The sequence below is a fragment of the Symphodus melops genome, assembly GCF_947650265.1.
Source record: "Symphodus melops genome assembly, chromosome: 8".
Classification (NCBI taxonomy): domain Eukaryota; kingdom Metazoa; phylum Chordata; class Actinopteri; order Labriformes; family Labridae; genus Symphodus; species Symphodus melops.
Window position 1 is genome coordinate 13,953,543 of NC_136698.1, and position 229,220 is coordinate 14,182,762.

The 229,220-nt window shown below is 40.0% G+C and overlaps 8 protein-coding genes and 1 long non-coding RNA gene across 11 annotated transcripts; 4 read left to right on the forward strand and 5 right to left on the reverse strand.

Moving 5' to 3' along the window:
- Window positions 1–37,682: 37,682 nt before the first annotated feature.
- On the reverse strand, window positions 37,683–40,707 carry dmrta2 (DMRT-like family A2). The gene is made up of 2 exons (XM_079350726.1): window positions 39,907–40,707; window positions 37,683–39,397 (listed from the first exon to the last, which is right to left on the reverse strand). Exons 1-2 carry the CDS (start codon window positions 40,364–40,366, stop codon window positions 38,511–38,513), a joined length of 1,347 nt encoding a protein of 448 aa, XP_079206852.1. The 5' UTR covers window positions 40,367–40,707; the 3' UTR covers window positions 37,683–38,510.
- A 10,395-nt stretch (window positions 40,708–51,102) lies between these two features.
- faf1 (Fas (TNFRSF6) associated factor 1) lies at window positions 51,103–107,025 on the reverse strand. The gene is made up of 19 exons (XM_079350573.1): window positions 106,704–107,025; window positions 104,925–104,993; window positions 103,074–103,120; window positions 100,561–100,826; window positions 100,367–100,458; window positions 99,220–99,311; window positions 91,525–91,630; window positions 86,331–86,417; window positions 78,504–78,599; window positions 77,450–77,573; window positions 77,305–77,368; window positions 77,135–77,216; window positions 72,227–72,381; window positions 67,871–68,007; window positions 67,668–67,756; window positions 63,071–63,151; window positions 62,589–62,666; window positions 59,240–59,455; window positions 51,103–52,143 (listed from the first exon to the last, which is right to left on the reverse strand). Exons 1-19 carry the CDS (start codon window positions 106,761–106,763, stop codon window positions 52,060–52,062), a joined length of 2,025 nt encoding a protein of 674 aa, XP_079206699.1. The 5' UTR covers window positions 106,764–107,025; the 3' UTR covers window positions 51,103–52,059.
- Window positions 107,026–108,603: 1,578 nt separating this feature from the next.
- cdkn2c (cyclin-dependent kinase inhibitor 2C (p18, inhibits CDK4)) lies at window positions 108,604–113,972 on the forward strand. The gene is made up of 3 exons (XM_079350599.1): window positions 108,604–109,563; window positions 110,427–110,784; window positions 113,886–113,972. The coding sequence occupies exons 1-3, from the start codon at window positions 109,432–109,434 to the stop codon at window positions 113,888–113,890; spliced, it is 495 nt and encodes a 164-aa protein (XP_079206725.1). The 5' UTR covers window positions 108,604–109,431; the 3' UTR covers window positions 113,891–113,972.
- A 4,167-nt stretch (window positions 113,973–118,139) lies between these two features.
- Window positions 118,140–131,866, reverse strand: rnf11b (ring finger protein 11b). The gene is made up of 3 exons (XM_079349938.1): window positions 131,312–131,866; window positions 120,626–120,795; window positions 118,140–120,287 (listed from the first exon to the last, which is right to left on the reverse strand). The coding sequence occupies exons 1-3, from the start codon at window positions 131,432–131,434 to the stop codon at window positions 120,116–120,118; spliced, it is 465 nt and encodes a 154-aa protein (XP_079206064.1). The 5' UTR covers window positions 131,435–131,866; the 3' UTR covers window positions 118,140–120,115.
- A 353-nt stretch (window positions 131,867–132,219) lies between these two features.
- ttc39a (tetratricopeptide repeat domain 39A) lies at window positions 132,220–154,642 on the reverse strand. 2 transcript variants are annotated; one of them, XM_079349936.1, is made up of 21 exons: window positions 154,379–154,642; window positions 153,349–153,399; window positions 153,172–153,222; window positions 152,779–152,832; window positions 144,827–144,931; window positions 140,201–140,332; window positions 139,217–139,257; window positions 138,875–138,942; window positions 138,712–138,776; window positions 138,497–138,596; window positions 138,111–138,176; window positions 137,068–137,176; window positions 136,885–136,952; window positions 136,733–136,792; window positions 136,340–136,501; window positions 135,562–135,653; window positions 135,162–135,282; window positions 134,865–134,970; window positions 134,536–134,650; window positions 134,267–134,383; window positions 132,220–134,157 (listed from the first exon to the last, which is right to left on the reverse strand). In XM_079349936.1, exons 1-21 carry the CDS (start codon window positions 154,423–154,425, stop codon window positions 134,043–134,045), a joined length of 1,845 nt encoding a protein of 614 aa, XP_079206062.1. In that variant the 5' UTR covers window positions 154,426–154,642; the 3' UTR covers window positions 132,220–134,042. The 2 variants fall into 2 exon arrangements, with proteins under 2 accessions (XP_079206062.1, XP_079206063.1); XM_079349937.1 differs by lacking the exons at window positions 152,779–152,832; window positions 153,172–153,222; window positions 153,349–153,399; window positions 154,379–154,642 and adding an exon at window positions 149,759–150,157.
- LOC306827858 lies at window positions 132,766–135,561 on the forward strand. The gene is made up of 4 exons (XR_013779682.1): window positions 132,766–132,855; window positions 134,317–134,355; window positions 134,542–134,673; window positions 135,475–135,561. It is a non-coding gene; the product is annotated as an uncharacterized lncRNA (long non-coding RNA).
- Window positions 154,643–155,737: 1,095 nt separating the features above from the next.
- Window positions 155,738–181,580, reverse strand: eps15 (epidermal growth factor receptor pathway substrate 15). Of its 2 annotated transcripts, XM_079350656.1 has the most exons (25): window positions 181,440–181,580; window positions 178,290–178,331; window positions 177,694–177,783; window positions 177,554–177,601; window positions 177,355–177,450; window positions 177,096–177,158; window positions 176,584–176,709; window positions 176,188–176,247; window positions 175,511–175,753; window positions 175,130–175,275; window positions 174,375–174,531; window positions 170,583–170,665; window positions 167,164–167,236; window positions 165,478–165,639; window positions 165,075–165,272; window positions 164,546–164,968; window positions 164,172–164,255; window positions 163,854–164,016; window positions 163,542–163,586; window positions 163,038–163,435; window positions 162,710–162,779; window positions 162,486–162,556; window positions 161,540–161,675; window positions 161,185–161,384; window positions 155,738–157,957 (listed from the first exon to the last, which is right to left on the reverse strand). In XM_079350656.1, exons 1-25 carry the CDS (start codon window positions 181,491–181,493, stop codon window positions 157,817–157,819), a joined length of 3,372 nt encoding a protein of 1,123 aa, XP_079206782.1. In that variant the 5' UTR covers window positions 181,494–181,580; the 3' UTR covers window positions 155,738–157,816. The 2 variants fall into 2 exon arrangements, with proteins under 2 accessions (XP_079206782.1, XP_079206781.1); XM_079350655.1 differs by lacking the exon at window positions 181,440–181,580 and having other exon boundaries at window positions 165,075–165,257; window positions 178,290–178,370.
- Window positions 181,581–187,633: 6,053 nt separating this feature from the next.
- On the forward strand, window positions 187,634–227,270 carry LOC306828257 (aggrecan core protein-like). Its single transcript, XM_079350596.1, has 8 exons — window positions 187,634–187,929; window positions 200,108–200,181; window positions 201,414–201,866; window positions 216,583–216,696; window positions 220,583–220,741; window positions 222,212–222,294; window positions 222,686–222,830; window positions 226,640–227,270. The coding sequence occupies exons 2-8, from the start codon at window positions 200,109–200,111 to the stop codon at window positions 226,774–226,776; spliced, it is 1,164 nt and encodes a 387-aa protein (XP_079206722.1). The 5' UTR covers window positions 187,634–187,929; window position 200,108; the 3' UTR covers window positions 226,777–227,270.
- LOC306828525 (uncharacterized protein) lies at window positions 208,377–211,122 on the forward strand (the record flags this gene model as incomplete). The annotated part of the gene is made up of 3 exons (XM_079351042.1): window positions 208,377–208,557; window positions 208,714–210,803; window positions 211,075–211,122. The coding sequence occupies exons 2-3, from the start codon at window positions 208,902–208,904 to the stop codon at window positions 211,120–211,122; spliced, it is 1,950 nt and encodes a 649-aa protein (XP_079207168.1). The 5' UTR covers window positions 208,377–208,557; window positions 208,714–208,901.
- Window positions 227,271–229,220: the final 1,950 nt, after the last annotated feature.

Sequence of the window (229,220 nt, forward strand, 5' to 3'; positions counted from 1 at the left end):
ATTAATCACTACTAATCTCTATGACTGTGCTATTGAATGTATTCATGTGTCCTTTTTGGATGTTTTCACCTTGTTTTGGAGAAACAGATGGTATCAAGCACTGACAAGTAATTATTCCAGAGAGAATGTCACTGTTGTTTCTCTGATGCAAAAACCTAATATTCATGAATTTAAAGTCATTTGGCTTTCATGTTTGGGGATTAGCTGTAACAAAACAATTTAGCAGGGAATGCCCCTGGAGGAGATTTAGTGGTAACAATGAGCTTCAATTTTTTTCTGTTACAACAGTTTAGACTATTAACAAACTCAACCATGTTATATTTTGATGCTGGACCTATATTCATTGTGATAAGTACATCCAAAAAGCCTACATTGCCCTTTCACCTGCCACAATAAAATAGCTGGACAAACAACCCCACCAAGTGGCCAGGTGTGTCACATTCATATCCCATACTTGCTCATGCTTCATTTACTTAAATAATTGAGCAACAATTCATATTTGTAAGTGATTAATAATCTGGATCTGAACCTCAGGAGACAACAATTAGAATGAAGCGATTCAGAAGTCCATTAAAGCCAACGATCGAAAGCTCAACTGCAGAAACTGTGGGCACTGAAAGCTGGAGAAAGCTATCATCTTATCTCCATTGACTCCTACTAATCTTTCCGTGACACACTTCATAGGATTTAAAAAAAAAAGACGAAAGAAAGTATACTGGACACTAGTGGAGTTACAAACTTTACATTTCGTATAAATGTTTTCAAAAGTTTTGAAAGTAGCCTAAAGGTATAAAAATCTCTATGTACTTCGACGCACCATATTTCCAGTCCTTAGGGAAAAGCAGAACATTTTCACCAGCATCACATTCCCATTTTAATCTTTCACATCTTCTCCCACAAAGAGTAATAGAGTTTGATGTGCTCCTATGAATTATTCATTCAGATGGTTATTCTCTCCACTTATATTTTGTCATTTACTTTAGATGCTCATCTTACAAGGAATCTATGCTCCCAGCAAACTGAAGCACAGCCTTACTCTCTCAGGAAGTGACAGGTTATTTACCATCACAAAACTGTCTGAGTCATTAAGATGGCAAAAGGATCAAATTGCTAGTCTCCCTGTATCATAGAATAATATGGCCACATTTAGTGACGAGTGTGTCTAAAATTGACATTAGTGACGAGTCATTACAAAATGTGTTTTGTAGAAAGTGCCTTACATGTGAAACATATTGAAGTAAAACCTACATTTATATAAACCATATGAGGATATTCAATCATTGAAACTATGCACCTTCTTTCTGTGACTTCACCCCAACATGTGGCTGACATTATCCTGTTTAGCATTTTGCCAAATGTCTCTTCTTGACTCCCTAATTTATTTACAGAGAACTGATTAATCTGACATACAGGTGTTTTGGTAGAACACTTTCATAAAGTTCAGGAACTTGTATGAGACACCTCAGCAAAACATTTTGGTTGAAGAAGTTACAACAGAGGACAAAACTTTCTTACATAATTTTCCTTGGTAATTGCATGCAAATGTTTGAAAATTAATTAACCAACTGTATTTAATATTAAACCCCATCTGCAGAGGTGCTGCTTGTCAACAGGGAATGCAGGCAACTGCTTGGGGCCCAAGACCAGTACCAAACTTTAAACCACAGCAGTGGCCGAAAATGTGCAAATTTTCCAATGGCAGTAGGACAACTCCCTAGGGGGGTCCGATTTAAAAGCACTCACACTTATTGCCTTGCAAAATCGTGCACGAATTATTGCTGTGAAAACAAAACTTGTCAATGAAAGTCAACCAATAAAAAATAAGAATTATCTGTCTATAGTAGAGAAAATAGAAACAAGAGAAAATAGGACAAGGAGTGTTGATAAATGGGGGCTGTAAGGCCCCAGATTATTTTTGTCTGGGGCCCCAACATACTCTGGATTGCCACTGCCCATCTGTTATGTAAACATCCATCTTTTTTAATCTCCATCTCTGCAATTTCATGATGAAAGACTTCTTGTGTCTATTTACTGATGTTAGAATGATCCCTATTGTGTATTGTTGACCATGGTTAAACTTTTAAACGCCCCTCCCTGTGATTGATGCCACTGTGGTCACTAATCTACGAACTGTGACTTTCCATGTTTGAACCATACTACAGAGAATAGCTTTGTTTTTTAGCACTCAATAGTTTCCTGCTACAGGCGTAAGGCGTACAGCATAAATATAATGATTGTTTACTTCATACAGTAGACTTTTAGATTGTGGGACTAAAGCTAAAAGGATTTATATAACACAGATTTAAGGGCCATTTTACCCCCACTGTGCAGATAGATAAAAGGTGTTATTATACTGCAGATGAAGCTGTTTTAAAAGACAGAAGATCCCCTATCTTCTGGAGCTCAGGACAGCTTCAGGACCATGAACAGCACCATTCAGCATCTCCAATAATCAACAAATTTTCAAAGAGCAATCATACCAACAATCTTGCACCAGAATACAACATGACATGAAGCTGTAAGACGCACTTCATGAAAAGAGTGCATATACAGTAGGACATAAATGCATGATGGGATGAGATTTAAAATAAGTATTACAAGCTGTGTGAACAAGCCAAATAACATAATCACATCAATGTGTCAGACTTCAGTTTTTAACTCGTAAAGAGTCTTCATCATCATTTGTGCCCAAATAATGTCCGATTTGACAACAACCTCTACAGATTTCTCACATTCACTCCCATGGTTTCTTTCACTGCTACATTTTTTCTTCTCTCTTTTTTTAGCATGTGACTTGGTTTGATGTAGTTACCTTGTTCACTTCTTCGTTGTGAACACACTACATACTTAGAGCCTGCTCCGCTGTAGCATGGATGTGTGACAGATTTTCAGTCTCTTTCTGAACACACATTATTGTGCTGATTTGTCCCTATTAAAAGTCTTTACTGAGACAGGAGTGGCACATTTATCATACATTTATTATAGACAAAGTCTAAAATGACTCCTAATAGATACTTTATAGGATCAGAAGCCATCAAGAAATCCTGTCTTGATTAGCTCTGTATTACATCTGGCTGTACTCTGAAATACTCTTGCTGTTGTGGACAGGGGGTGCAGTTTGTCGTCAACTTCCTCCCTGTGAACCCTGTCCACATCCTCTGGCAAGTTCTTTTCTGCTGCTCTCCATTTGAATGTGATCAGCATCTTCATGACCTTATGACAGACTGAGAGGAGGAACAGTTTGTGTTTGTTTTGTCACCATATGGCCCCATTAGTAGGGTAACAACCCTGCAGTCCCTCCAGACAACCACACACACACACACACACACACACACACACACTGGAATTTTACTGTGTAAGGGTATAATGACCTTGGAGACCCTCCAGGAAACTTAACACTGCCCCCAGTGGCAACTTACACAGACATGGTTTCTCCATGCTCCACTTGGCTCGCCACCACTGCTTGGACAGTAAAGCTTTCTCTCATTCACAAAAACAACACACACACACAACATTTTGTATAGTAGTTGCCCTGTAAATATAAAAAACTTTTATTTAGTCTTGAAAAAGACAAATGTACAGCAGTCAAGAAAAACAGACGTATTCTGAGTCATACAAACAGACAAAGAGGTCGAGCTGTCACTAGCACCCAGCGCTGTGGTTGAATCACATGATAAAAACTTTTAAAGCACTCAAGTAGTAACAAACTCAATTTAGTGACAACTGTGATTTTCTCTAATAACACACGTTTTTGTTATGCCTTGAGATATGTGTGTGTGTGTGTGTGTGTGTGTGTGTGTGTGTGTGTGTGTGTGTGTGTGTGTGTTTGTCTGGTTATGTCTGTGTATATTCCCTGCCTAAAATCAAGGAGACTAAGTAAAGGTTAAGGAAAACAATTTTGTTTACATTTAAGAGTTTTTATATCTGCAGCCTCATATACAAACCTTAGAAGCTGATGAAATGTTCTAAAATCAGCATCTGGGTAAATCCAAAGCCTCTTGTAGTCTATAGTCTGGTGTAGACTGGTCTAAATTAAAATAAATGTTCCATCTCAGCTGTCTCGCCCTCTATTCTACCCTCTATTAAACTACTGCATTATCAATCAATATTTCTTTCTTTTTTGTGAAACAATACTGAAAATGTTCCTTGTGAAACAATAATACATGCCGGAAAAAAACGACGTTAAGTCAAAGTTAAGTAGAGACCTTGATTCAAGATCAGTATGGCAAAACTATTTTAGTAGTTCTATAGTTGGTAATGTTGAAGTAGGGGGAGGTTAAAGCAAGTGAAGGGGAAACGGTACCATGAGGCGATTATGTTTCCCCCCCAATGTTTGACTGACAGGTGCTTTCACAAGAAAACATCTGAGAACACAACATATCCAATTATCATCAAATGAAAATACAGATGAATTTGTGAGTCATCCCTTTCAACAACACTTGTACAAAAGCAGTATGACATACCAACAGACAGAGATCCTGTGATTTCATGACAGCTGTCAGCAACAAAAAGGCTTCTGTTGTTGCTGCTGTCTTACTACCTCAGAGGCACAAACTAATACTTAAAACAGGAATTCACACTTTTGTTTACCTTTCATTACATTTAATTTTTTCGTTCAATAAAATTCAGCATTAAATCTAGATTCTTCTCTTCACTGTTTGGAGGTAAATAGTTGACCAGCTGGTCTGCATTTTTGATGTTCATTTCCTCTTTCATACCACTCTCTCTCCCCCATTTTACCTCTCGCTCTCTTTCCATCAAACCCTTCTGGGTACCAATTAGAGCTCAAAGCTGCTGCTCTGTGTGTATAGGTGTGTGTTTTTGCATAAGTCTTGTGTGTGATAATGCCAGCTTAGACAACAAGCTATAGGCTACCTGTCAACAGGCACTTCAATGCTGACCATCTGCTCGCACTGCAAAATGGTCTTCATTTAGCACTCACATTTCAATATCAACACCATCCATGACTGAAAAAAATATATAATCACCTCATGATACTCTGCAGTCAAAGAGAGTCTTTTGTGAGACCATAATTGCCGAACTGTGTGGATGTGTGTTTAATTGTGTATGTGAAAGAAGCAGTTTAGCAGATGGCTGTTCCCGTCAAGAGCCCGGATTTGCTGAAGATTTCTGCCCGTTAAAAGCAAGGTTTTTGCTTGCCATGCTATGAAGGATTAAGATGGGTCCTTGTAATATAATTAAGGTCTTGTACCTGCTTTTTGTAAAATAACAATGATCATGGTCTTTTTACATGGTCTTTTGTAATGATAACAGACAAATAGTAAGTTCCTTTACCTGCTTTTTGTAAAGTGTCTGAAGATAACACTTTTTATGAATTGGCGCTATACAAATACAGATAGATTAATTGATGTTCGTTTTCACACGTTTGAATGTTGTCTATTTCTTTCTTGGCATATTTTTTGCAAACTTCTTTGATGAACAATAGTGTATTGTGTATAATGCATCTTACATCTTCAGCTATAACTGTGCCACAATAGTTTGTATATGAGTGACAGTACACATTATTCAACATTGACTTTTTGAAAGTATTTTTATAAATTGTCAAAGGTTAGTGAAACAGAAAAAGTGGGTCTGTAGTCGCATCCATCTCAGCTGCAATCAATAATCAATAGTTCTTTGAAACAAACTTTGATTTCATGTCAGTGTAAGCATGTTAATAAAAATGGCTACTTACAAGCTGTAAAGTAATTATGCCTAAAATATTGTGGCTTGGTCGCAAGTGTCTACAATGAAGCAAGCAGCAAATACAGTACAAAGCAAAGCGTAGCATAAAGCACATCCATTAACCTGAGCTATAATTTTCCACTTAGCTTAAATGTTTAAAGCAGCAAAAATGTTGGCCCTCTCCCCTCCCACAGAAAATGTTGGCCCTCTCTCCCATCTCTCTTTCCCTCTCCCCCTCCCTCTAACACAAACACTTTTCCCCTCCCTTGTCTCGTCCTGTATAATGTCATGCAGACATACATTGCCGCCAGCCTTCAGGCCATGGGGATTGAATACAGCCTATATTTATAGCGGGGGCGATCTGTTCAAACATATGTTCCCTTTAACAAAGTCATCAATGTCAAACTCTGCTCTCTAGGGCTCCACTAATACTACATTTAGCTTTGAATGCATAACATTAAAGGCAGCTGGACAAAAAGTCTTGGAGTTGGACTCAAAGCTAATAAGCTGCTGTTGACCTTCCCAGGTCCCAATAATTACTTCAATTATAGGTAAAGTAGACATTAGAGAACGTGTGTTTGTGTTGAACTGGGACAGAAGGCTGCCCAAAGATTGAAACAACTATTAGCTCTGGACAAAATATTATTACCCAAGTGAGCACTCAATGGTTTCATTTCAATGTTGATATGCAGAGTAAACTCATGCGTGAAGACTCATGTGTGTATTCTCTTTATTACCCCACTACAAAACAGTATGTTGGCTATTAAACTATGTCATATTTGTTTTATGGGAATCCAGCACAAAAAGCAAGGATGACACAAACATCTATTTTGATCTAATTGGAGCTGTATTGATCTTTTAAAAAGGCTTATTGATAAGAGGCTGCAAAGAATTAAAAAAAAACCCAAACATTTTCTACATTCCCTCGAATTGGTCCAGAAGGCCCAATGGACTGCTGGTTGCAAGTGAGGTCAAAACAAGATCGGCCAAGAAAAAAGGAGATAATAAAGTTAGTTTTTACAGGGAAATACTAGCTTTGAGCCATAACAATAGGAATTAAGAGGAATTTAATGAGAAATAAAAATGTTTAACTATTATATAATGACACTACCAAGTAGAACCTGGTCAAATAGAAATATTGTATGTGAGAAGTGCACAACCTTTCAAGCCACATTGCATGGTAGTTGCTAGTAGTATGCTTAAGTAATGTGCTAGAACCATAGAAATGACAAACAAAATATACATTGGTCAAACAAAACATAGGACCTTTGACCAGGAGGACTGTATGCAAGTCCTGAGTGTGAGAACAAAGCAAATGTTGACATATTTACCTTTTCTCAAATATACAGTACGTATCATCACTTAACTTACATAAAAAGCACACGTTTTACCAATCAGTTTTTCCTGAGGTAAACTGTGTTTGTTTCACCTTGTTAATCTCGTGACAGCAAGTTCACTCTTCTCCTTCCATTTTTTGATGGTGCTGGCGCATAATTTGAACACCAATGTGGTGCTTAGAGGTTGCCTATATAGTTATTAATTATACATGGCCAAAAAATGAACTCATAAGACTTTCACTGCTAAGATAGAAAAATAGCCTTCAGAGAGCTCAAGGTTCTCCTGAAGGCGGAGCAGTTGGGGTGGGGGGCACTTAATCTTCTTGGAAAAACTGGAAAACTCTCTTAAGTCCCCAAAGGTACCATGGAAATTTCTTAAGATGTGTCAGCAGAAGTGTATACTGCAGAAGAGCAGGATCAAGGCAACCCTGACTCTCACTGAAAAGCAGATGAGCAGGAAGACCTTTACAGTTGAGCACCAAACACAGGTGGACAGAGAGCGATCAACAAATTAAGGTGGACTAATGAGGCAGTAGACAGACATTTTTCAAGTAAATTGTACATACTTCCTTTTGAACCTGGGAAGGTCCACTTATCATGGTACAGTCTTTTAGTATGACTCTATGTCATACTTGTTTGAGGTAAAAGATCAACCTGTACAATAAATGTAAGAAAAAACAGATTCCTGGTTTTGCTTACAGGGGGATTCCTGTGTATCTTTTAGCAAAGAACTAGAGCATGTAAATACAACCATCAGTAATCCCACCACTAACATTATATAAAACTTAAAATCTATTATAAATGTGCAGCATTTAAATCAAGGACAAATCCCTACGGTGACAATGTAGCATACTTTGGTATAATGTAGAGTATGGTATGGTATAGCATGGCAAGGTGTGGTACCATATGGTATCAAGTTGTATCGTGTCTTTTTGTATTGATCATTGTATTGTATCTAGGGGTGTAAAGTTTAATAGGAACATTCTTACTTAATGGTCAGAATTTCATGCTGGAAATACTGGAAATTATGATAAAAAGAGAGGACCTATGGGGGTTGCTTGCTGCAGTGGAGTCGGATTAACCTGGGCAGCTTTTTGTGTGATAAAGACTTCATTTTTTAAACAAAATGTGAATATATAATTATGACAAATTATTTTTCGTAGGTTTCTCTTATTAATTTGCATTACAATTTGAACTGTTAAAAATTGAACTGTTCCTGATCAATTTCAAATTGGACCAAACCGTTCTGTTTTTCATGTTGGTTTAAACTTTACAATAGTGGATTTTAAGTTCAGCAGCTAAGGAGCTTGATTTGAAAAAGTTACGGTCAACTCCATTTCTGTAGTCATGTTAAATATGTCTGTTTGTGATAACTGGTGGAATTTCCATTTCATTAAATGACAGGTGAAGTTGAAGGAGAAAAACTGTATACATCTTTTCCCTTCTCATAGCACTCTAATGCACGTTCCTCTTTAAGTTCGGGCACTTAAGTGAGACAATTTACACATTCCCTTGGGAGAACTCCTCTGTTAAAGAGCTGACGCTTTCATTCCGTCTATGCTTTTTTTTTTTTTTTTTTTGAAATGCTCCATTTTCCCCACATTAATATGGCTACCCTATACATTGTATGAAAGTTTTTTTTTTCCTGCATACACTGCAGTGGGCTCATGCCCACCTCAAAGAGAAGACAGCTATTAAAAGATGTAAAGAGGTTTTTTGTATTGGACTTTCTTTTACATCCCTCTTTATTTTTCTCTAAGGCTACATACTGAAGAGATTTTAAATCATTTATGTTTGATAGTTGTAAATAAATTAGACATACACAACGTTAAGGCCTTCCTTCATCAGTACTTTTGACCAAATGCTCTCTTTCGTCCAATCTGTACCTTCTTTTCCAAAGCTTCACTTCTGCTACACAGGCATGATCCTGCTGAGCAGGGGCTACTTTCCGCCTCGTGTGCCCCATGGCAGCACCATGTATTATGCACGCACATCTCTGTGGATAATGTGCTCAAAAATGCCCCCTGCCTGCCCTTGTTATTGGAAACCTTCTCACGATGAATAATGACAGACATCAGGGTGCCAAATGTCCCGTGCAGGACACCGTAGGCATTTCTCTGCTAACAGGAGGAGAAAAACATCTGTTTGGCTGCTGAATGGAACGCTGATTCATCAGTCTCACGAACACACCTCATCTTAAAGTCACAGTCAGCTGTTTCAGAAATTCACTTTGGGCTAGGTTTAGTTCCATGTCAATCAAATTCAAGAAACACTGGCTTCAATGTCTAATAAATAATCATAATCAAAAATAACAGCGAAGGTATGATAGTAAATGACGAGAAAGAAATCTTGTTACTATGTTACAGGACTGATAACTGTGCCTTTAATTATGACTTGGCTCTGAAGCAGGGCGCTGGTCTATGACTAGTCTGAAGGACACTCAACCTGATGCAAATCCCCCAATGAGGGGAGAAAATTGCAGCTATTTCATTTTAATGCCTCAACACTCATCAAACTAAGAAGTTCCTCAAAGTTTGCAATGATGCTGTGAGTAGAGGTGGAGAGGGTTCATTTGACCCATAATGGAGCAATGTAAGAGACATGGGGAGCTGGTGCTGTTTTAATGGCTTCACTGGTAGCCTCTTTTTGACATCTTGAGGAGGCCTTGAGGATTAATATCAACCTCTTGAGTTTGTAACCTCCTCTGCCCCCTTCATTTTTGTTTACCCCGCCATCTGACAGGTCAGGTCACATCACATGTGTCAGGCTAAGTCGAGTGTACAGTCTGCATGTTAACAGACTCCATGCCCTGACACCTCCTCAGTGGAAGTGGCTTTCACCAGACTTATTTTGAATGAAGGCATTTATTACAAGTCAAAAGTGCGAGAGGATTTCATTTCGTATTCCTGAATAAATCTGCAGGGGTTAGGATTGTGGAAGGAGGAAGTGACTTGTGAATGGAGTAGAGAAAATGTGTGCCTTGAGCAAGAGAGGAGAGAAAGAGAGCATGCAAATAAAGGAGACAGTTAGGAGATGTGGGGCTGCAAATAAGTATCGTTTCAAGTTGCCTCCTCTGTTTTATAGCAACATGCTCTTACATCTGACAAGTCATGACAGAGTCTTCTAATCAGAGACACATTTTAAACCTTTAACACTTTTTTTTTAGGTTGAAGTGGCAAATAAATACGAGGGGAAAAGGAAAGTATAGTTCACAGGCAGGGAACCAAATGTTCTTATAATGTAAATAAATGTAAAAACCTTAAACAAGTTGACTTACAATTTGGTCTCATCTACTAATATGAAATCACAAATTAATCTGGACGGGGAATAAATAGTGCTTAGGTGTTGTTCATCAAGATGAGGAGAAAATGTTGGAAATGACTACACAGTCAATGGCGAGGTTTCCATTTTTCATTAAACTTTCTATGTTGAGGCCTTTCATCGGTTTTCCTTTAATAATAGCACCAACTAAACAGTTTTGTAGTTATATTTAAGTACTCAAATTAAAGTCATAAACATGATGGTTGTGATGATTTAGGGGTCATTTGTAGGTCAACCAACCAGTGAGAACAAAAGGTATTAAATAAACTCAGAGATTATGATGGTATTTCTACATATTAAATAAGATTTTGAGTAAACATTATTCTCTCCACTGCAGACACGAAAATCATGCCGTTCAGATGCAGTACACCTTCTGTCTGCACAAAATTGATATCAGGTCCTTTATGCAATCATGTTAAATCTTTTTTTTTTTACCTTGAATGTAATTCTCTACGCCATCCCTTCACTTTTACCCATACTTCTATGTGCATTTAGGACTGGTATATTTTTGCAGTTGACACCATGGTATTCTTAAGAGTGCACTCATACTGCTCAATCCAGTCATCTTACATGAGTCTTTTCCGTCAAAATGTAATCAGGGCAAAATCCTTCCAAGACCTGTAAAAACTACCTGCAATTCTGGAAAATCCACTCTTCACTTCTGAGAGATGCTTGTTGGGTCAGCACTTCCATCATGTCCTTATACCCTGCCTGGCATTTGGCTTCTTCATTACTACAGAGACTTCTTCAGGAATTGGGCCATAACCTCTGCCTCCTTGAATAACATCCAAGACGTATCATGGACCATTGGTCCTGTTGAGTGTTTACTGATAATATGCATTTAGATTTCACAGTCATAACACTTCAAGATTACTCGATAGTGGAAGGTGGGGATTGATTACACTTCATGTCCACATTGCTTGTGCTTTTGCATGAGAACTTCTACCGTGCCGAAGCACACCTCTTCCCTCCGTGCCAGGGCCAAGGAAGTGTGCCATGCTTAAGCAAACGAAGTGCACTTTGGGGGTCACGGTACGGATTGCCTAGTGTGAGTGCGCCCTTAAATTCCTTGCAGGGATCAGTCCTGCCAAGGTTCCTTATCAGTTTCTTACTTAACCTTTTAATTACAGCATTGGGATGAACGTTAATTGGTATTTAAGCCTTGCCGAACCATTTTCTTCCTCAGAGGGTGTTTCTGGACAATGTGGTATTTTCTATTTAACTTCCTGTGCACATCATTTCTAAGAGGTTAGAAACGCTGAGGACAGGGCGGTCAAGTGTCACGCATTGACAGTGAGAGTCATGCAATTGAGCATCTTTACACGGTCACATGCCTGTTTAATGAAGCTGGTGCTTATAGATGGATTTATGTGAAGGAGGAACAGTTTGTCGAGCCCTGGCAACAAGTCTGAATAGTCTGAAACTCATCAGGCTATAGTTATTTGTCACTAGGCCTTAAACTGGTTCTTATTCGTCAACCATGGAGGTTCAGACTTGATGTTACATAACCTAAAAAGACCACTCTACTTTCAAAAACTGTTTAAGATTTAAAGCTGATACGCTAGCATATTAATTAGAGCTCCACATTAACTTATCTTTTATTTGTTTCTCTGTCTTTCAATCTAAATGTGCTGTGTCTGACTTCTTCTGTCTCTCTCGGTCTCTGTTTCTGTCTGTCTCCCCCTTCAAGGCTGAGATGCCTCTGTCCAGGGAACTGGCTGTTTATGAGCATCCCCACTGGAAACCCAATGATAAATGTCACAATCTCCAGCGAAATTAAACATTTGAGTCATTGGAAAGGAGAACAGTTAAGTGTTTTCATGTTTATAATTAAGACAGGCTTTAACTGAACACCGGTGTCTACCAGTGCTGGCTTGCATCTCCTCCTCCTCTTTCTCTTGAGTTTTGCCATGATCAAGGAGACAGCAAAGAGGGGACCAGCTGGAGAGGGACTGTAAACCAACTGCCTCCTACGTTTTGAACAAAACTAATCTACAATGCTGTGTTTTTTATTTCAGCGTCCTCCTTTCACCATTTGTACCGGAAATGGCTTTTGGGGAGAATCTCTTTCCCCCACCCTTTCTATCACTGCATTTGCATCATAAAGAATAAAACACATTTCCATTGGCGGCTCTTTCCTGTTGTCTACAGATCTGAGTGTTTGGCTAATGGTGTAGGAATGATTCGTTGCTCTGAGATGCAGATGCATCCCAGCACCCACAGCAGCCATTTAATGGCTCAGTCTGCGCCTGGCTTTTATGGCCACGAATCTTAAAGAGGCCCTTTTCCAGAATTACTGCACATTGAGGTGTGGCGAAGGCAGGATGAGAGCTCTCAGGCGTTTTAGGGGACAGGTGTTTTATGCTTGGTGCGTGTGTGTATGTGCTTCTGCCTGTGTGTGTCTGTGTGTGTTCTGTTGAAGGTCTGACAGAGGTAATCACTCAGTCAGATGGAGGGACAAAGCACCTTTAAATGCCGACTCTGTTTTAGGCTTCACTGCATAACCAAAACTGTGTGTCGCAGAGGCTAATAAGGCATATTCCTTTTCTGAGCAGCTCAAGAGGAAAATAGCCTCCATGCTAAAGAAAAACATACTTTTACAGATACAGACTGCCTTCTCTCTTTTTTCTTCTAAGCTGACATAAAATACAAGCAATTTTAATGGTTTTCTTTCCTCTCCTGCTGACGGGAGTGGAAATGACACATTCCATTGCCCCTGCAATGTCTTCATATGGGTCTTTATCAGCCCCACTGACTCCTGGCTGTGTTAATAATCCCAAAGCGGTGTAATGGATTCAGCCAACCTCTGGTTTATCCCAGGTATCCTCCCTTTTTCCAGCTAAATCCACAGATTATTACTTTTCTCTCTCTTATACTTGTTCTCTTAAATTAGCTCCTTGAGCATCCTCGGCCCTTTGGAAAATTATAGGACTTATTTGTAGGTTTTTTTTAGCTGAGTGCAGGATAATCACTGGTTCACAGCAGGCTTTCAGATTTTGGATTTTGGAAACGAAACTCAATCCATCCATCTTCCTTTCTTTTACCGTCTTGCTCAGTGACCTTTAAATCTTCTTTTTTTACTGCCTGGTCCTCTGACTTTAAGCTTTAAGAAATATGGTTCTTGTTTTTATCTTTGTTGTCTTCTGTACGTGTAAAATGTTTTGGAGGAAGCTCCCTGATGCACGTGCTCACAGAAGTGTAACAACATTAACAGGTTGAAACTGTTGAACAGAGACAGAAAAATCAGTTTATGTAAAAGTGCATAGTGAGCTTAGAAGTATGACTTCATGTGATACCAAGAGTTTAAACTAGTAAATTTATCTGCTGTTTAAAAAAACTATTTCAGCAGGCAATATTAGAATAAATAACACCAGAAGGTCATTGATGGATTTAAAGATTTGAAAACAGAGGATTTGTAACCTTTGTCATGACAGTCACACAATAGTATTAGTCACAGATATTTTAAGCCTTGTGTATTTATAGACCTTTGTTTACAATGTTGTACACTTTGTACGAGAGCCTCATTGTTCTTTTCTGTAAATTGGGCAACCTGTCTGTCTGCTGTTTGTCTGTTCATTTATCTCTCCACTCACTTTCACATAAACTTGCTCTCTTTTTTTTAGTTCCCTTCCATCTTTTCCTCCCTATCTGTCCATCAATGCATCCATTTATCTCTGCATAGCGGTTTCTGATGACTAGCATCCAGCACAATGCTTTGCTCAGGCAGGCAAGGTCTGTGGATGCATGATGGAGTGCTCTGCTCAGCAACCTGGCAGCGATGTGAACAAATTGATTTTCTGACAGATTAAAAAAGATTAAACCAGCCATAAAAACAAGCAGGAAAGTGCTTAATGGACCATATGTGCACAATAAGCTTTCATATGTATTCTTTCCCAGTTTCTCTTCAGGCCATCCATCTTATTTATGCTGACAGGTCACAGGCCACGATAACGTGACTGTCATGACGACTGCAATGTGTCCTTCATATTATTTTGTGAAAGTTAACCATGTTATGTATACAGTATCCATGTTTTTTGCAACTTGTGGCTTTAGTTAGTAGAAATAGTCTTGAATAAATCACTTGTGATGTGCACAGTGATGCCTTTTAAGATTAAAATATTTTTTTCTTATGGCACATTGCCACAGGTAAACTGGTATTAGTACTGCCACTGCACTAGCCAAATGGGACACTTAAAGTAATAATACCATTTAAAAAACCTAAACATGAGCGAGTTGGGATGGGAGTCATTCTACTTGGATTGGGACACACATTTAAAAAAATAACTGTCTTGGATTGGGATGGGACAGGGTAATTTTTGTGGGAGCAGGATGGGAAGGAAAGGCAGTGTTAGCCTCTAATTGTAAATTTGAACATAAACACAGTAAACATGGACTTATAATGTCTTCTGATTTCAAGAATGGCCCTAATATCCTAATCAATGTGCTGGTTACAATCCAAAATTAGACCATCAACACCTGCAATATGTAATCATCAATTCAATAACATTAGTACCTGATGATTCGTAACTGTTGTTTGCTTTCAATTTAAAATATAGAAGCAATCATACTTAACTCAGAATCAGTTGTAAAAATTAACTAGTTAACTCACATTTTCAGAACGCAGGCTAATTTATTTAAAACTGTTTTTGTCTCATATTGTTCAAACCCGCGAGCTGGTTTCTGTGGACTGCCTTTTCTTAATAATGGTCTAAGACATAAATGCAGCATTTCTGTTAAATTTCTTCATAATAAAAGCCTTTGAGTCAGTAAAAAATAAAACTTATCTCTTGGGGTGGGGGGAGTTTCTACAGCTCTTATGGCAAAAGCGAGAGGATCAGACAACCCAAAAAATAAACTTTCTGTAATTGTGTTAGAATTGGAAGATACGTAAATAGCCTTTTCTCCCTCCTCTCTCTTTATATTTTGTACATTCAAATAACTCGTTTATTTATCTCTCAGGAGAGAAAAATACATTTAACTATTTCATTTATTTTTTAAAGCAGTGACTGACAAATAAAATTAAGCCTGTAATATAAAAAAGACTACAGTGAAAAGCATCAACTTCAACTCAGCTCAACTCAAACTCTTTGGATGAAGTTCAAGAAAGTGGGCAAAGTCTTACTTGGGGTCAGTTTGTGTGCGCTAATGTTAATATTTAGTTCAATCTCCAAAAATGACCTGTGTCTGAGATGTAATTAACCAGCAATTAGCCAGACCATGAGTCAGACACCCTCATGATTGAGTTCACTTGAAGTTTAGAAGAGACAGCAATGCTGAAGTTTAGCCTAACTATGTTCACTTTTAGGGTCAGGACTGAGAGAAAGAATGGCATATCCTTTTCAAACTACTGTCTTTAAATTCCCCAGTTTCCATGATGCTACTGGTCAAGTGCATTCGACTCAAAGAGAGCACATGGATTAAACTAAAGCCTTTGTTCTTCAACGTCACATTCAGTGATCTTGTCAACCTCTAAGCTGATTTAAACCAAATAAAGAGTGGCTGAAAAAAATCAGCAGAAGCACCAAGTTAAAAGTTTAAACCTCACAATTTATGCACTATTATCCGTGGCCGTGCAGGCCTCGCTCAAAAAACACTTTGGATTAACAGCTCTCTCTGCAATTTTCTGTGATTGAAGCAACAAGTATTGGTTGTCCAACAATACAGCAAAAACACAGAGTATAGTTTATTTGACAAAACAAGTTGTGCTGCTCGATGTGACACTTAGGCTTTCAACACAAGTTTGGAAAAAAAACCTTTTAATAAAATGACTGTCCTTTTGAATATGCTTAAAACAACATGACTTTGGCTGATGTGTGAGTGACAGCCAGCATCTCAAAAGAAAACAAATGTATATTCCAGCATAGAAATATTTTAAATTATTTTAAAAAATCACAGTAGAGCTTTGTTACCACCAATTCTGTTTACAGCTACAATCTATAGCATGATCACCGCACCTTAATCTGTATATCATAATCTGCTGAATATATTTGTCGACCTCTTTATTATTATAGCATCCCATAAATCCATATATAATCAATAATTTTCATTTTGATTCTGTAAATTCTGTAGACTTCTGTACATACATAGATTCTTGCACTTTTCTGCTTATTGCAATTCTGGTGAGATGCCAAAACTCATTTCCTTGCTCTATACTTGTGTATGTGTAATGACAATAAAGTTTAATCTCATCTCAGAGACATATGGTTTGCATCTGACACCAAAAAATCCATGTACAGGTGGATCCTCTTTAATCTATTAAAGACTCTGAAACTACAACCCTTTAATACTTTCAAAGGTTAGCCAACTGGCAAAATGTGCTTTTGTAATCATACATTTGGAGAGATCATCTTCATTGTTTTTACTTTATACCTTTAACTCCTTCGCCCAGTGCAGTTTTCAATGCCTTTGCTCAGCTCCTCAGTTCCCTCATTTGTATTTTCAATTGGGCAAAATTGTGTGCTATGGCAACCCTTAGGATAATGTAAGACCGATCAATTTATAGCATGCAAAAGGAAGTGCTTTTATTTACAGTACGATTTCGACAGAAATTATGAACATGTTTGTGATTTGTGACTGTATTGAAAAGATGAAAAGCAAACATTTCTATTTTTTTGCATTACCCTTTTTTCCTTGAGCTTTGAGAGAATTTTGCTATACAGATTAAATGTAAAAGACACGATCGGCAAAGAAACAAGAATTACGAGTTATCTATACAAATAAAAAGGCGGAGATCCTGGTGTGTGTTTTTGAAACATTACAATTATCAGGATTATTATAGAGCCAAGGATTACATCAATCTACAAAGAAAGACATGGACAATTCTCTATATCCTATTCTATTCATATCCTACTACATAAGGCTTAGAGCAGAACGCTGCTGACTAGACAGGAGGCAAGAAAAATTAGAACACCTAAATCTTAAATACATTAAGGCTACAGATTGAGCCTGCAGCTACTGGATGATCATGCAGCCAGTCTTCCTCTTTTAAAAATTTGGTTGGTCATATTTTTTTTTTCTTTTTTTTACTATTGTTCCCACCACCATCACCTCCCTCCCCACTCTTTGTGACCTTCTTCCTGACACAAGCCCCAGCAGCTGCAGTCGGCCGAGCAGCCCGGCTCGCTTCTTCGATTCAGTCACATCTCCGCAGACTGCTCCCTGGAACGTTGCAAACGGCTATTACATAAAAGCTGAGTGACTAACAGGCAAATCCTCTCTACCCTAAAACTGCCAGAGCATACTGCCAAGCAGCAGAAGAGAGAAAGAGAGAGAGAGGGAGCGCAAGAGATGGTGTATTTTGGGGTGCTGAAAACTGCAGAATGTCAGTATTTAATCCCTGCCCAGCAGCCCATTTCCCCCATACTTCTATCCTTTTTACAACACACACACACATACACACATGCACATGCACACACACACACACACACACACACGCGCGCGCACACACACACACACACACACACACAGAGTTCAGTTTTTACACAATCTAGAAAAAGAACATCAGAACTAGTCCTTCCCCCTTCACTCACAATGAGGATGTAAACATGTCATAATTGTGTGTGCATTTGTGCGGGCGTTCATAATTGCAATGGGCCGGCTTCCCAACTGACACCATGTTTGTTTCCAATGCTTCTCAGTTTTTCTGGATCTCCCTTCAATTCTCACCAGTTCTGGGCAAACAACTAAAAGGGTCTCTTAAAAGTATGAACTTGTGATCAAGCTGTATTAGTGGTGTGCATGTTTGAGTGTGTGCGTTTCTTTTGTCGCAGTGTGCAGTTGGAGTTCTTCTGGAATCACAACACACAAATTGACTGATGATTACATGATTACATCAATGACACATGCACTTGCTTACACACATAAAAACACATTTGGATTAAGACCAGGCAAGCGCGCACACTGACACAGTATCATCAGACACGCAAATTTGACTGCCATACATACTCCTTTTGTAAGGACATAAAAATGCTTGTTAAAAATGAACACACGCACATAAAGACACACACACACCAACACAGACTGTCAGTTTTACCCCCAGCATGTCTTGCTCGGCTACAGTGTCATCACAGTGTGTGAGCAGCACACTCCATCACTCTCTGCTTTTGCTGGCAACCAGCCTATCAGAATGCAGCAGCCCACACTTCCTGGTGTGATGGAATTGAGCCTGTTTGTCTTTTTTTTTTTTTCTTCTTATTTCCAAAAGATCCAGCAGTTGTCAGGAGCAGTTGTGTCAGTAAATTTTTCCAGCAGAAGATGCTAATATTCCTAAACACCTCGGATGCTTTTGACTCAGATGGATTAAAAGTCATTAGAACATGTGGGCTTTTGTGTGTTGAGCTCATTTCTGGCAGGCATACATCAAAACAATGTAATAGGATTTCCTGACAGTGAAATGCAAATTTTAAATCTCTTCTCTTTGAAGTGTTAATTAGTATAGGTAAATAGAATCCATATCTTCAGCAGTACATGAAACTGTAACAGTTTTAAACACTCAGCCACACTCTGTCATTCACTTTTAAATTTTAACACTGGCATCTACTCAATAATTGACAGAAATTCATATCCTTTGTGCATTGTGATTAATAATGAAGATTCTGTATAATCTCTGGTTTCTGTTTTGATTCCCACAGCAGCTCTGTTCCCTGTCCTAAATCTCCTTCAGTAGATCCTCTATGTGCCCACCTACTGTAATGCCCTCCAGATAATACAATTAGCTTCTAGGCCTAAAATGTAAAACACAATTTGTCTCTGATGATCTCATAAATTTCTGAGTGCAAGACATTAAAATGAATTAACTTCCCGGACCACCCAAACAGGTGCAGGTTTTAACTTTAAGTGGTCCCCGAAGGTAACAATTCCATTACCGGCTGATTCAGTCGGGACAAAATGCTGTTTACCTTCATCTTAACTCAGCCCACAAGACCGAAAAAATGAACGGACATCATGCTCTGTGTCCTTGACTCTTAAATGTGTCATTTCCAGGTGTTTCGAGCCTGGCTCAGCGCTCCATCAAGGACAATTAGCAGTTAAGGTGTGAAGCCACTGAGGAGCATTTTCTTGTCACTGCAACAGTGACTCCTACTGGTTTGTCTGGACACATGTGCAGGGGAAGCTTTAGATTGATAGAGACAGGTGGCTGCTTACATTACAAGGCAGAGATAGATGTTGGCAGCTAGCCTGGTACTTTTACTCATATTTAAATAGAACATTACAGTAACAGTACTTTTATTTTAGTGGAATATTTTAGTACTCCTACACGTCTGGGTCAAGTATTTCAAATATATAACAATATATATAATATATTTTTCTGTTGCTTAATCCTGTACATATTCAACAAAGTCTGGAGATGACTGATGCCAAAATATCCAGTCAGAATTTGCCATTAAAAGCAACTCATATTTGCAACAGATCAGATCGATTTGAATGTATTTACTCGGTCAGTCGGCCCTTATTTTTTTCCTTCAACTTTTCCAAACATAAAAAGAGACTGAGCTATTAACAATAACAGTCTGGGCCCTTGCAGCTCTGTACACTATTTGATAAATTGTTGAAACTCACCAGCACTGTGCCACTCCAACCTCCAACTACCCAAGAGGCTCTCAATCCTCCTATAGGAGTTGAAACCTACCATAAGGGATTGGAAATAAATGCTCTCTCAGGTGAGTATTACCTGTTCAACACATACTATCTGCAATAAGCATGTCAAAATACATTTCAATTAAGTAAATACGTGAACAGCCTTTTGAAATCACATTTTTAATCTCAACAGCCTAAACATCCCTCCATTACTACCAAACATGGCACCTTCCACTTGGCACACCTCCATATAAACCCAAAGCTGGGTCCAGCTCTGTTTGACACTTCCTGGTTGAGAAAGAATAGTGCACTCAAGTCTGTGGAGAAACAGGTGACTGACAAGATATATTTGATGTTTCACTATGAATAAAATATTTTAATGTAAAACGTCAAAGTGGGTTTTCTTTCAATTGAAAATACAATGTTTTAAGTCATTTATCAATGAGTTATTCATAAGATTGATCAGAAGTTATTCACACAAAGTACTTGTCACTAGTCATGCTCAGCTAATGTTAACACATCGCTTCTCAAATTGTCAAAAAGTCAAGTCTTGAGTCCAGTTTAAATCAAAGCAGAACCTCAGTCCCCAAAAACTGAGTGTCTGGCTGTAAGTTTCTTTACTATGTGCAATTGTAATGTGGTTTGCCTTTTGTCATTTTATTAGCATGTAGCTGCTCTTTTAATTGGAAGTATGTACTAAAGTGAATATATGTAGTGTTAGCATTAGCATTAGTGTAACCCAGGTTAATTAATTGAATTTCATTTAGCCTCTTGTTTTTTCCATTCAAGGGGAGTGACCTCAGTGAACCTCCATAATTTATGATGAATCAGTTTTCATTTTGTTTTTAATTTAATTGTTTACTTTCCTATTTTTTTCTTTTAATATTCCATAGCTTTACCTGAAATCCACCGAAATCTTTCACCCAATCAGAGCTCATCCCGTTTATCAAAAACATCCGGTTCCCAAGGTAACTCCCTCTCATCTCATAACTCATGGTGGCACAGCATAGCAGAAATTGTTTATTTGTCCAAGACAGGAAAACAATTTACGTTTCTTTGCACTCAGTGGTCAGGTTTGGTTTTCTAAAATACTGGAACTCCTTTGTGAGCAAGATGGCGAACTACCCACCTAGATCAACTCACCTCCTGCTACAAATGTGGTAGGACTGGGAAAACATTTTGGGAAGACCGAAAGACAGTTTTTTTGTGGGTTTTTTTTGCTTTAGGCCAATTGGCTATTGTTTTGTGTTTATTGAAATTGGTTCATTTGACTAAATACGAGTATTATGTAAACTTACCTGTGTTTGGATTTTTTGTTGGTATAAACACACCATGGCTCCTAGAGACAATACCTAATTTCTTTTATTTTGTATATTTAAGTAAAATCTGATCTAAATGCATGGTTAACATTGCCTACATGCTACATTAGCCTTTGTATTATGGATTTCTTCTGAGGTTCTGATGTAGCATAGTACATTGCTTAGCATTAGACTTGTTGTTATGTTTCATGTAATGCTTCTCATGTATAGCATTAGCATGTAGCATAGAATTAGCGCATTTTTGAGTTTGACTGAGTTTGTTTTGGATGAGCGAACATCCGCATTGGCGGATGTCTTCCTTCTTTTTCTGTGGACTAAACAGAACTTTCCTAGATCATTTTACATTTGTTTTGGACTTTTAGTTTATTTTGGATTCATAAAGTGGTAAATTAAAGTCACATTTTGTTACTATTCAAATTTGTATGCATAAGCCACAGTGTTTTCATATCTTTTATATTTCTAAATGTCCGTGGTTTGTATTGTCAAAAAGAAACCTGTGCACCTGTGCAAATAAGATGCAGTAATCAGAAACCGGGATACTATTATTGATCATGTATACAAGAATATGAATAACCAAGTTTCTCTGTGAGCATGTAAACATCATATGCCGAATATGATCAAAACCGGGATATGGCTCATAGTCGGGATACTCAAGTTCATGTTAACACACTCACTGTTATTTTAGGGACATGCTTCTCACACAATGGCCCAAATCACACGCATACACAAACAGGACCTGTGAACATGCATTTGCGGAAAGATGTCAGAGTGGTGCTGCTTTGCTATGTGGCGAGCACACCAGAGCAGTGTTGGGGTTCAGTGCCTTGCTCAAAGGCATCCCGGCAGTGCTCGAGAAGTGCACCTCTCCAGCTACCAGAAAAATGTCTGTATTTTCGTCCACACCGGGACTTGAACCAGCGACCAAAGTCCCTACAGACTGAGCTAGTGCCATCCCAGTAGCTTAGCATTATAACTGCAGTACGTCATTAACCATTTAGTTAATCGTTTGTATTTCTTTATATAGATCTTTAGACAGTAATCTGCATTTTATTTTGTCTTGTAGTTTTCACTCCTTATTAAATCTGGTGAATAAATCAAAGAGCAACTATCTACCTGACTCACAATCATTGAACAGAGTTTGGCTGCTTGTCAAATTATGTACATTAAACACGTAGGGAGGACTGTTACAATAGGATTCACATCTCCGCACATCAGTTATATTAATTTATAATAATTAATTGCTCCAAGCTTAAGCTGTCTTTAACTATTTGAGTTTTAATGTTTATATTGTACCTATTTAAGGATGTGATTTTGTTAAATCCTTGAGCAATATGATCATTACATGGTGTGCAAGCTTGTCATCTGGTTTATTCATTGTTTTGTATCTCTGTTTGAAGGTCTTCTTAACTTTAAAAATTAAAGAAGCTATTTATATAAACTGTAAATGTTTGTGTCCAGTAATAGTGCAGCAAATATACATTATACATATTTCACTGTATGGATACACATTGGAAAATGTACTTAAAGTTTAAGGCATCCTGTCTTCCCACCTAATTCTAATTACTTTACTTCATTTGGTTTAAATCAATCCATTACCACAAGGCTAGATGTAAAAGTGTTGTGAGGCTGGGCCTATATTCCTCCCTCTGTCTCAACCTCTTTGTGCTAAATTATCGGGTTAATGAGCGTCGGTCCTCTGACCGTTAGGCTATATTAATTTTAACCTAAAAACAACAACTAAAACAGCCTTAAAGTAATATTTTTACACTATTTAAATCTAAGGTTGACATCAATAACCTTTCAACCTTGATCACTGGACTAAACAATTATATATATTTTTTAATGATGATGCTTTTTTCATTTATAAGTAACTAATTTTGTTGCAGGATCTTGACCCTACTACAACTATCCAGTTATCTTTGTGAATATTGCAAAAAGAATGATTAAAAAAATCTTGGCTAGTGGGGTAATACAGTATATTGATTAAAATTAGCTGTGGAAAATGTCCAAAGCAGTCTAGTTTTCATTTTACATTATAAGCCAACAGTATAGATTTTAAACTAATGCACAGATTCATTCTCTTTAAACGAACACGCATACATTCTCTAGCATGCAATCTAAGTCTTCGTCACACACACACACACACACACACACACACACACTTACACACTTACACACTTACACACACACACACACACACACACACACACACACCAGCAAAACAACACGTGCACACACATCAGTCGTTCAGCAGTTGTGCCTTTCTGTAGGATTCTCCTCTGGGTGCTGCATCCAAGGTGAGTGCGCTGGCTGGCAGCTCCTGAGGAGTTGGTAGGAAGAGATAGCTAAGCGAAGCTATTAAAATACGGGCAGGAATTTCCCTTATCTCTCCCACCGAGACAGCTTGGGCCGCTTTGTGCTATTATGGAGATAAAATGCACAGAGTCTTGGAATGAGGGAGGAAAGGAGGGAGGACGAGGTTGGGGAGGAAAGGCGTAAGAACGTCAGATTTATGGAGCTAGGGAAGCTTAAGGTTATTAAATCGGAAGATTACTCGACTGCGAAATTGTTGAAGTTTTTACGTGAAGTTGAGGGATTTAGGCCGGTATTAAACAGCAAAGCATTAGGAGGCCAGTAATATACATTATTCACAATTTATTTTTTACCCCTTTTATTCCTATTCTGTTCACCCTTTTTCTTTATTCCTCAAGTCTATCCTTCCCCACCTTTCATACAGCTAATGATCAATATCAAGCTAGGCCTTAATTCTTATTCAGAGAGACATCTGCACCCCCTCTTCCTTTACGGTGACAATATCTTAACAGGAGAAAGAGAAAAGGATTCGAAAGAGAGAGAGAGAGCAAGACAGAAAAAACAAGCACAAGTGAGGAAAAGAAGCCACTGCTAAGGGGAAAGGCTTTTTGTCACAGTCAGTGAGGGGGCGTGGTTGTTTGAGGGAGGGATGACTTTAGAAAAAATATATTTTACGTTAGAATCAAGTATTGTAACCAAAACTTCTTCTGTACCTACATGAGACTCACAAAAAACCACAAAAAACTCATTTCATGTTAATGTGAGTATTTACGGTATATTTGTGTCTATAGGAGTGTATATTAACACTTTCTCCACCAGAGAATTCTAGAATGGACAGTCCTGCTTGTCTTTGTTGCATTGTTTGTGTCATATATGTGTCATGTCATATAACACGTGTCATATATGTGTATATGTGTCATATATGTTGTCTATGTATCTATGTCGTTGCAACAAAAAGATTTCTTCTACCTGAAATCTTAGATATTCATCAGAGGTCAACGACAACATAAAAAAAATCTGTCTTAAGACAACAAACTACAACAAATGAACTCCTAATACATCCTGCTTTGTTTGTTGTGTCCTGTCAAGTCTTATAAATGACAGCAGGGTTAGACATATTAACCTGTCCTTGGTGCACTAAACAAAATCAATTTCACTGAAGGGATTGACTATATTTTGTGAAGGCATTTGAATGATAAATAAGAGGTTGTTACAAAACAAATGCTGTGAATTTGTATCGAATTTATTATTTTCTTTATTTATTTTTTGTACACACAACACACAATGTGCAAATACATTTAAAGGGACATGTCACTTTAAAAGCTTTATACCACTGACTACACACTAAATCACACATTTTTTGTACAGAAAAAAAGGTCAGACATCCCTCAGGTCTGTACGCTCGACAGCTGAACAGCTTCTTGTATCTGTTTGAAGCAAACACTCGTGGTTATTTAAATTTCAAAGATGTTTTCTCCAATTTCCCCCTTCTCTGCTTATCTGGTTCACAAGAGTGCAAGGAGCTGCATTTGTTAACATAGCAGTCGATTATCATGTATACCTTTTTATGTGCCAGTTAAAAAACTTCAAATATTGAGGACGTGACATAAATCAGCACAATGATAACAATTACTACAGCATCAGGGCTAAATGCAAACGTATTATAGTCTGACCCATGTCCCTGCTGTTAAGATGAAAGAGATGTTTTATAGCTTACGCTGCAGCCAGTTAGTAAGGGGAGGTCTAACTATTTTGGCCTCACTCCAAGGCAGCTGTTGGTCTGTCCATATAAATATGTTTTATACACACACTTCCTGGCTGTTGGAGTCACACCACCACAGCATTTCAATGTTTTATATATCATTATGTGCCCCAACATGTTTATTCATCTCTCACTCTTTCTCTGGTTGTCTCTTTCAGGTCAGGATAATTGTCTCTCAGTAAACAAAAAAACAAAAAAAAAACAACACATTTGTCAGATAGGAACAGGAGGGGAGAAACAAAATATTTTGTTCACACCAGACGCTTTTGATAGCATGCACATATGCACACATACATACGCATAACCCCAAAACAGTGTCCCTTCTCTCGCTGTGTTTCTTTTCCGTGTGTCCCGAAATATCCTACCATGGGCATTGTGCAATCTCAAAATACATATACAACAGCAGAGAGTCTTTCCATCAGTGATTATCTTGCTACTTTGCATATTTGTGAGTGTGTGTGGTAGGGTTGTCGATGTTATGCTTATAAACACACAGCTGGCAGTGGTCTTTGATACATCAGGAGGCCTTGAGGATATTTCACACTTCTGTTATACTTGTCTCAGCACTGTAGTGCCTTTCTCATTCTCATCTTCGCTTCTTTTAATTTGCACATTTTCCCTTCATCCCTCATTGACTGCACTGACTCGGGGAGAATCTGTGAACCCCCAACTGTGATCAGAGGGATTAGGAACTTTTTTACAGTGTAAGCTAGCCAGCTAACTTATTTGTATTCATTTATGAGTTTGTTTTCACAAGTTCCATCCCAGTGAATATCTTTCATGTAAGTTTGCATTTAATGTGTGTTTGCACACAAGTCATATCCCATTTTCTGAACTCATTCGTTTGTGTGGTGAGCCTGATTACATTGTCACCAAATAATGTTAAGACTGCAGCATAATACAGCTAAATATGGCCAGCTAAGTCTTGGTGTTTATGGAGGTCTCCCCCACTGTTTGTCGACACTCAGATAGAGAGCCAGCCATCTCCCGCTCCACTGTATAATTCTCCTCTGTGGCACAGCTGAGAGAAACTTCATTAACCCCGATGCCACGCAGCCAATCCTGGAGATGTGCATGTGTAATGTGGCTGAAAGCCGCCTTTTAACGCTGTAAACACTAACTTTCTACCCGTCAGGATGTATTACACACTCCAGCTAAATTGTGAACTGTTCGTCTACCAGCTTGTGTTTCATGAGCTGTGGATAAATGCAAAAATTATGTCATAAATATTATATGAATGCAGATTTCAAACAATGCAAACACAATTCACATCCCTTGTTGTAAGTGTAATTTATGTTAATATGACACTTTGCAACAGTGCTACAACCCCTGCCTTTGCATTAAGTTAAGACAATCTGTTTAACAACTGCACTCCAGGAAGCATGATCTGTCTTTGTTCTCAGCCCAAACGTTTCTCTACAGCTGCTGTAAAAATACAAACATGGATTTTTCTGCCCTCTTGAGGATAGTAGTGAAGACCTATAAATACAGCAGGAAGAAACTCACTTTTTCAATTGATATTTTGAAATTGTTTGAAAAACAGCTTTTCTACAGGTCATGGAGACTCAAAGTTGCCTGTTAACATGGTCACTCTTTAAACCATAACACCGGCCCACACTTTTCTGTGTTGCTTGTCAGGGAGTATTGAGTTTGAGTTGAGAGAAACATCTAAAAGCACAGATAAGAATAACTTGCATGTGATCAAATCACACAGGCAACAACATCCCTACCAAAAAGTCTTGAGGAAGATGTTACATATGTGCAATAGTTATTATTGTATATTTCATTGTTATGTATTAACAGGGAAAAGTTCAGTGTCTTTCTATATATTTTTTTTTTTCATCAATACTATTTTTTTTTTTCACAGCACAGCACAGAGGAGGTATGACGTCTTACATTTGGAGCCAAAAATGTTTAACTGTATTATACCAGTACAAAAATAATACTTGTAAACACATATTTCCTTATTCATTTTTTCCTTCAGGCTGAATAATGGCTAAATAAAACCTCAAGGGGCAAACTGAGCCACCCGGAATTCCTCACTGCATCCCTCCTCTCCTCCCACCCTGTGTGGTCCACAGAGATGCTTCCGCTTGGGACACCTCTCCCACTCTGCCTTGGGGTGGGAGCACATATGGATGTTTTGAAGTCAACTTGAATATTTGGAAGAAAATATAAAAAAAAATGTGAAGAGAGGTTTGAAGGACAAACAAATTTTCTGGTGTTTGTGTGCACTTAAAATGGAGAGGTGAATATAATGTGTTTGTTAAATAATTACTATTTGAAGGACACAGTCAGAAATAGCCATCAGTGATGGCACCCAGTGTAAACTCGAAGCAGGGCAGCATCCTGCATGCTGTTTATTTCCTGCAGTATCTGCATCCAGCACACTCACGCACACCAGCCAACAGGCTCCTTCTGTTCCTTTATCACGCACACTGATAGACACACATGCTGTAGAAGTGCAAATGAGCATACACACACAAATGCACGCAGAGATGAAAGGTAAGGCAACTGAGGGAAAAAATAAAGAGACAGTGAAGATTGCAGCTTAACCTCTTGGCTTGGCTGTTAAGCAGCACTCACTCACTGGAGCCTTGCTGATAGCCATCTGTCGACGAGGGGATGTGGCTTCACCTTCCCAACACATCAGTATGCTCACACAAACAATCATCACACAAACATAAGGGCTTCCACTTGCACATAAACCAGTCTCCACTTATAAATGACACAGTATGTAGAAAATGTAGAAAATATTATTAGTGTGACTTTCTGTCCTAGTTTTCATTCATCCAGCAGAAGAGAACGTCAGCAAAATGAATCCTGTGACCTCTTTAGTTCAACTTGTATGCCCCCAAGTGTTTTGTGAAGTTGACTTACTTCATTCATAAAACATTTGCTTTCCTGGAATGCAGTGTTTACACCCATAGGAATGATTAACACCTATTTAAAGTGAACGTGGAACATTCATTGACAAAAGAATGAGCTATAACTTGGAAATCCTGAACAGAATCCAAAACACTTTTGATTCTGGCTATACATTTGGAGCTTAGTCAATAGCTCCCTCTCAAGGTGATGGCTGAGAAAGAAAACCGTTGCCTTACCCACATCCTCCCCTTTCTCCCCTCTTCACTCCTCCGCCTCCTGCCATCCTTTAGCCCCACTCTCAAAAATATAAATTCCTTTAAAATACTCCCACTTCTCCACCTGCGCCACCGCATCCACAGCCCTCTCTCTCCCCACTCGTCGTTGTCCTCTCACCCCCTCGATCCATCTCTGTCCTTCTGATCAATAATCAATCTGCAGGGGCCGAGGCCAGGGGCCCCGCACCATCTGTCTCCATCGGCAAAAAACTTGAGAGAGCTAAAGAAGGAGTGTGAGAGAATGTGAGAGGGGAGAGGGAGGAGATAGGGTTCAATCTATCTCCATCTATCTCCATCCGTTGTCAGCTCCACTCTGCCGGTATAGATCATAATTTGGAGAGGTGTAATTGCTGGTCAGAGACTGGGGGTGGACACGAGAGGGGGGAGGAGAAGGGAGGGGTGTCAATAATGTTTCTACAGTCCAATCCTCCCCTCTGCCCTACCTCTTCGCTCTCCTGCCTGACCCAGTTTCTCTTGTTTTTTTTTCTCTTCTTCACCTCTTCCTCCCTGTCTCTGTCTTCTTCTCACTTCTCCTGCTCCTCACTTTCTCAATTCAGTTTACAAAGATCCACAGACCAAAACAACATAATTTATCACTTTTCTTCCTCTGCACTTTGTCTGTGTGTGTCTGTGTGGTTTTGTGTGTTTGCCTGAAGTTTGTTTTCAGCTCTAATCCTGGAGGACCAGCACCAACACACCCACTCTCAGCGTCTGTTCTGCACTTGACACCAGTTTGAGTGTTTATGTGTCAGAAGAGGACTTTGCTGCTTTGATAATGATCTACCTAGTAACACCTGCCTCGAAAAAAACCCAACTCTTGGCTTAATGCACAAATTGTCAAATACTCTTGAGAACATGGCACTGAGCTTGCCAAGGCCCAGAGGAGAGTTTTCCAACAGCCTAATTTGATCACACTGTTACTTATGCGAGTATGTGCCGTGTGCTAGCAGAAGAGTTTGAGCTCAAGCCGCATGTTACTGTCGAACCCCTGTCTGACACAGGAACCAAGCCCCCAAACCATTCTATTTTTTGAGTTCAAACCCATCCAAAGATCAACACAGTTAATACTCAATGGAGCGCTGAGTTGATGCCACCGTGTCATGCGTTTGCCATTCCCGTTAAAACAGCTTTTTTTTTTTTTTTTTTTTACACAGATTACTCATGAACTAGCATTGAAAATTATTGTGAATGTCAGAAATTAATGTGGCAGAATGTAAATTGTTAAAACAAACATACATCATGCAACGTGTGATCGGATGTTTTTTGCAGTCAGTTGCAGCAAACACGTTTATGTTAGAACTAAGAACATTTCATTACATTTTAGCTACTACCATAAATCAACAGTTTACAATAGCCTACTAACATCCCACATAGAAGACACCAAGAAATGGTTATAAGAAATTTTCAACCATCAGTCTGTTAGCTTGTGACATCACCTTAAAAGCTGATTGAGCACCGTGAGCTGATGTACTTAACTGTCACTTCTGTAAACTTGAAACTATGTACACAGTCCAATCATCAGAGTTTATTCGGTAGTGTTGTGAAAGAAGAGAATAGTGTCCACTGTGGATGGCTTCATTTGAGACGGCTTCATGGCTAATTTGAGACTTAGTGACTTATTAGCGCAATGTATGTGCAGTGTGAGTGTGTGAGCCATTTTCAGTCTTTTATCACCTTATTCCTGCATGCTATCACTAGATAAAACTAACAAAACAGGGGAAACATTTGTCCTGTTTTCACCCACACAGCCCAGAGGGGCATGTATCATAAGCCGAATACACATACAATGTACCCTTTCTAACACACTTGTACCTACGTATGCCTGATCTATGAGTGAGAGTACCTGGTCTGTGAAGGATAACCCAAAGGGGGAACAAAGCCAATGAAACTTTAATGAGCTGGTCACGCACCAACTAAAGCCTAGTGCAGCTGCATCTCTGTCTGCTCGTCGCTCAAACCACACACACTTTCGCTCCCCAATCAAACCCATACACACTCTAAACCTCTCAGACACAATCACAGGGAGAAACAGAGAACATCTGAGGATCAGGAGTCATTTAGCTTTTCTGTTTCAGGGTGTGCACTTGTCTTTCGTAACTGCTCTCAAGAGAGAGTGCATTTGTTGTGCAAAGCCAAGGACAACCGAATGACAAAATGTGCTTTGGAAAAGATTTAAATTGCAAACAGGCTAGTATACTTACTATGCAAAGGTAGACAAAGTAGTTTGAATTACTTGTTTGGGTTATAATTAACCTACTTATTTCTCATTAAATGTGTTTTTTGTTTGGACATAAAAAATACATTGGACTTAGGAAGTGCTTTTCTGAATACTCAAAGATGTTGAAAAAGAACAAAACAAAACAAGGAAAACTATATAAAGATACAACCTAAATAAAGATAAATCCTGGAAGGAGGATGAGATCAGAATTTGCTAGTGGAATACAGGCGATGTTGAAGACATGAGTTTTTATGGATTTCTTGAAGGTAGCGAGAGTGGGGGAGTCTCTGATGTTTTGTGAGCGAGTTCCATATGACGGGATTGGAGATGGAGAAAACCCTGCCCCTCAGGAATAAAACGTGCAAGTATTGAATCAATATCTGTTAATTGTATGCTCATCAAAAGCAGCTAGATAATACAAGTGTGGCAAACTCTACCGAGCCTGGATTTTCATGCACATTAAAAACAAGTTAACATTTTCAAAAGTTTGACCTGCAGGTCTTGCTCTGTAGCAATATTGTATCTAAAGAAAAGTAAAGCTGCAATTCCTCTCCTTTTCCTCCATATATAATATATATTTAGTGTACTGTATGGGATATGTTAATGTATTCTGAACACATTTTAAATGATGCCAGCCTCTCCCAAAGCCCCAGTATTTTCCCTGTTCCTCATCAATGCTTTCTGCTGAAACGTACAATTTGCAATATGCAGTTAATGAGTTGTTGAAGGCTGAGAATGAATCCCATTCTAGCCATAATTGTGTAAGGTTTCCCGAGGGGGAGAGAGAGAGCGAGAGAGAGCGAGAGAGAGAGAGAGAGAGAGAGAGAGTATGTGTGTGTGTGTGTGTGTTTGTTTCAGTGTGCGTTTGTTTCAGTGCGTGCAGGGGACTTTTGCGTGTGCATTTCAACATGTATGTGCATTTCAACATGTATGTGCATCTCTTTGTGTACACCCAGTCCTGACAGAGTGTGTGCTCCTGTATATGCACGTAAATCTGTGTGTGTGAGAGTCCGTTGAGTGTGTGCTACTCAGTGGAAATAGAAGCGTCTTTAATCTTCATTTGATGACTCTCATTTGGTGCAGGGAGGCTTTTAACGCAGTAAGTAACAAAAGAAAGGGAACGAGAAAGAAGGAAAGAAAGAAAGAAAGGATTAACAGGTGATATAAGAGGGTCATGAAAACACTCAACAGATTGTTATGAAGGTCAAAGTGGGGATAAACAGAGAGAAAAGGAGGTGGATTAAAGATGATGTGGAGGAGATCTCACCAGCAGGAATGGAGCCAGAAAGGGGAGAGCTGTTTTTACACAGACCTACTTATGTCAGTCAATCAAAAGTTGCTGACACACACAAGCGCACGCACACGCACACACGCACTAAATCACAACAAATAAGAGAATATAAGATGAAAAAAAGTGCAGGAGTTTGGATCCAAAACAAATCTCGGTAAGAGCTCTAAATGTAACATGTTGAACTTGAACAATGATGTGCACAGTGACAGTTTATATGTGCTTCTGTGTGCATTCATATAAACTGTATTTGTGTTTGAGGGTTAATCTTTGAAAATTTGTCAGCTTCAGCTGCTGCACAAGAAAGACATGCTACATCCTGCAAGGATTTCATGCAAACACATGCAGAGAAAACCCCCCAAAAGTCATAGGCAACCCAATGCGCACACACTTTGAACACTCTTACATTCCAGCACACCTTATCTGCCCTGGCAGTGTTGACTGACACCCTCCACTTTAGGAGATTAAGTGTGCTCATGCTGTGTTGGCACAGCTTGACATCCATTTATCCTCAAAACTCATATGGAGCGTCTCGGTGAGCCGTGTGCCAACCACGTGCACATACACATTACCACGTTTATGCCAACAAATTTCACTGCACACACACCTGCTCTTTTGAATAAGTGAAAATAAAACTATAGTATTGATTTGTTTGTGACAGTGATGTGGTCATTTAATGCTGAAACTGTTTGAGCTTGAGATGCTCAGGTAATGAGAATGTATTTCTTTGCTTTTAAAATCATTTTGTGGGTTCATGTTCATCAGCTGTTTCATTGCGACACACAAAGCAGGAGCTTGGGGCATGTGTGGTTCTAACAGCAGCAGATTTAAACAGCATCCTAAAATACACGCACAGGCCATCTGGATATTTGCAGGGTCCAGATAACTTGCTGGCAACTGCAGCTTCTCTATTTCACATTAATATTATTAATTTGAGCATTTTACAGCCTGCTGAGCTAATGATGGGGCTACGGTGGTCTACATGACGAGCCATTATGGGACACATGAAGCATTTCAACTTTTTTAATTTGTTTTAGATTACAATCACTTTTGGACTGCTGTATCTGTTTCTTGGTTTTAAATGTGCTATCACAGACTGATGGCAGATGTCCATAGCTGTGTGTTGGAGCTCTTGGTGTCTTGGAACACTTATTTTTCTTCTTCTTCTTGTAGCCTTTGCTGAAAAAGGTTTTGATCGCCAACCAAGCAAATGGAAAGAGTCAAACAGGTTCCATGTGTGTCCCAAGTTTTTTTTTAATTCTTTGATAGCTTACTAAATGATTTGAAAAGTCCTGTCTCCAACACACAGAGTTCATTGGGTATCAGTTTGTCGGTTTTCTGGAGGGATTCTGCGTCAGCACGTAGTTATGAAACCTAATTTCTTCAGCTTTTGTCTGCTTTAGCTGTGTTCAAATGTTTAAATAAAGTTTGTAATCCTAATTTTAAGTAGCCCCAAACTAATCAACATTTAAGCAACTTGGGCCCAGGTAGTATTTTAGTGAAGTGATCGTGGTTGGTTTCTGTGTCTCTACAGAATTTACAACAAAGTTGCCATCTCTAGTGTGCTGTATGCAGACCAGGGGTAAACAGGTAAATGCAGCAGAGAGACCCAAGTGTAGATACCTGATTTGGCCAAATTGTGTTGTTGCTGGCCAGGTGACAAATCAGATCCATAAGGCAGCGTGCGGTAAAAGAAGCCTGTTTAATAATCCTAAAACATCCACTGTCTCTTTTTTCTCATAGATTACATCAAATGAGGGACATGATGGGAGTAATCAGAACATTTACTCTGCAGAAATATGTCCCAGATTACTAAATTATGGCCCTGATCATATTTTCTTCTTTTATGAAAGTGAAATTACTGAAAGCTGCACAAAACCCAGACAATGAGCTATATTGTGTGTCCTGTTATAGGTAAACGTGCGTGGATCCATACACACCACGTGAACAGCGGGTATGAAGGGATATCACATATGATGGACGGATAGTTAAAGTGAAAAAAGGAGAGGGACTTTATGTTGGGTGGTTCAAGAGTGCTCCTTGGGCAGAATGATGAAGGGACTCTTCGAAGGACAGATGAGAACGAGATTCTTAAATCAATACCATCCAAGGGTGTTTTGTTATTAACGCATACAGCGAGGAGCACACGCTCGATACTGCTCACCTGACTGCTCAGTTGTGCATGTACACACACACACGCATGCACACACACGCACGCACACACACACATGCACACGCACCCTTCTGTTTTTATCTCCTTTTCTCCACACTTCTCATTGTACATTTGGACGTACCACAGTTCTCAAAACAGTTCTCTGTAAGTCACTCTGTTTAAATGTATCAACAAGACAAAGAGTATTTTTTTATTTTATTAAAATACTGTAGCAGATATATGTCATTATGAATCAACATTGTACCATAATGAGAAACTGTTGTTGAACTAGTGAAGCTGGAAAATGTGTGAATACTGTGCATAGTGTTGTCCAGTAAGACAGGAATTATTATATTGTTTAGTTATCTATTTTATTTTGAGAATGCATGCTAGGCTATAAGAGTTGACAGTTCAAACTGAACACAATTGTATTTGTCTTCCAATTGATTTTAATTTTGCCCTCATCTTTTTTTGTTATTCTGGCTATAAACCAAACAGCGGCCCATAAACAAAAATGTTTTTTTTATGCATGCAGTATTAACCTAAATGGATTTCTCTCTATATGTCTCTGTGCACACTGTAGTAGCCTGTGGCCATTTATCTGCCAGTGTCTAATTATTCATTAGAAACACAGAAAGAAGCCAGAGCAAAATAGCAAATAGTACATCAGACCAGCTCCACTCTTCAATCTGATGCTCCTCCAGTCTCAAATGTTCCTTCCTTTGAGTCTTTTGGTTTCTGCTATAATTTCATGCACATTGGTAAGGGATCATGTTTCTGTCTTAATACAATTTATTGTCATAGAAATTGAAATAAGGCAAGGCTTATCCAGGTCTGACAGAGAGGCTTGTTTTGCACAAAGTGGCCAACAGGGGGCATTGTTGGAACTGTAGCACACATCAACATCCAAGCCTGTTTACTGATGTGTGCACTCACCGACTGAACTCTGTGTTAACACATTTGCAAAAAAGAGCCCTTTCTATCAGGCTTTATCAACACTGATGTAAGTGAAACAACAATGCAAATAGTTTGTGTGTCATCGTTTAACCTTTAAAGTTAATGGTTCAGATTAGTAAATTAGATACATGTACTTTAGTTCTACAGAAATAACTATTGATGCAAAAAAAAAAAAAAAAAAAAAAACTCCCCAAAACTTAAGGCTTCTATTAAAAGCTGCATTTTGGGCACTAATGCCTTTCAGCTACAATGATCAGTTGCAGTGGGCTCCAGCAGATGCTATTTGTTAGACAAGACTGTCATCTAGTGGTACTGTCTGTGTCATACACATCTGCTTGAACAACACAAGAAGCAGCAACATGATATAATAAAAACTATCATTAAACTACTCGCTTTTTTGAAGCGATTGCTTTTCTGCAGCCTGTCTATATATTTAGCATGACTGTACATACAAGCCTACAAGCAGCAGACATAAGTAGCTGCTCTAAAATGCAGAGGACAGTATTTATGACAGACTGTCAACCTCCCTGAGTCGGAGCGGCTCCGTCACTGAGTGCAGGCGCACACTCCAACGCACGCACGCACGCACGCACGCACACACACACACACACACACACACACACACACACACACACACACACACACACACACACACACACACACACACACACACACACACACACACACACACACACACACACACACACACACACACACACACACACACACACACACACACACACACACACACACACACACACACAACTTTTCCCTCTGCCAATGCTCCAAACACACAATAAACCACACCATCATCCTCCTTCCCCTTCCTTTCATAGTGCGACCAAGGGTGCACACTTGAGAGCTCTATTTTGTTTAGCATACACATATCAATTCATAGCGCTCTTACTGTTTGGGGCGTTCGGTATGCACTCCTCTGTGTCCAGTTGGTGTGCCAAACAGAGGCGGCCCTTTTCCACAAGTTAAATAGGCGGACGTGGCGCGCTGTAGTTGTCACATGACTTAATTGATTACTGAAAAGTTTGTTTTCAAATTATCTCCACAGATAAGTTGTTGTGGTATGGATAAAATATTGATTAAAATGGGTAAATTAGTGATGAGTAATCCACAGGGAGGTAAAAGGTTAAAAATCATTCATTCATACAGACAAGTGTTTTGTTTAAAATGTTATGCAAATCATAACGCCCGGTGGGAGGGTCTTTTTGTTTACCAAGAAGGCTACATGCGACCTTCAAGTTAGTCTGTTTGTTTGTTTGTTTGTTTGTTTGTTTGTTTGTTTGTTTGTTTGTTTGCTCACTCGCTTGCTCATGTGTGAGTTTTGCCTTGGTGGAACTTTGTATTATTTTTTGCATTTTTGTGAATATTGTTCACTGCACTTGGACGGCCGGTCAAAATAAATACACCAATCACAGTCCGTGACTACGCCTGTGTTTTACAAGAGAAGAGAACCCCGTTACACTCCTACTAAAACAATTCTGAAAGACGCGTTTCTCCGAAAATGGTCAGAAAAAATGTACACGTGAACAAAGTCCTCAATTTCTCCTGTCCTGCAGGGTTTACTCAGAATCATAATGTAACAACTTTTCAACTACTCAACTTATATCTCACAGCTGATTCCGTTGATCTTCCGCTCCCGTTCAACCAATCAACCGTACAGCCTTTAAATGGAGCAGGACAGCAATGACAGCTAAAAAAATATCCCTGTACTTACATTAAATGGCCTCCAGGTAGCGCCATTGCTCTTTGGAGACTATGAGCTTTGTCTGGAGGTAGTGAAGTCCCTAACTGCAGACAGTCAAATTTGCAGAGAAGAGAGTCAGTGCAATGGGAAATAAACTTGTGAGCAGAAAAAAAAACAGTAACCAAAGTCAAAGCGTCCTGCTTGTGATTATTGTTTGGATTGACGTTATTTATAATACGTTTGTTTCAGGGTTAATAAACTGTTTTCATAACTTTAACACTTTCCATTCTCAGCCATCATACTGCATGAACATTAAGTTCACTCAAGAAAGGGTCTAAAGAACACATGTAAAAATAAATACAGTATTAGTTATTGTTATAGTATGGCCATGATTATGAATAATCTCGACAGTTGCCTTTGCATAAAAAATATGAGTGAGCTTGAATTTCACCAATCCAAATTGTGCGTTAGCCGCATTTTCACTAGGCTTTCGCTAATATAAAGGTAATGTATTGTAATGTTGTGTCAGCTAAACCTACTAATTTATCTATTTATTCAATTGAATGGATACGGTCTGAGCTCATCATTGCATTTGACTCTCAAATCAGCGTCTTTTACAAGTCGAATAATAATTAATTGAGATAATTGAAATTGAAATCTATCTATCTATCTATCTATCTATCTATCTATCTATCTATCTATCTATCTATCTATCTATCTATCTATCTATCTATCTATCTATCTATCTATCTATCTATCTATCTGATACACATATCTGGCATTTTTTTGTGCATGCATGGTTTATAGTATTGTATTATGTTCCAGGTGGTCTGTATATTTCACATGTACCCTCCTCATTGAATAATCTTTTGCCCCCACATTTCTTTAAAATAACATTTATTATTTCCAGCATATTCATACAATGTGACAGCACAGCTTGTAACATTTGAAGAGGAACTGACTCGGTCCAGCACTTTGCCACAAAATATTTGAGCTGACTAACAGATAAATGAAAAGTCAGAGATATAGCATAGCATTTTATATTAACAAACGCAATATATAATACAGGCAGTTGTAAATGAGCTAAAAGAAAAGTGAAAGAGTGAAATAATACATAAAGAAAAAAGGGATGTCATTTACATATCATTAGTTTTACTCACATTAGGAAATGGTATCAACAATCGTTAAAATACACGTTATAATAACTTAATTTCTTGTTTTTATATTTCATGTGTGTGACTGAAATCAGAGTATTTAAAATTGCTTTATAAAAATTATGTGCATTCATCGCATGTAAATGTGGGCTTTAAAAATGTATAACTCTGATTTAAGGTTTATACATGTTTCATTTTATTTTAACCCTGCACAATTCAAATAGTTAGTAATACAGCAGGTTTATGTTTGAACTTTTACTTTGACTGGGTTGTATTTTCTGCTCTCCCAGCGGATTTCTTTTTAATCCGTAAATATTTTCAGGTCTTTATTTTATTTTTCTGGGAATATATTTTAACATGAGTGATGTCCTCCAAATGTTAGCAGTCAAAGATAGAAACTTATTTTTGAAAGTTACACATTGTTGAAGTTAGATTCGCCCCCTCTCAGGCCCTTTGACTATAGGCCGGATAATCTTATTATTTACAGCAGCCTGTAACCAAAACACATGACACATTTTCTGCAGAACATTCAACACTTGTGGTTACAAACACAGATGAATGTGTTTCTACGCTCAGTCCGCCAGCCTCACTGCTTCTCAGGCGTGTTATTGACAAGTGGCCCGTACAGGGCACTGGCGTAGCCTTGTTCCTTATGTAACATTGTCCGGTCTCGGATCAGGTCGCTAAAGGCGTAGTCCATCGGAGGTCTGAAGCCCAGGGCGGGCATCAGGCCGGTGGTGGAGTAGGGCGTCATGAAAGCCAGTCCCCGACTGTGCGCGGAGTAGGCCAGCCGCAGCGGGTTCAGTCCCAGGTGAGTGCCCAAAGGATAGGTGCTGGGGTCGGCCCCGAAGTGCGGGGCGTTGGGCTGCAGAGGAGAAAACGCCGAACGGTTGCTGAGCGTCATGGCGCCGGGGATCATGGGCCTGGTCGAGGCGGTTGTGGAGGCAGAGGATGGTGGAGGCTGCTGTGCGTTTTGGAGCATCCTCTCTGCCGTCCACGTCTCCTCCTGACCGGATTTGTTGGGGCCATGAGCGCCGCTGTTGTTGAGGATCTGCTCGATAGCCTGCACCACGTCTTTCCCGCACCCCTGTAGCACCAGCTCCAGCACGCTACGTTTGTGGCTTGGGAACACCCGGGTCAGAATGTCGATGGCGTTCATGTGGCGTGAGGCCGCGGATGACGGGGACGCTTCATGTTCGTCTTTATCAGTCTCAGAGCCGGAGTCAGAGCCGAGGGAGCTGATGGAACCGGGGGTTTCTCCTCCGTCTTTTAAAGGCTTGGAGACAGGAGAGCCTATGAATGACTCGCTGTCTCCATTCTCTGAACCCGAGCCTCCGTGCCTGCCGTCCGGGGACGAGATGCCCGGGGCACAGTCACTCTCGGTCGAGGCCGATTTCCCCGCAGCCGGCTGAGGGGTGGCGGAGCCGGAGAGCTGGCTCTTTGAAAACAGCTCATACTTCTGGACACTTACATCTAGGGACATAAAGGGAAATCACAGTGTGTAAGAGAGTGGAAAAACATGCCCATTTTCAAATGATAAATAATAAAGTAATTGAAAGTCATCATTAGACCAGTGCGTTCTCCAGCAGAAGCAAAACTGTTACATGATACTGTATTTGAGGAGATACTATTTAAACTACCCTCACTCAAACAGTTTCTGTCTTAAAAAAGCCAATTTAAATTCACAACAAATAAGCCAAACGTTTATCTACTTAATGTTACCCAATATATAGTCTCTTCCCTACCGAATTTTAATCCAACCAACAAGGACCCACAATGTAAAATAAATGTAAAAAGCCATAATAGCCATTTTCATGTATCTGACAATGTATAAAGTTAATCCAAGTCTTTTGTTATTATCTTTTATTTTAGAAAACAAATCTTGAGCAGTTTGAAGGATACTTATGAACCATTATGAAGTAGGCGAGGACTGACAGAGACATCTTGACATTCATATTCACGCGTAAAGATGCTCCACTCACCTGAGTTACTCTCACTGCTGACAGATCCATACACCTCATAGTTTGGACGCGGAGGGATGATCCCATTAGCGGCAGCCAAAGCAAGCCCCTCCGCCGTGCCGTAGAGCATCTGGAGCTCTCGCGCTTCGTTCTCCTCCTGCGCCTGCTGCCGCCTGAGCGCCACCTGCGCAGCCATTACGCGCTGCCGCTCGGCGATCAACGTGCATTTGGCGCACATACAGTCCTTCCAGCGACAGTAGCGCTTGTGGCCCTTGAGCGCGGACACTACGCCATGGTTCCTGCAACGGGCACACTTCGGGGTTCGCGGGTATTTGTCCGCAGCCCGCAGCAGCAGCGGAGGCCCGCGCAGCAGGTTGCTGGCCATGGATACCGGTATGGAGGCTGCTGCCGCCGCCGCTGCCGCTCCAGGGTGGAGTGAGGAGGCGGAGGAGACTGTGGGGAGCTCAGGTCTCAGATCCATAACCACTTTACTTACTGATTAAACTAAATTATAAACAAGTAAACGGCGATGTGCTAAACGAATTGTTGTGAACTATTTTAAGACGTTCACATCTGCACAGCGGTTGTGAACATCTCTTGGCAACAGGTGAAGTAAACTACTAGCGAGGTTTCTTTGCAAAAAAAAAAAAAAGAGATGGAAACGCTAAACAAAAGTTCTGGAGGAATCGAGAAGAAAAAATGATGAATGACTGTGGAGTTTAGATCCGAATAGAACAGGAGCGTAGAGAAGCGATCATTCCTCCCCAACAGAAAGTTTAAAGTGTCCGGGAGGAGCCGAGCTTGTTACTCACCGCAGCCTGAGACACTAACCTCCTCCAGAGATTGTCAGTGGATACAGATCCCTCTCTCCCCTCTCTATTGTTGCTCCTACGTTTTCATTAGACAAATTTGACAACAATGTGGCGTCTGTCATTGGCCAAAAGGGGAAGGAGCGATCTGATTGGCCTGCCCCTTTTTTCAACTGTGTCCACCTGAGTGCTTCTTCCAAATATCAAGTGTTTAGAATCTGAAGGGAGTTCCCGTAAAGCTAAAATCGATGCAGTGTATAAAAAAAAAGATTTTATAGGTTTAAAACAACAGCTTGTTTCATTCAATTTACCAAGCTCTATCAAAGGATGGTAAGCAAACAAAGAAAGCCCTTAAGTTAAGTAACATTACAATGACTTCCAACAACTTTATATATGTTTCTCAATACTCCTATCCTTTTTATTAAGTCTCCAGATCTGAAGATGCTACTATTGAGTTTGAGACATATCCCCTGAGGAAAAAAAATGTGAAGCGTGACTTTCTCGTCAGAACTGGAAGGTGAGTATAATTTCTTTTATTGATTGAAGTAGAAGGACATTTTGATCAATTATATTTACAGATGGGGTAATTGAGAGCAGAAAGTGAAGCTGTTGGATAAATGTTAAACCTGTCCTCACCATTCGGCTGCAGGAAAGACACGGATGGCTTAAACTCCTTGTCTCGATGTCGTTAGTCTTTAAATTACTTGAAATTCAGTTAATTTATTTAATTCAGTATATTTTTTAAACTAAATTCCTTCATGATTTTTTTAAACCCATGCTTCCAGCTTGCCCCTGCTACGGTGTATGAGTATAGTCCACATGACTTGGGATCAAATGTATTTAAGATATGGTCGGTATAATGGATTGGGTTTTTTTTGTTTTGTTTTTTTATATATATATTTATTTTTTTATAATAAATGTGGACTAAATGAGTATATTAAACTCAAAGGCTTTCCCTGAAATGTTAATGATATAGAGTTAATCTAAATGAACGGAGATACCAACAATTATTTGATCTTCGTCGCTTTATTTAAAAAAAAAATAATTCAAACAATTTTGTTTCCTAAGCTTTTATGAATGTTTATAAAAATGTATTCAAGATATTAAAGACACACATTTTTCCCATTTTAATTTGTTACAATTCTTTCAGAATTTTAAAATATTGTTATTTACTCAATTAGTGTCCCTGTTTGTTATAAGTGTCATCTTTGTTAAAGCCATCTCAATATTACTTCTCATTAATTCTCTGCTTACTTTTATTGAACATCAAATTGGAACAGCTTATTATAATCATTATTCGGTACCAAAAGTCTTAAATTAATGTGTAAAGTGTGCGTTTTCCATTCTAGAAAAAAGGCTACATTCTAACAGACAAAGAAATGTGGTCCCAAATTATTATTTTCATTTTATTTATTTCAGAATTGTCCTCATAAAAAGATTTCCTTTTCTGACAAAGATTTCCGCTGTAGTACTGAAATCATATAAAACAAAGTAAAAATAGGGGTTTTGCTCTGGGTGCTGTGTCGCGTAAATAAACTGTTTGGCGTTACTGTGAAGCGGAGATTTTAAAGAGTTCATGCGCACAGAACTACAAAGGGGCACCTCGCGCTAACCACCTGCTTCCTCACCTGTTTGCTCAGGAGATAATTCACGCAGATATTTGAAATAAGTTATTTAAGTTTTTGAAATCAACAATTGTCTGTCCCTAGGACGACGACAACAGTGTTAGTGAGGAAGAACAACAATAACCTGGGTCTGATGAAGGTATGAAATTGCTGTCCCTCCCCCCTTTCTCTCTCTCTCTCTCTCTCTCTCTCTCTCTCTCTCTCTCTCTCGGGCTCATTGTTTACTTTCTGAATCACTGTAAGCAAATGCCATCTGTTTCCTTCGCCGCTGTCATCTGCACCTTAATTACCTAGCCAACAGGCTAATAGAGACGATATTAAAACTACATCTTTTTGACATTCAAAGTAATTATCTGGATGGGCGACGAGCTCACTGGCAGGAGGAAATCTGCCCGCGTCCTACGTGCGTAAAGTGATAGTAGCAAACTACCGAGAGGGCCCATTGGAGGGAGATTAAGCGTCCTATACTTCCACATCAGCATGGATGACTTCAAGATAAAAACAGACTGTACTTCCCATTAATCTGGCTGCTTATGCTGCTTGTTTTTGTTCATAGAAGAACACTTGGCTGATATAAGCGCGTATCATTAAAGTCCATTTGAAAGAAGACCTTCATTGAGTGTAAGTGACAATTGATTGGCCTGAAGTGTTCAATGGATATATAGGCTATAAGTCCCACAGAGGAAAATATCTGTGTTGAACACTAAATTAATTTAAAAAAGTATCAACTGAAATTAACTCTGAGTTCACCTAATGCACACAAACTGTATACGTCTATTTATCTTTTGGACGAACCCTATACAGAATTTCCATTTTTGAAAAATGTGCATTGTGACAGGGATTTTGTTCTTTATTATTTCTCATTGGCCAATTAAAAATGCCCCCCGCGCAATTAAATGTGACTCCGCGCACTTCAAAAATCCAACATTCTTTTTACCACTTCATTAGGCCTATGCATAAAAAACTCTTTCATTTCTTTGAAGGCTACAGATGAGTGGGTTTTTAACACCCTTTTAAGATGACAACAAAGGCTATGCTTGACCCAACATATGTAGCAGCATGTTTCCGCTGCCCCCGCACCCCGGCGCGACATTCTAGCGGCATCTCCCACTGCCGCTGCCCCGCCTGCAGCACGGCTGGGCCCGGATCCCCTCCCGCGCTCTCCCGCTGCAGCAGCCGGCTACGGCACACAGAGGCAGAGGTTAGAGTAGCAGTTAGACAAGAGGCCGAGGAGAAAAGAAACGCACGGGGTGTTACACAGAAGTATTTACACGCTTGACGGGCACACCGAGAAGGACTGGCCTTCAGATAACAGGCTTCTTAACCTGCCACTTCACACCAGCTCCACCGCGTCTGGGACATGGAGCAATATTAACTCATTCCTGCAAGGCCAGAGTCAAGGAGACATAAAACACTTCTTTATGGAGGTAAAGCTGTAACACGATTTCACGGTACAAGAACAATATCTTCATGCTTTTTAAAAATGCTCTTGGAGCCATAATGCAGGCCGATACACTATAGCCATTAACGAATGATGACGTCAGTCAGTCGCTTTCAGCATTTAGACAAACTTTGATGCAAATCATTCAGGAGCAAAAGTAAAAAATCCCGTCAGCATGTATTTAAATCAAATTTAAATGGTGTCCATAATGCACAAAAAGGGCCATTGCGCCACTACATTACTGTACAATAGGCCTTTATAAATTCTGAAAGTCACATTCATTAAGGAGTGACTTTAACGTTTTCGTTGAGGTTCAAATGATTTTATACATACCAAAATCAAATTTGTACACATTTGAGCCATTAAAAATATATTTAAAAAAAAACAGTTGTTAAAAAAACAGGAATAAAAATAGACCTACGTGTGCAAGAGAGTGGCCCAAACTGTATGTGGTAACGTGAAGTATTAAGTCACAAGGCATTAAAACATCGGACGTCAAAAAGACGCACACATTAGTGGGTTTATATTTGAGTGGTTGTGCAAGTCTCGGCGCTGAAAGCACTGGAGGTGAAGAGGCAAACCGGTCTGTCAAGCAACATCTGCACGTGCTAGAATAACACTTATTGGTAAATGGGGGATCACTATGCCATGGTGTATGAATATTTCAAAGATTTGAAGGGTCCTTCTCTGCCAAAGTAGTTGGCCGGCACTCAGACAATCTCTCTCTCTCTCTTGCACTCACGCACGCACGCACACGCGCACACGCGCGCACACACACACACACACACACACACACACACACACACACACACACACACACACACACACACACACACACACAGGCTATCGGTTTTTTTGCCCCCGAGCTAGGTTGGCAGGGATTATCTTTGTTTAATGAATGGGCTACAAGTGTTCATCAACACTCCGAGATTATGGGCTCTCTCGCTCTCCCTATAGTGGCATATAGGCCTAACTCCAGCCTGTGTGTGTGTGTGTGTGTGTGTGTTAAAAAAAGACAGAGAGACCGAGCTACACACTGCAGCCAATTAAAACACTCTTCCCTGCTCGATCCCTCCACATCTGCCTCCTTTTCTCCAGCAGCAGAAAAGAAGGAAGCGGATGAATAGGCGCTCATTGAGATCACAGATGGAGTATGGCTTTCTTTTTGCTCGAAATTTGAGAAACACCATTGTCCCCAATCAAAACTCAATGTGTTCGCCTACAATGGTGCCGGCTTTGAGCTCCGCCGCTTCAATTGGCCTTGTTTTTGAAACTTGAAGTGTTCCACACAAAGACTTGGCCCTCCTAGATGTCACCACCGCTCATAGGCTCAGTATGTGTGTGTATGCAGGAAGAGGGAAAAAAAAAACACAATTAATATGAAGCTGTAATTACTCCCCTCCACGCCACTGCACCCATTCAGGACCCCACTGGCCCATTTATTGCTTTATCCCATGCGGTTGATAATCCGAATACCACAGGTTTTTATAAAGCCACATGTGAGGTGTGACTGCAGAGGAACTTTTCTCAGAATGAGCTGAGCATTAAGCAGACGGAGACTGAGAGAGATCATACATTTCAAGGAACTGATATTTGATGACAAATTATGTACAATTGATTTATTCCTTATTGTTTTAATTAGGATCCCATGGACTTGATTCGCGCAAGATTGCTCACGATTTTATTAAACTGATCTCTGTATCAGGTCAAAGCATTTCTGCTCACCCCTTCGCTTTTTTCTGCTCCGCTGCAGAACTGTAAGCACTGACATATTTTAATAATCGTGTAACATTAATCCACAAATATGTTAGAGTTGTACATTGTTATTATTATGATTATCATTTTGTTAGAGCAACGTTTCTCCAGATCAGGATGGCACGTGGATCAGGATGGCACGTGGCCCTTACAGCCAACATTTAATTGTTAGGTGGTTTTAATGTAATTCCCTGATATTAGCTTTATCATTTGCTGTTTTAATTTTCAGACGTGAAAAATAAGATTGTTGAGATAGTTTAGTTTACATAAAACATCAACATTTTATTTGTAATGTACGTTACACTTTTAAATGGCTTTTCTCCTTAATTCTAAAAATTCTAATTCTTTAATTTTCTGAAGAAATTTGAATTATTTAAAGTTTTTTAGACTATTTGTAAGAGAACATGTTCTTCTTCATTAGCGCCCTCTGCCACAGTCAGCAGAAGTACAACCAACAGCACTGAGCAGACTTGAACAATAAAGGATTTCATTTTGGTCTAAGTTAAACTTATTGAATGCATTCATCAACATAATCAATACAATTTAATGCAGTTTGACTATATACACACAATTACACATATAGTAAATGTGTTTTTTTGTTTGCCAAATTGGTAAAATCTACCACCTAATGACATGATGGTATTACTAAGTCTGGGATTTATTTTCCAATGAAGTAAAATAAAAGTAAAGAAATGGTCTTCTAGTTGGGTTTGTTAAACATTATAGGAAGGAGCCTTCATACTTTTCAGACAAACCTGTCTTTTTTTGGTCAGATTTTACATATACAGACAGAAAATAAAGAAACTATAGTAAAGAATTTTTTTTTCTTCAAATTAGTAAAAAAATGAATTACATTAAATGTCATCTTTACATTTTATATGCATGAAAAATAAAGGAAATTATAAAAATGGAAGAAAAGAGATGAGTTTCACATGGTCACTGTCAGTGTGAAAATAAATCCCTGAACTGACAGCAGACAGTATGAACACTGCTGCTTGGTTTATAAAAGCTTTAGTTCTTCAGGTAGCTGCACGTCTCTGATCGAACGATATTAACCAAATAAAGTGAACACCCAGCACAAACAGGGACAGGTGATATCTGACTGCTATTGCTCGCTTGCTTTTATTTATTTTTTTTTTTTACCAAAAAGGCCCACTGGCACTTGAAATGAATGTGAAAGGAATGAAAAAGAGACAGACATTAAAGTGATTAAATGTTTAATTGCGCCTATAAAGAAAGCAATACCTAATTTAAAATAAAGTACACTTCAATGTCTGAAAGAGAGGCCTGACATACACATTTTTAAATCCATTTTAAAGCCATTTTTTTTCTTAAATGAAATTAGTTACATGTGAGGCTGCGAGGAAAATGTGTTTTGTTTTTGTGGAAATAAAGACCAAAGTGTCCCCATGTCTATTGTGTCATTAACAAATAGTACTGTGAACAGAGAGAGCCAGAGAGGGAAAGATGACCCTCCTTTTGTGCCCACCCAACAGTTTAAGCTGCATAGATTCTGTTTCTTTGGGCAGGCCCGGCGTCTCTGAGAAAGTAAACTCGGGGTGACCCTCCAGGTTAGGCCAGTCTGGGATGCGAGTGGAGCGGGGATCCTGTGATTCAGGAAGCCGCCGCGCTCGCAGATCTCAGCGGGTCCCACTTCAAAAGGAAGGAGGAGGGATCACTTGTGTCAGGAATTTTGTTCCCTCGCCAGTGGGCTGCATTCTTGACCCCGGTGGAGCTGGTTAAACATCACGGACGCTTTCCTCTTTTGTTGTCGGGGAATCAAGACAGCAACCTGATGTTGCCACCACTGAATCTGTGGCACGGAGGCAGGCAGAGTAAGCCCATTAGCACACAGACACTTTCTCATCCTCCGCTGTCACATTAAAGGGCTGCTTCTGATTAAGACATCCAGCCAAAGTCTGACTTATGGACCAAGAATACAAAGGACAAATGTTTAAACATGTTACTTAATAAAAAGAGAACTATTTCAGACCAGACATAGAAATGGGACAAATTTAAGGCTATATATATATAATGGTGATCATTTTGAAATAATCTTTAACAATGTCAAATAGATTTTAGATTTCTCTTCAGTTTTACTCCCACATATATGTCAACAAAATGTCTTACAATATTGTTTATGTATAAAGCTACACCATGTCTATTATTTGAAAAAGTTTCAAATCATAAGCTTTGAACTTTATCTTAAACCTTGTAACACAACTCATTCTCCTTGCCCTCACAGTTAAAAATCTGACGAAAAACAAAAAACAAAAAACTGATAACATGTCTGGTCAGGTATAATAGAGGAATATCATTAAGTTTCATTGGCATTTCCGAGCCCATCAGCATCACCAGCCGCAAAGCCACAGAGGAACATGCCTGCGCACATTACATTCATAGATCTGCGTGATAGAAACAGTAATCTCACACCTGAGAGGAGCTGCACTATGTTCACCGTTCCCCTGAGGAGGAGCACACTTGATGCACCTGTCCTGTCTGTTGCACAAACGCACCTCCGGCTTCACGCTCACCGAGCAGCTCGCCCTTGCCCCGAGCTGCTCCTAAACTAATCACAACTTCATGACCTGTTCACACAAAGTGTCTTCACAAGGATTTATCATACTTCCTTGAACAAGGAGGTGAAGTTTTTTTTTTTTTTTACCAGAAAGCCAAGAAAGAAAATTAGTGTTCCTTTATAATAAATCAGAAAAAAATTTGCTGGGCGCTGCTGATTCCACTTTTCCACTCATCTTTAAGAGTCATCTGAAAACATACTGTTTCTATTTGCTTCTTTTATTCTATGTTGGAAAGCACTTTGGATCAACTGCTTTGTGTGTGCTATAAAAATAAAGTTGATTTGATTCCATTTTTTTTTCTCTCATCAAAAGCACATTGCAGTACAGAGCTTATATATTGATATCTGAACTGTTAACTGTTGCTTGTAGTGAAGCTGTTTCATGGTCTAACATTTCCACACCTCACATCTTTGGTTGCCCAGGTGGATCACCACAAAGCCTACACATTTGTAATAAAAATATATTTTATTGCCTAAGATTTTGAAACAGAAAATAATGTGCTGCATTGTGGTTTGACCCTTAACTCAAATATTTTCAGAATATTAAAAACCCTGTTTTTAAATTTTAAAGGTCTTTCAAGGCGCATGGAAAACTTAGACTTATTGACTGGATGGTTTTAAGGGTTTCTTCATCTTTCCTTAAATGCCTTTTCTTTGGTGACAAACATTGTTGAGGAAAAGGATACTTTGTGACAACAGCGATGATTAAACATTAGATTGACAAATATTTTGAAAAGTCAAAGAAAGAGTGACAGAGTCAAGAGCACACTCCCTGAACAGTCCCCCCACCCCACCCTCAGTGCCTTCAGCAACATCTCCTGTCTGGTCAGACGTGGTGAAGCTCGGCTGGCTGAGCACGTTAGCTTGACTAATTCCTCGCGTGAGAAACAAGACAGCCACTGACAAACACTCACGCTCCTGGATGCTTGTGTCATCTACTCCCTGTGTGTAATGCACAAGCAATCAGTGTTTAAAAAACTTCACTTAAAAACAAATGAACACCATAAATGTGAGCAAAGAAAACATTTTATCATTCCTGTTTTCCAAAAATAAACACCGCTTCTCTTGATGGCAGCACTCAGAAAAATTGATGAGATAATTGTTTATTTCACCCACAAGGATTAGTTTGAAGCTCACAGAACTCCCATTTGAAACTATACTAACTCAAAACAGCTTAAACAGCTCCATCTAATCTGGATTAATCCTAATGGGTTCATAAAGAAGACTATCTTGGGACTTGCTATGGTTTTACATTTCTTCCCTTAATGAGATAATAAAGAATTCAGAGCTGTAATGTAAAGTGATTTTGCAGGAAAGAAGTCGGAGCGTGTAACCACTGAAGTCTGACTTTGACCTGTGAAACACAAAATGGTTGTGTAATTATTTATAAAACACAAATCAGTGATTTCACTGTCAACATCTGGTGCATGTAGAAAGTTTGCAATATCAAGATAAAGATTCTGTCTTTTGATTCAGTATCAGAGCAACAAATATTATACTCGAATTAGAAAATCTATCTCCATAGCTTCACATATCAGCTCTTGATAATGATCATTAAATGCATTTATTATGAATCAATGTAGAAGTAATCGCAGCTGCTCACATAACTGTACTTAAAATGAAGTAGCATTTAGTCATCCACAGGAAGAAGTTTTTTTTCCAACACAAATCTATGGTTGGCATTCAAACCTTGAATATTTTCATCAATGTTGTTTCAATACCACGGTAGAAGGAGTTATAGTCCTGTATTAAGACCATCTGAATACTCAGTTGTTCAAATTAGCACCTAAAAGAACATTATATTATCCACTAACCAACGCAGTGAAAATGTTAGGATTCCGTTTAAACGTGGGAATGAACTTGGTTGTCTGCTGTACACACATAATGCCAAAACATTCCCAAAAATTGTCTGGACAGAACACAAGGTTTTGCCCGCTATCCATCTCTGTCTGCCATTCTCCTGATTTCTTTTGGTGTGCACAACAAATATAATCTGTGAAACAGCAATTTGATGCATCCCCCCTGAACCCCTGTCTAAGTCTATTGCTGCCCTTCCTCAGTGTAATTTTGCCTCCTGCAGCAGTTTGTTTGTGGCGCGGGGTCTGCTGGGGTTCTCAAACTATGCCTCGAGATGACAGAGGAGCCCTGCTACAGATGGAGGGCTAAGCCTGAGTGATCTCTCCTCACTGAAGGCAGGAAATTAGCTGCGGTGTGGCTGATATTACCAGGTGGTGGGTGATTGAGAATATAAAAACTACTGTTAGGAGAAATACACAAAAAGGTCTGCATGTGGTGACTGAGCCACACGGATGAAAAACTAAACTTTGCTGTCAGTATAAACTGGGACAAACCTGGCAGGATGGCTATTGAATTTGGGTTATCTGACTGTGATCAAGCTGTGGGTTCTGCCGGGTGTGAATCTCGTTCAGATTCAGACCACTCAAACATTAAATTAGACATCACAAATTCTTACAGCAAACTACATCAGTGATTTACTTCTTTTAACTCAGACTTACTGGTGTCTCATAAGTTCTGTTTTCCAAAGCTCAGATGTTCAAATAATATTTTTTACCTCTCGATACTGATTCTATTACCTAGACCTGAGTATTCTCTGATATCATTTGCCTCTTCAGACTGTGGCTATTAAAAAATAATGGCAGAGGAAAAAGCTGATTGTTGACACTGAATAATTTACAAAAATCGACCTTTCAGCTAGGATCGCTCTGTTCTTGTTTGTTACCTGAAAGCAGCAACTTTTTTTAAACTTCACATTCATATTGTCCGTTTTGTTTTTAAATCTTGACATTAACTAACTTATGGCTTTGTTAAACGTTCAAAGAATTTAGGAATCTGACTTTATGCATTAATTCTCCACAGAGAATTGTGATGACGTGAACATTTAGTGAGTGTAGAAACAGGTGATCTAATTTAGACAACCCTGCATCAAAAATGTAATTTAAAAAAATAGTGTGTGTTGTGACGTTGAACAGACTTGCAGGCGAGACAAACTGATGTTCATATTCATATATTTTATATAATGTATATCAAACTAAAACTAATACAGCATCAAACTTAAAAAGGATCAAGAGGGGGAAAATAAAGAAAAAACAAGGACCGAAAACTGAGCAATCCGTTGGTGTGGAGATGTGGGTGTTAAAACCAGGGGGAGCGGAGGCTGAGGGGGCCCTTCAGACGCCGCATGTGTCCCGTCACATCTTGTCCTTGCAGCAGACAGCGGACGGATGGGAGCAGAGGAGGGAGGAGGGAGGAGGAGGTAAGGGCAGGGAGGGGGTTAAAAGTGGAAGTTGGAAAGGTTAAGTGGGTAAATACAGGTGGGATGAGACAGCCCAGACCTCTGCTGGGCAACTTTTCCTCCTGCTCTTTATTTATTTTACTTTTTTACTATTTTTAATTTTTGGATTTCAAACACAAAAACCATGTTCTAAAAAAGCAGCCTTGGTGTTTTGAATGTGGAAACAAGAGGAACAAGTTCTTATTTTTTTTTTTTCCTGTGACAAAGATGTCGACTTAGTCTCTCAATGCTCTCATCGCTCTGTGTAGTGTTTGTGAGAGAAAACCATGACACAGCAGTTGTGTTGAAGAAGTTGTGAGTTGTGTTAGAGGAGAAAGAGAGAGAGAGACAGGTGGTTTTTAGGGGAGGTTTGGCTGTGTGCTTGTGTGATACTGTCTTTGCTCCTCTGTGCACCACGTGCACGCGGGGCATTCGAGTGCCACCACCTGGCCGAGGGCAGAGAAGCTGACTTGCAATGTGTGTCACTGGATGTACATGCCAGTGTGTCTGTGTATGTCTGAGAGGATGATCTGGTGCGTAGGTGTATTTTTGTGCGTGTGTGTACTGTAGGCCCAGACTGGTGAGGCCCATGCTCCGTGACTCGTGTGTGTCCAGCCAGTTCATCAGTCAGTCAGTCAGTCAATCGGGCCTCTCTGCTATCAAAGGGCCACTTCCTACTCTTTAGCCTCCAGGAAGAGCGTCTCCTGTGGGAACAACTTGGCCTCCAGCAGAGTCGACCCCGGATCCAGCTGGGTGATCTGAGAGGAGACAAGGTGGGGGAAAGTAAAAGATAACATATTAGACCACCACCAATCATATGGATTTAAAGCTATGCCTGCACCCAAGAGTGTATATATTTTTTTTTTACTACATTAATGATGTTCATGTACAAGTTGTGGTTACAGAAAAAGTGTAATGTACACTCAGAGAAAATCTTTGCCACAGAAATGTTAATAAAGGCTTTTTTTTTGCAGCATGCTATTAAAATTCTATGACACCCAGCCACAGTCAGCAGTTTCAGAAATTAAGAATGACAATAAAAAAACCCAACTATCTCTTCTGGATTTGCTTCTATAGGTCATACGGAGGGATCAACATCACTATCAATAAACAGCAGCCAGTTTTGTCACCAGAGTTTGATTTAAACAATTCAAAATTCGATCATTAAAGTGTCATATAATAGAAAAACTACTTTGCTGATCCCAATCTGTCAAATGAAAACAAACTGATAAGTAAAACCAAAAGCACATGGCCCCAAGAGATTGAATGTAAGATAATATAAGACAGAAGATGGATGCAGCAAACTTTAAATACCTTTGATATACTTTTCCAGAACTTACTGCGAAACATTATGGATTTCTTCAGGACTATCCTGCAAACTGGGCGGCTATTTTCCTTAAACTGGAAGAGATTTGAACCAGCGTGCTCACTGGAGTTGATTTTAATACTCGACTCTTTATCAATAAATCTTTGACATGATAGCTTTGACAAGCGAAAAGAGGCAGTGCGACACAAGCGAAAGCTCATTGTGAAATCCCTTCAATGGAGTTGTCAGAGATTTGTCCATGTAAGTGTGATTCTCCTTGTGACCACGTATGCCCTGTGATCCTGTGATCCAGAGTGGGAAACTGCTGACGTGTGTGTGTGTGTGTGTGTGTGTGTGTGTGTGTGTGTGAAAGAGAGTGTACTGTGTGTGTTATTCTAACATCGTGTTTAAAAAAAAGTCTAAGCAGAAATCGGAGAAGTGAGAGTAGTTTCCCTGAGAGGACCATCTAGTTTGTTTTATTAAAAAGGCTCCAGGCCAGGCCAAAGTGATGAAGGTTACAGGACAGCTGAGAGAAAGAGTAAAGAACACACGTGGGCTTATAATGACTAAATTCAGCTGGAAACAAGAATGTATCTTATGCTGAAAGGAAAGAAACATTTATCTGTATTCAAAATACAGCACAGCATCTATTGTCTGACATTAGAGGAATAAAAGCTGTACCACCCACAACGGGGCAGATCGAGTTAGTTTACATGACCTGTGTGTGTTTTTTTTTTTTCCTTTAACAGAACACTCTGACTCTCTCTCTCTCTCTGACACCCACCAGCGCTGTGAGCCTCTTAGCTTATATGAGCTAATCACTGGAGGGGTTGTGTTACATCGGGCCAATCTAACACCTGGGCTGAATGGGCGAGCTGGTGTGACACTGAGATGTGTCCTGGGCTTATCTGATGACTGCTGCGTCAGCCCCTCTGATTAAGGCTCCTATTCTACCCTCACAGCAGGATAATTAACCTCCTCCCTGTACCTGCTGTAGAAGGTCAGAGGTCAATCTAGCGTGGTAAAGGTCGACCTCACAACAAGCAGAGTGATTGGGCTGAGACAGACGGTTGTCGGTTATTAAATAAGGACTCAGACCATGAACTGAACTAAAACTTTACCCACATTTGGGCTGTGGAGAACAAACGAGAGTTCTTTAATTCTTTCTGGTTTCACAATGACCACATTTTTAAAAGTGCTAGTTGAAATCACTCATTCAGACCTCATTGAATCTTGAGGAATCAGTGAGGACAATCCTCTTATTATCAATAATGCAGACAGTATATTAAACACTGGTAACATTCATAGACAGGCAAAGGCTAATTATATTTAGACACAAGGAAAACAAGCAAGCAGCCAGAAGAGGAATGTTCAGTAAAGGAGTAACCATTAATGAACTTTGGAGCTTCAATCAAAAGAGGGAGTTTTGTTATTTAACATCTAGATGAAATTTAGTTGAAAGAAATCCAACATGGCTGCGCTGTGAACAATCTCACAGCTGCATGGTGATAAACAGCAAGTCCTTGTTAGCGCCTGAAAAACTGTTATTGGAGACTTAAGGCATGATATGAGTAAACACTCAAAATAATTAAAATCATCTACACATTTCATTCGTGTGATCAGTAAACAATCTGCAAAAGTGGCTAGGCTGTTCAAGGAGCCTGAGAGGGAAAAAAAATAAGAAGAAGGTGAGGAGGACATATCAGCATCAGACAACCCATCCATCTCCCCTGGGTGTTGGGAAATGTCACACCCTGCACACGTCGGTGCTCTTTGACTCCGTGTCTTTCATCTCCTTGTCCTCATTTCAACGTGTCATTTAGACTCTTGACTTCTCAGCAGGGTCCCGGGGAGCCCCGTTGCGGGCAGGGTGGGGCTGCCACACCAACCCTATGCCCCTCACCTAGTCAGCTGCCTCATTGCACAGCAGGCAGCAAGACACCACGAAGCGAGCTAAAATGGTGTGTGTGTGTGTGTGTGTGTGTGTGTGTCTTAGTGGCAAACATATTCTATCCCAACGGTGGAAAACGACCAACAGGGCTGCTGCGCTCCTTTTCCCACCTCAGGAGCAGCGCGTTGCAAATGTCTGCCATGCTAATGAACCTGACAGGCTGTTATGACACCACAGCATCAGGTAGGAGTAAATGAGGCTTTGGGGTGGAGCAGGTGTGTGTGTGTGTGTGTGTGTGTGTGTGTGTGTGTGTGTGTGTGTGTGTGTGTGTGTGTGTGTGTGTGTGTGTGTGTGCAAAGACTACAGATAAGCATGCGAGTGTGCTCTCAGTGAATTTGGGATGGGAGTTTGGGCTCACAGTGCACCAGGGAGAGACGACGGGGAGAGCAGCATCTGACTCTGAAAAAGAAAGTAGGGAAACAAGATGCCACACTGACACAGGAGACGGGCGCCATCGGTGATTGTTTACATTGTTATCCAATTAACAGACCATAAGCATGGAGGCATCTGTCAACAAACAAAGCTGTTGTTTTTCCTCTGCTCTGCCTAAGCCATATTTCTTTCCTCCTGTGCCTACACAGCCATGCATACATACATACATACATACATAAGACAGACACAATCTAGCTCTCTGCTTTGCAGTTTGTTTTTAACCTTGAGTCAATACAATTTTCATCAGCCAATTTAGATCAAATCAATCAGCTCAAGCAGGGAACTGTCTGACTGTTTTAAAAGATGAAATTAATTTGGAGAGCTTTTTATCCGACTAAATTGCATTAGTGGAGAAAAGGTGTTCCAGTTGCTAATTAAAAATAAAACAAATTAAGAGAAAAAAAAAAAAACTTAATTAAACTCAAAATCTGAAGAGATAATACAATATCTGGAAGCTCTGCACTAAAAAGCCAAATTTTAAAACTGGAAGCAAACAAAAAGACAGATGGTGCTTCTCAGCAATCTTTGATATTTTGTCTTTATTTCCCGATGAAAAATTGTCTGACATACAGCGATCAGCTAATATCAACCCCATGTATCTGGCATTATCGTACAGCAGATTTCATCAGTTAAAGCTCCGCATAATTAGCTCTAAATGTGAAGTTTGAAATAAATACCACATTGGTAAGTCACTCGATTCAAATGAATAAAACACACTGATAAATGAGGCGGCCACACTCGGCAACGCTCAGTCGTGAAAGAAGAGAAAGGAATAATAAACACAGGCCCTCAAGATGTCTGCTTCCAACACAATCAAACGTGCAGCTGAAATAACGCATTTTTAATGAAGCCATTACAGGCCCTACTATGTTAATTAAAACCAAATAACTTGTCTGTTTTAAACTAGTGTTGTCAAGTGTTTATTTGGCCAATTACAAAAGCAGTGGGAGATCATTATCTGCTGCCAGGAGTGTTGACAGCACGTAGCGCCGGGGTGTGAACATAAAAGAACAGAGCAGAATACGGTACTTCAAAGGGAGAAATACATCGCACAGACTGGACAGGGGGCAGGACGGAGGGGGAAATGGGGAAATAAGGAAAAAAAAAAAAAAAAAAAAAACGGGAATGGGAAAGGAGAGAAGGAGAAAGAGGCAACGAGAAAAGCTACTATTTATGCTAGTTCTAAGTAAAATACGATATCATTTTAAGGAGTGGGAAGAAAGAAATGGATTTAGGGGAAAATGAGAAAGAAACGACCACAGAGCAAAAAGAGATGAGTGAGGGAGGTAGGGAGGAAGGAAGGGAAGTAAAAGAGGAGGGAAAAAGGAGACAGAGAGAGGGAAATCTGTAAGGAAAAGAAGGAGCGGGCTCAAGGTAATGAGTGGGCTAAAACACAGCCAGGGTAAAAGTCAGCATGTATCGTGACATGTTGAGCTCTGATTTAAGGTTAGAGATTTAAAAAAAAAAACTGCACATGCATCATACTGTGAGAGATCACTGGGGTGCCAGCCTCTCTGTACATGACCTCAGATAGAGAGCCATATTCACATGCATGCTCAGACAGTGCACAGTGTTTGTGAGAAGCTTCAGATTTGAGGTAAGGGGAGATTTTTCGAGCAGCCCGGAGGAAGCAACATTTTGATTCTAATTTCATTTAAAATAAACTAACACTGTTCTTCCCTGTGAATTCGTTCAGATAGCGGGACAAGAAAAAGAAAACACGCCAGTACAACAGATGTAAAATCTATTTCAGCGCAAGACGCAGCTTCTTCTGTGCCGTTGTTTGTTTTTTCTACATCTCAAGTTTTGTCTAAGAATTATTCCGAAATTCACTGACGGGTCTGGGAGAAGGATTAGCAGAAGGTGAAGTAGAGTACAGTATCACAGTGAGAAAACACTGCTTTGACAGTGTTTGGGTGTCTTCGAGCAGCCAGGCAGGAAGAGCAGACTGACGATTATTATACTGGCAGTCTAAACATGTTCACCGCGAGCTGCAGGAAGAAGACCTCAGGCCTTTCAACTGTGGTTTGTGTTCAACAAGTATCAAAAGGAGAAGAAGGAAATTCTTGAATGAAAAGCTGAAAACTGAAACACTAAAAGTCCCCCCCCCTCCTCCTCCTCCTCTTCCTCAAACTCGCTGACAGTGAAATGGAGAAAGGGTTAGTTCCCTGAGCACGGCTAAGCCTAGTACAAATGATGCCAGTGTAAGGCCTGCTGTAGTGCTGAAGAGATAAGCCACTGATAACAAATGTTGAGGAAGAGATTCGGTCCAAAAATTGGAGACTAATAGACACTTATCCGCAAAGCTTTGGGAACGGTGGAAACTGATGAATCTAAGGAATTTAATCAAGCTTGGATGTTTTTTTTTATCTCAAATTGTCTAAAGCCAAATTCAAAAAGTGAATAAAAATGTGTCCTCAAACTAACTCTTTCACAACAGCCTTTTCTCCTGGTCAATAATGTTGTACTTTTACCCGAAGATGTTCAACACAACTTTTTCCCAGGTTGGGATTGAGAAGATCCTCTTACTTGTGTCACAGCAGGAGTATACGGATATGAAGTAAAGCAGGCTGACGAGGGACGGCGGGAAAAAGCAAAAGAAAGAGTGACACTGCACAAAGCTGCTGAAAAACTAGAAAAAGGGAAAGAAGGTTTCAACAGTTGTGCAGTATTACAAATGCAATAGTGGTCTATCCTCTATCCTCTGATCCTGGCAGAGCAACAGTGAGAGCGTCTGGACGGGATGGAGGCTTTCTATGCTCCCTCTCATTTAATTACAACACAGAGCTGCAGGATTAGACAGGGGCCTGTGTTCACAGCCTCATACTGGCACTACCAGCGAGCTGCTTCCCTCTTCTCTTTCCCCAAATCTTCCGCCTTTCTGGAATTATCTCCCCTCTTCTTCTTTTTTTAATATCTTCTCCACTTGTCTCCTCTATCCTTTTCTTTTTCAGACTGTTTCCCTGATTAAATCTTTTCTTTGTTTAAGCTTTTATCTTCTCTGTTCTCTTTTCCACTAGTTCTGCAGTCACCATCCTTTTCCCGCTTCTCTCCCCCTATAATCCTCCCATCCTGTTTTTGCCGGAATTTCATCTGCGATGCAGACACATCTTTATCTCTGTCTCAAACACATGTTTACTCTTGATTATAAAGAGACAACTGTGAATCCTTTAAGTGACAAAGTTGTGAGCGGGGCATGTGTTTGCTTGAAAATATTTGTGCATGTGTTGAAGTGTGTGATTGTGACGAAATGAAGAGTGTGAGCTACGCGTTAATGTGTGTGTTCGTTTGAGGTGTTTGTGCCCCGGCAGTCTCTACAGACTACCATGGCACACTGCCTGGGCAAGCCTGCACACACACACACACACACACACCTCTACACACTCACCACCACCCATCCCTCCACATGAACTCCTCTCTTGATTAATGGAAATCCCATTTTTGTTTCCAGCAGCATGGCTAATTAAACTGGTAGTTAAAATAGTGCTCATTAGCTCGCTGCCACGGAGCGCTGCAACCGAGTCCTCTAATGACTGGTTGTAGCTGGCTGAGTTCTGCAGGGGCGTCAGCAGAAGAGCCATAGAGAATACCACTGTTAGTGCTGACAACTGTATCCTAACTCAGTCATAGTGTACTGTATTCACAATGCACTGATGCTAATTAATATTCACTGAATAAGGCGTGTGCGCAGGTGGGTGGATAAACAGTTTGCTCATCACTGGCACCAAATAAACAAAAGCAGTGCTGCTGTAGCACACGGGCATTGAAAACAATATTTACAAATGGAAAGAAATACTTAATCAGCCAGAACAGATCGTCTTAACTCTGATCCCTGCTCCTTTCTGCTCACAGCCATCGACAACATTTTGGTCCAGGCCTTAACAGAAAAGCCAATTACAGCTGTGGATCTCTCCAGCAAAGATGTGAGCTGTGGCCGAGAACCCTTCATAACCTGCTGCTACTCCTCTGCAGTGAAGACAAATTTAGCACTTGTTTTTGTGGGCAGAGTACTGTTGTGAGAGACAGCGCTCAATAAGAATGGATAATTCAACTCCCATCTTTTCCCCAGCTGTGAATTTAAATTTAAGCATTTTTCATTGTGGGTGTCATTATTTTGTAAACATTAGCTTGGTTTGTGTGTTAAAAGAAGAAGTGTAACACTCACATTTCTACGAGGGAAGGTGGTGAGGAGCTTGAACTCTTCGAAGGGGTATCCCTTAGAGGCCACAAAGTCAAAGAGGACCTGGAGCTTACAGTTGCCCAGGAAACGCCTCTCCAGAAACTCGCCGCTTGGTGTGCGGATACGCAATTTGCTGATCTGCTCGCCTGAATCCTCGTTGGGCTCCGTCGGTAGGGCCTGTTCCAATGACAAGCGGATTGCCTGCAAGAAGAAGGAGAGAACTCAGTGTCGTTGGTTCAGTGCAGCAAGTAACTAGAGCACAAAGGTAAGATGAGAACTATAAATGTATTCATGATGTCAGTGGAGTTGGAAGTGGAGTTAGAAAGTTGCACATAAAAGCGGAGGAGTCCTCTGAGGAGAGAAATGTGTCTGCTCTCTCTCTCTCTCTCTGTCTTTACAGCTCTCACTCTATTTTCTTTTTATAACATGAGAAAATGAATCGAGGAAGTTTGAAGATGTGGAGCAAGAATACTAAACACGAACGTGAGGAGTGACTCACGGGGATGAGTGAAGGCAGACATGTTTACATACAGGTGCAGCTGGGATGCAGCTGTCTTTACCGATGATGCAATACTTTGCCATTAGCATCACAAAGCAGGCTTTTTCTTTTTTTTCATTTCATAGTTTGTTTATGTTACAGCAGTGTCACAAGAAATATAGTGACAGGTGTCTTAAATAAACAAGTCATTAATCAGACGAATCTGGTGATGATTAAAACATTGGCGTGAATCTTATTGTATTCCTTCGTAATTAAAAGCTGAGTAATTAATTTTTTTATTTGCTGTACATGCGCATAAAAAACAGTATGGTAAAGAAAAATACTTTTTGATTACAAAATAAAGTCATGTTAAATGTAAGACAAATGCCAAGATTGGATCAAGTTTTGTTGGTCACAATGAACCTTGTGTGTTTTTACTGCACTGTAATTAGGAGCAGGTACAAAAAAAAACCCACACACGTCTCTCCTTCCTTTCTGAAGACTGTTTGCAGCATTGTGTGCTTCAGACGCACGAAGGAACATCTCGTTCTGAGAATATTATTAAATTAGTCGCCCTGTGTCTCACCTTGTTCCCTAAAGCCTGGTGCAGCTATGAAGGAAGTGAAGGAGCGTGTCAGTGAGTTCAAAGCTCCGGTGTTTTATGCTTTCTTGTTGCTCAGTCTGTTGAGAAATATCAGTGCGTGCCTCAGATGGTTTAAGTCTTTTTTTTCCCCATAAGAGCAGATACATTTTTTTTTAAAACACCATCAATTTGGGAACACTGACGACCCTGGAGTAAGAGTAGCTCATGCAGCACAAAGATAACTGCGGACTCTCATCTTCCACACCAAAGCTAACCAGCTCTCCTGCGCTCTAAAAACTCGCGCTTCAGCCGCTCCCTCGAGCTTCCCTTTTCTCCATACACTCGCCCCTCACCTCCTCCTCCCCCCAGCTTGTTGTTCCTGTTTGGCCAGCCGGGGAGCATATGCTGTGACAACACGCCCCGGCTTTATTTACACACCATAATGCAATTATATTTCATAAGAGTGTACAACAGTAGCTCATTAGCAGCTTCTGGTGTTGGGTGGGCAGGGTAGAGCGCGTGCCGCTCCGCCATCAGCTCCCTCAGGTATAAGAGCTGATGCTGACTGAGTTAAAGGGGCCCCCGGGGACAAACTTACAAACACACACACACACACACACACACACAACACAAAGGAGCGTGTGTATGATTGAGACCATACAAATGCACACAGTCAACCACAGACACACGCATACAAAACCCACAAAAGTGAGAGGAAGCGTCCCCAAAGAAACCACAGGACATGCGTCTGTGCCGAGCCTCAGACACAGGCCGCTCCGCTCAAATACGCAGAAGCATCTCTCCCACATTAATCTGCCTCTTCATCTCTGCTCAGCTAACCACAGAAAGCAAACAGGTGCACCTGACAGACAGACACCTGAATGCTAAGACCCCCTGAAGGAGGTATATAGAGCAAACAAACTACACATACACGGTGCGCTCCCACTAGCATTGTCCTCTCTCTGGTGGCAACTGATGTTTTGGTTGTGTCTGCAGTTTCTGTCATTAACAATCAGCGATTCTCAGAAAGACAGCCGTGAAAAAGTAGAAGAAGAAGAAGCTCATATTGTGAGCTTCAGCTTACTAGGCCCATTAAAAAAGATTTCATGACATAAAATAATTTACATGAAGATTCTACACCAACACATCATTTCATTTGCCGATGTCTCAAGAGTGGAATCAAGATCAAGAAGTCTCACTAAAACTTTAGATTGTTGTCCAATTGAAATGTATTTTAGTTTCACAGCGGATTATGCTCAGCAGAACTACAAGCTGACACAATCACGTCTAATATTCTGATCACAATCTCCCCTCGGATCTTCTAGACGAGCTGCTTAACAGTTTTAGCGACATTTCTCTACATTGTCTTCTTCCAGCAGCTGTTGTTGGCTTTTAGACTTAGGAATATCTTGACTGTACATATGTGCCCCGGCAGAGAAAAACTGATAGAAGTAGGACACAGAGTATAATAGCCATAATGACTATTGTTGTTCAAAATACACAAGCGTGCACACTGTGCTTGATCATCGGACTACAGAGATATAATTAAGAAGGCCTGTCCTCGGCCTCTTTTGTTGGTTTTTGTTTAACTTTAGTGACAAATCACTGGGTCACCCAATACCGCTCTCTGCCTCAGGCTCTCTGCTGTTAAGTAAACAACACTCAGCAGGACTACACTGTGTTACTATAGACTGTATTACAACATTGGTGCCATTCTCGTAGACAAGTATTGTTTTTCCAGCATGCATGACAGTGTCTGCCTGCCTGTGTGTGTGTGTGTGTGTGTGTGTGTGTGTGTGTGTTTGTTTTCACATTCAATAATTGATTTCAAGTAAACATTTGTGTGTTTGCGCAGGTTTTGTGTGTATTACCTTAGTCTATTGTTCACTTGGGTTTCAATATAAGGCTGTATGCTATACCAGTGTAAAGCAGTAAAAACAGAACAATAACTGTGTGTATAAAAGGTGACGTTGGCAGGGACGGCTCTCACTGTAATTAGGATATTTCATTTGGTCTGAAATGGCTGTATGTCTGTTCTTCACACTCCCTGCACCCCACTGACTGGCAGGCTTTACCAAAACCACAATCTAATTGAGTCATTATTGTGAAGTGAGAGCAAGACAGTTGAAAAAAAAAGAAAAAGAAAAACGACAACAGTAGGATGGCACAGTCATTGTGTGTTGGCAAAACACATCACTGTTCAGCCTCGTACTGATTAAGATGGAATATTAATTTTGGTCATTTGCATAATGTGTGTGGGCCGCTCGTCTCACCTCCTTTTCCTCCTCCTGCTCCTTTCTCATCTGTTCCAGGCGAACCTGCTCGGCCTCTTCCTTCTCCTGGGCTTCTCGCTGAGAGAAGGAAGGTAGCAATTTAATCAAATGGGATGCGACCGTAGAATCAGAGTTAAATATCAAAGGATGTGCAACACTGAGGACTGTAACGATGGATCCTTGAGACTGGCAAATGTCTTTGAACAAAAGTGCTGAAGTGAGTGAGTGAGTCATTTGACTAACAAGAAAATATTTCTGGCTTGAAGTCATTTTATTTCTTATTAGTTTTTTTGTTTTATTAACACGTGTTCTCAAAAAAATAAAATCCTAAAAAAAAGGGGGAAACAAATAGTTTTAAAAAGTAGCACAAATCATTTTATATTGTACAAAAAAAAACTGCTGCTAAAAATCCCACTTGTATGTTTTTTTTATTTTCAATTTTCAAAAACACCACAAGACTTTTATTTTTATTTTGAAATTACCTTTTTACGGTCAGCCTCTAGAGACAAGCGGTAGGCCTCGTCCTGTTCTCTTTTCACTGTCTCTCTGGCCTCCCGCTCGTCCTGGGGAGAGAGGGAGAAAAGAAAGTGGCGCTGACTAACGAACGTCAAAATAAAAGACGCACGAGCACAAAAGATTGAAGAGGAGATGCTGGGTGTGGGGGAAAGAAAGAATCATGCAAGAAGGAAAAAAAAATGCAGTATGTCAAATGGTACAAACACCAGGTATGAAAGAGTGGCAACAGAGGGGAAATCATTGTGAGCTGGCTGTCATTTAGCAGAGCCTGAGCTTCTTTTATGTCTCCTCATCTCAGTTTCACTGTGCCTTTCTCTTTCATTCACTCTGCCCTCTCTTCCTGTTTGTACAGAGGGACGGGACTGTCGGCCCGTCTCTTTCTACCTGCTGTGGCTACAAAGTGTTCTATAAAGACTGGGACTAAAGACCAGCGTCTATTGTGTTAACAGTGCACAGCCATTAGTTTTCTATTTTGTGAAGGCCCATGCTGTGTGCCAGCCCGGATATGGCAAAGTAAGCTTATTGTGATGATCAGAGGGCTACTGTGCAGCTAAGGAAAAGCACAGTTTGCATTGTTGTATTCGGTCGGAAAATGCAAAGGATACATTTGTGCTTTGGCCCGCATAATAGATGAACATTGAAAGGAAACTGTAAAAGAATAGTAGAGAGGGACAAAAGCATCAAAAGTGGCTGTCCTCAATAGACCGGGCCTAAGTCACGCAAACAAGTGGAACGGTTGTTCATGTTTGAGACTCGTTTTTCACAGCTATAATATGTCCCTGGATGCATAATTTACCTTGAATGACCTTGTGTGCATGAATGGAACAACATGACATTCATTTATTCTGTATGTGCTCAAACAGGTTAATTTAAAGACCTTATCTGTGGAGGATAAAAGAAACAGATTTTCAACATCTCTATCTTTGCCTGTCACCAAAGTAGCTTCACATGTGCTGTTCTATAGACATGCTTTTAAACTCTTACACATTAAAGTCAGAGATGGAAGCTGACAAACATCCACAGTAAGGAAGAGTCTCATATCAAATGGTTTAATGAAAAAATACAGTGGCTAAGATCTGCTTGAATTGGGGTGGTATTTATGTTTATTTGGTTTTGGGAAGCCTAAAAGTGAGTAAAAGCTTTGCTCTGGTTCTTTCAGGGTGTTTTTGTTTCTCCATTACTTAAAGATAATGAATGTTTGGAGCCCTTTACCGAAGTCAACATTGGTTAGTTTAAGCTGCTCTTCACAGGAAAATCCATCAGAAATGACTTGACCTGAAAATGTCCAGCAGCGCTGACAGACGCAGAGCAGAAAACCTGCAGTGAGTCGTCAGCCGGTTACTAACTTTACAATGCTAAAACACAGACAAGGGTAGGAATAACTGACGAGTCACTGAGGTTGGTTGAAGGCACAATGTGGCTGTCCAGCTATTCCATTTCCAGACAAACGCAATAGTCAGTGTCAGAGAGGAATGTCTAGGCTGGGTGGATGTCTGTGTTCATGTCTGAGTTTGTCCAAGGAAAGGTGAGATAAAGGAGAAGAAAAAAAAACAGAAGGGAGGGAAGGGAGTGAGAAAAAGACTGCTATGGTCTACTTCAGTGAAGATGGAAATGGTCGAGTGAAGAGGTTGAATTCCCTTTGGAGAAGGGAAGTCCTTTTAAATACAAGGTGCCTTTCAATCATGCGGTTAGTTAAACCAATAATGAATAACCACATTTCATTTTCACTTTTACTCTTTGACGGTGTCTTTTTTTACAAGGTATCTGGCAGGAAGCAAATTAATGATCACAGATGAACATAGTTTAAAAAAACAAAATCTCATCAAAACTAAATCTCATTTCTTTTGTTTCCCACGGTGAATCTCAAACCATTTTTCATGGTGATACAAAGAAGAAGCTATCATTTCTGTTGTGAAATATATGATTACAAGCAGAAGGCATAACAAGAAAAAGAAAGAAAACAGTGTCTCGTGATTTCTTAACATAAAAAAACAAAACAAAAAAACAACAACCCTGTAAGACAAGAGGCGTGCAAAGTCATGTCATGTTTGGGTAAACTGACAACATAATTAATGTTTTTTTCTAAACAAGATGAAAAAGATACGATAAGATCTGATCTGAAAGATATGTTTTGGAGCTTTATAAGTTTATATCTTATCTTATAAAGCTCCAAAACATATATTTCAGATGAAACTCTAAGACTTAATAAAGTCATTGCACGATGTACAGCACCTGTTCAAAGCCTTGCAGCAGGAACAGGCAGGTAGTGTACGTTGTCTTTTTTTGCTTCTAAGGAAAAAGTGTCTACAGCACAATCAGTATCAGAAACTGTCAAGTCCTGAAAGCTGGCATCCAAAGTCTGCTCTGGTATTTACTCATCCTGTGATCAGCCAGGTTCTGATTTAAATGTTAATTTTGCCAATCTTAGACTGTTTTATCCCAGCAAAGTTCTTGTACAGCGGCTTGTGTTTAGACAACATTTAAAAATTCAGAATGAAACCTGGGGTTTGAAGAAATAAATACTTAACAACATAAGAAACTGAGCAGACTATCCTTGTGCTCCCTCTACGTCAGTATTAAACTTCTAATGGCTGTGAAAAATGCTTAAGTGCTCCATCTTCAGCGTGAACCTACAGGACACAGTCTCACCTGACACAGGTGATTTAAATGCTCTAAATACCTCTTGTCGCTTCTTGTCACTAATGATTAGTTCCAATTTGACACGAAAGACGCCCAGAACATGAAGCCAGAGAAATGTAGCAAGAATAAAAACACAACGATAATAGCTGTCACTAAATATCAGTAACACAGGTAATAAAGTCAAAACCTCAGGGTGTGTGAGATGACAAGCATTCCTTCATCAGGGTTCCCATAACTACAAATGCTATGACTATTATATAATAACATTGTTAGAGAGTCCGTTTGCTTGACTGATTATTCATATGTGTTTAATATAATGTGACACCTGTCATCTATAGATACAGTAGTCAAAAACAGAGTCACGACAAGTAGCAAAGATTAGTGTGGGAAAAAGAGAGAGCAAGACAAAGGCTTTGGCAGCTGGCGGAGACTCCAACATCTGTGTTGGTGAAATGACAAAGAAGAGTTTGTCCTATAGTATATTTATTTGAGATATAAACGCAATCATTTTAGACGCACTTGATCGGCCACAAAGACTGCAACTCCTTTACCGACGTTTCCATAACCTATTTACATGAAATGAAAAAGCAAGCCGGTGAGGTTCCTCTGCCATTCGACTGTTTGAAAACCTGTCAGGACCAAAACAAACGGTGTGGTTCCTTCTCTCGTCAGAAGTCACTGAGTAAACATGTAAGGTGGAGTTTCAGAGGGTCAGGTGAAAGTCTTTAACCGTCCGGCTGTCACAGATTCTTGTCCGTGACATGAGAGGACTGCAACTTTTTTTTGTGTGTGGGGATCGTTTCCCTAAATGCTGTTTGTCCATGCTCTATGGGAGTCAAAGAGCGAGCTGACAGACACAGAGATGCACAATACAACTGACATTGTGAAGTCAATGAGAGTCGGGTCGGAGTCCTGTACCTATTCAAAGAGCTGAAGCTGCCACATTGAACAAGCACCAAAGACGAGTCAGGTGAAATGGCTAAGCGTTGTCTGCTTGTCATTACGAGTATGCCGCTGTGTAACAATGCTGTTCAAACATTCCCAGCATGAAGCTGTTTTACTCTTTAGCAGGATATCAAAGACATGCTCGGCTTCGTAATAGAGGCCGTTTACACCTTGCGTTAACATCCATCCCGGTTGATCTGATTAAAAAAGAGAATAGCCTTAATGCAAGGTGTGAAAACACCTTGATACTTCACGAGGAGGGATTGAGATCCGCAAATATAGGAGTACAGGAAAAGCTGGTGTAACATCCAGACTCTTTAACCACAGAGCCATGCTGAGGTTATACAGCATTGCTGTCATGTGGTATAGCATTGTCTTCTTCCTGGAAGAGGGCATCGTCTACTTAAGCTCATATGTCACTCTTAAACTTTTGTATAGTTTTAGCATTAATGCTTCCTTCACAAAATGTGCAGGTTACTTATGCCATGTGTTAAAATGCACCCCATACAATCACAGATTCACAGATACAAAAAGAAATGTCTTTAGTTCAGCGAATGGGGTTTGCAGGATTTCCAAACAGAAAGACCACCGGACAGTTTTCAACTATGCCTCAGTTTATCTTCAAGGATTTTGGACCATGAGAAGGCGTCTGGATCTAGTGTCTATAAAGTTACCACTTTGGATGGTAGAGTGTTCTTATGTCAACTACAGAATTATGTCTGTTTTGAATGCAGTATTTTCCGATGGTTTAAAGACTACAGCCATCTACTGTTGTTTTTGTCTTATATGGAAACAGGAATAGGCCTTTTTTTTTTTACCTCTACCTGCCATGGAGGACAACAATGTATAGACAGGCAGGTTCGTGTTTCCAAAATCGTAGTAACTTTTCAAACTATCCCAAGTGTTAACTCGATGTTGAAGAATCAGTTTGTGTTGTTTATAGTTCACTGCGGTCGCATAGTGTAAAGACACCCTTACCTCATCTTTGATATCCTCTTGTTGCTGTGCTGTGAAGATCTCCATTGCACCCATTAACCTCATCATCAGCTCGTCCACTGTCGTATTGCCTGAAGACAAAAAAACAACAAAGAAACACATAATCAAAATAATCACAGAATAATTCTCTGTTTTTCAATGATTACAGAGAGCCGTTTTTATGCTATTGATGAAATCCTTCTTACCTTGAATAACATTTAGAACTTCATTGGATGTGCGTTTTCCCATGACTATAAGGAGAAGAGGGAACTGGTCTGTCTTGTATGTCCGTATAGTCTGTGTCACCACACTGCCAAAGTGCCTAGTACACATCGTGAGTAGCCTGCAACACAAAGAAATAATGCAACAGAGTCCATTTAATTCACTTGATAGTTTTTTTGGAACCTGGAAAAAGACACCACAAAACACACACGTAAATACACATTAGTGTACACACCACACAGAAGGAGACATTTACTCCACTTTTCTAAACTACAGCTGAAAAGAGAAATACAAAAAAAAAAAAAAAAACTTGTGGCATTAAGGACTTTAAAACCAATTCTGCATTTTCTCATTCCATCAGAGTGACATGCTATCTCAATTGGACCTGCAGCTGAATTAGTATTCCTCACCAGATGCCCAGAATTGATAGGGCAGGAGAGGATTTCTTATTCCATTACAAAGACAGAACTTTTTAAATTAACATTTCAGAGAGGGAAAAGGGTAGCAGGCAGCGGGGGCCCCACCAAGCTCCCTGTAAATGTCATAATATTAATGAATTGCTATAGACTGAATGCAAATATAGATTAGCTTTTTCCTCCTGTCTTTTAATAAGATCTACTTTAATAACTGGCTGGTAAAATAGAGGAGTGATGGAATGGATGGAGGGACAGAGGGTCAGAGGAAGAAGATAGATGGGATGCAAGCCGTCAGCGAGGGCGTGTAACTCATTAAACATGAAGCCAAAGCTGAGCCAGCGACGTGCAGTCTCTCAAACTGTGAAACTGAGTACCTGGGCTTTTTTTTTTTTTTTTTTTAAATAAATCGGAACTAGTATGCAAAAAATATGAGACTGAAAAGGAGTCCACATCGGGAAGCTACAGCTGAACACAAATTAATTACACGAACATAAGTTGTTTTGAAAGTAAGAGGAAGACTGAACTTTTCAAAATGTTGAACTTTGAGTGACCCATGTCTTGCAATGACAACCTTGGGTACCCTAAATCCTAGTGATCATTTAGTCCTGACATTTGTCCCTGTTCAGACTTCAACCCAGACACACCATAACAAAAGCTCACAGAGAAACTCTAACCTGTAATGAAAGCCCAGGGAACAATGGACATCACCTTGAAGGGTAACCCAATCTTTAAGCTCCCATCAAACACAAGACAACCTGCTTTGGTTTCTACCTCGAAATTTAGGAAGTCAACAGGTCCACCACCAGAGTGAAAGTCATCAATCCGATTAAAATAAAGCCTACACTTTAAGATATCCACTACACCTACGATTGACAGAAATTCTAACCAGCATATGAAGGCTTTAAACGACATGCACGAATAGTAGAAACACAACTTTGGAGTCAGGAGGAAGTCAAGCCGCTGAACAGTTCAGCACGCTCTCATCCAGCCATAATATAACATGGTGAAGAATGCAGCCCAGACTGTACCAGACCTGTGGCCTTCAGGGGCAACTCTATGGAGAGGAAACACCTGCTAGAAAATTACAGCAGAAGTGGGTTTAAGGATCTGTTAAGATGTGACTGACAGCTTCTAATTTGTCACCAATCCCATCTCCATCGCCGCACACATCCAGACAGCTAGAATAGTTAATGTTTCCCTGGGCTGTCGCATCACATTTCTTCACATCAAAGGAGTGCATGAAGATGCAAGTAGACTGGTTAGACCTGACATGCGCTTCACTGAGCACTTGATGAGTCGGGTTAGTACAGTAGCACTGCAGGGAATATTTTTGCCAGCCACCTGTATTGGAGCATGTATGGGAACCGGATGCTCTGATAGCTCACTGTGTCATACACACTTTGTTTCAAAGCGAACGTGGACATGTTTTGATTTGAGAATGACATTTGGACTCCCTTGCAGCCAGTCATGTAATCACAAATGTGGATGTCAAGACGAGAAGTCGAGTGTATGAGGGAAGTTTGCATGTTGGTTTGTCCCTGCTGCTAAAGGTTTAGCCTACTCTAAGATGAAGAAAAAAACGACACAAACACTTATCGAGCATCACTGTGTCATTGTACTGGACATAGTGAGGCTCTTTAGGCGCTTACATGTTTGTGTCAGGCCCTTTAACAAGTTGACCCAAATGATGCAAAAGAATTGACAAGAAAACAAAGTGTAAGAGTTTACTTTATAGTAGCATTTGAACGGGTATGTTAGTGCTGAAAGAGTTGAAAACGCATGGCACGCACAAACACAAAAACATCAAGTGTCAGTGTGTTTAAGTGTGTCTAATAGTTTCCATATTTGCCATGTGCATGGCAGTACAGCGTCAGTATGATATATCAGATTCATTTCCCATGGGCGACAATTACACTGGCATCCAATCAGCGCAACTGCATTTATGCATAATTAATCATTTAACTGGGAGGCCTGTGAGAATACAGAGCCAAGCAACAGGCACATTCCAATATCAGCAGGTTCATCACACACAAACACACAATCAGGATACTTTTCTAACAGCCTGTTTGATTGGTGCCAATCAACAGTCACTTTGGATCAGCCAGAGAGCGTGAGAAATGTGGAGGAGCCGTATGTGTGTGAGTGTGCACATGTGCACGCATGCGTTAGCAGCAAAGCTGTGACTAGCTGTGTGCAATGAAAAGCTCCAGATGTTGCCCGCCTTTTTAATGTGCAATAAAAAGGCTCAGCTGGGGCAAAAAGCAAAGGAGGCCAATGGGAGAGAATGGAGAATGGAACGAAGAAAGGAGGGTATTTCCTTAAAAGAAATAATGGAGAGCTGAGGTCAGGGTGTGAGACTTTCTTTAATGGCTGCTACTAGAGGGCAGGCTTAACTCTGGATGGCTAGGAGAGAGGGAGAGAGTTGATGTATTCAGATAAAGAGGAGGAAAGTAAAGAAAGATTGCATGGCATCAAGAAGGAGATGAGAGTAACGGGGGAAAAAAAGTAGCAGAAAGATGAAGGGAAAGTAAGAAGAATCATAAGGATTTCTCAGAGCACAATGATAACGAGTAACCCAATTGAACCCTCAGCAGAAGCCACCTCCACCTCTCTATAGCTGGATGCTGGAATCGGCAAGGAACCTGATCATCAATCCCAAATTAAAGGACAGATTTGTTTTCATATAAATGTGCAATACTTTGTCCATAATTAACTTCAGATTGTGTAATAAACCGGTTCTTCACAGACCTGCCAGTAATGAACGCACACTGCTGGAGCTGCGCAGGCTCTCCAAGCATAAACAGAGAGATAGAGATGTTTGGACTCCAGGGGAGCTCTCAGTCTCCCACTGACCCTCTTTTCAGACAGCTTAGTCAAGATTGCCCAATCAGGGGCCTCACCATGCAAACACAACGCCTTTTGTTAGCATGCAACCTCAGAAATTCAAAAAGAGAATGAAGTCGAAGAGAGAATGAGCAGACAGAGATACAGACTGTGAGTGAGAGTTGAATGCTAGCAATTAAGGACATTTTAAAAGAGGTTCTGTCCACACATTTTAGATCATTTTCTAAAAGCTAGCCTGCCCATGCTTGAATGCTTTCAATAACCCAATATAACTGTAAGCAACAGTCCGAGGGCGAGGCAGAGAAAATGAATGAGAATGAGAAAGAGCCTCTTTAACAGGATATTCTGGCAGTTTGCAGAGGCCTCTGCACACAATCAAGTGTTCTTCAACTGAAATATATTCAATATCCTCTTGAGTATCAGATACAGTCAACAGCTCCAGACTGTGAGTCCCATAAAAAATAAAATAGAAGGATTAAGAATGCAGTCAGTAGAGGTTCAGTTATTGTTACGCTTGACTTTATACTTCAATACTGCAGCATGATTCAGAGCATGGATCTAGAGGGTTTAAAGGGCTATTCCGTTTCCTGTAGTTTTGTCCATTACTGCGATTATCAAATCAGTTCACAAGAGTTGTTTTTGAGGTTTCGGAGGCTCGTGCTTCATAGCGCTGGAGTGAGCTTGAAGTCGGAACGTACAATTTCAAATAATGGTCATGATTTGAATTTAAACTTTCTTTACATTTAAGTATCTGATTTGAAGACTTTTTAAACGTGTTCATGTCCAACAAATGTTTTACCTGAGAATATTCATACAGTGGTGTGCTGTGAAAGTATTTCAAGGAAGAAACATTATACACAGAGAAATATAGTTGTGTCTACACTAATTAGGGTGCACAACTGGACTGACTCTCTTTGTCGTTGCATACTCTAATTTAATCAGTGTGAAACTGAATGCTGCCTTGACTTCTACCACATCTGCAATAGTGTGTAGAGACAACATGAAAAGAAAAATCTAACAGCTCTTTAACTAGAGCATCCTTCGAAAAGGTTAAAACAAACATCGGGCCTCTTCTGGTACCTGGCTTTGTTTGCTTCTTTAGTGACATCCCAGGCCCATGTGATGAAGTTCTGGCTCAGGTAGGAGACGATGGAGTCCGCACACATCATTTGGGAGCAGAAGACATTGCCGAGGACACTGTCGTCATTGTGGAGGTAGATGGCTAGCAGCTTCCTCTGTTAAAGATGATCAGGAAGGGACAAGAGAAAATGGAAATTAACGGCAAAGAAGGAGATTGCTTCAATCTGCAGGAGGAGTGGATTAAAAGTAGAGAGAAACGAAACAAGAAGTAATATCGTTGAAAGTCAGTGGGTCAATGCACGACGTTTGTGAAGTTTGATGAGAAAAGAAAAGGATTTAAAAAAAAAAAGTTTTTGCTGATGTATTGTGGGAAATCTGCCAGTCGTGTGGGTGTCCCATCAGCGGGGGAGACATTTCCACATAACATGACAATAAAACGACATAAGGGACCACTGGGTGCAGATCCAGCATGACTTTCGCAGACCACAGCACGGCCACAACTGGCAAAAAAGCAAATACCAGGCAAAATCAAATGGAGAGCGGTGTAAATAAAACTTCTCTTGGAGGCGATGGAGATATGGAGAAAACAAAACAGACAAATCACTCTATTTATTTTACACCAAATGCCAGCAGCCTGTTCAGGTTAGTAGCGGCAGGGCCAGACAATATTGACGAAGCTCCAAATCCAAGGATATTGACACCATCATATAAGCCCGGCAGATTCTCCCTACTGACAATCTAATTAAAAAACAAACACACCCACAAACATAAAAGGTTCCAGGGGACAATGTTGGAAATAATGCTCTCTAAATTACATGTCACTTCTCTTGCTATAAAAGAACAACGAAAAAAAAAAAAGCCCTCAGTCTCTGCTTAGCGCATTTTTAACCATGGCTATGCAGTAGGAGTCAAGAGGTCTGTTTCTCAGGAGCAGTAATCTAGGCTACGTATGCCAAAAAGCAAAAGATCTAAACTGGGCGTAAAACGTGAGGGGAAGTAAAAGAAGAAGTTGTGCTCTACTGTGGCCTGTGTAGAATGGGAATAGGAGAGCACTGCTGTGTTTGCTCAACGATTAGTGCTTTAGAATAATCTCCAGGGCTCCTAGAGAGAGGGAGCCGGGGACTCATTCATTGGGCCGATTCAACAGCCTGAAAAGATTAAACACTCACGCTGAGAAGACAAGCAAATTCAGTCTTGAGAGAGGAATGAGTGCGTGGAGGGGAGGGAGAGTTTTACTACATGAAAAAACAACAACAACCTGATACACACTCAAACGCTGAGGGCCCAACACACATGCGCAAACTGAACTGTCTGGTGGTACCCAAAAGTGAGGGACTCCCACACATGCATGCTCAATTAGAGCAAGTGTAAAGACTAATCAAAGTGGGTATTTTGGCCAACTGAACTCCTTCATCTCAGTTAAACTGTCTGTAGCCTTCTGTTCCCTCTCTGCTTTCAAGTCCGATCTTTTGTGTAGCCTGTCTTAGCAGGGAGGAGCAAATCCCTCAGTTCAGCTAAATTACTAGGTCCAACCTGAGCGAGATAGTGACCCTACGGCCCTTTTCACACCTGTTCACGTTATTCGGAGTGCGCTTTGTGTGCGAGTATGTAAGAGGGCGACTACACAGTGGAACAGTGTTTGCATTGATTTCGATCTGACCGTATAATCTATGTTCTACTCACTCATATATTTGACGCAGTTGGAGTCGTCGTCGCATTGAAAAGAAGTCATAATTATTCACCCAAACACATAATCCGTTATTTCCATAGGTCTGAAATGTATCCTGATCTTTTTCCCTAAAAGTGGCCGTCTGGTAAAATATTAATAGCACTTTGCTGTAGCAACCCCCCTTAGGTTTCACCTTACTTCCTCATTTATTTAAAACCACAGGAAAGCCGAGCTAAATTTGACAGACCCAGGGTGGGCACACAGAATTTCTGTCAAAGCTTAAATCATTAACATTAATTCAGTTCTTAAAAAAAAAAAAAAAAAAAGCCTGATGTGATGAATCACAGTCAAACTCAGATCAACTAAATACCAGCTTTATGTTACATGTTAAAAGCTTTTCTTCTAATCATTAACTGAAAAACATCTAAAATCTGTGTTAGATAAATGAAGATATTAAAAGCATGCCTGCCCGTTACGGCATTAGAACATTTCTACAAACACTCATTCTTTTTAAATCCATCTACTTGTGCAAGTGAGTCAACATTTTAGCTGCAGTAAATAAAACCATGACTGAGTTTGTGTTTGTTATATACATCCCAACATTTGAAAAATATGCGTACACCTACACGCCAGTCAGATTCACCTCTTTCCTCTTTCCTCTGCACGGCCATAGCCGGGTTTTAATGCAGATACTTGGCGGTGATAAATCCCTGAACTCCCCTCTCCAGCGAGGCTATGAATTTTGATGTGTCTTTGTGTGTGGCAGACAGGAGAGAGGAGAGGAGAGCGGGGTTAGAGTGATTAACCACTGCGTTGATGGGGATTTAGTGAGGATCGTGGTTAGTGATGGGTGGCCTATCTCTCTTCGGCTCTGACTAACCACTGATCCCCAAGAGGGTTGAGCTCAGCTCAGCGCTGCAGCCTAAAGCATTTTCATTAAGGATGGATTGAGTCTATCTCAACAGTCCTCAACACACACCTTCAGAAACACTTCATCAAATGTAGTGTTTTGCTTAGTGATTAGCCTCTGCAAGGCTTTCAGAGACTGAGACTGATTTCTCTCTTTATAAATCCACTGAGTCGTCCCCCCTTCAGTCGAATCAGACCTATTCCAATATCCCCTTAATGAAGGAGGCCTTTTCTAGGACAGGGGCTCAAAAACTAGATTCCTTTTCAAATAGTCACAAAGGGCAAAGCACGGGATGGCAGCAGGGACAGAAGAAGGAACAGAGTAATCAGGCCCATATGCTACTGTGTGATGAAAGCGTCAAAAGCAGAATGTTTCGGCCTGTCATCTAGGACGCTGGTGACAAAATAGGACAGCCAGAAAACAGACCAAAAAGCTTCTGTTTTCATGCAAAAATTCTTTGCACATATAGCCTGCTTCCACAAAGCCATCCTAACCACGGAACAGTTGGCAGACTAAATCAAGCTCACTCAGAAGAAAACATAAAACAGTAGAAGTGAATACTGCTTTGGCCCTGTGCTGCGTAGAGCACAGTAGTACAGTACAGAGTGTGTGAACACTAGGGAGACACTGGCCATATTGTGTTGGCTTAGGAGAGGAGATCAGCTGGGAAGCAGGCAAGATGCCAAGCTACTCTTTACGCTTTTTTTTTTCTCCCATCTCTGTTTATTTCACACTTTTCTCCTCCCTCACCCGTATCCTGCAACCTCTCGTACTTTTATTCCTCTCTCTACAAATGAGTTTCACTTTTTGCATCCTCCTCTCCTTTCACATCATGTTGTCTGATTTGGGTCCCTACCATCATGTCTACCACCCCCCCGCCCCCCCCCCCCACCACCACCACCACCTCCCTCCTTGTGTGCCTGGTGATCTGAACCCCCCTAACATCTTGCTGTGTCCTAACAGTCTAATAAGGCTGTAATCCACACAAGCTGTCAGTTGATACAAGCATCCTTAAAAGGACAAAAGCCAAAAAAACATGGGGGAAAGTGGACAGCTAAAAATAAAGCCTCAGCTGTCGGGATGAAAACGTGTTGATAGGTTTTGATGATATTTTATCAATGTGACTAAAATGCCTTGACCATACTGCATGACACAGGGGGTACAAACACAAACAAAAGTAACACTACTGGGTAAAAAAGGACTTCAACTCCAGTAAATTAAGCTTTCATAATAAATATAGACCTTTGGGCCATACAAAAAATTTAGAAAAAGCTGTTCTGACTACTGAATGTAATTCCTCTTCTCGTTTCAATGTATTCATTTTTTATCTTTAGACTCTGTTAAAATGTCTGTGTTTACTATATGGGAGCTTTAAGACCGACTCTGAGTCATGATGCAATCAAGTTACTCGTAGTTGGAATTCAACCATCTATGATAATCACTGAAGGCACTGTATGGTGGAACTTAAGAGGTACCTTGTTTCCCCTCTTGTTATCATTTCGTTTGACTTTTCCCTTTTCGTGTTCTAGTTTCGCCTGCATCTCCGTCTGTTACCAAATGTGGCTGCAATCAGAGAAAAGCTCTGCGATTAGAAAACTCTTCTGTCGCATGAAGAGTTCAGCAACATGCCGACTCGATGACTGAACAATCATTGAGAGGAATAGAGAGACTCTTTCACAGTGTAGTCTGGAGTATGTTGAACTTTCAGAAGCATAAAACTGATTCTCATTTCTACATTAGGCTACAACTAACACCAATTCCTTTTTTTTTGAACTACAGCGTTATTTGTAATCAGCTGTTGCGACAGCACCTCAGCCATCTTGGACTGGTGGGAACAGACGAGAAGCAAATCCCTGATGATTTGCCCTGCTCTCTTTTATATTCTATCTTATCACTGTACGTGTATTTACAAAGAGCTTTTGCAGAACTAACGTTATGAACTCTTCATCAGTTGTTCTCAGGGCAGAAAGATCCTTTCTCTCTTTTATTTCACAATAAAAAAAAAAAGTGTAGCCTGGACATTTAAAGAGATTGGTTATAAAAGTGAACATTGTGTCCTAATTCCCACCAGCTTAGTAAGGAAGGAGAAGATATGAGAAAAGCAGCATCTCCCCTGACAGAGAACGAATAATATCCTGCTCAGTCTGCGTCCTTCATCTGTGTTGTTTTAAGCAAAGAAAACTGCAAAGTGCTAAAGAAAAGTCAACACTGGTAACATCAGAACCTCATAACTTACAAAGTCAAAATTAAAAGTGTTGGGATTTTGTTTCTCAGTTCAGTATCTCAAAACATTCCAATGAGGCTCCAGACAAATGATCAGCTTACTTACATCTCTGGCTTTGCCATAGAAGGCTTCTTGAGACGCTGCCTCCAAAGACCCAATGAAGAACATTGGGTGAGCCTCTCCATACCTGAAAGGACACACCCAGAAAATGGGAACAGTTTAAAAACACAAGCCACGCTGAATCAATACGAGCAACACGCAAAGCTTAAGCTCACCTTGAAGAAAATTCGGCAGTAAAGTGCAGTAAGGCATCAGCTTCGTTCTCACTGTTCTCTGGCACTGGGGGGGGCAACAATTATTTGTGTTGCTTTGGAAACATTAACAAGCAATAAATACAGCTTCATAAGCTACTCGACATACTCATTGGTGATTTCCGACTGGTAGAGGAACCCATTCCAAACATCTCTGAATCGTCCACGCCAAACTCTGATGCGTCCTCAAAATCGTCCCCCTCACTGTCGCTGACCATATGGACATCTGCACACTGCAAACACAAAGTTTGAATTCATTTTCAGACTGTTTTAAGTCCCCCTGGTTTATGAAGTAGAGGGTTTACACAGTCGAAGAAGTAGAAGCAGAAGTGGCGTAACTCAGCTCGATTCATATCGATTCTGCCACAGTGTAATATTGGTGTCCCAGTTTTTAATTCACGCCGGGTATAAGAATTCCACATAAACACACAATCAGACATGCATGCGCACACACACACACACTGACACAGAGAGCTGTGCTGTCCCACTGAAACCATCTTGTTGCTGTAACGCCTCTGTTACTACTTTGTAACTGTCACTTTGTTCCCCAAGTCCGCCTCCGCAACCTTCAGATAGAAGGGGAGTTAATATCACGGCTTGAGACGGCAGTCTGAATAGGTCACGTGTTAAGAGTGAGAGGGAATGTTAGGATTCCTCTTCTTCTGTGCTGTTCTTTTTTTTCTTTTTTTTTCTATAAATAAGGGTACTCCACACTGGATTTCTTTTCATGTGGGAAATAAAGTTGTATTGAAACATCATCAGACTTAAATGTACTGTTTCTGAGGTCAAACAGAGCGTGTGCTGCTGTGTCTCTTTAAAATTGCGCTGAGAGACAACAGGTGAAGATGCGGACATTGAACTTCAATGAAACAAAAATTAACCCTATTTCTTGGGGGATCAAACCAACAAACCAAAAAACTGAAGCTTGGGTTTGTGGCTCACTGAAACACCATCCAATGCTATTAAGACCTGCAGCCCAGCTGAGAGGCATGCAGGTGAACTTACCCAGCCTTGTATTGTTCCTTTAACGTCTTCTAATTAAAGGTTAGTGGTAGTTTTTAGTTAAAGTTGCACTCCTAGGCTTTCCTAGCCCGTAACACACGGCATCCAGGGATAAATTATCGCACAGCACCGATCCCTGGAGAAAGCGTTAGTGTATATACCTCTTCTGTGGGCTCCTGGGAGTTGGCTGGTGAAGACCTTCGACAAACACTGAGGTGATGGCAAGGATAGCTGATTCCAGAGACAGCTAGCGTCATCTAAAAAGAAATAAACATAGCAAAAAATATTCATTTGTATTTTCTTATGAGAAAAGTTTAGGATTCGTGTACGATCTTGGACCACATGTAATTAATGGCCAAATCTTTGTTAACTCAAAGACATCATTGAAATGAATGAAAATGAGGGATAACTTATTGAGATATCAACATCTCACGCTGTAGCGGTATAGCCCGAATCATGAGGTACTTTAGAGACTTCAAACAGGAACTTGATCTTGCCAATAAGGGGAAAACCTTGATGAGGTTTCTGTACATCTGATGTTAGTGTGATGGTGGTTTATAGTAAGAGACACCTGACTAATGAGCAACCAAATCCAAAGCCAGGACTGAAAATATCAGCATTCATCAGGGACTCATTACAGCTGGTGTCTCCTGGCTAACACGCCGAGGGACATCAACAAAACAGGCATGGCTATGGCAGGACGTACTGTGTAATTTAAAAAGCTGTGCGAAACCAAAAAGTCTAACCGTGACTTAATAGCCTTCATTTACCAATATTTGTCAAAATATGAATATATTCATCGACGTACTAATTGTCGTGAGCAAAGTGCTTTTCTGGGAGAGTGAAATTCTTAACAACCGGGCCGTGGAAGGGCAAACAAGCATGGTGTGATAAGAGAGAAAGAAGCTGCTTGTCCCCAGCAGAGATCCAGTGATCTGCTCCATTGTCAGGTGCTGAGACACACAAAGAGCAGCTGGACATGGTTGAATCAGGAGACGATTACACGCAACGCCAATTGAGTCTGAAAAGGGACACACAGACTGCAGGGAGTTTCTCTGCGTCTCTTTAAAGTAGAGTGGTTCCTCATGCTGGCCTCAGCCTTTAGAGGAGGAAAGAACAGAGTAACCACTGAACCTTTGAGCAACATGGACTTACAATAGAGTACTTCTATGGACTGGACACTGATAAGAATCTTAATATTGTGTTTTCCCAATCTGTTCACACTAGCTTATCTCTAAAGCATTAGAAAGTAAATGAGTTGAAGCCAAAAGATAAAGAACATTTGACAGGAACATTTGGACAGTTGTGGCTTGAACGAACATAGTTAGTGCAGGGAAAAATGACAACAATACAATAAGATGATATATAAATAAGTTTGCTATCTGCATGTTTAGTGTATCCATAAAGGTTTTTCTTTTCACAATATTAAATATAATGTAATGGAGGTTTTTATTTATAAAGCCAAAACCTTTGGTTTAATTACATTTGGTTATCCATACAAGTACTTTGGCTTTTGGAATTGCTCATTCCCAGAAGAGAAAAAAAAAACACATCAAAAAGCATTACAGCCTTAAAGACCATCCAGGCATTTAGCGATTATAATATGAACCACTTATGTTTTAAATTCCCACCAGCTCAGTAACCAAGTAGAAGATATGAGAAAGGCAGTATTTCCCCTGACAATTCAAGAATGAATAATATCTTGATGAGTATTCCGTCTCCATGTTGTCTTAAGCAAAGAAAACGGCTTGAAAAAAGTGGAGGCGAGACTGTCACGCAATGTTTGAACTACACTAACAAAGAATGACATCATCACGTAAAAGGGACAAGTCAACAATGAAGCATATTAAAATGATAAGAAAGTATGTTCTTGTTTAATTACCATTTATTCCCCTAGGCTTAAAAGATTTAGTCAACCCAGACACAGTAACATATGTGCACACTAGTATGATGGTGGAAACAGATTGTTTTACTTGAGTATTACTAATAATACTGTGAGTAATAACTAATATTGTGAGTGTACTCTTGAAAATGAGAAGTGTGTAAAAGTCACAGCAAGGACAGCTCAGTATCCGTGGAACACCTATGAAGAACACTCAACTGAATTGCTTCGCCTTTGCACCTGTAACTTAACTCTAAGTCATTTAGAAGTTTGTTTATTAGATCACTGTGTCATTCATATTTTTCAAGTGAACCTTACAAAGTATAGGAACAAAGACACCATTCCAACAGTAGAAGAAAAACAAGCAATCGGTTATGTTTACGAATGACGTGCTATGGCCATTGGAGTCATGATGGGTGCCAGGTCTGAGATTAAAATTAGTCCTCAGAGAGAGTTGTACCTATTGAGTCAAACAAAGACATACAGGCTTTGCCTGAGGGATGTGAAGGCATGGCCCCAAGACTATTGTGCCTTTTCCCCCCCAATCGAGTGGCAATCAAACGTGAGAATCTTAACAGCGGCTGTCGAGAGGATCCCCATAAACCCTTTACCCCTAGTACTCACAATGAGAGGCTTTGGTCTGAGGGCCTAATAAGTGTATAAATAAAGTTGATCACTTCCCCTATCAAAGCGGGCCTGGAGGGTTTGTTCTGACATGGATGCAAGGAGGGGAGGTGAAAAGGGGAAAAAAATGAGTTGAGTGCCTCTCAATCCTCTTCCTCGCTTTGACCCAATGGCTTCTTCTGATGTTGAGGTACACAAGTGCAGCTTGGCGGCTCAGTGGTAAAACGTGGAAACAAGGCCGATGCGCTGCAGGGCACGGGGGGTGGGAGGACGAGGTTAACCCCCCCAAATGACCCTCTCCAACATCTCCACACAAAGGAACTGGCTCCTCTTTTTTGGATTCCTTTAATTAACACTTGCATTGAGGCTCTAAGCATTCAGGGGCTGATACAGGGAAAGAATTTTTTCTCTCTCCCTTACCCCTTTCCCTCCCCCTTTCAAGCATTTCTTCCCCTTCTCTACCCTTCTTTCTCTCCCTTCATTCTTTCTGTGTTTCTTTTTTTTTTTTCCTTTTCTAGTTTAGGCAGTGTTTGGATTAGGTGTCTGGCTGTGAGTGTGAGATAATTACTACTGACAGCTGCACTGAAGGCAACCAAAACCACAGTACCACCTTATTCCACTTTGTCTTTGATGGCGAAAGGGAAGGCCAGCGAGAGGAGCGGGGAAGACTGGACAGTAAGGAGAATGAGGAGCTGATCAGTAGAGAAAGTAGTATTGATGAGAAATAACGCAAACACATGAAAAATGGACACTTGACAGAGAAAAGGTAGGCACGAAGAAGATCAACCAAAGTGTGCCCCACCCTTTACACCTGTTGATCTTCTTGTCTCAGGCTTTTCTAAACCCTCTTTTCTTTGTATGCACCTCAGCTCCTGCACATTGTTTGTATCTTAACATACACAAAATGCATATGCAGAGCAATAGGAGGATGTAGAGCTAAAGAAGGTTGTTGTCTAAAAGGTAACCAAACTATTGAGGAAGAACTCACTCATCTTCAAATAAACACATAAACTTAAAATGTAAGCTCCACAGAATTCATAAAAAAAAAAAAAACAGCTAGAAAGATAAAAAACAAGAGAGGCAGACTAACTTAGAGCTGAATGTCACCTGAAGGCTTGCCATTCGCACAAGGGAAGGGGGCTCTGCCTGAGCTTATGACTGAGCCCTGTTGCTACGGAAACCACCTGGCCCTCCTAAATAAACCCTCCGTTTCATAGGCCCCTATCAGGTAGAGGAGGATTCCATTAATGCCAGCTGGGAAATGGAGGGAGGTGCTGGCCTACAAGGCAAGGCACCTCCGATGCGCCGCAGCATTAATACATTAGCAAACACCATGAAACACTGCATAAATGTCAGCAATTACTGGCTGGGAGGAAGAAAAGGAGCTGGTGGGGGGGGGGGGGGGGGGGGGGGGGGGGGGGGGGGGGGGGTTGAAGAGATTGGGGGATGTAATAAGGAAGTCCCACTGGCTGTCAATCACTCCAACAGGTGTGGAGGAAAGACTGCCAATCAAAACAGCTCCAATGAGATGAGACCTGTCTAGAAAAGGAGGAGAGGGAGGACGCAAGGAAGGAGGATCAATCAGCACAGGAAGTTTGGTTATATGGATCTTTATATCAACTGTTGCCAAGACCTCTGTCATCAACAGCAGCACTGTTTGGAGCGGCTTCGCCAAAGCCACAAAATTCAGGAAGAAGTTGAGCTTTTGTGCTTTGTCTGGAGTGCTGGAGTATTTATTTAAAGTGCATTTTTTTAGGTGCACTAACAAAGCACGTTCCAATATTAACATGATTTTGTTACTTTATTTAGTAACCAAAATCGATCTGAATAATATATATTAAAAAAAACTAAATTATGAGAATGTGAAAAATTCCCAGATTAACCCAATCTGCTCCCAAGAAATGAGCATCAACCCACCTAGTCAGTGCTTCAGCGACTCTTTCTGCCACTTCCTTCTTCATTCAGCTCCCTCGCTCTAACACCTCATACAATAACACAGTACACTTAATAAACTGATCTGTTGTTCAGTGCTACATGAGCATTATCCATTCCGATCCAATTTCAACCCTTCACAAGGCCTTTGAATAATTCAGAGCACAATAAACAAAGACACACACATTGAGTGGACAGTATCCGGGAGGGTGACATAACACATAACGACTAGTTTTCCCTGAGAGGGGAGATCTTTCTTCTTTCTGACAAACTCATTTTCCACCCTCAAACAATACATGAACTAACAAAGACACCACTCAAATGTCTTTCTCAGGACACAGTCTTACTCAAACTGACATTTGAAGCGGCTACTCTGACTATGTTTATCAATAAGATAAATTGTATATATTTATTTCTACAACTACACTCATGTCTGTTAAATGCAGAAATAATGAGCTAAATAATGTTCATCGAAATAATTAACAAGGTGCTGCAACTGAATAAATACAACAGGCAACACTTAGTGTTGGGTAACGTTTAAAGATACTCAGACAATGGTGGCGCCGATAGCGCAGCGGCAGCGCGCGCACCATGTTGCGAGGCTTTGCTCCTCGCGCGGGCGGCCCGGGTTCGCGTCCGGCCTGTGGCCACTTTCCCGCATGTCTCTCCCCACTCTCTCCCTGTTTCCGACTCTATCCACTGTCCTATCAATAAAGGCAAAAAGGCCAAAAATAAACCTTTAAAAAAAAAAAAAAACATACTCAGACAATACAGCCTCTTGTGTACCAAACTTTTTAATACCAAAATAATTTCCTTTTTTAAATCTTAAATTTGCTAATTCTTAGGATTTTGTCGAGCAGTATTTTTGAAAGTAATTAAAAAAACATCTGGGGTATTCTATGGCAACAAGACTTCTAACAAATTGTTCAAGTATTCACGTGTTGTTTCCAATAAGATGGTTTAAGATTTCATTCGAATGCCACAGATACCGATCACTTGTTGCCAAAAAAGATTTGATACCCAGCACTATCTTAAGTGTGCACAATATTTGAAGCACATTTGCAAACACACAAATGCAAATAGGGATACAAACGGGCAAACACAGTTATATCACACATTTAACAGCAAAGCACAGTTAAGTTGTAATCGATTCCACAGCGCGCGGCTAGTGTGCGGAGCTAAACGTAATCTTGGGCCTTTGACTGCCATGTTTATTGGCCCAAACCCCGGGAGATGAAACTGGGCTAATGAGGTTAGACACTAACACTGGCTCCCATACCCGCCTGCTAGGCAAGCCAAGCCCTGGGCTTTCTCTGTTTATACCTTCAGACGTTTCAATAAGAAGGCTGCAGTGAGAGCAGAGGCCATTATTACACTTCTGTCTCTGTGCTTTTTAATATCTTCTCATCCAGGAAACACAGACGCTGCAGATGTGTGTAAGCCAGGTGCCAAACCGGGCCTATGACGGCACAATGAGCGGCAATCTATTCATGATCTATGGCCGTATGGCCATATCCACGGATACTGAGGGGGGAGCTTAGCTGTGGTTCATTTAGACACTAAGTTCATAAATATGTGAATGAATTATTGTTATAATTTGACTTGATCCTATTTATTCCTCACATTTGGATTAGCTTGGCTTGACTGCTGTTGAACTTTCAAAACTACAAGACAAATCCTGTTTTTAGTTATGTAAAATGATTGTACTGACGATACAAATTAAAATTCACTTATTCTTTACTGTTCATCAACTATTCAAAATTGTAAATTTTTTATATTCAGAAAATAATTCGAACTTTTGATTTTAGTACAATGTCCTATGCATTTTAGACAAAGTGTAAGAGAAATCACACCGGTCACTTACATTTTTATCTATCTCACAAAATATTCATTACTGAGAAGTAATTGTTTAAAAAACAAAATCTGACAAGAAGATATATTTGAAACTTTGTGATGTTACGATATTTGAACAGACTATTCTTAACATCAATTCGGTCAGTCAGTTCTGGGGCTGTTGCCTTTATGTGGACAGGACCGCTGACGATAGACAGGAAATTTAGGGAGGCTGATTTGGAGATGATATTTTCCAAATAGTGTCAAGATTGTGAGTAAAAACCTGCAAACAGTGAGATGAAGACTGTAGCCTCTATTCATGGGGTGCCTGCTCCACCAAGTGAGCATAACCAGTGGCACAAAAATCGAGTTCATTGTTTCCTTTTTTTGCAGGTGTCCTTGCTAAATCTTGTGCAACTGGACAAATCTTCCTGACCCAAGTCTTAAAAAGTCTGAGTGGTTAACGGTCTTCCTTTGTTACAAATAACCACAAAGCACAAGCTGTCTGTTCCAGTTTAAAGCTGGGAAACAGGGTTATTTTGATACAACAAGTAAGCACAGGTCTTTCGATGTAAACCATCCCACAGTGTTACCTCAGATTTAAACCTCAGATTTGTATTTCTGTTGCAACCCAGGCCGTTAAGTGATCATATAAGTGGATTTCTTCAAAGATAACACAAACAATGGGAATCTGTGTTGTAGCACTATGGTTTGTTTGGTGGTTAGCGACTTTACAAGCGCCTACTCCGAGCTGTAATGGAACAAAATAAAGCAAACAGGAGTGGAGTGAAAGGATGCATAAGCTTTTGTCCCTTTGCCCCCTTAGGAACATTAATAGTGCAACGTCTTTGCTTTCATTGTTAATCTATAAAGCTTTACTTTAACTCATAAAAACAGGTGTAGTTATGGTTCATTCACTAGTGGTTTGAAACACGAGTAATGACTGATACATAGAATAGATTGTATCCATCAGAACTGGTTAACCTTACCTTTCACCTATGAAAAAAAAAAAAAAAAAACCCCGGATGGATCTGTGGTCTGCTACATTCTGTCTGTAGTGGCATATAATACTCAGTGAAACAAAGTGGACACCGACAGTCCAAACCAAACATCAATCACACAGATCTGAAAGGAAAACGTTAGCTAAGGGTTAAGACAAGAATGTGTGCGCAACAGCTCCTCAGTGTAGAACCATCCCATACAATTAGCATGGGAACACATATGCTGTCAAAGAAGGGGCCAGACAAAACGGGTCAGAGGTTCCTCAAGGTTCTGTTTGAGGGCTGCTTCTGAACGGCTTGACTGTGTGCAGGGTGAAAGGCTGGGAGGAGTGACCCTGGGACGGGAGAGGTCAACGGGACTCAATGATGTGAGATTTAATGTGGACAGATAGAGGACACAGGACGGGGACTTTCTTTGACATCTTAATTAGCTTCAACAACTTACTCTCGTGCTTCTGACAGATGGTTCCAGAGTGAAGAACAGTTTCCTCTTCCAATTGCGAAAATTAAAACTAGATACGGCAATCATCTCTGAACTTTTTGGCTTGACGTTTTAGACATCTTCTTAACTTTGAGAAAGTTGACTCGCATTTAAAAACGATAAAGGGCGACATGTGGGCTGGGCTGCTTACATGGTACGCAGAAAAGTACAGATGGAGACGCTTTCTTTAACAAATAAAAAATGGAATGTGTGTTGGTGTGTCTCTTTTCCTTACAGAGTCATCAGATGCTGATGCGGGCCATCCCTCCCACTGTTGATGCCGGACTGGGATGTTGGTCAAGTCTGAAACGTTCCTCTTCACCTGTACGAAAAAAGAAAAGATACAACAATTAGAGAATCAGAATGACATTCATTGACCATTTACACACACACAAGGAATTTGTCTTAAGTAACTGTGCTCTCAATGCACAAGTATAAAAGTAAATATAAAGATAAAAAGCCAACAAATAATATATTCAAGGAAATTAATGGACAGTATCAGCAAAATAAAAGTAATACAAGAAAACGTATATGTGAAATTTGTATCTCGACAGTCCACGTCTATAACATCTTAGAAAAAAAATATTCCTCTCCATCTTCTGGCCTTTTATAGGAAATACCAAAAAACTATACGTACAGTTTATATGTGCATCGTATTTTATAATAAATACAATTTTATTAAATTAACGAACTGTGATATTCAAATACAAAATCAAAGTAGGCTTCAGGCAAAGAAGGAAGGAGATGTTCCAAGAGGAGAGAGCAGAAAAAAATTAGAAAGACAGCCAGTGTTATCAGCATTCTTCAGATGCCACAGCTAATGCCCAGCAACAACAGCCCAACACTCTGAAATGAACAGTATTTCTCTTTTCCCATTCATGCGCGGACGCTCTATCTGCATCACTTAATAACATTCCTTGCTTTTATACAGTTAGCAGCCAGCAGCGTCTGTCTTGCTGAGCGCCGGCGTTACACCGTCCAGTGCGTTGTTGGTTTAGAGCCCTAACGCCAGCCTGATGTGCGCCAGCTGAAGGTGATCAAAGCCCGTCGGCGTCTGAACGCTGGCGGCCGAGGATTCTGGTGCATTTGTTTAGCAGAATCCTGCTCTACAGGCCTGGGGGCTCGACACTGATGCTGGAAAAACTTTCAATTGTCGAGCAGAAGTCCACCCACACACAGTTGATCCTGTCTTTGTAAAAAGCATTGAAGTGAGATGGATCCTTGGGCATATGCAGGGCTGCTGGTCATGGAGGTGGAAACTTAAAGAATGCTACAAACACAAAGTCAAATCCAATGTCAAGCAAAGCAGGAGAGAAGCTACAAAACAATGGACCAAGAAGACTGCAGCAGACCTTTCACTGAAGTATTCTGATAATAAAATGCTTTGCACCTGTATGTTCTTGTGTGGGGGTCATAAAAGGCTCATATTATATTCAGACATGATTTCATACATTTTCCAAAGCAACAGTAAATAGTCTCCGTCAGAAATCTCTCAAAGAAATTAGGCTTTATTTGTGCTGGGTCTGGCACACCAAAGCAATTTGCAGTACAAACAAGATGGAAAAAAAAGAACAATAATAAACGAGTGGCACAGTCCATCCTTTGTCTTTCTTTCGGAAATCCCACAGCACACTGCTCGGCGCCTATCCTTATGATGAGAAGCTATGGCCAGGATTGAAGCCTGGGGTCAGAGCGGGTGGCCAGTGTTATTACAGAGTGTAATATCTATGTTTGACCAGCCGGACTACAGGGATTTGACTGACCGGCCGGCCGGCCGATGAATAGAGGGGAAAAGTGAAGAGAGAAGAGGCATAAACACTAGTAATGAAGAGGCTGCAGTCAGAGGTTAAAGCAGCATCAGAGAAACAACAAACTGACGCCCACCACAGAGAGAATGAAGGTGAGAGGTGGAGGAGGAGGAGGAGGAGGAGAAGCAGAGGGGAGGCAGACAGTGAAAGACACCTGGCCAAGGACAACCTGATCTAACCACAGAGAGAACACGGCGACATGGCAGACCTGCCCACCTGAAACGACACCACAGTGCTCTACAGGCAGGGATTCACACAGGCCTTCTCTGACCATGTGAAAAGTATGATGTTATAATGGGACCTGATGCAACCATGCTGAACAGGAAAAAATAATTTAGATAATAAAGCGAGTGCATCCCAAAAAAAAAAAAAAACCCACAGGAGTTGCTCCAGCCTCACCAGGCAGCTCAAGTTTTTGTTGAAGCGCACACTTACAAAGCATTGCATGCGTTGGCCACAAGAGACATCAAAGAGGGAGCAGTACTGTCTAATGCTGCCCCCTGTCTGCCACTACAGCAGCCTTCTGACAAGTCTGACTGGAACAAATGAAAACACTTACAATTAAACGACAACTTTGAGCAACACCTTTTACTTTCATCAAGCTGATAAAATGGGTTTGACCTCAGCACTGGACTAACGCTAAAGTGTCACCACATCAACAGTGTGCATTAATAAGTAGAACACGGCATCCGTGGTGAAGAACTCCAGTGGCTGTTGATGTGTAACCCTCAGACTGACTTCTTCTATGAACACAACAGATAATGTAAAGGGAACGGTTTGAGAGAAAACAGATGAAGATTCAAAATAAAGTCTTAATATGTAGACATGATGATAAGTGTGTTTATGCTCATGCTGAGAAGAAGCGGTGGTGTTTGAGCCAGTTTTAGTAAACATTAACTTGACTGGTTGTTTTGCTGAGCTGCTGGGCGATACGGCAAATTTAATGATCCAATCATTGTAAATGCCAATTGCCTGTAATCCCTGGCTGGACGCAAATCAAAGAAAATGAAAGGTTTCCGTTAAACAGTCACAAGCTCTCCCTCTCTCGCTCGCTTTCTTCATCTCCTAGCACCAGATGCCTCTCTTTTTTTATTCCCTTTTCGATCCAACCTCGATCCTTTTCTCAGCTCTGCAGCCCTGTCCACATTTGGTTCCTATATGTCTCCCAGCTGCGGAGACGGGGAAGGGGATGGGGCCCGGGCCCAGCCCTGGGGTGGGGGGTGGGGGTGGAAGGGGGTGGGCAGAAGAGGTGGGAAATCCCCAGGACAACTGGTCTGGTCACGGACAACCCAAAACCAGCAGCCATCCCTATTCTACCCTCTACGTCCCTGGCAAACATTTGCTCTCCAGCTTAGCTCAGAAGCTAGCCAGCAACTTACCCCCACACTCTTGTCTGGTCATGCCAATCAGAGTCTACACATCCCAGCGCTCGAGAGATGCAGAAGAAAGAAGGTAGACACAGGACAGTGGGAGAAGGAGATGGAGAATGAAGGAATAGAAAGGGAGGGGCAAGGGTAGTTCCCTGAGAGCCACAAGGCAAAGCCAGAGCCTTTGGCAAAGACAAACAAGAAGACAGGACTCTATCCCTATTGATATTCACAAGCAGGGACCATCAGCTAGTCTTCAGCAAAGACAAAAGGGAGAATGGGGAAAGAAAGGTGCTCTGGAGTGGAGGCCATATGTGTTTCTAGTGGAAACAGTATGAGCAGAATGGGGAGTCCGGCTGGCTGAATATGGTGTTACTTCTTTGTTGCATCGTTTGTCTTATTGTGATCATGATGACAGAAATACGACTCCCTCTATTAGCTTCTTTTTTTTTTTTTTACATTAACTCATCAACTTTACTCTGCGCAACACAGGTCTCAACAGAAACTGTGCCGATGCCACTCAAGCTACTATTTGGCCCCCTGACTGTTTTCAACTTGAAGCTCTAAAATAGGCTTCTAAACCTTCTGAAAGATAACCCACAGAGTATGTGGACGAGGTTTAATGACGTCTTATTTCCCATCACATTACAGCAATAAGGGTAAAAGGAGAGATGCCAGCCCCCCTGGCTGAAGGGTAAAGTGAAATAAAGAGCATGGTCAACATTAGGCAAACAGCACTTCATCTATGCAGGTTAAAGTTTTGGGCCTCATTTTCACCACAGGGGGGCCTCGAGATGCCCAAAGACAAGCATGCGTGAGGAAAAGAACGCGACATGGAGGCCTGTTTAAGCCAGCATTGTCCCTTCTCTTTCCCCTATGGCCTCACACAGCACCCCCACCAAACCAAACCAGCACTCCTTTGCCTCCTTTCTGTGTCCTTGTCCCCCACACACACACACACACGAACACTGTCGGGAGCCCTCCCCAGCGTTTGTAATCCCACCAGAAACACTTAAGGTTCACAGTGGGTGCTCATCAAAACCATCTGCCTGAGAAGAGGGTGAGAGAAAAAAAAAAAAAAGGAGAGAGAGGGAGAGATGACGAAGGGAGGAGAGAAAAGGGAAAGAGTCGGAGAGGGAGAAAACACCGGAGGCAAGCTGCCTCCCTCCAGTTCAGACGTCGGTTGTACTAATCTGTTCAATTAGCATCATTACAAGTGCTGCTAGGAGTCTGACAATTATCAGTGTAATCTTCACCGCACTACGGAGAAAAGCTTCAACTGACCCGAGGAGCAAAGACGTCACATGGAACACCACTCTCACTGCTGCCTCAAAATAGGATATTAGTTGGAAGTAAAACATACAAAGACAGAAAAGAAAAAAATAAGTAAATAAACGACGAACTAGAAGGAAAATGAAATAATCGATTAATATTTCCAATCCCGTATACTTAGTGCAAAAAGAATACTTGCGAGGTGAAATCAATAATGGCACTGCTCCATTTTACCTCATCTGTCTTTGGGGAGCTTATTGCCCCTCACCTGTGACAGCAGGATATCCACTCTAAATAAAGAATGCCACCTGCTCAGGTCTCCCTCTGCACAGGGGGTAGAGCAGAAAGATAAAGAGCAGCAATATGTGTGCACAAGTGTCTGTATGCGAGTGTGCTCAAACATTGACACAAACACACAAACTTCTTCGTCTACATGGGCAAGCAAGCAAAACACATTTTCATGCTCTTCAAGAGTGAATCCTCTTGCAGCGGTTAAAACGTTAAAGATGGTCAGAAAAGGCGTACTGCCTTGGCCCAGTGTGAGTGACTTTAAATTATTGATAGGCTGCCAAATTAACTGTTTAGTTTCAGAGGTAGAAATTGAATGAACTCTGTCTCTTCCAATTGCTCCTGCGTGCTGAAATCAAACAAGGTTCAGTATTTAAACTGGAGGGGGGGGGGGGGCTGAGCAGGGGTAGCTGGGAGGAAAAGAGGGGGTTGTAACAGACCGCAGCTGCGAGAGTAATTATGTGCTTGGAAATGTGATCATTTGTGATGAATAATGAATCGATGGCTGAGATAGACTAGCGATGTTTGGCTAATGGAATGAAAGCTGCGTTATGGGAGTCCAGTAAATCAGATAGAATAATAATCTTAATGTGAAAATATGCGGGAGAGAAAGTGAGAGCTTTTTGTACTGTTCGGGACATGTGAAGTGACACTCCTGAGGTCTGTGTGTCTACATACACGTTTGGTGTCTTACCTCCTGTATGGTTCTGGAGCCGGGGAAGTTGAGATTGTAGTCCCTCTGCGCCTCGCGGTGGCTGATGACCAGCAGGAAGTTCTGATTTAATGACTCCTGCAGAGCACTAAACGGGAAAAGAAAAACAGATCAAGCATTAAGCAATACAGATACACAGAAACTTAACATGTAGAAGAAGGTAGGCAGAATGATGAAGCAAGAAGAATAAAACATGGTGGTGCAGAAATAAACAGACATTATCACTAAGAGCGACTCAAGTCAAGGAAAGGGCAAGCTCAAACTTGTCAACTAGTGGTAGCGTGCTGGGTGCCTCCTCCGGGGGGGTGAGGGGTGAGGGGGGGGGGATAGTCGCAGACTTCACTGGTTTTGTCTTAACAAGCCTGGCCGAAGCTGCGCTCTGCACAGCAGGCTAGCACAGCTATGACCACCTGCACAGAAACGGCATGGCGCCCATTAATCTGGCTTATTGCTAACAAACCTGCCAGCTATAACAAAATAAACCCAGGAGGGCTTTCAGCACCTTCTCATCAACAAACCTGAAAGATTTGTGAAAAGCGAGGTTTTATGTGATATACAGTAGCACAAACCGACTGAATGCCGGGTTCGGTTGGTTTTTAGATCGACGCAACTGAGAATGAGTTTTCTGGCTTTCAAAATCTGTTAGTCTTACTGGACATGTCATATATCAAAAGGGCACAAACTTTGACTATTTGTATTATTTAGCCAAAAATAAAAAAATAAAGAGATATTTTTTGAGCATCATGATACACTTCCCTTTCAGCAGATGCAGCTGGATTACTGCTCTATTTGTCTTCTTCACTGTCAGTGTCTATCAACTGAAACACGACTGATTACTCGTTGTAACCAGAACTTTAATCATTCTTATCAGTAAATATATATATATAAATATTATCAACTAAAATCTGGAGAATTTTTGACAACTAAGTGAAGCCACTATGGTTGTGAATTATATTCCTCCATTTGCATTTAAATTCATAGAATTACCAACATGCAGGCCAAGTATTGAAAACACTGCCAAAATGTGACTGAACAGAACAGAGAATATGTCAAATGAACGACATGACATACCGCTTCCACTCACCTTGATCTATTTCAATAATTTGATATAAAAGTCAAATCTTAAAAACAATCCATTTGGTTGTAGCAACCTGTTCAAAGTGTTTTGGTTTTTTTTTTAAAAATCTGACAAAGCATTCACATGCATCACAGATGACAGCACTTGTCTGATATGTTTGCATTTTCACAGAGGGCGTCATGTGCTGATGACACTGTGACCTGGCAGTGAAAACACAACATGTTGAAGAGGCCCTAAAGTGAAGAGTATGACTTTCTCGCTCACAGCGGGGACAGAGATGCTGCAAACAATGCAAACACAGACATTTTGTGTGCTTCACGTAGCGAAAGGAGGTGGGGGGAATCAACTTTTGGAAGCTTCATTTACAATAAGCTGTGAGGTTAAGTAACGTTTTGAGCAAATGCTGGGTATGTGAGGCTGAATAGCAATGGGAGGCTTAAGGGCCGAAGCAGGCACTTAATCAGGGCTCAGAACCCAAGGAGAGCAGGAAGAGTTGAGGGAAAAAGAGGGATGGGGGAATTAATATGTAGCACACACATTAATTATGCAATCACACCCTTAATCTGTGCAGATCTGGACGAGCTTATGTTAACAGAAGCTCAAATTTACTGTAATGACAGCATATTTACATTTACTAAAACTACGAAATCAATATGTAAATGTAATGTTTGTTGTAGCTAACTGGGGAAGATTGGAAATGTGTGGAGTAGGAAGGAAGGATGCATACATAATAGGGCTGAGCAGAAGGAGGAGAGAGATGTGTTTGCATGTGTGTGAGAGAGAGGTAGAGTGTGTGAGAGAGAGAGAAAAAAGAGAGAGAGAGAGAATAAATGGAAGGGGTAGGGACACATAAATAAGGATCTAGCTAATATCGTGATTATGTTTGGACACAGTCCCGAGCTACTGCTGGCAGGCAGCGAGACTCCTAAATAGACAGAGATAGAGGGTAAACTGAGTGGAAGTGTTACTCTGTCCTTCCAAGCAAAGAAGGAACATCTTATCAGTCATTGATGGCAGACCGATGAGCCATTTGGTGTGTGTGTGTTGGCGGAATTCTGTTCAAGATTTACTTTGAAAAACCAGACCATTCGTTGTGCTCTACAGTACAAATATAGCTACTCAAAATATCAAATAGAGTCACAGGGGAAATAAACCTGCCATTCATAATGAGTCATTTCCTTGTCATTTCCCATCTGTCTGATGAGGCCGGCTGGTTGATATATAAACAAAACACCCATGTTTCAAGTCTAATATCCCTCTGGCTCGGCCGCTTTCGCCAGTGATGTTTTGAAAGTGGATGATAGAAGCAGGTCCCTCGAGCAGTGGGAGGTTGAAATGTGGGTGTCTCAGTGTTTGCTTCTGCTTTCCGAGGTCTCTTGCTCGCTCAACACACACATTTGTGACATCCAGGTCGGCCCCGAAATATCTCTGGAGGTACTTGACATGGCATAAGGGTGCAGGGAGGAAAATGTCATTTCACTTTAAGGACAGGAAAAATGGAGCGTTTTGCAGGGGAGAAGAGCAGGCTAAACAGATTGGTTTCATTCTGGGGTAAGCCCATCGCCTAAGCTGTGAGTCCCTGCGGCACAGAGCAGACTATAGACCTTATTAAACTAGCACTGCCAGACACACACACAGAGACACACACACACACACACACACACACACACACACACACACACAATGTGACATGTGCCTGCAAAACACAAATACCCATACACACATACCGTTTACTCCCCTTACACACAATCACCAACATTATGTCTACATTTGAACTGCTTAGAGATACATGAACACGTCAGAACACACTGACCAGACCGGCCAACAGACCTTCTGTAGGTGCAGAAGAGGTCATGAGGTACACACAAGGTCTTCTTACCTCCTCCACATTTTGCATCCACAACAAAGCAGGAGGATGCGAAACCGCTCTGCTCTGTTTTGGTCTGCCATCTTGTCCAAAAGTTTGTCAGCATGCTAACTGTCAGAAGCTTCCAATAAGGGCTTCTTTAGCTAACTTGCTTGCTAGCTACCTGTCATCCTACAGCATCTTTGACTGTGCTGCTGGCGAGCTGGCATTCAGAGGGGGAGCGGGGAGGGGGGGTGGGAGGCCACTCGAAAAATACACAAAATCTAATGAATCATTTTTGCAATTTTCTAATTTCCTTCAGAGTTCAAATTAAAATAACCTTTCGTTAGCAAACACGCTTCCTCAGAGCTGAGCGCAGAGTAAACGAACCAGGGAACAGGCTCCATTGAAATATTCATCAGGCCTTCATCATTTATGCAAGAGATTAGCTCCTCCTCGACAGCCTCTTGTATTCACAGGCAGTCATCAACATGGCCACAGAGAGAGAAACCTTCTTCACAACAGGCTTTAACACTGGAGTTCTAAGTGCACATCACATCACTAACTAAATATCTACCTGAGATGGATTGGTGCTCCAAGGAAAATCTCCCAAAGCCCCAAAGATTTATTTCTAATCAAACATGACAACTAAGAGGAGTTTACTCAGCGGGCTCATAATGACACTGCAGCACTGTTTAATCAGTCCGTTTGGGTTCTCTGTGTGTGTGCTGCGTGATCCAAGCTCCACAAAGTAATTGCCGAGGATATTACCATTTATGTGACATTTGCATTTTTACTCAGCAAGAGTTTGAAGCAAACAAAAGTTTGTCAAATTGAATTGCGGTTTTTCTGACAAGCAATTGCATACTTAGGAAACATTCATTACCTCATTCAAGATGTTTAAATAACCATTTCAACTGAAGATATTGGTCAAAGCTGGAGGATTCTTTGAGCTGAAGATAAAAAAAAAAAACAAGCATTTCTTTGTGTAACACAGAATCACACACGGTGGCTTTTCAGTTCTAGGATCCAAAACGCTGACTAATGAGAGTGCACTGTAATAAAGATTAGACACTATATTAATACACTTTCACTGAGCATGTTTATGCGAGTTTTTCATGTCATCCATTTCTGTCTTTACATTTTTTTTTCCCAGTAACCCCTCCTGTTGAAAAACTCCTCAAAAGTAACAATTCAAATGTCATGTTCATCTGACAAGTATTATTATTATTATTTTTTTTTTAATCAAATGTAAAACTCAACAATGTAGCGTCCCAATTTGGAGTGAAATAAATCAATGTGTGACAGCTGAAGGTGATGGTGGTTCATCATAGTCATTTCCCTATTTTTCATTAAAGCTGCTGTTTGCCAGTGGTGCAGTCTCAAAAACTGTGTGAGAGGAAAATAGATAAGAGTATGTAAGAATCTTTATTATGAGTGAACTAACTCAACTTGGATGAATATGACAGATCTTTTATTTTTATACAGCGAAGAAGTTTAAGAAGTGGAGTACTCATAAAGCAGGGAATAGGTGATATCTGTGTGAAGTGTGACAGTGGGTTTAATTCATTTACGGTGAAGACAAACATGTTTCAGTATAAAACTTTATCTTCAGTATTCTTGCTCATTTGACAGATCCAGATGCACTGATCAGTTTAGAGAGCACCAGTATGAAAACCAATGTGTTGGGAAGCTGTGTTAACAGATTTACAAACATGAAGAGCTGTGCCCCCATAAACAATGATGTTATACAATATGTGTTATTCGTTCTCGTAATAAAGAGTCAATGGATTCAGATAATTTGTGTCGGACTTGACATGGAGCAGAAGATTGTGGCAGAAGTTCAACAGTAACACAAAAGCAAGTTGCTAAAATACAATAAAGTTAGTATTGTGTTTCTGAAGATGCGTGTGATTATGAAGAACAATGTTGTTGTAAACAATAGTGCAATTGTCCATAGTGCAAGCAGACACGATAAGTTCAGTTTAACTGGGTGTTCCAGCAGTCAACATTAGGTTTAGGGACTTTACTCGCACAGAGCTTATCCTGCAGTGTGCAACACGTTTGCACACAGTGAACATAAATTGCAGGCACTGTCTTTTTTTTTTTTTTTCTTCCTCTTTGGTGTGACCACAGTGTATTTTTATTGCATTACTAACAGCTTGTCTGGTCCCGCTACAGGGAACTGCTCCCCCTCGTTCACTGTGATCTGTCACCTATCCTCTCCCAGTATGACAACAGGATCACCACACACACACACACACACACACGTATACACACAGAAGGCCACACACTCCATTCAGCTCCAACTGTCCTCCACCAAAATAGCTGACACAGAATAATGAGCTCCTGACACCCAAAATGATATCGATGACACTCGGAGAAATGGCAACGGTGCTGCTAAAAAGACACAGCAGTTGGTGGGAGAGTGAGAAGACGAGGAGCGACAGAGAAGAGGGTGCGAGGGAGGGAAGACTGGGGAGATGAGGGCCATTAGTTGCCAACACAATATAACTACCACTTAGCCTAACTAGTAGGCGATGCGGCAAACTGCCAAATGACATCTTCCACAAGTGTTGTGGTGACATGTGGATGCTGGCTTGGCTTTTAACATGAAGTGTAACAGTGCAATTTTCTGTTTACAAACAAACTAAGGCTTTTGTGTGTGAGGCTACAGTACCAACAACTCTGACTGACATATGAGAGAAGATTATTTTCAACAGATCCTCTGTCCTATCATGTGGATCCAATTGATTTGTTGTTGTTTTTTAAAACATCAGCAATTTCAGTGAATGATTAAGATGTACAAGAATAACACAGCAAACACAGAGTGTTTAACAGAGATATCCCAGAGGGTCCTCAGTGTAAATAAGATTATTCCTAAAGAGAAAAATGGAAAACATATATTTCATCAATTCAGAGTTTAAACTGAAAGCTGTCTTTTTGATGACCATTATCACAACAACAAAAAATGTCTATTGTTTGAAAAAAGAAAAGAAAACTTCCTTGTTGCTGTTTTAATTTGAAAGGTTGGTAGTAATCATTATGCCCTGCTTCACAATATGCCTGTACCACGACAGAAATCATTTTATTCCGTTTTGTTATTATTTGGTTCTCATAGAAACTATGACGAGTCCTTCAGGGTGAGTCTGATGATGAACAAAAAGAGGGATCTAAACACAACCGTAGAAATGGAACTGTGCGCTCTCATCTCCCTCAAACAAACTCAATATGTCTGCAATCCACACAGAAGGACAATGGAAACCAGACAAAACACACACACACACACACACACGACCCATAGAGTAAGATATTTTAGGAAAACACCTAAAGCTATAAAATATATTTCTCACAGACCTGTATCCTCAGACAGCACATGTATGTTTATACCAGGATGATGCGCTCATCCTATGATTCAGAATAAGACAGGTCATGGTCATCCTCCACCACAGCGGTGAAATGAAAAAAGAAATACTACTTGGAAGGACATTGTTTACCAGACACTGATGAAAGGACAATTGCATGTTGAGCTGCCCCCTGTGACTGTGCTACCACTTTGATTTTCCATGAGCGGCCTGACATTTAGAGAGAAAGGTTTGCTAATACTGCCATAGTCAACCTCCAGGTGGAGGACACTGGCTTAATGCAGCTTTTTTTTTTCTGAACACACCTCATTGTTAGTGGGTGCCATCCGTTATGTGAGAGGCTGGTGTGTCTTGGAAAATGGGAACAAATAGGTATAAACAGGATTTTCTTTTCCTGCCTATAATACTGTGAGGCAGCTGACCCGGGCTCTCTTCAGAGTCTGGTGTGTGTTTTGTGGAAACAGCACTTGGTGAATTTATCATTTCTAACAGCCAACTGCAGCACTACACTGATGTTATGGTTCACTGTTTCGTATTTAGTCCAGTGCACCAGAAAAGATGCTGCCAAACCTGCCGAATCGGAAGAAAATGCCAAGAGGGAAGTAAAATGTTCTTAGCGTATAGCTTAAGTTTTTTTGCTACAACAAAAAATTGTTGTTAGGGATGTTACGGACCAAAGCTCCATTTAAATAGATATATTTCTCTTCACATAAATAAAGACGATTTAAAGGCACATATCTCTAATTAAATAAGTATTTTAATTTTTATCTACTAAGTTTAGCTAAGTCGTAACATTTGCTTTGACCTGATTTTGAACAAGGCATTGGTAATATTTATGGAAACAGCTTTAAATGTGAAAATTTCTTTCCTACTTTTTTTTTTGTATATATATATATATCTTTAACTCATCTATGTATTAACTAAACTAAATTCTAAAATGGGTCGCTGTTTGTGCACAGTACATAAGCATGTGTGCACGCAGGAGGAGAAAGGTACAACCTCAGCCTCATTTTTCAGCCAGCATAAACTCAGAATAATTGTCAATATCATATACGCAGGTTATGCAAGATGCAGAATAACCTTCAACAACAATAGCAGGCTTGAAGAGAAAGGAGAGCGTTATTATTTGCACAACACAGAGATTGCAGCAGTAGACGTTCTCCTTCAAAATGTCACAATGGATGAAAAAATAAATGTGCGCTGGCAGGTCAAATGCCTCTAATATTCCAAAGAGAATCCTCTTCATAACTGGACACAGATTGCCACCTGGTGTTTGTTATTTGGTACTACACTCATTTTAATACCAAAAACCTTTAGGCAGAGGAGGGCGTATCATGAGATAACACATAAATAGGTGGAAGAGAGAGTAGTAAATGTGAAATGAATACCTGTTATTGCTGGTGCTGGCCGTAGCTGCAATTTCTGGGGTCAGGACGTAGAGGCTGTTGTTCTTGGGCAGGTGTAAACTTCTCAGCACCGTCTGGTTACACAAACAAAAACACAGATATACAACTTCAATATTTTCACTCGCTAAAGTGAATGGATAGCCGTGAAGATAAATATTTTCAGTGCGTACAAACTATGAATGTTTACTTCTTTGTTAAAACATGGCTGTGGTTAAGAAACGTTTTACTGATTGTAGATGACCAAGAACCACCGTGTGATGATGGAAATGTCTAAAGCTTAGGGACATGTGATAGGCCATGAGTATAAGTAATCCATTTCCAATTTAAACTAGATTCATTGGTCAGAACTAGTTTGAGTGATTGCTAACTGAGAAGAGAGGTTATTTTCCTTGTTTTCAGCCTATTGGTAAAAGGATATATTTACCAATAGAAAAGATTTGTGATGCGTAACCCTATTAGCTATTTGATTCTACTCAAGTCACTGGGCCTCCCTTCACACTCACATTCCGGCACAGAGTCACTCAAACAATGACACATCCATAGAAAAAACGTGAGGCAGACTGAACACCTTTATAAGACGTTTTCTTTTTTGTAGATCTTTGTAAACTTAAAACACATGACAGTCAAATGAACACACGCTCTGAGTATTCTTAATAACATCTTGTATGCAATTTTCATTTTTTGATGTCTAATGTTAAAGACACGACTATTTTTTAAAGGTGTTTAAGTTTGTGCTGGTGATAATCCCGAACTGTTATTCAAGGAGCATCTCCCATGATACCAGTTCAGTAAGACAGCATCGGTGCAGACTCCAAACTAAGAACAGGGACGGAGTATCAGAGAACCCTACGCGCCAGGGAGTGTGAGAAAGGCTCATTGTTTGATGGGATGTTTGAGTACTTGTGTCATGTTCTATGTTCTTAAATGTCAAAGAAGGTCATCTGTGTTTCACAGAATGGAAATACAAGAATTCAACACAGTAGCTGTGTGTGAGCAGACAAATAACAAATAGCACATTGTTAATGTTTGAATAAATGAAGAAAGAATGTTTAAGTTTTTAGGTTGAGCTAAAATCACAAGTTTCTAGTTTTCACTTTCATGTTTTGGAGAAACATTAAAAAAAACTCACACTTTCCGATACATCGCCACTCTTCCATCCTTTCAGCTGCATTTTGGACACTGGGACTCCAAGCTCTGTCTCGAGGAGGTTTTTGATCTCTCCTGTAAATAAAATGTAAAGTGGATGGAAAAAATGAGCACATGCAATGTGATATGTGTTGAGTATTACACACTGTGTCTTATGGCATCGTTTATGGTGCTCACCGACTGTGCTACCCTCCTCCAGTACCAGCTCGACAGAGCGCTGCCGGTACTCCACCCTGAAGTTGAGCATCCGGGGCTGACGCTCTACGATGAGTCGGCTGGAAGAGTTGCTGGGACAAAAAGCTGAAGTGGAGGACGACGGAGGAGAGGAGGACGAAGACGAAGAGGAGGGAGGAGGAATGGAGCCTCCTGCTGCTGCATCGGCTGCTTCTGATTGGCTAGGAGGCCCGAACATGCTGGCCTGGCTCGCCTCATTGGAAAAGTTACTGCACAGTAGGAAAAAAAAGGTTCGGTGACGGTGTGGATGATTGCTGAGTTTTCATAAAAATCTTAAAAGTCTCAAGGGTTTAGAGAGGAGACAAAGGATACAAGATCAAACAAACAAGTGACAAACAAACTACTTTTCCGTCCTTACAATATTCCTAAATCTCTTTCAAGCTATTTTCTATGCTGGCTCCTCAGTGTGACCCATGTTTAACGCAACACAGTAAATGATGTCTTTGTGTCCTGACCATGAACAAAGTGTGCCTTTTGTACCTTTAAGTGTATGCGGCAACTGACTCACAAGAGAGCGTGCCAGACTCTTGAGCCAGCACCAAAGAGTGTGCTTTTTTTTAACAAAAGGCTTTATTTTATTTGGCCCCCACCTATCGGAGGGGCCACTGTCCTCAGGCGAAGGTTGGCTGTCAACAACAACAAAATATCTACAAACAAGCTGGACCGATGGTTGGGAGATGCACTAAAAAACAAAATGGATGTACTTCCAAGAACTCGAGGAACAAACTTATATAAGTAAATATAAGTACATGTAAAAGCACAGCGTCCCAATGGCTGGACTGATCAAACAGAAAAGGGATTTATCTCTTTGTCAAACAGAGGATGGAACTAACACGATAAACTAATATTTAATCAGATGAAAATAATCTTGGCTCAGGATTTGGCATAGCTGGAAAATAAAACAAAGGTTTTGAAAATACAAATTCAGAAAAAGGAAAAAAGTCAAACTTAAAATAAGTCAAATATTTGATTTGAGCCTCTTTGAAAGAAATAAGCACTAAATAAAACTGCCACTATGGTGAACCAGGCATGACCGTGTCACAAGTGTTATAGAGGAAAAAGGACATTAAAAAAAATAAAAAGATCAATTCAGAAAAGCTTTAACAATATTTCACTCAAAAAAGAAAGAATAATATTGCCAAGTGAAGTCTTGGGAGTTTTAGGGTTAGCTCGAACAGAAAATGAAAGCACTTTCACCCAAAAGTTGGCACAACAACACTGAAGACCGTTAAAAGTGTCCGTTGTTTCCGTTTGAGGTATTACTTCAATGCTGCCCTTCATCTAGATGGCACTGTTTCTCTGTGAGGAGTCTCAAAGCAGACTAAGCTGCTAAGACCTTCAACAACTACCAAACGTCAGAACAGTGTGAAGATTGAACATTTCTACAAGAAAATAGCCAAGGATTTCTGCTTACTGATGAACCTGTGCCGACTAAAGAGGACACAAGAGCAATAGATTTTAAGCAGCAGCTTTGGGAGTAACCTCCAACTGGCTCCAGATCATGTCACGTCATTAGAGTCTGTTTACTGGCCAACCTCAGCCCACTCACAGCCGTGCCAGCCACTTAGTAAATGTGTTGGCTGCTAGACACACTGCCAGCCAGCCTCCATTCATAGCAATGTGTGCCCTTGAGAAACACCAGCAATATTCTCATTTAGGCCCAAAAGCCTAAATCACATTAAACTCAATGCTTGCCAGTGCACAAGCACAACACAAGTATGCAAACAAAATAAAACGGGGAAAAACAGAATGTCTCCGGTTTGAGCGGGTTCTGATCGGCTCATTGCATTCAAGAGTGTCAGCTAACCGTTGAACGAAAGTGAAGCACTCAAAGCCTCTTCAAAAAAATGTTCTGTTTCTCCTCAGAAACAGTTTCAGCTTCACTTTTTGCTAAAAGATCCGTGCAGTTCTAATGCAGTTCTTTTTTTTATCATGTATCAAACAGCAGATTAGAAACTACAACAGGGGCAATAACTTTCAACTTCCAAATGTGTGTACTGCATTTAACGTCTATTAAACAAGGCTTACTTTCAGATCTGACATGGATTTGTCAAAAGGATGCAGCTAATACAGGAAAAGTACTTTCATCAGTACCAGCTGCAATCGAGGTAAAAACCAAGAAACTTGGAAACATGAAGGCAGACTGAATCTGCGAGGTTTCATTGCCTGATCCTCACGAAGCAGAGGAGTTCAATTTCCTGCTAACACAATCAGGCTACGTTTTCACATTTCCTGCTCTGTTTAACGGTTGCTTTACACGCACATTTGTCTGATGCTTCCACCCTAACCACTCACTTTTCTTTGTCTCATCTCATATTATCCTTATAGCATGGAAATAGAAAAAAACAACAATGTGTAACAAAAGTCATATATGATGTGCATAATCTCTTGTAGCATTTGTGCGGCGTGGTTAGGTCACTTGTTTATAGTAAAGACAAGGCAACATGGTAAATTACCTTTGTAAGATCCCATTCTCCTGTGGTATCACTCCATTGATGGCTGCCTGTAATTCAAGAGGAAGGATGTCATACAACACATCATCATCTTCATTTTCAGGTTTCAGTTTAGGATATTACAACACATATTTATGTGCAGGTGTTCTGGTAGTAATAAATTATTTATAAGAAATAAACAGACACAAAGGCGATCAAATACTCAGTCCACATATAACCAGGCTAATTGACCAGATGCACATATTATTTTTTTGTCTGTACCATTATGTTAGTAAATGTTTGTGTGATATATGGATGTTGAAAAGTTTCAGGCCGGGATGGGAAATTTTAAACAGGCTGGCTGATCAGCAACACAGAAAGCTGAGAGGACAAACATGACGGCGTCCACGCCGGTCGGCACTGTGCTTTTGTTTGAATGGACAATTGATTGGACTGCACTCGAACGCTCACTGTTCTTTTCAGCTAAGCAAGTTCAATTATGTGCTGGTAAAATCTTTGCACTCTTCCTTTTTGTATTGAAAGACGGGAATACTGTATGCAATGGACTTCAATTCCAGAGATACTCAAAAGCAAGCTAAAAGCTTTGTCTGTCTTTATAGAAGGCACCTTCCACAACCACACCACCTGTCACCTGACCTTTTGATTTGTGTATAGTTTTCTGCTCCACTAGTCATAGGTTAAAGCAGAAGCAACACGGAAAAGTGTAAAAGGCTATAAAGAGGATTAATGATGGCTGAATTCAATTGTGATGATACAGTTCATAAAGAGAGAGAGATGGATATACTGAACATGTTTGTGTGTTTGTATCTTAAAATAAGATTTGGATAAAGAACTTTAAGTTTCACAAAGCTACATACTTTCTTACAGATATGTTGACTCTCTAATATCAAACACCCTCTGTGTTAAATATTAGAGGGAACAAGAAACAGAAACAAGCCTTTCAGTGGTAACAGCTTGCCTTCTGTATCAAAGACTGAAGTCGTCAGGAATTATTCAAAAAGGCACAAGTAACCAGTGTCATTTTTGTATATACGTTTAAGAACATGAGCTAGTGTGAAGGGTTAATAATGTGGAACATTAAATGTGTTCTTACTTTAAACAATAATTGAAGTGTATCGACTACATGAGAGGTACAAAACGATCCAAAAGAGATAACAACATCAAACTCCTGGAGTTGTTTGATGACTGCTTTTGATGTTTAGGTTGTTTTATTTGGCCTACTTGAACCTCATGCAGTTTCATCTGAAGCCACTTGTATCCACTAACTCAATACAATCAAAAAAGAAGAGCTAAAGCAGCAACTCATGTAGCAAATGCCATAAAAAAAAAAATAATATGCACCTGTTGATCGACCTTCTTTCTATTTATCACTACACAAACACAGGTTTGTTTTTTGTCAATGTTTATAAAAACTACCTGCTGTTGCACAGATATTGCAAGTCATCAGATTTACAGGTGCAGTGATTCAAGGCTCCACCATCTGTCCGCCTGCTTTGAACTTCCGCCAGCATTAGTCTAATTATAGACTGACCCCTTCTGACATGTACTGCATGGTAAAGAGTCCCCTGTTTTTCACTCATGATAAGTGAATGAAAAGCTGGCAGGAAGGTTCTCTCTTACAGTGTCTCTCAACACTCACCCGACAATAGCTATAAGAACCTGTGATCTCTGTCAGGCAGAGGCGTAGACACTGCTCACTTCACATCACAACTTTCAGGGTCAATTTAAGAGACTGGTATTCAAACTAAATGACACAGTGTTTGTTATGGGATATAAACTGTCCTCTTGAACTAATTCTCTAGATGTCCTGTCTGTCAAAGAGCAAGGCCCAATGCCCATATATAACAGACTTACCACTAAATCCCAGTTATTGAGCTCTAACAGAGTGATTGCTTCTGCAATGTTGTCAATTCCAGTGCAAGCCTGTGAGAGAGAGAGAGAGAGAGAGAGAGAGAGAGAAACAGGACAAAGTGAGTCATGAATAAAGAAGCATTATATGAGTTTCGAATGCAGTTTCTTTTATAACAATATATTCTGCCCCCCATAGTAGCAAATCCGATTTTGCGGGCTGTCTTCACATCAAGGACGGTAAATCTGATGATTTCAAGTAATTATGCACCACAGATCGAAACAAAGAAATTAAAGGCTGCAAATTATTTCATATAATTTCTAAATGATTCATACAAACTATTTCACATTAATTGCAACAAAATAAAGAAAAGACAAGCTGAACACGCTCCGGTTTCACTTTGAACGTAATGTGATCTAAAAAGAAAACATCAACATTCATGAGAAGCTCTGTCTTTTTTCATTTAGACACACAGATGTGAAATGCATGCTACTTCTGTGTTGCACTTTTAAAATCAAAATATATAAATGATTTATGAAACTGTTGGACTTTAGTCTCTGGTAACAGTGGTCTGTTATTTGTTTTGTGTTTTTTTTCTAGTTTTGTAAGTTTCATTTGGTTTGTTTATTTTTTAATAACAGCTTGGTTAAGAGGGTATTTTAAAAATGAGGTGGCTTTTTAAGTTGTCTATTAAGTAATGTTAATTTGACCCATCAATGATGTGATGACTTATCATTGCTGTTTCTTGTCTTTATTTCATTTTTGTCAGATGCGCAGCATCTCTTATTTCAAAATGCTTAACTTAAATGCCCACAACACACAACATACTTGAAAGCTATTGGCAGGTTGCTGATTAAATATAGTTGCTGATATTTTATGTCTGAAAAATTCAGAAAGCTTTAAAAATCCAATTCCAAAGAGGAAATAAGGAACAGCTCAGACATATATTAACCTTGTCCTCAGGATTTGCCGGCATTATAGCTCTGCAACAAAAAAAAGCTCAAGTCCTATCGAATAACTTTGCAATATATGATAGAAGGAGACAGGCGTGCTTCATTTAACATTCAGGCTGTGTTATAGTATTATATAATGTCATGTTGTTTTCACCCAAACTTCCAAACCATGCGAGTTAAACAGTGATGGAAACGTGTTTAATGTTAGTGCTCAGGCCTATCGTCCCCTAATGTTATTATTTTATTATTATTATGTATTATATCTGTTTAAACATGAGTTACATCGTTAAGGTAGACCTCACAAAGGATCTGTCAGGTTTATATTATCTGAGTCCTGCCGTCAATAAACACAATGACAACACATACAGAAAGATACACTTCATCCAGTTTGAATGACATGCATGATTTAAAAGCCAGATTTGTTGTTTTTTGAACCAAGGACCCTTAAGATGTCTCTTATGGACACGTAAATCTCTATGTTTTTCAAACCCTGACCTGACAACAGGTGAGCTGTAAACAAGTCTGCAGCGTCGTCGCTCTCCTTTAAACTATGTTTTCGTTGTCTGTCAAGCAGGAACACTTGACACGTACACAAACCACATATCATCCAGCTTCTAAAGCAAGCAGTCGTCTATCTATTTCTTGAGGCTTACAGCTAATATACTACCTTCAGAATCAGTTAGCAAGCTGTTTTTGTTTGTTAGCTTCGTATGCTAGCTCAGCTTGTTTACGACGCCAGTCTGGCCGTGTGTACGGCTTGTTGACACAAAGCCCCAAACATTTCAGCGACGGTAAACAGGGAACTGAATCAGACATTTGGGCCGAACAAACCTGAAAGTCGGCCAGAATCATTTCTCTATCCATGTTGCTGTCGCCGCTTTCGGAGGCCATGGCAATGACTGGCTAAAAGCAATTCTTCTTCCACTGGCTCTCGTCGCTTTCTCGCCTCACCGCTGCGTGTTAATACAATACTTTTCAACGAGTAAGAGGTCGACACACACAATGTTTTACACCTTATCGGAATTAAAACAGCTTCAGATAGATATTCTGTAAAGTAACGCTTCAGCCTTCACTTGTCTCATATCACTATTGTCATCTCCATTGCTTTACGGCTGACGTAAAGCGTCTATCTAATGTCGTTAAACTCAAACGACGACGTAAGATGATTTCTAACCGTTAACTTTTCCTAGTAGTTTTACTTAATGTTTTACTGCTGCAAAATAGCGTTTTTAAACAGCAGCCCCTGAAATGTTGGATATACCTCTAATAATCGGCTACAAGTATTCTTTGAAGCGTTTGTCTGTGCTTAAAAGTTATTGGGCATTCACAGAAGGAACAGTCCCATAATATCTCCAATATCTCTTAAAGCGACAAAGATCTAAATCCAGACTAAATATGCAGTGCATGGTTCATCTAAAACACGTATTTAACGTGATTTATTCTGCTATACCGTGGAGTTTCCTGTAAAAAAAAAAAAACCCAAAAACGTACAAGCCCAACTTTTGCAAATCCAGGTAGTCTAAGAATACGCTGAAAGTCGTTTAGTTTGTTATCTTTCTCATCCCACTTTCATGATCCACTAATTCAAAGCCGTAGATGTCTGTAAGACACTTGCATAGCATGGTTCAACCTGTTTCCCTCTATGGCTCTATTAACAGGGCAAGTTATCATGGTAACACTGTTGCAGCCAGCCAACAAAAGACAAGAAAGACGTCATCTTTCGGATGAACAGCCAACCTTTCTTTATTTGCACACAGACACTTTACGCACGTGGCCTATTGAATGTGGAGTGGCTTTGTTTTGACAAATAAAAACGATCAGCATGTGGTCGATTTCAACAATTGTTTTCACTTGAGCACTCAATGTCATTATAAAAGCTTAGCTTAAAGTTCCTCAACATGTAGGAATAGCCAGAGCTATAGCCAACTATCTATCACATGGCCTATTACCTGTCCATAACTGGCTACTGGATCCAGAAACAAACGATGCATTTGGGCTCTACAAGGTTAGACCACTAGAGGGCAGCAAGATGACACGGAACTGAAAGGTACCCACGGTTGCGTCGTTATACGTCTCTGTTGTGTCTTAGAAATATTTAGACGACAGTGAAATATAAAGCACATTGCGTAGTTTCTAAACCCTCTATTCTTTACATTTCTGAAATGTAAACCTTGTATCACTGCGATTAATAGTAGAAGGGGATTCACCACCGCGTCGGCATTACAGCATCATGGGTACCAACCGTCTCCGCCCCTTTTACAAAACCATCCAATCACACCGTTTCATCTTTTGGGTAACATTGTTTAAAATTATTTACTCAGCCGAATTGCGAGAAAAACATCCTGCGATAACAGCTATATCTGGACTTCTAACGAATCCTGCACGTGGCATTATGCCACTAACGATATTTGAGCTGAAGCTACGCCGTGTTTGGACATTTAGCCTGCCTGTTTGAAAGACAATATTGACACGGACATTATTGTGACAGCAGAGCAATGGCGTAGGATACGGTTTCCTCTCAACAAACAGGATGATCGTGCGATTTTTGGACGGTCCCGCTCCCTTCTCTGATGCTCTCAGCCCTTGAAGAAGACTCATCAGGATCGTAGTCGAAAAGGCTATAGCCTACCAGCCCTTTTCGAAATTTGGCATTGTTTGTTTTTATATGATTGGGAAGTTAGTGTAGGAAATGACAGCCGTATATCCATTTTAATAACTGTTGTCCTTTTTTTTTTTTTTTTTTTAAATCTTGTAGGACTATTTCTAAGGCTTTGGACATGATAGGATTGTACAGTGTCCAATCTCATGAAGGCAAGCATGTGATATGGGTTTAATCACAATTAAAGACATAGTTATAGACAAAATGTTCTTATAAATATTGAAAAGAAAAAAACAAGTTAAATTGCGAGTTTCTGTTGGTGTGTGCTACCCATATTCACATATTCATGAGGAAATCAAATGTATTGGCCTGGAGTAATACTTGATGGTTTATATCTTCATCAGATCTGATCATTAGACAGTTTCTGCTGCTAGATGGTGCTCTAACAACATGTAGATATAATGAATGTTGCTAAATAGTTGCTTTATGACATTTAATGAATTGTAAATAATTTGATTATGCCAGTCACTCATAAGCTAAACTGCAAAATTAAACACTTACTAATTACCTGTATGAAAGGGGTATAGTTAGTTATTCGGTATGTATCTATTTAGTTTCAAAGATCAAAATCAAAAAAACCTTTTCTTTGTGTTTTATTTTTCACCTGTAAAATCATAAGTAGTCTATCATGTGTTTTGTAATACATTGCACATTTCTAAGAAATTAATGCTTGAAAAAACATTCATTTACATTAATTTTAATGAATTTACAGGTGGAAAAAGCACACATGAAGGGTCAGGTCAGTTAAGCATTAAGAAGTTGTCCTTGCTTTGTTGGGTGTGTTGTAAGGGGGTGGTGGGGCCTTAGAGAGGTGTAGACCAATCTGCCTCCTGGATTAAAGCAACTTTTCAACCACGCTTTTGAGAACATTGGATTCTATTTCTTGACATTTTTACAAACATGGCCGAGGTGTCAGAGGCAGACATGCTCTGCAATGCCTCTGCCAGTGGAAAACTACCAGATGTGTTGTTTTTACTTCAAAATGGAGCCGATGTTAATGGATACAATTCTTTCAACAGAACTGCATTGCAGGTTGGTACAATTTCAAATGAGTTTCTTTCAAAGTGCTTTTGGGAAAATAAACATACTCAATGCTCATAGTGTGTAAACTAATTTGAGCAGCCACATGTTTGACCTTATTTTCCTATTGTATTCTGTGACGATATCTGATCATGTTTTATGTGGGGGTTTTTTAAGTTAATATATAAAGACCGATTTGTAGACAGAAGGACTTTGGATTCTTTTCTTTCCTGTACACATTTTTCAAACTAATAAGATCTCTCAAAAAAAATCAAGTCAAGCAATAGTTTAAAAATAAAAATAAGTATAGTTTTGCTGTCAGATCTTGACCTTGAAAAATCAGTTGTACTTAAATAACACAATACTAAAATGATGTCCTTTTTAGGGAAACTGCAGTGCAGAAAAAACAGCCAAACAAAGCTTAAGAGGAAATAAGTTAGGCCATCTTGCCTGCTGTTTTTCATGTCACGAACAGTAGACTGTGCACATTGTTATTAATGTACACATAATTTAATTAAAACAAATAGTCATACAAATAGCCTGTTACCATTGCCAATAATAATGATAATGACAGGGGTCACCAGGTTGAGTAATTTTCTGCCTTAAAAGTCAATAAATCTGATTCATTCATAGTTTGTTTGTTTTGTTTTTTTTACCCATGAAGCTCTTATGTTGTTTCAGTGAAGAAAGACAAAGCTGGCTATAACCCCTTTGCAAGCCATCTGCTCATATTCTATACATTGCTTCTTTTGCATGCAGTATATGGTCTTAAACACTGTTGAATAGCCAGCCTGAAGCTGAGGCCTTCTTTGTGTAGTTGTTTTTTCTTGTTCAACATCTTCCTCATATTTTGTGTCTCCTCTTTCTTTCTGAAGGTGGTGAAGTTGGGGGACAGCGCACTTGTAGAGGCCCTCCTCCTGGCGGGAGCAGACCCCAACGTGCCCGACCCGGTCCTCAATCTGACCGTCACCCACGACGCCGCACGCGACGGATTTATAGATTCCGTGCGCTTGCTTGTGGACCACGGCGCAAACACGAACCTCGTGGATGGGCATGGTAACCTGCCGTTGCACCTGGCAGCCAGGGAGGGCCATATTGAGGTAACTCAGCTGCTGATTGGATGCACAGCAAACCCCCAAACCTCCAACTACCAGGGATACACCGCTGGAGAGCTCGCGCTCCTCCACGGAAAGACAGACACCTTCAATTTCATCGAGGAATATTTAAGTTCACGTGAGTCAGGTTGTTTTTACCAACGTCCCTTAAACAATGTCGTCCAACAAATAAGCTCCAAATTTGTTTTTACAGACATGAATTATTTCATACAACACGCCAAGTATAAATTAAAGTTGCAGACTTCGTGATCCGAAAAGAGACTATTCCTACAGTAGGCCTTTCAAGTCTTTAACTTGAATTGTAAATAGCTCACTGATAACGCATATTTCCTGAGCAGTGAAACTGATCCGTAACCTTCTACATATAAGCCAATATGATTAGGAATCGATGAAAAGCTCACAGGTCTAAGTAAAAGCTGCTGTGCCTCCTTCTTCAAGGTTTCTTGTTAAGCGCATGGCTGCAACATTTTTTAGGAAGTTGTGAAATGAATGTGCATATAGGCCAACAGCGCGAACAAACAATTCATGGTAACACAAATGCATATAGTCCAAAAAAAAAAAAGGACGCAATAATTTGCACAAAAAACCTCATAAAACTACCGTAAGAACATGTTGAAAGCTAATCTTAATGTGCATTTGGATATTTGCATTTGGAAAATAGCTAAATAGAGACACATACCATCAAACATGTTTTGAGTTTATTACTCTGCAGATCTGTAATTGACTTTTAAGTATACAAGTATAGGTTAGATTTAACCGAAATAGATTCACCGTCATCATTTAATAGATCAAGAGTATTACATCTTAAAAGAGGCTTTCACTTTTGCCCTTGGCCTTCTTGCATGTTTCAATAACAATCTGCAAAGACATATAAATACTTAATGTGCTTTGAAAAAAACCCAACAGAGGTCCCTATTCTCTTTGTCTTACTTTACTGTGGGAACACGCTCTGGACCAAGCTTAGTTTGGGATTTTTTATTAGTCTCGGTTTATATTTCATTTGACTTTTTGTTTTCAATTTTAGTTTGGTTAAAATTCGTTTAAACTCTTGTTGTCTGATCATTATTTTGGCTAAACCTACAGTATCTCCACCAGAAGAAGAACTTACACTTCAGACTTCAGACTTTATTGGCCCTATGGGGAAGTATAAGAACAGACAATACCACCAAAGAGGTCTAGTGTTAATGATTTAATTCCTCTTTCTGTCACAAAAACAAAGGTCATGACCTTGAGCCCTTGCCATCAGGCTAAGCTCCACACCTTTATAACACATTATCGTTGATAGCATTATTTTTTCCCTCTCACAACACAAGGCCTGTGATACTCCTCCTGCATCAGTAACTATCCTACCAGATAGCATCATAGCTCTCAAATTCATCTTTATCATCAATTCTTACAGACATACAGAAAAATAGAAAAAACGTTTCTGTCTGAGCCACGGTGTAAACTAACAGTAGAACGATTTTAAAGATAAATATAAAGGATGAAAATAAAAGTACAGATCTCTCTAGACCGAATAAAAAAATAGCTGTCCTACTTTACATTACTTTAACGAAGATCATTCAATTAATGAATTCAATTCAATTCCTGCTGAGAAATGATAGTAAACGTATTGCTGTAAAAAAAAAAAAAAAAAAAAAAAATCCCTCAGAGTTTCTTGCTGCAGCACATGTTGTAGGGCTATCAACATTACAGTAAATGTTGAACCAATTGCGCACTGGAAACACATGACGTCGTTTGAACATAACCAAGGCATGTAAAAGCAACAATACGAAATTTTGTTCGATGTTTTTTGTTTGTTTATTTGTTTTTTTTGTTTTTTAATCATTTGAAGTTGCAGACAAAGGTAGCATTGTGTCTGAGCTCATCTTTGACCACATTGAGTGTCGACTGTTTTCATCAGAATTATTTACAGTGGACTGATAAAGAGCACCTGACTGGAAAGTGACACTACGTTTAGGCTGAAGGTTTTATGATTTGCTCGAATTTGTTAGTACACACATGTAATTAGGCTTTAACCTCAAATTCCGAGTAGGTTATGCCATCGTAACAGTGTCTTCTGAAAGCCCCATGTCTCGATGAAAGGGTTTCACTATCGGTATCATAGCCTCACAAATATAAGCTCCTTTCGAAAGTCATTTCATTCATCTAGGCTTCAACAGTAGTTTTTTTTCCTTTTCCTTTTATTTTTATTTTTTATTACGATCCAGGTGTAAGATCTTCTGATGCGAAAGCTATTCTGATTTTGAGCTGACAGTTTAACTTTTAATAACACACTTCAGACATGGCCATCACTGACCCCATAGCCTACTTATTACAATGTAATCATCTTTAACTCTCATAATAAAAAATAAAAAAACATATATATATACTTTTTCAACAATGTTTACAAATAGTTTTAAGAGACCCATGCCAATTCATAAATGTATACTTATATTTGATAGTCTTAAAATGTTAGATTAAAAGGTGGCCCATTTTAGCTTCATCTAAGGCAAAACATAAATTAATAAAATGACGACGACAACAGTTGTTCAAAAAGGTAATAAGCATAACAAGCTGTTTCCATTATAAACAGAGGCTAAGAAGGAGTGTGAAGATAATGGAGGTCTGGGAGGTAAGATGGGACCTGGTTTGAACGGGACAGGGGCCCAAATAGAGATTTTGAAAGTCAGGTTTTGATGAGGCCACAAGAGCGGTTGTGGATGAGCAGTAATTCGCAGCAAAGTTTTGAATAAATAAAATATGAGTTAATGAAGGACATAAGATGACTTACCGTAAGCAATGTTCTTGAAGTAGTCAAGTCTATAGGCCTAAAAAAAAAAGGCGAGTAGACGGACGAAGACGGGCTTTGTTTAAAAGGTGGAAGAATTGTTTTTTGTTTTTCCAAAGGTCACTGTCTGAGTGTGGACGAGAGTTTTGATTGGCTGAGCAGAGAGTCAGCTGATCAACGAAACGCCAGTTGCGTTAAAAAAAAATAAACAGGCAATATAATTTTTCAAAAACACATTAGGCCATTGCTTAACAAATCATATCAGATAGTATGCTTGTCGTAAGTCCATGGACGTGTAATACACCATTTTAATTTGTCACGTCATATTTGTTTATTATTTTGGCTTTGTCATGTATATTTAAGCTAGGCTATAGCCTACTTTACTTTAACTCTGTCATAAAGTTTATCTTATCTTATAAACTAATTTATTTTTTCCTTCTCCTTTACAGATTGAAGGACAGCGTAGACGAAGAGCAAATGCTTGATATGGTTCCGCTCATGTCTTAATGTTTCTGAAAAGATTGTCAATAAATCAACTGCAATGAGAGAAAGTGTATCGGTATATCCATGTTGTTATTCTGTCTGATAGCAGGGAAGATTTGCATTTTTTTTTTTTTTTTTTTAAAAAGAAGCATACAAACGTACTAATTTCTGGCTTGAATAGCTGATTATAGCCTCATTTTAAACAACGAGGCTTTCGGGGATTGACTGTATTAGGACTAAAGCGACACTTAAATTATGCCTTGGCTATTTATAATCTATGATCCTCATAATAATCGTTTAATAAGAGGCTATATGTTTTGCTCGTGTAGCTCTTAAAACACTTCTAAAATATTGCACATTTTACTCACCACAAAATATCGTGAAATGGCTTGACTCTCTTTACTGAAGTTGAGGCGGCCTATAGATTGGTTTCGTACAGTGGAACATTTTTGGATTTAACTGCAGAGAATTTAGTTGTATATGTTTCAGATGATGTTATGTCCAGTTATTGTCAAAATGAATCACTGTGTATGAGTGTCCTTTAGCTGCGATTCACAGGTTTTTCAATTTACGCGACGCTTGGCTTCCACCTATAGGCCAACCTCCTCCTGATCACATATCCAACTTCAGACTGAGTGTAGTTTGTCAAATCATTAAAAAATGATCAGAGTTCGATGCTTATTGTTTTTGGAATATAGTCTACAGGGAACTAAGAGTGCTTCACTAACTTTTCACTCTTTTAAAATAGGCGTTTGTTCTTTTCTTTTTTTTTTTCTCACAAGACAGCACGGCCTTTAATAAAAGGTTCATTTAACAGGCAAATAGGCTTTCATGATTACGATTACATATCCATATCGGGACATTTTTAATATTTTACAATATTCATTTTTATAACTAGGCCAAAAAAATATTGAGAGTGGTTTTCAGAGGTCCAAGTCCAACCGAACAATTTACCGAAAGCGTCATATCACAACCTATATTATCTTACAACATGAACTTAATTACTCTGTTATATATTATTTACAGAAATGCTAAATTAATACCATAGCATTAACAAAACCCAACACTTGCCAACAGTGGCATGAAAATATTGCTATTAACAGGCAGGCACCTTGAGCAGATGGCCATCCATCAAAAAGTGGAAACAAGGAGATACGGATCAAAAGAGGGAAATGAGCAGTGACAAACAGGCACGGCGAAAACTGTACTTTAAATGGCATTTATTTTTGGACATTAAAGTCACAATAACAACATACATCCAATGACTCATAGATCATATGTATCAAAATGCAACAGGCCTACCTTTTCGTCAAATAGCACAAGTCTGAGCCTTTTCTTCTTTTCTTTTTGTACGATGTTAATGTACTTGAGAAAGGAAGAAAGGAGGCTAATTTGAAGAAGGCAAATTTCCCACGATGCTTCGTGCTGACGATACATGTTCTGACATGATTTATTGACATCTACAGACGAGTGCAGGGCCTTTTAAGCCGCTTCCGTTTTCCTGGGGTGCTGCTTTCACTTCTTCTGATGGTGGTGGTTTTGCAGAAGTTCATCTGTAAATATATGATAGAACTGTGCATACATTTATTGAAATGATGCTGTGCTCATGGTCTCAACTGCTGTAGCAAATGTTTTGAATTATGAGTGTACACTAAACACTTAGATGACACTTTTAAACACATGGAAATGTTTGTTTAAAAAAAATGTTGAACCTGAACCTCTTGACATTGAGACAGAAAGACCATATCAGATGTGTTTGTTTGCCTCTATAATGGTTTGTTCTCTGATGGGCCCATTGCCCAACAGACCTGTTGTGTTGCTTAATATGTAGATTATGTCATCTGAAATTTACAAGTACCAACTTGGCCCTGCTTTACCTGATTTACCTGACTGATTTACCGGTCCATCTTAGACACGTGCAATGTTGCACCAGTTTATAGTTTGAATCTGGGAATAGGGAGAGAATAACACACTGGTGAAATGTTCGGGTATGGCAGACAATAACATAGGAAGCACATGTGGGGGCAGGAAGTGGAGCATCTGAGGTTAATTAACTTAATGAAAAACAAGGATAACAAATAAGCAAAAAAGGGAATTTAATTAGGCCTGAGATGTGACAATAAGTGCTTGTTTGTGCTGTTCTATCTGGAAATGATGTAAATCCCAAAATTTGGTAGTGTTTTTATCCTCTGATTGAACATGAGAGGGCTCTTGAAGTACTTCAAACTTATTCTCTGTTGCACATTACCAATCTGAGGCGTTTGAGCGAGTAGTGTTACATTATTGATGTGCTATTAAAAAGTACTGCTCAGAGGGAGACAGTTCTGTGTAATTACCTGTACAAACGTAAACTGATTTAACTATAGTAAGTAAGTATAGTAAACTGATTTAACTATAGTAAGTAAGTATAGTAAACTGATTTAAACATAAACTGATTTAACTATAGTTACTATCTATAGTGGTTACTATAGCCAGTGGCTATAGTAACCACTATAGTGGCTATAGTAACTATAGCCAATCTGGGAATACATTCCTTACTAATAGATTTCTTCACAAACATGTTCATAAAGGTGTCTTATAACACATAAAAACATTTAAATCCAAATCCTCTAGGAAAATCTGTGAGAGCGGCTCAAAGTCGGGGTACCTGGAATAGTACTTTATTGGAACTATATAATTATTGATGAAAATTTGAAAATGTTAACCTTTGCTCTTGGTAGCTTGTAAGGGGTCAAACTCGGGGTTCTTTAGGATTCTGAATCCATTGCAAACATTTGTTTTCCAAAAAATCCACTCCTTGGTCGAGAAATGGCAACACCGACTTTTACTTGTAACTTTACAGTATAGCTTCTATGTTGTATCAATTATGATATAGAGCAGAGGTTCCCAAAAATGTCAGCTTTGGAGCCCCAAAATAACTGTGCTAGAGACCGGGGAACCCCACTGTCTCTATTTCAGCAGAGTAATGTAAGAAAGGCTGTATCATAATAGAATGTATAAACAGTAGGACTGAGTGGACATTCACAATTTCCTTAACAGACATTAGGTTTATGTAGGTGTCAAATTTCATTCATAGGAAGCAGCAGAAAACCTGCATTGTTTCTCTTATGGGAAGCATAAATTACTTTGCCACTGTTAACCATTTTTAACCATTAGTTAAAATTCAACTAATATTTGAAAGTTTTTTTTTCTTCACCATAATGGGTAAGATATGCAATTTTAGATCTTTCAACTTTTCTATTTGGTTATGGAAAGCATCTCGCGACGTCCCTCTCAGGTTCTCACAAGCCCCCAGGGGGTCCCAATCCCCACTTTAAAAACAGTTGAGTGTGGAGAAAACTCCGACCTGGACCCCTAATGCATTTAACAATGTGGTGCAGTATATTTTTAACTAGTATTCGAGATATTAAAATCAACATATAAAGCTGCTGTAAATTTACATGTAAAAGTGGCCATTTCTCCACGAGAAGTTGGATTTTTGGAAAACAAATGTTTGCAATGGATTCAGAATCCTAAAGAACCCCTAGTTTGATCGCTCACAAGCTACTAAGAGCAAAGGTTAACGTTCTCAAATTTTCATCAATAAGTATATATGGTAGTACCAATAAGGTACTATTCCAGGTACCCCGATTTTGAGCCGCTCTCACGGATTTTCCTAGAGGAGTTGGATTTAAATTATTTTGTGTTATATTATATATTGTGAAGAAATCTATTGGTAAGGAATTTATTCCCATACTTTTGAAATATTCCCGTACTAATAATAAACATCTAAACGATTTCAATAAATCTTTTTCTAGTCAGGGAAAAACATGCAATCACTTTTGATGATTTTGCTGGTAATTATGCAGCCTTTTATAAAGTAGTGTGACATGAAACCATGGCTACAAAAACTTCCTTTTTTCTAGGGAATAAATGGATTTCATCCAGAAGCTTGTCACTGTGACAAAGAGTGTGGGGTGTAAATATTAAACGGAGTCATTCTGTGGAGGAATGTGAGTGTTTAGTTTGAGAAACACATCTCTACTCAAGTTGTGCAGCCAAACCCAACCCTGTTTCCTGAGTACCATCAATGACACATAAGGCTGTTTGTTTTTGTTGGGCCTTTACCACAGGACTGCTGCCATGGTGCAGGAAACCAATGTTGTACCAGCTGTGTTAATCCTACACGTATCTTCACTCTTACATGTGATGTAAAAGAAACCAAATCCAGACACCAAAAAACACTTACAATTTTAATAGTTTTGTGATAATGTAGCTGAACATTTTCTTGACATCTGTTGTATTCTTCTCAACATGACATGTACAATGACAGCTCAGCAGCAGCACTGGCAGTCAAAACTGTGTTTTTTTGTACTATCTACCTCTTTACTTCTTGCAATTGACTGGTTTCTCTGATTTTACCAACAAATTCAAACCCTCGTTGTTAGTAACCTAAGGCCATGAGGCTCCACCTTACTGATGGAGGATAGAGAGAGTGAGGCAGATCAAAGTACTGTGCAAAGAATAAGGTGCGGACTGCCACCTCCACCATCTGATCTTTATGAAACATACACATTAAGGTTCAAACACACAAAAAGATAAAAGTCATTTGCAAACTGTGTGATGTCTGCATCATGCTTACTCTTCAGGGGAAGGATATATCATTTCCTACATAATTCAAAGTCTTGCTGACTCCCTTATCTGCCGAAGTTAGCAAGCAGAAGAAAAATAGAACTTAACTATTGAAAATCTTTGTGCTTTTATAGTAAACTGGGTGACTTGGATACTCACACAATGTTTCAAGAAGGTGATTTAGATTGAGGCCTTAAATTCATGTGAATAAAAATAAAAATAAATAAGAGATGTATAGTTTCTAAACGTAGGACTCTGCCGGCATCGAATTCTTACCCCATCAGTTAAATAAACGTCCTCAGTCACATTCACTGAAACAATACCCAGAACTAGGCCCGCATTGCCCACATCCTTGTGATGGCATCCTTCAGCAATGTGTGAACTAGGACATCACATTTAGGTTTAACTGTTTTGTTTGATTCATGCCATTAAACTGTAATGAGCAATATTGTCAGTCCACTGAGAGATTATTACAAATAAGGGTGATGATAAAGAGAAAGGGAAAGCAAAGCACACACGTCACTTTGACATAATTACTGAAAAATGGTCAACAGTTGTGGTGAGTCTGATAAAAAGTGCAAATATCTCTGATTTGTATCACTGTTTTGACAGCTGGTCTACTTGTACTGCTCATTGATTAGTCTAAGATCTCACTGTGAACAAGTCAGCAGCTTGACAGCAACAGTCTAGCAGCTATCCATCAGATTAGCAATCGTGTTTTCTTTTGACACGTCTGTCTTGTTGGTAAACACTGTACCCACAGAGCCCTTATGCTGACTGATAGAACAAACACACAACAGATTTCACAAAGCCACAGGACAATCCATTAATCCAACTATCAATCTCATGTATCTCCTAAAGGATCTGTACAACTTGAGGAAAGGGTGCTTTGGAAAAGCAATGTTTGTAGTCCATCTCTGTCGCTCTTCATATTGCATATCTCCATTGTGTCGCAGTTTTTCAGCAGATATGACTGTGCAACAGGCATCTGGGTAGAGCCCATCAAAGCATCTGGCAGATCTTCTCAAGAGTTTCCTCAGTCAAGTTGCTTGACATTACAGAAATCAGTATTCAGCAGTCTATGTAGCTTTAGGACTGTGGTGGTAAGATGCCCTTCCTTCTGTAGTCTGTCACTTGATTCAATGATGGGGAGAAAAGAAGTGTGAGACGGAGCACGCTTGTGTGTCTATAAGCATCCGCAAAAGCAGACCTTTGAAAGCTTTCTTAATAATATCAATGAACTATCATCCATTCCTCTTAACCTCCCTTTGCACATTCCTCCCCAATGTCATATTCAGTCTTTTTCACCCCTCATGATCCAGCTTCTTCCTGCTCACCACTGCTCATCTCTCCAATCCTGTTCAGAAGGCTGACAGGAATTTCTGAGACGCGCACACGCACACACACACACACGCACACACACTACGTCCTATATCTTCTTCAATCCTTCCTGTCAAACTGTTTTAAATCACCACTTTATTAATCCAGGGTACAGGTTAGCAAGATGGCGTCCATTGTGCATATGTTTGTGTGTATTCAGTCTGTTCCACAGGCCTCTGTGGGGTTATGCAAGTGTGTATGTTTGTCAGTTGGTCTCGTAAGAAGAGAGCAGCGCTGCGTCCACAGGCTCCATGCAGGAGGGGCAGGTGAAGGATCTCATCAGCCAGTCGTCTATACAGTCCATGTGATAGATGTGCATGCAAGGCAGGAACCGGATGGGGTCTCCATACACAAAGTCCATCATACAGATGACACACCTATAAAAGGAAGATACAGACATTCATTTTCATCCAATTTACTCAACACTGGTCAATAGTACAAAGTATTAATCAATGAAGTACAAAACAGGACTATTATTTCTGTTATCTCACTTACTTGACACTTCATGTTATTAGTGTTAGAATAAGAGCTGGTTTACTACCACTTTGAAAAATGCTTTGAATAGTTTATTTTGATGTCAATGTTTTTTTTAAAGACGTATAAATTATAAACTAACTGGGCTAAAACACAGATGATCTTACAACATCACCCTGCTTCTCTAAAACAAAACTAAACCTTTAACTGCTGAGAGTGACTACCCAGGGATTCTACTCACTCTCTGATCTTCTTCTCAGAGCCGTCTCGCCCTGGGTCATACACGCCCTTAGGGAGGTGCTGGATGAGTCCGATCCTCTGGGCGATGCGAACCTGCTCTTCCTCCGTCAGCTGGGTGGCCAGCCGGGTTTGACTGGGTGTAGGATGGTAGACGGGTACATGAATCTGTTCCTGCACAAAGAGAGAGAGAGAGAGAGAGAGGATCGCAAATGAGTCAGAATCCATGTTTTACTTGTGGAACAATGGCTAGCACGTAGAATCACAGATGAGAGGGGGGTTAATGGAAAAACAGAATAAAATACATAAAGATACCATGAATGCTTACCATAACAAGCAAAGCCGTATTGGTACACAAAAATCCTATCACATTAGAGTACCCAAACAGTTTTACACAGGTAATACATCTGTGCTAAATAACTAGTCTCTCCCTGGTCTATTGCAGGAAATATTCAGAGAGGAAATTTAAAACAAGAAAGCACTAGCACTGTTATTTCCTGCCTAAAAACATCACAACCCCCATTTTCCTGAGAAGTCATTTTCAAAAGCAGAAGACGTTCTTGTTTTTTTCACTTTCGGTTGAAGTCCAGCAGGGTCTAACAGATGAGCATCAAGTTTATGAGACTTTTTTTTTTTTTTTTTAATATGGCACAAATCTACAACAGAATTGTATTAATGCAGAGAGATACGAGAATGCAATTCTCAGTAATACAGTAAAACCTTTACTTTCCTCATTTTCACTTTGCTTTGTTCAGCACATAATGAAAGTGTTTAGATGACTTAGAGTTTCACAGTCATTCACACACCCCGTGTTCATAAATGTCATTTTATCTTTCAGGATATTATAAACGCATACCCGTATTGTCAATAACTGATGCAACCAATGACTCATTAAAGAAAGACTTTCTGATTCTGGGTCAGCCTGGTTATGACATGCTTGCAGACAGTAGGTGGTAGTGTTTCCCATTAACTCGTTCCAACAGTTGTTGCAGCACACAGCAGCTACACAGACAGTCTACATAACATGTAGGTTACCTACAGTAAAAACAAGGAATGCTTGTTGATTGTGCGGGATTGGGGGCTTTTTTTTTTATTGGATCGGACAGCTGAAGAGAGACAGGAAATGTTCGGACAGTAAGAGATGACTTGCAGAAAAGAGCCGAGGTCGGATTCGTAACCAGGATATAGTCTCTGTAAATGTGGCAAAACCGCTTACACAACAGCCTCCCCCGAATAAAAACATGCTTTCGGTTTAGTTAAACAGTAGTAAAGAGTTCATTAAGGTACAAATACATCCTTTTTCTCTATCTAATTTCCTTACTACACCTTTGAGTGTCTTCCTCCACCGAAAACTACAAGTTTCTCTTCACTCAAAAGTCTCACTTTGTTGTTTATCATACGGCCTTGTTTCTTCTACAAGAGCATATATAAGTGACAGGAACATTGCTAGAGAGGGCGAGCTATCGCTTCAATAACCTAGGACTAATTAAACAAAATAAAAGTCCATAAGATTACAGATAGTTTGGATGACACAACCTTTAAGCCATATTTCCAGGTCCAGGCAGATTAAACTGACAGGAGTGTCAGTATGGTAAAGCACTTCTACAGACTTCAAGGTTGGCGATTTAAACTTTGTGGTTTTTAAATGTCCTTAAAGAAAACATATTATCCCCTGTGGTCTAAACCAGCTCTCTCAGAACACTCCGTTTCGGTGTGTGTCTCTTTAAATGTAATAAACTCCCTTCTGAGTTACCCGGTAGATAACACTTGTTTGCTAGCGAGAGTAAAAATGTCAGACCTGCACAAAAGTTTCACTCTAGCCTGGTGGCTATCGCCATCGTCCATGGTTGGAGATACCAGAGGAGGGGAGGGTATTTTTTCCTTCTTCCAGAATCCAACTTTTAATGTCACAAGGAGAGCAAATTTAAGACTTATACAAACACGGAACAAAGACTGGATGGGTTTATTTCACATTTTGTGAGTCTGTAGAAACACTCAGGTTACCTAAATATTTGTTCAAAACACTGTCAAAGTGGATTTTTCATAATATGTCCCTTTTGACATTATTCTCAAAACACCCTTTACAGCGTACATTGGGCTAAAAGATTTGTAACATCTACTTTTCATATCTAAATGAGATCCCCAATTGATTCTGAGAGGACCACATGTATTAGATGAAGCCTTAAATATTAACATGAAACAGTAACCTGATGCATGCATTTGTATTTTGGGAATATTACTTCCTTATTCCCACCACAGCTGTGATGCAACGCTTTGAACATTTTTTCCTGAGCTGCCAGACTGTAAGAGAAAGAGAACGAGTTCAAACTGTACTGCCCTGTGTCACTATGATGTCCACATACCAGAGCTATTGTGTATGGAGGAGAAAGAGGCTGCAAACTGGTAGCATGATGACATGGCAAAAAATCCTGCTTTGAACACCCAGCTACTCTACAACTAAGAAAAAACGTTTTTGCAACCTCAGTGTGTACGCGTCCAACACGGCTATATTTTCTGCGAAAAATAAGCGGCACTTCACATATAGTCAGACCACAAACATAAAGTGATCACAGTCTCTGAAATGTTAACCCTCTGCAGACTGCTGCACACAACCCCAACAAGCATGTATTTAACAGACAACAATGGGAGGAGATGGATAGACATAAGCATCACAGGAGGGGTTTGTTGATGTGATAACAATCAGACTGACAGACTACACAACAGTTAACAGTATGTTTGTGTCACATTAATGTATCAGCTTGTAAAGCAGGAAGTTAGGGTGTTGCCATTGATACTGTTATGGAAAATTTTACTCCATTTGTACAACGAAGGTCTCACAGAATCTGTCATATAAAATGTATCTGAAATGTCTTAGAACACTACATGCACAGCATATTGGGTGTTTTGTTTCCCATCATTTCGTTCCCTTTATTCTGTTTCTCACACTCTGTACATGTGGGAAGAGTCACCCAGGCTCTTTCTCACTGGACTCCAGCTCCTTCTCAGCCTTGGGAGATGGTAAATAGTCATGTAGTCTCTTTTCTCACACTAGGAGATAGATTGTGCCCTGCCAGGTGGGCAGTGGCTCTATGTGGCGTGATGGGGAAGTGCTCTGTGTAGTGTGATGGAAATGTATAAGTTTTCATGTTTGCCTTTGCTCTGGGCCTCTTTCTCTCCTCACCGTGTGAGAGAGGGGTCTTCGAACGCTTATCTTGCCTTCGAATAAATGTTCATTGAGACCAGATCGATCTTGGAGTTCTTTTCTGAATAGATCTTCTCACTCTTTATTTTCACTCTTTGGTAATGGGAAAAACTCCACAACAATACAGATGTAAACAAAGTATTAAGTAATAATTATTATTAATATCAAAGTATTAAGCCGTGTATTCACACTAACCACTAACACATGAAGCTTACAAATAGCCACAAGACAGCCACAAAAAGACTGCAGATGAACCTAACGGATATAAAGTTTAGTTCTAAGGAAATGGGATGATCCATTGGTATTTGTTTGAAAATGTCTGAGTCACCATATGGTTAGGATGACACAAGAGCATTAGCAGATGAAGCAAGCAAGTCCGTTACACCACTGAGTAATATAATGACAACACTCTTTGACTCCTCTTTTGTGTGTCCACGCCGCCGACTGCTTTAGTACGAAGAGTTGGGAGGAAATCAGAGAATGATTGAGTCTTGATACTTGACACTAAGTTTGTTATAAAAACAGCAACCTCTTTGTGGCTGTGTTGTCAGCCAAAGAGCACAGAACAAAACAATGGCTTGTTTGTCTGCACCACCTCCTTCACCCATGAACATTTGTGTTACCATATTAGGTCACAAAAGTGTTAATCTGCCACAAGGAGCTCCCTGAAGTGGTGTATCACATCTTTGTCCTACCCGCTGTGCACACTGTGTTTGAACCCATCTACCAAGACGTTCATTCACAGTCATAACACAACACAAAGGTAAAACCACATTATTTTTTTGCGTGGGTGGGGGGAGCGTTGCTTAAAGTAGTACTGAGCATTATTGCAGACCTTACATTTCATAGAAGTACACATTGAAGAAAGTGTTAAATTTGTGTGCATTATAGTTGCAGTCATCTTTTTTTTTTTGAGCGGGGAGTCACCATATTTGGATGAGGAAGTAAAGCTAATGCAAAGTCATCAGAATATGGCTAAGGCTAATCTGTCATCTTTCATTTGACAGTTTGACATTGTTTCCAGCCGACCAAAACTGGATTTGGGTCATAAGCTGGCCAGAGATGTTTATCTGTTCACCTGAGAAAGCTTGTGGAAATGACAGGCTCGCAGCTCGTTCACATATCTCTGGTAGAGAGACGTCGGAGAGTGAGACACAGGAAATACTGCTGCATGCTCCTGTGAATGTGACATTGTCATTACCAATTGATATTTAAAATATGAATGATTCATTCATACAGATTCAATATATGGACGTTTGAATAAAAGCTCAGCGTTTGCTTCAAAGTTAATCTGGGGCCTCTCTTGTGTCTCTTCCAGGTGAGACATCTAAATATAAAACACCTTGCAGGCAAACCGTTTCTTTTGAGCTCAGCTAAACCAAACTGCTGACTGCAACGCAAGCCCTCTCATCTTGACAGCAATGCAGCTGTAGTACCAGACTCAAACAGACTTTCCTCTGTCGTGTTTGTGTGTGTCAAGTCAATCATGTGCACATCCTGCTCTACTAAAGCATCTAAAAGGAGGTTTATTCTTGTGCAGCATGACATGTTTTAGATCCAGTTTTACCCTCTAGGCCTCATGTTCACACAAGAAAGAGAGAGAAAAACAGGGGAAGAGTCTTGAAAGTGTATCGAGACAGACTTGAGCTTCATGCAAACACTGTCAGACACAGTGAATCTTCTAAAGCCTGCAGGCTGTTCCAGCCATTTAAGTTTGGCTGCAAAGCTAGCTGACAGCAGCATAAAGTACTTGCTGCAAAGACTGAATGTGATTATTAAAACCTCCCGTCACTCCTCCCATCATCTATGAGGCTTCAAGGAGAGACAGGCAAAAGTAAATATTAGGACTACAACCTCTGTTCCCTAAAGGACAGGAATTAGGTCAAACACAAAGTGTGGGATATCCTGTTCCTCTTACACCTTTAAGTTAGATGGTCTGTGATGACATATGTTTGGCTCCACCCACACAGAAATACAGCCGTCTTCACAGTTATCCCTCAGTTCCATAGCCGCTCCTGTGAATGGTTTCTCTGGAAACCCTAGTACCCCTCACTTCTGGTAAACAGCCCTGCAGCTGTGGGGAAGTAGCATAACGGTGCTGGTCATCATTCCGGTCCATCACTCCTGGGTCTGTCACAAACACTGCCAGTAGTTCTGGGTCATGCTGCTGCTGCTGCTGACCCTTTGAGACACACCAAGTTCACGAGCAACATCTGACTGCCTGCTACCGACATAAAGGAGCGCTATGGCCAGGTGGCGCTGCTCGTCTGTTAAGTGACGTTGTGTGTTCATGGCTGCTTGAATGAGGAACTGGGAATGACTTGCTTGTATTTTTTGGTATTGTAAGGCGCACTATACACAGTGAGAACATTAGGTGGAAAACACAACATGGTGTGTCTATCACTAATACAACTGCCTAGTTGTAAGTAGTGTTGAATTCAAACCTCCAGCACTCCAGCCCCTGATCAAATGTGCCCTCACACAGAGAGGTATTTGAAGATAACTGCTGTCGTATGCCAGGGAAATAGCCTCCACAATCCTGTGAGAAAGCTCCTGTTGAGACAGAGCTTTGCCCTTGGCTGGATTAGCAAAACAGAGCAATAGCTGGTGACAAATGCACACTCTGAGTACGCTCTATGTAGTTGCTTAGCACAGGCACAGGGAATTTAAAATCCTCTGCTCCTCAGATACAAAGGGAGTGGGGAATAAGCTCAAGAGCCAAAAAGGCATGGAACTATGGACTGAAGGGATAAGGCAAATACATCGCAATTGGGCCTAATGTGGCATTGGAGTTATCTGAAGTAACTGGGTACAAATGGGGTTGCACAGATAAAGAATGGAAGCATAATACTTCAATTATGGAAAAGGACAGACCCTTATCAAGTCATTCCTGAAGCAATGTCAACATTTCTGCAATTGAACTCTGAAATGGAAGTAGATTTCGGCTCGGACATCTCTACTCCAATGCCTTCCATTTATAGGCACAAAGGCCTTGAGTGGATGATACACTGGATCGTTTCCACCACACTTGGGTGCAGACCCTGAGCTCTCAACTCAACTCAACTTTATTTATAAAGCGCTTTTAACAGCCGTAGCTGTGACAAAGTGCTGTACATACATGAAGAGCACAAACATAAAACATAAAGCTATAGAGCTATTAAATTGTAGACACGTAGCCGTCACAGTTCCGGTCTTGGATGAATAAACTCCCCACATGCTTATGAGAAGAGGTCCCAGTGAAAAAGACACAGTCATTGCCTCACTGCCACCAGATTGATTATGATGACTTAGCCAGCCCCCGAGGGACCATCAGAATCAGGGAAAGACACGGATGGTGTACCCTTTCCAAAACAGGTGACATCATCTCCACTGGGAAAAGGGGAAAAAGAAGAGTGCTGGGCCATGGGTGCACGAGTGCATTCCATAGGTACATTGTGATCTGTTCACCGTGGAGGCAAAGAGGTCCACCTCTGCCCTGCCAAAGCGATTCCATATTTGAGCCACTATCTTTTAGAAGTAGTCCTTCCCTGGAGAGGAGGTCTAATCCCAGGAACGTTAGTGGTTCTGGGAGAAAAAAAACCCCCTGCACCACTGCAACAGAAAGTGAGAGAGTTTTAACAGTGGAAGTGACCGTGCCCCTCCCTGCTTGTTTCGGTAGAAGAGACCACTGCTGTGCGTTCTGATCAGAGCATTCTTTCCCGTAAGTATTGGGCGAAAATACTTCAGAGCCAAGTAGGTCGCTCCAGATTGTTTATTTGGAGCCAGCTTTGCAAAGAGTTCCAGACCCCCGTCGACTGCTGCACCATCACACAGAGCCTCCTACCCCATTAAGGTAGAGCACGGACTAGCATCTCCATCTGTCTTTCCAAGATGGTTCACCCATCTGTTACTGCAGGGATCTTTGGAAGCCTGTCGGTGGTGGTCACCAATGATAAGAAGGCAGTGCTCATTTCAGTCAACCTATTGTCAAGAGCTGGAGCTGAGGAAGGTAATAAGCCTCCTGCCAAACCACGCCTGCTCTGACTTGTCAATCAAGTCAGCTACATGCCTTAATGTAAAAAACTATTTTCATAATATCAAAACGAATGAGTTATCACCCCTCCCTAACTTCTGGTGTCTCTGTGACGGATACTTGATTAATTGCAGGATTTTGCACGTCAGCATTGGCTTAATTTTTTAACACCTGAGGTTGCGGCCTAGTGATGTGATATCCCACACCATATGTGTTGTCCCGAGTGAATCGACTGAAAGAGAACAACCCATACCATGCAGGGGGCCGAATGCCCACGCACCCAAACATAAACTCTCTCCCCCTAAAATGCAAACATAAAGGGGGCGCCTTATCTCTCGCAGCCCCGTCACAGGGATGACTCAGCACTCGTCTGTCCAGCTGCTTTCAAAAATCACCACTATCGACACACAGAAACTATTTCATGCAACACAAACACTATCATGGACACACACAACTATAGCCCAGTTTGTTAGATGACAGCTGATTCTGATCAAATACATTTTTGCTCAGGGCTTCATCCACTTAGCTCTCAAATAAAATGCATCTAGCCTTACACACATCTTAAGCCTACACACACAGTCTCTAAATGGAGTCTATATATAAAGCAGCAGAAGACATGTATTACCCTCAGGCCCTGTCGTTAGTGTCTGAGGAATGGCATGCACTTCAACTGTTTTTCATGAACTCTGCATGTGTTTGATGGTGTCGATGACTCCTTGACTTATGTCTAGTCAAAACATGTTCAAATGTTTACATAGTGTCATTCTACACTCAGTTTTGGGTTTCTTTTTGCCTGCATCCCATATTCCCAGTTAACTTGTTATTCCTATGACTTACAATTTATAAAGACAATTCTTGTTGCTTATACAACAACAGAAACCAGCTCATTGTTTGGATCTGAATCCTAATGCTTAATCATGATTTCCTTGGTATACGCATTTTTTTCTACTTTTCACACAGACAGACAGCTTGTGGTCTTAATACTGTTGGAATTCCAAGCAGAACAATGTTTTTTTTTTCTCATGTTGGCAAACAAATCTTTGCTTCTCCAGTAACCAGTAACGCTGGCATTTGCACCTAGACCCATAATCAACATAAATTCACTTTTAAATCCAATAGTGTAGCCTTTATCCTTTTAACACACACAGCACTTCCAAAGCTTGTTAAGCCAAAGTGAAAGTACACAAAAAATGTGTGCCGGGTTCTCAGGCTGGGTTCAGATGGTGAAGGTGCTGATTACTGTGGTCACCAGGGAGAAAAGAGCTGGCAGGTCTGAAAGAGCCCTTTATAATGAGATTTAAGCCCCGTTTCCACCGAGCGGGAACGGCGCACAGTTTGCGACGTTTCCATAAACTAATCCTGGGAAAGATTTCCAAATAACCGATCCGTACCGTCCCACTTTTTGGGACCCTTCCGTTGGGGTGCCAAGAATGTGAAGCCTACCCGAAAAGGTGGAGCTAAACACTGCAGTCTGTTGATTGGTTGAAAGAATCGTCACTTACCGTGTTACGTCGGCAAACAAAACTCCCCGTGTTTAAACCATTGACTGCAATACACAGCGGACTGTTTACGTCTGTATTTCGCCTCGCGGCACACAGCCTTCTCTGAAACAAAGCTTGATTGAGTTTTTGTAATAAAGAGTCACATGTCAGTGACCGAGTAGATGAACTGCTGGATGTCTTCCAGCGCTGGTTTTGTTTGTGTTGCGTTTTTGTCCTTTGTTTAATTTATTAGTTAGCGGTTAGCTGTTATCATTTGATGCTATTTACATAGCGGCTATTGTCATCCGGCTTACAGGCCGCCTACCAAATAGGGCACGGGTGGCTGTGGAAACGCAAACGGGATTGGGCTTAATCAAACCAAACCGTACCAAACTGTATCGATCCGTACCGGACTGCTGAGTGGAAACGGGGCTTTAGACCCTTTAGTTGTTTACCCTTTGTTAAACTCTTCCAAATAAGGCAATTATTGTGTTGTATATTACATTATCACTCCTCCATGATATCAGAAGGCTGAATTAAACACTGCTGTATGCCAGATTTGACATAGCTTACTTGTGGCAAACGGGGTATGGATGCATACCAAAGGACTCCTGAATCCGTGCAGATTTGATCTTTTACTGACATCGATAAAGGTCTTCAGTGTCACGCCATTGTTGATAAAATACCAAGATCATTAAGTAGACGTTTGAAATCTCTGTGACGTTACCAGAAAGTTTTCAGTTTGTGTAAAATGATTTAGCCCCAAGATGTGTCTACTGTGTATCAACATGTTCAGTTTAAACCATTTTTAATGCTCATTATACAAAACACACACACACAGTCAATGTGAAAAACAAGTTAAATACAGTGAGTTTATTTTATGACCTTGTTTAATGTTTTTTTCCTCTTTGTGTGACTGGTGGCTAGCTCTTTGATATGAATGTTTGTTTTCACATAAGAGGTACAAACTGGGGCGATAACTAACCCTCCACAGATAGCCTACCATGTTGGTTTGCCACCGCAAGGTCAAGTAAGTTCACTAAGCGTTCTATTTTTTTCTCTTTTTAAATTACATGACAAAGAATTGACATAGATAAGTGAGGAAATTTCACCTCTTAGCTTTTCAAACCTGCCATAGTCACTTATGATCACAAGAAAGGAGTGCATTTGATTACAGTATCTTGTATTGAAAACACAGATTGAAATGTCTTTGTACAATAAGCTTTGCTAGCCTATTTTGTCCTTTATTTCCCATGCTTTAAACACTAATCTTAAATCTACAGATAAGGCCTGACTTATCTCAGTAACATGCAGCCTTTGTGCCAAGGCCTTACATAAAGCATGCCAGACAGCTGCCTGTTCACATACAAAAACAAGAAGTGGAAACATTACGGATCATGCTAACAGCTCTAACATGTTGCTGATTAGATCTTTTTGAAATAACAACACATGGCAACCAATGCTGCTGCCTTTAACTGGGTCAGTGAAAGGGGTTGCTTTTTAAAGTGTTGACAGGTGTTTAAAAAAATTACACTTAAATGGAGAACTGGAGGAAAGTGTATGCTGTTAATGTGACTTTAATACATAATAATTAGTTCATCTGCGTTCATTGGGGACAAAATCCCCATGGTACAGCTCGTTTAAATGAAGACTATATTGAGTATAAATGGACCTTGTAACATAACAAAGGGGATTAGTGTTAGGCATGAAGGGACGAGGTCAGTGGGCTGGGTTGCTGGCCTGGCTTAGTATCCATGAACAGCTGATCCAGCTCACGTATTGTTTGTCTGACATAAATCTCAAAATGACCAGGCTACTTACTTTCCCTCTAATACTGAAATGCACTATAAATAAAAAGCTATAAATACAAATAAAAAGAGCTTTCCCATATTAGATGGCATCTTCTGAATGATCATCGTCGGTCATTTGATGAATATTGTTAAAACACAATCACGAAGTAGCCAGGTTTCACTCTGATATGTTGGTCTAAGTTACCTGATAGGGGGGCGGTGGCTCCTGGTCGGGATCATTACCGTCTCCGTAGCTGGCCCGGTCTGACTGAGAGTCATGTAGCAAAGAAATATCATCCGAGGTCGGAGATTTCAGACAGTTTCCCATCTCCTTCCTCGTCCGTCAAACTGCCCCCTCTTCTTCCTCAGTGTAGATTCACTAACCTAAGGTGTCACAAGCGACTTTCACGTATAATGTCAGTGGATGATGAGAAAGTGTCGAGAAGGCGTTTTTCCATAAACAGCTGATGAGTCTCCTCTCCCAGACGACGGGAGGGCTGCACAGCTCAACAACAACAAAACATCCCTCAGCTAGCAGCTAGCCACACAAAGAGCTAGTCTGCTAACACCAGCTAGCACTCGCAGGGAACCATGTGCCCTCGGTTGGCTCTAAAATACGACAAGTAAAACAAACCACAGACGTTTAAACCCCGCAGAGTTTTAAAAGCGAAGTTAATGTGAATCTCCCGCATTCATATATGAAATTGTTCCTGCTGCCTGTCTGTGACTGAATCCTCGCAGACAGGGACTTTCCACAAGGTGGTGATGTGGAGGCACAAAGTACCGCCCCTTCAGAGAGAGACAGCCAATGAGCGTTCACTCACACCAGAAAGATTTTAAATAAAGCCAATCACGTCACCCTCTCCTGAAAACGTAAACACACGGCCAAACAGATAATATGCTTTTTCATGTTCACTTTCGTGTACTTTTGTTACAGTTATGATAAAAAAAAAAAAAAATTACATTTGTGACATCATTTGCTATAATATTTGTCGCTGTCATTGCCCTCCGCAGTCACATAAAATGAGGATCTTACTGTGGGCTTTAAATCAGATTAAATCACAAGTGTATTGTCTTGTTCGGTTTTTTGTACAAAAATGACTACAGAAAGTGTGTCGTTTAGAAGCGTTTCATAATTTTATCTTAAATTACAATAGAAACATTCAGTATGTACAGGAATGTCATTCTAGTCAGTGGAAGCCTTGCCCTGCAGAATATTCTGATTGTAAACATCACAATGCCACTTAATCTTTTTTTTTTTTTTTTTTAAATACCTTTTAGATAAAAACATAAACCAAAAGGGGAAAAAAAGCTATTGGCCATTTAATTACTAGATAATAAAATTTGCTATGTCACTGGAATAAACTTGAGTGGTTGCTTTTAAAGCAATTTCAAAGTACATTTCCTCCACCACGAAACACTAAAATTTACTCCTAGTCATCCTGCTGAATCCTAACCCTTAATCTAATGAATAAATAAGCAGGGGTCTAATTGCAAAACTTGAGACACCATCTGGGTACCTACTCTTTTGACACTGTTGCTTAGACACAGCCCTTCAAATAACGTCACCACCAACACAATTAGAGGTGACCCCTTGTTGTCATGCCAATCATTGCAAGAATTTGTTGATATACAGATTATTATATGACAGGATCGTGGTTATGAAATTCAAGTCCTTCTGCAGGTTGTTGTTTTCAAGCAGAGTTCAAACAGGAGCAGCAGAGGAAGTTCTCAAAGCAGGAAGAATTGGTGGGTACCATTCAGAGCTTCTTCACTCACTAAAGATGCAACAGGCAGACACGCTCACAGTCCTTTGCAGCTCTGCCTGAATGGCCTGTTTGTTCGGGCTCAAGTACTGTTGGAGTCTGTCCCACACACCAGGAGGAGAAAAGAAGGGAGTTTGCCTTTCTAAAAGACACATTCATCTGTCCTCTTATAACAGGACCATTTTTGTAATAGATGCCATTTACGGTTTATAACCTGTAACTAAAATTGTTAATTCTGGAGACTTTTTGCCAAGCTCTTCCGTGCTTTTTTTTTGTTGCTTTATACAAAACTGTAAATAAAATACACCATCATAACAGATGTGATCATTTCTTTCTTTCAAATTTGTGTCATGTTTGAAACATTTTCAGGAAAATAATAATATTCAAAATAAAATTTTCACTCTGAGGCACTCTATAAACTAAAAACTTTCACTGTGTAAAAGTGAAACCAACACTGACACTACATGTACATCTAATTCAATCAAAGTGGGTTTGATCTCAAAATAGGCAAGTCACAACATTTAAGTTACACCTGATGATGATGTCAACACATACATATGTATCATTCTTCACCTTAAATCAATTCATGTATTATCTCTAATTTAGATTTGATTATAAGAAGTGGGAAGGTAACAAAATATTCAAATGCTGGCCACAGGGACTTTATGTCAGTAATTCTATGGGGGACAGTTGGTGCTCTGGCTCCACCAGATCCAAGCCTACCACTATGGAATCAGCTTAATCTTGTTCTGGACCAGAAGCTGAAGTAATTTGCATCCTATACTAATCAATTAAACCTTGTTTTCTACCTTATAAGGTGTGCCTCTTATGCATGGTCATGGTGTTAGACAACCCATCCTGCTAAAGCAATGTTTCATAAATATAGGTTCATTTCTCAACTTGACTGTCCTCAATATAAAAGGAAGAGGAGTTCATACTTTCACTCTGGAGGAAGGCTTTTTAAACCCATCCAAAGGTCACTTAGAGCTGCAGTCCCGTGTAAGGGTGGCCCACAAACAAATAACCCCACCCATCCCTGTTCCTCTAATCTCCTGATGTGAAAAAAAAGAAAAAAGAAAAAAAAAGAAAGAAAGAAACATAACAGAAAAATCATCAGTTGAGATGGGTAGGGCTGGGCTTGGCCGTGCTGAGAGGCTGTGCCCATCTCTGTTACGGGCTGGAGGGAACGTGGTTGCCATTCTCCCCTATAGCCTTTGCTTTGAGCAGAGCAGCCTGAATACGGAAGTGTGTCCGAGATTCCATCGAGTAGTTTTTGTAATTTTGCCTGAAACGCAGCAAAAAGCAAAAGTCACTATTGATTTAACTTATCATTGTTGTTTAATCAAAAAGTCGCAGCTTTACATCCTGTTTTTTTCTGCTTGTAGAATACTTACTTTGCTGCTTCAAGCAGTTTGATAGCTTCATCTTTTCTGCCATTCTCCAGACACAGCAGGCCGTGCTCCAGCAGCGCATTAGGAACCAGGTAATGGTCATACTTAATCTGACTCTCACTGTAATTAATGTGGAAAAAAGTCTTGAAGTACATGTGGATGTGTAGTCAGTAAAAACAAAGACTTATTCGTATTTAACCAGAGAAAGTGAAACAAACATGATGGCACACAGATACTGTATAAATATGTGCATGTTACTGAGAGAGGCTTACTTGCAGAGGACCAGAGTAAAGTAGTGTTCAGCCTCTTCTTGGTGCCCCAGGTGTTTGAGACACAGTCCCTTCAAGAGACTCAGAAGACACTGATCATCTATGGAGTACTCATTCCCTGAAAACATGGGCAACAGGACAGTATGTAGTTACTTACAGTATATACCAAATAATTATCTAAAGTGCTCACGATACATTTTGCATTAGTGCAGCCTCTAAAATGCAATCTGCCTTAAAAAAAAAATAATTAAAGAAATATAGTATAAACTATGAATATTATACATTACAATCATCCTTTTGCAAAATAAATAATTTGAGATAATTTTGCATACTGCTCTCAAGTTTAGCCTGGGCCTCTTCCAGTGTTTTAAGCATCCCCTCTGTCAAGTCTCTGTGTTTGCCAATGACTGTATAACCGTTCCAGATGTACATCATCTCCTAGAATTTACATAGAAAAGAAAGAGAATTGTTATTGATACAGGTGAACAGAAAATGTTCATTTATATTACTATCTATAAGAAAACAGCAGTTATTGGAATATCCCTAAACAGACAACCCTAAAACATTCAGTCATTCTTATGCTTCAAGTAAAGCAGGGTGATATGTCAAATAGCCTCATCAATACTGACCAGCGGAGGAGCAGGGAGAGGAATGGGGTTTTCTGCAAGGTAGCGACGTGCTTTCCTGATAGCAAACTTCTCTGTTGGTAAAGACTTCCCTGCTATTTTCTGCTTCAGCCCAGGGACCTGCCTGAAATACGATGAAGTGCAAACATCAGTGTTATTAAGAAAACTTGTGACACAACAATTATGGCCATTCACATCTGAAAGTGTTCAAAAGAAACATCAACGTTCACTTATTTTTATTGATTCAACTGCCTACTGCCTGGTAGACATAACACTGTCTATAATAATACATTAGCTCCTATTCCCTTTACCCGAGTACTTCAAGAGATGATCAAAAAGATGATATCACAGTATCACTGTGAATCATGTCCGCTGCTGTCATGCCTCAGCTCTTACTTCATACCTGAACAGAGTGATCGCAGTCTCCCCGAAGGTTAGGCAATCATCTGCAGTCAGCATGCTGAGGTAGGCTGCTTTCATATACGCATAGGTAGCCTAAAGGAGGGGAAAACAGGTTTATTACTGTAATGCCATCTTTTTTTTAAGATGAAGAAACAAAAACGAGAGGGTCAGAGCAGGGCAGCAAAATGGGGTTAGGTTTTTAAGATCTAACCAAGCTTCCTGTCCTTTTAAGTGGCATAAATAGTAATTAATTCTTATTTTCACCGTTGCAAACATTTAATACATTTTATCTCACACATAGTGCCTATCAGGTAAACAAATATAACAGAGAGGAGGTTACTTACTACTACAACATAAGAAATGCACTGAAATATAACATGGGAATGCTGTTGTGTCATAAACACAACTGCTTTAATTTGCCCAATCTTGAGTTGATTTTATTAGTGTTGTTTCTCTACAAACTGAGAAGCGAGAAATCACATTTTATTTAAAGCAATTACTTGAACGGAATTTCAGGAATCTAAAAAATGTTTCAAACAAATAAATATATGGTTTGAGTTTTCATTTTTCACCTCAGCTTCACTGACTTGAGTGTCTTTAAGTATCTGTGGTTATGTCAGGAATTTCTTAAACATTTTCCAATTTCACTACAAAAAGGTGACTCAACTCTGAGTCACCCATTTGTGAGGTTATGAGGAAAGTACCCAGTCTTCTGCCTAATTTGGTTTGCCTCATTATGTGGCCAGGACATGTTTAAATCTATCTCTTCTGTAGCCCACCTTAGACCAGGAGTTTTCTTTGCTGAGCAGGTCAGCGTAGAAGTAGGCCATCTTCCAGTGCCTCTTGTATGTGAAGCACCACATGAGCTCCCAGTAACACATGTGGTGGAACTGCTTCCACTGCTGCTGAGCCTCGCAGCACTCCTCAAATCGCTTGATAGCCTGGAAGCACACAAACCACAGAGAATGTAACCTTTTAAACCATATTCAGGGATGTCAACATGTGCTGAGTAACTTTGTACAGAAATAGGGTTTTATTTATATGGATTTTATGTTATTAAATGAAGAATCAACTTCATTGTTGTCTTTATTTTAATTATAGTTCAGCTGTATCTTGACAAAATGCGTCTTTTTTTTCTTTCTTTATTTTAAGGGGTCAACAGAATCACTTACAGCATCTAGGTTTCCTTTAATCTCCTCGATTCGACCAGCGAAGAACAGAAAGATGGATCCCTGGAAAAAACAAAAGCCCACAGTACGTTTAAACACTTCACATTGTATGACTCTTTTTTATTTTGATAACACAGCTCTTAACACTGCCAAACCTTGGGATATTTTTTGAGATATGGCTGCAGCAGTTTCTCTGCATCTTCGACATCGCCCTCTCCTGTGCCTGTCACAGAAGAAAAAACACAGTTAAGCGTGTCTGTTTTCGTGGTTTCTCGCAGCTGTCACTGAATGTGTACAGGATCGTGTGTGAGAGCGTGTGTGTGTGAGACGTTTCTCACCAAGTATAAAACTCATGAAGGTATGATAACACAGCAGCAGCATGTTACATAGGAAAGATCTGAATGTGCCTTCTGCGGAGCCGTCTTGTAACTGCTGCAGACCAAACTCCTGGATCAACAAACAGAAATAAACACATATAGTTGTGCACACATGAGCTGGAACGCACAATAAGAACAGCTTTTTATAATTTTTCCTTTCTGTTGAAGGACCAAAAGAATCTATACAGTATGTTCACTTGATCCTTTTAACGCATCTCATTTGAACACAGAAAAGTAAAATGTGTGCAGATTTACAAGAGAACAGATGAAAGATATGCAGGTCATGATATGAAAGTTCACACTGTGAAGGTTACTTGTATTACTCTGAGCTCCAGATTTTAAGAATTACATTTCACTGTTTTGCAACTAAAAGAAAAGTTGTTGTTTTACATCACTTTTTTATTATTATTTTGTCAACAGGTTCTAAAATACAAAATTGCTAGACAAAGAATGATTAAATGAAACTACTTTTTAAATTTTTATAACAGTAATAAACAGACCTCATGATAGAGAGAAAAGGATCGGTCGTTAATTTCTATCAGAGGTGGGGGGAAAAAACTAATCAGTCAAGTGCTAAGAATAGCTCTTTAAGTCAGTTGAATGCCAAATGAAGCAGAAAGAAACTCAGTCAGTCTCTCAGATGACTGGAGTAGATCCTGAAGTACGTACTAATTCAAAAACAGAATCAAAAATTCAGAAATTGAATCATGAATTCAAACTCTATGATCAAAGAATCAGCTTAGTCATTTAACCGTCAATCTTTACAGTTGAAGAAGTTTCATGTCATGTTTTCACTAAACGTGTCAGGTTCACTTCTGTCAACTGAGATTTTCAACTAATTTTAGGCAATATTAACTGTGAACTAGTCAACCAGCGAAACTGCAATCGCGCTACATTACTGTGCACAGCACAGGACAATCCATTCAAACGTGTATCCACCCTGAGTCCTATCAGCGCTCGCTTCTGTAAGACATTACTGGCTCTTGCTCACTGGCATAACTAACCTTGTTACCAGAGAAACCGACAAACTCCAGCAGCTTGAGCGTCCGTGTGGGCAACATGGAGATCATCTGCAGAGGGTGGACAAGAAATGGGCTAAAAAGGCTAACTGCAAAGTTACATCAGGATTTCTTTTCTTCTTATAACAAGGGAAGGATCTTGCATTTTATACTGTATAAGAGCCATGGGTGGCCCTTTAATCACAGAGGTTTTCTAAAAAAACAAGTTCACACTGCATATACAAAAAGTAAATCACTTATTTACAAATTACAGTATTTATTCTGGATGTGTGAAATGGACTATCTTTTATTCTTCTTTTAACCAACAAAATCCCATTCAGATACATTCATTTATCTTTTTTACAAATGCATGTATTTATCTGTCAACTTACGAGATTAAAAGCTCCTACTCCTAGTTTCACACCACCTTCAAAATGGCCGTGGTTGTCCCCGTGAATGTATCCAGCGGACTGGAGGACTGTGTGAAGTTCTCTGTGAGAAACACAGAAGATGCATTTAAATGAATTGCTGAATTCAAAAAGGAGAACGGAAAAAGGCAGTAAAATTCAACTGATGAAAACACAACATGACAAGATTGAGCTCTCACTTGTATGTCTGGTAGCTATTCCTCACTTTGATTCCCCCTTTGATGAAACTGATCATGTTTTCATCCTGGAAAGAGAGTGAAAAGGAAGCAGAGTTATTTTTTATTATAAATATAGAAATAGAAAGTTAGCTGTGACAGATTACGTAGCAGGCTGTCTCCTGACCTGAAGGAAAGTGAGTGCTGCCCTCTGCAGGAGACACTCTGCAAAGCACACCTCTGCATGGAGCTCCTCTGACATAAAAAATATATATATATTCACACTGTTACATTTAGTCACATCATTATGACAGACAGAATACACATATGCACACAAACAAATCAAAACATGTGAATAACATATTTGACATTAGCACACTGACAAACAGAGGCAACGATTTTAAATAGTTCAAGCATTCACAGGCGTTAACTCTCGAACCAAACATCGACATCTGCCTCCTAAATTCTAAAACCTGCTGCTTTAAAAACAGTAACTCTGCTCATATTGTCAATAAAAGACTTGACTGACCTTCTGTGAAGTTCTTGGAGAAGGTGGACTTCCTGCGATGCCTGATTAAATAAAAACAATTTTATTATTATTTAGTAATTACAGACTATTTCTATTTTAAGACGAGGGGCATTTAAAATCAAGACAGGGAGGGAATACAGGAAAAAAAAACGGGACAGAATTAGGGCAGTGACAATGAAGACGTTACCCCACCTTCAAATATAAAGACCAAGCAATGGTGCTGACATTGCAAATATAGCATTGTAGTTAGTAGTAAGTTTTAAAATGGCATTCATTATAGGAACATAAACTTACACACAATGGGGACAATCAGATGAACAGAAAAACAGTGGTTTTAAAGTTTAAGGATCAGGATATGGAGAAACACTGTTTTTATTTCTGTATCATTTTTCTGTATCATCTTCTCAGAGCTGTCTAATATAAAAGACTTTGTTAAATAGCCAGGATTGTCTTTCCGCAGCACTCATGGCCTGCATTTCTTTGCTTGTCTTGTTTCTATTGAAATCAGTGAGTCAGCCTCTTTCCAGTAGAGACAGGATGCTGATATGCAGCAGGCTGAAGTTACCTTATGATGCTGAGTATGCATTATACTTCCCAATAATCAGACACAAAATGTAGAAAGCATACTGTAAGTGTAGCCAAAACACTGATCTGTGACAGTCTGCTGAAGAAATGTGCCTTTGAGGTTTAGCTAATAAGTCTGAATCATGACACACTGTCACAGTGGCTCCAGGACAAATATTCACACACTGCTGTGGCATTTTTTTGGCTCGGGTGCTTCAATGATCCCAGCATGCACTCTGCTTTTGGCATGCTGTTTCTAATAGGAAACAGTATCATATGTTGTGTATCTGAATGTCTAATGCTACGTTCCAAAAAGCTCTTATGGATACATTTTAATTACATTAAATCTATCTCTTATAAATTGTTTTAAAAATAACTGTTGGGTTTACATTTCCCCCTGGTGTTTTTGGAGGGTCTTACCGCTGACAGAGAGCCTGGGCCTCTTTCATAGTGTTTCCTGCAGCCAGAATGTGATGGGGGTCAAACGTCATCATGGCTTGCATCTCCAGGATGGTGGCATAGGTGAGAGCGTGATACATGCTGTCTTTGGTTCTGTGAAACAGAAAGCACGCCTTTGATTCACATGAAATATAAAATACTGCTTTTGGTTTCTAATAATGGAGTTAAAGATTCACACAGTTATAGTTATTTCATGAGGGACAGAATGAAAGTAAAGGATATTAAAAAAACAACAACAAAAAAAACGGTTAGTGTATATTCATTATCCTGCGGTTCTTGGTGTGTCATGTTACGCCCCAAGTTTGACAGAATTCTTGCAGGTATTTAAAGGGATGACACGTGTCTCACACACACATTTCTTCCAGTGGATTGACTTGTTGCTCCAGTCAAAACAGGCGGCTCTTCTAGTTATCTAACTATATCTTTTATCTATAAAAACTCAAGCTAAGCAAAGAAAAAAACAACAACAACAACAACATGGTGCAGTGTCATTAATATTCTGTCCAACTACTGTTGAATTACATGGGTTACGTTTGTTCATGTTCTGTGTGTGTGTTCATATATTACACACATGCTCACTTTCAGTCATACAGGCAGAGGAGTGTAGTGAGGAATGCTGCCAGTCTGCATGTCTGACATGCCACTGGTGTTCGCCACAAACTGACTCATGTGACCAGCCGCCACAATACTACAGAACCTGGAAACATAGTTTTCACATAATAATGCATGTGAACTTGGCTTTAAGGATTGCACAATTGATAAAGAAGAGAATGCTTTAGATTCAGTGAAGAGAAGGAGAAGCAGACAGAGATTAAAGTACCATAATCTGTGTGGCTGTCATCTTGTCAGTGTCGTACATTTGCATCGAGACATAAAGATATTTATAACAGAGAGCGTAACTTTCTCTACTACTGAATCCACTGAAAAATCAGGAAACAACAACAACAACTTCGCACCAACCAGGAAGTTATATTTAAGAGCTAATGAAGGCGGAGATACTTTTATAAAAGCGGAGAGATTTTCCTGCCAGACTTATGTAAAACAATAGCACAAACTCAAACCTCTTAGGATGAAGCTGTTAGGTAAATCAAATTGCTCGTAGATGTGTTGAAAGTGGCTGAAATGATCAATTATTTCACAATAGCCCTAAGGTATTTTTCAATCACCAAAAAAGGTCTTCCCTCTGCTCACAGTGGGTTTCCCACAACATTTTGACAAGAAATTCTGCCGTGCAATGAAAGATCTGTTTTGTACATTCTTCCAAATTACTTGCGGATCAACGCCTTTGAGTCAGTTCCTCACATGTAAGTCTCAGTCAGGAAGTAAAAAAAGGGCAAGAGAATCGGTACACGCAAAGCAGTTTGTTTTTGTCTGTTTCTGAGTTGGAAAGTTGCAGAAATTAAGCAAATAAGTTCCAAAATTAGACGGACATTTTGAACTTTATAGCCCACTTCAGTCTGATACTGAAGTTTGACCTCTCAACTCTCAACTCAACTTCTTATAAAGCACTTTAAACAGCCGTAGCTGTGACAAAGTGCTGTACATACATGAAGAGCACAAAACAAAACAGACCTCTTGCACCCCCTCCCTGTTACAGCGGTAAGGAACAGAGCATGATGGCAGAAAAAAAAATTGCACTGTTATGGCTATAGTTTATCTGGTGGCGTGTTTGAACAGATAGCTGACAAATAACACTAAGCCTGTTGAATCCTGACTGAGGAACGAATAATCAATTGGCAGGTTATGAAGCTACAATGGCTAACCCTCTATCTCTAATGCAGGGATAGACTCCAAATGCCACTGACCATTTACAGGAATTTAGGGGTAAAATAATGCATGTATGATATCTAACTATAATGAAAGCTCTCTGAAATATTGTTTTGGCCTTCTCACAAAAAGGACATGTTGTCACAGGTTACAAAGTATTACTTAGGACTGATGCCTCAAACTCCCTTTTCAGAGCACAATTGATCAGAAAAATCAGAAGAGGTAGGTGTTATTGGGTTCAAAAATGAAACATAAGCCCTGCTTGTTTTAGATGTCAAGTGCTGTGTTTCAATGTAAACACTTTAATCTGACTGCTGTCTTACTGTCTCAGAACTGCAGGAATAGCTTGTAGAAAGAAAGCATTGGTTGTTTGGCAACTTGTAAGAAATGAAACCAACTTTTTCTTTCACAAAAAAACTTCTGCTTACCATTCAAGTACAGTTAAGTATGTAGAGACAACAATCCAGCCCACATCACAGTAAAACATAATGGACCAATCTTACATCTTGAGTTTAAATCTGTAACTTCTGCTGACATTCTTTCAGTCCTCCTCCTGCATGCAAAAACACAACCATCAGTGCTACAAACATGTTCATATTTGCCACTCCTTTATGTTCAGGTACGCCAGCAAGTTGAAAAGGAAAAGATAGAAAGCCTGAAGTGAAGGAAGGACATGGGAGAGTTGAAGAGGGGCCAGACTGCCAAGTTTCAGGTAGCAGCAGCAAGGGTGTTACATGTTTTTTTCCCATTGTGTGGTATTATTGATAGAAACACATTGACTGAAACCTCCAGAGTAGTTTTTTTTTAACTCGACATCAGATGTTTTTAAGATCAGCTAAGTCTCAGAATTACTAATAATTGTATTTGAAACATAGCCATCAATGCATGATGTCCAACTTAGTTGACAAGTGAGCCTACATTTTTCCTAAAATCAATACTTGAGAATTTGGACAATAATATTTTTCCTTTGTTGTTACTTGATGATAGAAAGATTTCCAAGGGTCTCTAGGACACTGGGATTGAAAGGATATTCCTGAGCCACATGGCAATGGGGGTTTTTCCGTCGACCATCTTGATTTTGAAGAAATGGTACATTTACTGTCTTGGGAATGGGAGTGTATTGGAGGACTTGCTGATGACAACTAAAGAGGCCAATGTGAAACCATTCAATCAAAACTAATGCATATAGAGCAGAAAACAGTTTTGACCTGCTGTCCACTAGTGACCAGTATGCATGAAAAGGTTAAATGTAAAACGTACTATGGTTTCTAATCAAGCTGTATAGGTACGTAAAGAAAGTACAGACTGTCTCCAGTATGGGTGTAAACCAGCACTGATAAGATGAAACTGGGGCCAAGGAGTGGCCCACAGCCTCAAAAGAAGAAAAAGAGATGGGAGAATAAAAGCAAAGCTGTGATGAACCCTCTGATAATAGAGGGAGAGAATGCGCATGGATAATAGAGTAACTTGATGACACAGTGACAGTGTACTAAAGAAGATGTGGCATGTAAAGCTCTAAAAGGGAGTGTGTATTTGAGACTCAAAATAACTTGTCAGTCAAGTAAAGCTTTTTATAATTCAAATCCTCAAGCTTCAACAGCAAATCTCTAGAGTGACAATCTCTGCTTCTATCTGTGCAAAGGACTCAGGATTAAACATTACATTGATTTATTGTCGACCAGTTCTCATATTGGAATCTAAAATGTTAAAATGTTGTCGTAAATCTAACATCATAAATTATAGCAATACTTTTTTATGGAGCCAATAAGGTTCCTTTAAGAAGAGCATACACTCCTAACAGGAAAATTTAATATATTAGCTGTGGACATATGAGATAAATCAACAAAGGCAATACAGCAACAGATAAGGGCTGTGCCGAATCATCATCAAAACAAAAGCAACAGAAAGATACTTTCATCCTGAATATAACCTTGACACATGATGAATACCAGTGAAGTAAAAACAACCAAGAAAACCAAAACATCAGGAAGCTCAGTTAGGGTGCTGTATATATCTGTTGTTAGTCTTGTTTTTTAAACGTCTTTCCAGGTAGAGACAGAGTGAAAAATCACATGCAGGAAAGAGCTGGAGGTGAAACACAAGCCCGGTCCGCCTGCCGGTAGGACCACAGCCTTCATACATGGGGCACGTGCACTAACCATTAGGCTACTGGCTAATTCAAAACGTTTTACAAAATAGTGATGTATACGTTACTCTTTTTGTTGTATTACTTACAAGCAACAGTTAGCGAAGTTACAGTGGCTACATGAACAAAATGACTATGCTATCTTGTTGATGTAAAACAGGTATAAGCTACTTGTGTACAAACATTTTCTTTTATCAATAGGTTCTGTCCAAGGGGAGCTATCTTAGTAAAAAATGAAAAGTTCAGGACCTCCCGTGAACATGAATGACAGCACTGCATTATGCCTCTCGTCAGGCTCAGAGTTAGCTTACGTCGGTATCCTAAGATGACCACAAACACTTACCTAATATGCTGATGTATAGTTGGTATTTCCTCCTTGGTTTAGGGTGTAAGCATGCTTACATTTCTAAACTAGCATCAAAATGATGTTACAGTCATAATGCTTTGGCAAAGAATACGTGTCATTATATTACAGGCAAGTAAGCCTAATGACCCAGACACATGCATTAGCGTAAATACCAGACATTTAACGACAGTTTTTAAAATCATGTAAAACCCCATTTCTTTTGTCTGTTGTTTAATTTAACTTGTCCATGAAAGCACAAAGCAGGAGTTTCAGGGCTCCTGACAGAGCTGAGATCAGCAACTATATTAGCATGAGGTTGTTTTCCTACCTGCATTTGAGCTGGGCCTGTGCCTCCTCAAACTGGTTTCTGAGGAACAGATCCAAGGCAGACATGCAGTCCTCCAGAGCCAGCGACAGGTCTGACCGCAAGCACCTGTATGACAAATCAAAAAAACATCTGGATGAGGACGGACAGTGTGTTTCATCGAGAAAGAAAAAAAAAAAGGCAAGCTGGGTTAGGAGAAGGTCTGTCTTTTTATGTTAAAATTCACACACTGAAGTGAAAAATGAATAAAATTTGAAATATCAGCTTTTATTGGAAGGGACATCGTGTTTGATTAATTTGTAGTGGATAAGTCAAGTTAATGACTATTTCATAGTATAGAACCGGATAAGGATACTAGGTTAGGATGAGTCATATTTGAAGTGTCAAAAAGTTTCCATCAACTTTCTGAAGTCCTGCTAACTTCCCCCATCTACAGTCTCTCTCTCTCTCTTTCTCTCTCTTCTTTACTGCAGTGACCCCGTTCTCATTTACAGCCACAAAGGAAGTCACAAAAAGTTCTTGTGAGTGTTCGGTTCACATACTCTTTCACCGCAATTCACCCCGTTTAAGTTAGATGATTTAAGCAACATGCAACATGAGTGCTTATGCTGTTGGGGTTACTTCTGTTTGCTTTGCACTGCGCATTACAGAGGGAATCAGCTCCATTACAAAAAATCACAACCTTACCATGAACTTTAAGAACTGCAGACTTATTGACCAGTCTTGAACACTTCAATCGAGGAACAGATGATGTTGCTGCTTGAAATTGTTTGTTTCTACTTTAGCTGTGTTTTATTGATGTTATAGGGCACATGACCATTACACAACAAGCTTAGCGCATGACCAAATAAAGCACAAGTCATGACAGAATCCTTCCTTCTTCAACAGCTGCCATCCTCTTTGATCTCACTCAGTGTGACTGATAATGGATCTGCTTAGATGTAGGTTTTATTTCTCAGTGTCTTGGAGAGAACAGCATGTAAAGAACACATTAACTTTCAGTGTAATGAGCTGAGAGAATAAGTTGAATTGATGTATCTGAAAGGCTGATTAGTTTCCCTCATTTGGATTCAGACTTGTCTTTTTGTTTAAGAGACTCAGTTATTTGCTTTTATAATATTGTTATTTTTTTGCAATGTCATTCAATTGACATGAAAGAAAAATCTGGATTCTTTAAAATGCAGTATGGCTTTACCCCTCTAACTTCTATATTATTGTTGTGTTGATATATTTTGCTGTCCATCCATCAATCCATTTTCTTCCGCTTATCCGTGGCTGGGTCGTGGGGGCAGCACTCTAAGCAGAGAGGCCCAGACTTCCCTCGCCCCAGACAACTTCTCCAGCTCTTCCTGTGGGACCCCAAGGCGTTCCCAGGCCAGCCGAGAGACATAGTCTCTCCAGTGTGTCCTTTGTCTACCCCGAGGCTTCCTCCTTGAGGGACATGCCTGGAACATCTCACTAGGGATGCGTCCAGGGGGCATCTGGAACAGATGCCCGAGCCACCTTAGCTGACTCCTATCGATGTGAAGGAGTAGCAGCTCAACTCCTCCCTGGTGACCGAACTCCTTACCCACTTAACAGAGGAAGCTCCTTTCAGTCTCTTGTATCTGAGATCACGTTCTTTCAGATAGACCCAAACGCTTATGACCATAGGTGAGGGAAGGAACTAAGATTGACTGTTAAATCAAGAGCCTTGCTTTTCAGCTTAGCTCCTTCTTCACCATGATGGACCAATACAGCGACCGCATGACTGCAATTGCTGCACCGATGTGTCTGTCGATCTCACGCTCCATTCTCCTCCCACTCGTGAACAAGACCCCAAGATACTTTAAACTCCTCTGCCTGGGGCAAGGACTCCCCACTGACATGGAGAGGGTAAGCCACCTTTTTCCAGTCAAGAACCATGGCCTCAGATTTAGAGGTGCTGATCCTCATCCCAGCCGCCTCACACTCGGCTGCGAAATGCCTGAATACGCGCTGGAGGTCCAGGTTCAATGAAGCCAACAGGACCACATCTTCCGCAAAAACAAGAGACGAAATCCCATGGTCCCCAAACCAGACCCCCTCCGGCCTCTGGCTGCACTTAGACATTCTGTCCATAAAAGTCGAATGCCTTCTCCAAGTCCACAAAGCACATGTGGATAGGTTGGGGAAACCTCAAGCACCCGATGGAGAGTATAGAGCTTATCCAGTGTTCCACGGCTGGGACGAAAACATTGTTCCTCTTGGATCTGAGGTTAGGTTCGACTAATGGGAGGCTCCTCCTCTCCAGTACCATGGAATAGACATTTCCAGGGAGGCTGAGGAGTGTGATTTCCCGGTAGTTGGAACACACCCTCCGATCCCCCATCTTGAAAAGAGGGACCACCCCCCCGGTCTGTCTGGAGGCACTGTCCCAGACCTCCATGTGATGATACAGAGACGTGTCAACCCCTGGTGCCTTGCCACCGAGGTGGTTGGCAACCTCCTCGGTGACTTTGGCTTGGGTTATAGACGAGTCTGCCTCTGAGAACTCAACCTCTGCTTCCACAGTGGAAGACGTGATGGTGTGATTAAGGAGATCCTCAAAGTATTCCTTCCTTCTGCCTATTACAAACACAGAGGAAGCGCACCAAACACACACATACACACACTACCACCCCAACCTCAATAAAGCAGCAAACGCACACAAACACACCAAAACACATGCAAACACACCCACATACACACACACACACACACACACACACTCGTGCAGTTCTTGCTAATGAAATGCGGGTGACTGACTGCTGCGTTTACCATATGACAAGCAACAAGCTGAGCTTCCTCATAACAGCACAAGACTCACAATGACAACTGCTATTAAAGAAAGAAGATAATTGTATCCTTTTTCATATCCCAGTAAAAAATGAAGATACACAGACAAAAATTATGCAGAAACCTTAAAGCTAACTGACTTAAACAACCCTAGTCAAATGATAAATGTATCTGAAAGCTCCTGTGAATAACTTTGGGTTTGTTGATTGCAGCACTCCCTGTGGAAAAGTGGCACCCCTATCTTTTTTCTCATTTTGTCCTGTAAAAATACTTTTCTTATATAGTATATAAAAAATACTTAACTAGTTTTCTAAAAAAAAAGTTCTTGTTTTTTTAACCATCAAACTAATCAGTCATTGTGAATATTTGCTGTGGAAGATGTTAAAACAAGTTTATTCAGCTACCTGGTGGCAGTGGTAAGGTCAATGGTAAATGGACCTCTCGTCTTCTTACTACTCAAAACCCTCTCATACCACAGGTCACAGTAACTCATTTATAAACATTCACACAACGCTGACAAAGCAGCAGTAGTAATTTGGGGTTAAGTGTCTATTTCACAACCAGTTTAAAACTCCTCACATGAGCTTCAATAAAAGGTTATGAGAACAGTATTATTGTGTTGTGAATGAATATTATCAATGGAGCACTAATATTGTATTTAAATAACATTTAACATTGTTAACTCATTCAGACATTTTCTAGTTGCTATCATAAAAAAAACAATAAATCAAAGGTGACAAATAATACAGACAATGCCAAGCGTAGACTGCAACAACGTAGCACACTGAGTGTATTTTTGTCATTGATTTCAAGGATATTGCTGCAGAGTCACATGTCTGACCAAAGAGGCCACAGACTACATCAAACAGGGGCTTTCTCGAACTGTGCTGTAACAGTTTTCCATCTGTATGAGTCAAGCAACAGTGTACTGTCAATTTCAAATTACAAATTATACAAAACTTTATGAGCAACCCAGTGGAGAGATGTTGTTTGAACTGTATCTTTTTTGTGTTTGATAATCCCAAAGAAACATCACAATAGTCGCACTGTTCTTTTGCTGACTCGACATGGACGACTATTATTTCCTGCACTTTCACTAAAACTTGACTCTTAAAGCAAACACACTTTTTTTTATACCATATTAAGCCCTTTTCTGTACGAACCTTGCTAGAAACAAATGACCTGCAAGACTGAGATGACAAGCATAAGTTATAAATAAATAGCCCATGTAAATAATTGTTAAAGGAGGGTGGCGTTTTGGAGAGGCTGTTTGCTTATGTGACTGAAGCAGACTCTGTGAGCAGCAGGAAAAAAAATGACTCTGATTAAATGTTCCTGTTGGCCTGATTTGTAAGGTCATGTAAGGGGATATACTCAATAAGTAACTTTTAAAGGGGAAACCATCAGTTACCTCAACATTTTGTCATCGATTAAATCAAATAGAGATGGTCCAAACTATTGGAGGACACGAGTGTTGTTAGGTTTTCACTTTTAAGACAAAGAGACCTCAGTCTAAGAAATATGTGGAACATGCTCTCAATTAGCACTCAGTAAAGGAAAGTGTCCATTAAATAAGGGAATAACTGTCCACTGTATGAGAAAAGAAAGACATCATGACCGGCACAATGAGGTGAGTCTAATAGGTTGACGATGTCCATACTACGCATTGTCCCTATAATTGAATTGAACTTCAAGTCAGCTGAAATTCTGAGTTAATTTCTCCAGAGAGCTTTATACAATGACAATCCTTATCACTGATGCACAGAGACACACACACACACACACACTCATGAAGCCACAAAGCACACAACCACTTTATATGTACACACCCCTCCATGTGCTAATGAAAAACAGAACACACACACACACACACACACTCCTCCAACAGTGACGAAGCATTACTTTACGGCCTGTGGTTCGATGAGCTTTCATCACATTTGTTCCAGTGGCTATAAGTTGTTCTTAGCGTTCAGCTGTGACACAAAAGAGCAGAGCAGCTCCTAAAATAAACCAAGCAAGTTTGTCCACATGCCTGAGAGTCGAACAGCAAGAACATCCACTCACACACACACACACACACTGACAAGACATCTTACAGAGGCCAAACAATAAGCCATCAAAACGTGTGAAGTACCTTACCCGTTTGACAGAGTCTCTTCTTCTTCTGACATTTTCATCTGGCAAAGAGTGTGTGTGTGTTGGAGAAAGAGATGGAGAAAAAGGAAACTGCAGAAGTGATTGGGAGCCTGGGGCTTTTCCAGCAGTGCAGTGTAATGGTGTGTGTCTCAGCAGCAGCAACAAGAGCAGAAGCAGCAGCAGAAGGGCAGGCGGTTGAAAAAAAGAGAGAGTATGAAGTAGAGAGGGAGGGAGGGAGAAAGAGAGGATAAGGAGGAGGAGGAGGAGAAAGAGGAGGAGAGGAAGGATGCAGCAGCAACAGCAGATCTTAATAAGATTGGGATGACTATCACACATGAGGGGAGAAAACACTGTCTTTCTGTGGTGCTTCCGAAAGACACACACACACACACACGTACGCACATGCAAAAAAGCTTGACAACCTCTTCCGATCATCATACTACACACTGCAGTCCAAACTGCGATTGGTTAAAGCAAAGTCAGGGGCGGGCTTAAGAACCCACTATTCATGGCCTTTTTTTTTTTTTTTTTTTTTATGAAGGGAAACAAGAAAACAAGTTAATGTCCGTTATTGAGTCATAAAAATGTCTGCCATTGTAGTTTTTTAAAAAAGAGATTGTTGAACAGTGTGCTGGTGCGTACTTAGAATCTCAGGTCCAGTCTGCTGCAGTGGCAGAGACTGAATGCTGCAGCGACCACAGAGGGTACAGGAATAGAAGACACATACGCAGCTTATTCAGGAGAAGCCTGATGTGAAGTCATGAATGAAAAGAGACACAGCAGCATTGCATTTCATCAGTTTTACATCTCTCATTAGATGTGTGTGACAGAGAGATGTACACATGCTCAGTATACTGATAAGTATTATACTCTATTTACACATTACTAGCTTCAGGGCTCTGCCACTGTGCACACAAGTTCACACAAGGCTCCCTGATTCACTTTAATAGAACATAATCATTTTGAGGTCTCTTTCTATTTATGTCTTGTCATCACAGTTGAAAACGACTGCCATGAAAAGACCCAATTTTGATGATGTCAGAAAAGTGTGTTGAAATGCACACGCTGTAATGTTCACTGAGCCCTGTGAGCCCCCTGTGCTGTTTGTTAACAGCACCTTATAATCCAGACTATGTGCTAAGAAGTTACACAAACACCCAGCATCTGTGCCACAATAAACAACTTTGGTGTCAATTAAGAATACATTTTTGGTCAAAAAAAAGAAGAAAGAATGCCTGTCAAGAATACCTTTTGAATGATTGCATGATGATAAATCCTTTCAATCATATGATTAATAAATTAATTAAATAGTTTTGTTTTTTTATGACTAAACTTCTTTACTGTTGGCTAGTTTGTTTGAACAATGTAGGAAGAAAAACAACATCTTAAGTGAACAAAAAAAGACAATAGGTAATTACAAAATTCTACACTGAAAATAATCCTCGACAGAGCCAGACAAAAACATTGCATACGGTGTTGAGCACAGATACGAACCCCACATGCATAGAAACGTAATTCGTAACACTTAAATGAAGACGGCATAAAGATTAGAGCCATGTGACTGTGTCTTTGTGTCTTGAGTCCTCAACTCATTAACATATTTTTACCCTCCTCGGCAGCCAATAAAAAAACAATTATACGATTCAAGTATTTTGGCCAGCACAGCTACAGTACATGGGGAAAGTTAAACTCTTTGTAGACTGTAGCGGAAAAAAAACATCTATATTGTTGCCTCCTTTTCTCATGTGTGTGCTGTGAGTTCCACAGAGAGTCACGGGTTGAAGGTGGAAATAATTAGATTTGATATGCAGCTGTCCTCATGGAAGAGAATTGGATTTAGAAAGAGAAAAACAAGGATTGTTGTGATTTCAAACTATGAAGGCTTTCAGCTTAATATAATTACATGAAATATCTGCAACTTTCTTTGACCAGCAATGAGTATTTCAAATCCTATCCAAGTTTTAGGGCAATAGGACTATTCCTTAGACAATCCCTGGGGATGCTGTCCTTTTGTTTAGCTGCACAAAAACAAGGACTCTAGCAAACAATGACCACTGAAAATACATTTATATTAACCTCAGCTAACTTGAAACTGTTGAATTGAATGATGCAACAGTACAGTATAAAAGATATGCATTAGGGCCTACGGTAGCCTAGTGATTAGTAGTGCCCTGAGTAAAGAGGCTATAGTCCTGTAAGCAGACAGCACAGGTTTGAATCTGACCTATGGCTCCTCTCCCACATTTCATTCCCCACTCTGTCTCTCTCCCCAATTTCTGGAGTTGTCCACTGTCCTCTTTAAATAAAGGCATAAAAACACGCACACAAAAAAAAAATATATGAAAAAAACATGCATTAATACTTTGAAAGGTGAAATGTATTATGCTCATTTGCTTCTGTTTTGCTGTTGGCAGTTAGATAAAATATGAGCTATACTTTTCTCATTATAAGTATGAACCCTGAGAAAACGAGCTTTTCCCTTTGTTTCCAGTTTTTTTGGCCATAATAACCTCTGTTTCTTTAAATGTAATACACAGATAGAAAAGTGGTCAATACCGCCAATTATGGATACTTGTAGAATATATATTTTTATTAATAAGTAGCTTGTTCACATTCATAATAATAACAGTAATAGCTTGGATTTATATAGCACCTTTCTTGAACCCCAAGGACGCTTTACAATAATAACATTTCATGTATGGTTAACTTGACAAAGAGAGCCAAGATGTAAATAATCGTCATGTCTCACAGCATTGTAAATCTGTGTTAATGCCTTGACCTGCTAATGAACTGTACCTCCACAATCACGATGTAAAGAAGCCCTTTGGGTCAGCTGTCAGCAGCAATCTGCTAAGAGCAACTCACTGTCAAATGGGATTGTAGCATAGTAGAAAAACAATCTGTGAAAACTTTTGAAGAGGAAATCTTCCATTCTGTAATTCATTTGTAGTTTCAGAGGATTGTGCTACTTGAACCAGAGGTTTGCTCTTGTTACATTGACAAAGCACATTATTTTAACTTACCCATTAGATGGGTTTGTTGATTCTGAACCATTTTTGTTTCCGGGTAGATTTAACCTGAAACAGAAGAACAAAATTGCTAGTTGCTAACAAAAAAAGAGGGAATTCTCAAGAGATGGAAACCAACTGAAAGGAAAGCTATTGTTTGAGGAACATGATCATGAGAGCCATTGAAACACAGACACTGATACATGCAGACACTCCCAAACTACTGACTTGTTGACAGTGTTGTATTTGTTCTGCAGAAATGAACTTGAAAATGTAGAGAAAGTGTCTGTGAAACCAGCCTGATTTTGAGACAGATCTTTGGCAAACAGTAGTGATACATTCTCAAAACAATACTGAATATGCTGTTTAATGATGCAGCCATCATTTACTTTCATTTCAGTCACTTACCTGAAATCGGTGATAATGGGATCCATCTCTGGACTGTTTATGACTGACAACCTGTGAAAATACATTAACGGCCGTGTCAGTGGAGGCTCAATGTTGCTGTAATCAAATGTGTTATTAGCACTGTGAGTAGTATTGAGTTTGTTGGTAAATTACTAAATGTGCACATTGTTTACGTACCGGCTCGGGGAGTCCGGACTGTCTGGTATGTCTTGCCCCTGTGTGACATCCCTGTGAAGAGGTCAAAGGTCAGTTTAGACCTAACATTACAGTGGACATCATGGTAGTGAGAAGAGGATGTGTGTGCAAGAAGCTTGAATCAAAGTTGTTACCAGCATAAAAAAGCTCTGTGTGACAAATGATAGCAGTCTTGCAAATCTGCAGTATGTGAAAAGTCAAAACGACATCATTTATTTCAATGAGCCGACTGTGTGACTCCTTTCACATGAAGCAGTTTGTACATATTGTACCTCCTCACTGGTTGCCTGTCTGTGAGGAGAGCCTCTCATGTTAAACTGTGAATTCCATCATTTTAGTTTCCTGAATAGGTCAAACTCTGGCATTTTATAAGCCACATTTCATATTTTCAGATGATCCTTTGTGATCATATCAAAAGCAAGTATGACTTTTTCAAAACTGTATCTTAGTTTGATGTAAAAACAGCTTTTATAAAAAACTTGAGCCCTGCAGCAGAGATATCACAAAAATGAACACTTTTTTATTATCATAAAGTGTAAGTCAGCTCACTGTTGTGCACAGAAAGCCGGCTTGTCCACATCATCATGACAACTCTGTAATGTTGTTTGACAGGCTACAGATTGGGAGCTAGACAAATGAGAGGTGTTCGAGGTCATAACAAGAAACTCTATATTTAAACAGTCATTTACCAATTGACTGACACTGCTCAGCCTGTTTGAATGTATTACATGTGGGCCTCCTTGACATGACTGTCAATAGGTGAACAGTATAGCGTTGTAAACAGTTGTAAACAGTTGTAAACAGTGAGAGAACACATATCAACTCTGACCCATCTACTGTAATCAGGTCTGATCATATCGCTAGTATTCAAAAGGATCTTTGATAGCAATGAAAAGGAAGATGACAACACAGTAGGCTAACTTGATGATAAAGTGCGAGAACACTATGAACACAGACAAGTATCAACAAGGCTCTGACCTACACTGATTTTTTTTTTTTTTTAACTACTCACTTTTTGCTGTCATTTTTCTTCACGCTTCGTCTCCAGATAAAACTCATTACACAGACGTGAGGTCCGGTGAAACAGCAGAATATCCCGGACAGAGCAGGTTCACATAGATGGCATGGATGGACAGACAGACAGTACAGTTTGTCAGACAAACAGGAGGAGCAGCTCACACCGAGTTTACACTGACAGAAATGAAGGCAGAACAGCTGCAGGCTTCCTTATTCCTGACGTGGGTAAGGTGTGTTGCTCTCATCTCTATCAGAGTAACTTTCCTATTTAAATGCATGTGTACACTGCATTGTGGCTGCTGCAGATGGCTTCATGGTCTTAAAGCCTTCCAGATTATGACATGTTTACACACTGTGGTTCATGCTTTAGATCTAAAAACATCTTGTCAGTTTTACAATAAATGTTTATTGTAAGATTACTAAGAGCGAGTAAATAAAAATCAAGCAAAAAAAAAAGAGAAGCATGTTGAAGAATAGAAATATTCTTGACATTCCAATGCCAATCATTTATTTTTTTTTCTAAATATTTTTGTGTGCAAAAAAAAATCTAGCCTACTTTAAAATAAACTTTAAAACAAAATACACTGACATATAGAAACACCAATCATCTCAAATCAATTATTCCTCCATTAATTCTTTATAATTTGTTTTATGAGCGTTTATGATGATCGCTTTCTGGTAATCTATCTACCAAGAGAAAAGCATGCACTTGTGTATGTTAAGAGCTGGGTTTAAATACAGATTTGAGGGACTTTTCTGATACTTTCTGAAATGACATCACTGCATTCCAGAAGGAAGTGTGATACCATTTATTTCTTTTATATATTACAAACATTTGATATATTGCCAAAACAGAATTTACCATCAAAGCCCAAAAATAGCTGAATATGGTTATCCAAATTCTGCCTAAATTTGACAGTATGTATTTCTGCAATCAAAACCCAATACAAGTATGTATTTAGCAAGAATTCTAAGTAATTTAAATAATTATACTTTTGCATTTGGTTGATAAAAATTCTTGAGCTGTAAAAACTATTCTGATTACGAGCTTTAGTAAAAGCAGTTGTGTGTGTGCACATTCATTGAGTTGTGTTGGATTTTTAATATATATTCATTATCACATGGACATGACAGAGCTGATCTTAGTAACTACATGTACAATAGGTCATGATTGATTTGTGCGAACATATGTGTGGACTATAGTGCTTAATGTTTTCAAATGTACATTTATATTCCTGTTAATCTTTTTTTAACTGTGGCCCCCAAGAATAGCTGCTACTTTTTGTCAATAGAAAAAAAACTGTCCACACCAGCTGTTAGTCCCAAAACAACACAAAAACTGCAAAACTACACGTTTAATATTTATTCTGTTTTAATTAAATGCATTTCATATTCTGGCAAAACCTCCAAATGAGGGTTTTTATTTTCTTACATGTTAGAAAATACAAAATAAAGTACAGTCAGCTTGAGTTTTAAAAAGCCTTTATGGGTAAACCTATAGAAACACAAGTGGTTCTTGATTTTTAAAATATCGAGGAGTCTATACAAATACAAGTAACATGTCTGGTGGCTTTTTTACATGAAAGCGAAAACATGAACTGTGTAGGAGAGAAGACGAAGCTGGGAAGGAACAAGAACAGACAGATAACCATTTTTTTTCTTGGATTTAAGAGTAACATATCTATGAGAAATGCGCCGCTAAGGACGTGGATAATCTGGTTAAAGATGTGAAGAGAAAAATGAGCATGTTCATTCTAAGCATAAAACGGAATCTGCGCAAGAACAGATCAGTGTTGTTGTAGTAAATGTTGTGCATTCGTTTGGTCAGAATTTAGCAAAGAAAACAGCCGTTCCAACGACAACAGCTGAGCACAAGAAGAAGAGGAAACATCACTGGTCAACCAGCTGCCATGTGGGCGTTAAGAGGAATATGCATGTTATGCTCCTCATGCCAGGCAGCTTTTTTGCAAGTTAAATCCCCACACAGACTGAAGACAAAGTGCCCTATAGAACGCAGAGAAGTGGATCAACTTGACCTAGTTGTAAACAGAAGTTGAAGAAACTATCTGAACAAATACAATTAAAAAGTTGATACAAATGCTCACAAAAAAAAGCACCAACAGTAGCTCACTTTGAAATGGGATCTTGTTTTAAATTGTCAAATGGACATTTCCTACTTGAAGAAGTTGACTTCTTTCAAAAAAATAAAAATCCATGTTAAGTATTGGGAAGCTGACAAATAAGATTCTTTGACCTTCAAGTAGTAGGGGGTGAGGTATCTATCAACCAATATAAACAATACTACAAAGAAAATTTATTTCATCTGCTGTGCTAGAAAAACCCCTCATGGTACAAATCTTTTCCTCCCCATGATGATACATTCATCTCTGACAACACTTTCTATTTTTGATCTCATGTTTCTCTGTTGATGTTTTAAACTTGACACATTTCTGCAAAAATAATACATTCTTTAATCTCAGAAAACCTTCAAATAATGTCTCAGTAATCAGACACGCTTAAACATAAAAAAAGTATTTTGGTAATTAGAACATTTCTTACATAACACATGTTGGATTTTGTTAAAGCTGTTAGGATTTTGTGCAGTCCCTTGTAGTGTACCCTGACATTTAACTAACTAAATGGTATACGTGTTTTATTCCTTTTATTATCTAACCCCCCCCTGTAAAGTAAAGACAGGAGTGATGAGGAACAATGACAGAAGAAACTTGGAAGATGTTAATGTGTAGAAGCTGTCATGTTAATTATTTTTTTTCAATACATCTTACATTTCTAATAAAGTGGGAAACTGGGATGAAAAAGTACAGGGGCATTAAATTCAGAGTTACAGCTCCTCCAAAAATGCTCTCTGGGATATTTTGGGGCTCTACAAAACAAGCAAGTCTATTTTTAATTAAAGTGATCTTATGAATATTTCAATGTTACCTCAGAAGAAAGACTGAGCAGAGCTTTTATAGAATGGGCGAGTTCTGTTCGTGGATACAGACAGGACTTTTTTTGATTTCTATCTAGACTCAAGTGCAAGTTTCAATAAATTACATTCTATAGAGTTAATGCATGATTTCTAACCTGGAGTTGAATTCAACATATTTTTCTACATTTGTTAATCTCTCATCTGTATTCACTGCATTACATTTATTTTTCTCTAATCTTGGTCCTCTTCTGCAAACAAAGAGACCAACAAGATGTAATTACAGGACACTGCCATGAAGACAGAACACAGTCCGGAGAGACGGGTGTTGAAAGATTCAGACATGGGTTTGTTGAAAGGAGGTCTCTTTATGGGGTCAGCAGGTGCTGCTGAATCAGTCCTATACAGTCCCCAATTTGCTTTGGTGCTTTCTGGGCTGGTCCAGGCTGGGCTGTGCTGCACCGTGCCGAGCCAGGCCAGAGAAGGGGCGGGGTAACACGTTTTTCAGGAGAGTTCCGACTTGCTGAGTGCGATGGCCAGCTCCAGGTCCTCTTGTTCCTGCTGGGTGAGCCTGGCAAGCCGCTCCTTTTCCTCTCGCTCGCTCTCGCGCTTTGCCCACTCTATCATGTCTTCTTCTGTTGGATACTGTTTCATGAACACACACACACACACAAAAACAGGGGGGAGTAAGGACCCACATATGCCGAGAAATATGGGGAAAAGAAAACACAAACAGAGACAAACACATCAACAGTTAACAGATTTTTCAAAGACATTTAATTGTCTGCTGATAAAAGATGCCCAAATATGAGAAACACGTGGACATTGTAATGCAAGCCATCATCCCTGAGGTTTACAATCTTAAATGATACTATTTGAGGGCTCATATGTTCAAATTAAAAGTATCGACGATGTGAAGGTTTCCATCATCTTTTGTAATTTAAAAGTCAGTGCAGACAGATGGGGTGAACACACATGCTCTTCGTTCGGCTGTGTGCACAAACTTCAGACCCCCCCTGCACCAGTCAGTGTCCCCGATAGGCCACTAAAGTCCAAAGAGTCTGGACACGCCCCTGCTTTTAAAATGAACGCACACATTAACACTCTGTGTGAGCATAATGAGAGGGACAATTCAAAGAGGAGAACTGAAACTTGACAGAACTCTGTGTTGGACAAACTTAAAGCTAAATGTTAACCACCCAAGACATATTTTTCAGTACTGGTGCAATCTTATATCTGTGTGGTTTTACAAGACGGGACTTTAAAACAACCATTAAGGTATTAGTTAGGTCTATGTTTGATGTGTCCAAAAGTGCATCTGGAGAAATCTTTATGAGGTCTTTAAATTCAAAATGTCATGGTACAGAAGTCCAAAAAAAGAAGCTATTTAAAGCTCTTTCCCTGGATCAAAGATGGCCAGTGTGGATCTAACCACAGATATGTGCCATTGCACTTTTTGAAACTTTAAGATGGGCATATAAGATATGAGGAAGTCCATTTGTAAAGAATAGGAGCTATGTGGGGGGGGAAACAACTGATTTTGGTTCACAATGCCAAAAGGTGATGGATGAGAACTTCAGAAGACAGAAATCTGAAACTACAGACTGTACATGTACAGTATGGACAGTTAAGAGTTACACAGTAGAGCTATGAAGTGTTTTTAGCCATGCAAAGGAAAACAGGCGCTGATGAAAACCATTCACTTGCAGTGATTTTGGAGTTGCTGACTTTGCAAAAAAAAAAAAACATCAACAGTGAGGACATTTCAGAAACCTCAAATAGATAGATGAGCAGACATGCTTGAAGGAGGAACATCACTCTGCTGCATTCGACGTATGAATGATAGAAGACATTCAAACAGTGCATAGAATGAGAAATGATGAGTTTAATATCTAAACCTTCACAGAGCTTGTACTTTCACCTCAAGTGATTTGAAGGGATTTAATGAAACTCCACCTGGACCATACTGTTGTTTTAGCACATTTGCAGCAAACAAGTTACACATTTGCCAATCTTTTTTTTTTTTTAAAGTACACCAAACTTAAGATAAAAGGAATAAAACACAATATGAAAAACAACAACTTTTAAAGAAGGACAACTTCACATAATACTTTAAGTATTGCTATTATTGCAAAATGTTGAAATAGCAGAACGTACAAAATAAAGGAGTGAGAAAAAGAGGAAATACTCCGCAGTTTAAATTCAAAGAATCGTTGCAACTTTTGTTAAATGAATGCAAAAACCTTGATATGGTCCTTCGAGAGCTCAGCCATTTGAATCGAGTGGTTTTATGGATTCACATACAAGCCAGAGATGGTGCCCTTGAATCAATGTTTATTCAATGTTTTTTTGTTTTTTTTTAACAGAGGTTGTCAAGACACTCGCACACAGAGAGATCACAGTGCTGACAGGGGGTTAGATGAAGTAGTGAATGAAGGGATGATGCATAAACAGATTCATGGATCAATAAAAAGTGAGGAAAGGCAGAGGCAGTGGTTTGAGTGAATGAATAAGCGCGTGCAGGTCGGGGGGGTTTGACAGGGACATGCAGGTGCAGGTATGTGACCGGAGAGAAAGCACAATGAAACCAGCTCTTTTAAAAAGAATCATCTCAAATCAAAAGCGTGACTGTACATTTCCCTGCAGTATTACAAACAGAAGAGCTGATAGGTCACTGTAACCCATTTATTATTAGTGACCAATCAGCAGATACATAGGCTAATTTTTTTCTCCAAACAGTTAAACTTCAACTTCTTATATTTTCAAAGACATATATTAATCTATTTTCACATTTTTAATTAATGAGTGAGAAGAAAAGAACAAAGGGAACTCCCTTTTTCTTAACAGATGAAAGGATCTGCAGTTTGGCTCTTACTTTTGACAAAAAAAAAAAAAAAACATCAAATCCTTCAATGAGTTTGTAACACGCAAAGAGTGAGCTTTACAGCTTGATCTTTCTGAATGGGATCTCACTCATGACATAAAGGCATTATGCCGTGTCTGGTCGATCAAGGTCAACCAATAGGACGCTTTCAGGCCGTTGTTGTGCCAACTCCGCAGGTATTGACTCTTAGCCTAGTTACTGGTCAGACACATGCTGCTTTGCAGCACCGGCATTTGGAAATGACCTCGGACATTAGAGTGAAGAGAAGTGCAAAAAAAAAAAAAGGATTTGCAATACACATTTAATTTAGGGATGAAATATACACATGCACAGGCTGTTGCTAACAAAAGACAAATCCAAGCAGCTTCTCATCTCTCCATTCACTGCCAACTTTTAGGAGGGACTCGTTATCTAAATGTAAATGTGCATAACCCATCTGTTTCAGAAATAATATATCAATGTATCCGTTTTGCTATACTGACATTTCCGTGCATTTCCTTGTAAAGATCAACAGTGTGACTTCATTCATTGGATTTAAATTAAGAGCAATCCCAATATATCGGAACAGATAATAGTGACAGGAATAAAGGCTCTTAATATAGCAAGAAAAGATTGCATTCATAGGAAACATCAGGACATTTAGACCATCAGCAGACAGGGTGCAAAAAAAGAACGTCTCAAAATTGCAGATTGAATAGCTTATAGTCAGCTTAGCTCGGGAAAACAAGGTCGTTTAATAAAGTCATGCGGCATCAATAACCAATGCTGCTGTGAGACACTTCAGGTAAGAGGATTAGTTCACTTCTATGGGGCTTTATAATGGCAGTGGATGGAGTGATTACAAAGCTGGCCTGATTGCCTGCTGGTTGGTTAAAACTAAATAAAATGTGTGAATGTGATTTGTTAGCAGGAGAAAAAAAGGAAGGAGAGGGCGTGACTATTGAGAGTCAGTTGAAGGTGAGGGAGAGGGCGAGTTGGAGGTGCTCACTTTGTCAAAGCTGGCAAATCGGTCAGCTTCCCTTGCGTTTTGACGAGGTGGGGAGGAGGGGGCGAAGGGGTCGGCTAAAGGATCCTTAACAGGCAGGGAAGAGGAAGATGAGGAGAAGTCTCCTGAAGGCTGGGGGGGGAAATGCCCTCGTCGCTGGAAGGAGTCTGAGGACTCTGTTCTGGAGATCGACGATCTCTTACCTGATACAGACACGGAGAGAGGAGGAAGACCCTTTTTTTTTTTAATACTTAAAAACAATTTAAACCTGCTTGGAATACAACCGGAAATAGCTTGTAATACCACACTTGCAAAAATTGTCTTTCTATAGTGATATTTACAACATGCAGGTACTGACCTGGAGGGGGAGGAGGTGGTCTAGTTGGCGTACCCGTTTTTGGGGGAAGGGCTGGCGGGACGTCAGGGTCTGCAGACTGACCGTCCTCCTGAAACAGGTTCTTATTGTTGATGCCAAACTGGTCAGAACCATTTGACTAAAACAGAAGATTAAAACAAAATCAATCCCATGCTGTAAAGACGCCGACATGACACGGCACGCCTGCTTCATAATAAAAAGTTGATGATATTAAACGAATCCAGTCACATGGTGTTTAGTGAATGGTGATTTTAGCGAACATTTCCCACCACAGAGGAGAGGGTCTTCACCTCGGATTGTGGAAGACACAATCTGAGACCCCCATGGAATCAGACGGTGGACTCTTTGTTATAGAAAAGTTATCATGAGCTTAGTTCTACACGTGTAGACTTGAAGTCAGTCTATCCCACGTGTGCTAATAATAAACTGAATGACTAAAAGAAAAGTAAATACTGAACACACGGCGTTCACTGCTGAAGTATTAATGAATGCTCCTCTGATGCGAGACAGTTCGAGGCGGTGTGCAGCCCCGTTGCCTGCTCGGGAAGACGAGCTCGCAAATAACTTCTGTCATGTGACGGGCCTTCAACGAGGGCTTTTCCCATTTCTTAGATTTATTTTTACATTGCAGAGGTTTGACTGACATGAAGCTTAAGCCTCAGCAAATCAATGTAGAGGGAGGGGCAAAGGAAGGTGTATGGAGCCGTGTGCTGCTTCAATGAAGCACAGAATAGAAAAATGGATTTATTATTTTAAATTATGGATAATAACAAGAATATTCGGATATTGAATAATACCCACATCTATCTCATTGTCTCCTCCTACCTAAATTCATGTTCAGATTTGGGCTCTCTGATCTAACCCCACACAAAGTATCACTTTATACTGTGTGTCAGTGAATCACAGAGCTTGAGCAACACTGAATTACCTTTGTCAAGGCACTGAAGTCTGCAAAGCCTCCTCCGAAGGACTCGTTCCCGAACACAGCAGCAAAAGGATCTGAAACATGAGTGCGTTCATATATCAGCAAGAAAAAGGAATCAGAAAAACTCACTATTGTTCATACTTCAAAGTCACTTTTGAAGCATAATATGAGAAACCACTTGCAAACCGGTGAGTCCCCAGAAGATGGCAGTATAGCACGAGTCCTACCTGGATCTGAGTTAGTGCTGACTGCAGTACCACCAGGAGCAAACGGATCATTGGCTGCAGCAGAGTCCTTCTAAAAACAAAATCATAGAACAAATCAGAGTGAATGACACAAAACATTCTGCTGTGGACATAAATAAACAATATTGACTGTATAAATGACTGGTTTGTTTCTATGTATGTTCAGAATGTAAAATACACAGTTCTCAAAACATCTTCAAAATATTATTGATTTAGGATTAATTGCTTTGGTCTTATTCCTCATTCTAAAAATGCATAACGTGATTAACTATGAATTCAGGAGCTGGTACAATACATCCCGTCAACTCACCACAGCCAGCTCAGAGTTAGGTGAGGAGCAGCTGAACGGATCTGTCCCTCCATCCTGAGATCCAAATGGATCCTCCTCCACGGTGGCGTTCATTTTGCCTGCAAACGGATCAGAGTTCACCATGTTCTTCCCCGAAGAGCTGAATGGATCCTTGGCTGCTGATGTTGGGTTTGGAGGTTTGGAGGCAAAGGGATCTGGATCGGCTTCTGGCGCAGGAGCCGAGTCACTCGGTCGGGACGCAAACAGATCTGGTTCTGGGATCCCAGTAGTGGTACCAAATGGGTCAGCTGAGGCAGAAAAGGGGTCTTCTGAGGAGAAGGGGGCACTGGGCGTCTCTTTGAAGAAAGAGTCTGCAGCAAAAGGGTCAGACCCTTTGAATGGATCTCCTCCAAATGGGTCTGTTTGAACAAAAAAACAGAAGTTTCTGAATTTGAGAGTTTCATATCAAAGATTATTTTATATGGTTGGAAGACAACATTTGAGGGTTTAACAACCAGAATTTACCAGCTGCTTCAGCTTTTCCAAATGGGTCATCTTTAAATGGATCATCTACAGGAATAAAATTGTATCGTCAATCCATCACATTAAATCAACTTCAAATGAACTTCAAGTCATCCTCAATAGCATCAGCCTCCTAAATTAGTGACCAACTCATTTCTCAAAGATTCGCAAATAATACAAATAATCAATAAGGTTATCAAATCAGTGTGAAAAAAAGTATTTCCTTTATTTTCAACAGGGTTACTTTACTGTGACAACTTTTTGTTGAGAAGCTTTCAGATGACTCTAAATCTTCAGATGTTTGTGGGGACTCACGGTCAGTAAAAGGGTCTGATTGAAAGAAGTCCATGTCAGGCAGGGAGGGAGGGTTTGTCTGAGGTGGGTGAGAACGCGGGACAATTTGAGGGGGTAAAGAGGAGGTGGTGGTGGTTTCTGGGAAATCTGCCGGCTCCTGTTTTCTCTCTTCTGGTGATGAAACCTGATTAACAGAAACACTGGATTTACATCTCACGTTTTGATGAGTCAAATACTGAGACCTCAGAATAAACTTGGATTGTGCATCCTCATGTGTGCCTCTTGAAAGAAAAAAAACTTGGTGCTGTGAACCATTTATACATCACAGGAATGTTTTACCTTTGGTGGGCGGAGACTCCTAGGAGACTCCTCTGCATCATCTGTTACCTCAGAGGAGACGTTAGGTGTAGGGCTACTTTGTTCCTAGAGAGGTGAGAGAACAACAAGCAGTGAATAATGTTACTGAGGCACATATTGTAGAACTAGTTTACGTTCCTATTTTGAAACGAATCTTTGAACATGCCAGGCCTTAATTGAGCAGGCTGTTCTTGCAGGATTGGTGGGAGTTTAAAAAAAGCACATGGACTTAAATAGTACCTAACACTGCTTAAAGAAGGGAGATGTTTAAGCATGATATTGGCTTCTTTCCACTTGTATTCATTCATGTCACTGTTGTAATATAATGTAATTGATTAAAAAAGTATTCTAAATACCTCCATAGTGTTCTCCGGGGACTTTGTGGGGGTGGAGACATTGTTGTGTAACTCAGATGAGGCTAAACTAGTATACAAATCATCGAGGGGGTCAGGTTTCTGTTTGTCTTCCTCTGGTGTCTCTGGACCCTCATCCTCCTTCTCGTCCTCCTCCTCCTCTCTCTCTTTATCTTCCTCCTCTTTCTGTTGCGACGGTTCTGTGTGCTGAATCCAGAGATTCCCCGGAACTTCTTCCTTTAGCTTTTTAGGCTCGTCGTCCTGGAAGAGGTCCTGTTGGAAGGGGTCCATCTGGGGCAGCTCTGCGGAGGGGCCTGCTGATCCATTCATCATGACAGGAGAGCTATCCTCTAGGGCCCTCTTCCAACTGAGCTGAGCAGTCACCGACCTCTCCTCCACCTGCAGGTCGTTCAGTTTCTGCTGAACCTAAAAGAGCAGAATGGGAGACAGGATTAAGGAAAAAACAGAAAAAAATGACATATGGCATACCCTCCTGCAGAGAAAAGAGTTTTACTGTGACAGTCGCACTGACCTGTGAAACTTGTGTGAAGGAGTCTCGTACAGAGTCTTTCAGAGGGGTGAGCTGCTCCTGAGCAGCCTGGACCTTCTCCTGCAGTCTCCTGCTCTCCTCCTGCAGAGCAAGGAGCTCCTCTCTGGCCTGAACCAGCTCCTCCTCATACTGACATATCCTCTGCTCCTGCTCCTCGTGCTCTGACTGTAGTGATGAAATCTGTGATCGATGTAACCATAGCACAGAATAGAATACAATGCGTTGTCTTTGAATGGAGCACAGCAAAAGTTGCGGTGCTTCTCTTCAATAACAAAATAAAATAATGGGCACACTGTTGTGAAGGTTAAACATTATTAAAAACATATGAAGTACTTAAATCAGACATAAATGTGTCTGCTGCAAAATAAACTTCTAGTAGACTTACCAGTTGGGTCTCTTGGCTGGTCTGCAGGCGGATATGAGACAGCTGCTCCTCCAGGGAGCCCTTCTGCTGGTCCAGCTCGTCCAAGGCGTCCTGGACCTTCTGACGCTGTGTCTGGAGCCGCTGCAGGTCCTCCGTCTCCCTCGCAACCTCATCCTGTAAGTCCTGCAAACATCGAGCCAAAGACGCGACAGGTTGGAAATAAGCGCGTGTTTGTACATTTTTCACATGTGATCCTTCACAAAAAAAACTAACTTGAGTTGGACTGGTTAATTCTAGATGTGTAATAATAAAGGAATAAAGGAAAGGAAAACTAAAGTTTCTTCATCTTTTGCAATTGTGCTTCTCAAAAGAGGCTAGTAGTGCACGACAGACCTCATGAAAGGAGCAGGGTGCGCGTTTAGGTCGTGGAGTTAAATTATTTAGACAAATGTTGTCTTTCTAGTTATCTAGAGGTTTGCAGCCCTCGTTTGATGTGATTGGCTGACACCACTTTCCCCGCCCCTCCCACTGAGCTGGCTGGGAGAAGAAAAATGAATAGGTTTAGAACGCAATCTTCAGACCTTAAAAGTGACTCTTGAACAAAGTAGTAAAGCCCCCTAAACAATCATACATTCAGTCCTCAAGGACACCACGGAGAAGCCAGAGGATTAAAACACAAGCTGTATGTTTTCACTGGTTATGAGACTGTGGATTATGTAATTGCTAAAAATACCAGTGAGGCTTGTATTGTCCTTTAGATAGATGGTTAGTGCGCACACACTCGGCTATAGTCCTCCAAGTGGATGGCCAAGGTTCAAATCCAACCTCCTTTCCCAAATATTATTCCCCACTGTCTTATCTCTACAATAAAGGCACAACGAGCCCCAAAATACATCTGGGAAAAAAAGATGAAGGACAGCGAAAACAAGAATACAAATCTGAAATATTGATCAATGAAGACAGTCAGAACGTCCTGTTCTTGTTTATACATCATTTGATCATTTTGATGGCTGCATTGACAGAACCACAACTGTTTAGGTAAAAATGACGAACACAACAGAAAAAGCACCTCTGCCAAATCAAATGTTCTCAGTCTTTGAGGGAAACTGTGTTCTTGTGATCTTTGTTGCGTCACCTGCTTAGACTCCAATCACAATGAAGCACTTCCACCATTATATTTAGAAGACATGTTCATATATAAATGTCCAAAAGCATCGAAGGCTACCTGGCAGTGCAGCTGAGAAAGTCAGAGTGAGACTCCCCTGAGACCCACCCTCACACTCACCACATCACTCTGAACTCCCAGGCGCAGAGCGGACTAGCCCTTTAAAACAGTCAGCTCCAAAAATAGCGTCCATCGCTCAGGCTCGGAGCAGACAGGCACGCCTACACAAGGACACCAGCCTCTCCATCTCTGAGAAACATTAACTGTGTTTCTGAGCAAGGAGCTGAGACAGCCGGCTAAATGTATTATTGATCTCATCCTCCAGTAGATCCATTACAACAAAAGTGAACAACTGCTTCAGCACCTACTGTCTGTAGCTGATTACACCAAGCTCATACACACACAAACACACACTAGCTACCATGTTCCAAAAGCCGTCTTTAAAGAAGGCAATGACTAAAAGGAAACGTGAATTTCTAACAGGCTCTACCGTTGATTTATTCTTTCCATCAATCTTGCATACAGACAAACAGAGACCTTACCTGCACTTCTGTGCTGCGCTGCCTGATGGCCTCCTCTTTCTCTTTTATCTCCTCTTCCACAGTGATCTTCTCCCTGGGAGTCCAGCACAAAAGACATGAGTATTTAACCACGGAGGACAGAGAGGGTAGACCAGGTACTCCAAGTCCACCCAGAGCCAGCCATCTGTCCACTGAGCCTTCCTTCCTTTGCCCCTGAACTCCCACCACCTCTTCTCCCTGAGCCACCATGATGTCCTAAAAAAAATCCCAAATTCCACTCCCACAGCACAGAGAGCAGATGTGTGTGTGTGTGTGTGAAGTGATATGGAGGGAAAAAAAATAAATGGTGCAAGACTTCAGGGCTGTAGAGTTCTGCAGCTCAATGTAAGCGCGATGAGAGTGATAGATGGGGAAAGTGAGCATGTGCTGGCTCAGTCTCGTGTGTGGGAGAAGAGGAGTGAGAACCAGATGGCTGCCTTGAGGATGGAGGGAGGATGCGAGAGAGGAGGGATGAGTACTGATGAGCCAACCTACAACATCAATCATTTGGTTCTGCCAGAATCTTCAAACTCTCGGCTTCACTCTTACATCCACCCAGCAAGAGAGGAAATGGAACGGGGTGGGTGAGGGATGCATCATAACCTGCTCTCTGGCTATTAATAATAGTGCATTTTAGTTTTCAAGTCTGTACGAAAAAAAAAACAAATAAACAGTTAAATGCTAACTTCAAAAGTGTGCAGTACGAGGTGTGTTTGGACCGTAAGGAAACTCCAGTGTCAATGTGATCTTTGTCCTTTGACATTGCAACTGTAACGGTGTGATATTGGCGAATCACATCGCATCACGACGTTGCGGAAGCATAAGAGGCAAGGCATGTAAACACACATTAAGAGTGTCACATTCACACAAACAGCACTGATGTGTGCTGAACTGGCAGTGCTCAAGAGCCAATAATCAAAACGCATATAACGTATAAGACACCTAAATGTAAGTCTGCTTTGTCTGGGAGGTTTTCAAAATGACCATTAATGACAACTGAGTCAACATTTAGAACATGCATTGAGAAAAGTGGAATATGGATCTGATATGAAGGTAAAAAAAATTCACATGCTTCTCAAAAAAAAAAAAGAAAGACACAATAAGGTGTAAAGCAGTAGTAACACTACAGAACCCCCTAAACCCATTTCAACGCAACATTTGAAATATACCTCCAAAAATCTGAAGGCTTTCAGAAAAACTGCACAGAAGTTCAATGTTTACGAAACTTGTTCTAAAGTCTCAGCCTCTGTATCAGATACAGAGACCTAATAACACATTTGAAAGTTTATAACCTTTCGTTTTAATTGTAAATTAAAATGTGTTCATTGCAAGAGGCGACCTAGACGTCTCATCTGGAAACACTACTAACGTGACACTATTGTTTCATTTTCAAAGACTGATTCCTATTCTGCATGATCAAGCCTATAGAACTATGCATGTAATGTGCATGTTTCCCCATTTTCATAAGACACAGCTAATAAAACCTGCATGTCGAGGCAGACGGAGAGGCAGTTAGAGAAGCACATATAACACAGTATATTTAATATCACTGTTCAATAAAACACCTCTCACAAGATACAGTCAAAACATGATAACAAAACATTAAATAAAAGTTCAATGACACTTTTAGATTGAAAAAAAAAAAATCATCTTTAAACTAGCTTCTCCTTTGTTTCCAGTTTGAACACAGGGCTATTTAAATATTCTGTCCTTCTTAAGAAAACATAATTCCCTTCATTTAAGTGCATCCCTAACTATCAAAACTCAACTAAATGCCTCCTCAGTGTTGTTCCTTAATATCATGCTCCAACAATCACCTGTTAGCATCCTCGGCCTCCTCGTCCTGAGCAGAGGGCTGCTGCCACAATCTAAAGCATTTACAAACATGAATCATCTTTTCGAGCTCCTCTCCTCAGAGACTTGTCCGTCTGATGCTCTGATCTCTGTCACACTTTGTTGTCTTTTCTATTCATCTGCCTTACCTCCTACTTCCTTCCACGCACAGCTGTCAGCACAGCTGTCATCGTGCGTGTGTGTGTAAATACAAAGAGGGTACTTTTTTTTTCACTTCTCACTTTCAGCTTGCATTATGGAGCTCTATTCTAGTTGTAAGATGTAAATCCATAATATCTGATAATGTTAAATAAACAGTCAAATTCATTTTACAGGTTGAAAAAAGCTCTTTGCATTTCCCTTCTAAGAGAAAAAAAAAAGAATGACTTAAACTGAAGTAATCGTAAAAACGATTAAAACTGAGACAGCTGGTTTTAAAAAGTGTTTTGATATAGAAGAGGACGTAGAGTGACGACAGCACTTTCAGTCTCAATGACTTTTTTTTTTATAGATTCAAAACAGTCAATATTTTATTAACATCTCTATGTTGCATTATTTCCAATCAGTTTTGCAAGGTGTTTTCAGACTAAGAAACACAGGAGTAGATTAAAACCGCAAGCGGTGATGAAGGACCCGAAGCACCCCGTGCCTTTCGGGGTGTGTTGCGACCGCAGGAGTCCAACCATGAGATGTGGCCAAGCAGCAGTAGCCTTACAGTATGATTTGTGTAAAAGTGGAAGTTTGACAGTACACTGAGGCCACGCCCTTTTCTGTCGATATTACAGCCAAGCAATCAGGGACTTTTTTTTTTTAGGTCTTGGCATGATGAACATGTAAAAAAAACCAAAACAAAACAATTGTGTGTCGTCAATAGGGGGTGAACCAGGGGGCGCTGGTGGCGCAGCGGCAGTGCGCGCGTCCCCATGTATTGAGGCTACCGTCCTCACGCGGGCGGCCTGTGGCTCCTTTCCCCGCATGTCTCTCCCCACTCTCTCTCTCCCTGATTTCCGCCTCTATCCACTTTCCTCTATAATAAAAAGGCAAAAAGGCCCAAAATAAAATCTTTAAAAAAAAAAGGGGGGGGGGGGGGGGGGGTGAACCATTTTACTAACTTTTTTTTACGAAAATACAAAAAAACTGAATTTTTCTCAAGACCTGATGTCCTTGAAAATTTTGGTGAGTTTTCGTTCCTGTACAGGCTCTCAAAAATTGCGGCAAAGTTGTGGATGAATAAAAACACTCCTTCGGGGAAAAAAGGGTCCTTCACACTGTCAGTGCTTTGGGCCTTCATAAAGACAGGAAATGAATACGTTCAGTCTGTTTTATACACACATGGTATATTCCTCTTCTATCTTGCTATCCATTTCCAGCTACAGAACTCAGCTTTATAATCATCTACTGGTTTTGGTAAACCCTGTAGACCTGAACCACTGACAAACTCATTCAGAAACACTCAATGCTGCTACTTCCTCACTTCTTCATTGCAGAACAAGTGATACAGTCTGCACCAAAGTAGTTTCAGTGAGACTTTAAAACAAAAGCAGAACGCTAAGGAAACAAAAGCCTACCTTTGTAGTTCAACAATCTCGTTACTGAGAGAGTCCAGCTCTTTGATGGCCGAGAAGTCGGCTGCCAGATTAGCCAGGTTGTTCTGAAGAAGAAAGATGGTAGAAGACAAGATGTTGAGTAACAATTAACCATGATACTGTACTCTACGCTAAGAATGACCTCTAAGTCACAGAGAAAAGTTCAGACTTGTTTAGAAAAAATAAATAAAAAAATATGTCAGATGGTGATGAAAATATACTCAACAAAAATATAAACGCAACACTTTTGTTTTTGCTCCCATTTGTCATGAGATGGACTCAAAGATCTAAAATTCATTCCAGATACACAATATTACCATTTCTCTCAAACATTGTTCATAAATCTGTCTAAATGTGTGATAGTGAGCACTTTTGCTTTGCTGAGACAATCCATCCCACCTCACAGGTGTGCCACATCAAGATGCTCATCAGACACCATGATTAGTGCATAGGTGTACCTTAGACTGTCCACAATAAAAGGCCACCCTGAAATGTGCAGTTTTTGCTTTATTGAGGGTCTGGGGACTCAGAACCAGTCAGTATCTGGTGTGACCACCATTTGCCTCATGCAGTGCAACACATCTTCTTCGCATAGAGTTTATCAGATTGTCAATTGTGGCCTGTGGAATGTTGGTCCACTCCTCTTCAATGGCTGTGCGAAGTTGCTGGATATTAGTGGGAACTGGTACGCGCTGTCGTATACGCCGGTCAAGCACATCCCAAACATGCTCAATGGGTGACATGTCCGGTGAGTATGCTGGCCATGCAAGAACTGGGACATTTTCAGCTTCCAAGAATTGTGTACAGATCCTTGCAACATGGGGCCGTGCATTATCTTGCTGAAACATGAGGTGATGTTCATGGATGTATGGCACAACAATGGGCCTCAGGATCTCATCACGGTATCTCTGTGCATTCAAAATGCCATCAATAAAATGCACCTGTGTTCTTCGTCCATAACAGATGCCTGCCCATACCATAACCCCACCACCACCATGGGCCACTCGATCCACAACATTGACATCAGCAAAGCGCTCACCCACACGACGCCACACACGCTGTCTGCCATCTGCCCTGAACAATGTAAACCGAGATTCATCCGTGAAGAGAACACCTCTCCAACGTGCCAGACGCCATCGAATGTGAGCATTTGCCCACTCAAGTCTGTTACGGCGACGATCTGGAGTCAGGTTAAGACCCCGATGAGGACGACGAGCATGCAGTTGAGCTTCCCTGAGACGGTTTCTGACAGTTTGTGCAGAAATTCTTTGGTTATGCAAACCAATTGTTTCAGCAGCTGTCTGAGTAGCTGGTCTCAGACGATCTTGGAGGTGAACCTGCTGGATGTGGAGGTCCTGGGCTGGTGTGGTTACACGTGGTCTGCGGTTGTGAGGCCGGTTGGATGTACTGCCATATTCTCTGAAACGCCTTTGGAGACGGCTTATGGTGGAGAAATGAACATTCAATGCCCGAGCAACAGATCTGGTTGACATTCCTGCTGTCAGCATGCCAATTGCACGCTCCCTCAATGCTTGCGCCATCTGTGGCATTTTGCTGTGAGACAAAACTGCACATTTCAGAGTGGCCTTTTATTGTGGGCAGTATAAGGTACACCTGTGCACTAATCATGGTGTCTGATGAGCATCTTGATGTGGCACACCTGTGAGGTGGGATGGATTGTCTCAGCAAAGCAAAAGTGCTCACTATCACACATTTAGACAGATTTATGAACAATGTTTGAGAGAAATGGTAATATTGTGTATCTGGAATGAATTTTAGATCTTTGAGTCCATCTCATGACAAATGGGAGCAAAAACAAAAGTGTTGCGTTTATATTTTTGTTGAGTGTATATCATGGAGTAGGGGAAACTTTCTGCAAACAAATGATCAACACAGCTACACTTTACAATAAGCACACGTGAATGAACAACAAAAGACCCAATATATCATGGATAAGAGGCGGACTGCCTCAAGGGTAATGAAACTGACAATAATAGAGAGAAAGGTCTTTAAAAGTGTGGGTATTCTAAGGCTGGTATACAGCCGTGAGCCTCGGTTTTTTATTTCCTGTTTTCATGTAAAATGTACTTTTATTTTGAAAGTCTGCAAAGGAGACTTTGCTATATTGTAAAGTTACGAGAGTGAATAAAAACAGCTAGAAGAACAACCACAGGTAGAAATGTTACATTTAGGTTGTTTTGGGAGATGGATTTATTTGAGCGACATGACTGAATATCGTTCAGAAGGATGCTGCTACATCTGTGTGTTTTGAGTTCGACTCAGCAATGATGAGAGACAAGATTAAACTTTACCTTGCTTCAACTGTACAATCTTCTCTGACCTGGTGGCTTAAATGAACAGCTATGATTGGTTGAATTGCCCCTGAATAAATCTGACTTGACCAATAGGTTTCCATCACTGACACCTCCAGTAAAAAAGAATCTCTTTAGACACATTGTAGGGAAGCCTCACTGTAGCCGCAGTGAAGGTAAAGAACACCGCTGCACCGTTGAATGTCTCATTTCACTAAAAACAATCTCAGGAACTTGATGAATTAAGAGTAATGCCAACCATGTGAAGTCAAACAGTTCAGCCTCTTACTATTCCATTTAGCTGTTTTCTTTTAGTTTTGGAAACCTAATGAGTTCCCCTTCCCTAGGTCTAGTTATAGTCAAAACTCCTCATTCCTTATGTCATTTTTTAAATAAAAGCAGGTTTGATTCAAACAGGAAGTTGAGTTCAACTCACATCAAGAGTAAAAAATAATAATAAAATAAATAAAAGCAGAACAAAAAATGGAATTTCAAACAAGATTAAAATGCTATTAGCGATTATAAGCCATGCCGTTTTTTTTAATCATTTGACATCATAGTTCTAATATTTCAGGAAAAATAATGCTAACTTAAAAGTATTTAATAATAATAATCTAATTACGGCTCTCTTTGGCCTGATCCTGCCCTCATCCCTCCCTAGAAGAAACACTGAGCTTATGGCAATGATGTCAGGGACAAACACAGATGTTATCTAGTTTCAGTAACACAAACATTAGTTTGGAGAAAAGTAAAGGCGAGGCTGTGAGATGGCCGACAAAGAAAGACGTTTCTAATGAGATGCTAAGGAGTAAGTAAACCATCACACACACTCACTCAGGGTCATCCGGCTGCACTTGTGAAGTGGATGAAATATTAGATTATAAAAAGTAGACACAGGGAAGGAAAGAGCATAAAAGTGATGCATGAGGAGGAATACAAAGACAACAAGCAGCAACATAAAAAAAAGAATGCAGAAAAATTGGAAAATTGGAAAGAAAGAAAGCAAAAAAAACAAACAACAAATATCTAAAAATTTACAAAATAATTGAGTGATAACAGCACACCAGAATAATAATGTATAGAACAAGAAATTAGCAACCAAATGAAGCAAGACGATTGAGAAAACAGACAATCAATTCAACTCTGTTTAGGAAAAAAAAAAAAATCCTTCACACTTCTGCAATCTTCCCATTAATGTAAGTACCGAGTGTAAACAGGCAATGTTCAAGATAAACAGATAATCATTAATAACTACTACTCAGCATTAAACCTCAACTTCAATCCCTCTGGTTCAAAGCGCTATCAGAAAGTCTCTTCAGTTGATCTGTTGTCCTATCTATCAAACAGTCAGGGTAATAAGAAGAGCTGCCAGCTACAGCTATTTTCTGTATCTTCTGTCACGTTGACCTAAAAAAGGATCCAGACCTTCCTGGTTTGTATTTATACACATGGATGGACTCACCTGTTTAATGTTGAGTCTGTCAGATGGAGGGATCATCTCTGGGGAGAGACTCTGAGGAGGGTCCAGACCTTTAGTCAGCTTCTGATTGATCAGATAAAGTGCCAGGGCAAACTGCTCACGCGTCAGTTTCCCGATGTCTCCAATGTCACAAAGCTCCCTGAGAACACGAACACACGAGTGACATAACAGAGTAACGACCTACACCTCAGGCAACAGCGGCTATTTTTGATAGCCAGCATGATCGTCATGTTCACTGTTACAGAAAGCAATTAACAGGACAGTCACGATAGTGACGATGAGAGAGGCTACAAATCCAATACGAGGTCACATTTCATGGTAGGATGCGTCACAATGTACTGCAGTTCTTTGTCAAACGCTGTTAAAATCCTTAAAAATCAGACAAACATTAAATAACAGTCAATATTTGTTCACAGCATTTATTGTCATTGAACATTTTAAATATTAAATTAAACTTTATTTAATCACAACAGGCTTCATCCAATGGAAACTGTGATTGTCTTGTTTCACTTGTGTTCATCATTGACATTCTGCAGTACCAAAGCTTAGTACAATTAAATGTCATTGTGAGTTATTTCTATTATTAATGGTCAAACACAACATGTGATTCATTTGTGCAGCCTGATGTACTCTTGTAGCCAAGGTTATTAACGTAATTTTTTTTTGCCAAAATTCAACTGCAATTTAAAGTGCTAGCTTAATATCCTGGTGGAGGAGAAGTTCCTCTCCCTACTTACCAGATTCGTGCGAGTGTGGCAGAGGGCAGCCCAGTTTTTAGGAAAATGTCTCTCACTTCAGGTCCAGAAACAAGTCCGTCCATGTCACTGTCTGTCTTGCTGAACAGCTCATCATATTTAGCTTTGTCTGCTGGTGACACCACCCACTGCAAAGAAAACAAACAGATGAACAGATACTGTTGTATCGCTGGATTCCATACAACTTTGGGAAACAACAGAACCTACTTACAATCACAAAGCCTTTTGTCTTTCTTTTTTGGAAAACACACTGCACAATCCACTCAGATATCATTTTACATTAGCTTCGTGGTAGTTAAAAAGTAATTATCCTGAAAGCTTTCCAGGCACTGCAGGCACAGGAGAGACTGGTCAGGTACTCACAGGGGCAGCTGCTGGTGTTGGGGCAGGAGCTGGGGCAGGAGCTGGGGCAGGTTTAGGGGGTTGGGGGATGGTCTTAGAGCCAGAGTGGGAGGTGCGACTGTCTTTGACTGAGGGGGGCGAGGGTAAGAGGGGCATCACGGGAGGCACAGAGGGTTTTTTCCTCTTTGAGGGTGGAACCAGAGGAGGTGGTAGGGACATGGGAACAGGCTCCCCCTCCAGGGCTCTGTACACCAGATACATGGCCTGGAAAGGGCAGGAGAATCAATGATTAAAGGCAAATTACCATCCAGTAATTATTGAGTTGTCACACTTCTTCCAAATGCCTGGAATCAGTTCCAGCGGGTGCTGCAGAATAATATTCACAGCCTGTAACGACTTCAAAGGTTGCATATCAAACTCAAGGAAGCAACAACAAATTATAACGGATCGTGAATCGATTTTTTTTTTCTCCAGGAGATGTAATAATATTCAGACAGCAAACAGAGGAAAATCACTTTTCAAAACAAGAGCAAGAAAAGTTTCTTACGGTTTTGATGCCCGTGAGATCATTGCTGAAGCTTTTACAATAGTACAGATTTGAATAGAACAGTTCAAACAGTGTAAGATGAAACTAACAGCAGGCAGTACGTGCAACCTTTGTGGTGTCTTTCCATCTGTGATTAGAGCGCATTTCTTACCACAGAAAACTCATCTTTGTCCAACATCCCATCTCTGTCGAGGTCACTGAGCTCCCAAACCTTCAACACACACATATTATTGTTCAGCATGCATCATTACAAAACTAGATGATACAGTTGCATGAAAGCCCTGACTCATTCGCAATTTCACTTCCTAAATGACTTCCTTTTCTACCGAACCGATTTTTGATTTCACATCCTTTTTTTTTTAAATCTTCTGCCTTGTGGATGGTTTCCTTTTCTACCATTTACACTGTCCCATATGAACAAGTAGTAAATGCGTCTCGTACATAATAATATATGTTGAAAGGAGCAGAGATGGGTATAGACTGTGCATTTCTAATGTTATATTCAAGAGCTTGAAGGATTAGAACTTGTTCAGTTCAGGGCTCGTACCCTGCCTAGGATGTCCACTGGCAGTTTCGAGTTAAGCAGGACGGGCTTGACTTTGTCTCCGGTTAGAATTCCTCCGACTGGACCCAGACTTTCAAAGATGGCGTCAAACTTCTTCTTCTCCTCAGGCTGGAGGAGATGGGGGACAAAATACATGCACAACTGTTCAATGACCGACACACATTCATTACACTCAGCATTCTTAATGTTACGTCTGTAAAAAAATAATAAAAAAATCACAATAATAAAAAGACAAAGAAGGTTGTGTTTGTTGAAAAAAAGATAGTTATACTTTTCCTATCAGCTGTGAAAATAAATTATTATTACTGTTAGCAGAACTGTTATTCAAACTGAACAGGATCTATTCATGGTCGAAAATGTGTGCTTTATTTGAGCTTGCTTTTATCAGACATGATTAAAATGGCAAAGATCACGTTATGTGATTTACACATACTTCATTGAAGGGACAAACATTTTCCCTGAGAGAGAAAATTAAAAAGTTGCCTCTGCCTCACCTTGACAACCCAGTGGCCGTCACCTGCCACTCCTCCTGCTAACAGCGGGCTGCTTGTGTCATGCTGGGATATAAACAAAACTCTGTTATTATGACTTTCTTCAGATGTTTGCGTAACAAATATAAAAATCAAGAAATGTGTTTACATTCTTGGGCAGTTAAATAAAACGCTTAGGAAAGAGATTTCGTTTTCTGATGTGTTGGAAAATACATCTTACTCTGGACAGAATATGTGCTGAAGATCAGAGTAAAAGACTCACAAATTTGGGTGGAGGAACAGCCACATTAAGGCTCTTGAGTGCCACCTCCAGGCCATTTTGAGCACAGGCCACTAACCGCAACGCTATGAAGAATTGCTGTGAAGAAGAAAAGTAAAGTATTTGATATAAATCCAGTGATCAAAAGCACTTTGTGAACATCAAACAAACAAGTTGAATGGTATCTGAAGTGCATGTATACCTGTTTGTTAAGGGCACCTTTACGTTCTGCGTCTGCCAAATCCCAGATCTATGAAGACAGATAAAGTTTACACATTTATTAACATCAATAAAAACAACACAGGCGTAATACAGCTTTTGCTTATCTAAGTATTTGCTCACCTTCCCCAGGACTAAGTCAGCCAAGCCTGACCTCTTCAGGAACAGTGCAGCATCTGCTGCTGCCACCCGCCCACTGCCAGTCGGATCAACCTTCAAACAGAGAGAAACATTTCACCAGAGGAACTGAATTTCTTTTTAGTTTAGTTTAGTAAAGATTTAAGTACATTCTAAAAAAAAAATGGAGAAAAAAATTGTCCATTAGCCATTTAAATCAATACTGATAATAAACCAAAGCTATTTACTGAGCAGTCGATAAGCCTGACATTGGATCTGTGAGTAGCTGTTCATGAGCTCCACTGACATGTTGGGCAAAGGAAAACATTATTAATTCATAAAGACACTTCCTTTGCTGTACTCTGAGACCAGAACACATAGGGGGAAAGACTTTAACACTACAGCTTATTAAGAAATCAGCTGCAGGGACTTTAAAGGCTCAGTGCACTTCAGTAATAAAAGACGTATCTCAGTAAATCTCTCTACAACTAGATAGATTCGGTTGTACTTCAGCCAGGTACAAAAGGCTCTAACAAAATGTTCCAACTGAAGAACACATGGCACACCCTTATTGAGTGGTGCAAAGATATTTTATTCCATACCTGCCGATAATACTTGTCATAGATGGGATTTCCACTGGAGAGCTGCAGAGACAAAAAGTGTTTCATTAGAATTAAGGTAACTTTAAATGTAACCACTGAATCGTGTTCGCTCTTCAACAACATTCAAAGATCTCTGACCACCGTCTTTGTGTCTCCTATTTGGCCTCTTTTTAGTTGATCCATTAAATTGACCAACTCCCTAAATTCACATTCAAAGCAACCTAACTGAGAATGAACTATTTCAACACCTTCTCAATTCTGTATTTCCTTTCTTTTTTTTTTTCCAGTGCCAAATGATCAACAAGCGTTTGCTGGCTACAATGAGAGTTTCATCCACTGAGCCAAGACAGCTGTCGAAAAAAGAAGACGCAGCTTCATCTATTACAGATGGAGAATGGATGACATGCAGACTTCAACCAATATGTTTAAATCTTATGTTGTTTTTGCTCAACATATCCACAGACATCTTTCACAACGACAGCTGCACTTTCAAAACATCTGCCTGTGAAGAATTTACTGTGATCACTACTCGGAGAAGGTGTGCAACATTTCCTCTAGTACAAGTTTCAAAGAATATATCTAATAAGATCTGAGATTAAAAGAAGACACCAAAAACAGTTAATGATGGCGAACCTCACAGGTAAGATGAGGAACTGCAATTTACAGACGTGAGAGAGAAGTTAATGCAACGATTATGGCCCGTCAACCTCACCATATCCTGCAATATTTTCGTCGGCAGGCCAACAATGCCAGTTAAATGCGTCTAAGTAGTAACACAGCATACAGGGTAAATTTGACATGCTTTACCCAAAGACACACTCTGATACTCTGAAAAGACAACATGGCTCATCATGAGTATTTGAGATGTCAAACTGTAAAAGCCGCTGAATATAGCAACTACAGACATAGCACTATGTTAAAGATATCAAATACTTGTGAGGATGGCCCGGCCCGATAGCGACAAGTTTTTTCTTTAAAATGTTGTATCATTATCTGATTCGATTGGCTACTCACTTATAAAATGCCAAATCATCAAAAAAATGCCCATTGAAACTTTCCACGCTCCATACATGTAACTTTGAACACACACTGTAGAGAAAAGCTGCGGGGTTACAATGTTTGCTTTTTTAGGTCTTACTTGCTTTTATGAAGGATTTGCCATTGTGAGCTTTCTGGCAAAGACATTTTCTTGAGACTCACAGCCTACGTCTGACGCCATATGTTGAACTCAACACGACGTTCCACAAGCTTTCTGCTCATTGCATGCTGACTTCATGGTATACACTCCCCAGGATACTCATGGTCCGCTTCAGGGGGTTAGTGCAGGCGTCACTCTACAGACAACAGCTCTGCCTTGTGTCATATCCTCCCTAAACACCCCCTTTCCTCCTATAACCCTATTGTCAGCATTTCCTCCTTCATATAGCTGAAAATGGCATTAGGAGTACTTTTAAACTGACAGGGGCAGCAAAGAGGTGGATAACAACTGATCCTTGAATGAATTGGACATTGGACGTGATCTTTCAATGGCTAGTCATCTGGTCCACAATCAGTGAAATTCGTAACGGTCAACAAAATTAAGAGTACAGCAGAGCTTTGTGGGGATGTCTTGTTAAAGATGCTCCCGTGCAGCCTGCAATCGGCATAGTTATTGGTCAGCCTCGACAACTGCCAATTTTCAGTGAGATAACTGTTGACACACACTTATCTTTCTCTGGCCAGTGCAACTTCTTTTCTGACACACGACAGTGTGCCTGGAACTGTTCGCGGCTGTAACACTGCAGCTATTGTACTGGTGACTCTTTCATTGAGCATTGAAAGAAAAAAACTACTTTCCTCAATCCCTATGTATCAGGGTTATCACACTCATAAAGGGTTATGTACATTTCTTTATAACAATATGAGTCTATTTTAATTGCACAGGTTTATTTTGTAATTTTTTTTACTCTTAGTCATATAGGGGGCCTCTTGAATCTTGTTTCAGGTTTATTATACAGAAGGGAGGGGGAGAACAGCGGTTATTTATTGTAACTAATGTCTTGTGTCCTGCTTGTGTTGTATACTACTACTGGATGCCTTGAATTTCCCTCGGGATCAATAAAGTATGTAGGCTATGTATGAATGCATGTATGTATCTATCTAGCAGTGAAATGAATGACTGCTTGGTATAACACCTAAGTCTTACTACACACAAACCATGACAGGTTTTGAACTCATCTTTCAGAGATAATGGAGGTGGAGGCTGACAGCTCCTGTCTGTTGTTAGGGACAACAGTGGATCAAGTGACTGTACCATATACAGTATGTGGGACCTGTCTGCCACCTGCTAACTTATTTAATGTGGAAACATATACATTGAGCTAGCACCAGTCTGACAATGTTGGAACAGCAGTGCTGACTAGTAACTAATCAATGTCACTTCCTCTTACTAGCTGCAAAACAGACTACCCCATTAAGAGTTTTGTTCATGTAAGATTGAGGAACAAAAAAAAGAGCAGTGGCTAACAGGCTAACAGTTCAAGGTATCGACATCTGAAAGGTCACAGAATGAAAACACAAACTAAGTCAGGGTAGAAAAAAGAGCGATGACACGATTGGTTGTTCAGTCTAACAAACTACAAAAGCAACATACACGGCATGAACAATCCCACACGAGAGCTTTCATGTTTCTAACTTAAATTACATAGAAACACAATGTTAGCAGGGACTATCGGCGATAAACATGACAGTGAAGCCACACATGAGTATCTTGTGTCAACATATCTTTGGCCAGGAAAAACTATGCCCCAGCAAATTTCAAAAACGCAATTACACATACACACATTGAATAAATGCAACCACACCACGTTATGAAGGCTATCTCTAGTTAAAGAAAACGGCTCTATGACAGCACAACACTTCAAACTAACTAGCTTTTAGCTAACAGGCTAGCTAGCTAGCTACGCCCTTACGCAGTCCCCAAAGAGATTAGGCAGAAACTTTTCCCAGTCACAGCAGCTTCAACTTCCCGAAAGAGAGGACGAGGCTTGTGCCAAGTCCGCGTTTCTGCCCACACAGTTTCATAAACACAGTTGAATTGGTCCCGACCATAACATGTTAAAGCCACGGGTCGGTTGCTGTCGTTATATTTGACTTGGAAGACAGAGTTACCTGAGTAAGAGACAGAGAGGCAGCCATAATGTTTCTGTTTCCCACTGCTTTCATGCTGCGCTCCTGCTAGACACAGACAGAGGCCGCTGTAAAACCCGGACCTGGACCTCTGACCTGGACCTGAACAAATGGAATCACTAAAGACTGACTTTACTTAAATCATCATCTCATATCACATCCGCCAAAACAGAAAATGAACCTTAATAATAATGATGTAAATTACATTACAGGGCTTATAGGTGGTAAATAATAATAATAATTATAATTAAATCGACGTTATTAGAAATTCTGGCCATCCTCAAAAAAAAGACGGAGCAACCACAACATCCTGAAACAAACCTGCACAATTACTATGATAGCCCAAATGAAAAGATCTAAAGACGTACACCTTGTTGTTAACCCCACATTGGGTATCAATATCCACAAGAGAATAAGGTAATAAGGTAATAAAGCAATATCTGAAGTCATAATTATTTTACAAACACACATTTCACAGATCAACATAATAGGCTACATAACAAATATATTTGATTTCAGTTGCAGCAAAATAAACAGACTGCATTCTTCAGCATTAACGTGTTATCAATAGAGTCTATCAGTCATAATAATAATGTATGCAGCCCCTTTAATAACAAAGTTCAACCAAGCAATGCCGATCCAAACAAGAAAGTCATGAAACAAGCTCTTCACAAACAGGAGGTCACAAAACTAAAGAGGCAACAACATAACCTCCAGAACTTGGCCAGATGCAGACCAAGGCCACCAAAGATGTGAAATTGGTGAAACACAACAGAAACACAGGATGAGATAATACTTTATTGATCCCCATAATACGAGTGATGAAATTATTAAAACACATAATCACTATAAAGTATTAAATGAGCTGAAGAAATAAGGCATGAGTTAGATAAATATAAGCAATTAAAGTATTTACAAAATACAAATAAAGATAACTTTAAAATATGATTAAGGCAACAAGACTACAACATCACAAAAAAGGTTTGCAAAGTTTTAAGAGAATAGCTTTCAACGTTGTCTCTGATTCTACGCGTCTGATCTCCTCAGACCGATTGTTCTGGTGGGCACTGATGGCAGAAGCATGATCTCATTTAGATTAAACCATCAATTTTAAAACCACTGGATGAATCCCACCTGAGGATCTAAGGCTGCAGTCTGACTCTAAAGGGGCAACAATTGTGCTTTGTAGGAGCCACACCCATGCGCTTTAAAAGTGGTCAGTAAAGTCTTAAAAAAAATCAATTCGAATGTAACTTGAAACCAATGTAATGAAGCAAGAAATAGAATGATGAAAAACAAGTTAATGAAAAAGTGCAAAAAGTTCCTCTAGTGGCTCAACATGTCAAAATGTCCATTTCGTTCCAGGTTACCATAGATGCTGACTTATGGTTTCCTTCCTGTATGTCAGTGCCGCTCGCTCTCTCTCTCTCTCTCTCTCTCTCTCTCTCTCTCTCTCTCTCTCTCTCTCTCTCTCTCTCCTCAGACATAAAGTCACCAAACCTCATTAATATGCATGATTTGGGGCGTGACTATAAACAACATAAACATGATGTAGTCCATGCCTAGTCCATTAAGAATAGGCAGACTTTGCACCACCTGCTGGTCAAACACATGTTTACAAGAATAAAGGTCTTTATTTCCCCGCCCTTGCAAAAGAGGATTAGATGCAGTACAGAATAAATCTGTATTTGAATTTAGATATATAGCCAGAAGTGGGTTGGACCTGTACCAGACATGCTCATTTATTCATTTTTTATTTGTTCACAGTTTTCTTGCAACAAATTCACATTCAATAAAAAGGAGTCATGTTAATTATGGCAATGCAGTTGTTGTGCCTTGAAGGCATTACATTAATTTACGATTGGCACTTATATATTTATGTAAAACATACTTCCTAATACTCTGTTTTGCCCATTATTTTTATTTGAAAGTAAAGTTTGTAAACTATTAACATATGATGTATACAAAACAATGCAACTATTTTTGCAAAACCAGCACTACGAAAGTGTTCCTTGAAGGAAATATGGATAAAATAATGTTTGTAATATTGTTTTAATACATAAAAAACTCTGACATTCATAAGGTAGAACATTGAGAGTTAACAAGACACAAATACAAAAAAACAAGGTTCAAAGATGACGGAATAGAAACCTTAAGGCATGGCTTGTTTGATTTTGTAATATGCAAAGACAACTCTGGTGTTGTGTGATCTGGATGATTTATAAAGAAAAAGGATAAAAAGAAAAGGTAAACACAATGAAACTCACAATAAAATAGAAATAATGAAAATCACTATGATAATAACTAGATGTGTTTTTTTTTTTAACTAGATATGTGTTTTTCTTGAGGGAAACATTGCAGTCTATATTGGTTTCTTCGCTTGTCTTTCTTCCTCCCTTTGTCTGCATTCCCTCTATTTTTGGTTGCCCTCATTGTCCTCACCTGTGCCACTAATCTCACCTGTGTCTGAATAACCAAGTATATATTTAGTCAATGCTGTTTGCAAATGTGGCAGTCATACTGCTAAGGGACTTTTACAAAATGTTAACTATGGACCTTTAAATTCTGAAGTTAGGATGTTCTTCCACAAATGTTTTAACATTTTCTGTGCCTACCAAAAATTTTAAGAATGGCACTTACTGTATATATGACAGGGGAAAGGGGTCAGGATTGAATTTAAAATCCTTAAATTAAGAACGGAAAAAGGTGGAATGGGCCTTCCCTGCCAACAAGAATATTAATATTTGGCTCAAATGAGACCATTAATATTCTTATATTCATATACTGTGGGATGAAAGAATTAGAAGACAAAATGAAATACCAATAGCAGCCCTAATAGCAGACAACAAATTATGTGGTGAAATGCTGCTTTCAAAGGATCCCATGCTGGCCATTCTTTTGAAATCCTGGTAGGAAAGCGTTTAAATTTGTAGACTGGGTGATTAATTTTAACATCTGCGATGATGTGCTCATGCACAGTTCAGAATAAGCACTAAATTTCAAAACCTTTATTTTAACTTGAAAGACACTGAGGTTTCCCTAATTTAAAGCAACTTCAAGTTCACAGCACAGAAGAGGAGATAAAGGAAATCAGCAAATAACGACTGCAGATTTGAGCAGGGGCTGTCAAAGGGTTTAACTAGCCCTTTGACAGCTTTTTAACATGTGTCCACAAGAGGGCATTATCGAGCTTTGAAGCTCTTCACAGAATAGCGAGGCTGGGAAAGGATTACTTTAACAGATTGTTACAGAGTCTTGCAAGTAAGGCCTAGTTTAACCAAAACCTGAAAGAGGGTTCCTGAAGGTATTTCTCTCATAACTTAAACCTAAAACCTGCAACAAAATCAAACTAATTGGATTGTATAATGGCATCCTTCAATATGGAGAACAATGAATACATAAAGCAGGATATTTTAAAGGAAATGTATTTATTTCAGTGGAGAAATGAGAGAAAATATACCAGCAGTGGATCTCAACAAGGTCAAAAACTGTATATGAACCTGCTCTGCTGGAAAAATTTAAGATTATTTGTTACGTCCATTGAGTAAATATCAAGGTGGTGGCGATGCTTGTTGGAAACTTTCTGGGTATCATGCAGCCAATCACTTTCAGATATTTCATAACTGCCAGGTTATTGAACTTATTGGGAAGCGGTCCACCATTTGGTGGCAACATTCTTATGAAACGTGAAATTCTGTATTTGGGTCACTGTGATGGACACAGCCACACATTAAAACGGTTGTATGCCACACAACATTGCACCCATGTTAGTTGCAAACATTTTGAATAAACGACACAGGTTATTTCTTTTAGCTGAGCATGTTTATTAAAGCCTTTGATTTAAGTACACACATTCAACTTATTTAGTCATTGTTTGTTTATAAAGTAAAGTGGTTGTAATTTATTTCTCTTTTCCTTTTGAGTTACCTGGCTGGTGTGCTCGCCTTCCTGGTTGAGCAAAGGATGAGGCTGAGGGTGGAGCTTGACTTTATGGAGGAGGACCATACCAAGTGCTCAAATATCAGGAGGGGGGATCAGGGTCCCTTGGGATTAACTTTAAGTTATTTTGTTTGCCGTCCTCCCCTGTGTGTTGGGTTTGGTTCTGGTCAGCAGCTTTAAATATCCCCCTCAGTTCTCATTTTGTCAGGTCTGCTAGTTGAGTTCACACACTGTTTAGTTAGCACAAGCTTTCAGTAGAGTTATGTTATTTTGACCTCTTTTAACAAATCATTGACTTATACACCCTGACGGTGTTTGTTCAGGTGTTAAGTAATATTTTTGAATAAAGAAACCTTGTTTTTTGAACTTTTAACCTGTGTTCGCTTATCTTGACTGCTTGGTCCATGACAGTCACACATTGTAAATTACAAAGTCAAGCAGAAATCAAATAATTTGTTCTGTGACAAAGCCACAAAGCAACTTCTGTCATCTGTCATTCTGTCCTTAAATAAGTTCCCTGGAGAAGTCAAGCATTGACAATGCCAATTTCTCAATTATACTGTGGTACATCACACTCTTAAACAAAAACAAAAAAAACCATTTTTGAATGGCTAAACCTTTAAACCAAAATTCATACTAAACTAAAACAAATAAATAGTTAAAACCAATACATACAGTAACCGTCATTGACCTGGTCCAGATGTTGTATTCTGCAGAGGTAGACAGACCTCTAAGCCAATACATATCTTTATTAAAGTAATTCAACTTCAATAAATTGAACTAGATTGACAGCTTTATTATCTGGAAAGAGCAACTACTGAAAGGGTGTGATGTCTGACTCAGACAAAAAGCAGACAAGCAATACCTTGAAATTTGTCAGAGGCTGGGATTACATTCCCAGCACCGCCCCCCTCTTCCAGGGTGCATTGTATTTGTTAAAACAACAAAAGTGCAAGAAACCCAAGCAATGCATACACAACTCTGCTGAACAAAGCATACATCCCTTGTATGTGACTTAGCATTTTGCGGGGGATCATTATTCTTTATAGAACAAAGTAGTGAGAATATTGCACAATGCATTCCGTATCATCCCTGTGAAAATTCTATCATAGCTGCAGGCATCATTCACAAACGACATTTTTACAAGCACAATAAACATGATATTAAAGTAAACCGTTACTCTGTACTCTGTTACTCTGTACTCTGTTACTCTGTGCCGTAACTCCTCTCTGAAGTAAGTTGCTTTTGAAAAAGCGGCTGCTAAAATAAACAGAAAAAACATAAAATAATTTTAGACTTGTCCTCAGCTCCGGACCCCAATGCAAGATGGCCAAAGTGAGTTATGTCAGTGACAGTTTACCATAATTGTCTGCCTCTGTGAGTTTTGAACCTAAATTCTTTATGCCTCTCTTGGCATCCCAGAGATACTGTTGCCGGCTTGCCCACATATGAAATGTTGTTTGAATGAATTCAAAATAAAGTCATGAACATGCATCATCAGTTTTAGTGACTGTTTGTGACTTTAGTGATTAACCCATTAATGACCAGCCACTAATTCTATTAGTTAAGGAAAGTCCCACATATTTGCTCGTGAGGTCTATAGAGGCTCTTGTGTTATAACACATTAACTATTGCAATCCCTTACTGGTAGGTCCTCCTGCATGCACTATCAAACCCCTGCAGACGATATATCCAAAACACAGCAACCCACCAAAAACAGTACATATCAGATAGCAGAGAGAATCACTCCCGCCTCGACGTCATCTTTTGTTATTGTTTTGATTGAGAGCCCCCTCGCCGGATTTTATATACTTCTTCTTTAAATTCGTAGACAAAGTTGTTGCAAATCCGGAAATAAATATAACTTTCAGTTGCACTAAATGATACTATATAACTGGTTTACATTGAATCAATGCGCATATTAGACGGCTTGTCAGTTGAAAAATGTTTACCTGGCTGAGACAAAAAGACAGTTTGGATTATTCACCCATATTAGTTCTCTGTAAGTGTCTGCTCCTAGATTAGATGTGTATTACATAAAGATTGATGAAAGAACATTACTATTACACTTTGTAAAGGTTCACGGTTAAGAAATAGTTTAGTTTTCGGTATTGGTCTTTATGGGTATGCTCATGACCGTTGCCTTTAAGTCAGCATCAGGACCATATTCGACCCCCTTTCCTCCCACCTTCTTTTAAAAAGAGAGCCTGCGGAGCGCTCTTTTGTTCAACAGAGCTCAGCTGCTGGAGTGGTGAGCACACATCGTAGCTGCTGCCTTGGCTCCTCTCCCACAGAGGCAAACACACACTGCGAAAGTTCAACTGAATGCAAAACGATACCGTTGCTTCTGGTGTCTCTCTTCTTTCTTGCCACCCAGGGATACCACATTTGCAGCCGCATTTGCAGGGATTAAACGAGCCATTGGATGTGTCTTTGGTGCTTCCAGCTGGTCCGTAGCACAGCGGCTCCTGTGAGGGTGCAGCATCGTTTTACCTCCCTGAGCACTGGATCTCACTTTATCCCATCGATAAAGGCGAGTTATTTAGCCGTTATTTTCAGCATGATCAATATACAAGCAGATTGTTTTTTATGGTTTTGTGTCCAAAACGGTAAGAAAAAGTATTTTATTGCTCGTATTTACAACAATTAGAGATTGATCAGAAGATAAGCCGTGAGTGCCCATAGACAAAAATCTTTGGGTATGTCCAGAATGACACATGCGCACAGTTAGATAAAGGTGTCGTAAGAGAATGGTTCACTGGCCCCTAAATGTATATTTATTGCTCTACATATTTCTCTTGTTATTATTTATATTGGGCTGACTGTTAGAAAATCAAGAGTTTCTCATCTTAAAATTTACAATAATTTTATTTTAAAAAATAATTCTAATTCCACCTTGGGAAGTTTATATTAGAAACAAGCGCATCATGTTCATTCTTACATGGCTTTTGTCATATTTCTGCTTGTTTGCATGATGCAATGACTCTTCACTTTTGCTAATTTTATTAAACACAGGTACTTTTTTTTGCAACTTACAGAGTTTTCTTTAACCATTTGACTTATTGATGTTATTTTTTTGTGATGAAAAACACCAATGCAAGAGATTTTAACCATTCATGTAGTTTCCTTTAATAGGTTGTACAAGTTTGAACATGACATTTGATGCTTTAATTCTGTACTTTGTAAGGCTAATGAAGACATATAGTTAGCTTTATTCATGTATGTACAGAATATAAATGCCCCCTTGTTAAGTTTATTACAAATTTGATCATATTTGAAACTAAGAAGGAAGCTCAAACTAACGTCACAATTTTAAGTGTTTTTCATTTCCCCACTCAAAAAAGTTCGAAAAAAATGTAAGTCTGTAAGATGAGTATATTCATGTGTGAATGGACTAGTTTGACAGTGTTTGTCAAAATTACTTCAAAAGAAAAGAAGCCTTTATTAGGGAGCTGGTGTTCTGGCTGGCAGTCAAATCTTTTAATGAGAGAGATAGTAAGCTCTGGGTCTGCAGCTTCCTTAGGTGTGACTGATCGCCCCAACGACCCCTTTCTCCACTCACAATCTGCAGGCCACATTAAAACACAGGATTAGTACAAACTATACTCGCTAATCTCTATTGCAATCATACCAGCCAGCCATCAATTTTCTTCCACTAATCTGAGTTCAGGTTGCTGTGGCAGCAAACTCAGTAAGTCAACCCAGACCTCCATCTCTCCAGAAACATTTTCTAGCTCCTCCTGGAGAATTCAAAGGCATTCCCAGGCCAGACAGGCTAAATAATCCCTCCAGCCAACTCATAGTCTACCCCGGGGGAGTTGTCCAGGATGCATCCTAATCAGATGCCCGAACAAATCAACTGGCTCTTTTCCCAAGTGAAGGAGTCACGGCAGTAGAGCTTACTCTTTGCTCCTCCGAATGTCTGAGCTCCTCACTCTTAGTGTTGTTCACGAGAAAGGGCACCACCTTCTGCAAAGAAATACACAGCCTTTTCACCCTCTTTAAACCTACACATGAGGCATATAGAGACAGAGAGTGCTGCTGGATGGGTGGTGGTTGATAGGCTGTAAAGTTTGGCTGTCAATGTTGTCATTTAAATGAAAAGAGAAATCCGAGACAATATTGTTGATTGCACTTACACTCTGCCAAATGGGTCTCTTAATTATCTCTGTTGAAGTGAAGGAGGTCAAAGCACAGCTACAAGAGAGACAGCTGCAGTTTACCAAAGCAGTTTGGGAAGTGGTAACTTAGTGTCAGTCCACTTTTGCTCGGTGTTTTGCTCTTAATGTATTGGTTTTATTTTCACAAGCATCTGGCAACAAACACAAACTCAGTGAGATTGAATCAAAAAGCTGTCTTTGGCAGAAATTACCCCACAATCATTTTCTCTATATGCATATCCATCCTGAACTCCCAGTGTCATTCATGTATGTGTGATCTTATACAACCACATCAGTGCTGTCTGCGGGATTTTTAATATTTAATGCAAAAGTAACTGCAGAAAGGCTTGCTGATAGATTAGGAGCTTATTTCCATCTGATTTAGAGAATCTTCCAGCTGGATTTTTGTTCTGTGACTTTCTCTAAACACAATGTTACTGGATGAAGTTATGTGATGTGTTTATGTGAGAGAGGCTCTGCTCACCTCTGTATCCAGTTCCTGAACAGTTTTAGTGACAAGCATATTCAACTCCTCTTGCACTATAGGATCTGACTCCACATTAAAACAGCTAGGAAATTGTTCAGGCTTCGTCTTCTTTCTGCCTCTTTCCTGCTCATGCATATTCTGTCATCTTACGTTGATTGAACTCTGTAACTCTTCCACTTTGACTCTGCTATTGAACACAATTGCTATCAGAAGAGGCGTTCTTTTTTGTCCATTTGTCAGTTAACTGCCCCTATTTTGACATTTTCTGTGTGATGAGGCTTGGCAACGAATGAACAACATTCAGGGCTTCAGAGCTTCTCAGTGGTCGTAGTGTGGACAGGAAGAAAGAAAGGAAGACAACCGGGTCTTTGCATGAGATTGCGTTTTCACATACTTCTGTAATGAGTCTTCTGGTAGCTGTGCAGTTTAGTGCAGTCATTTGTAGCATCATACTTGAATGGGCTGGAATGGGCTGTGAATTCTTTTTTTTTTTTTTTTTTTTAAATTTGTTTTTGGCCTTTTTGCCTTTAATGATAGAGGGAGGACAGTGGATGGAGTCGGAAATCAGGGAGGGAGAGTGGGGAGAGACATGCGGGAGATGGGCCACAGGCCGGATGCGAACCCGGGCCGCCCGCGCGTGAGGACTGAGCCTCAATACATGGGGTCGCGCGCACTGCCGCTGCGCCACCGGCGACCCCAGAATTCTTACAGTGGTTTAGAAAAGAAGACACTAATTCTCCTATAATGGATCATGTTGCTAATGGCTCAAAATGAAACCAATAGAGAGCAGTCAAACAACTGCAGATTATCAGTACAGAGCATCTTGCAGGAGTTTGCTGCTTAGTCTTATGAATGCCTCCAGATAAAAGTCCTGTTGTTGGAAGTGTCTGGTGCTATTATCGATAGTGATTATGTTGCTGTTCAAGATTTTAGTCACTTTAGCATGTTAGTACACTGGTAGCCAATGCCTCAAAATCTATATTTTAGGCATTGGCTACCAGTTAAATGGCTATTTTAATCTCCTTTAGGATGACAATATGTTTCACTAAGAGCTTTGTGTCCTCACTGTGTGCTGCTGCTAGCTTTGCCTCTTGAAAAATAACACAGTATACTGGCATTAATTACTCTGACCAAACCAACTCACAGAAAGCGATAAAGCATGACGCAGACAGCTATACTGAGGTGCGTGTTTGTACATTTAAAGGGTATACAGGAGCGTTCTGAGTTTAACAGAATAAACTGGGTACAAAAAATAGGGTGAAAAAGAATAATGTGAGACCTAATTTCATGTGGTGTTTGAAAGATATCAATCTATCCAGCCACCTGCCTATAGCCATCTGTCTCTCTACAACAATTGCAGTGAAACGATCTAATGCCAAGATCAGTCTTCACCTTATGCACATGATTCTAGTCTGTCAGACATAGACTTTTGGGACCCATTGGCTCAGAAAATCACTTGCCGACAGTCTGGCATGTTTCATTTATGTGTTCTTTTTTAGACAGTTATAAGTTTGCAAATGCTCTACTAAAGTGGTATTTACTTGGAACTGTGAAAAATGTTGCAAGTGTTGCAATGAAGCAAGACAGGTGTAGGTAGGTTTAAGTAACAAAAATTGTTTATCGCTGAAAAAAAACAAAAGAGAAGGCAGTTAAGACAGAGGCTGGCTGGCTTGTAGAGTTAACACCAGTGAAAAGATGAACAAATGGCGCTTTGAGCTCAGGCATTGGAGACAGCAGAGTGGCACACAGAAACCTGAACAAACAGAGAAACAAAGGTAAGAACAAAATTGCAAGCTACAAATATAGGCAGCTTAGTGACACTATAGGCAAGTCGCTTAAAGAAACCACAGAGGGAGCGTATGCAGTGCACTACAGATCAACATGGAATTGTCTGGCAGAGTAGCAGAGTGAAGATCTGGCTTTTATTGTGTGGTTGACAAGCAGAGTGGTAACAAGTGTGCCTCATCGTCTGCTGTGGGAGAAGCCAGCGACACACTCTGCCACAAAATACAATCATCACAGTGTCAACATTATAAAACAAACTTTGACAAAATCAAACAGAGGAAAAGCAACAGGAGCCATAATGGTACTCAACTAGTGTATTCTCCACTTCACTGAGTGTTGGGGTAGTTTACATTACCTGGTACCCCAAAAGGCAGCTGGCTCTGTACAAGTTGCCTGTTGAAAAGTGAACAGGTCATCTTTAGTGAAGATTTGTACAGGGGGGCTATAGCTATAAACAGACACAGAGCACACATTGATCTGGGCTTGGAAGAGGAGGAGTCTTTTCTATTGAATGATTAAAAACCTAGCCCGCATGTTTTTGTTCAGTGTTCGTGGTTGATATCATTGTCGGAGCTTTAAACATTTATTTCAAGGTCTTGGAGATATTTTTCATTTGAACTGTTTATTTTTAGTCCAAAGTAGATAGATAGATAGATAGATAGATAGATAGATAGATAGATAGATAGATAGATAGATAGATAGATAGATAGATAGATAGATAGATAGATAGATAGATAGATAGATAGATAGATAGATAGATAGATAGATAGATACTTTATTGATTCAGTATTCAGAAAAGAAAAAGAAAAAGGCTGTTCAGTCATTGTCATTTTTTTAAATCTGGTTTTACCAAGTTGGTTTTTCTGGCTTACATGCATAAACAGCACTAAAACTCTGGGAGTGTGGAGCAACTGCTGAAGTGTTGTTTGAGGTTAGAATATGACTACTATCAAATGATGGAGGGTATACAGGCCTTTGGTTGCAAATGGGCTATAAGGGGTATTTTGTGCTTTGTGGTGGAGATGGAGAGTTTATTTTGGATTTTAGGTGGACGGTTCTTTTATTCATGAGAGGGGTTTTTTTGCATTCATGTAATTGTTTTTTTCTTTTTCTTTTTTTAAGCTGAAGTGATGATGTGCCTGTGATGTTTTTCTACTGATAATGGTTTAATAGAGGGATTTTAAAAACCTCTCCTCCACCCTACGCTACCCTACCCAAATCTTCCCTGGTCTAATCAAACCACCAGGCTGAACCGTAAAGCTGGCATGTTGCTAAAGCCATTACTTGCCCCCAGAGTTTTTCCAAAAGGGTCAAAGCTGACTTAAGCTGTGGTGTGGACATTCTAGCACTCACCTGAGTGGGTTAATCTGTGAGTTTGTTGTGTGAGTTTCCCTGCCCCCACTGCACACATTGATTTTAAAGCTTTATTGTGATTTATGGTGGTGCCTTAGAGCTTATAAAAAGAGTTTGCACACAGACACTTGGTGCTGAGGAGAGCAATTCAGAGTGGATTTAAAGTGCACAGAGGAGAATCGATGTAAATTAATATTTGAGGCTCCTAACTCAAGTGTGGTATAAGAATGTGTTAGTGTATACTATCTACTAGGAAATCCCTTCCTGTCTTAATCTCTCCGCATCCCTCTAAAGACAGTATATTAATGTCACAATTGAACTTTTACATGTTTAAGTGCAATCTGGGCATCAGACTTCTTCATTATGCTTTTTACTCTAAACAGCATCTCTTACAGGACACATGGGGACAGGAGGACACACGTCTTAATCACTCATCACACACAACTCAGTAATCACAGCATTTGCCATTTCTGATGTGTCAGTGAAAACTGACTTGATTAGAATCCAGGCAATCCAGCTGCTGTTGCTGAAGAAGCTGCTCAGGATAAACAACATTTTTTACATTTACAGACTGAATTTAACATTGTAGATCAATTCTGAAGACCTTGAGGGTGTCATTAGATGCCATTTTAAGATGGCTGCAGTAAAATTAGTTTCTCTCATTCAATGGCATTCTCCCTTGCTCGAGAGTGTCTAGCATTTAGAGAGTATCTTGCTTCAGTATCCTGAAGTCTTTCCAAGTGAAACAGGAATAGAAGTCGAGGCCGGACTTCCGTAAATATACCATGATTGTCTACAGCAGGTTTCATTTTTTAACTAATGCAGGAAGTATCTGCTGCACATGTTTTTGATGGGGGATCTGATTTTTTTAGTTGATGTTAAAGGTCCTAGATAATAATGGTTCCCTGGAAGTGGAAATACTCCAAAGTTGAAATAATGGAGTCACAGATAGTGATGTGTAAGGGGCAGCAGCTTTCTTCCTAAAATCTATCTATCATCTATCTTCACAGTCTTCAGAGGGTTACGATAGGTTTTTGTGACCCCACAGGTCACGAGGTGATCAATATCCCATCTTTAAGCAGACTCATCTTTACCAAAGATGACTCATCAGGATCCGGTGCAGATGGTGCTTTCAGGGACACATTTTCTGAGAGTCTGTGATCCAAATGCAGGGGGAGTCAGGTAAATTCAACTTTGAGAGACTCCTGTCTACAAATACAATTTTAACAAAGAAAAATTGTGGCCTGTCAAATTGTAATAAAAGATGGGAGGGAGAAAAAAAAACATTTCAAGAATTTAGAGCAATTTAAAGCCATAATTACAACTACTACCACTAAAAATAACAAAATTCCCATGGGGGGGTGAAAGGTGAAGTACAACCTGGACTGGCCGCCAGTCAATCAGCCTGAGTACCCAGAGGCAACCAAGGTTTGTTTTCTTAGAGGCAATTTTAGACAATATCTGTAATTTGCTTCTGTTATTGTATGGGAAATCTGTTATTCCATGCACATCTTACCCATCAGATTTCCACATTGTGACTACAACAGTAATATATGAAAACTGATGAGAGCCTTTGGCTATGTGTGGATGTAATGAGATTTGTAATCGGCAAAAGTAGCCTGACAAACTGCTGGAGTATGAGGCATGAAGGAAATGAGCCAAGAGAAAGAGAACATGGAGAGGAGAGTAGAGGAGGAGAGTTTTTTTTTTTAAATCTTGGCAGCCTGGTGTGTAATAAACTACACTCTCTCCATTTTGATGATTCAGTGTAATGCTCTTCAAGTCTGGATCAACAGAGCTTAAAGAAAAGCAGCAGCATTATGGATCAATGGTAAACGGGTAAAAAAGCAAAATAATCATCCATTCTAATCAGACCTCCAAGTTTCCATGTATAGGAGATAGGGGTTAAAAATCACTGATCAAGTAGTCAATCATTTTAATTTAGTCATTAAGTGTGGAGCTGGGGAGACACCTGCTAGGTCTCCCCAGAGAACAAAGAGAAAGAGGAAAGAGTCAAAGGGGGGTGAGAAAAAAGGACAGTTTTTTGACATGGTTCATTAATGGACAATGAATCATATTAAATGGTGTTCTGAGCTCAGCAACAGAAATATCTTTTGATTCATCTTGCAGCACATTCTGACTGAAGTCTGAAGCTATGGGACTTCATGCAAGTACAGGGATTGGCAGTGGGTGATCAGACCCCATGGAGTTAAACCTTCCCTGCATCCACTAAGACAATTATCAGAGCTAACACAGAGTGGAAGGGAAAGAGGAACAGAAAGAGAGACAGAAAATATTAGTGAACACTTACAAATTGTTACGATTCAGGACAAACACAAAAAGGACAATCTCGTTGAATTTTTCATTTGGGTTGTCTTGCTTTCACACTGAAATTTGTCAAGCACACCAAAGCCTGTCAAATCTTGTGTACTATAGCCACCTGCCACTAGTTGGGGCTGTAGCTTCTGTCAGTTATTGCTTTCTGGCCTAATGCTGCACTGTGAACTGAAAGATAAAAACAGGACGTGCAAGCAAGTGGAAAGATGGCATCCCATAGGGCCGCACTTTTGCACTTACTTAGCATCTTGGTTCACTTCCCTTGTTTGATTTGGATTGCTTTCTCCCCTATGGGGATACAGACTCTGGTGCGCTTGGAAGCAAACCAAGACACATATTTTCAAGTAGACAAGTTTGTTTTTATGACCCCATCTGAGAGTGTTTAATGTGTGTTTAACTTTAATTTCCCTCGGGATCAATAAAGTATCTATCTATCTATCTATCTATCTATCTATCTATCTATCTATCTATCTATCTATCTATCTATCTATCTATCTATCTATCTATCTATCTATCTATCTATCTATCTATCTATCTATCTATCTATCTATCTATCTATCTATCTATCTATCTATCTATCTATCTATCTATCTATCTATCTATCTATCTATCTATCTATCTATCTATCTATCTATCTATCTATCATGTTCACACCACCCCAAACCCAACACAATCCAACACAGCACAACACAGTTTGTTTCAAAAATACCAAACTGCTCAGGTGTGAATGTACCATTAGTTATAATTTATCGACTGAAATATTTTAACATCCTACAAATATTGGCACACAATTTCATACAGCCCTAACATGTCTTGTTCTCTTCCTCCATCTGCTCTCTTCTATTTAATAATGATCCTTAAACATTTAAACTGCTCTTTATCCTTAAACCTGCTTTGTTTGATGTTGAACCCTGTGATTCCTCAGCAGTGTTGACTAACAACTTTACAAGCTGAGGAGGTCACTCTTTCAGTCCATTTAAATTAACTATTGTGTCCTTTTCAATTGTGTGTGTGTGTGTGTGTGTGTGTGTGTGTGTGTGTGTGTGTGTGTGTGTGTGTTTACATCAGTCGGGTGAGAAATTAGAAATGTGGCCAATTAAATCCCTGTGAAATGGGTTTAAAGGGCTCTTGCCTGCCATGGTGTCTATCGTGGGAGCAATAGTTACCTGCAATGATTGAAAGAGGCTGCTCAGCTCTGACAGTCATTAATAATCAGTAGTCCTGAGGAAGATTCATGCTGCCATGTTCTAGTTTATAACACTTAACCAAGCATCACACATGACACTGATGGCTTAATATATTGCCGACCAAAGCTCTACACTCCAGCTGCAATAGAAAGCCTTGAATTTTGAAGAGAAAGCCAAAAGGACATATTGTAAGCAACTTTCCTTTGTGTGTTATGCAGTACAAAGATGATACATTGCATTAGAGAATACAAATGCGTGTAGGGTGAGCATGTTTCAGAGAAAGCTTCCCTCATATATGATTAATGATATAAACATGGCAGAACATTCCTGACTAAAGTTCTCTTGATGCAGTCTTGCCTGTTTATTCTTTTCTGATGGATAGGTTGGGTGTCTATTCTCTGCTACATATGGATTAATCCCAGATTTTGTCCTAACTTAAAACACACACATTTGTGTGTACTATCAATACACTTACACATGTTGAGGAAAAGACTCAGTGAGCGATTACTCTGTTATGGGCAAAGATGTCTAGTTGAGAAAATTAATCAAGGAACCAAAGAATTTTGTTTGTTATTTTGTTTTTGTGGAGTTGATGTCAGATTAAACAGTGTTTGAGTGTCTAAAACAGACAGTCAAAGTAAAGAAAATGTGTAATTTAAAGGTTGTAAACTTTTCATCAGGGAGTAAAGCACAAAGCTTGTTTTAAATTGATTCCTCTGGTAGCAAGCTGACTGAGTCATGACGCAGTGAAAACAGCCTTAAATCAACAAATCAACTGGACCTCAAATGAAACTACACCCCTCTGTGAAATGTCAATTTGTGTTGACTGCCTCCTGTTGATTTATGGAGCATGTGCACAGTGAAGGTGGCCTGCTGCATGCTCAGTATTTTTGTTCCCTCTCTCAGTCACATACACACACTTAAATTAGCTGTCATGTCTGGACGTTGGTAGAGTCTGTGCCCAGCAGGTAGCCCTATATTCTCAGACAGATGGGGCAGATAAATAAGTAAATAAACCTTAACTCCGGGCAGTTTGGGTTCTTCCAAATGAGTATGTCTGAGAATCGATTTACCGAGGGGATCCCAGTCTGTCTCCATCTGAGACCAGGGAATCAAACTCTGGCTGAGAGGTCTGCAATGCTTAACTGGCCCTGCAGCACCATCAAACCCCTGTCAGCCTCTCCTGCTCTCTCTCTTCCCTTCACCCTATCCTTCCCATTTTGGTGCTTCTAAAGGGACCCTAGAAACATTTTCAGACTTTACTGACCCATTACCCTATTATTAATAAGTACAGAGCATCACATGCAACTATAATTGCCTCTACTATTCCGTTGCCCAGTGTTTTTTTTTATTATTGGCGCTTTGAGCATTATATTTCTTCCCCTTTCATTTCCACACTTTATTTTATTCTCATATTTTTTTTCTGGCCAAACTAAAATTAGAAATTCAACTCGTTTCTGTTATGTGTATACATTTGGTCAATTTCTAAGAGCTAATTGACACAAGTTGCCGCAGATGGATGTCTGTATACTGTCTCTGATGTTGCACGTTACCCTGCCAATCATTCATTTTTGTTTACTATCAAAGGTAAACTTTGGTGAGAAGACAGGGGTGACAGTAACAACTCTGCAGTATGGCTTCATCTGAAGACTTCTTCAGGAACTACACCCTAAAAAAACTGTGACAAATATGTTTACAAACTACCCGTTGCCATATCAGTTTTCTTAAGTATTGGAAAATGGTTTTGCTCAAAATTTGGAGATTTTATAGGGGAAAAAATGAAGAAGTGAGAAACAGTATGGCTTTCGAACAAAGTCCAACAAAAATCCACATCTCCACAAAAATGAGAAAAAAAGAAAACTGTCAGGGAGTGACATGAAGTAAAACAGACGTCACAAGAACATGGGTAAAAGAAATATTCAAACTGACAACGAGAGGAAAGGTATACTGAAACTAAACACGGGTATGCAGACACAGGTGAGACAAACAACACAGATGAAGACAATCAGGGCAATCCAAATGGAGGGGACGGAGACAAAGTGAGGAAGTAAGACAAGGCAAAAAGCACTGGGGACAAGAACCACACTTTAAAACCGGAAACAGGATTTAAAGTCAATTAGATACTAAAGTGTGCGAAATGGTCACACTCATGAGGTAGTTTGAGGAATTATTCTCAAATTGGCACAAATCTAAATGAATTCTAGACTTAGATTTACAACCAGACTAACTTGCTTAAGTTTAACATTAGAGAGCACACCAACTGTCTAAAATTGAAATGTAAAGATCTGGTTGATTTAATATATGGAGTTAAATCCATCCATCTGGATAATGATATAAAATGCTTATTTAATAATAATGTAATGATCAATTGTGTCAAATGCAGCACTTAGAGCTAACAGGACAAGCACAGAGAGAAGTCCACTGTCTGAGGCTCGAAGTAGATCATTTCTAAATTTAACTAGTGCAGTCTCAGTGCTATGGTGGACTCTAAATTCCTGCCTAAATTCCTCAAATAACCTGTTGTCATGGAGAAAGTCATATATAACCCTCTCCTTCCCTTATCAGTCTCTCACTGCCCTGAGGCCTCGCTGGACCACCACGTCTCCAGAGACACCATATTCATTATTTACACTCAGGGTTTCTTTTGCCCACTGGCAGGGTTTGACCTGCCTCATCGGGCCTCAGTCTGTCCCCTGGCTTTTGTGATTTACACATGTTACCCAGTAGTTCTCTTATCTCGAAGCTGTTTTTAGTATTAAACAGCATCATTGTGTTTTTCAATTTTTTGTGTTTTTCAAACAATCTCTTTTACTTTACACAACTGTCTTCCTTTTTAATTCATGCCACACATCAACAGTTCCCTTTTAATCCACAACTAACACATCAACAAGTACTGTTTAGATTTGAACTCTCTTCATATTTTGTACTTTCCTCATATTCTTCTGCATTTCATTTAATGCACAGAGGGATGTAGCAACACAGACAGTACTATAATAAATACTAAACCTTTTTAAGTGATTGATGAGTAAGAAAAGATTATGTGGAGACAAAAAAGCATCTTTTGATTATTTTTAGGAATGCATATTTGTGTAGTATACAGATAAGACCACAGGCATTTTATTATAATTGTATGGGGGTTAAGCATCGTGTTCAACATGAATGTTTTTTTCCATAGCCATAATTCACAGTACAAACAAATCTCTGAGTGCTACGGTCTTATTCCATGAAATTGAACTGAAGATGTAATCAACAAAAAAATCTTCTTAAGCTTTACTTGAGAAAATAAAAGTATCTCAGAAAACAAAATCATAACAGCTGACTATTGGACCAGCCATCGGTTAAAGTAAATTGTGTGCTCACATTTACTATTTCTCTCTTCATGTGTGTTTCAATGTGAAACAGGATGAAGGATGTACTGTCTCGGTGTGGACTGCAGCCTCTGCAGGTCCTCCTCCTGCTTCAAACCATGGGCTTTGGTAAGTCCTCAATAAACTACAGAGTCTCCATCACCTCTCCTGTGTAGACTGAACACAACTGCACATAACCACGTTCACAGAAAAACATCTTCCTCATGTGCCCTCCATTACTTCTCTATCAATTCAACAAATACTATGATATATTCATTAATGTCAGCTGCTACACGATTGACAGTAATAATAATAATGATTACATTGAAAATGAATGTTAAGCTTCTAAAGCATGTATTTGATATGCATCTTATCTAGCCCTCCTTCATTTTAGTGCTCCATAGTTCACATTTTGAGTTTTTCTCCACCTCTTGTCATGTATTTGCTTCAATACAAAGGAAGTGATAAATGATATCTGCAGTGCAGCTACACTAAGATGTATATATCTAAGATCTGTTGGTTGTAGAGCATGTAAGAAAGAAAGGTAGCTTGATAAGAGTCAGAGTGGTGTATGATAAGAAAAAATCAGGATTTTCTATGAGACAAAGAAAAGCTTAACCCTCATCACTTACTTGAATTAGAAAACAATAAAAACTTGAATATAGTATCATAGTTTATGGTGGAACATAAAACAGTCTCAGATATCGTTTGTATTTCTGTATTCTCCTTCTAGGTCAAAACTGCAGAATGACTTCTAATCTCAAGAACACATTTATTAGAGGAGATGGACATTTTGAACAGTAATGAAAAAAGAATGAGGCTACCCAAAAGCTTCATTGTGTGTTCTCTTCACTGTTAAGAAGCACTTTGCCTTTTTTTCAGTTTTTGGTGACCTGTTGCCATGGTATTCCTTTCAGGGCAAGCAAAGCCAAAACTCTCATGTGATTAGTCTGTATTGTGTGCTCTTTGTTTTATATCATATCAGAGTAGAACAAGGAACACTTCTATACTACTTTTTAGAAAGAAGAATGTAAGTTGATTGGGAGTTGGTGGTGTTCTTAAGTACAAACAATATATATTAAGATATAGAGGACATCTCATTAACATAACGTAAGCAGACATTCACGTTTGTTGAATAAATCATGTTTGGGTTTTGTAGAGGAAAAAATTGTCCAACGTGTGCCTAAAAATGATGTGTCCCACACAGTGCAGCATGCTCTAAATTCTAATGTTTTAACTGTTATAGCAGCTTAAAATCAGTAGAAGGATGGTGCTTGGGATCAGTGATGTGTTTTGCAGCAGCAGGTCAAGTGAAAACACAATTCATTCCTTTATTAAAATGGGTCTTTTTTGTGTTGCAGCCCACCAGCCCATAGGGGTCCAGGCTGCAGTATTACAGACTTTGTATCAGACCACCAACGCAGCAGCAGAGAACATCTCCTCAGTTACCGCAGCCCAACATAGAGACCCTTTGTCCAAGAACTTTTCCTTCAAAGGTCCAATTGACCTAAACAACACAGAAGTCCGATCCATTGCTGGAATCAACAACTCCTCTGAGATCTCTGAGGAGCATGTAGTCATTCAGTCAAAGCCTGCAGAGGGTTGGGATGAAAAACAGGGTGGACCAAGAATTGGTAGTTTTTCCTTAACTTCTCCTACCAGTACACTGCAGAGTCCAGATGAAGGTCTGTCTGAGGAAGATAAAGAGGTGATGCCAATGGTTCGATTGGTGCCTGCAGTCAAAATCACAGGGCAAATTGACACCACCACTCTGCCAGAAGCCTCTGCTGACAACCCTCCATCCAAAGATAACGGTATGAGCTCAAACCACACACACATCATGTAAAAAGGTTGAGTGGAGACTGTTGCATTTTCTATTTTAGAGAGGGAATTGTCTTAAAGTTAGAGGTTTAAAAACTTGCTTGCTCGTAAAGGCTTGCTCTTGTATGTATCCTTTGTATAGAACAAAGCAGAGTTCTATCACAAATTGTTGACATAACACCCACAGCAGCATGTTACATGTTACAACATGTTACTAAACCCATAATCAGTTGATCTACAGTAGATCAGTTTAGACTGACTAAACTACATCATGTGTATTGAAAAAAAAATGCTTAGTTAGTTAAGACTATGACCTCCTCACTTCTTAAAGATTGATTTTCATGCAACATATTGAGAATTAATGATATAATAACTTGCTGCAGTGGTGGTGTGCCTGAAAACAAGAGCGTAGTATTGGTGCAGGGCAGAGCAGGCAATACAGCAGAGGGACAGACCGGAAATTTTCCTGCCATTTTAGGAGGATGTATTTATCAGATGATTGTGAGAAAAATCCATGTCAGTGTGAAATCAATGCTGCTTGCATTGTCTGCCTGGAGTAATTTTCAGCTGTTGCTCCATTTTATAGCTGGAAGTTGACTTTTAAGACTGTTTCCAAATAATTACCAGAGCAATACATTCTGTAAAGGCAAGTAACGGGTGAGAAACTCGACAAAAAGTTGGGAAGCAAATTGATAGGAGCTGAAAACATCATACTTATCTTGGCTGGCATATATTGGCTTTTCATTTAATGGCATCCCCAAACAACAAATCCTGCCATCCACCAAAGGGGATGGATACTAAGAGAGTCTCTTCCACAGACAAGCCAGAGCAATGAATCAATAAAGGAGAGAGGTTTTTCTCAACAAGCAATAACCCAATGTATTAATATAAATACTTACTGATGTGCTGCCTGAATAAATGTTCCAATCCACAAGGTAATAATTTCAAGCTGAAGTGTGCATGTATTATTCACAGCAATATCCAACATGCAAGTTGACTGTGCTGCTATTTGCTCTCATCTCCATCTTTGCCAATTAAGCCCCAGCCCTCTGAAGCTAATCAGGATAATCAATGCAGCAAGGACAAGCAACACAATAGGAGCACGACTAAAGGGGAGAAAAGTAGCTTGTTTCTTTTATGTTGCTGTGATGAAAAGTTGTCAATTTATGTTAAATTAGCATCAGTGAGCTGAACGAGCTCTGTTTCTGCACACCTCAGGCTATCGTCAGACTTCTGAAAAAGTAATGGTTCAATATTGCTTCTTTGATTTCTAAAGATCTCTGAATTTGGTGCAATAACTTTAATTATTTTCTTTACAAATCAACATATTTTGAACATTTTATTGCTTTAAGGCTGGTTTTAATAAGCTCGAAAAGCAACATACCTCCACTGAACTTCACGTACTGTAAGCTTGAATGTCTGTCAAATCAGTTTATGTACTATTTATCCCATTAGCAGCTGACGGGGTAACATAAAAGGTTTGATTCATTAGCTTTACTGAAGCTGTACAAATAGTAAAACTATTACATTTTTTACAGTAAGTGTAAGGCAGCTCTGAGAATAAGACGAACACGAGAACACTCCATTAGAGAATATCCAGGTAATAATCATCCCATTATTACTCTATACTTAGTGTAGAACTTATCACGTTTAACCTATTTTAAGTCAAACAAATTGTGTGTGATTTTACCAAAAACTTAAGTACAGACAAAGTTAAAGGTACCTAATTTCAATCCAATCTCAGTTTAAGCATCTTTTAAGACTTAGTTCACAAATCTCCCATGCTGGTCTGTCCAACATCTTTATTTTTAGAAAGAAAACGTTTGTTTTTAAACCTGCTAAACATTACGTGCAAAGCTACCAGTACTCATGGTAACTGCTGTTAAGTGCTTCACTATGTCCTTGCTTGCTAACTTTGTCACTGCGTACATTACTGTCCATCTACATTTTAATAATGACCAAGAATGAAGCATTTTCATGTTCATGACTGCTGACTGATGATTTTATTTTGTTGTCACTTGCCAGTGTGTTTTAAGTTGTATTATTTTATCTGGCTGTAAGAACATTTCCTCCAGGGATAAGTTGAATTTAAGGTAGAAGTTGAAGGAGCAAACAACTTATCAATCAAGCATACCAATGCAACAACACATATTTTTTTTACACAAAAAGATCAATTAGTGTAGATAAAGAACTGTTTCTCCAGTACTGCTGTTAACAACATTAAGTCAAATAAATTGTTTAGGTCAGTAAGCTAAAATGATCAGATCAAAGGGAATGACACCTGTCACTCATTGATAATATGAAAGTGGAAGAAAGAGGATGCTACAGTGCTTAGGCTGTAAACAATAAGCCCATATACAGTAATGTATTTTATATGAATTATTAGGTATGGTTGCTACTTTATTTTCCACCAATATTTAAAACAATATGTTGTAAATTATCCTTTCTAATATGAAAGACAGGGCTTAGCTCAGTGTTCAGTGGGTGGGCCTGCTGTTTGGATGAGCAGCAGTTCAAGACAAAGATATCCATCTTTGTAGAAGGGGAGACATGTCAATGCAGCTAGCAAAAGAATCAGTCAATCATCCAGGGTCATACACAATGAAAGACGACAAACACAAAGAGCATCTCAGCCAAAACCTTTGTGTGACAAACATTTCCATTTCAAAGACTCTATTTTACAGGATGTCAGCTGTGGATTTGAGGCAATTATGAGAATGTTAGAGGCCAGACCAGATCTATCACTTCTTCTGGTTGATAAGAGGGCAGCGTTTAACCTGTATGTTTGCTGGAGTGCATTTCTAAATATTTTGTGCTACAAAAAGACTGATTGGGAGTATGCTTGCAGTAATTTGCATTTTTTTTTCTCTCCCACGTAGCTGACAAGAAAGTCTTCCTGCGTCACATTAGCATCATCCTATCATGCCCACCAACTTGTCAGATGTGAAGTCTCCAGTGGCATTTACTGGTTCAAAGGTTCACTGTGTTATTGATCAGACTGCTATTTCATCTGTTTGTCTGACATTTAGTAAACAGAAAAAAAAGCTGTTCCTGTTCTTTTTGAACAAACTGGAAATTGATTGCACTAATACATCATGAGGTTTCATTTGCCCAGCGTCAGTCCTCTGCTTGTTTTGGCATTATGAATCATCAAATTAGCAATACATGCCGAAATTCTGTATAAAGGGGCACAGTTATGTTTAAATGAAATTTATTTTCCTCATTCTTGGCTGAATATCTAATTGATCTCATTATTTCTGTTCTTTCTATAGATACATTTTTCTCCTCTTAACTCCTTGTTACTGTGTTTCCATCTTCTCACTGAATTAAACACTTTTGGACATGATTAGTCAAAAGAAATTTAATTTAAAATAATCTGTTATAAGAGACCTCTCTCTCTTCTGAGGTTTACTCAAATGTTCAACAGAAAAATACAAATTAAAAATCTGATCTTATTCTGAATTCTACTGCTCCCAGTGCTTTTTCAGTCATGATGTTGATAGATGAATGGATGCAATAGATTCTTTCTTTATATTTTTCATTTTGTTTGACATTTGAAATTTGCAGCCGACATCTTTGCACTCTCTCCAAAGCCCTTCAACTTAAATAAAGGACACCTAAACACAGAAATAGCAACTTCTTAGAATCATATTCAGCATAAATCTGATAAGATGGCACAGAGAAAATGTGAGCTATTTTAGTGTCAAAGCGAACAGAAGACCGAGCAAAAATATATATCTCTATGCTTCTCGCTTTGAAATGTCCTTTATCTGATGTTGTGGGCGAATAAACACACAGACACACACGCAGAGTTTAGATTATCTGTTTTATTTGATCTCATTCTACCCTGGTGTGTTTCTTTATTTTAATATTTCCTAGTTTATTCTTCAATGTTTCCTGTTTTATTTCGTAACTTTGTATCCTTGTGTTTCTCTGAGTCGTGTATGTAATTTTCTGTTGAGAATCTTAAATTCAGTTTTCAATGTTTGATGTATGTTGTAGTTCTTTACCCAGTGTTTTATGTTGTCTAGTTTAACCACATGCCCTTGTGTGTTTTTCTCCTGTTTGAGTGCCCTTATCAGTACCAGCTGTCTTGTTTGTCACACTTGGATTTGATTGCCACATGTCTATTAAGCTCTGTGTTCGTTACTTTCTGTGTCAGTACATCAAATGTCTCACCTGCTGTGTCTCCTGGCCTAATTCCGTCCATCCATCCATCCTTTTTCTGCCGCTTATCTGTGGCCGGGTTGCGCGGGGAAGCACTCTAAGCAGAGAAGCCCAGACTTCCCTCGCCCCAGACACTTCCTCCAGCTCTTCTGGTGGGACCCCTGAGGTGTTCCCAGGCCAGCCGAGAGACATAGTCTCTCCAGTGTGTCCTAGGCCTACCCAGAGGCCTCCTCCCAGAGGGACATGCCTGGAACACCTCCCTAGGGAGGCGTCCAGGGGGCATCCGGAACAGATGCCCGAACCACCTCAACTGACTCCTCTTGATGTGGAGGTGTAGTGGCTCTACTCTGAGTTCCTCCCTGGTGACCGAGCTCCACCTCTTATCTCTAAGGGTGCGCCCAGCCACCCTACAGAGGAAGCTCATTTCAGCCACTTGGATCTCGTTTTTTCGGTCAAGACCCAAAGCTCATGACCACAGGTGAGGGTAAATCGAGAGCCTCACCTTTCGGCTTAGCTCCTTCTTCACCACATTGGACCGATACAGTGACTGCAAGACTGCGGACGCGGCATCGATTCGTCTGTCAATCTCACGCTCCATCCTCCCTCCCGCTCGTGAACAAGATCCCGAGATACTTAAACTTCTCCACCTGGGGCAAGGACTCCCCACTGACCTGAGTTTTAGAGGTGCTGATCCTCATCCCATCCTCCAGTGCGCGCTGGAGGTCCAGATTCGATGGAGCCAACAGGACCACATCATCTGCAAGAAGCAGAGACAAGATCCTGTGGTCCCTGAACCGGACACCCTCTGGCCCCTGGCTGCACCTAGAAATTCTGTCTATGAAAGTTATGAACATGGGTCTGCCGTGGTGAAACTACAGTTTTCAGAAAATGGACTACAAAAAGCTCATCATAATGTTTCCCCTGTGCCTTCTTACCGGTGAAATAATCCTAGTAACCACGTGGGTGTAATTAAGATATAAGGTAGGCTACCTTATTAGACACCTGGATACTTCACTTTGATGGTTTCACAACACCAGCATCACATTCATAATTTACCTCTTGGTTTAAGACCAATTACTGTGCTGACTTCAATGATCTGCGTCCCTTTTCTTTTTTATGAACAAGGCCGAAAAAAAATTTCTCTTATTAAATCAACATCCAATAACAGCAACACATTTCCACTAAACATAGTACAAGAATGTAAAAAAGCAAAATTTACCTTCTTCACACACACTAAATAAAATAAATACAAAGGAAAAACAAAAGTTAAATCAATATATAAACCAAATGCAGATTGTCTCCACATTTCTCCTCCAACACATTGTTAGTTTTCGTGAATGATCGGATGCGCGAGGAATTGTGGGGGGGGCACTTACTCATGTCCTTTTGTAAAGGATGGTCCAGTGTTTCCTATGCTAAAGGAGTGCATAAAAGGAAGCACTGACCCACCTTTCCTTAGCTTTTAGAGAATTCGAACCTCTCTTATCATGGCCGCCATTTAAATGCTTCCGCGGTTAAGGAAAAAAGGATGGTGAAAGGAGATAGGAGGGACAAACGGAATGCTCCCATTCTCTTCACACTTTTCAGCACAGAATGTTCTCTGCTTCTGATTATAAGATTGAAAATCGACTTTTCATGATGTATAGTTATTAATATGTGATGGCAGCAATATAGCAGGTGGCAGGCAGCGTGAGACATTCTTCTGTAACAATGCAGTACGTTTTACCAAAATGATATACCATGTTTTAGTTATTGGCTGAAATATTGATTCTTCCCTTCCAGCCTTTACGACTCTGAAAGGACTCTCTCACTCTCTCTCTCTCTCTCTCTCTCTTTCTCTCTCTCCCTCTCTCTCTCTCTCTCTCTCTCTCTCTCTCTCTCTCTCTCTCCCTCTCTCTCTCTCTCTCTGTCTCTATCTCTCTCTCTCTCTGCTGGCCTCATTCATCTTTCTTGTTAAACCCACAAGAATCCATAACCATAAAATGACTGATTGCACTCAGTTATAAATGGTGAACGAGCTGTTCTCCTGGGCATTCCCAAACACCAGGGCTAGAATTTAAAGGATTCACAATTTTTTTGCTTTGCTTCTAAGCACTGCCTGGCAGCACCTGTGTTCGATCAGACTTAGAGCTGTTTGTTTGCACTTACTGACATTGTTTCTTTATTTCTTGGTACTTGCTTGTGTTGTATTTACTTTGAAGTATGTTGCTTTGGATAAAATTGTCTGCTAAATGAATTGTAGAATAGTAAAATCTCAGAAATGTAAAGAAGTAACCACAGTCCTCTGGTGTCAGAAGGACAACATTTTTCTTTGGTCCATGGGGAAAAGCTGACCTGTAAGAAACTGCAGATCAATTCCCCTCCACACCACAAGGAGACGCCTTGCAGTTTATAGTTGTAAAGGTCAGACCCTCCTCACCTATAAATAGGGGTCAGAAGAAGCTCTTCTTCCTTTTTGTTCACAAACATTTCTATAATGGACTGCTGTTTGCCATGTGTCTTTTGACCACGACCAATGTGAGTAAAAGATTTCTTTCTAATTTGGATTGTTTAAAGGAATGACATTTATTATTTGACTGACAATTATTAGACAACTGAAGTACTTAATTTGAAGATTGTGCATATGATTTGTTTGAATAAATACTGTAATGAATTCATTTATTTTTCCTTTAGAACCATGGCAATCAGCAGTTCAACTGAAGAGTAATATATGTTAAAATAAAAGATTTAATTGAACAAAACTCCGTCTCCTGGTGGTGTGTGGCTCCAGTCGAACAATAACCTACAAATGGTCCTTCGAGCCGGAGACTGAGCCACACTCCACACAGTGACCTTAAGTTTCTGAGAGATAGACTGCTGGAATGGAGGAGACTGATGAACTCACAGATGAAGGCCAGGCTCTTTCTATTGAGCACACGGATGGAGCCCAAGGTGTAGCAGACTTAACCCAGCCTCACAAGGATGAGGCCACCCCCGAATTGTCTCAAGAATCATCTAATCCATCTCAACCAACTCAACAAACCGAGCCTAGCCACTTATCTGAGCCATTATTGCCAACCTATCCTGAAGAAGTCCCTTTACCATCAGAAACTTGTAAATTATCAGTTAAACCTCTTACAAGGTCCATAACACATGACCCTGGGGCTAGACCTAAAAGAATTAGACAACCCCCTGATTATTATGGAGTTGACATGCCCAAGCAGAAGGCCTCCACACTGTCCCATGGCTCACATAGTTCACACATCAAGAAGACTCATCACTCCAAGTCAGCCTTTAGTTTCCCTGTAAGCTCTCGGAGTAGTATGCATTCCAGGAGTAGCCGATCTTCAATTTTGAGCGATCTTCAAGCCAGCATTCTCAAGGAGAAGGAAGTAAGGGACGAGTTGGAGGAGCTTAAAAGACAAAGACAGGAGGATTCAGAGCTTGATGAACAGTGTAAATTAATTGATGAGAAAGCCAAAGCTGCTCAGCAGAAGCAGGAAGAAGCACATAAGGAGAGAGAGAGAATTGTCAGACAAGTTGACATGAACCGAAGAATTCGTATGAAAGAAAAGGACCTTGAGTCAGCACAGCTCGTTTCTAGTTTTGTGAAACAGAATCTCTTTGAAGACGGTCAGACTGGAGGGGCCTTTTCACATGCTCCCCAGACTCTCCATTCTCCTCGAGGAAATGGAGCCACCTCTTCCTTTTATGATTTACCTCCCTCCAGAATTTTCACTCCTGCCCCCTCAAACTTCATGTATGCTGACTCTCCCTCATCAGCCCCAGTTGCTAGTGAAGTTGAACCATTGTCCATCTCTGCTGCCTCTGTCCATGTTACACCCTTTCCCAGTGAACATACTAAGGTGACCCACTCAGCTCTGTTTACTCGACCATTGCCTGCACCTCCAGTTCCTGTCAAAACCACTAATTATACAGAGCCCATGCCTGGTACCAAGCAGCCCACTTGCCCTAACAGTCTACCAACAATGCCAGTGGTGTTATCCCAGGAGCCACAATCTGCACCCTTACAAGGTCAAATGCCCAATATTATGGATCTGTTTATTGCTTCTGCCTATGGAATACCAAGGCCATCACTTCCTGTGTTTAAAAGTGGTCGGGAAAGTGATTTTGCCCTCCTGAAAATGGCTCTTGATAACCTCCTTGGAAGTCACCCACATCTTACGGAGCAGTATAAATATCAGATCCTCTTAGATCATCTTCAGCACCCAGGAGCCCACAAATTGGCCAGATCCAGCATGCATGATCCAAGACCATATTCCACAGCTCTCCTAGCACTCCAAGAGAAATATGGTCAGCCAAGGCTGCTAGTTCAGAGTGAAATTGGAGCAATCTTAAACTCTCACATTATTCACATTGGTAATGTAGAAGCCTTTGATGATTTCTCCCTTTCTGTGCATGCTCTAGTAGGAATGCTGCTGTCCTTAGAAGGTCCTGATGGCTCTGAACTAAGATGTGGATCTCATGTTGACAGACTCCTCAGTAAACTCCCTGTGCAGTACAGAGATGGATTTGTTGAGCACTGTATCCACCGTGGCATACTGACTGGACAGGCCAACCAAACATACTCCCTCCTTGACCTTTCAACCTGGCTACAGTCAAAATCGAGAGCCAAACGAATATCAGAAAGAGCTGTTGAACTTCACAAACAGGAAAACCCACAAACAAGGAAGGTACGACAGCCCCCTAGACAGGTCTCCACTGTCTACTCATCAACAATGTCAACGAAGGACAGGATACATGGACTCAACACCAAAGTGAAGGTAAATGATAAACCTCTGCCCTACTGTCCCTACTGTAATGTCAGAGACCATTTCCTAGGTTTATGCACAGACTTCAAACAGCTTTCCAAAGATGACATTTTGAAATGGATCAGAGAGAAGGATAGATGCACTAAATGTGGGAGAATGCACAAAATGGACAAATGCACCTTAAAGAGGCCATGTAACATCTGTAAAGAAGTTCACCTGACTATTCTCCATGACTTCAATACAACCAAAGCAGCCACCGTGATGTTAACGTCATCTCCCTCAGAGCTTCTTTATATGGACCAACCCAACCATTCCCATAGAGTCATGTTGAAAGTAGTCAATGTCTGCCTTCACAATGGAGAAAGAACCCTCGTTACTCATGCAATCCTTGATGATGGTGCAGATAGATCTATTCTTCTCTCTCAAGCGGTCCAATGCCTGGGCCTTAGAACTCAACCTAGAACCATCTCACTCCGTACAGTCAGACAGGACGTAGTGCAGGTTAAAGGAGCCTCTGTATCTTTTGAAATTTCCCCTGTAAACCAGCCAACTCAAAGGCATGTTATCATTGGAGCATTCACTGCAGGAAATCTTGGACTGTCGGAGCACACCTACCCTGTGAATCAACTTCAAGAGCGATATCACCATCTTAAAGGTATTCCATTACAGCCAATTGATCATGCTCGCCCTCTTGTCCTGATTGGCTCAGACTATGCTCACCTCATTACAGCCACTGAGCCAATATGTGTGGGACCACCAGGTGGTCCATTGGCAGTACACACCAAACTGGGATGGGCTCTCCAGGGGCCAGCCAGCTTACTTCCAACTCAAAACTACTGCACTCTTACTTGCCTTAAAAGTGAACTACTCAAAAATGTTGAAAAACTCTGGCAAATTGACATGTTGCCCATGTGAGTGAAAAAACAGCCACGAGGTCAAAGCAAGATAAGCTAGCTCTTGATCTACTCCAGTCTAAGACAATTAGAGTAGACATAGATGGTGTAATGCGCTATGCCACTCCACTGCTAAGAGCCCCTAACATTCCTGTCTTTAAAGCCCCAAAGGAAGCTGTACTGCCACGCCTCTATGGGACAGAAAGGCGTCTGTCCAAAGATCCAAAACTGTCAGAAAAATACCAAGAGGAACTGAACAAGCTCGTGGAGGCCAGCTTTGTCCAACGGATTCCCCATGAGCAGGTTGACCAGCCACAAGAAACTTGGTATTTTCCACACCACATGGTTGAACATAACAACAAACACAGAGTGGTCTTTGACTGCTCCTTTGAATACATGGGACAGAATTTGAACAAATGTCTTCTGCCTGGCCCAACCTTAGGTCCCTCTCTCATTGGAGTCCTATTAAGATTCCGCCAACAAGCAATAGCGATCTGTGGAGATATCAAGAGTATGTTCCATCAAGTACACCTTCTGAATGAGGACAAATCTTTACTGCGATTCATATGGAGAGGGATGCAGCTTGACCAGGAGCCTACTGTGTATGAATGGCAGGTTTTGCCATTTGGAACAACCTGTAGCCCATGCTGTGCGACTTATGCAGTACACAAACATGTTAACGACCACTGTGATGGAAATGAGGAGGTCCTTCAGTCTGTCCAACGCTGTTTTTATGTTGATAACTGCCTCCAAAGTTTCCCTTCTTCTCAAGAAGCCATGTCACTCATCAATAAGATGAGACCACTACTGGCTGATGGTGGGTTTGACATCAGACAATGGGCAAGTAATGATCCAAATGTAATAAAACATCTCCCACCAGATGCAAAGTCCAAAACTAGTGAATTGTGGCTTTCAGGAAATGAAGACCCCAAAGAGCTGACACTAGGCCTCCAATGGAATTGTCTCACTGACAGGCTGGGCTATAAGAACAGATCCATCACCTACCATCAACCTACAATGAGAAATATTTACAAGGTACTTGCAAGCCAATATGATCCTTTAGGCTACCTGACCCCCTTCACAACCCGTGCAAAGATCCTAGTACAGGATCTGTGGAAGCAGGAAAGAGGATGGGATAGCATTATCAAAACCAAGAGCTTGTTGGAGAAATGGCAAGCATGGGAGTTGGAGCTTCGAAATCTGCCCGACATTAACTTCCCGCGCTGTTATCTGCCTCCTTGTACAAATGCAGCGACAAATGAAATCCATTTGCATGTATTCTGCGATGCCTCTGAGCGAGTGTATGGTGCAGTGGCCTACCTTCAGACTAAGGACGACCATGGTCAAACCCAGATCAGCTTTATCATGGCCAGGTCTCGTATAGCCCCTAAACGCCAGCTATCCATCCCTCGCCTCGAACTATGTGCAGCTCTATCTGGAGCTCAGCTGGCTAACCTTCTCAGTTCTGAACTCACCATTCCAATCCAGTCAGTAACCCTTTGGACAGATTCGACCACAGTCCTATCATGGTTAACATCTGACTCCTGTCGGTACAAGGTGTTTGTTGGCACAAGAATAGCTGAGATTCAGACCCTAACTGACCCAAGAAATTGGAAATATGTTGATTCAAAGAGTAATTCAGCTGATGACCTAACACGAGGCAAAACCCTCCTTGAGCTTTCTCAGCAAAATAGGTGGAGTCAAGGCCCTCGATTCCTCTCGCTTGACCCTAGTTGTTGGCCAGCCAATCCCTGTGTACCAGCTGATTTAGAAACTGCTGGGGAGCTGAGAAAGTCCATGTTCTGCGGTACAGTAATGGCAGATGACATAAATCTCCGAGATTTGAGCAGTTACCACAGCTGGGAGGATCTGGTAAATGAGACAAAGGATCAGCTCTATGGTACAGCAGATAAAACCACAAACATAGCCCAATGCTACATAGACTCAGAAAGGCATCTTCTGCAAAGGGCGCAGTCAGAATGTTTCGCAGAGGAATTCAACAACCTCAAAGCTGGTAAATTCATACCAAAGAGTAGCAAACTACTCCCACTGTCTCCTGAATATGACCCAGATCTTGGTCTCATCAGAGTCGGAGGACGACTTCGAAGAGTGGAGACCCTTGACCCTGACAATATCCATCCAATTATATTGGATCCAAAACATCCCATAACCAAACTCATTATCAAACATTTTGATGAGAAACTGCTCCACCCAGGCCCTGAGCGGGTCCTGGGAGAAATAAGACGCAGGTACTGGATCCTACGTGCTCGTCAAGCCATCCGCCAACATCAACATCAGTGCAAAGAATGTCAGAGATGGAGAGCTAATCCAGTCATCCCCAAAATGGCAGACCTTCCTCCAGCTCGTCTAAGACTGTTTAAACCCCCTTTCTGGTCCACAGGCATGGACTGTTTTGGGCCTTTCATGGTTAAGATTGGCCGCCGCACAGAGAAGAGGTGGGGAATACTCTTCAAATGCTTAACAACACGTTGTATACATCTGGAGCTTCTAGACAGTATGGACACAGATTCCTTCTTAATGGCCTTCAGAAGATTTGTATCCCGCAGAGGGAAACCGCACAAACTCCTCTCTGACTGTGGGACTAACTTCAGAGCAGCAGAGGCCGAGTTACAAAATGCCTTTCAGGACATGGCACCGGACTTGAAGCAGGAACTGGCCCATGCACAAGTTCACTTTCAATTCAATCCTCCATCAGCCCCACATTTTGGCGGAAGCTGGGAACGAGAGATAAAATCAATAAAAATGGCACTCCGTGTCGCACTGGGAAACCAGGCAGTAACAGAGACAGTCCTACACACAGTGCTGATTGAAGTAGAAGGCATTCTGAATTCAAAACCTCTCGGATATATTTCCTCTGATCCTAATCCAGTTACTCCAAATATGTTGCTGATGGGGCGACCAGACTCTTCTCTTCCTCAAGCAATATACTGCAAAAGTGAACTCCTTGGCAGGAGAAGGTGGCGGCACAGTCAGATCTTAGCTGACAACTTCTGGACAGCCTTTATTCGTTACTACCTACCAAATCTTCAAACCAGACAAAAATGGGAGACTGACAAGGAGAACCTGAATTCAGGTCAGGTAGTACTGATAGTTGACCCCCAACATCCACGAGCATCATGGCCTATTGGAAGGATATCTGAAACCTACCCTGGTAGGGATGGAAACGTTCGCAGTGCAAAGGTAATAATTCAGGGTCGAGAATACACACGCCCTGTTTCAAGATTAATCTCACTCCCTGAAGTCCTGGATGAAGGAACAAAGTAAAACGTATTTGCTACACAAATCCGGGGGCGGCTGTAAGAAACTGCAGATCAATTCCCCTCCACACCACAAGGAGACGCCTTGCAGTTTATAGTTGTAAAGGTCAGACCCTCCTCACCTATAAATAGGGGTCAGAAGAAGCTCTTCTTCCTTTTTGTTCACAAACATTTCTATAATGGACTGCTGTTTGCCATGTGTCTTTTGACCACGACCAATGTGAGTAAAAGATTTCTTTCTAATTTGGATTGTTTAAAGGAATGACATTTATTATTTGACTGACAATTATTAGACAACTGAAGTACTTAATTTGAAGATTGTGCATATGATTTGTTTGAATAAATACTGTAATGAATTCATTTATTTTTCCTTTAGAACCATGGCAATCAGCAGTTCAACTGAAGAGTAATATATGTTAAAATAAAAGATTTAATTGAACAAAACTCCGTCTCCTGGTGGTGTGTGGCTCCAGTCGAACAATAACCTACATGACCCATTGCCTTTTTACTGGGCCGCACCTTGGGCCTTTCTTGACTGCTATCCTCAGAGCTTCAATGTTTTATGAAGCCAGATGCTGGATCAGACCAGTCCAATAGCTATTTTATTTTCTCTCTTTAAAAAAAAAAGAAAGAAAGACATGTGTTCTGACAAACTGCTCATCTGTCATTTCACAGTGTATATGGAGGGGAAATTACAGTTTCTATCATTCGTCAAACAAAATTTTGTATAACATAAAGTTTGTCAGTGGTTCATTCTTGGATTCAGGCCTTCTGTAATAAAAAGCTCATGCTGAGATATCCCTGATGTCACCACTTTGACATCATATGGGATTTTCCCTGTTATGTGTTCACAAATTTAAAAAAGTTCCCATATGTACCTATTAAGATTTTATGTTTTTAAACCCTTACTTTCTGCCCTGTCTCTTTTGCTATCCCTGTTTTTATTTATTTTCCCTTCCAATCATGAGCCAGACCAACAGACTGACTTTTAAAACATGGATATGCAGAGATACATAAAACCATAAATTACATGATTTCTCTTTGACTCCTCTGGCTGTCTCTAATCCAGGCTTTAATATCAGCCAGTGCACTGGCAATGAGGCTGTCAAACTGTTTAAACCAAACAGACTTTTCCTCCCTAAACACTGTCTGCCTGCAAATCTGCTTTCATTTTACACCAATTCACTCTATCGTTCCGTCCCAACACTCTTGCTTTTATTTCTCTCCTTCAAACCATGATTTGCTGCTTTTAAGCAGCTCTCCTTCCTCACGTTTCTGTCCAGCCTCCCATTCATGTTTATTGTCCTTCCTCTCCCCTCGCCTGCCTCGAACTTTTGCCAAGTGGACTAACTCGATTACCAACCTGCTGCAGTTTTTAAAGACTTGGCCCCCAGATCCAGATCATTAGTCAACATTTTCCCTTGAATAAAAACGTTCATCCATCCTCCTAGAGTTTTTTTTTATTTTAATATCATTGTGATTGTGTAAGTTGCGTGCAAACATTTAAATAAGAAATCTAGGACGCAAGAAGACATATTTGATTCCAACGTATAGTTTACAGCAAGACATGAGGATTAGCAATGTGTGCTGTCTCCCTCTAATCTCTTTGTCTCCTTCCAGACATTGATGACTGCCAGTCTAATCCATGTCAGAATGGAGGAACCTGCATCGATGAGATCAACTCCTTTGTCTGTCTTTGTCTGCCCAGCTACAGAGGAGCTACCTGTGAGAGAGGTAATGCTTGTAGAAACACTCTGCAGGTTGTGATGGTTCGAAGAAGAAAAAAAAAAAGGATTTTACCCAAACTATTGAATTTCTTTATTGATTTTTAGTTTTTGAAAACTAACTTTTATATTAGATCAGCGTTTTCTCCATTTAAAATTTTAAATAATTGTCTCCATTTGATAAGAAGACAACAGGAATATATCAATACTTGTTCTTTCTTTTCTAGCCAGCAATGGGGAATACTACATTTAAAATCCAATACATCATCTAAAAAGCACAATTTTAAAGGATTTTCAAGACAAGAATGAAAATAAAACAACATTTGGGATACATAAGGAGGGGTTGGATTAAGCAGACATTTTTTAGATGAAAGAAAAGCAGATGGCAATGGCTCTGAATTACATAAAAATGAGGCCGATTTTCAACTAGTTTGCTCCACCTTTGGCTTCCATAATCAGAAGAGTTGTGACTCTGAATATTTGTCTTTTATGTGTCTGGCTTCAGTGTCTGTTTCTGCTTTTAACAGCGCTGCTCTGGACTCTGAGGGAAGAGCGATCAATAAAAGGAAATAGGAGATTGAAAGCGCTGGACATTTTGAAAGAGCAAGAAATTATCTCTCTTCTTTGTTTGCTGCAGTGCACTTTCTGGTTTGCTGAACTTCAGAAGTTTGACGCAGTATCACCCACAGAAACACATCAACAATGGAATAAACCTCATATCTGTATTTTTATGTAAACCCGTGAAAAAGCTCAACTACGTCATCACGTTTGATTATATTTCTGCGAGTTACAGAGATGATACTTAGTTGCATTATGCAAAATTTATCAGCCAGTGGCTCTAGAACTGAACACATTTTAAAAGTCACAATATTTTTACATGCTGTTTTACTTTCTTCCTTTTTGTAAAAGAGCTTTGTTAAGGTCCTCAAAATGTATAAGAGCACATACAACTTCCCTCCATTCTCATTTTCTTTATTTATTTAGGCCTATATTTTATTACCTTCTTTCTTGTGATTTTATATTTAATTCATGCACCTTTGCACATACATCATTTGATAGTCCGAGATACCCACAGCAGCCCCATAGGGACCCATTGTCCACCCTAAGGCCTAAAAACAACACAACTCAGAATCTGCTTTTAGAGTTCACAGAGAGGCTAAGAGGGAATGCAACTACAAGCTCACCAGATTGACTGTGATGCTCTCATTTCTATCTCTGTCTTTCCTGCTGCTGTGGAATTTGGTGACTCATTCGGCAGAAAGCTAAGCATAAATTTGTTTTTTTTTTGTTTACCCTCTGGGTCTTTAGAGGCTTTTAATGCTTTTCAAGATTTATGCATTTTAATGAGTTTTCAAGACTTAGCCAAGACTGAGTAGAGAGGGACCTGGAGCTTCTTAATTTAGCTCCACAATATTTGTCTACAGAAGTTCACACAGAAACTTTGTTGAGCAAACACACACACACACACACACACACACACACACACACCTACACACACACACACACACACACACCTACACACCCACACACACACACACACACACACACACACACACACACACACACACAACATACAACTTCACACATAAAATGTCCCGGAAGCTTCTAAGCCTGGCCGAATGTGTTCTTTGAAAAAACAACCAAGCATCACTCTCTGTTCATAAACTGTTGTGCTTGCCAACTGTCCCTCTTAACTAACAGGCAGTGGAGATAAGGGAGTCATGTGTTCCCATGCAAGATGCTTCATTAGACAGAGTTTTTGAAGAAACTGTCACTCTTAGCTGAACTAAACCAAACCAGTTCAGAAGAGAAACAAAACATGTGAATAAAATATGATGAAAGACCACAGCAATTCTCAAATACTCCTCGCATGCTCAAATTGGTTAACGTCTCTCCCTAATCTGCATATTTCACTGTCTCTGTTAATATCTTGTTCTCTCTCTTACTCTCTTTTTGGACAGCTTTCATCTATCATATCATGTCAAATAGCCACATTGGGAGGAGGGAAAATAGCAGCACAGGCACAAAGCTCATCATTCAGGGGGTCTAAAAAGCTAAATAGTTAGGGCACTGTTTTAGCTTGGCAGAGCAGGCTCCCTATTAACAAAGCCTGTAGTCCTTATTGAACTGCTCCTAGGTTACAGAATAAATACAGGACAAATTCTCACGTTCAAGGAAAGGACCCTTCCATTGAAGCCTAAACTAGTATAACTAAAGCAAAACTGTTTTAATGTAGAAAAATCATGCCTAATGTCTGCTGTTTAAGTTTATGACAGCTATTTTGGACACATAATGTGAATTTGGTTTGTCAGAAAAATGACAAGAACATATTTTAGTGTGTCATATTTTTTATTAAACTAATGCAGATTTATATTCTCAATTTTCCATAGAGTGATAAAGCTTATTTCATAATATTAATGTCCACTTGTGTTGATGTGTTGCCCAGGAGCACACCTTTTGTGGATAAGCCATTAGTCATCAAGGTCAGTTTAATAGATTTTGCATTACCAGGCTAGTAGTAAAACTACAATGGCAACGTTTAGGGAAAAATAAAAACCCCATTATAAATAGAATCAATGTATAAAAAATATATTGAGCATTTGTTCCTCAACCCTAACATATCATCTGCAACATCAACTATGTGGACAAAGTGCTAAATTTAATCTCTCTACTGATTTGTTTTAGTATGTTGAAAGCTGGGTTTTCTGAAAAAATTTTTTTCCGGTTTTTCAAGAGCCAAACATTTCCCTCCGTGTGAGTTATTCCTGTGGAAATGTATAAATACGAAAGCCTGTTTTGGTATGGTGCGATCACTTTCCTTTTCTGACACCTAGCACACTGTAGCATTAACAGGCATTACAAACATGAATAACTATGCTACATGTCCCTGATCTTGTTTTCTTTTGTAACTCACAAAAGGCATCCGTAATTTCCTATATGTGAGACTTGATGATTTTACAATGACAGTAGTCCAGTGATGAATTTCAAATTGACTGACAAAGCTGACAGAATTAGACAAATACTTTTACATTTCTCTAATACAACATCACTCTTTAATGTTTTTGTTTCTCTCTGCAGCTAACATGTAGAGACTTATTTTGAGTATTTTTGGGGCATTTGCCTTTATGTGATTGGACAGCTTGAGGGATAAAGGAAATGTGGGGATAGGTTGGAGGTAACATGCACATAATACTGGCAGGATTGGGACTTGAACCAGCAACCATATGCATAAAGGACTGTTGCCTCTGATCATAGGGTGTTGGCTCTACCAACCAAGCTCTTTTTGGACATGTCGGAGGAAATAACCATTTGAGCAAACAGTAAAAGTACATTGTGACATGCTACTTCATGTCACAGGGTTTTTGTGGAAAGGTTGCTTCACTTGAGTAGGCAGCCTAGTTATGAAACAGCGCATTGGACTTAATTTTTCCTCAACTACAAAGGACAGCTTTGGAGTATGAAAAGCACTTCAATGCAGTAAAGGTTTCAAGGCCCTTATACCACAGTCTAAAAGGGCTTTCATAATGGTCTCCTCTCCTGTCCTAGTCTTTTTTCACAGCTTAAACTGCATCCCTTTGCAGCAGAGCCCCACACAACCCAATTTACTGATGCTGCTTCAAATTTGTTCGAGAATAAATCTGATCCTAATACTGCAGGGAGGGAGAGAAAGGTACAAGGGGGATAAGGGAAAACTGCAGAGGCCTAAGCTGACACACATCGACAAACACATTTAATCATTTTCATAAGGTTTAAAAATCTGTTTGTTTTTTTTGTCCTAAAACTACTCTTTCTATTCCACACAATGCTGATATTCAAATATATCTTTTGAATGTGGATTTTAACAGTTTTTCTTTCATGTAGTTTTCACTGACCCTCTCCTTATCTTAAACCTGCAGAAACTAAGGGCTGTGAGCACACATGGAAGAAGTTCCACGGCCACTGTTACAGGCACTTCAGCCGGAGACACACCTGGGAGGACGCCGAGAAGGACTGCAGGGAGCACAGCGGACACCTGGCCAGCATCCACAGCATAGCTGAGCAGAACTTTATCAGAGGTGGGTGGATGTTTGTGGGAAAGCAACTTGGCAGTGGTAGTGCAGCCTGTACAAATGTATTTTTTATAAACCTATTAAACAGCAGGAATTTTTAAGTAGCTGGAATAGTTACAATTACCCCCAAAGGTCATATAACTGCTCTCCGAGATTTTCTGGAAACAAACCATAGTAGCTTTGTAAGGTTGTGCTGAGGCCAAGCACAACTCCCCACAGTGAGGCAACTCCATTCATCATGTCCACTAAAGGAAATGCGACGTTGGCTATCAATAGCCAACGTTGCATTTCGTCCTCTAGAGGAGGTCGTCTTTTTGCAGCATGTTCCATGTTGAAGGTGCGGAGTGGACGATCTTAGGCACTTAGCTGAGACATTCATATATCACGTCTCCATAATCTAAAACAGATTAAAAGCAAGTTGCAGTGACAAGCCGCTTTATCACTTCAAAAGAGAAAAAAAATGTTTTGGAAGAGGAAACCCAATTTAAGTTTCAGTTTCTTCACAAGATTGTCAATATGGAGCTTGAAGGCGAGGGAGTCATCAAGCAAGACACCAAGATATTTGCACATACAGTATGAACCACGAAAGCACACGAGAGAAGCAAGAGACTCTTTTTTTGGATCATCATAGACTTCTTAGGGAGCTCACAAACCCTCAACTTCTCTTTCTTAACATTTGAACTGCTTGCACAGCTCCACAGCAGCATGTTTAGTATTTAGGTCATATCACCAGTTTAGAGCCACTGATCAAAATTCTGTTTCTGAAATTGAACTCTAGAACTATGAACTCAGAACTATGCCTATTGCCAATTTTCTTCTACACAAGCTCAGTTTTCCAAAGTGTGTTTCAATTTCCTCAAAGATAGTTCATCTCCAGATATGCAATAACAGATCAGGGGCATTAAATAAGATTAATGGGCCTGCTAATAATGTTATTCAGATGCACCATAATTGAAATTCCATTACACATGTTGTTGAATAGATGTTTAAGATCTCCTGTTGTGCTCTGCACGATTTACACAAAAGGGTGTGGCCTCAGTGTACTTTCAAACTTTCACTTTTACACAAATCACACTTTCAGGCCTGCTGCTTGGCCACGTCTCCCTGTTGCACTCCCATGGTCGCAACACACCCCGACATGCGGGCCTTACATCACCGCTTGCGGTTTAATTAATTATGTCTCCTTATAACACAACCAGGATTTTCATCATCTCTGCATGAGAGTAAGCAATGAAACAACAACGTATTTCTTCATATCCCAGCTGAGGTTAGAGAGAAAGCATGATCTTAAAGTTGTACCATTAATGAGCATTCTACTGATTTTACAGTAAAGGTTAATTCACAAGGCCAGGGCAGTACTCCTGAAAAATAAAGCAGTTATATGTGTTTTTGGTTCTTCTAGAAGAGCTACTCTCTGGGAGTTATTCATATTTTTTTCTTTGTCTTCATATCCTCCTGACATTGCATCACATTCAGGTCTGAGCCATGACAACACATGGATCGGGTTAAATGATCGAACAGTGGAGGATGACTTTCATTGGACTGACAAGATGGACCTGGTGAGGAAGCAGCTGTGTGTGTTGAGTGTCTTAGTCAAATGTCTCTCAATGGACTCCCAGTGGAGTTTAACATCCACAAAACTGTATCAGTTTGAAGGGGCTCAATGTATCGCAGCAAAGAACAAGTCGTTTTTTCAACAATATAGTAAGACTGTCTTCCAGAAGCAGGATTTGCTTTTAAGGGTGGTTGTCTTAGTAGTTATGAATATATAAAAAATCAAAGACTTTACACAACTCCATGAGGAAACGAGAGAAGATTGAGCAATTTTTGCACAATTGATTAGTCGCAGATGTGATCAATGACAAGACAACATCAAAACAATTTTGTTGAAGTTTCAATTCTTGTGTCGTATTCGTTTCCCTCATTGTTTGTCTGTTGTTGTATGTGCAGCAATATGAGTACTGGCGGGAGAACCAGCCAGACAACTTCTTTGCTGGAGGAGAAGACTGTGTGGTTATGATCGCTCATGAGAATGGCAAATGGAACGATGTGCCCTGTAACTACAACCTGCCTTATGTCTGCAAGAAGGAAAACGGTGAGAAAAACTTGGTGGAGGAGAGAGATGCAGGGAGAGAGTGGCATATAGTATGCTGCAACTTCAGGGGGGACAGGATGACTTTTAAAAAGACGAGGAAGTATAAATAAGAAGGATATTAAAGAGGAACACTGAAAAAAAAAAGCACGGAGAGAAATCGAGCAAAAACATCCTCACCATGCTGTCAGTTCTTTAATCTGAAATTCATGACGCGCAGTCATAAATAGAAAGGGAATAAAAGTGACAAAATGTTTCTTTAAACGTTGTGTAAAGTAGCTGACAAGTGTTGCAGGCTCATCTTGTTAAAGCACAGAGAGTGACAGAATGAACCCTCAGAGGATTGCGAACATCCTGGGTATGTCACACTTTACTTTATACATGGCTCTCTGCAGCAGCAGAGATTTATTCTAAACCTCTTCACTCAGCCATATACACTCATTGCTGCTCACAGCCCTTCTGCTTCGTCTCCCATGATCCTCCAGCTTGTCTTTAAACAGTTCTTCACGTACATCTCATGTCACAGCTCCATTTCCTCTGCCGAATGCTCCTTTTAAGTGAAGTAGAGTATATCTTGAGGCAAATGAAACTTATGCTCAGCAAAACAAGGTCAGAAAATTTATCAGGTTGTTAAGTTCTAGTATATATGTTGATGCCTCCCTGGCATGTCCCATGCTGCCGCTGCACCTACTTTGCACTGAAGTTTAGACAATCACATTCTCCTTTGAGAGCCTATTAGAGCCTATGTTTGTCACATATTTGCATACAGGTCAGAATCATGACCAATGTCAGGAAGAAAAATGATTTTAAAGCAGGTTGGAAAATTAAAAAACAAGAAATAAAAACACTTCCCTGGAGCTGTGTGTGACAAGTTTTGAATAAGTTGTAAAACTGAGTTCTTATATAAAAAAAACCTTCTTATAGTTAATGTCCTTGGGCCTTATTTGGATAGTGTGAAGTGCAAGTGCACCGTCAGGCAGGATCTATGTTAACTAATGTGCTGTGTGCTCAAAGTAGGCCGTAAACATTAATTTGCTTATTTTCTCGTCTATATTTTTAAATGTGTGCATAATGAACTCTGGATAGTCTGTATTAATATCTGTGGGTTTTATTTTCAGTAGCACTTAATGTTTCTCAATATCTAACGCCCGAATTTCCTCTCTGGGGATCAATATAGTATAATCTTGTTTTATATTCTCAGCAAACAACTGAAAAAAATATTGTCCCTTGATGTTACATTATTTTGGACGTGTCTAACTTTAAAGCAATTGTTTGCTTTAGCAGATGGTTTGTTATCAGAACCCACAAGCATCCACTCTGATCTTGCATTAAAATAAAGTTATTTCTATCTCTAGCATAGCGTTGCACCACCTTTGATGCACACTGGCACAAGTCCTCATGTGATCTGTTCGTCTCCTCAGCAGCACCCTTAGGTTTAATTTCGTGAAAATAGCCACAGACAGTTTCAACAGTCACTAAGAGACCAGGCGAGCGTGAAAATCATAAGCTGAACATGTTACTCCTACAACAACCTCATACAATCCTTTACTTTTTAGTCAAACATATTTTGAACTTTACGTTAAGCCTTCTGGTGTTGTCCAAACCCTGATTTTCTGCTAAAGTATAAACAAGTATGAAACTAGTCAGTCTTAACTGTAGCCAACGTCTAACATCATTAACATGTGCTTTAAAAAGCTCATCAACGCAGAGGAATTACACACTGTGCTGCTCTGGTTTCATATTGTGTTTTGCCGATATTTTCAGATGATTAAAATGTGCCATGGTCTTTATCCCAGTTAGAATTCAGTATTTTTACAAACAAAAGAAATGCACATGACTAAGGCCATTTCAGATTCCTGCTTTAGCAGTTGTATCAACGAAGCAGAAGAAAAGGAGAGCAACACAAAAAAGATGTAATGAAAAACAGCAGCAAAGTTTTGCTTTTACATTTCGATTGAGACAATCATGCCTTAGAGTTCCTCAAGCATTGTCTGACAATTATACACCCAAAACAGGATATGTTGGAATTACAAAATTATTGTATCATTTTGAAGGCAGGAAATAGTAAATGACTGGCTGTTGTCATAGCCGATGCAGTTGATGCTCCCAGTGATTTATAATGTAATCATTATTGGATACACATTGTGTGGAGTAGAACTGTCATTGCTGAAATGGACTTTGGAAACCAGAAGGGATAAAAACTAATTTATTTGAATTACTTAGCTAGCTACTCTCTGGTTGGCAGCTGAGTTTGAGCTTTGTTTATTAAAGAAAGCCAGTAGCTGCTCATAAATAACAATCACTTTCGTAAAGAAGGTACAGGAGTGAACTGTACTGTACTGTCTCAGAGTTACTACACATTTTCCTGCCGTCTCCTGGGAGAGCTGGGGGAGACTGACACCCTCTGACAGGAGATCAAGAATCTGTGAATTGTTGAAGTGTCTTCCTGAGGTTCAATCTTTGACCACAGTCAGTCCTCTCCCTAAGCTTTTGAAATATTTTTTTCTGATTCTGCATCAACTCACACATTTTCACACTCATTCTTTACTAATCCCTGAGGGGAAATACTGGTTTGCACTCTGTTATTGTAAAAACATGCTTCTCACACACACAGGCCTGAATCATACACACACATGCACAAACTTGAATGGTACAGCGTTGCAGCTTTCATCCAATCAGCGGGTTTCTGGTGATAAACTGCACCTGTGACATCCAGGGGCTTTGTTTATCCTACTGAGAGGATCAGCGGAAACTCAGTGACGATCCAAATCCAATCTTCTAAAGAATAAATGTAATCCATTATGGTTTTTGTGTACATTTTAGTAGAATAGCCTGATATCTGTTGTTATAGATAACTCAGCTTGGCCATCTTGTTTTTGTCTGTTGACCAATCAGAGGCTGTATCTGCAGTTAGCTGACATGTAAGAGTCAATGAAAGGCCAGTGCAGCCTGAGATGGCCACTCACCTGGTGGCCAGTGTAAAATAGGGCACTACAGACACTCTTTGTTACAGTAAAGGCAAAACTAAAAATTCAGGCAAAAAGCATCTGGAGATTTTCTTAAATAAATGGTGAGGAATTTTGATCTGTGTTTATTTCACTTCCCTCTGATCGCCATGCATAACATGGGAGAACCCATATATGAAGCCAAACATCTTCCTTTACAAAAAAATATTATGTATCTGTGAAATTGTGAATTGCTTTTTTCGCTATTGTATTTATAGTTAATCATGTAAAATCACATGAAATAAGACTTGAAATATGTCTTTTTTTTGGCAAAAGACGAGGGCAGAGCAGCCTAATGTAACAGTGCTGTGAGTGGATGTAGCTCAGCATGCTCTTGTTGAAAGTGCCCAGTGTCTTAAATGTGAGATAAAGACAGATTCCTTGTGTGGTGGAAACAGTTAAACCTGTATATGGTTTTGACCCTGCTCTTTTTCCTTAACTTGTTCCTGGTTTTACCACTCTGACTGTGTCTGAATCTTTCTGATGCCTGTTAGTGATTCATCTCTCTCTTTCTGTTCACTTTTCCACTCAGGACTTTCATCTTTATTTAAGCTGGCTAATTCTTTTATGCCTTTTTTAGAGAGAGAAGGCAATGGATAGTCAGAAATCAAGCAGAGAGTGAGTGGGAAATGACATGCAAGAAAGGAGCCAGAAGTTAGATTTGAACTAGGGCCGCTCACTTCAAGGGCTACAGCCTCTGCGATGTTCGCAATCTAACCACTACGCCACCGCCACAGTTGTTGCATTTACAATTAGCCCTTTCTTTTATTTTGCTGTCTGTCACATACTCTCTGTTTGCTTCATCAGCTCGACAAGCCCATCGTTACCGGCGCCACCACCACAAGGGCAGGAAGGAGCACAGGAAGCACAAGAGACATAACCACAGAGAGGGAGGCCACCACAAAGGAGAGGCGGGGCAAGGCCACAACATCACCCATCACTGAACCAAAATAGCCCTCATTTCCTCTCTGCTACAGACTGAAGTTTGCCTATCCCTATTGCCCCTTTTCCGACAGAAATTCTTCAAATCTAGTAGACAAGGGCCATCATGTATCAACAGTGCGTAGGAAATGTTGTAGATTCTGTCATACCAATAAATTGTAATATCTTATTCACTAAAAAGAAATCCATATTTATCCACGTGTGCATGCAGTCATAAGCACATCCGTGTTGATAAATCCCACAGGCTTGTGCACACTGAGGTAATTTGCATTGAACACTTTGATAACTTATTTGAATTGTTTTCCCTGTTTGAATTGTCCTTGCGAGGCGTTTACTTTAGACCACTTGCCGAATAGAAAACACAAAAGGTCTCAATTTAGTTTTATCACATCAGACATTTGTCAATTATACAGTAAGTGTCCAACTATCTTCAACTAGTCCCTATTGTGTCAAACATCTAATCCTTCCATCATCATTAAAGGTAGATTTGAAGTTTCACAGCTCAGTATTTCCAGATTTCTCATGATATATGACATATTCATCTGTTTTACTTTATGGTTAAGCATTTTATTCTTTAGAATAGCAACAATATCTGCCTCTGTCTGTTTTACTGTAAATTACAATTTCACATTTTTCACACAAAAGACACATAGCGGTTGTTGAAATGTGGTAGGTTGGGTACTTTCTTCATCTCTCTGCTGTAGCCACTTAGTTAGCTTTCTCCAGGACCCACTATTTAGTGGGTAGGAGTTGTGTGTTTACTTTTGCTCCTTGTGTCTCTTAATGATGTCCATACTGGGGTCAAGGGTAGGCTTCTGGGGAACCCACACCTAGGGGTCTATTGAGGTCAACAATAGGAATGACAACCACCTTTTATTTTGTATTTAAATGTAAAAATATACATCTTGGGCAGGCACAATGTGACCTTAGGTGCTAAGCTTGTTACATCAGAGTGAATATTGCTATGCCAGCATGAGAGAAGAGAAGAAAAAGAGAGAGCTGGTTAGGTCAATTGATCCCAGTAAAAATGAGTGTTGACAACCCTTTTTTATGTCAGCTAAGGAAGCTGATCGCAGCCAGGCTAAGAAAACATTAGCCAGGAGGCTAACACTGAAATGACTGACCATGAGTAACTGTGGCTGGGTCCTTCAGTGAACCAAAAATAATAAATACTTTCTCTCCACCATGACTGGAGAGACCCAATAAATTGGCAATAAGTTTGCTAAATCTATACCAAACAGGAATACTTTAAATGCATTATAAAGGACATCAGAAAAAGACAGGTAAGATGACTGTTCAACAGGCAAGGGTGAAGCAAAGAAAGGAACAATTTGCATTTTTAATGTGCGACTGACTGGTCCCTTATGTTAACGTCTCCTTGTTTGTCCCCTTTTGTATAGAACCGGTAAGGTTTTTGATTAAGCGTGTCGTGTGTTCCCTCTTTGTTGCAGTTACCTTTTGTCCTTTTTTTTAAAAAGAATATCCTACTATTTATAAAATAAATATTTGTGTCAAAGAAACTCTGTATACTTTGATTGTGAATCATATCTGCTTCTTGATATATTTCGTGTACATGGGCTGGTACATGAGCATATGTTATCTTTTGAGTATCTTAATGTTTACATTAGAACTTTCTCATACCCCGCATCACGTTAGTGGGGACTTAAAATAAACAAATATCCCACTTTGACCACTGAAGTATGGATTGATTAATCAAAAGGGAACTTGAGAAAGAGATTGTGGTTCACATCATGTCCCCGACGATCGGATGATTTTGACATGATCAGCTTCCTAAAAGGATTTTTTTGTTTTAGAATGAATCTGGTTCTGTCAAAGCAATAGAGATCTATTTTCACAAATTGTGCATAAAAATACAAATTGTGGTCATCATGTATGACCAATCAGAATTCACATTAACCCTTTGAGGCCTGAATTTGTTTTCAAGTATTAAAACATGTTTTTCCGCTTTCAAGTAGATGCTAAATTAAGTTGAGAACGTTTATTTAAAAAAAAGCACATAAATATAGATTTATAAAAATAAAAATAGCACATACATAGCACATGAAACGGATGTTGTTCTGTCTCCGACTGGTCCTATGAAAATCGAATGCTTGCAAAAGTTTCCGAGGTATGTATTGAAAGTGCATCAACTGGCAGTGGAGGAATAAAGATGCTATTTTGTCTGCATTTGGAGCGGAAGCGGTTTGATGCAAATTCGCAACAATAGGTGTCAAGGGGTTAATGACAATTTAGCTTTAATATCTCTATAAATGGATATCTGCATGCAAGACAGCTAATAGCACCCTCTTACATTTTTTTTCTAAATACTGTCTGCGACAGTTTGTTTGCAAACTCTGACCTGCATGAAGCCTTTGCCTCTATTTGACACGGCAAGCTTAGTAACAAGGAGTGTTCAATGAGGCTCCACAAAAAGACCTGAAACTTA

Excerpts from the sequence above, each read along its gene's own strand:
- eps15 (XM_079350656.1), bottom strand. The coding sequence starts at position 181,493 with ATGAAAGCAGTGGGAAACAGAAACATTATGGCTGCCTCTCTGTCTCTT. Across the intron at positions 177,159-177,354 it reads CTGTTCCTCCACCCAAATTT|CATGACACAAGCAGCCCGCT; the intron begins GTGAGTCTTTTA and ends TTTATATCCCAG. Across the intron at positions 161,385-161,539 it reads ACCACCTCCTCCCCCTCCAG|GTAAGAGATCGTCGATCTCC; the intron begins GTCAGTACCTGC and ends TGTCTGTATCAG.
- dmrta2 (XM_079350726.1), bottom strand. The coding sequence starts at position 40,366 with ATGGATCTGAGACCTGAGCTCCCCACAGTCTCCTCCGCCTCCTCACTC. Across the intron at positions 39,398-39,906 it reads CAGCAGTGAGAGTAACTCAG|ATGTAAGTGTCCAGAAGTAT; the intron begins GTGAGTGGAGCA and ends TTATGTCCCTAG.
- faf1 (XM_079350573.1), bottom strand. The coding sequence starts at position 106,763 with ATGGCCTCCGAAAGCGGCGACAGCAACATGGATAGAGAAATGATTCTG. Across the intron at positions 104,994-106,703 it reads TGATTCTGGCCGACTTTCAG|GCTTGCACTGGAATTGACAA; the intron begins GTTTGTTCGGCC and ends TCTCTCTCACAG. Across the intron at positions 100,459-100,560 it reads GGAGGAGGGTAGCACAGTCG|GAGAGATCAAAAACCTCCTC; the intron begins GTGAGCACCATA and ends TTTTATTTACAG.
- cdkn2c (XM_079350599.1), top strand. The coding sequence starts at position 109,432 with ATGGCCGAGGTGTCAGAGGCAGACATGCTCTGCAATGCCTCTGCCAGT. Across the intron at positions 109,564-110,426 it reads TCAACAGAACTGCATTGCAG|GTGGTGAAGTTGGGGGACAG; the intron begins GTTGGTACAATT and ends TTCTTTCTGAAG.
- rnf11b (XM_079349938.1), bottom strand. The coding sequence starts at position 131,434 with ATGGGAAACTGTCTGAAATCTCCGACCTCGGATGATATTTCTTTGCTA. Across the intron at positions 120,796-131,311 it reads AGCCACCGCCCCCCTATCAG|GAACAGATTCATGTACCCGT; the intron begins GTAACTTAGACC and ends CTCTTTGTGCAG. Across the intron at positions 120,288-120,625 it reads TCTGAGAAGAAGATCAGAGA|GTGTGTCATCTGTATGATGG; the intron begins GTGAGTAGAATC and ends TTCCTTTTATAG.
- ttc39a (XM_079349936.1), bottom strand. The coding sequence starts at position 154,425 with ATGAGTTTTATCTGGAGACGAAGCGTGAAGAAAAATGACAGCAAAAA. Across the intron at positions 139,258-140,200 it reads GCCCAGGCTCTCTGTCAGCG|GCATCGCAGGAAGTCCACCT; the intron begins GTAAGACCCTCC and ends TTATTTAATCAG. Across the intron at positions 138,943-139,216 it reads CTCCAAGAACTTCACAGAAG|AGGAGCTCCATGCAGAGGTG; the intron begins GTCAGTCAAGTC and ends TTTTTATGTCAG.
- LOC306828257 (XM_079350596.1), top strand. The coding sequence starts at position 200,109 with ATGAAGGATGTACTGTCTCGGTGTGGACTGCAGCCTCTGCAGGTCCTC. Across the intron at positions 201,867-216,582 it reads CCCTCCATCCAAAGATAACG|ACATTGATGACTGCCAGTCT; the intron begins GTATGAGCTCAA and ends GTCTCCTTCCAG. Across the intron at positions 222,295-222,685 it reads GGACTGACAAGATGGACCTG|CAATATGAGTACTGGCGGGA; the intron begins GTGAGGAAGCAG and ends TTGTATGTGCAG.